Below are 252,241 nucleotides of genomic sequence, written 5' to 3' on the forward strand. Positions count from 1 at the left end.
TGACATTAAGTGTCATTTGGTAAATAATGGCACTTTTGATGCAAAGTTGCACAAAAAGTTGGATTAAAGGTCCATTAAAAATGTAAACTTTGCATTATTTGGTAAATAATGACACTTTTAATGCAAAGTTCCATTAAGACTTGCATGAAAAGACCATTAAAAGCGTCAACTTTTCATTAGAAATGTCAATATTTACCAAATGAAACTTCATGATAGCAGTCATAAACATTCATAATCATATTCATAACAGATGTTATGTCATGTTTATGACAGTGTCATGTCAGTCTTATGCACACCCCTTCAAATAAAGTGTTACCAACAATATTAATATGTGTGATTATAAATACCAAAACTGTTAAGCTAAAAGCAATAAATAAATTCTTTGCTTATGTGGTTTTCCTGTTTTGTTTTCAAGTAAAAATCAGAGAAGGAGCTTTTCCAGTAAAAATGATCATTGAAGTACAAAATATCAATAGGAAATCCTAAAAAATATCGAGGACAAAATTACAGACGATTCTTGAAATCTATGCTTTGAATCATTAAGTGTATATCTTACACTTAGTGAAAAATAACTGTAAAATATACACTTTCTAAATAAATACTATTTAGTATTTATTTTTTATTAAATAGTAAAAAGCTGTAATATGCTGTAATCCAGTCAACATCCATTAGGTCATGAAGGTGATGGAGATAATTTATCTTACACTAAAGCTCATATGTGTCACAATTTTAGCCTTCGCTGCTGATTTCTGTTTCCACCAATCTGTAAATGCTGATTGAATGACTCTTGATAAATAAATTCACCCTCCAGGTTTCTAACCCTTGACTATCATGACATCTGAATTTCTAATGGTAACATGCTCACAAAAGGAACAGGCTCTTTAAATATGTGCAGTGATCGTTTCCACGTCAGAAAAAAAAGGTCTTTCCTTGTAATTCGTAACTCTCAAATATTCTCTTTCTCTTGTAGCAAACTGGAATTATTTTACATGCAAACTTTTTATAACAAGTAAATGTCTACAGATTAACAAAGCCAGTGATGCTCATTTGCATTCATTTATATTTATATTGCAGGGTTTTCGTGATGAGCGCCACAAAATGGATCAAGGGGTTTGCATTGCTTTGATATTACAACTCCCTGATTGTCCACTGTGCTTCGAATGCAAAAATAGATTTCAGCTTTTACATGTGGCTGCGAGTGCCTTCAAACAAAGTTGACCCCTCCCTTTTATTTGTGCGCTATAATGTTTGTTGCGAGGTCAATTAGTGCAGCTGCAGGTATTATACGTATTTCACTATAAATACTCATCAGCTAATAAAAGTGGGTAATTGTCATGACAGTTATAGAACAGAAACACTGCTTTTTGGAAACATAAAGGTAAAACTTAAGACAAAATGCATTGGTATGTGATTGCCTTATTTTGGATGGTGCAATGTATCAACTGACGTTTCTGTGCAGAGTCCAGAACAGATAGGCCTTGTCCATCTCCCAGTTGTTGCATACAAAGCTGAAGCCCTGGTGGCTACAAAGAGGATGAGCTGTTTTTAACAAAGGTAAAGCAGAATGTATGAACAATGCTGAATTGAAACAGAGCTCCAATATTTTGCTCCAACACGCTATTAGGAGTGGAAACCAGTGAAGGTCAGGGTTTGATTTGTCAAATCAGCTTTGGGAGCCAATGTGTCTGTTGCAGCTATGATTAGGTATGAAGAGTTGATGGATATTGAATTGTACAGCTGCTCTGAACATCTCACTGAGAAATGCTATTTATGTCCACCAGTTATGACCTTTAATCACCCTCATTCTGTCTTTGGGAGTGATTCAGCTGTTAAAACATTCATGGTTCTTGCAGGATGAGTCCAGTTTAAGAAAGGGAGAGAAGGTAATACATCAGATGCAATGGATTTTTAAGATTACTTCATGCTGCCGTTGGTTTACTTTGGAGTTACAGAAGAGGTACCTTTCCTTCTAGTTACAACAAAGCTTTATTTAATTTAGAAGACTCTGAAGGCGACCATTTTCTATCCACTTTTGATTTGTTGGCAACCTTACAAGGTTTTAAGGCTTACAGCAATATTCCAGCATTGAAGGAGGAAAAGTTTGACAAATAGTTTGAGAAGTTTGGATGATAATGTTTGGAGAAATTTTCAGAACCCATGCAAAATACTCTGAGGGCATCATAGGACTCTAGACTGCTACAAATAGGAGTTTGTGTTTCCCTCCAACGTAGTGACGTGAATAAGTCATGGAAGAAGACTGGCGATTTTATTACCATTTCAATGACTAACAGCAAATTTTTATTACAAAAAATATGCCCTAAATATGCAGCTATTTAGGGCTCTAAATCGCTGCATAAAAATATATTTCCTCAATAAACAATTACATTTCTGAGACTGTAGTTGTTTTTAAAATAGAATGAAAATGAATCTGCCTGTATTTATTTGTGGTTTCTGAAGAAGTTAATATAGATGTTTACTGAATTAGAATGTCCAAAAGTAATAAAAAATATTTATTTTAAAGAGGTCATAACATTGCAATGAAAAATTTCTGTGTGGTAAAGATGTTTCAACTGGATCCAACAGCAGTTAGATTATTTTCTTAGTTGGCATTGGAGTGATTATGGAGAAACTTCTGAATAATTAAATACTGATGATATGGACTTTTTAAGATGATCTTAAGAATTTATCATCCCTCTGACCTTTGGGTCTGGTTCAGCTACTGAAAGTACTGATGTACAGGCATTTGTGCTAAAACCTTTGACATTACTGTTGAAATTAAACATCTATTTATTGGGAAAATTTCAAGTTGACTGTCCTATGAAAGCTGCGGTGCTACATGATGCTTTGGACATGCTCTGTGCTGGAAGAATCTTTTTTTAAAAATGGCTCAATTTCGTTTTTCCACATGATTAAATATTAAACTCTCTCCTTTAAAAAAAAAAAGCTAACTAATGTTATATGGCAGCTGTGAGGTCCAAAAGTAGCATATTCTTCAACTCTCTAAGGACACTTTATGAGGTGTATAAATAAAGTGAAAACTAGGAAGCCCTGGTATCCAGATGTACAAGAAACCCCCTGTGATGACCCAACTTTAGAGACTGGTTCAGATATAGCAGCTTGTACTTATAGAAAGATACATGAAATTGGCAAGTTTTTTTCAACTATTTACATTTGGAGTCGAGTTTGAAAAAATGTGGCCACATGTTCTAAATATGATGACAACTAAAACCACATATTGAAGCACATGTGACATGCAAAACATTTCACAAATGGGTACACTTCCATATGTGAAACGCATGGTTAAACCTTCCAACTATAATTCCCACACTCTTTCTACATGCAACATTTTTTCTACATTTATTTCCAACTTTTTGTTTTCACGTTTAAGGTTTTCAGATTTTTCTGTAATTGTTTTGATTGTTTGGTGTACTGTGTGGTCACATGTGGAATGTTTTCCAATGTGTGGACTGTATAGTATCTCGCTACATAATATAATGATAAAAATACACCAATAGTACAAATGCATTGGATTGTCCAAGTATTATCCCCACTTCTTTTTTCTTTTTACAAGTAATGTTGGTAATAAATGAATCACAAATATTGTCAGCTGTATTGCTATTTTCATCCTAAACTGTTATATATGTCTTTTAAATAATAAAAAAAGACCCTAAGGGCTGGCTTCTGTAAAGAAAATAATTATTGTTTGGTGCTTAATATAGCTAATCCACGACATGTGTAAAGGTATAGCCAACACTTTAATTTGGAATAGTTTCTGTTGAGCAGTTGGGAATTCAGCAGACAAAGCAGGGCCTTTTTGCCTCCCCCGCTGAAGACAGAGCAATAAATTTGCATTCCGAAAAGGGGGAACAGACTTCTTGGCGCCTCTCGGCCAGGTCGGACGGAGATGGGCACGAAGTGGTTAGATAAAAACCAGACATCGGAGCTGTAAAGAAGGGGAGTTTCCGGGAGTTTCTAAGTTTCTAATTGGTCAAAGAACGGAACGCCTTGACTGCATATATTAAATAGGGAAACACCTCTTTCATTAAAAAGTACAGGTCAGCAAGCCAGCAAGAGAGGTTTTTTTCATCTTTTCCTCCACATTTTGGGCGCCTTTGTCTGTCTTTTGTGTTTCGTGTTGTCTGTTCTCTTGTCTGTATAAAATGTATATCTCTGTACCTCTGCAGCTTTGTTGTTCATTGCTTTGTATGAGATTAAACTCTGTGATCTGTGACGTCAACGCGCAGTGTCGTGGTTTCACTTCCTCCAGCCGCAGCCCGCCTGCCAGAGATTCCGGGACTCTAAGGAAGGAGAGGCCAAACTTTTTGTCCAAAGTTAAAGTTAAATTATTCTTCCTTAATAATTGGGGGCTTCGTCCGGTTCTGAAGTTTTGGCAGGCGGATCGGCCTGTTTCGGCTCGACGGCTTGATGCGGTAAGATACTATTTGATTATTTTTTGGTCGTCTGTGGTTGGGCCGGCGTGAATTGGCGTAGTCAGCGGCAGCTGTTCGGAGTTCGGAGCTGCAGGAGAGGATAGATTGTTTCTACTTGACTTTGTTGACTTAGAATTGGATTAAAAGGCTGGAATGTTTGTCTGTGGTAGACTTTGACGGGTAGTGTGTTGTACACTTTATAGACATACGCACCACAGGGGACCGTGGCGGGTTCAGACGGAGGATTTTGCGCTCCCTCCGTCGTTACAGCTGGGTTTGTTAATTGTGTTCTTGTGCCCTGGGAATCAATGACTGGGTCCCTAAAAAATGAATTTCCGTGCGTACAATAGTCTGGGGTAGACTTTGAAAATAGCCTGCGGTAGGTTTTAGGAATTAAGGATTAGTGTGTGGTACACTTTAGATAGGTCTGAGGTAGGCCGATAGACAGAATTTGTGGTAAATTCTTGGTTTCGCTTGAGGCAAGCTTTGTGTATTTTGTTTTTAAACTAGATAGGTCTGAGGTAGGCCGACAGACAGAATTTGTGGTAAATTCTTGGTTTAGCTTGAGGCAAGCTTTGTGTATTTTGTTTTTGAACTAGATAGGTCTGAGGTAGGCCGACAGATGGAATTTGTGGTAAATTCTTGGTTTAGCTTGAGGCAAACTTTGAGGTAGATTTTCAGAATAATACGGTAAAATAACCTGGGGTAGGTTTCCTGAGTGTGTGGTACATTTTAAAATAGTTTGCGGGAAGCTACAATAGCTGCGGGAAGCTTTGTCAGTAGTGTTTGGTACGCTTTTAAAATAGTTTACGGGACGCTTTGGAACATAGTCTGCGGTAGGCTTTAGATTCTGAAAATAGTTTGGGGTAGACTTTGATTATTTTTTCCCTCTGTCTCGTACGTTCGTCTGACACTGGGTTCGTCTCCAGAGTGTGTGTATGTGTATCTGCGTGCGTAGCTGCGTGTGTATCGGTGTGGCCGTGTGTGTGCGCGTGCGCGAGTTCGGGCTGGCTGTGTGTCTGTGCAGAGTGAGAAGCTGTTTGTGTGAATTTGCATTGCTTTTGCTGCGTTTTATTGTGCAGTTATTATGGACACTGAGTTGACATACGAAGATGTAGACCGTCCAGGTAATCTGGCTCCGCGGATTAGTCTGCGGGACCAGATTGCTGACTTACTTAATACGTATGATCAACAGCTTGGTCTGGATTCGCTTAATGTGAAGGCCGATGAATTGGAAAATGCGGTCCGCAAACAGGAGGACCTTATCAGTGCTGGTAGTTTTCCTATGGCAGATCAGGACCTGCGTGGAAAACCTTGTGTTTCTCTGCCTCCTTCTGCGGTTTCCCCGGGCATTACTCATATTACACACCGGTTAAGCTGCCCCACACCTGCTTTAGCTTCTTCCCCTCAGGCGGAGACGGAGCAAGTAAATTTTAAGACACAATTACTACGGCTTCAATTAGGTGAAGCACGACAGAAGCTTCGTCAAGCAAGACAAAAACAGAGGGAGGCTCAAACTATGCTAACAGATGCTGCTCGCTTAATTTCGGTTCTGGCTGGGGTCCCGGGTGCGGTGACGCAATCTGGTCCGCACATCTATGCTGCTCCGACCTGCCAGCCTGGTGTTCTAGGATGGCGTGGGGGTAGAAGAGGAGCCCCCGCATGGTCGGGGGTCCGGGAAAGAGGTGCACGGGGCGGGAGACGCAGAGATAGGTGTTTTTATTGTGGTGAGGATGGTCACTGGGTTCGGCAGTGTCCTCATTACACACCGGTTGCTGCACAAGAGGGTGCGTTGCCGGACCTGTCGCCACGTCAAACTCCGAACGCTGCCTTACTTCCGCAACATCCTAGGTAAGGAGTTAAGTACATAAAACTGGTACCAGAAAACAAAATTATTGGTTGTGGTTAAATTTTAACATAATTCTGAGATGTCTCTTTTTAAACGTGCACGCTATTTTTACATACGTTCCTGAAGACTTGAGTTTAAAATTAATTGAATTCGTGAAAAATGTTAACAAACCATTGGACAATTCCTGAAGCTTCAGTAAATTTGATAAAAAATTATAGTTAAATTTGATAGAATAATGACCACAGACTGACACTTGGGGACTGAGGAAATTTTGACTGACTATAAAACTTGGCCAGATGTGTTGTGTTTTGTGTTTTGTTTGTCTTCGTTTGTGTTGTCATTCGTGTTGGTCTGAAAGAGTGTGTGATTGGAGATAAGATACCATTTGGTATTTTATGTCATATAAATACAGAGCAATTTCTCAGTGCTGTATGATGGTGCAAAATTTCTAGATTTTACAAACATCCTCTGTGTTAAATTGAACTAACTTCTTAAAATTAAACGATAACAGCAGTAAGTGTGCACTGCAGTGTAAAGTTAGGAAGGTGATTAAAGGGTAGTATCTTGATAAAATAAATCATCTGAACAACTTGAACATAACTTATGGGTTCTAAGGTTAAATAAATGAATAAATAAATAAAGAAAGAAAGAATAAGCCAAGAAAATTAGGTCACAGAGGATTCTAGAAATGCTGTCTTGGCAAATTAATAGTTAAATACATAAATATCCTGAATGAATAAATGGCTAAATACATGACTGATTAGGTAGAGAAATAAATAAAATAAAACTGTGTATAGAATTGAGAACTAAAATTGTGGATAAAATGTTAATTATTCCTTCTACGCTGAGAAGGTAGCAGAAAAATAGGATAAAATACAATGAGTTAAAATAGGACCTTTTCAATGAGTTGAGGATACAGACAAAAAACAGAACAGATTTTTAGAGAAACAGGCTCTAACTGTAAGAGGAATTGCTCAGATAACAACAAACTGCAATATGCAACTGACTCTAGATAGTTTCACAATCAGTCTTTTTCAAACTGACCAACACTTTAGCATAGTTAAAATATTATTAAATCTACAGGACTTACTGATAATAAGACAGAATAAAATGGAAGTAACTCACTTGTTAAATAGAAATTGATTAAATATAGACAAGTTTGATAACATCGACAAGATTTGTTATTGCAGGATCATGTTAAGTTAGAAATAACTTATGGGTTAATGAAAGAGGATTTGGTGGGACTTTTGTAGAGAATAATGTAGATCAGGGGACTTGCAGCCGCTCCAGGAGGGCCACAGAGCTGAGCTGTAAAGGCTGCCCCACTAGATTCCACTAATTAACATGTGGAGCCTCTTTGCATACCACTGTAGAGTATAGGAAGTTGTAGAGAGTGTTTAGCGTTACACTACGCAGGATTTGATATAGTTTGGTTTCCTAGATTTAGTGGACCGTTTTCTCTAAAATTTGTTTTCATTGGTTTGACTCCCATTTAGTTAATTTTAAATGTCAGTTCTTTATATTTTGTTAAATCTACCAAATTAATTTCTTTCTTTTGAGTTACCAGTTTCCTCTTGACCCGTTCGAAAGGGGGAGGGGGAAATTCAGTCTTCAGTTTAATTTCTTTCATTTGTTGATTTGGTAATATTCTGACCAGTATTTGTCAAAATTTATCATTTTTGGATTTTCTTAAGAATATATTTTGAATTTTTTTTTTTTCTTTCCTTTTTCAACGTCTCTCTGCCTGGTTTATGCATAACCTTCACTGAGTTTTTAATTGGTAAACACGTTTTGTCAAACACTGCTGAAAATTTTTGAGAAGTTTCTACAACGAATTATTTGATAATCATGACAGTTAAATTGAATACTAAGTTTTGAAACTGTAATGTGAAATGTTTTTTGAACATAATAATCTTGAAGGTTTAAAGCATGCTACAATAAATTGTTCTGTTTGTTTTTGAAAGGTTTACTTTTTAGACGAGGGCAACATTGCATATCGGTGGGATTTTTCTTAGCTTGAATAATAACCCTGTTTCATCAACATCGTTATTTCACATACTAGAAATAGTGATACATTAGCCAGTAATGTATCAAAGGGGGAGAAGATGCATGGGTTCATCTTTTATAATACTTAAACAAATTTTTGAAGAACATGTCTGATCTGTGCTACACATAAAAGTGAAAGGAAAATATTTTCTGGTAATATATGTGCTTATTTTAAATAGGTTTGAGTTGTTCTCCATTAAAAGATTTTCTGACAATGGGCTAACATATTTTGAGAAAATAGATAAATTTATAGTGATAATGAAGCATATTTTGGTTAATTAACTTGGGAAAATAATTATAGAAATTAAAATATTATTGTGTCAGCCATGTTCAGAGCATTAATTTAATGGAGCATGAATGTTTTAAGAAATGTTTTGAAGAATCTGTTCTTGATTAAAGTTATCACTAATCAGTAAAAGTACATAGGCGGGATTATAATGATTTTTGTAAACTTGATTTTGATTTTTTGATTTACATTCATTTACAACGAATTTGGATAAAACTTTAAATTCGACGACAAGTAAAAGCCTAGGTAATGTCGGTATATTTTGAAAATGTCTGGATTTGTTTCATTATAATTTCTCCAAGTCTAACTTTTGAATTTTGTTTAAGGAATGCATGTAAAATGATTTAGACAAATAACCAGTAGGATCTAGTTTCTTCTATAAAAGTAATTTAAACTGGACTGTTTAATTTACATTGATTTTCATTTTTGATGGTAAATGTAAGCTTTACAACTACATTTTTAGGTTTTTGTGTTTGTTTTGTTTCGTTTGTTTGATCCTATTTTTACAAGATTGCTTTAAGAAAAGATCTGCATTTGTTTGATATTCTGGCAAAACGTTACTTTGGAAACATGTCTTTTGAAGCAAATGATTACAGGGTTTTGGTGTTTTCCATCGGTTAGGAGCTATAGTATATTATAATAGAAACGTAAATTGAAGGGATCACATCCACCATTTGATGAACAGAACTGGACAGAGTAGGAGATAAGGTTTCACGTGATGTGTTGCTCATGGTTTTACACACAGACTGCCCTGGAGCTCGGTGCTCCAGGACTCTGGACTCTGTCATACAAGCTGTGTCATGCGAGGCGGGGGTGGGGCTGCTTGGAGAAGCGGCTTCACACTTATTTCGAAGATAACAGCCACAGAGCCACGAGCGTTGGAGGATTCACTTGAACACAAAGTGAATTGAAGATGTTTGTGTTGAATTACACAACTGAATGATGCCTTTGGATAAATCTGATCTCTGTTTTGTCATTATAGTTTTGCAGCTGGTTTCCTGGTGCCCTGCGGATGTGGTCTCCTTCAAAGTCTGCGTTCTTTGATAAAAAGGATTAAAATAATTTCCCTGGATGGAAAATAACAAAACAAATTTATTTTTAGGTGAAACCATCGTTTGATTATGCTGACTGTAATGAAGATGATATTAAAGAATGTGGTAATTGTGTTTCTGATGCTAATGAAATTCATGTTGAACACAAAATGTCTGTGTAATGACCTGTGACAGGTCGTTTCTTGAGGTTTCCAGTCGAAGAAGATCAAGCTGCAAGAGGATCATCATAAACTTTTATTGCGTGTTTTTCGTTCGTTGTGAACTCTGGAAAGGACTGTCGTTTTGTTTTTTGCGCGCATTTTTTGAACAATTCCTGACGAAGACTTCATATTTTTTAAGAGACTGTCGATGGACATTTAAAAAAAAAAAAAAAAAAAACAGACAAAGACGAGCAACAGATTGTAATTTTGTGTCTTTCTCATTTGACAGGTTGTACTTGGGTGGTGAATGTTGTCTTTTAAGTTGCAGAGCATTTCTTACTAATTTTACTATGTATGTCCCTGTTTTATTTTTTCATTTTTCATTGTGCACTTTGGGTTTTGTTTATCCTGTGTTTTTGTTTTATGATTTTATATTTCTGTAAGGATAAGTCGTTTTTACCCTTGGGTTTTGTTTGAAAAGGGGGAACTGTATATAATTAGGCTACGTCAACCTTTTGTTTTCTATTTTTTGTTTTGTTTTATTTTTTTAATACATAGTTTTGGTTCTGCATTAGAAGGCTTAATCAATTTTTATTGAGGTCTTTTTGAAGACCTCAAAAGGGGGAACTGTAAAGAAAATAATTATTGTTTGGTGCTTAATATAGCTAATCCACGACATGTGTAAAGGTATAGCCAACACTTTAATTTGGAATAGTTTCTGTTGAGCAGTTGGGAATTCAGCAGACAAAGCAGGGCCTTTTTGCCTCCCCCGCTGAAGACAGAGCAATAAATTTGCATTCCGAAAAGGGGGAACAGACTTCTTGGCGCCTCTCGGCCAGGTCGGACGGAGATGGGCACGAAGTGGTTAGATAAAAACCAGACATCGGAGCTGTAAAGAAGGGGAGTTTCCGGGAGTTTCTAAGTTTCTAATTGGTCAAAGAACGGAACGCCTTGACTGCATATATTAAATAGGGAAACACCTCTTTCATTAAAAAGTACAGGTCAGCAAGCCAGCAAGAGAGGTTTTTTTCATCTTTTCCTCCACATTTTGGGCGCCTTTGTCTGTCTTTTGTGTTTCGTGTTGTCTGTTCTCTTGTCTGTATAAAATGTATATCTCTGTACCTCTGCAGCTTTGTTGTTCATTGCTTTGTATGAGATTAAACTCTGTGATCTGTGACGTCAACGCGCAGTGTCGTGGTTTCACTTCCTCCAGCCGCAGCCCGCCTGCCAGAGATTCCGGGACTCTAAGGAAGGAGAGGCCAAACTTTTTGTCCAAAGTTAAAGTTAAATTATTCTTCCTTAATACTTCTAAAAATTTGAACAGGTAAATGATTATATATCAAACTCACATTTTTTTTTTTTTTGCCAAAGATCCAAAACACTCTGGAACTTTTTGCTGAATCTAATTTGTTTCAGTGTTGCTGTCGTCATTCGCAAACAACATTTATGTAGTTTTTCTAAAATTGGCAATGTAAGGTTTTTACATCCTGCATACAGAGTAATTTAAAATGCTTTATAGGAAAAACAAAAGAATAGGGATTAGCCACAAAAGAACAATAAATCAAAAGTACAAAATACCCACTGAAACCACAACATATGTCAAATTGTAAGCTGAGACCAACAGTTACACACATAGAGGCAGAAAAGAATGACTCATTTTACAATAGATACACAAAACAGCAATTCAGATCGACATAATTCAGCCCTCTTGTCAGCTGGAGTGTGAGGAGTGCATGGATGAATGGACATAATGAATGAGACAGCAGTCAAATGAAACATCCAACTAAATGATGCTGTAGGGGGTCTCTGTCTCATACCTCCACATTTTCATCTGTTGTCCTGACTGATAAACTCTGGATTTAAATGAACTTTTTTAAACAGATTATACCACTTAACTGTGTGAATAACAATGAGTTGTTTGCCATTCTGATCCTCCCATTTTGTTTTGCTTCATTTGTTTTTTCTTTGTGATGATAGGCAGCAATTTCAAACTTTCATCTTTCTGGCAATCGAAAAATCCAAAATAGTATAAGTATGAGGTTTTGTACATTTCACGACCAAACTATTGTCACTGGATGTTACTTCCTGAAGTAGTTCTCATACGATTTTTTCCACTTTGGGGCAAATATCACTCTCAAGTGTTCCTGTTTGTCTTGCAGCCTCTCCTGACTCCTACTGAGGACAAGAAAGCTGCATGATTGCATCATTATGCAAGACTATTTCAGCAATAAGTCTTGTTGTTAAGAAAGTAAGATTACATCACTTTTACTTTTTGAAAACACTTTCACTTTGGATTTATGTAATAGTACTTCTTCGAGCATTAAAAAAAAATACAAAAATCTAAACTGAGATATGTTTGGGAAGGGGGAGGAAGTGGGGAATCAGTGTATCATTGTCCCAGATGTTTCTGTCTCCTACAACCATCCAAAAACACAAATAGCTGTTGTTAGCACACCCTTCCTCACATCACCAATATGACCAATTCAGGAATTATGTGGGTAAAAACAACAGATGGATGGAATTAACGATAATATATTTATTTATTTATTTGTGTATTCGTTTATTTAATTTGGTCAGGACTCTTTTTTTTAATCATACTTTTTCAAGATTTGTGAGTTTACTTCCTCATTGCGAATGTAATCATTATAACCCATTTAGCATTCAGCTGTTCACTGGGATCAGTTCAGTGAGTTATGTATTGATATATTGTTTTTTTTTAAGAGGATTGCATGCTAGTTGTGATGGAAAAGATGATGGTTACATTCTTAAAATCTTTCACGCAACATAACCTCTCTGTGGATCATTTGTTGGAATTTATAACTTTATAACGTACTGTATTATGTCTTTTAAGTTTTCCTTTTTTTATAGCAGGTTAGACACATTATCCAACAATCAAACAGTATTTGAATAGTCATAAATATGTTAAATAAAAGCAGAAATGTGATATTTGATTGCAAGTTACAACAGTGTTAGAATGACCAGAAAATCGCGTGACAAAGAGTGAAAACAACGTGATGTCATGGATATTTTCTAATCCTCAGGGGTAATAATGTTCTTAGTTGCAGATTTATCCTTTTTGTGTGTGTGTGACATTACATAATACTGTGTTAAGAGCAGGATTTTGTAGCCAGTGCTTCCCACCCCCCAAAATTCATTTATAACTTGTAGAACAGAAAATGACCAGATTTGATTTGAATGAAGATTAAAGTTGAAGGATTTATTTCACCCGTTGTGTAAATCCAATCAGAGCTAGAAACTGAGATCTAAACCATGAGCAACATTGTTGTTCTGTTCAAGCTTCAATATAGGCTCTTTATGGCAGGAAATTTCTTATTTTTGGCACTTTTTAATTATGAGTATATTGTGTAGCAAAAGCTTTGGGAGACAACACACAAGGGAACAATTTATAAAGGTTTTCAATATGCATTTGAGCAATTTATTTTTTTATTTTGCTTTTAGAGTAATAGCTTCTTCCTGTCTTGATGGCTTTGTGGTCAATTTTGACTCTCTGCATAACAACTCCGCTAACAGCTATTTTTTTGGGGGGGGGGGTTGTTGACATTCACATTTTGCACAAAACCATACATGACTTGTGTGCTGGGGAACTCGTCTCTTTCCCCAGCATTGGGATAGGGAAGGTAAAATACATCCAACGGTTTGTTTCTATTTAACTCAATAAATTGAATTTAAATGAAGCTCACTGGAAAAAAGTTATTCTAAATTGTCTTTTAGACATTGCAACGTTGTCGTTTTGTACATTGAATGAAAATATAATTTTTCAATTTTAGCTAAATGTGCAGACACAAGTGGGAAACATTTGGACAGGAGGTCCACCTAACTAAATAAAAAAATGAAAAAGGTAAATATTATTGATAACCATAGCAATGTTCTACAAAAAGTCTCACTTAATATTATACAACTTTCAGGATAAATATGTTGACAAAGTAATTTAAATTGTTCAATTTGTTCTGTTTTTAGAATGACTCACAAATGTAGCATTTGTTTTTTAAGGTGAACAAATGCTACATTAGTACTGTGATCAGGGTCTGTTTTGGATTAGCAGCCACCTCGGCTGAGATTTTTATCTCCCAGATCCTCATTATAAAAAGCCAGAGAATCCAGACACTCATCAGCACAAAGAGAGAAGAGAGTCTTGTTGTGCACACATAACATCCCTTCCACTCTCCAACATAATTAGGTTGTCGGTTTTTCATTTTATAAGTACTGCTTCCTCTATTTTATTTTATTTTTTTTTAAAACCTACCCTTCAGTGGGTAAGATTATGTTTTCACAATATTACTGGTGCACTGTCTTTCTAAAAAGTAAACCACTGAAAAAATAAAAGTTAATATGAAGTAACCTCACCAAAAAGCCAGATGTTTTTTGTGTCACCTGGAACTGATGGAATAAATTTAACACAATGCCTACATTTGCCACATTGCATTGAATGCATCTGGGTTAGTTGCAAAATTTCTCTAACTGTGAGGTTGCATAAGAAAATATTTTGCTGTGTTCCTGCTGCTTTAACTGAAACGAGACTCTTTAGACACAGAATGACTGAGACAGTAAGCATATCACTGCCAAGGTTGGCTGATTCCAGGCTACATTTGATAAATTAAATGAGAAAGCAATCTCCGTGCTATTATGCTCTTTCTGCCAGTGCATCTCTTTCTCACTCAACCTGGACTTGTCACATTCGTGAAAGCTAAGCAGATAGGAAAGCATAAGTGTGAAGGGGAAGTTACTTTTCCATCTTTATGCTTCCTTTTCAAGACACCTATAAACTTGCAGTTAAAATGAAAAGTCATCTAGTTTTTTCAGTCGTTCATTACCAGGTTTATTTCCCTTTATTTCTTTCACTGACTGAACTATAAGGACAAAGAGAGATGACCTTCTGAAAATAATATAAAAACTGTTAAACTTTCATTTACATTGCCATTGTTTCTCATAACACTAACATTTGGCATATTCTTAATCTCTTTAAGATCCACAAATTCTCACTCATTCACAAACACTTATGTTTAAGAAATACTTAATTATTTTAAGGTGGTTTAATCTCCAAATCTGATGGTCATCATCATGCCAACAAAAGCAGAATTAAAAGCTTTAACAGTGAGAACATTTTATGGTTTTATTTTTATCTACATTCACTGTTCTGATGTATAAAGAGAAATTAAATGTTAGAACATTTATTGGACCCAAATTTCAAAAGTTAATTACTCATTCCTCTATGTTGCTTTGGCAAGTCAGATTAATCACTGGAAATATAATCAAAAGTCTGAAACTATGGTTCAGAGTTTCTAAGTCTGGAGCAGCTACCCTGTTTAATAGCATAAAGTAATAACAGTGAGGAGTCACAGTGGAGGAGTACTTGTATGATTTACATTTTCAAAAATATTTTCCATCATTTTAACCAGAAAACAGAAAATGTAAACTCAGAGTATTATTTGTCCTTTACTATTCTCTACTCATACTCACTAAATCGTATTTCAGTCTTAATCTAAGTTGTGTATACCATAATTTTATTTAATGTGATATTTGTCAAATGTAAGTAAAAACAGTTATTTTATGTTAGATTGAAGCTTTTCTGTGTTGGAACAAACCTGTATCCAATACAAAGTTGCCACTAAAAAGGTACTATGTAAATATCACAGCATAAAAGAATACAAAGACATAAATAAGTAATTAGTTGACATCTGATAATAGTTGATTTCACATTTAGAGGTATCAAAGTAAAGGGACAGAATAGAAACGCATGCTACATTATTTTGGATCTTTTCATTTTGAAAACCAACTATCTTTCTCCTATTACTTCACAGTCAGACTTCCATAAATAATTTCAAGGTATTCATCCATCTGTCCCTTGGACATGTTCAAGGTCACAGGGAGACTTGGACTCTGTTGAAGTTTGAAATTTTACCCAGTTGCTAAAGTTTGATGTTATGAAGCTTACCATAAATTCCTCATGGCGAAGCTTGTTCACTTTTTCCATTGCCATTGACAGATTGTAGGGAGACTACAACTCTAAAACAGCTCAGAAAATTGATGTAATTTTGCACAACTTCTTCTCTTCACTGATTGGTTGAAATCCTTCCAGAAAAATTAAAGTCAATAGGAGAAAACGCAGAAAGTCCTGAAGGAAGATTAGAATCGAGCAGAACTGCAAAGGAAGGCAAGAAAACATAAGGAAAAGATGGTAAGATGTTTTTTTTAGATTAATCCATTTAATAAACATATATCCTTTCTACAGCTTACTGATTTAAAATTTTTTTTAAAATATCAAATTCATCCTATTATGCTGCAGTGATTCAAAAGAGAAAGACACTGGTGACATTTCAGTATGTGATGTGTCTTACCTTTTGTCAGAACAGAAGAAATGTGAGGCAGGAGTTTAGGAAACCAAAGTACAGCCAACAACTGGAATAAGAGCAACAACTGTCTTACATAACACCTCTTTAATGCCTCCAGGGGAGTTCACAGCCACTCTGCTTATTTTTAACAAGTCTTCAGCAACGACAAGCACCAGTCAAATACATATGTATACAAGACAGTTTCTTTCTGCCACTCATTTATGGTTTTTGTTATACAAAATAGCAAAGGGTCAGAAAACATGATCAGTACCACAAGGTAGATTTTACCCCTAAACGATTCTATTTTTGTTTTTTCTCTCACTCATAAACCTGAATCAGGAGCGGCTCCATTCTCAATATTTGTGTGCACAAACAAAAGACTTCTGTCCTGCTTTGCTCTCAGTTAAGACATTTAACAAAGGGGAATACAAACTTTTTCTTGTCAGTTTGTAAATAAACAGGTTTTTGTTTTTTATAAAAGAGGAAGACTAGATTGAATCTATTTGGGCATTTCGATTGTATGTGTTTAGGAAGTAACTGTCTCTGTGTTGACTCGTTTTTGCAAATAGCGCCTCCTAGCGGTGACCTCAAGGTAAAAGTTGAAACAGTTTGTGTCTAGGATGTGTGGGGTCTGTAGAGATTTTAGCTGCTTTTTTCCTGACGATAGACCAGTGCAAGCTCTGGATGGAGGAGCTGCTGGTCAGAAGATGACCATCAAGTCCTTGCAAAAAAATTAATGTGTTTCGTATGGTCCATATACTATATGAATCATATGGGCTACATTTTTTTGCATTATGTGAAATAAAACTTCACAACATGGACAGAAAAAAAACATCCCACTGTCTATCGTTTTACAAAAAAACTAAAAAAGTTTCTAATTTTCAAATGGAAACAGATACTCTTTGAGAAACTGTTTCTTTAAAAAACTGAATTGCCTCTCATGCAATTAGCATATCAACTTAATTTATATGTATTTATTCCTCTCTTAGCAGGTCTCAGGTCATGCTGTGATGATTGCTCAGTGTAATTGCGCGAGCAGCAGTCTTTGTGATTTCTTCCTTTGCGCTGCAAACATTACCTGATACTATGAATTGTTCAAAACATCTTATAAAAGTCTTCAGTCTTGATTGAGGGGGAGGAGTTGTGTGTCCCTGAGACTTGAGAGAACAAACATAAAATGAAATGTTTTAAGTCCAGGGGAGCTGAAATGTCAAATTGTCATGCGACGTCTGAGAGCTCTGAGAAAGCCGGCTGTTCTAACCTACCCGGTCCCCAGTGTACGGCTGCTGAGTCAAGCTCCACTCTTGACACAAACAAGAGCAAACATCCATCCATCCATCCATTTTGAGAGCCTGCTTATCCTGCACGGGGTCAAAAAGGACTGCAGCATTTCCCAACTCACAAAGTCTGAGTGAGATGTTTCAAACAGGAGCTGCTAATAATGAATTAACAAAAACCACCCCTGGGTTTTTTTTTATACTGCTGATTATTATATCTTTAACTTATGTTGATAAGTGTATTTAAATCCTTGCTGTCTCATGATATTGGGAAATTCATCCACAATCTCATAAATGTGTGTCTAAGTGGAGCAACAAATATCAGCATTCATCAGAGGAAAACTGCAACACATCACAAAAAGATTAAATTTGTCACTAGACAGTTACTTGAAGATTGTATTATGTGCCATTTTCTAACACAATACATGTTTCAGTTATAAAATTTCTGTATATATCAAACATAACTTTGACTTCACAATTTGATGTCTTAAAATGTGGCCTCTGTCTCTTTAAAATACTCTTGTTCTTTCTGACGCTCCTTCAGCACACCATCACAACATTTATCATTATGCCTTTAACAACCGTTATTAGGAGCGGTGGACTGAGAAGTAGCTTGTAAAACAGGTTCAGCAGACTTGCAGTTCCACCAGGTGTTTGCCAATTGCTGCTCCTGCTGCTGCTAGTCTGGAGGAGCTGAGGGGAGGGGGCTCTGTGAGGTGGAGGCTTGGCTGGAGGCTGCAGCTCCAAGGAGAAGCTTTGTGGAAATATTTGTGGTAATATATTTTACAGGATGCCACAAGCATCAAATCAATACTCCAGATATGAATTTAATGAAGGAATAAAATAACATGATATAAAACTTAAAAAGAGTTTCACATAACACCCGCCCCCTGTAACTATAGTGGCACATTTAACATTTCTGACAGTATTTTTAGGCAGTCATTGGTCATTTTCATTACCCGTAAGCAGTCATGTCATCACGCTGGCAAGAAAGAGGGTTTGTGAACTCACGGTCATTTGCCACTGCTGTCTGAACAGATGATGGCCACAGGTTCTTCAGCTTCCTGCTGGGGCAGGGTCTGTGTCTGAAAACCCCTGAGGCACACACAGAACCATGTGGGTTGAGCCGCATTACTCATCAGCCACCAGTTCAGGAAACACAGACAAGCACTCAAACTGTTTCCAATTCCTTGCTGAAAAGCTTGATTATCATGGTGGCTGAAAAGCTGAACTGGTCCACGAAGACTTCCCTTCACTGAAAGGCCTCTGTCCGTCTTCATTCTGCCTTTATTTTGTCTCTAAAAGAGCTCACACCCTGGAAATCTGCTGTCACATCACACGACAGCTGATCTGACCCTGTCTCACCTGTGGTTTCTCGGGGTTTGAAGTATTCTGAGTGTGTCAGAGAATAAACTCAAGCATCTGGCTATGCAGGGTATTTTAGGATCACAGAAACAGGCCGGCGGCGGTAAGTTCAAACAGATGTGTTTAGCTACTTTCCTGATAAAACGTTCCCTGCCTCACCTCGTTTGAAAAGTCACTCTTTTCATAAAAGTTGACCCAGATTTCTATCACATAGTATTCAAGAACATAATCATTTTAGACATCTGTAAGAAATAGTTGCCTCTGGGTATGTTTTTGACAAAATATCTCAGCATTCAAAAATATCAGACTTTAAAAACTAAAACAAAGAAACAAGCTTTTCACTGGGAGAAAAGCTTGCGTTTATGTTTAGGCTTGTGTTTCAACATTTCATCTTTAAGCTTGTTACTGATCTAGATGCCGACATTGTTTCCTCACACTCCCTTCTCTCTACACTGGAAGGCCTAATTTCCATTTATATTGCTCCTCAATGATCAGAGTCACCCGTGGTGAGGTTACCACCGGGAACTCCCCTGACACAGCAGAAAGGCTCCTCACTCTTTCGGCACTGCTGACATGTTTTACCAGGATGACTCCTCCTGGGGTAACTGGATGTCAGAAGAATTATAGAGTTTACAGGAACAAAGTGTCTGAGAATAAATGTGTGTTTAAAATAGAGGCAAATTAAATGACGCAATCAAGAACCAAATCCTAAGTATTTTACCAGAAAGCACAGAATTAGTGAAGCATATTTAAATTGTGTCACTTTAAGATGATCTTGATTTTGCATCTATCGTCACGTCATTTATTGTAATCTCAACCTTTTATAATACAAAGCCATTTCAAAACAATTTTGAGTCCATCAGTCAAGTTTCGAGATCAATTTCAAATGGAAAACATTTAGATAAGCTCCCAATCGTTTCAGGAGTGGACATGGAGGCAGGCTCACCCTGAGGTCATATCGTTTAATGCTCTGCAAAACAAAACAAAAAAAACAAATATCGCACTCAGTTAGCACGTTTAATACAATTAAACATGTCAGGAATCTTGTGTGCACGCTTTTATTGGCAAAAAACCTTTAGTTACTTAGAGATTCATAAAAAGTTAAAGGAAACTGAATAGTACAGAGCAGCATCACCAAAATAAAAGAACTTATCATTTCAATCCATGTTTGTACAGTCCTGCAAAAAAAGGTTTAGCCACTCCATAGAGTTCTTGCTTTATTTTTTTCAGGTAATGTTGTCAGACAGTGTTTTTTTTTTTTTAATGAGGGCTTGTTTCTACAGCTTGGCAATAATCAGGTCCTGGTGTGGCCAGTGCATCTGAAACAAAAATGGATTATCACTCTGATGGCCAAATCCACAGCCACACTCCTTTGTCTTATGCACAATTTATTTTTCATACAAACACAACAACACTTTAGTTTCAATAAAAACATTTATTAGTTGATTTGAATACATTTGTTCTATTTGTTAACGCGCACATTTAGTTACCATATGTATTTATATCAACTTAAAGTTAATTTTGTCTGCTTAAGATTAACTCTGTTTGTTTTCCTGCCGGTACTTACCTGCCTTGGAGTTGCCAGGGCTCAGCAGGCTTAAATGCTGATTGGACTCCACCACTAGTTCCTGCTGGCAGGGGGAATTTGTAGTTTCTTTGTTTAGATAAGTTTTGTATTTAAGTAAATATTAGTATTTAAAGTTTAATATTTTTTGATTTTCATTTTTGGGTCTTTAGTTTAGCCAAACTTAGCTGTACTGTTATTTGTTTTAGTGTTATTTGTAATTGTATTCTGTTTAGTTACCCCTATTGTGTCCTGATTGATCTGATCAGCCAGTATATAAACCCCTGTGTGTCATTTCTTTGTTAGGTCAGTGATGTTTGTTTGTGCAGCCAGTTTGTTTACATTTTTTGCCTGCCAGTTCAGTTTTGTTTCTTTGACCTCTTTTATGAGCTCAGTTTATCCTTTGTCATTTATAATCTTTGGGTTAAAATAAAAAAAAAAAAACTATTTTTCTAATATGTCCTGTGACTCCTCCTGTTTTTAACTCAGCCCATCACAATCACCATCGGTCTATCATTTAACACAGGGGTGATTATATTTGCAGATGAGACCAGGTTATTTTGCTTCACATATTTTCTTGATAAGTTATTTATTTGAAAACATATTTTTGAACATCTGGAGTATTTAATTACAATAAAAATGTGTTGGAGGGGAAATACTTTTTTCCTAGTACTATAATTATTCAGCTTTGTTTTAGATTTGACATTGAATCAGTTTCTGCAATGACTTTACAATTTAGTATTGAATTTCTGGAAGTCTGTCTGTCTGTATGTCAGGATGAAAAGAGCACATCTCTTCATTTTCCTCTAATTATACGTTAAGCCTTCACTTTTCAGCTTTTGACCCAAACTGCACTCCTGTGGGGTCCGTGAACAGAACAGAGTAAATTGCTCTAATTGCGCTGGCCAATTACAAGTCAAATAGATGGCCTGCAGAAGCTGGAGCTGAGTGGCAGAAGTGTATCCAGTATGGTGGGCTAATGCCTCCTCTTCCTCCAGGGGTGCAGCGAAGGTGAAACTTCTCGTTAAGTCAGTGACACCATTATCTCTTCTGGGGTTTGGACTAACTTCAGAAATCCCAAAAATGTCTAAATGCTTCACTTTAATCAAAAGAGGCAAACTGATTTGACTTTGAGAGCTGCAGTTCTGCCAGAAATGTCAGAATTTATGACGACTCCCAGAGTTGTTCATTTACAGTAATACATGCAGGTTTTTTGCAGATGGATGAGTGCAGTGCCTGGACAGCTAGGAGGACTCATTTTTTAACTAAAATTAGACAGAAGAGAAGATGGCACAGTAAAAATAGCCATGTCTTTTTTTTTTTTTTTTTTTTTTTACTGCAAGTCAGGCTATTTATATCTCATTTTTTCATACCAGTTCTGACAAGTCATTATATGAAGCTATTACTCCTTCCTGTTATGGCAGCTCGGCTGTTGGGATGGCTATTCAGAGTTACATGCAAGATTCATCTTCACATCAATTCTGGTGTGCTTTTTATTATAAATCCTTTCCCGTGGACTTTATCGTCTGCAATTGTCACTAAAGAACACAGGAGGATTAAATCAAAACATTCTGCAGTCATAATGGTTTCAAAACTGTCCCTGTGTATCACATCAACACATATTCATTGCAATAAGTGACTGATGGTCTTTTTAATGCAGGCTTCTTTGTTCTTTTTTCATTCTTTATTGAGAACGTTAATCAAAATATGTGACATATAATTTCATTTTATAAACCAGCAACCCGCATGATGTATGAGCACTTTACAAGAGAAACCTGGTATAATGAGATCCAGCAAAATAAATCAGAGCTTAATAGAGCACCTAATTGGCCCTTTATTAAATTACAATTTTGATTTGTTCTGAGACACTAGTGGCTTCTGAGTCACACTTAACACTTTGAGTTTCAGAGAGTTTATCTCTCCTTTAAGATTAAAACTACCATTTCTCATACGTTGTTGATGTAACATTTCTACGCTGGAATGATTTTCAGAAATAGGACAGTAATATTGTTTTGCAATATTATATTTTGTGGGGCAACATTTTAAAATTCTGGAAGAATCGATGGATTGTGACAGGAGCTTAGCCATTTTTTCCGAGGTTATTTTGGCTCTAGTGGCCTTTATTTGAAAGTGCTAAGACAGGAAATTAGGTAAAAAGAGAGAGGGAAAACACGAGCCAAAGGTCACCAGGCCGGGAATCAAACCTGCGACAGTCGCATCGAAGAGTAAAGTCTCTATATGTGGGATGTGTTTAACCCCCTCACCACCACAGCAACCCAGGAGCTTAGTCATTTTTTTTTTCACTTTTGTGGTTTTAGATATTTTATATCTGACTATTCAATGTGCAAAAAGGAGCCTTAAGCATTTGACCAACTATGTGTCAATTTGCACCTCTCAGAGGGAGACATTTTAAATTTAATTATACGTTATATTTTAGATCATTTATCAATTTTAAGATCATGCACAAATGACCTGAGTTTCCGTATAGCCTCCATCAGCAGTTACCAGAATATTCCATTTTTAGCCTCAAATGAGACCGCATCACGGTGACCTTAGCCTCCTGGAGCTACATGTTGCCTGTAGGGGAGCAGCTGGCAGGCAATGATTGGGCTCAGCTGGTTCTGCTGGACACTCCTGAGGTCAGAAGTTGAAGTTGGGGAGAGGATGATGGGAGTGACACCAGAGCCAAGGTTTCCTGCTTCCTCTGCATGTGGGAGGCTCCTTATGGCCATGAGTGCAACTATAAACTGTTTAACTTCAATATATGTTGGTTACAAATCAGAAAACCACCAAATTGTTGGATTGACTGTAATTAATTATTTGAATTAGAAAACTATGTTTTTCAGTCATTTTAATACTAGATCATAATCTATTTCACTCTTTTTGTTTTCTTTGGGTTTTTTTGTTTGTTTTTTTGTCCAGCTTCTCTGTATGAACAATATTTCAGACATGTATAGAAAAGCTAATTGCAAGGGCAGCTTTGCTCTGCAAAAACAATATCTTGAGATAATATCCTAATTGTTTGATTGACTTTATTAGATTGGGATTGCATCTAGTATTAATTTTAAAAAATCACCTTTTGGGGTTATTTATATGGATGCAATAGTACCTTTGAGCTTTTAACCATGTCTTAGAGTAAACAAGTTGATGTTTAAAGTGTACTCTAGCTATTTTAAGGCATGCTGCTTTTTAGATGCAGATTTGATGGCCTAGAAATCTCACTCAAAAAAGCTGTGCTAAAACCAATGCAACAACTCATCAAAAGATGCTTTTCATACGCCATTTTCTTCATTCTATTTTTGCTTCTAAAAGAAAAACCAGAAACGCTTTTTACAGTTTAACTTTTTGTATTGCGTCAGAAAGCAAAATATGGTGAAAAATGAGAGTTATATTGCCCAAAGAGACACATTTTGTCAGATGTTGCAGTCTGGCACAGGCCTCTTTTGGCCATTAACCTCAGGTAATCAGCTGCACCTCCCAGCTGAAAATCTTCCAGCTTACGTCAAACTGTTTCCAGTTGAGATAACTAAGCTGAGCTGCAATGTGTTCCTCCCAATTTACGGCCCTTTATGTTCCTCAGTACATTGCCCTTTTCACACACAATTGACTCCTCATCTACATTTTAGGCTCATTAGCAGAACTTGGAGGACTTTTCCCTCATATTCCTGAATCTTGGAACATGAGCTCAAAGTGCGCTGCATTCAGGACATTTGCATTTAAAGTTGACCTATGTGGTAAAAGAAAATTATAATTTAGAGAAGATTAATATGAGTTTAATGTTTAATGAGACTTTAGTTTTAGTTTAGAGTTAGTTACTGTTCTTTAGCTTTCTGTAGGTTTCAGGTACAGTGCAGACCAAAAGTTTGGACACAACTGTGTGTCCAAACTTTTGAATTCAATGAGAAGGTGTGTCCAAACTTTTGGTCTGTACTGTAACTTCAGCTAAATCACATGTGAGAATAAAAACACCAAAAGATGTTTGAGCCCCATGGCACTTTACATCCATCTCTATATTATTACAGCTGAGTAGTAATGATGTCAAAACTCATTCACAGATAACAAGGTGTTAAAAATTTTACTGTAGTGTTTTGTATGCCCTGTTGTGCTCATATAGAAACTGTACAGTTTGTGGAAATAGACCATACTACCATGGAGTTGATGGAAGATGTGAACACTAACTTTTAAATCTAATTACTGAGGTTTTTGTTTCTCATTGAAAATGAGCAGCACAATAATGCCTCCTCTTCAGTCTCAGCTGACAGTTTTGTCTTAAGATATTTCCAGGGAAAAATGTTTAATGACATTACATTTAAAACAAGATTTTTTCTAGCAGGTTGCAACAAAATCCAAAGAATATGTCAAAACATGGAGTAAGTCAGCAGCAAGAGAACCAATAGTAATAACATTACTTATTTAGGTCATCATGCATTAAAAACAATTAGCAAGCTGTCATTATACATGAGTAATTAGGAAATGGACAATGTAATGACTGAACAGGTTTAGGGATAAGCAAAATGCCAATATGAATATTCATATAAACATTCACATCTCATCAATAACACCTTCAGAATGACAGGGAAATATGAACAAAACAGTATTACTGATCAATCTTTTAAAAATCAAGAGCAATTGATTTTTAAAAATATATTTTTGCAATGACTAATTTGATTATGTGCTTGCAAGATAATATAAAAACCCACAACATCCAAATACCACAACGAGGTGTTTTATTTATTTATTTATTTTTCAAAAGCTGTGCTACATTTTAGGAGTAGCACTACATTTCATCTCAAAATGTTTCATCTTCGATTTTATGTTGTTACTATTGACAAATTAATTGTAGAACTTGTTATACTAAATTCTTGTTTTCATCTCATATTTGTTTATGCATGTTATCACATTAGCATAGGCTTAGTAATGCACCAAGTATTTTCCTTTTGGTAGCCTGCTCAATAGTGTTCAGTAGTGCATTTACTACTATGTTATATTTTTGCTTTTGTAAACAGCCAGAAATCATCAAAACTTTTTCTGTCATCAATACATGATAAGTAAAACCCACTAGTCTTGCTGTTCTGGATTAATATTTTAAATAGTGCCAGATTGCATGCTGTGTACAGAGATGAGAAAAGCTTTGTGATGCAACATGGACAAAGACTAAATGCATGTTACACAACAATTCAGAGTGAGATGAAATATTCAGAGGCACAACTTTCTGTGTTTCTTGACATTTTGCATCTCTTCCGCATCAAGCGTCTGTTTTTAGGCAGGATTCCTTTTGCATTTGCAGTGGGAGAGACGTGTGGGAGGTATGAAAATGATATTATGAAAACCTTTGGTTCACACATTGTTTTGGTAATAAATTTTTATTGTGACAAACTTCATTACTGCTTGTCTCTTCAGTATCCGATCTCTCATGTCAAATCTAACTGAGTCATTTCTTTCTGTTTCTGTTTATCTTAGAAAAAAAGCACTGAGTTACATTTGATAAAGCACATCTAAGTTAATCCAATTCAATCTCTTTAAATCGTTGTTTTGAGCTGGAGGCACAACTTTCTTTTTATTCAGAACTGCTCTGTAACTGCAGAGATCATTGTGCAAGTTGTCATGTTTCAAACAGACTTGTTTGAAGCTCATTAAATATTAACAAATTATTTCCTGCTTAGATCTCTTGTCTGCATTGGTTCATTTAAAGCAGAACCTGCCATCATAACGGGTAGCATTATGAAGGTTTTGACATTATAAGAAGGTTTTTGGTGGAAAATGTATTCTGTTAGGCAGAATCTGTTTTTAACTCAAAGCTGCCCTCTAGTGGCGGTTATCCAGATTTCCTAGCAACCCTGAATATGTTCTCCACACATGACTTGCTGTTTATAATGCCGCTGTGTTGACATCAGCATAATATTAGTGCTGTCCAAAAATAGACTCTGTTGATGTTAGATTTTTACTGCAAGATTTTCCCATTTAATTTTACACTACTGTTATAAAATAAGAGAAAAATTACCACTTAAATAATCATAGGAAATGAGTATTTGTGTTTTTTGGATATGTTTAAATAGATTCAAAAGACATTACCATTGAGTTTAAAGAATGTATCCTGGAGCAAAATCTTTGTTTCCCATATTTATATTTCCACAAATCCAATATTTGCTGAAATAATTTATAGAAAATCAAAGCGATTTTTTTACATTGCAGATTTAATGGATGAAATTCAGTCATTTTACAGTAACAAGTAATATGACAAATACAAGGCAATAATGATATTTGATAATTAAGCATATAAAATAAAAAATGGAAAAATTAAGAACAACTCACCAAACTATTATACATAAAAAGTTAAGATATTCAAAATATTTTTTTTAACCAAAGTAGATCAATAAACATGAAACATTTAAAATCAATTTAATACTCAACTTGGGACGGCCTCAAAGGAACAATCACTGCAAAATTTTGTGAGGTATCACTATCAATCTCCAGTTGGACAAAGAGTTAAGGAACAGGTTACAGCAGGTTTATTGAGGCTCTGTTGAGTCAAATGACTTCTGCTGGCTTATTGATTATCATAGTTATCGCAAAAGACGTTGGGTTTCTGCCTCCTGTACAGGCTTCAGGGTCACTTCTCTCCTGTAGGAAAAGTGAGTGAGCTTGATGAGTCTATGGTTCATTCTTTCTCTGCGTTGCAACAGCCGATAAAGAGAAATGGTGAACTTAGCCAACACCAGTGAGCAGGTGATCTCAACCACAAGCAGTGAGGTGTAGATCATCGTCCACATTTTGCAGTCTTGAACTTTTCTACTGATGTGATGAACGTAGGACAGTTTTGATTCTGGAATACAAGTAGAGTTTACAAAAGGAGTTGATGTAGTAGGAGTCTCTGGTTGGGTTGTTGTTGGAAGGGTTGTCCGGAGTGTGGTTGTTGTGGGTTTTGTTGTTGTGGGTGTAGTTGTGGTCACTGTGGTGGTGGGTGTAAGTGTAGTTGTGGTTGGTAAAGTAGTCATCATTGTAGATTGTTCAGTTGTTGCCATAAGTGTTGTTGTTGTTGTTATAGTAGTTGTTTGTTTAGTTGTTGAAGGTGTAGTTGTTATCAGGGCAGTTGTAAGGGTGGTGGTGGGTGCAGTTGTCATAGTGGTAGGGGCAGTTGTTGTGGGTGTAGTTGTTGAGGTGGGGGTTGTGGTTGGAGTGGTTGTCATCATGGTTGTTGTGATCATTGTTGTGGTGGTTGGAACTGTTGTCGTGGCAATAGTCATGGGGGTCGTCGTAATAACTGTACTCTCAGTTGTTGTTGAGGTAGTTGTTGGTACTGTGGTGGAAGTAGCAGTGGTTGATGGCGTTGTGGTTGCTGTTGTGGTTGTGGGTGTGGTGGTGGTTGGCTGTGTCGTGGTGGGTGTGGTGGTTGTTGGGTGTGTCGTTGTGGGCGTGGTGGTGGTTGGCTGTGTCGTTGTGGGTGTGGTGGTGGTTGGCTGTGTGGTTGTGGGCGTGGTGGTGGTTGGCTGTGTCGTTGTGGGTGTGGTGGTGGTTGGCTGTGTGGTTGTGGGCGTGGTGGTGGTTGGCTGTGTGGTTGTGGGCGTGGTGGTGGTTGGCTGTGTTGTTGTGGGTGTTATAGTGGTTGGGTGTGTCGTTGTGGGCGTGGTGGTGGGTGTTGTAGTGCGCAGTGTGGTGGTAGTGAGAGTGGTTGTCGGTTTTGTTGTTCGAACTGTGGTTGGTATAGTGGTCAGTAAGGTGGTGGTAGTGGGTGGGAGAGTGGGGCAAACTAACTGATCCTCGTTTAACAATTTGATTTCCTGTCCTTTCAGATGTTCTGGATACTCACAGTGCACCTCTGGTGTGAGCTTATGAGCATTGGTTTTTATCCAGTGATAAAAATCTATCAGATTGCAGTCACATTGCCATGGATTGTTACTAAGGTCAAGTTTTTTGAGTTTAGTCAACGAGTCAAAAACATCCCCAGAAAGTGTCCGAAGGTCATTGTTGGCAAGCTTGATTGTGGTCACAAATTGAAGATTTTCAAATAGTTGTGCATCCAATGACTTTATCATGTTGCCTTGGACGTTAAGCTCGGTGAGCTTCTCGGGTCCGTCAAAGTAATCAGGAGACAAGTTCACAAAATGATTTGTGGAGAGATCCAGCTTCTTAACTTTCTTCAAGGAGCTGAAGATTCCCTTAGGAAGAGTGCTGAGATTGTTTTGTTGGAGGCTCAGCTCAGTCAGTTTAGGCATTTCACCAAAAAGCACCGGCGGCAGGCTGGTCAGTTGATTATTTCTTAGGTTCAATGTTTTAAGCTTAGGGAAGCCAACAAAATATTCTTCAGGTAAACTAGTCAGAAGATTATTTTCCAAAAACAATTTAACAAGCTTTCCTTTATGTGGAAATAAATTTGGGGATAGTTCACTGATCTTGTTTCCTTGCAGACTTATTTCCTCTAAGTCTGGTAAGTCCATGAAGAGATCTTCAGGAATGGTGGTGAGGTGATTTTCATACAGCCGTATAACAGTCAGTTTTTTCAGGTTTGAGAACCAGCTTGTGGATACTGAAGTAAGATTGTTTTTACCCAAATTGAGCTTTTTAAGATTAACAAGATTGTCAAATATCTGGTCTTCAATGAACTCAATTTCATTTCCATGTAGCTGTAGGTTTACCAACTTTGTTAGACCATCAAACAAACCTTTCTCAAGTCGAACAAGCTTGTTAAACTTTATAATAATTGTCTCCAGATTGCTGTTTTCTTTAAACAAACCTAGAGGCACTGACCTCAAAGGATTATTGGATATTTCAACACTTTTGAGCTTTACCAAACCATCAAATCCTCCAGCCTCGATAGTATTTGTTTCTGTTTCCATAAATTCCACCTTCTCAAGCTCTGGACTTCCAGCAAAAGCTCCACTGGGGATTGTATAAATCCGACTGTTCACAAAGAAGACCTCTGTCACACCAGGTCTCAGAGTGTGGGGGATTTCTGTTGCAGACACACCATAGACTTCCTGATTCTCTTGTTGATCGGGTTGAGTAACAGAAAAGTCAATCAGTAAAGATAAAAGGAAAACGATGATCTCTCCATTCAACATTCTTGACATTCTACAAAAAATGAAGGAGAAAAATGTCATTCCTAATTTGTTAATTAATAATAAATTTCAATTTCTCAACTCAAAAGTTTGAGTTTATTTTTTTTTAGCATGATAATAAATATAATTAGCATGTAAAAGTTTAGCATGATAGTTAGTTGGCTGATTTTAATCCGTGTGGTAGGTTGGTGTCAAAAACGTAAGAACAAAGACAGTATAATGAAAAAACAGATGTAATAAAAACTAGAACATATATATATATAAGACCATGATAACAATATAGTCCACTGGCCAAAAAGAATCCCATAATCTAATATTTACACAGAAATAGCAAACGCTTTTCTTACCTTAATACTTGCAACTAGGATGGATGCATAAATAAGTGCAGTCTCATTTCTTATCTCAAAACACAAACATGTAGACCTCTAAGTATATAAAGGCATGTGAGGCAGGGTGTAGCAAACCTCTGGAGCAAGAGATAAGAGCAGGGACAGCAGCTTGCTGCATGACTCTGTGGTATGATGCCAGAAAAACTTAAGTTTAAGAGTCAATACGAAAATAGTTTTGTTTTTGAAAGAAAACCAGACAGGCAGCTCTGAAAATATGGCATAGTTATTGGTATATAATATATATAAAGTATGTATACTTTAAACAATATAGATATATGTATACCCTTCTCAATTATTGATGATAAGTCTTTATTCATATTCAGTCAAACCCCTCTTGTAATTTCCTACAAGCTTTTTGGATGTTTCCACTTTGCTCTTATTGATATTCACTCTGAATGGATCGTGGTCCACGAAAACCGCCCTCTGTTGTTTATTTGTGTGAGTCATTTGCTAGTTTTAACTGTGCTGCATTTAAATGATGCTTCAGACTGGGAGAACTCTCTGCATTGGTCACAAACTAGTTTAATGTTATCAGCTTTGATTAAGATCAAAATGAATGTAAAATTTCTTAAGCTTTTTCCATTTTTCTGCTGCAGCCGGCTCTTTTTTATTATGTCTCACTGGAGCAATGTAGTTTCTTAAACCTCTGTCACCCAGGGTTTGTCTTTATGAGTATTCTGAGCAAATGACTAATGGATTTAAAACAAACAAATAAATAATGTTAAAAAAAATTCATATAATGATACCATTGTGCTTCCTAGAGTTTGGTGAAAGAAATTGTATTTCAGTAAAATGCAGTAAATATTCCACTACAACATGTGAATACCAAGCCTAAAAAGCACATATCTAATGCAATGCTCTCTGCTAACTCAGTTCAATAGCTATTTTGTCTATAAGGATAGTTTTGTTTATTAACTACTGAGGTACGACTTCTATAATATTTTGTGATTTGTGAGCATTTATGTTTTGCGAACATGCAGCTATTTTATGACAATAAAATGAATTCTTTTTATTCTGGTTCTATTCCCAAAATAGCTGCAGGAAACACAACTTTAAACACTGACAGTTTCTTACGATCTGAATGTTATCTACAGCTTCCTAATTGGTGTTCCTCACTCCCTCCGCAGAGAATTGATGATTATAAGGCTCAACATCCGTTTGTTTTGTCTGGTCTTTGCATGCAATACAGTCTGGTAAATTTAGGTTTTAAAATGGGAAGTTTTATTCGTTCCACTAGATGGCGTTGTTGTGGCTGGGTTTTGAAAGAACAGCAATCTTCATTGATATATTGCATTGCAGATAGAAGTGAATTACAAGATTGCTTGATTGTAACAGTTTATTTCTTTCATGGCAGCATATTTTAATTAGAATTTTGTTTAGTAAAATCCAATTTAGTTTTAATCACAACTAAATGTTTGTGATTTTAGCTTCAATCTAGTTTCACTCAACTAAATATTAGTAAATGGTCTCATATCTCAAAGATATGAGACCATTTGAGGTTTCATAAGATTTTATGTCTCATATCTTTCTTCATATCGAGTAAAATACTTTATCTTTGTTATGTTTGCCATAAACAGACACAGATTTACTTTCTGCTTTGAGCAAAATCTAAAGTAGTCTCAAAGACAATACCCACATTTTCATATGGAACGAAAAAATATTTTATTTAGTTAGTTTCTAAATAAAATTGTTTTGTCAAGATAAAAAAAAGACTCAATGATGAAAACTATCACTAAAAAGTTTTGTCAACAAAATGAACATTGTAACGCACAAAGCCTTCTTTCAGTCAGACTGATTTATAAGATTGTCTTTCATGTTTTCTGAGATAATATTTATACACCAGCCATGTTGTTAATATGAATATCTATAGTAATAAAAACATAAAGCTGTCTATTATTAAGAACAAAAGTTGTCAATTTATTCAGAATACAGAGGCATTTTGCATTAAAACTGTGTTATAGTACACACTGCATTACCCTTATGCCACAAATGATAAACTGCTTACTAATTGCATTGTTATTTATAGAGAAATCAGTATCAAACTGTCATGGCTATTGCCAAGTACAGAAATACAGAGGCCTGGTTCACGTTTAAGACAAAGGTGCTGGTCGGTCACAACATTATATGGTTCTTCATTTTACAGCTAGTGAATGAGATGTTCATGTCCTTCATTTTTGAGTCACATAACAGAAGACAAATACTGACTGAAAGTGTGGCCTTTGAGGATCTACAATCAACAATGAATTGTTTCCCTTCACTTTAAAAGTCTCTGATTGTGATCTAGTTTACAGCACTGAATTCCGACTCATTTGGCTTATATTTTCATTTCCTCTCCTGTTTCTCTTCCAGCAAATGCAGCCAATGATGACTGAACTGATAATGACAGTGGAGACCACTGCAAGTGCAATAAGAATAAATGAAATATTATTAGCCTGTCCACCTTGCCCTTGTCCTCTGTTGGTCACATTCTCTTGCTTTGACGTTGGTGTGGTCAATACCTCAGCTGAAGGCGAGATTTGTTTGGGGAGATCTGTATGGGGTCTCCTCTTCTCAGTTGAGGCCGATACAGGGTCTTCAGAAGGGCTGACAGGCATCAGATCCTCATCTGCAAGCATTGCTATTATCTCATCCTTCAGATTCAAAGGAGTCTCACACACCACAAGAGTTTGGTTGACCTTGGATGGGTACAGTTTGAGCCAGTTCCTCAGAGGCAAAATATTCTTGTCGCACCTCCAGGGGTTCTGCTGTAAAAGGACTTTCTCTGCTTTAGCAAGTGAATCTAGATTGTGCTGGGGCAAGTTAGGAAGCGAGTTATTCCGCAGGTCAATCTCTCCCAGGTTGTTCAGGTCCTTCAGAAAATCCGATGGAAGGGAGGTGATGAAATTGTGCTCCAAAGATATGTTGACCAGATGGGGTAGTTCTTCAAAAGTTCTGGCTTGTAGGCTTGTGAGTCGATTGGTGTGCAGTGAGACCTCCCCGAGTTGTGTCAAACCTCTAAAGGCGCCTTCAGACACATAGCTGATCTGGTTGCGACTGAGAACCAGAAGACGCAACTGAGTCAGGTTCCTGAATGTGTCATCATCCACACGGCTTAGTTTGTTGTCATACAACCACAGCTCCCGCAGGGCCATTGGCCCAAAGATCCCTGGACTCAGACTCTTCAGGTGATTTTCATACAGGGAAATCTGGTAGAGGAGAGGCAAATTACAAAAGATCCCCTGTGGAAGAGACCACAGTCTGTTGTTGGAGATAAACAGTTTCTGGAGCTTTGGAGTCTTTGAAAAAAGCATATGGTCAAGATAAGTAATTTGATTGTCCTGGAGACTCAGTTCCTCCAGGTTAACAAGGTAATTCAAAATGTCAGCTGGAAGCTCCGTCAGTAGGTTTCTGTTAAGGCGCAGGATTTTTAGTTCAGAAAGACCCTTGAATGTGTCACTGAATAGCTGACTTACATTGTTTGCAGCAAGTGATAAGAACTTCAGCTTTTTTAGGGCATGAAAGGTTTCCACTGGTATATAAGTGAAGCGGTTCTTGCTCATGTCCAGTTTTGTTAGCTCTGTTAGCTGGGAAAACCACCTTGGCCGGATTGCAAAGAGCTTGTTGTATTTCAGATTCAAGGTCTGAAGTTTCTGTAGCTTTTCAAACAGCGTCTCAGGGAGATCCTGCACTTCAGTTTCCGTTATTGCAATGAACTTTAGATTTAATGAGGAGTTGAATGTGCCAGTGTGTACCTGGCTCAAAGCACTTTCTACAATCAAAAACTGCTCAAGAGAAGAGGAAAACTTAGTGAGATCTTCATGTTTCAGAGAATAAAATTTGCAACCAGAGAAGCTGATGTGGGTGGTAGATGACGGCACATGTGTGGGGAAGTCAGAGAGGCTATGGCACATGATGCTTGTTTTTTGACATTGACATCCAGGTATACAAGATGAAGTAGCAGCACCGAGAGAGCAGATAAACAGCAGCAAAGAAGTTACCATATCCATTTTGGTCCTACAACAGAAGAAGAAGATATGTTAAAGAAATAGTAAAAAACAAGTCATTTATCAGATATTTTATTTCAAGTGTTTTATGCTGTCGATACTTTTGCACAAAAAAGTCTCCTTAGTATTGCAAGCCTCAATCATAAGACTTTTGCTGGATTCATATTTGGATTTTTTCGTTTGTTTGTCAGTTTTGTTTGGGAAATTTCAAACCATCTCTGTAACATAAGGAGCCCTTTAGGGCCCCAATAGTTTTTGCGTTCTCTCGCAATAATGTACTGATCAGACCATGCGGCATAATTGAATACTGTAAGCCTTTCTTACGGTGGCCAATGGAAAGAAAGAAAACATACATCCAAACTATTTGGACTATTTTTGAGTTATTATCACGAGGTAATAAGTCATCTGACAATTTTGATTGTGTCTCTTTTGTGTTGGTCTGAATGGTTATTAAAGGGCCGTTTTCATTTGCAGTTCCATCTCAACCATATACAAACAGACATAAACATGCAGTGAATAAATCGATTGTCAATCAGTTTTTTGCACCAAAGAGTTAAGAATAAATGCTGAGGCTCTTTAAATGTTTATACATTTGACATTTTAAATTGACATTTGTGACTGTATACAAAATAGACTAGCAAATATTGCAGTAAGCATATTGGAAGGGAACACAAAAGAAACATTTTTCCCATATCGCCTAGAGAGCTCCGTACAGTACAATGCTTTCCAAAAAAGAAAAAAAAATCAGTAGAGGGGTATGAAAAGTCGCTAAATTTAGTGACAAAGTCAAAAAGTTATCAATATTGTCTCTCTCTGATGATTAAACCAGTCGTGTCACAGAGAGTCACTCCACTGATGAAAGTAGTCCTTTGTTCTTTAGTACAGGTATCTTTGTACAATAGAAATTTAATAGATTTGCTGTGTAAGTCTATTAAATCCACTCTCAATATGCTTTAAAACATTTCAGCTGCATTACGTTTAAATAGTTTTTATTCTAAAAAACAGGATGTGCAGTGTTTAGTTGATGTTAATTGAAGTTCCTTGGGTTTGAGAAAGTAACATAATTTATATGTTAGAATGTAAAGTACAGTATATATTCTAGTATTTGAAATCAACCCGACTGACTTTGCTTTGCAAGTTCCCAACCCAACCTTTTGTTTTTTTTAGATTTAAGTGCTAACTTAAAAATCCTAGTTTACTCAACTCTCACAGGTATGACAAAATCAAATCAAATATTTAGCCCAACTTGCTACTATAGGTTTATCTTTCACAAACACACATTTAAGTTCAAAATCTAAAACTTCCCCAAAATTTTTGACTTAAAGAGTAGAAGTTAGTAGTCACAACTAAATGCAACAGAAATATTTTACACTGTAATATTGCAATATTCCTAAGATAAATAGGAATATTTATCTTAGGATAAATATTCCTATTTATCCTAAGATAAATAGGAATATTTATCCTATTTATTTATTTATTTATTTTTTTGGTAAAAAAAAGTTTTTTTTACCAAAAAAACTTTTTTTTGGTAAAAAAAGTTTTTTTTTACCAAAAAAAATTTGAAAAAAAAAAAAACTCACTACAAAATATATTTTTCACAAGGAAAACTTGAACTAAACTAATTTACTAAACAAATATTCTTTTGAAAAATGAGCACTTTGCTTCCTCCATAGGAACAAAAGTTATAGAGTCCCTCTTGAACTGCTGTGGATTGCTTTAATGCCACCAAGGGATCCTATAAATCAACACCATAACACAGACAACATACCTACAGATTAGAAATTGTGTGTGCAGCCTCAGCGGTTGTTTTATGCCGGACAGAAACATTAGCATGAATTGATCCAGTGTTGCCAGTGGGTAGGATCACTGCCTGCCAACACTGCTGACCCAATTGACTGCTAAATCACAATGCTTAGAGGGCTTTTGGCAATATAACAATTTAAAACAACATGCTACAATGGCTATTTATCTTTTTCAAAGTGATCAAAAATATTTTCTCAAAAGAATGATGAAGATTGTTTTGAATGGTACATCTGTAAATGTTTTCTTTGTCTGTCACTATTAAAGATAACTCGTACTTGACTGAGACTCAGGCAGTTCTCCCCTGTTTGTAATGCCACTGGTAAGTTTAGTATAATGTCCTACTTTCTTGCACAAATCCTTCTGTGGCTTGAGGCAAGGAAACGTGAGTCATTTCTTAGTGGTTGAGGCACTTTGGGAACTTGCTACTTCCTCTCAAAGGAACAAACTCTCCAAAAAGGCTCTAATGAGGTCAGTTGCCGAGGCAGCACATTTCTTTTTCCTTCTTAAACCCCCCTATTGAGAAACTGCCTGCAAATCTTCAGTGAAGGGTGGTGAGCGGGGCTGTGGCTACAAACAGACATGTGGCACACATAGATCGGAGAACGGCCGAGTTACTGTGTGTTTTCTTAAGCTGAGCGGACCTGGGATCGCACGTGGCTTGACTGCTCTACTTGTGGTTGTTAAGGTTTTGGTTACCAGGTACAAACAGGTTGTGAAGGACAGTGTTTTTTTTTTATTTTGTGTCCAAGAGACAGAGAAACACATCACAAGCATGTTTGCATAATTTAATTTCTAAAAGGATTAGTATCTCTGCTCTTTCTCTCTTTCTTTTTTCCCTTCTTTGTTTCTTTTTTCTTTCATTGGTTCTTTCTTTCTTGTTCTCTATAAAACAGGTTTTAAAAGACGCCCAACTACCTCATAGGTTTTTACAGTTTTAGCACGTTATGTCTGTTTCCAATTAAAGTTTGTGGTAAGTGCTCTGTTCATGCAGAGTAAATGACTTAATTATGATTCAGATGTTGTTGCTTGTTTAATGACATAATACATTTACTTGCACAGTCTTTACCAATATCATTGTTGGGTCCAAAATGTCACAATTAAATAAATACATAGGATGTTAAATACATGTGCAATACTTTGTCCCATAACAATGGCATATGTTTTCTTCTGAATTGTAAATATACAGTTTAGTCTTCATGGATTAGCTGAAAATCGTCTCAAATTGTTATTTTCAGATGTAGTAAATTATTTATGTACTTAGTTAAGTTTTGAATTTTTTGTATGAATATTCAAGACTGGGGAAAATAGGGGAACAGAGGGTACAGCAGCACCCCCTTGTGGATGAAAGATGACACACATGTTTAAAGTTTGCAAACAAAAATCCTTAACCAGTGTTGAATATACTTACATCGCAAAATGAATTGGAAATCAAAATTCATAAAAAGTATTGTTTATAATATTTGAGACCATGAACAACTTCTCTGTGGCTTAGTGGAATATCTTACAATATAAAATCACAACTGAACCTTACATAACCGTAGCTTAGGGACACTAAGGCACATACTTTTATCCAAGTGCATAAACAGCAGGAATCCTGCTCTCATTTTAACAAGGCAGAGAACCATATTGGTCCTTTGCCAAAGTGTGGGCTGAATCATGTGTCTGTACTCATATACTCTGACTGGAAAATCCCAGATGGCTCAACAGTCTGGTGTAATGGGCAAAGCATTTTAATTTCATTGTAAAAGTCTCACGTTTTCTGCTTCTCCCACAGCTGGCCTATAAACCAAAGTGTTTCTCAAAAAATCAGAACCAGCAAACTTTGTGATCTAAATCTAGGAAACGTATGCAGAAAACCAAATTGTTATCAACGAGGAAAATAACAGGAATGAAAGCTAATCAAAACCAATGGGTTTATTTTTAACATAAAAACTTAGTTCCTCTGTTATTCATATTTGTTTCACATTTCTACATAATAAAGAATCTCTTCTATGCTTATTTATGATGAGCCTCTATCAAACAGCACAAAGTGTTTTTGCAGAACTTACCCTCAGTTGTCCTTGTCGATCACTGAGCAGAGTGAACTGGTTGGGTTATCTTTTATGAACAACACCCTTCCTTCCACTTCTTCATTAATCCTCTCAAAGTTTCCTTCTGAACTGTCACACTTTCACATTTCCCTGCCCTGTGTCATCTCTTAAAGTTTCCCTTAAATCAGCTATTTGTTTTTTTCTCTCTTTCTCTCTAAACCCTGGGAATTTTGAGGATTTCTCTGTCTCCCTGAAGCTCTACTGGGACTGTTCAGCGGCTCTGATGCCTCTTTGTAGCTTTGAAAAGTAGAGGGGAACAAGCCCAACCCCACTGTTTTACTCCCTGTCTGAACTGATTTTGCTGCCCAAGCGTGAGTGTTGGAGGGGAGAGAGGTCTGCATTTCATCTTAGATTTATTTGTGAGTGGGGGTGCGTGGGTGTGTGTGTGTCAATAGCTTTGTGTTGTCAGTAAAGGGACCTTGCAGGGAGGATGAAAGTTTTTGTCAAAAACAATAGCAAGAGGTTTTGTGTGTTTGTGCTGTTTGTGTTATTTTTAGGGTATATGTAACATCTGTTGCACATAACTGTGGTGTCCCTTTTCTGGTATGCTCATAAAACAGCTCTATGTATGAAGGCATGGAGCTGTACATACACTTCTGCTCATGCTCCCACTTACTTGCCACACAAGTAAGTGGGATAAAGCATAAAATATATATTTCTCTAAACAATGTTTTATTATTTGTCATCCATGTACAAAATTTTGTCTTGAAACTTTTCTTGTTTTGTCATTATTCTGTCTAAAAAGAATGTAATATAAGGGAACAGTTAAGGAAATTTATTAAAGAAAAAAGTTTGTCTGCATATTTTTGATTATACAATGTGCTTATTTATTTGAAATGTACCGACAGGGTATGTTCTGTTACTGTAAGTGTTGTTTTCACCATTCAAACTCACACACAGGAAACCATTAGGGAAAAGATAACAGGGGTGGAGCTAATGTATGGACTAATGTGGCTTCAAGACAGCAACCCGATGTTGGACATGATTGTATCACTGTGACATTTTAGAACAAGACAAAATAAAACATTATTTTTTGAGACTATTGCTTTTACTATCGTCTTTAGTAATGTTGAGGTGGTTTTAGCATCTAAAACACCTTCAGCTTTACTGAAACCGTATCTAGAAAGATCTTTCTCAAGTATGTTTGTTTATTTTTTCAAAAAAACAACTTGACTGGGAGGCACCAATCCCACTACAGTAACTGTCCTGACTGAGTGAGAAGCTTTTGTTTCCTAAACAGCGCAGTGATTCTCACGCAGTCAAACTGAATACAATCAGAGCAGAAAGGAGACCCATATTGTAAATTAATCACCTGTACAAAGCTAAGACACAATATCAGTCAATGTTCATCATGCTCCCAAGTCCACCTATTGATTTGCATTGGGGGCGTTTCTGAGTGACTTACTAAGCTGATGTAACCGATAGAAAGACTTGACGGTTTCAGAACAAATACTGCAGAATTACACAAATGTACGCAAAAATGTCACAATTTGCACAGTAATAAAAGGTAGCAAACTTAATGGGTTATTTATACAGTTTATGTGTACACAAAAGTTCTTTTGGGGTTACTCTTTAAATAAAATTAATTAGTATTCTCAATCTCAATCAACAAATGTTAAAACTCTCGGTTTGCATTAAAACTTAAGCATTTTTTAGATTTTCTCTGAAGCACAAGGGGCAAAGAAATTGTTATTCGACCGGCTTTCGAAGGAAGCTCCTGGGTTCAAATTCTGGCATGGGTCTGCATGGGTAGAGTTGTATATTCTCACCATGCAGAGCCAGCATGCTGCAGCAGGGATGTTGTGATTTGGAAAAATGTTACTAACCCAGACCATGGTACCAGGTCCCAACCTCATAAACTTCTGCCCTTTCCAAGTCATTTTATAACTATATTACCAACCTTTTTAAAAATTTTGTTTCGAGTTTATCTGGATGATATCATATTTCATTTGTGAATCCTCGAGATTAGTTGTTCACTTTCAGTGTCAATTTCTAGAGTTTCTACATTAATTGTTATTAAAGATAATTTGAAGAAAACTGTAAACTATGCCTGTGTTATTAAGATGGGCTGAAATATATAAATGAACTAGTTTTTACAAGATAAAACATAAGCAAAGATAAAAATTATTTTAATCTTATTTCATTGTCATTATTTAATAAATAAAGTTAATGACAAAACAGAAAAGTTTGAGACAATTATGTCTTCCTAAAAACCTACATACATGCTTTAAAATCCTAGAATTAAAAAATTGTGATTTTTTCATTTTTACTATTTATGTGGAGTAAAATGTTTGGCAAAAATACCCTAATTTAACAGTTAACTTCTGTGCTAAAGTGAAGCTCAGATGATTTAAGCGAGTAGCTTGACCAGAGTTGTGTTTACTTTTGAGAGTCTGACAAAACAGAAAGTTCCTGTAAGCTCATCACAAGTAAATCCTCCTCTTATCTCAAAGACAGAAGTCAACAGTTTTTTTTTTTATAGCTCTTCCATTTTTTTCCACAGAGTCAGATGTTCGTCAGATCCATGCAGTTTCCTGTTTCCTTGCTCACCAATCTTCACAGTGTTGGTCGATGTGCTTGCGCCCACTGTTGAGTGAGATCAGCGTACTGGAAAGGCCTAATCACCCGTTGTCATAGCAATGAACTTGGGTCCCGTTTGCCAATTTATCCCCTTTTGTTTGCTTTATGCTTTAAATTCTCATCGCTTCCCATGGAATTTGCAGCATGTGTTGGCATCTCTGTGGATTAAATTAGTCTGAAACTTACTTGTCGATTTAACAGATGAACTTCTCTGTTACATCACACCAGCAGAGTGAATCTAAATGTAGTTACTGGTGTGCTAAAAATAGAACCTTCAGTTTAATAAGTTTTGGTCATATAATTCCAAAAGCTGTTTGAAAAAGCTTCGAATGTCTTTTTTGAAGATGCTCCTGAGCTGTTCCCAGGCTTGTGTTGGGTGTAGTTTTCTGCATGTTGTTGTGGTTTTATCTTGTGAAATTACAGTGAAGGTGTTTTGTAAAAGAAAAACGTGTCATCTGGAAAACTCACTGACATTGTGAGATCTGAATCACTGTTCAATCTGCTTCCTGTTTTGACATCTATTACAAAAAACTTGGTAACCTTCCCGGTACCCAAACTGTGAGTAACTTCTGGAAATCATCCTTCTCTGTCATATCAACTTGGCAAAGTATTTAAATACAGATAAAGATAAGGTGAGAAAAGACAGATGTTTTGGGTGCAAGCATAAGCAGTATTATACTTTACTTATACTGACATTAATTTATTGGTGCAGTGTTGGCAGTGTTCTTTGGTTTTCGACAAACTAAATGTTTACAACTTGGACTTAAGGGAAATAGAAACACATAACAGATGTGGAAGACAGAGATAATTAGAGGTGGGCGAGGCATGAATGATATCATTATGAAGCCTAAACGCAGGAATGCAGGAAATGCAGCTAAAGTTCAAAACAAAGATTTTTGTTTTCTGATTTGAAGATATAGTTAGAAGTGACTTCACTAAAGACTAAGTATCTTTTCCATAAGTATCTGCTTCCACTTCACTGTATTTCTGCAGCAGCAGCTTAGCATGCACCACAACAAGCATCTTCACGAATGTTCAAATAATAGCTTAAATTGTTCCGGATGACAACTAAAAAAAGACAAAGCTGACTAGAATATTTTTATTATTTGTCTTCATTACATATGACACCAGGACCTGCATTTGAAATAAATAATACTTTTTCACTTCAAGTACAGCAGTTACTTTTACATTCAATTCCACTGTTATATTTAAGTTATATCTTCATTTTAAAGTTGCCACCTTCCTAAAGTAATGGCCACTTTTGTTTCCAGACATTGAGTACTAAGTAAAAAAAATGGACTTAGGCCATTATTTTAGGAAGGTGACAATATGCTTTAATCAATATAATAGTACTTTTACATTACCAAACTGTTACAACATTTTCATTGGTACTGACACTCTCCAAAGACAGTAGTTCACATATATCATCAGCCACTGGGGGGAACAAATCCCCATTTAATAACTTCTTTTTCTTTTATAAATTCATTTCTGGATATTACATATTGCAGTAACTTTGTTCTGGTTCAGAGGCTATGAAGACTTGTCCATCAAGTTTGCCTCATTATATCTTTTGCATGTAATAGATGTAACATAAAAGCTGTTTACTGAAAATTGAAAAGTGCACACACTTCAAAACTGACAAAATAACAAGTGGGAGGAGTAAAAAAATATGCCATTAAATGAGTTTCATCCAGGACATTAATTTTTTCTTACAATACATATGTTTTTCTTGTACGGTTTGTAAATCTGTTTTTACTCTTCAATAAACAAACAAAAAGCCACATTAGGCAATAAAGACAGCATACTATAGTAGCCATTTGGGAAAAAAATGCTTGTGGAAAGGGAGTGTTTATCTTCAAGCGTGCACCAAGTCTGATAACATGGTGTGCTCCTCATTTTGTGCACACTCAGCATTTATCTTGTCCATGGCTGTGCCGAGACGATGCATGCCATAAATGGCAACGAGAATGAGCACCAAACCCACGACTAAAAGAAGGATATAACAAAACATTATGGATCCAACCAAAGCCGAACCGGATGGCAGAAACCACACGAACACCCAGTGTTTGTGGATGTTGTGGTGAACATACTCGGGCCCCTGTTCAACCACCAATAAATCATAAAAAACAGGTGAGGCAATGGGAGTTACATCAGCCTGACTGGAGGCTGAGGTATAAACCATTGGTGAGTATGGTGTAGTTTCTAAGGTGGTTGATTTCATAGTTGGGGTGTCAGAAGTGTAATATGGTGTTTGCGTGTCGTGGTGAACATAGTCAGGCCCCTGTGTGACCATCAATACGTCATGAAAAACAGGTGGTCCATTGGGAATTGTATCAGCCTGACTGGAGGCTGAGGTATAAACCGTCGCTGAGTATGTTGTGGTTTCTGAGGTGGTTGATTTCGTAGTTGGAGTGACAGAAGTGTAATATGGTGTTTGGGTTGGTTCATATGAGACCGTTTGTATCAGAAATAAACTGCCCGTTGTTTTCTCATCACAAAAGCTGAATTCGTCATCAGGCAGAGTGTGGAGACCCCGCAGCAAGCTAAACAGTGGACTGTGACATATCACATCATCTTTGTCAAGAACAATGCGATCATTTTCTCTGATCCACCTTACAAATTCTCTTATAGCACAATCACAGTTCCAGGGGTTTTCGCTCAGAGTAACAGCTTTTAAGGCTGTATTTGACAAGAAAATATCTCCAGGAAGTGTATTTAGGTCATTGGTTTTCAAATCGATGGTAACGAGTGATGTGAGGTCCTGAAAAATGTTCTCTGGTAGGGTCTTCAATTTGTTGTTGTTGAGGAGGAGAATTTTCAGTGTGGCTAGCGTGGAAAAAAGGTTGGGAGGAAGATCCTGAAGACTGTTGTTTCTGAGGGAGAGCTTTTTAAGGTTGGGAAGACAGCAGAAAAGATCTGGTGGTAAGTACCTCAACTTGTCATTTAAATGCAAGTTCAGCTCCAGAAGTCCAGACATGTTAGCAAACAGGTTTCCAGGAACAGTGATGAGGTTTGTGTCGTACAAATAAAACTGTGTCATGTATGGCATGTGGCCCATCAGTTCGTCTGGCAAAGATAGCAGGGGATTGCTGTAAATTGTAAGTTTTTTAAGTTTTGTCATGTTGTAGAAGCTCTTGTGTGGGACACCCTTCAGCTGGTTGGAGGACAGGGTGAGGTCTGTCAGGTTCTCCAGTGACCAAAACACCCGAGGTGGAAGGCTTTTGATCTGGTTGTGATGGAGATTCAGAACATTGAGGCTCTTCAGCCGATCAAAAATCCCCGGCTCCAACACCTCCAACTCATTGTAGTACATTCTGAGTAGCTGAAGTTTAGTCAGGGTGTGAAAAATTGTTGGCGATAGCTTCTTTATGTTGTTCCTGCCAAGGTTCAGAAGAAAGAGGTTGCTTAGTCCATCAAACATGTCTGGAGGAAGATCTCTGATCTTATTGCGGCTCAGATCCAGAATCAGCAACCCGTCCAGGCCCTCAAACATATCAGGACCAATGATCTCAAGCTGGTTTCCATCTAAGTAAATCTCCTCGATCACAGAGAGGGGACTGAACACCTGAGCAGGAAGAGTAGACAGATCGTTATCTGTCAGCTTGATGGACTTGAGCTGAGGAGCTGCATGAAATGCCAAGGGTTGGATGGTGTGCAAGTGGCTGTTGGTCAGACCAAAGCGCAGAAGAAGAGTCTTATTTGACAGACTCTTCTCACTGAGGACATTCATGCTGGCTTTGTCAAGCAGCAGAGTGTATGTGTGGACAGTCAGCAGCTGCAGCAAATCTCTGCCATTACGGTCACGGCACAAAATGTGACCAAGAGATTGGCACTCACAGCTTCTAGGGCAAAACGTGTTGCAATCAAAGAGAGGTGGAGTGAGGAGGGTAAGTATAATCCACAGCGTACCTGTGTAATTAAAGTAAAAAAAGTAATAGTTTTCATATATTCACAAACTGACAGGTTAGTTTTGATAGAGATTCAGAAATTACCCTGTGTTGAATATATGAATCATTTTTAGAGAGGAGATGCATAATGAGCATCTAACATTTTTAGACAGCAATTACTACAGATCAAAACTGACTCAGAGGTGAAAAGCAGAAGAAGATAGAAAGTTTTAACTAACCTTTGACGCAGGACTCCATCACGGTCTGCTGGTTGCTGTGCTCTGAGCTGCTCTGCTGTCTAACTGAGATGTGCACTCATTGCCTGTCAAAGCTTCCGGGCTTCTTCACCAACATGCCAGCCCAGAAAAACATCACGTCATTAACGTTGATAAATACAGACAGGGACACGCAGGGTTAACTGAAAACTGAAAAAATGCCTGATGCTTTATGTCCTCCTTAATACCATAAAAATACTCCAACAATTTATTTATCGTGTATATTTTTGGTTTTAGGAAGTCTGAATGTTTTGACATTGTTTCCACATTTTTAGCCTCCTATATATAAATTAAATAAGACGCTGGCTCCTTATTTCCTGATGTGGACTTATCTTGCAAGCAGCTTTCTCTGCATCCTTTTTATGAACTGTGCTGGAATCGATAATTCTGTTTCTTCTGAAAAAAAGATAAAAAAAAAAAAAAAAGAAAGAAAAAACTCCTTCCGGGGACAGAGCTGAAGTGACAGGGCTGATAGACAACTGCCAGCCGTTGATACCAAACGGTACGTAAAAAGAACAGTTAAACCGAAGCATGCATTCACATACTAATGGTATTTATGAGTGATTTGCAGTTTTGATAGAGTTACTGTGAAATGCCATATGTCTCCTTTCTCTGATGGCTACATCATTGTCATTGTCTTCTCTATAAGTTTTCAATGGATGTGATATTTTAAATTAGCATTAATTTAAAACTACTCGCATTTGATTATAAAATTATTTCACTGTGTTCATATTTAACAGGGCTTGAAAACCAAAAACAAAAAAGTGATAGACATTGCTTGTTATGTTGTATTAAGAAAAGTCTAATAAATGTTTGCTGTATTAAACTTCTGAAAGATATGAAATTTATTCCAACCACCTGTACTTTATACAGTGTTTTTTAATAGTTCTGTTCAGATTAATAGGATTATCTTTTAAAAATTGGGTAAAGCTTTAAAATATTTTAATAGCTTTTATTTCCATCCATGAAAATTCTTGCATGGGTTTTCATGCATAAAACATGAATTCAAATTCAAAAATGCATCAGGTTTGTAGAAGGTAAATAATAATAACCACTTTAATCAAGAACTGTGTGACTTAGTGGTGCAATTAAAACTGAAAAGACATTTTTAATACTTTTGCATATGATTAAAATGTATTTAAACAAGCACAGCTGAGCCAAAAATAACTACCTGATCCTGTCTCACTGCTCTTGAGCAGTGAGACAAAAGCGCAGAAGATTGAATCACTTTTCAATCACATTGAAAAGTGATTGAAAATCACTTTTCAATGTGGCAATTTACTGCTTCAGACTAATCAGTGGTAAGATCCAATTTGTTTTTATAGTTCTTTTCCCTTTTTTTGGTGAACAAATAGTTTCATTCAACTAAAATAATTTTCTTAACAGACTATGCAATTTATTATTTTTATTTTTTCAGAAATCTTAAAACAAACAAAAAGGAAATATACACATTACATTTTCTTTACACAATAAAACAAACAATGGTTCCTTTCTAAATGCAATGAAAAGTGAGGTGATAGTTAGTTAGGTTGATAAAAACTTAGATCAATTTCTGCCACAAGAGGGCAACAAAAACGATTAAATTTAAACGTGGTGAAGATCATCTATCCACTCAACAATATTTCTGTTATATAATAAAATTCCTGTTGGAACATGTAAAGCAACATCACTCAGAGGTTTCATGACAGCATCTAAGGGGACATGAAATGTACATCACTATATTGCTGGAATAAATACAGTTTGTTCAAATTATTGGTGTTTGCAGGTTTTAAGGCTATGCTGAGAAATGCAGCAAGTTTTCCTGGCGGTTCTTTTCCCCTTTTATCTTCGTCAGACACAGTACTTCCAAAAACAAGCTGTGGGTAATAGAAGATACAGACACAATAAATTAGTTTCACAATAGCTATTAAGCATTCCTAAATTTTGACTGGTTGTAATTTAACTCACGTTCTCCACGCTTTGTTGTTATGGATTTGTCCTCAGCTACATTAGCAGACATCTTCTGCTCCAGCTCCAGGTCTTCCCACACTGTACGCAGCTATAAGTACAGACCGGACCTATTAAAACTGTTGCTAGTGTTATCTATTTTGTCATTATTAAAAGCTGTTGTTCCCGACATGTTTTATCAAAGCAAGTCAAATAAACCTCATTAATGAAGTACCACTCATATACAAGAAAATTCACATTTTTATGGGGGAAAATAAAGAAAAACAGGTAAATAAAATGACATTACAAAATAAATATATCAAAGAATAAAATGACAATTGAATCATCACAAGGACAGTGGAGCAACATCTTAACCCCCAACACGCCAGATAAAAAGAGAAATGTCTTACCTCCTCAACATCAGCTAATTTATTACCCAACCTCATACCTGCAAAAGTGGAAACGGTTATTATTAGATTATTATGTACATTTTTAAAATTGATTTCAGAAGTAGAATGCATGTTTAGGAACTTAACCTACCCAGTGGGTCGTCTTTTTCCCCACTAGCCAGGGTTTTGTGAAACAGCAATGCAATAATCTTGCTCTGAATGTCTGGGTCGTCTCTGAGGTTAAAAACATGGTTTCCTGAACATACAAAGCAAATGAAAGTCCCACTTTAAGGAAAAACAAATATCTTGTTCAGCCCCATGAAGGAACACAACATTTAAATTTTTTGCATACTCACCAGAGGTAAATATGCTCCTCCCCTCCACACTGATCACTCCTTGCAGTAACAGTAAACCAAGGAGTCCCAGAGAGCAGTTTGTGACTGTGACCCTGTCCATGGCACTCGGTGAATGGTCCTCAATGAACTCCTGCACTATGAGCAGCTTTTACACAACTCAATGGATCCTCTCCTTTGGATCCATTCTGTCAGTATACATTTATAAGTCTTTTAGCTGAGAGGAGGAGCCAGTTCGCTGCTTGAGTCTTAAATCAACATGTAGTCGCTTTAGACTTCGTCAAAAGCTCACAATCTCATAGAGACCGTGAAGCGTTTGAATGAAATACGGTGCTGTGACGTTGCAGTTGCAGGGCAGTAACCCTTCATCACTCTGACATGGCCAAATCAAAGTGATAGGAAGTTATCAATCAGCCGCTTGGTTATGAGAGACCCCTGTCAAATGTTCTTGGCACCTGCACATGCTTTTCTTTTACCGTAATTGCTTCCTTAAATAGCAACATGGGAGTGTGTTGGTCTGGTGAAGAGAGGTGAGTGAATTGGTTCAGTCTGTTGGAGCGCCACAGGAAGAGATGAGATCCTCAATCTTCAGGACTGATTCAAGGCCGAAGGAGCATCCATCACTGGGATCGTGTCAACATCTGATGGGCCTCAGCAGTCTTCCATGCATGTTAAGGAAGCAATGTTGTCCATATCTGCCTAAGGAGCAGAAACTGTGCAGGTGTGATATAGGAAATCACCTGCAAAAATTGTATGATGATGTATGCTAATTCCTACTCTAAGCTGAAAACGTGGGAGTCTTCAATTTAAGCCATAAAGCTGAAGTCATTTAGTCGTTACATACTCCTCACTACTGTCAAGATATACCGGTATGTGACAAGAAAGACGAATGTAATTTCAGGTAATTTAAATTAAAATTGCAGTAAAATTTACTGCAATTAATATTTTAATGATTAAATAATTTTAACTAATTATTTAGGGGGAGTGTTAGAAAAAAACTCTAAATATGGTTAGCAAAATTTTTTACTACTGATTCCTCTTAAATGCTAGAAGAACATTTTTGTTCTCTTTATAGTTAAGTGAGTCCCTTCTGTCTAAAGTATACAAAAATGCTTCTTTGATTTCTAATGATGAAAATTAATGTGACTTGAGAATTAAAGCGCTATTTAAATTCTATTTGCAACCTGAATTGCAAACACTTTTTTGGCCCTTAAATTTTTTTTTCAGTTTTGGGATTGTTAGAGCCACACCCCTAAATGTATTTTTTATTAACCGAGTGAACTCAAACAGGTTTTTTTTTCTTCAAACTATTATGTTGTGGTTCTGTTTGTACATTCAGGGTTGTTGAAAAATAAAAAATACCTGTTGGGTCTTTCTCCATGAAAATTGCATGGTCTCCCAAAATGTATGTTGCCATATTCTGATTCACACAGTCCCAAAACAGAATTGTTAGGTTGATTGTTTCCTAAATTTCCTTTAGGTATGTGAGTGTGTCTGTACTCATAATGTAGGTGTGAGTGCAGACACACACCTACGTTGTGTAGGTGTGAGTGGGTGTGGGCATCATTGTTTGTCCTCTTTGTCTCTATGTTGCTTTGCAAGAGTCTGGTGATTTGTACAGAAGGTAGGTCTCGTCCAATGGACGTTAAATAGGCAACACCCATCCATCCATTGTCAATCTATGAACAATGGATCATAAGTGGATAGATGAGTAGACTAGGGTAGTGGATAGATGAGTAGACTAGGCTAGACTACCCTAGCCCAGTAGACTAGGGTAGTCTACTCATCCTTCCATTGTCAACTTATGAACAATGGATGGATGAGTAGACTAGGGTAGAGTAACCAAAAAATGTTCTCAACTAATAAGTGTAGAATTAAGTGGGGACAGGTGTCTATCTGGTAATGGTATATTGGGCGAGCGGTAGCGTACACAGAGACACATAACCATGTACTCACACACTCACACCCAAGGGCGACTTAGAGAGGCCAATTAATCCAAGTCATGTTTTTGGCCTGTAGAAGGAAGCCAGATACTCAGAGAGAACTCAGAAACACACATGCAAACTCTATGCAGAAAGATCCCAGGCCAAGATATGAACCAATAAGGATCTTCTTGATACAAGGCAACATGCCAACATCCAGTTATATAAAAATATAAAGTGTTTTTGCAATTTCTATTATATTTTTAAAGCATAAAAATGACTTCATTTGTTTGTTTGTTCTTCATGTAAATAACTTTGAATTGCCTTGATGCTGAACATTTTTTATATACATAAAATTACCTTACCTGTTTGTAAGAACAATAAAATGTTTCCAGTGACAATATGTACGGTTTAATGCATACTCATTTGACCACCAAATGGCACAGTAGGCTTTATGACTGCTTCTGGGTATTGCTGATAAATGGAAGTACTCTTTTCTTGTCTTCCTGGATTATGTTATGCTGATCTTTCACACACACTAATAATGCATATTGAGGTTTGTTCTTGTAAGGTAAAAATGTGTGGAAAAAATATTAAGGTTATTAATAATTTAAAGCACAAGGTTCTGTCCCTTTCAGAGGAGTGACAGAGTCTGGGGAAATGTATTGGATGGTAAATAAAACTTAAAGTGTTCAGGTATGGACTCTAAGTATGGACTGTAGAAATATGTTGGTTGGTAAATGGACTGCAGCTGCCCCATAAAACGGCTTTAATTATGTATGACCAGCATGTTGACTCAGTAAGCACTAGAGGGAGCAGTAACACATTAACATATTCAAAATATGCTGTGCTGCTGTGCGGTCGCCTTAGTTTGTGGGAAATGGCAGCTAGAGAAATGAAAAGGCGTGTTCACAACCAATCTCTGGCGACTAGTCTCAAACAAGCAGGAGGATTTATTGTTTCTTTACGAACTTTTATTTTTATGATACCCCCACACAAAAGTGTCGCTAGCATTGTTTATCAGCTGGATCCCTGCTTTTTCACCAGTATTTCCTTAGAGACTGAAGATGCAGCTGCTGCGGCAATGAACAGTCACAAAACCTTGAAAGGCGAGATTGTCAATGTAAACACATGTAGCCGGACTTATACCGGAAGTTGGTCAACTCGGGCTTTTAAAATGAATTTAAACAATTAGAGGCATCTTTTAGTGTTTTTGTTTTGTTCTATTTGTGTCATTCGGATGAAGATTGTGCATTTAGAGTGATTGTAATTTGACCTACAGTTATAAAAATGACAAGACTACAGAGCTGCAACACATTTAGAAACAATTAAAGTTTGTCTTCTTGATTTTTCCATGCTTTAATTTTTCATGGCTATTTTGAATCTTGATAAAGGTTGTTCTTATTGTGTCTGTTTTGGACATTTGTGTGGCTATTTATGGGTTAGGGTGAAGCTCTGCAGTGTGAATGAGTGCAGCTTTGTTCTCAGCCACATCACATGTCACTTTGTCCCTGAACAAGAGACAAAACTCCCACATTTCCTCTTATTTGCTTATCAGTGTGTGACTCAAGAGAAACAGCTTTGAATTTATGGTATGCAGTACACATGCATAAAAGTCTGTCAATATTTGTGAGAAAGCTTGTGATTGTGTTTATTTTTTTGCCTGTTTAGCTTTTTCTGGCAAGATTTTTATTTATTTTTTTATCATAGAGGGTATTATATATTGCAGTTTGGTCAAGTGTGTCATTCTGATTGTTTATCTTAGTGGTTGATTTCTTTTGCTCTTCCATAATATCTCAAAGTGCTCCGTCCACATTAAAATCCTATTTTTTTTGTTTTAATGACATTGTACTAGAATCAGTGTAAAAATATAATTATGATTTAATGAAAAATGATCAATTATAACTTAATAACCATATTAATAATGATGACATTAATAACAAAGATAAGCAATATAATATAGTCCAATAAGCGAAGATTTCTCTTATTTGTGAACTTGGTAGGTGATATGTTGTTGACCAATCAATAAGTCAATCAATTTATTCGATTTAGCAAATTTCATCATTAATTCACAAACACATCCACTTACAGTACTATACACAACTGAAAAAGGGAGCAGGAAGGAGAAAAAGTTTTGTAATTACCATACTCATTGGAGCAATAGCAAAAACAAATGTATCGGACAACTGGGTAGCAACTGGTTACATTTACTCAGTTACATGTCCATGAGTAATGTTTTTGAAAAAAATGTTTCACTACGCTATGCTTTTTACTTTTATTTGAGTTTTATTTGAGACTTTTATTATTTGGTTGAAATTCCTGGCTACTCTATGTTTATTTACAGATGTAAATAAAGGAACAAAAATGCTAGACACAGATACAAACTTACAGTTAATGTTAAAGTGAGTATTCTTGTTTGATTACCATTGCTATAATGTTATTTTTTTATCTGCTGAGCCTGTCTGGCCATTTGGAGGTCAAGTGACTACAGTAAACAGTAGATTTTGTCATGAAAGTACTTACAAGCTTTATACACTACCTACTGTAAGTATAGATTTTCACTTGGAAAATCTTGTAATTAAATAATGCTATTGGAATTATTTTTACTTCTTTAAAATACCAGAACTGAGCTGTATATTTTGCTTTGTCTGAATCCATCATTTAAAAATATTTAATAAGATGTGATTCAGTTATTCAGTTCTTGAATAGCCTGTTTTTTTGTTTGTTTTGTTTTTTTAGCAAGTATGTTTTCACTCTAATTTGAGTTATTTCTTGGGTGGCTACTTCTTACTTTCACTTGAATAAAAATATGTTGACGTAGGAAAATACCATACATGCAAGTTTTTGCATGTCTAAGCTTGTATAAATGTGGTGGCAGAAGAAAGGACTTGTCCAGAGATTCATGCAAGAACCGCACTACTGGAAGCTCGAAGCTTTTACTTTGAAATCTCTACTCCGGAAGTGCAGTAGCTCTTGTTGGCTTGGTGGTCAGGGTGTCGGAAGCGTCCACGGTCAGACACGGAGGGAGGGACGCTCGGCGGAAATCTGACACGCTAGCTCTTCAGCAGCGACGTATCGGCGGAGGGTGGTGACCGAAACTAATCAAAACAGCAGTCCACCACCTGGACCATCAATCCGGGATTTACGAGCAAAGGCGATCAATCACCGGACTGCCGTTAACCTTCGAAAGTCAGCGGGGTTTTTTTTTTTTTTTTTTGACTTCTTACCGGTGACGACATGGCTGAATGTAACGTTAGCATCGACCAGAAAAAACTACCTGGAGTGAAAGAGGGTAATGTCAATAACACGTTTCTCAAATGAATGCGAAACTAGCCAGCGGATGGATGACACTATCTGAGAAATAACGTTGAACCAGTAAATGCAGCTGTCTGGTTTCAAATGCTTTAGCAGTGATGGGAGATAACGGATGCTAGCATACTGAGCAGTATTGACTATACTAGACTCGCATATAGACACCGTAATCCTTAGCCAAATCTGCAGGTGTCGTAGATTTTTTTATTTTTTTATTCCGTTGAAAATCTGCCTCCTGTCAGGATAACTGAAAGAAACATTTATTGTTGTGTCCACGTTTTCTCTGACATTGGGCTAAAGTAAAATTTCTTAAATGTGAATATGAATGTGGCTCTGTAATAGTGGCGTTTCTTTGGTCAGCTGACTCGAGGCTGATCACATGGAGTTGTTGCCTGGTTATTTAGGTATGTTGCTCAGCCAGAGCTCTGAAGACGAGCTCAGTTATGACACATATGACTAACCCTGTTGTGTTTTGGCTGTGAGCTTTTGTCTTTACTCTGATATGCTTAAATCACCTGTCAGACATAACAAACAGGCGCGAAACGACGTCCTTCTATTGTTACTGATACCAGCTGCCTGAAGGGGTTTTTAAGTAGAAATGAATCGCCAGTGGGTGTGTGTTGTGCTTAAACGACCCATGCGTGTCAGTGTGAAGCAGCTGCTCAGCACCATGCTTGTTATTCTGGTCAGAGGGAGAAGAAACCTGCGTTTCCACTGCTCAGTCATGTCTGCAGAGGCAAATATGCAGAGAGCAGTCGGAGAAGTTGTGTATCAGGCCTGAGATTTTTTCACAACCTTGATTAAGGTTCAGTAACCTTTACTAAAAATAGCACAATATTATCAAACTACCATTAAAATGTCATATACACCAGTTACCCAAGTGTTTTTTTTTATTATTTATAAAACAGAAAAGCAAATTATTCTTACTGCTACTGAAATTATGTGACATGCTGGTTTATACAATTGTATTGATATGTATAATGTTTATTGTTACTTTTGGTACATCTTTAGCTTCAACATGACTTTTTTTAAGGATTGGAAATATTCCCATAAAGCTGTAGTCAACTAACTTCATCCAGCTGACTGGAAGTGCACAGCAATATGTTTGAGAAAGACAAGGCTGCTCTACTGTATGCTTCACAAAGCTGGATGAAATTCTGGCCATTAGCTTTATACGGTGTCACAATTACATTATTTTAAGCCATAGAAATGGTGGGAAGGAAAATATTTTTTTGAAAAACCAAGCACAGCTCTAATAACGGTAACCAACCTATGACTATCTTATATTCCCTTACATGGTGTTAAAAAGAGACTTTTTAAGAGGGTGCCCACTTAATCTAATCAGGAGTTGAGTTTGTTTATTGCTCTGTATACAATGCTCCTCTAATTTCCAACCATATGTGTTTAAATCGACCTTAACCTCAGCTGTAAACTTCAATACTTCTGTCCCTCTTAGATGGGTGTTGTAAACACTGTTTGCCAAAGCATTGCTCTTTGCAGCTGTCCCACAAACCCTAATTTAGTCTTAAAACTGCAGTTAAGGTAAGAACAAATTAGCAACAAAACATTTAGGGTTCTTTGGTTAAGAGGATTAAGCATATGGTCATGTCTTTGCTCTGTTAATCAAATTCCAGACTGGCAGGAGACAGTGTGGGGACTTATGGAGTTCATGGCCTTCTCTTGTCATTGTTTAGCCATTTACTACATCTGATTCTCGCCTGATATTTTTTGCTGCAGAGCAGTCCTTACTAAAGAGAAAGATGCAGAGTCGAGAGCAACTTCCAGTGGCATGACACTGTTGCTAAATGTTGCAATTGGCTAACGGTGATGTTTAGTTTTTCCAGCAGAGGCAGAGGAAATTAACTTCAGCTCGGATCAACAATTAGTTGCAGTTTTAATCCCCCGGTTTTGCTCTCCTACGCAGGAAACTTTCTGCATTTGAAGACGAATTTGTCCCAAACCTTAAAATAAATTGAGGAAAGAAAATCTGGTGGGCTCATTTCATAATGTTTCAGATGGATGTGAGGGACTGCTAGGTGTTTTCTATGTGGAAAGCACCCATTCTGCATACAGAATTGTTTCCTGGAGGATTGTTCAAACCACACTAGTACCTTAAGTAGTTATACTAAAACTAGATATGTAAATACTGCTGTAGGTTTCCATTCAGTGGAAAATGATCAGTGATTGTCACATTAGATTCTATCACTGTGGTGCTTATACAGAAATTATACAGAGCAATTTAAAATAGTAAAACATCTAGATTTTGTATCATTTTTTGTATTTTTATTTGTTGTTTAGTGATACATGGAGCTGTGCAACAGTTTTTGGTTTCTTAATCGGCTGCTCTGTAAGATAGCTGTTTGTCCTTTTTGGCTTTTTCCTAGCATGAAGAAAAGAGGCAGAATTATATTTAACTAATATGTTGAGATCCTCTTTTGGTCTAAGTGCAAATGGTAGTTCCTGTTTTATGGTTTCATTTCTTCTTCAGACAACATGATGGCCCTATTTATAAGACTGAGAAACATAGTTTGGCTTTGCATCTCTGTTCAGATATAAAACATCCGAAAAAAACTTTAGATGCACTAATCAATCGATCAGAAATCAGAATGACCGAGTTTCCTCTTGGTGACATGTGCTTGCTAAACAACAGATTAACACTTAAATTTATTAAAGGCATCAAAACTAAAAAAAAAAAATACCTTAGTTTTATTAAAACATCAACTATGAGCAAGTGTAATTAAGAAAATACGTTTTGATGCATTAACTGTTAAAAATATATCTTCATTATTTGTTACACTCAAACTCTTTTCCTCAATCAAGAAACTGACAGCAGATCTTTTCTTTTGCTTATTATAGTCTTTAAAAAAATGCAGAATCAGCAGGTCACATGAAGAAGAATATAGGAAATCGGTATTTCCAGGAAAACCTCTTCTGTTCTTCTCTGTTTATTCTTTAATATTTAAAGCTGAATCAGTCACCTGTCCCAGATGCCAACCCATTTTTAGTCTTTGCAGTTCTGGCTGCCTAAATCAGATTTTTCTTGTTAGCAAATTGTTTAGTTCAGTTCAGAAATGTTTTATTTATCCCAAAGGAGAATTAAATTAAATTGTGACCTTAACTCGTATCATGTTTCTTCAAAGTTCTGTTGTGAATGGTGATGTTGTGGGCAGGAAGGATCTCCTGTAGCAGTCTGTCTCACAATGATTCTGAAAAGGTTACTAAACAAAGACTGTTGCTGTATACAACAACAGCTAACAGCTCAGTTTCTGGGCAGCTGAGATTATATCATGTCCCAGCTGACACAATGAGTTGACAAGCAATGCTAATCCACCTCACTCTTTAAATCTCTCTGTCTCTAGGTTTAGAAAGCCAGGTCTAAGATATTTTTTGTCTAAAAATGTATCGATTCCAAATTATTCATAAATTGTGATCTTACCAAGCTATCCAGACCATATTGAAATTTTTTTTACGTGTCTCATATAAAAATCAGCTGTTTGTTGTTAGCAGATGAACGGGATGTCACTGTAAAGATGTGAAAAACGTCATTCAGATTTAGCTTGTGTGACTCATAGTTTTAATGTTATATCATTCAGTTATTAAAATTATAAATTATATTTTAAGTACTGAATTGGATTCTAATATATTGTGTTTTTTCTGCTTTTCTTCCCTGCTCAGTCTGCAAAGATTTTGCTGTGCTGGAAGACCACTCCCTGGCCTACAACCTCCAAGAACAAGAAAGTAAGAAAGCACAGTTCAGACATGCTTTGTTTTTGTCTCTGAATCCTCATATGCTGAGCTCATAAGACTCCTAACTACTGCCTATTTCAACTAAATGTGTCTTTAGTAGAAATGGACAATATCATGTTATCATTTGGGTTTTTGCTTTTAGTCACAAAACATGATTGAACAGTTACTTTGCTGTTTTATAACACAGCTGCATGCTGCACTCATGTAATTGGGCTTGTGAAGCAGTTCATTTGGTAATTTGTGTGTGTTATTTTTAGTGCAACATTTAGGTTTTATGAGGCTCTGACTGTATGCTGTGGTGGACCCATTGCTAAGCGTGTTGAAAATGTCTTTGTTTGTTGTTTTTTTATACTAGCAATAAGTTTCTCCAAATATTGGAATAAGAATGTAAGTTTATTTGGCTGATTATCAATCTGCATTAAAAAGAAAACATAAAAAATACCTGTAGAGTTTTTTCAAATGCTGTTTTTTAAAAAGAAAATTTGAATTTTTTTTATTATGCTGTATTCTTCATCTCTTTGAAATAAAACATAAAACGTCTTTTGAAGTGTGGCATTTCCAAAGCCCACCATGCTCCATGATGTCGCCCCATTTGGAGAATAAATTTAAAGTGAATCTGCAGCGTCAGTGGATGAATCGCCCATTAAACCAACATAAAATCAGCTTCCCCTGCACAGTTAACCGAGTAGATGGTGCAGAGTGCTTGCAGATGCTTTGGAGCCTTATCTTATTTGTAGGACAAAGGCGGTCTGGTTTGAATCTGCCATATTGTAATGTCTGGGTGTGTCTGTTAGTCCTCGTACGACCCATTAGCTCAGTTTGTGGGACTTTTATTACATAATATGGGAACAAAAAGCTGCATGTTATTTTGAAGGATTTGTTGTCCGGCTGCTGATTTTTTTGTTTTTAATCTTATTTAGATAAATTACATCATGTATTTCTCTAGAAGTTGCTATTTTATCTTGATGTTTGTTGGTTTGATCTGCCTCCTCTTGAGTTTGGCTGAAAGGCTTTTCCTGTCGAGATGGACAGACAAATCTAAATTCCCTAATCAGTCTAGATTTAAAGAACGTCTTCACATATTCTTTGGCATCACTTGTTTGTTGATTTTATAAAGGTCACACGTCATTGCTCAGATTAGTTTTTTTTAAAACATGTTGTTCGTTTCTGTTTACGTAGTGAAAAACTGTACATGCTAAACAATGGGCTTTTTTTATCCATGTCATCAATATGACACTTGAAATCACTATAACAAAGTTAATTATGTACTAAAACCGACCAGATGTGGCCTAACTAAACTCTGAGCCTGCGTTGGAGATAATCACTTTGTGTTTCCTATCCATGATGATCGCCAGCTATACATCATTGTGCCATTACTGATCTTTTCATTTCACCTTTGACCCTGAAGAAGACGACTGGCTAATGTCACATTCTAGTCCACTTAATGTACAAAAATAACTTTTTTAAACAGATGGTTGTCACAAAAACGCTCATCAAATTCTATTCAGCATCTGGTTTTATTTTCATTTCAAATGTTGCGCATACACTTAAGCATCCCGTTGTCAGATGGAAATAATTTTCGCATAGCTCCGTCAGCGTTTGAAATTTGTTCTCTTCATTAAAGAGAACAAATTCCAAATCTCAGCTGAGTTATCTTTTCAAACTAAAGTTTGTGTTTTCATTCCTCCTCCCTTCAAAAGATGAATCGATGGCAGACAAAACGACGTATAAACCTCACTCCTGTCTGTCTGTTTATGTCATAGGTTGTGACATCAACTATCCCCTAAACAGTTTCCATAAGGGTTCAAGTAATCAAAAACTCTCAAAGAAAAATCAATGTTAACCCTTTGACCCTTCATCACTTTGGCACAGCCATGACTCAGTTTCCTCTTTCGATCCCAGCTGCGTAGAACAAAAACTTATAGTAGCTTCTCTCTGTTAAGTCGCCAAATAGGATTGGTCCTTTTCGCTCAAAGCTGGCAGCAGATCAATAACTGGGTGAAACGGAGCCGAGCGAGTGACTGATGCTCTCCATGCCTGCAAAGTGCAGCGAGTGCGTCAGCAAAGCAGGATTTATCATCTGGTACAGCCACAGTGTGCCATCGTGTAACCTTGGATAGACGCCTCAGCTGCAACCTTCATTTCTCAATGAATCGAGTTGTGCTTTTTTTTCATTACGAGACCCAAACGTGTCTGCTGCCCCAAACGTTTATCTTGTCTTCTGTAGACGGTCTTCACAACCCAAAGGCTCGTTGGATAGGAAAACATAAAGAAGCATGTCTTCACTTTGTGTGTACGCAGTTCCCTTCAGAGCAGTGCTTGTCTTTTTGTGTCTGCAGTCGAAAGTCACTTGGCTTCCAACGTCCATAAGAGCCGCCTGGTGCAGAAGGACCTGCAGGTGGCCAAGAAGCTGCAGGAGGAGGAGGACGAGATAGCCAAGATTCAGAACCAGAAACAGAACAGTGACATGTGGGTATTTTAGATACGCCCACACCCACACACTGGTTAAACAAAACGCCTTTAAATTACAGCAGCAGTATCTATTTGGATGTAGCTGCAAAAGCAATTTTTTTTTAACCCTGTGAGCATTTTGAAGTTTGTAGCTCACCCTTCTTATTTTGGCAATGAATGTCCTGAATAGCATTTATAAGGTGATAAAAGGGAAACTTTGCATATTTGTTTATAAAAATGTGCCTTAAACAGATATTACTGCATAATGAAATCATTAACACCAATATATACTTTTTTTCGTCTTTGCCACACAAAAGTTAATTTTATCTCATAGTTGGTGGTAGTGGGGTTTTTTTGTCACATTTGTACTTCCTTATCAGCAAACCCAAACACACGCACATGCACCCCCACACACACACAATCTGCCTTATGCTTTGTCAGAATCTTAAACATTTTTCTTAGACACTGATGGTGTTCATAAAAACACAAATAGTGAGGCAAATAGAGAATTACCACAGATGTTGCAACCCAATGCATTCTGGAATTGACGGGGTGGGGCCATCTGTCAGTCTGTTAAACAGAGAGAAACATTGACAGACAAATAATAGAAAGAAAACGCTAGAGAAAGAGGCTTTGACCTGTGGTCATGATAAATGTAGGCTTTAAAGCAAATTGGATCTGTATGCGCTTTTGGACAACGAGTGATCCCAACCCGCTCTTGCATTGTTTACAGTTTTGTTCTCTCTGTTGATGTTTTTGCTTTTGCCTGCAAACACAGAAGACTGCATCAAATGCAGCTCTTTGTTGTTTTCGGTGTGTTTGCATGTTTCACACATAGGATCTTTAAACCAGCCCTTTAAAGAACACTATTTTCATTGGTTTGCCTCATTTCAAATGTGGTTTTGTCTTTGAAACTCTGGAAACGTTTAGATCACATGCAGACATTGTCATTGCATTCTGTGACTCGAGGTTGTTGAGCCTACTGCTAACTAGCTGCTAAAATACCTTTGCTAGCTAGTTAGCTGTTCTGTGTCTATAGTTGTCAAGTGTAAATTTACTGTCAGTTTGCTAAACGACATTCATCTTTGCCACACGCTCACTTCTGTCACATTCTGTACAAAAAAGCTAAAATATACAGAAGTAGTTTGGTACATTTATGCTGCAGTACAGATCTTAAATGTCATTCATTATAGTCTTAAATTTGAGTTAGCAAAATTCTGATTGAAGTGAAGTCAAGGATATCAGCTCAACACTCTACATTTTTGTCACATCTTTAGTTCTTTGGGTAATGCTAGGATTACTTTTTATCTGAGCCACTTCAGCCTCAACTAGGTTGTAAAATGTATCACTGGGCTCTCAAACTCAACATTAAATGTTGGTTTAGTAACGAAAAACTGGCTCTCATCTGTGGTCACTGTGGCTACATCAGATTAATGATAAAACAGGACATAATCTTGCCTTAAATCTAACCTAAATCTATTTACTGGTGTGCATTGATTAGAAATGCCAGATTTTGAGTTCAGTTCCACAGTCTTTAGTAGTAAGAAGTCAATCAAATCTGTGATAACGTCTGCTGGACGAGTTTCGAAACGTAATTTGAAATTCTTTCCGGAAAGTTTCAATTTGTACAATCATGGTGGCACTGCTGAATCGGTGATGTCAGTGTATGAAGTGCTGTTTCAAACATGCATGGACTGTTCCAGTAGAGAGAGGACTGATCCTCCATCGTGTTTACTGCCACATCAAGCACTCCCACTCACAGACCTCCAAGCAGGCATTCGCAGACTAATGCCAAAAACAGACACCTGGTACTTTAAATTAAGATGCCACTAATGTTTTTTTACCCTCCTGTTTATCGAGCTCAACTCGTTCTGCGCTGTTAACACTCATATTGCTTACAGGTGCAGCGCAGGGTAGAAAACCTGTGGTGTCTGCCCTTTAGTGGACTGTGACAGCTTTCTAGTCAGATGGTGTTGCCTACATGTTTGCAGAGGAGCGAGCCAAGACAGCCTTTTGAGATCAACATCACAGAGAAGCTCCTGCCAAAAACTCCTCCAACATCTCTGGTTATTCTCCAGATTACACTTTACACCCAAGGATTGCTTTGAAGTATTTTATTAATAATATTCAGAAGTATTTCAATGCTTATTAGCTGAATAATTATAGAAATTCTTAATCCTCAGATGTCAAAGCATTTATCAGGAAAAAAATTAAGACACACACAGAAATTCTTTACTGTATTTTATGGATGGATTATACGTATCTGAATAAAAAACAAAAAATGAAAAATGTTTACTGATGTTCACTTGAAATATTTGAAGTGACCACAGCAACCTTGCTAGTATCCTAACCTTTCTCTTTCTTGTTTGATTCCATCTTGTTTTGGCTCACCAACTCTTTGGGATTCCCAGCGAGCGACAGGACGTGGAGATTGCACATGAGATTCAGGAAGAACTGGTCCGACAGGCGGAGCAGCAGCGACAGCAGGAAGAGAAGGATGCAGTAAGAAACATAAACTCTCACAGACGATGTTTAATATGTGCAAAGGCTACAGTCATCGGCACGATTGCTCTGGGTTTAATTCCCTGGCTTGGGCCATTTGCAGCATGACTTCCCTTTCTTTCTTCACCCTTTTTCCTGTCATCTTACTGTTTACTAAAATAAAATCTTTAAATACACTTTCATAAACAACTGGCATAAATTGTTCAAACCTAATCGATTCATCCATTGTCCATGAAACTGTGTGTAAATCTGAACGACTATCAACAACACTGTTCCTCATTTTGATACTTGTAAAATATGGAATGATGATTTGCTTACCCCATAACACATTGTTTCAGATCAAACACATTTGTTACAGATGATCCAGTTTTATGTTCACTTTGGTCTGTTTTGTTTGTTTTTTGCAGGCCATCGCTCGAAAGCTGCATGAGAAGGAGATGATGAAAGAGGAAAGGAGGAGACAGAAACAGATGGAAGCAAAATATGAGGAGGATTACTTTGAGGATCACGGAGGTGGGGAGCACACCACAGCTCATGTTGATGTTTTGCTGTTTCCTTTTGATGCCGGTATGAGCTCATGTGGGACTACAGGGGTAAAGATGTTTTTCTTTCTTCAAGACGACCGTTTCCTTCCAGCGCTGAAAACGCGAGAGGATTTGCCTTTGATTCATTGGGGTCCTTGTGATTGCTGCTGCTGACTAGAGGGAAAGATCTAGAATTAGACCCGTGGGAGAACAGAGTGCAGCTGCTGATGTAAAGGGATTTTTAGTGGGCTTGAATTACAGCTTTAATGTGCTTTGTCTAATTATAAATGAGCAGAAGTGTTAGTGATTAAGGAATGCATTATAAGAACACCCCATGAATCCTTAAGTGATTTTTACACCTCAGAAACATAAGTTTTAGCTTTTAGCCACTCTTCTATGATATGTTGGCGAGCATCTTTGTGTCGCACATTGTTTTTCATTCTCATCCCACTCCTGACTGTGCTGTAGTGCCATATTATTTTGACTGCATAAAAAGACATTTTCTTTTCTGCGCTTTGTAAATTTCACCCCATGCTGACGAATTTTAATGAACATCATTTCCAGTTTTCTAAATGAAGATTTCTTTGTAGAAAATATCTCTTTCCATTTTAAGCATGCAGCGTCGAGGTCTGATAACAGCCTTGAAGTTTTTCGATTGAGGGCGTGAATTTGGGTGTGGTTTCTTTCTTTTCCCTCCTTCGGAGTCTTCTCATCTGGCTGAACGTAGCAGGTCAAATAGACTCTGACATTCCCCCCCAAAACATTGAGATTTTTTTAATGGAAAGATGTAAAAAAAAAATGTTTTATCTCAATGGTTACCAGATAGTTTTGTCTCTCTTTTATTAAAAAGTGTGTTGATCCTCAGGTTTTCTCAGCTGGCGGACTGACTCTCACTTCTCAAAAAGGCGGCTTCTGAGTGCTTGCGGCTTTGTGTAGACAAAGACACTGGCCTCTTTGTTGACATAAACAGGACTGGGCAAGTGTCTGCAGCCGTCGGGCCTTTCTGCCCCCCTCTATCAATGTTGTTTGAATCCATCGTGTTGCCTGAGCTCCTTGCGCCGGTTGCAGCCGCTCTTACTTGCTCTCATAATAATTTTTGTGGCAGCAGCGCTATGTTTGCCGTCCAGCCCTGTAAGTTACGTCACTGCTCGCATTGTGAACTCCCTGCTGGGTTTGTGTGTTCACATAGCAGGTTAAGTGTGATCTTGCTGGAGGCTGTGGTTGCTCTTTTGTTTACTCTGTATCTCAACCAATGTGGGAAAGACGTCAGCAAGCAACTTGCAGGTTACAGGATTGTTACTTTTTAAATGTGTTGGTATGTGAACCGTTTTTGACTGTAGTGCTGCTCTGCATGTTAGATTTCCATTAGAAATATGCAACTTGTGTCACAGTTGAATATTTTAGCTCTTTACTTATTGATACCAGGCTATGATAAATGAGTGTAATTCTGCAGATGGCAGTAGGACCACAGGGCGCTCGATTTTTTTAAAATTATTTATTTATTTATTTTTTTCACATTCTGTCTGTTATACTACCATGACATAGTGACAGTTTTAACAAATATGTAAAAAAAATCATTTTATTAAATAAAAGTTACGTACTACAGCTTTAAGCTTAAGTGAACTTGAGATACAGAGATGGAAAATGATCAAACACACACAAATGAGTCCACCTCTGAATGACTCAAACAAAATTAAGGTTTTGGAGTGGCCTAGTTAAAGTTCAAACTTAAATCTAATTGAGATGCTTTTTACGGATGAATTAAAACAATTCTGGTAAGAAGAGTGAGCCGATATTCTTAATAGTGATGTAAAACATTCATTGCCAGGTGCTGCAGATGCATGAAGGCAGGCAGAGGATTACTTTTTCACATAGGCTAAGGTTCATTTTCTCTCAAAACTGTACCTCATATTAGCAATCGTGCGAAACCAGTTGATTCTTATCGGGCTTCTCACAGGAAATGAGGTCTCTTTACTGTATTTGCTAATCTCAGTGACCTACAGACCAGCTAGTTTCCGGTACGGAGGTCTCCGCCTGACACTGGATTTTAAACACACCTCATCCATACTCCGTTTTCCTCAGCCGAACAGAAAAGAATAAAATTTAAAACTCGTCTTGTCACCTTGGAGCAGGCACCAGTTATTTCTGTTCCTCCCTCTTCTTTTTTTTTCTTTTAGACAGCTAAGTCGATTTGATTTGAGCAGGCTGTCAGATAACAGGAATTCCTTTGCAATGACTCTGATCTGAGCTTTGTTCATTTCCACTTGCTTTGTCTGTCACATGCTAACAGCCAGCAGACTGGTTTTCACTGAGGTGTTTTCCCAGCTCTGATCGGTGTTGTCCTGAACGTTTGTTGTTGCAATAATTCCAGATTTCTTATAGCATGAACAGGAAATGAGCTGCACAGTATTTTGAAAGCATTATTTAAATATGTAACTAATGTTTTTATTTTCTTGAATAACACACACTAACTTCGAAACACAAAGCAAACAGTTCTGGGCATTTTGGGAGCGTCTAACACCTACGTCCATGGCATTCTCTCTGTGCCTTGACCATCCCTCTCCTCGCAGGTGCTGCGTTTACCTGCATGCTTAACAGCAGTCTTGGCTCATAGCATCCTGTTTGTTGTTGTTTTTTCCTCACTATTCTTCCCCCACCTCGTCCTTCATCAGAGCCAAGATCTGCCGATGTGGACAAACGAACCCGTCAGACGTCTAGATCTCCAGACCTACATGATTCATACTCTCCTTCGCGCTCAAACAGAAAACACTCTCCAGATTATTATTCTGCTGAGGCTAAAAGGAGCCGGCACCCAAAGCAAGACTCTGCAGCACTTCGTGGTCACTCCAGATACCCAGAGCACTACGTGGAGGCAGAGCGAGGCCGTAGCAAGCACGCAGACCCGTGTCCAGAGCACCTACTGCCCTCTAGAGGCAAGCATGGGGACAGCTACCCAGAGTTTGAGCCTTCATACACTGGCAGACCCAGGGAGCAGGGGCAAATGGAAGATGGAGTGATGAGAAGGAAGGAAAAACCAGCCAGACCGCCGCCTCCACATACTACTGTAGAAAGAGACAAGGACAGGGAGAAAGACAGGCAAAGATATGATAGGGACAGGGACTATAAAACGGAGAGACACATAGAGGAGTACACAAGAGGAAGGGAGCAGGATGCCAGGCAGAGAAGAGAACGGGAAAAATCCAGAGATAGAATACCAAGCGATGACGGACCGAGAGACGGAGACAGACACAGACAAAAGGACAGACAACAAACCAGGAGCAAAGACCGAGCACTTGATCTGGACTTTTTGGAGCCAGAATACATCAGGGACAGGCCAAGAGATAAGAGGGGCTCCTGGGAGGAGGAAGAGGATGATGGTGGGAGGAAGGCCAGGAGCCGGCAGCTCATCCACTCCAGCCCAGTAGAAGTGTTTGACGTGTTAACAAACAGCGAGGCTCGAGGAGGAACCAGGGAGATCCGGGACCTCTTGCAGGTTGAGTCTCCTGGAACAGAGCGCAGTCACAGCCAGCCCAGCAGAGAGACAGGTACCACCAGTCCCCTCTGGGCGCTGTCGGGTGTTTGTGTGGTTGCTGCCCTTGCTTTCCGCTGTGAAAATCTCCGGTGGTGGGTCGATCTAACAGACAAATCACTAGTGGCTCTGATGGTTTAGATGTTTCTCTCTGCTTCCATGTTGTGGGATTTTCTCTTTCTGCCATTGTTTCCTGGTTTGTGATGTTGAGTCTGGGTGTTCATGTTCTGCAGGTTTCATGAACTGGAACAGTTTGGCATTAACAACGAGCTTCAGGGCTGCTCAGCTGGTTGTAATATTAACCAAATTAGGAGAATCTACCAAACAAAACATGATGATTCACACCAGTAAAGATACACTGCAGCCCTTTGAAACATGCCACATGACAACATATGAATAGCTTCTGACCAATTAGATATTTTGTAATCGGTTAATAAGAAAACACATTTTCATAATTAGATAAACCTCTCTCTCTATAATCAAAAGAAGCATATCCAATCGTTCTTCCTTGATTGTGCAGAAACAAGCAGTAGTATTCTCACCGTTTCTTGGTTTCCCAGTATTCTGGCATAGACCAACCATTTCATGGGGTTGCTCCTACAGGCCATGTTGACAAAGGAAGTGGCTCAGTTATCCCAGAAACCGAGTATGGATTGACTGAAGCCACAAAGGGGTTGACGAACCTTGACCTTCGGGAGCAAGAGCTGAAGGACATGGAGGTCGCCAGAAGACTTCAGGAGGAGGAACTCAAGGTGAGAACACTTTGAAATGTCTTGTTGCTTAAATGCACGCTACAAATAAACTTGCCTTGCCACAAACTGCAGGCACACCCTGTAATTGTTTTCCCTTTCAGTGTTAAGTCTGGTATGCTTTTTTCTCTTTTTTTTCCACCTCATTTATTTTTATTTTAATTCAAGTTTTTTAAATGTTTCTTGTTTCAGCGAATGAGCAATATGAAGGAGCGTGCAGCTCAGGTGGCAAAAGACGAGGCAAGTTTTAATAAGGTCTTGTTTTACATCTTTTTGATGTATTTTTTTGTTTTTGTCCTTAGTTCAGAGAGTTTGCCTGTGACTAATTCACAGGCAAACCTGAGTTTTAAATTGATGCTTAAGCCATTGATTATTTAAAGACAAATATTTCAGTAGTTAAAGTCCTGCTATGGTAATTGGTCTCCTCATTTTCAGATTGTTTAATGAGAACAGTATTTCAACTGAGTGCACATGAAATCCTATTGGACATGGATCCTTGTCGTTCTTTTGCTATCTTTGTTTTGTCGATCTGACAGGAAATTGCTCGATCCTTGATGGAAAAGGAGAAGAAGGAGTACAGAAAGAACCGAGAACGTGAGAAAGAGAAGGAACGAGAGAGGATGGCCATGGAGAAGATGGCCGTGGAGAGGAAACGACCAGAGGGAAACTACAAGGTAACTCCCAGTGGCCACACCATCCACTTCTGTTTAGTTGTACAGTGCTGCTGCACAACACAAGGGACTTCAATTCAATTCAATTAATTTTATTTATGCATTACCAATTCACAACAAATGTTGTTGCAAGGCACTTTACATAAAAATAGTTTCAATTTAATCACACATTCATTCTAATTAATCCTAGTCATTGAACAGTACTCAGTGTTTTATTAAATATTCAAAGTAGTTTAAAAAGTTTGTGTTTATGGAAACCCAGCAGAGTCATTGACTTGCAGCATTGGACGATCAAGTAGCGACAATCACTTGTTGGCTTGACGATAAAAAAGAAAAGATGTTTCAGTTTTCTTTTGTATAGGTCAAACTCCATTGAATCACTACAACCAATTAATTATTTTACCAACTTATTAACTAATATTTTTTTAATATTTCTGCCTGAATTAAAATGACTTGTGTTTGTGTTGCCTTGTTTACATTTATTTACAGACTTATTTGTTTACTTGTATAACTGACTTTTTAATTATGCTATTTATTTGACTTACCTAGCGGATTGTTGTATTGTTGTTTTGTTTATGTAATTTTTTACAGCTAAATTATTCATTTATTGACTTATTTATTTATCCGCTCACAGCCAAGTTCGGAGGAAGCTGCGTGGCCCAGATCGAGAGATGAGTATGAATATCACAGACAGAGAAACAACAACAGACCTGTCCGGTACAAGGCCCATTCAACAACCAGTAGTTTTACTCCAGTAAATCAGTAAATCAGATTCTGTTTGTGCGTCAGATGACTGATGTGTCTCTGTTGTCTCAGGCCTCCTCAGCCTCGCACTCCTGATTATGAGAATGTTAGCTCGGTCTACGTCTACTCGGACCACCATGCTGCCTCTCGCCCTCCACAAAGACCTGAAGCAACTTATAGAGGTACTTCATAGTATTCTTAAAAGATCAGAAATTTTCACACGAAAAATTTTTGTGATTGGTCAGTGAGTCATTTTTTAAAATTTTTATTATATTTTTTCAAAATTATTGGATGCTTGGATCAGCAGTAGAAACAAAATACACAGAGATAAGTGACCTGATCAACCAATACAAAGCATCCTAATAAATATCTGTTGTTTTTCAGGTGCCTATCAGAAGCGGTGACTCGAGATCTGTACCTTAAAATGACTGTACCTTATCCAAACATGCTGTCAACCATCCATCTTTTTCTTTGTGTAGTCTTTTCCTTTTTTAAAATATTTATCTTTTTTGACCATTCACCAAAAACGTTGATACAATCTTTGTGTTTAGACTTGGGATTTTTTTGTATTCTTTTTTTTTTTTTTTTTTTTTGGAGCAGTGTTGGAACAACATTTTTATTGTATATTTTTTTTTGTATTTTCTATTTGTTAATAATGACGTTAGCACTAGCCAAAGGAGCAGTTTAGCCACAAAAATCTCCCATGATTCTGAGGTGTTTAAAGGGCCTGGCTCTTTACTTGCTCTGGTCATTGCGTGCTGACGTTTGTTTTACTCTGGATTGTGCCATCATCGTCATCATCATAATCATCATCATCAAGGCTTTATGCCTCTTCTGGGTGGACGTACTGGAGCCATGTAGTTTCTTCATGTTGGACATGTCAGTCTGCTCCAGCTGCTACAGTGTCTTGTATATCAACATGGCAGCTGCTTTTTACATATGTGCTGTTCAATAGACTGACTCTCTCTTATGTGCCACTCAGCCCGTGACTTTTAGGGGGTTTGTTCTCTTGCTCTTATTTTAGAAGAATTAAAACAGGCCTTTAACACGGTGCTGTTAGCTCTGGCTTTGTTTCTGTTTTATTTTGTTACAGCGAGCTCAGCAACAATCCATTAAACGGCTTCTGGCCGTTCTTTCCTGCTTTTCAGAGGCATTGTTTGTCCTCTGTACCTTCAAACTGAACGTAGTATGACTGTAAATGAATCACTGTTTCTCTGTGCATGCTTACTGAGACTGTACATGCATTTCAGCTGTATATTAAATAATCCGGCTCTTACTTAATGATCAGAAAGGGCTAAAGCCACAAAAAGCCAATAATGTTCTCTGTGAATAAACAAAATATCTACTTGTTCATATCCTCTGTATAAAAGGACTTTTCTGCCACTTTTTCATATCTCCAATCTGAAACTGAGATGCATGTACGTTGCTTGTCTGTCGAAGCTGAAATTGTGCTTACTGCACAGAGGTGGTATGTTTGGTTTTCTTTTTAATCCTGATGTGCTGTCAGTATGTGAAATGATTGTGTAAAATTCTAGATTACTTTTGATTTTGTGCTGTACCAGTTATATATGTTCACAAAGGGACCTTTCTATTTATTTTTATACAAAATGTTGACTTTCCTGCCATTGTTTTCTCATGCTCAAGCTTTTTCTGACGTCACTTCCAGGTTTTTGTCTTTAATTCAAAGGCAGACATCCCTTCCTGTACGGAATCAAGATAACAGACAATTACACAGCACAAGTTCATCTTAATGAAGAGAAGTCCTGCTGAAAGATAGATTTATTATTTTCTGTTTTGTTTTTTTTAGTAAAGGAACAGAAAATGAAGAGCACATTTATTCTTTTAAGTTTAGGAAAATTAATATAATGGCAATTATTTTTTTTGAATACTCAGTGCTGCTTCTGAACTCCCATGTTGTCATAAATGTTGCTGAAATAGAAAACTAGCTTCCAAACCGAGTTTTCCTGCTGCAGGCAGAAATGTGGCAGTTTATTAAAACCCAAGTATGAGCCGTTTGCGTTGCTGGAGACAAACATGAAGATGTTGAATTGAACTTTGTGCTAACTGTTGACTGAATGAGATGTGTGCCATATGTTATTACTTTTCAGGGACTTAAAATGGTTGAGAAATTGTAAAGCTGTAGCAGATCCATTTCCTTTATAAATGGGGCTTCTAATGTATTATTTGAAGAGAGCGCCACCTTGTGGGCGCCTCAGTGATTGGGGATTAAAAAGTGATTTAACTGATCAGTTTTGAGTTCTTGTGTTTATTGATCATAAGAACAATATTTAAAATAATTTAGATTATTTTAAGTTCAGACATACCATTTTAATTTACAATACTTGCTAAAGGTCTTAACTTTTCACTGTATGCTGTCAGTCGATGCATTTGAGATGTTTGTGTTTTTCGACCAGCAGTTGTGATCACAATTCTCACAATAGGAAACTACTATAAACAAGGCAATTCTGGGTTGTTTTTTCTTCAAATGTACTTATTACAGATCATAATGGGTACAGGTAATGGTTGCACCTGTAACCATTATCACCAATATAGGTCACCCTAGTGGTGACCTTTGGTTCTCAAACTGTGATCCTAAACTTGCTTTCAGTGAAACTAATTACATTTTGGCAGAATTGTATCTTTTCCAAAGCTTTCCTGAAAATTTAGCAAATGATGTCTTTCTCCGATTTTGAGACAATTTCTTTTACTCACTTTTAGATGGTAGATATTGTGCTGGTTGTGTTTTCAGCTCCACACAAAACTACGACATCATTTGCAATCTGTACTGACGCTGTGGACAAAGCTAAGTATGGATACAAACACTGTTGTTCTGCTACTGGTCTACCAGCTTCACAATTTGCAGGAATCTGCTTGTGTGCAGATCTCAAGGTGTTTGTTATGCACTGAAATGAGCAAAGCCCAGACATTAATGATGGTGAGTTTATTTCATCAATTACAAAAAACAATTGTAAAACAATGTTTGTATTAGTGCAAATAACATTTGCACTAGTAAGAGCCTTTAATAAAACAGAGAAAAACACTTCTGTCCTTTATGCATCTCTCCAAACAGAATGGAAATGTGTGCAAATGCTCTCAACTATTTCCTTGTATGAGCTGTTTGCTGCCATCATTTGCTGGAAGTACTTTTTCCCCCTCTGTCAGAATTTTAATTAAATTGAGCCACCGCTCAAGGAAAGTACAGAGCTGACGCCCATCATGTGAGAACGGATAAGTGGAGCTGGTTCACCAACATACCTGACATTACTGGAGGTTTGTGTGCATGTGGTAACACCACTGCCGTGCCCTCCTGTGGGCTATGACAAGTGAACTGTCGCAGGTTTAACATCTCTGAACAAAATGTGTTTTGCTGCCGCTGAGCTCAGACAGGATTTCAGCTTCACTTCTCGATGTCTTGTAGTTTTAATAACATCTGAAATGCACACTGGATTTTTAGGGTTTCAGATCTATAACAAGAGGATGAGGCCTACTGCCATGAGGCTGCTACTTTGTAGCTTCCAGAGAAGATTTACTAAATAAAACCAGCAGCAAACAGGCAGATTACACATTATCTGAGCTGATTTTGTTGAAAACCATCACAAGTATCCACTCAGTCCTCCCACTGTGGATCTCTCTCCCATTTTTAGATGTGGATACACATCACACACACGACCAGAAACAATGACTGAAATTTTAAAGCTGAGAAATTCCCAGGCAAAGTTTCCAGCTATGTGGGCAACTGAACTGCTGTAAAAGGATCCTGTCGAAGAGAAGACAGAAAAAAAAGGATTTTGGTTTAACAGCATATGAATGAGCGCTTGTGTGATCGTCCTTTTCCTTGCTGTCACTAAAACAAATAGCAGAAGATATTCAAACAAATATTTATTCAAGCTCAAACTCGTCTTTGTATGCTACAATAAATCAGCTGCAGCAGGTGTTCTTGCAAACTGAGCGACCTTAATGGTGATAAAGAGAAATAAAATTCAGAGTTAAATCAGCTCACCTGTCCTGGTGGGAAACATCTGATGGTTTAGGTACTGAAGAAAGGTGAGCGCAATAAGCAGCGAGGACAGGCCATTTTTCCGTGTCTCACCTGGCAGGTAGAAATGTGAGTACAGCCGTCTGTCAACTGCAGCACGCCGTGTTCAGACATGAAGACACACCCACTGTTTGGAGAGGGAGGGAGAGAAGCTAGAGGGGGTTGAACTGCTAATTACCTACCTCACAGGTTTCTGTCTAGATATCAAAATGAAAGTACTTCATGGTAAAAAAGAAAAAGAAAAAAAATGAATAAAGCCTTGACAGGCTTCGTCCTTCCTTATTAAATGTTTTTCATGTTACTGTGTTAAGTGAAAAAAGCCTTTATACTGATGTTGACTTATGTAGGTTTATTTCCTTCTTCTCGCTCTGATAATGCCTGGGGCGCATCTTCAGGAAAAACCGGTGGAGGGAGTCGGGGAACTATCATGCCAAATGTGATCCAGCCCTCTGCAGAGCAAACCCACACTCTGCTTTTGTAAAAAAAGAGACAATTAGACACAACGGCTTAAAATGTGCAATTACATTTGAAAACTCACTTCAAACATTGCATTAAATATATTAAACTAATGTGTTTGAAGTAAAGACATAATCTGAGCACCTTCACTTTGACATAATAAGAGTCAAACAGCAAGACGAAAACTTTAAACAAAAAGTTTTTGCTAAAGAGCTTTAGGCTTTGTCTCTACCCAGTAACACGTCCAGAATGTTTTGGAAAGGGCTGGACCAAATACCATAACAGGTACCTTTGCCAAGTTCGGCTTCAGGAAGTTGTAGGTCCATCAGCTACAGCCAGTCTTGGTGCTTTGCTTGCTCAAGTTTCAAATTACAGTAGACTGACAGGTAGATGTAAACTTTTAAAGTTTTTATGCATTGTTTACATGAAAATATATAGATATTTTTTTCCAAAGTGTCGTCCCTTCTAAATACTGTTATTTTTTAGAAACGTCTTCATCCATAGGAAAAAATACCCAGAATGCTACATTAATCATGGTATTTCTGTATGTGGTGTTGGATAATACAGGAAGATGAGAGTTTTGGATTTGTCTGGCTAAAGTGCAGACCCAAATCGGAGTGAGATGATCTAATCTGAATTTAAAACTGGTCAGGCTGCAGAAAACTGGAGTAAAGACTGAATTAATAGATAACCAGGCATAACAATAACAGGCTGTTCATGTCAAACATGCTCTTACATTTAAAATTAGTATTGTGATAACTGCTGTACTTTATTCTGTGATTGTCTTGACATGTGCTACTGCCTTTATTGGTCAGGTCAGCATTGTGAAAAAATTATCCATCACAATGGAGTTTTTCTTTTTCTTGTTAAATAAAGGTTTAATCACAAAAAAAAAATCTCATAACCAAACAATTAAAACGTTTTTGCCAAAATGTGCCAAAATTCTTGTTAAGAGACTCATCGCCAGTTATTGGAAATGCTGGATGTCAGTTGTTTCTGCTAAAGGTGGCAAAACCAGATATCAAGTATCAGATGGGCTGATTACTTTCTAACATCGGGCCGATATCCTTTTCATCTCTACCTGAAAGTAAAATTTGCCAAAAAAAAAGGCAAAAACAGAAGAAACCTACAAGAGTGGAAGTCATTCTTCTAGGCACTGTATCTACAACACACATTTGATCATCCACTGTGTATTTTCTCAGCTTAAAGTGTTTATTTTCCTCCAATACCGGCAACATTTTTGCTTTGTCTTTCCGTCATTTTAAACATCGGTAGGTTTTAAAGTCTGGAACTGATCTACAGACGTTGTGAAGCCCATCCTGACTGCTGATGTGTGTGACGACCTGAATGTAAGCCGACAGAGAATCTCCCAGCCGTTTGGCCTTGAGGCAGTCAGAGCTGTGCCTGATGCAGGAATGACATCGGACTGGTTGGGAGTGGCAGCCAGCCCCAACAAACGCTGGGAGTCACCGCTTCTATACATGCCAAGGCAATTCATGGAGTTTTGTTAAGGCATGCACAAAATGACAAGGAATCAAATTATTTTAGGATATTAGTCAGCTGGAGAGGCCTGTAGTTGGAAGCAGCCAGTCAGAGGAGACATGCATTACAACATCATTAATTCCATCAATTACAAACATATAAGAAGGAGTGACGTTATCTTTATGTTTTTACGAGTAACTGAGCTATAAATAAAAGCAGTAAAGTTATTAAATACCACTAGATCTGCATGTTTTACCATGTTTCTAAGAAGGATCAGTTTGATATAACCAACTGCTTTAAATAGATGTAAATTTAATTGTCTTCAAAGGGGAAACTTGTCTTGGATATTGTCTTAACAAACCTGCTACCACAACTAAATGCACTGCAAACAATAAAAAATATGTTGAAGGCTAACATCACAATAAAATCTAAACACATATTCCTGCATAATTTCCAACAAATCTGACCGGAACATCAGCAGCATGACAAAGCACTTCAAAATCTTAAGAAACCATACTGTTTATGTTACAGAGAATGGCAAGCAGTTGTTGTTTCAATGTTATCCTATAAATCAGTTTATTCTCTTAAATAGATGAGAGTAAGATTTGAAATAATGAGATGACTACCCTGCTGTGTAAAATACTATTGAGTTACTGAAATTAAAGGCAGTTTATTGAATTTACTCCAGCATAAACTACTTTGCAAAAATGTTCAAACTCCTTACATTTTCGCTCCTTTCTCACATCATAAGCACAAACTCTGGTGTAGTTTTGATTTTTGGCTCTAGTGGCCTTTATTTGAATGTAGGGCAAGGCATGGGAAGACATGTCTTGGGAAGACATGCAGCAAAGGTCACAAGACCGGGAATCGAACCTGCAATGGCCACGTTAAGGACTAAGGCCTCCTTACTGTGGGTTGACCCCTGCACCACCACAACAGCCCCCAGCTGTGGTGTAGTTAATATGATATTGCTGCAGTGCTTAATAGCAAAGTGGAAAGATAGGAATATAGTTACATTTTTATTATTGATACAAATCTATAAATAAAAATAAAATGCCTCCTTTGCAGTGATATCCCTAAATAAAATGTGGTGTAACTAGTTCACTCGAGTTTCACCTAATTATTCATACTAATGCATACTAACTCTGAGAAAAGCCTCAAAGGTTTTCTAGAGAACATTATCAAAGAACAAATTACAAGTAAGGTTATGTCATAAATCTGTATTTCACGGATCTCTGTTTAATCCATTACCTGAAAATGGAAAGACTATGGCAGTACAGCAAACCTACCAAGACTGTCAAAGGGAAACATTAACCAGAGAAACAGCCAAGGGCCCATGGTAACTTTGGGGAAGCTGGGGAAATCTTTATGCAACATAGGTATCAGTTGCATCATTCACAAACTCAGCCTTTACAGTGGCAAGAAAACATCTTCTGATGAAATAATGAGAGGCCTCAAACAAACCAAACATACAGACTAAAGTGCTCTGGTTAGAAGGGGCCAAAACTGAACTTCCTGGTCTAAACACAAAATGGTGTTTGGTTTGAAACTGATGCAGTACATCACCCTAAACACATCATTCCCATATTGAAACATGGTGATGGCAGCATCATACTGTGGACACAATTTTCTTCAGGTGGAACAGAGGATCTGGAAGTTCCTTAAAAGATAACCAGAGCTCTGATGGATCCATAAAGTTTCATTAGTGACATGTGTAGATGTAACATGGCAAACAGTGACAACATTAAAGGTCTGTGAAAACTTTAAGGAAGGAACTGTCTTCCGTACAAGTACCACAGCACAGAAATGGAATGCAGCTATAAAAACGTACACCTGTCTGACAGGTCAGACAGATTTTACAGTTCCTGAGAAAAAAGCTTAACGGTCTTTCTTTCTTTCTTTCTTCATTTCTGTCTGTCTGTCGCTGACTGTCAGACTGCTCGTACTTGGATATTTAAAAAAAAAAACTGCCACATTTCTCTTTAGAGCAGGAAAATTTGTTTTGGAAGCCAGTTTTCTATTTTAGCAACATTTATGACAACATATAAGCTCAGGAGCAGCACTGATCACTCAAAAGATTAAACAATTTGCTATTACAGTAATTTCCCAATACTTAAATAAATAAAATTTTCTGCCAGGTATCTCAACCTGCTGAGTCCTGCCACAGAACTTTTTTTGGACAGGCCACTAGATGGCGTGTCATTCTAAAAATTGATGTGTTTGCACAATATGTGCATCTACTCCTTCAGATAATTCTCTGGGATGTGGATCGACTCATGTTTATTTATGTTTTTCAGTAACCTCTATGAAAAAGAAAACATCATTCAATTTCTGGCTGACGGCCACTTTAACATCTGTAGTGAGGTCATATTTCTTTGTAAAACACACAATAGATAAACAGGAAGGCACACAACTTGAACTCACTGCTTAGTTCCACTGTTTCTCTAATAAATAAGAAGTTAACTGAGTATATATATATATATATATATATATATATATATATATATATATATATATATATATATATATATATATATATATATATATATATATATGTAATTAACTCAAATGGTTTGCTCCTGTTCCCACAACTGAGCTACAATGCAGCTGAAGCTCCTCCCAGACGTCCACTTGCTCCCTTTGTGATAGCGCTCACAATGACGCATGAGGTACCACTGATAGGAAGTCCTGCAAGGACCAGTTCAGAGGAATAAAGAAAATTCCCATTCACAACCCCCAAGAGTCCAAATGAAATCCAGTAAGTATAGACATTTTACAGAATGGAGCTTATTGTAAGTCTGCTATATTAAAGCTGCCTGTTACATCAAGCCACTGACCATGCAATGTTTCAGGGGAAAGGAAGGTAATCACAAAGCACAATCATTTCACACCTGTGTACCTCTTCTACATAATTTTATCTAATCCTTGAAAAAAACTTTAGCCATGACATGCTATGTTCTTCATCAACATTTAGTTCCTTTTGCTAATTTTCTTTATTCCTCAGAAGTGGTCCTTGCAAGACTTCCTATCAGTGGTACCTCATGCGTCATTGTGAGCACTATGGAGAACCAACATTTAGTTTCATCAGAACAAGAATTCAGAGAAACATCCACCAGTTTATAAATTACGGACTACTTATTCTTATTAAACATGGGGAACTGATATGTAGTTTTACGCTTTTATCCTTTTGTCTTTCCTTTGGTTTGTTGTTTAGTTTGTATTTCCTTCTAATTGAAAATGTGCTATACAAATAAAATTACCCCTTATCTTCATTGCGATTGTGTTCCTCGTTAATCACGAATAATGGTTAATTTAAGGATTTGAGCATAATTTTGATGAGACCTAGAGCATTCTGCTCTATTTAGAACAATAATTGGATTCAATGTGTAGTCGTAAGCATACCATGGAGATTTCTCTTTCAGATGGGTGTGTGTCTTTACATAAAATGACTAAGAATTTTGTTTTTTACTTTACTTTTGTTTACAGCTTTATGAAAAATTTGCATACAGAAACACTGACTACAACAGATTTCAGTTCTTAAGAGAAATTAACAATATAATCACCCTATTGTGTTGAATTTGGTAGATGTTCACATGCACAGTAAAAAACATGTAACCTTTTCTGTTAAATCAAACTATCCTATTCTATTTTCTTCAAAGTCTCACATTTTTCATGATTTACAATTACTGTGGCTTTAAACCGTTTGGCAAAGCCCAGATGTGATGTCATGGCTTTGCAAGTTTCTGATAGGTTAAATCACAACCTTTGAGTTAAATGGAGGCAGCACACCTGTGAATGTAATTTAAGACAACACCTCAAACACACCACTTCCTCGTGCGTCATTCGAGGAAAATCAAAAGACATCAGACCAGATGTCAGGAAAAGGAATGTGGACGTCCACATGTCAGGTTCATCTTACTATACCATACCCACATGCCTGAGGAGTCACTTTCATCTGTTAAAACAATAAAATGTGCAAACAGCATGTGAATGCAGAGGCCTTAATGCTGTGTGGGAAGGTGATGGGTTTTGTGTCACAGAGGACAAAAGCAAAAACAATAGCATAAAAATCTAACAAATAAACAAAACAGAAACAAAAAAATAGTGAAGATGCTGAACGGGATTGCAAGAGATTGTCATTGACTACAGTGAAACGAGTTCTGTACCAACATGAGCTAAAAGACACAAAGAGAAGAAGGAGCCATTACTACAAAAATGTCCTCAGAGACAGAGAGCTCATATTTGGAGAAATGTCTTGTGATCCAGTGGGAAGAGAATCTCTCCCCCCTATTTTGGGCATGTACCAAAAAGTATTAATGTTTTGATATTATTTTTTATAGCAGTACATAAAAAAATAATATGTACTGAGGGCAATTACTTCTTCACTTGCTCTTCATTTTTGCAGACTACCTGAAACACTTTTTAAGTAACACCTTTGAGTAATTTTTTTAAGCTAAAACTCAAATGTAATTTAAAGAAAGGTTGCTATTTTGCCATCAAAATCAGTAATTTGCTTTTTCTTTTGTTAAACTGTTTATGATTTGGTCTAGGAAAACTCGATGCTAAAACTTCAGTATAATTTTCACTTTGATCAGATATGCAGTCTTAATTTAATGAACAGAAAGAGAGCTTTGTTAAAGACGTGGACTGAAACAGCGTTGACTCCCATGTTCTGGACTATTTTTGAATCATCATTTCCCTAAACATCCTCTGACGCTAAACAGCGTAATGTAGTGGGTGTAACTGCTGATCAGGCAACATGATCAGGTAAATTTTGTCTATAATGGGAAATGTTTCACAATGTAAAGTTAAATCCCTAATTGACTCACAACATCATAACAGTGATACAGCTATTGAGTAACTAATAACTTTTCAGATGACTGTCTTTCTTAGGATTTGGGGAAGTAAAATCCTATTCTACACTGTTTAGATACTGGAAAGAGAAGGAAAACATCTAAGTTAGCTGCTAATAATAAACTTCTGCAGCAATTCAAGATGGCGCACAGCAGTGTGTGCCATCATTCAACATATGTTGCTTTTAAATAGTGTAGTCTGGCTTGTTTTATTGCAATCTGGTGGCATATTTATTTACATCTCCAGAAAAAAAATATTTTGGATAAGATTTGCATAGAGATACTGAAATTGTGGTAGGAGGATTTACTGCATGTAAAGATTATCTACAGTAGTACAGCATTGCAGGAAGTGGAATGATTTACATGGGAAATGACCTCTCCTCAATGTGTTTTGTTGAATCATGACCACAGACATTAATTCAGACAAGTGAGGTCCACTGTGTATTAGATGTCAGTCTGAGCTCTTTTGGTTGGTCTGTGTGATTGTGGTAGGATTGTAAAGTCTGGGAAGTTTTAGCACTGTTTCATTTTTGTCATTTATGAAAAATGGTACTGACTGTGGATCGTTGGAGTCCCAAAACCTCAGAAATGGCTTTGAAATCCTTTTTCATATTGCTGGATATCATTGACTTTGTTTCTCATCATTTCTCCAAGACCTTTAGACTGAGGAATGATCCTTGGGTCTTCTTTCTTACCAGATTAGTCTTGCTTTTATGATTTCTTGTGGCTCTGACAGGCTGGTGAAACAGAGCAAAAAACGAAGCTAATCCCAGAGATTTAGGAGGGCAATTACTTCTTCACATATAGTCAGCTTGGTTTTAACAGGATTATTTCCCAAATGAAATTACAACATGGAAACTGTATTTTATATGTATATTTTAAATTTAATGTTATTTATTAATAAAAGTCAATTGAGGATTTGAGTTACTTCAGTGTGACAAACCAGCATAATCAAAATAAATATAAATAAAACCAGGAAGGATAATGAACCACAAATAGCAAAGAGTTTAGGTACATTAACCAGAATTTGGTCCAGGCACCAGATGAGATGTTGCTGCAGGAAGAAGCAGATACTAGAAGACTATCATACCACACCATCTGAATCTTAATCAGATTCAACCCATTTTTTCACATAGAAATCTTTTTTTTTCCAACAGTTTGGTCACATACAGAAGAATTGATATATTCCAGACAACAAATCCTGTTTCTCTTGATTTCAGGCTGTAGGATATAAATACTAGAAGTTTGTTGATATCAACAGTAGGGATGTGTGATATGGCCTAAAATTCATATCACAGTATTGTGATGGGTGACGGTAACGATATATATCACGATACGATTTGTTCAAAACTTACAATAGAAACAAAACAAAAAAATCCCATACTAATTGAGTAAAATGTATCCATTTGTATGTGTTAAAACACATTTAACACAGGTTTTTGTGCATGTTATTAGTACTTAATGTTGAACTGTTATTTTTATGTTGCTGCCTGTCATTGGTAATAACAGGCAGCAGCTTAATCTCAATGATGACTATCTGGCTAAATCAAACTTAAATGAAAAATGTATCTCAATATGTCATCTACCATCTGGTAAAGTCTGCTGACTGCAGACGTAAAGCAGAGGGGAAAAAAAACCTTTTTAGTTGCAGGGGAGACCTTGTTTAACAATGGTGATGTTGAGAATGATCAGTAATTTTAGAGAAAAGCTTCAGATTAAACAGCCACAGGGAAAAACATTTTTAATGGGGAATTATTTCAGGAAGGGGTGGAGAATGATTACAATCTACGAACCACATACAACTGTTTACAAACTGGCATCCTCCTCACCAAATACGGTCAAATAATCAGATAACCATTGGAAAAAATGAAGACTTCACATGTGTAAACACAAGCATGCTGCTGTGGATTGCACTAAAGAGAAATTACAATTTAGGACATTAACCTTCAGTTATTTGGGTGAAATGTCTCCTCTTGGACAGCTTTCCATTTAGCGTTGGGTGGTGTACTTTCTAGAAAAGGTGCATAAAGACATTGCACTGATACATCTCTGATTAAGCTTACGTGTTTTACAGTAGAAAATATAGTTGAAGGAACATTTATGAAGCACATCATAACAGCAGGGCTGCAGAGTAAGGCTGAATTAAAATCACAGGCTGCCCATGCTGTGAACTGAATGTCAAAACCAGGATTTTATCATACGATATGCTACAGGGAGCCAGAGAATACATTTTAAGACAAGGGTGATGTGGGCTCTTCTGTTAGCGTCTGGAGCTGATACAAACCAGCAGAGTTTTGTTTCAGCTGCAGACAGACCAACTCCTTTTTGTTCTGGACACTTTGACAGGCCATCGCAGAGGTCTAAATGTGATTAAACAAAAACATGAAGCAACATCTCCAGCTCATTTCTGGACCCGATTGTTCAGAGTTTGTTGATGTTGCACAGCTGACAGAAGCAGATTTTTAGAAGTTATTTGATGTGTTGTTCCAGAAAAATGGCGTCCTACAAAATATCTCCTAGATTTTTCAATTTAGGTTTTGTTGCCTGGGTTAGATTGCAGACAATTTGATTGAGATGTAGTTAAAAATGATTTCAGTATGATTGAATGTAAATACTTTATGAATGAATGTAGAAAAAAATGATGGTTTTTAGCAATAAAGAGATTCCTTTTGATGGGTTGTCTGATATTGACCGGGTTGTTATAATACAATTCACTGGTCATTCCTTAATGGACCAATTGTGTAGAATTCTGATGGAAACCCTGTAAAGCATAAACAAATTCTTCTTTTGCAAAAAAGGAGCAATTATAATTGTTTTTCAACTAAAAATGAATAAAATTTTATGACTTTGTGGACTCAATACATATCTTATAGTTACCAATGGCTTTTTGTGAACAAAGGAAGGAATGGCAAAGTCTAAAACTACAATCTGATTTCATACCCTACACCAAAAGAAACTTTTAACCAAAACTTCTAAAGGAAAAACTAAAAATCTGGTAGTACTTTTGTGTATTTTCTGCTCTAGATCTGACTATCATCGTTCTTCTAATGTGATCATGAGAACTAAAAAAGTGATAACAGCTAAAAAAATCTCCTAAGTGTTTCAACAGGTGTTTTACTCCAGATGATTTACCTGTAACTTCTAAGGACACGTCTAGAGGTCCACCATACAGATAGACTTCTCAAAACAATACATATTTAGACCTAAAAAGCTACATGTGTGATGTAGGCAGGGTAACTCACATACTGATATGTCAATCATTTGGGTCAGATGAAAATAAAATAGAAGAGTTGTTCCTGAAGCTAATTCTCAACTGTGAATTAACAGAAAGAACATTTATAGTTGTTATTTATTTTATTTCCCAGATTGTGCTTATGACACAGCTGGTTATAAGACTGATTGATAGACAAAGGAGGAGCATAACTATTTAGTTTTGTTTGGTAATTCTAGATTTGTGCAAATAAAAATCACATTTGAGGTTCTACAAGGCCTCATTCTCAGGTCACTTTTACTGGTTTGAAAAATCAAAACGTGTCTTGCCAAATCTTTGCTGATGACATGCAACTTTACAGATTTGAACTTAGCTTTGAACTTTGAAGTGACTTAGTTCCCATACAGCCAATGAGTAAGTGTGTGCATAAGGCCAGGGAGTGGACTAGTCAGACGTTTCTCCACCTTAGTGCAGACGAGACAAAAGTCGTTGTTTTTGGACAAAATTCAGGGTTAGAATTGGCGCCTATAACTACTCAGTGGTGATAAATATTTCAGCAGACACAAACCTATCTTATTGGTTGTTTTTTTATTCAAACCTGTAAATATTAACATCAGACAAAGCCTTGCTTCCTCTTTTTGAAGGATAATTTTTAGGGGAACAAATTTGTAGAAGTGAGAAAAGCCTCTTAGTGTTTATGCTCTTCAATTTTGGAACAAATAAGTTCAGAAACAGAATTCAATTCAGTTGTTTAAATTGTGTCAAAAAGTAAAACGAGCTTTATTTTACTTTTAACTTGTTTTGCATTTGGGCACTAATGTGTATTAAATATATGGGTTACTCGTTCATGCTATTTCGTACAGTTCCTGTCTTTACCGTGGTTTTCTTTATAACTTCTTTATTTGCAGTCATGCACTCTGAATTAACTTACAAGAGGATATTCAATAGCATTTTCCACATCATCCATCATTGTATTTGATAAGACTTCCGGATGACATATTTACCCCCCATCAGCAGTGGAGTATGAGCCTCTTGTGCGTCATGAGTCCGGGACTTTAAATAGAGGCGTCCACTGAGCGCAGCAATTAGAGCGTGTTTTAGGAGGCAGACACAGCGGTCAATAAGCGACCACTGACTTTAACATTTTTCAGTCTGTTGAACTCACCCCGCTGCGCTTTTACCTGGACAGGATGGCCAGCTCTGGACTGCAGATCGTTGGTTTTCTCCTCTCCTTAGCTGGAGTCTCTGCTACTATTGCCGCTACTTTCATGGTCGAGTGGGGAAAGGACACTCAAGCAAAATACCGTACCTATGACGGTCTGTGGATGTCCTGCAGCGGCACCTCCGAGAGGGCCACCTGCGAAAATTACAAGCATCTACTGAAACTCCCAAGTAAGTTTCAGCGCTTATCTATGAGATGTTCCACTTAAAGTAACCTGCTTTAACTGAAGCTTTCTGCTTTGTGATCCTGCAGTTGAGGTCCAGGTCACTAGAGCACTGATGCTGGTCAGCCTCTTCCTCTCCGCCATGGCGCTGATAGTCTCCATACTGGGAATGAAGTGCACTCGCTTCATGGATGCCGCGCCACAGAGCAAAGTCCAAGCAGCTGTCTGCGGAGGAGGGCTGTTCATAGTCGCTGGTAGGAATAACATGACTGAATATCTTATTTATTTAAACAAATATATCGTCACCTACCGAAAAACATCTATTGGAAGGAAAAATGTAGTGATTTTTTTTTGTCAAAATCATTTTGACAAAGAAAAAATACATATTTTAGGAAGGTGATGGTATTGTAGTTCGCTGATTGGTGCCTTTCTTTGTCAATTATTATTTTTCAAATGTCCTTGGAAATAAGATATGTGGTAATCACTTAATAATGACAACTTGATAATAAGTAATTAATTTACACCAGTGGTCAGTAGTTGCAGTTTTTTACTGGTAAATATTGAATATGTTAGTTGCTGTTAATTTGTTTATTCTGTGTAATGGAGGTTTTTGAAATGGTTAAAATGGCTCCATGATCAGGGCGGCATGGACTTGAGTCAGAAGGACCAATTAGAGCACTGATTGTGAATAAAATGTATAAAGTAACTTATATTTCCAGTGGATGGTGGATGGATGCTTTTTGGTGCTGTGCACTATATGAAATTATGGCTTTAACACTGCTGCTGTCCAAAGGAACTGACTTTAGTGTCTAATATGCAGCACTAGACTGATTAAACTTGAACTTGGCAATTCAACAATGAACAGAGATTTAAACGTAATCTGATATGCATGAATGGATTTTAGATCCCTGTTCATTTAGTTCTTAATGTACCTGCTAAGTTATTTGAAAAACGTTTCTTTTGCATATCAGACTATTAGGGAACTATGTTTGTGTTTGGTTGTGTGTGGAGGAGTGTAAGATGCTCCTCAAAGACGTAGTTGCCCAAAGCATCATTCATACAAGAGATATCACTGTTCTTTTGTGAAAATACTGCTTTTTAAATTAAATTACATAAAATATTACAGATGGGAAATTATCAGGATTTTTTAAAACAAGTCAAGCAGTGTTTTTTTTTTCTTCTAATGTGGGTGGTTCATACATCGTCCTAGTTAAGGATGGTTAAATGTAAACATGTGTATTACTAGTCTTTGAGCTGATATTAGATGTTGCAAATGAATGCAAGACATTTAATATATCACTACACAGGGACACCATGAGTGTAAGGAAAGTCAAACAACATTTTTTAGAGTAAAGCAAAGGTAGTAATTACTACAGAATGTTGACATTTATAAACTAAAATCAGAAATATCTTTGGTGCCATGAAAATCCCAACAAAGTGAGAGAGCAAAAAGCTGATCATGCGCTCACACAGTCACTGTCGCTCCATCGGCATGCTTTCAATCCAAAATGTTTCTCTGCTTTTGACCTTGTTTACCATGGTTTATCAATAGAAATAAAAGACAGGAACAAAAATACATAAATGAAAACCTCTTAATTAAGTATTCCTTCCTTGTTATGGATATGTAAATAAAACCAGAATAAAATATTAACTAGAGAAGAACACAGTAGAAACGCAGCCATCCTGAAAGTGTTCTGCAGTGAAAAGTGTTTAAAGTTTAATAGAGGTGCTGAGGCTAAATACTTCAATTACTGAACTACATGGCTTAAATAATGTATATGTAAAATATAGATTTATTTACCTTTTTTGTCTCCACATAGTTATTTAACTTAGAAGACTGTGAAGTTTAAAAATGCAGGTTTACTTGCTCGTTTAGATATTTTAAATGGATCTATACAATTATGACCAACAAATTATCTTGACTTTTAGCTTCCTAAAGTCAAGTTGAAGAGTATTGTTTTCATCTCAGCATAAATCTTATAAATCTGTTTATCTATTCAGTCATCAACTAAAATTGGTTTAAATGGAAAAAATAATAATTATGATTAATAAATTCAAACGCTTCTAAATATTGTTTTCAAATGCATCCCGTCATTAATTTGAACACAGTTAGCAGCAAGGGGCTTGTTTTCTTTTTGTTTTCCTTTTATTTTATATTAATCATGAACAAATTAAGCAAAGACCTGACTGCAGATAATACTTTTTAATAATATTTTTCTTAACTCAGGTGTCTTGACCATCATCGTTACATCCTGGTATGTCAGTAGGATGGTTGAGGTGAACGAAAAGGCACATCGACTCCTAAAGTAAGTACAAGAGAAGAGTGACTGACTCACACAGAACGCACAAACAAAAGCACTCACCTGATAAGCAAATGTGCACCTAAATATATGTGTGGGTGTGTGTGTGTGTCTTTGCAGCAGAGAATTTGGTCACGCAGTGTTCGTCAGCTGGGCGGGTGGATTCTTCACTGCGCTCGGTGGAGCGATCCTGAGCTTACGGAGATGTTGGGGGTTCAGTGGCTCATCAGAGTCGATAAGCACCAATCAGCTTCTCTCCACTGCAAAGTCCAATTACGTCTAGAAGAGAAGTTTGGACTCCATGCCCCATGGTGGGATAACTATGCATTGTGTCCCATTTTCAGATGTATAAATGTGAAAACAAAATGCAATATTGAAAGTTTTCTATAAGTTGATTTTAATATGATGACATTTTGTAAAATCATATGGATTCTCTCCACCTTTCTCCTGTTTCCTTGGTTTTTGTAAAGTCTGCTATACCTTCTGTTCAGCCTCACACTGATGTCACACTGTCAATATGTTCTGCATTTGTTAATTACTTGTCTCATAGTTTTATATTATTGCTCTTGTACATGGATGTTTATAATACTTAAGCACTACATTACTCTGTATATCAGTCTGAAAGGCTACCCAGTTTAAAAATAAAACTATTTTTTATGATTCTTTTTATCCTTTTTTCAGCACAGTGGTTTAAGTGGAAATCATTTTTTTAAAGCCAATGCCAAAAACATAAATATTCCAAGGAAAGCCTAAACATGCTAATAATAGAATAAATATGATGATAGATATGGTCTTGCATTACACTCTTATTGCTTCTTTATTTTGTACTTATTCAGCAATAAAGTAAAAACTTATGTTTATGGCTTATGATTTATGGTTTTGTGAGTTTATATATATAAAAAAATTTTTTGCTGTGATATTTTAGAATGTTTACCATGAATTTGCATGAATCTAAGCAGGGCCTGGTTATAAACAGGTAAATTTAAACGTAACATGTCCCATATTTTGCCATTTAGGCATTATTTGACATGAACTGATAGGTTTCTTAATTGGTTTAATGTTTTTTTTTCTACTTTTTGCATGAGATCCATTTAAAATAAATATGTGATTATTTTGCATTCAGTGTTTGTTTTTTTAAAGGAAATGAAGCTTTTTTTTTATCTATCATCTTATAAGTTAAGATGGTACTCTAGAGTGGCAAATATATAACCTTTTGGTAAATGTAGCAGTGAACGTGCAAAGAACTCACGCACCAGCAATTAGAGCTTTTCCCACACTGAGACAATTTCCTTCCTGTAATTTGTATTGTCACTTCAACATCTTCATACTTCACGTTATCAGCATCCAAATAAGTGGGGCTATCTGAGGAATAACAAATCTATCTGCATAGCCTAGTTTTGATTTGCCTTCCTATCAGAAAACACAGAAAGCTGAAAAGAGTCGTACTGGATAGGCTGCGTTTCACAGGACTGGCCCTCTCCAGTCAGACGGAGTCTGATTATGGTCAGCCCTTCCTGATTTCCAAGAAGCAGTGGGCACAGCAGGAAGAAAATAGGCTAATGGGCTAAAATTATGTTCTGCGTGATATCAATGTCATTTTCTTCTGCCTGTGTTTTTTTTATGATGTAAAAAACCCTGATGTTGTCTTTTATTGTGTATAAAGTGAGGTAAGTCAAAACTGTCCAAGTCTCTAAAACGTGAAAAAAAAATGTACGTTTTGTTCAAAAACAACATAATCATAATAGAAATACCACGTAGGCTCTGTTTATCTCAGCATTCCAGACTGAGTGCAATTACCCAAAACAAATTAACGTCAACAGAGAATATGTATCAAACATATTGACTATATTGATTATAGATTGTTCAATGTCAATATATAGAACATAATCTTCGTCTATTATTAAAAACTCACTTGTACATGCTGGGTGATAAAGGACATTTTTTTTCTTTTTCTGAATGTTTGTGTTAAAAAGAAAATAATGATAATAACTTTCTTCCAGATCACCTGTGCTTAAGGACAGTAATGTGACAAACTTTTATAATGTTATGTTGCAGTATTTTTACAATATTTGATTTGGGATGGTCTATCTATGTTTATTTCATTCCTAAGAGTGAATAAATATGCAGTGAATGCCATTTTAACATGAAAAAAGTATTGATTTGCTTCACTGCCACCAAGTGGTTGAATCACCGTGAGTTTAAAATCTGCTTCCAAATTATATAAAAGGGAAAAAGAGTGAGATGGACTTAAATAGCATAACCTTCATTGCATTTATATATTCCTGCTTATCAGGCTCATTTGTCAGATTAAAAATACCTTTAAACAGATATTAAACATCAAGGTGATATGTGTTTAATAAATATGTTTTCTTTTGGTCTGATGTAATATTTTAATCCTAAATATTGTGTCTTCAGTAGCTGTAAGCAGGAAATCAACATAATATTCACAAATAAATTCTTGAAAACTTCAGTAGGTGGTTAATGTTTCACTTTATGAATTGAATTATTGAAAAAAATTTACTTTTGACTCTGAGTGAAATATTTCAGACACTCAGTAATTTTACAATTTAAAAAGTTGTGAAATTACTTTTTAAGTAAAGTAATTTATATTCACTCTTGTTTGAATACAATGTAGCTTTTGGTTACTTTACCCACCTTATTGTTGTACAACAACATGTGGTTTCAATATCAATATATTTTGTTATAATTAAAAATAGCCTTCAAATATCGAGATTATGAATTGTTTACAACGAAGACCCAATATTTGTACTGACAGAAACATGTATTTAATATTGTTACGGAACTTGCATATTCCTGCTTTGACCGCCTGAGGGAGACATTGTCCCATTATTAAACAAGTGTCCGAAGCAGAAAACCATGTGAACCCAGTTTCCCTTGAAGCTTTATTCTGGACAATATAAATGTCCAGAATAAACTTCGTCCAGTGTGTCCTTGTGAATTAATTCAATAAACAGGAGCAACAAAAGGACAGAAGGTCTGGAATAAAAGATATTCATGGTAAGAAATACAGTATTTTTAAATAGTTTGGGGTCAGAATTTATTTTTGCTTTGAGCAAGATTGCAAACTCAGTGTTTCGTAAGTTGCTGAATGGTGAGTTTTGGGGACCAAAACAATGGTCATTAAGCAATTTTCGAAGGCTGGTAGAAAATCTAAGAGGTTTACTTATAAGGACTTGAAAAAATATTAAGCCACATTTTGCTGCAATTATATCACCAAGACTTTTGGCTAAACTGTTAGACTGACTGGAGAGTATTTGGAGAGTATTTATAAGAACTGATTTTCAAGTTGTGCCACAAATCATTAACATTAGATCTGGACTTTGACTGGACCATTGTAACACATCAATTGGGTTTGCTCTAGGTCATTCCATTAAGCTTTATTTTTACAAGGTGAAACTCTACCCAAGTTCCTTCTGCCATGTTTTCTTCCAGTATCGCCTCGTATTTACCATCTTCAATTCAACTCTGACTATATTCCATATCTCTGCTAAAGAAGGGGTCTCCCCATAGCATAATGCCGCCAATACTGTGTTTCTCAGTGATCATGGCTAAAATATTTTTGCTATCACTATCAATGATGTCTTCTGAACATTTTCTGTCAACACATTGCTCCTCCTGCCTGGGTTGACGGCCATGGCTTGGTAGGTATTCAGCGTTTAGTGAAATGCCGAAAACTTGCGATATTGTCTCATAACCCAACCCTACTTTAAAATTCTCCACAACTACATCCTTGACCTTTCAGCTGTGTTTCCTGGTCGTCATGATGCTGTTTGTTCACTAATGTTCTCTAAACATCCCTTGAAAGAACAGCTGTGTTTATGCTTAGATTAAATCAGCCACAGAAGGGCTCCATTTGTTAATCATATGACTTCTGAAGGAAAAGTTACGTGAACAAAACTAGGGTTCAAATTTACATAGATCTTTTAAAAACAAAAAGTTCACATATCGCTGTGTAAATAGATACTCTAATATTTAGTTAAATGTCTATGGTTGGTATGTGAGTGATGGGATTGTGTTTATCCCCCCCTGCAGGATTCCTCTGCCTCCCACCATCTGGCCTGTCTGCTGGTCAGCAGCCCTGATTGTACGCTAGCCATTCATCTCGCGGGGGGGAGGAGTTAACGGAGCCAATGAGGGGTCTTAACATGTGTGTTCCCGGTCCACTGCCAATATTTCCGCCCCTGCTCCCGTGCTGAATGGATCTATGAGGAAGCCTGTACATGGACTGTAAACCGAGGCTGCGCTGATTGCTTTGGATGAGCCTCCAGCCGTCTCCTGCTGCTCTCCGCCCGAACTGAAGCAGAGGATGGATGGAAACTCGTGTCCGCTGATGATCCTGTCTGTGTTCCTGCTGTTCAGCGACTTGCTGCTCTGCTCAGCTGCCTTTCTGGAGCCGGTCGACCTGTTGTATGATAGCGCTGTGCAGGCTTTCTACGGCGGCGACTATGAGAGCGTGGTGCGCTACATGGAGGGAGCGCTCAGCAGCCACAGGGGAGTCCGGAGCACCCGGATCCGGTGCCGGCTGAGGTGCCAGGACCAGCACCCGTTTCATAAAACCTTCTCGGACCTGCGCTTTTTCGACGTAGTGCTGCGCAGGACTGTGTGCATGAACGCATGCATTGAGGCGAAGCTTGGCACCCAGTCTGTGCATAAGGTCAGCGATGAGGTCATACAGGACTTCAACAGGAGGATCCCCTACAACTATCTCCAGCTGGCTTATCAGAAGGTAAGGAGTTGACTGAATGGGAGCTATTGTTGTCTAATTGCTTTGGTTCGTGATCAGCTGTTCCTGCTGCTCAGAAAAGTGATGTAGAGACACAGAAGAGAACACCACTTGTTGCTCGTTTCCTGCCAGATCAACTATAAACCCAAAACCCACAGCAAAGTAAAGTGGCTTTTATAGACTTTTTTTCTGTTTATTTTTTTTTACTACACCAAATGTTTCAGATCATTGAAAAAAACAACAACAACAACTTCTTGTCAGACAAAGAAAATTTGAGTGCATACAACAAGTAGGTGAGTAGTTTTAGTAAAAAATAAGCAGGATTCCCCAGAATGAGTCCCTAGGATGTTACTGGGATCCCTGGGTTTCCTCCTGGGCTTGTTACCTTCTTATTTAATCTCGAAAAAGTGGAAGACCTTCCACTAACCAACCTGGCCTATCTTAAAACTATAATTCCCCTTAAATCATGATTTATTTTTGATGAACTTCCACTGGCTAAATTTGATCAGCCACATGCAGATTGCTGCCACATCTGTGCAGCCAAGTTCACTTAAACAAAGCCTGTCTGACAACAGAAAATGGGCTAAAAGATCTCAGAACACAACACAGTATTCCCCAGTCTGAAAATGTTCAGGAACAAAGTCACTAATAGGTCCAGCAAACCACAGTGAAAGCCTTTATTCTCAAATGGAGAAACTAAGGAACAACAATGAAACTTTCCCAAATTGTCCCCCCTGCTAAAATTACTTTGAGAGTGAACTGATGATTCATCCAAGAGGTATTAAAAGAACATAAAGCATCATCTAAGGCACCGCAGACCTCACTTTCTTCAATCAAGATCAGTCTTCCTGATTAAACAATAAAAGACAAAAATATCTTCCATGGGAGAGATCCAAGGTGAAAATTACTGCTGCCAAAACAGAACACAAAGAAAAAAAACATATTGATTCTCCCTAAGCGTTATTAAAAAGTCTTTCACTGACTGATTAAATAAAAAAGGAATTTTTATATTTATATCTTGAAATAAAACACATTCCAGAAAAAAAAAGAAAAAAAACATATAGGATGAACAGTGAGACATGGTGGCTGTGTGATGCTGTGGGGCCATTAACGACCAGTTATTAGGTTTAATCATTAATCAATCAAGTTTATTTCCATAGCACATTTCAGCATCAAGGCAGTTCAAAGTGCTTTACATCATAAAAACAACAGCCAACAACTGAAACATAAATTAAACATTTTGTCTGGTGGCATTATTACACATCAGAATATTTATCAATGTTTCATTTATAATGTTTCAAAAGCAACTCTAAACAGTGTTTCAGCTGTTTTTCAGTTTTCAGGAAGCTTGTTCCAGATTTGTGGTTCATGGAAGCTGAATGCTGCTTCTCCATGTTTGGTTCTGGTTCTGGTGATGCAGAGCAGACCGGAACCAGAAGACCTGAGGGATCTGCAAGGTTGATACAACAACAGCAGATCTTTAATGTATTGTGGTGCTAAACCATTCACTAATTTATAAACTAACAACATTATTTTATAGTCTATTCTCTGAGCTACAGGGAACCAGCATAGGGACTGCAGAACTGGGTGATGTGCTCTGTCTTCCTGGTTTTAGTCAGAACGCGAGCAGCAGCGTTTTGGATCAGCTGCAGCTTTAGGATTGATTTTTTTTTTGTTTGTTTTTAGGCAGTGTGAAGATACTGTTTCAGTAATCAGTTTGACTAAAGATGAACTCAAGGATGAGTTTCTCTAGAACTTGCTGAGACATTAGTCCTCTAATCCTGAAAATGTTCTTCAGGTGATAGAAGGCTGACTTTGTAGCTGTCTTTCTGTGGCTCTGAAGGTTCAAGTCTGAGTCTATCACTACACCCAGGTTTAATGACAAATGCTTTTTCACATAGGTTGGTTTGGATCTCTTTTTCCCTTGGTGAATAAAATAATTTGAAAACTCCTGTTTGTATTTACACTGCTTACCTTTGTCTAGATATAAACTTTGTTTGAGTAATTAAAAACATAAGAGTGTGAAGAAGCAACGACATACAAAGTCTGTGTAAGGGGGCAAATAGTTTTTCACCGCACTGTAGCTTTAATCTGCTTTGAACATCCTGAATACATTTGAATTCAATCCAAACCAGAACTCTCTTAATTATGCACTCAGTGGATGAATCACAACACCTTGATTCTGCATATCGTACCACTTTATACACTTACTTCACTACTTTGGAACAAATGTTTGCGGATGTCTTTCTCTGTTTTCCAATCCTCAGCACACACCACAGTCAGCTGATGGCTCTCTCCTCATTTCCAAAACAAAGCTTACCATTTTACTAGTGTGTAAATCTTTTTTTGTTGTTGTTGTTTTTTGCCATGTTTGTCCTAGGACAAACATAGCAGTGTTTACTGAGAACAGGCATAGTTTCACACTCTTATGTGTCTTCCTACATGTGGTTTTATGTAGAAAGAGTTGATTTGGTTAATTGCATGTTTTTGTTTACGTGTTTTGTGGGCAAGAAGAAATATGTAGTGGTTGTACTTTTGTGTCCAAACCTGGCAGTGACGACAGAGGAGAGCCAAAAATATCAGCTTCAGACTCGGGTCGGCTGCATGTCAGGTCTGAGTTAGAGACTGAAACTTTTACACAGCATGTAAAGGATTAACAAAAGCCGTTCAAGTGACACTTTAACCCACTTGGAGCTTGCCTGGAAAGCTAGCATCTTCTCCTTCACGTGTATCTGAGACCCAGACGACTACCCCTTGCTGCTGGCTGTGGATCACTTTCACACACTGGGTTGATGACGCTCACAAACAGCAACAGACTATCAGTCTTCTTACTATTTATAGACAAACAGAGCCTCCCTTTTTTCTGAAAAGGAACGGAACGATTAAAAGCAGAGCTGACCTAGTCGTAAAAGTCCGCTCTCCTCATGTCTAGACTTGAGGATAGTCATGTCCAGATGCCTACCCAGCTGTAAAAATGGAACTAATCTGTGTGAAGAGGATGTGATGTATTTAACATCTGTCTGAAGAAGAAGTGTCTTTAATGTTGGGGCAGATTGTTTTGGGCCCCCTTGTGAGCTGATGTCTTTATGAGCTGAGAAGATGCAGGCATGTCCATGTGGATCCCATCAGCGGGATGTTTTCCTCTCACCTGACTGATCCATACCAACACACCCAAAACAAGGCCATCTACAGCTTTTCACAACTCACATCTCCACAATGTACTTTGTATGAGATCGACCAACACGAAAAACGCAGCTCTTCCAAAGTGATGGAGAAGCTGCAGAGACCCGCAGCTCAGGTGGGTTTACTATTAAGTCATTCTCCACAAATCTGCTCTTCATGAACAGTGGCAAGAAGTTATTGTTTGAAAAAAACTAGAAGTCCCGTTTGTAGATTTCTGTAATCCAAGTAGAGAAGAGAGCAAATATGTGGAAGATGTTCTGAATGTTCTGAAGATGAGACCACAGCTGGACCTTTCGACATGCATGAAAAACAGTATTTGTGGTGGAAAAATAACGCCTTGAACGCACCCTGTATTGAAACATGTTGGTGATGGTGTCATGCTGTGAGGAAGGCTTCCTTTAGCACTTGCAGGGTCCTTGAAGAAAAAAACATTAGTGACATTAGTCAAAGTCAAAGCCGTATGAACACTTGTGTAATGTGTGTATATGTGTTTGTTTAAGGGTAACCTGATAGTATTTGTGAAAATAAAAGACTTGCAGGCACTATTTACCATTCAAGTATCATTCAGTCTCTGCCAGTTTCAATGCTGCCACTGGGATTGTTGGAAGTTGATGCACAGTGATCAACATTTGCGTCATCTGGTATTCAAATATCCTATTTTTTCTGATGTAGACTTGTTTGTTTTGTTCATAAAAAGAAGTGGGGGTGCCACCCTTCACTCATGGGCTGCAGTAGACCCTGCATCTGACTCCAGTTCAGCTACTGGAGGATGAAAAGCCCTGAACTGCCTTCAGGGGCCAGAGGGGATTGGATATCCAGGGCTTTTACTCTTAATCTGGTAGGCCTCTCGGTGGTTCTGTTCCAGGAAGTTTTATGTTTAATGCATCTCTGTTTATTGTGCCTCTTGTGATCACAGCAGATCTGGCCAGAGACTAAATATTTTTACTTTGCCCTAAAGTAGCTCAGACTGTAAAAGTTTGGGTTGCTCAAGTGAAGTCTCCCATGGCGTGTTGTGAATACACAGAAGCTGAAATACATACACAGCACTTGTGGATAGTCACACAATTAAAGGCAACAAAGTCAGCTCACCTATGTCTGTTGCCCCTTGTGCAAATTTCAGTGTGTACGCACCAGTATTTATGGCAGTATTAAAGCGCTGACATAAATACTGCTCCCTTTTGCTGCATTTTCTGTGTGAATGAAAACATTTCAAGAAACTCATATTTTGGGAAACTCATGTGGATAAGTCCTCAAAGGAGATGCCCAGAGTAAAAGTTTGATTTCACTTTGCTCAAGTGAAGTCTCCGATGGCTCAACTGTTCTTTCTGCTGTTTCCTTTCACAAGATCTAAAAACATGCATCAAAGGTTAAAAGGAATAAGTTTGAGGAGCCGTAGTTAGTTTGTCATTGCGTGTGGCTTTTGTGTTCAGGTTTGGATTTTATTGGTTTCTTACATTCTGTTTGTTCACATTTTATTTAACTTTTGCTCTCCTCCTTCTGACCTGAACCTTTCTAGTTAACTAAATTCACATCACCATCCTCATTGTGCTTTTATTCGTCAATTTAAATACCAGATTTTTTTTGTACTATTGGACTTACCAGACTACAAACCCCTTTTAATCTCCTGTAGTCTTTCACCTTGCTTTTCTGGTTTTCCTTAAAGCGACTTTGTGCTGAAACTGAGATGGATCTGCAACCTGCCGTCTACAAAGCGTGAATGTATATTTTTGTATATAATTTGGATCTTTTCTTTTAGTAAAGTGCCTAGAAATGACTCCTGCTCCTTACTGACACAATATAGAAAGTTTTTTCAGTCAGTCGTGTTAGATTTTGCCGTAATGAGACTGCGAAAGGCTTCTGATGTCTTTTATAAAGGTCATATTTGCACAGATGTTGCCACAGTAAAGCAGAGCCCCACCAGTGCAGAGTTTGCTGTATAAATGCTCCTTTCTTCGTTATAAGCGTGATAAAGGACTGTGCATACCTGTCTATTGTAAACCACTCTGGCAAAATCTGTTCCGACAAGTCATGATGCATAACCTGGAAACTCTCACAATCACACATGTAACTATATGACCTTGACTAATACATATTACTTTATATATTCATCCTCTACACGTGTTTGCTCCAGAGTTCACTTTACTAGCCTAATATTTTCAAAATGCTCTGAAGTTTGTCCTCTTTTGGGCTTTTGTAGAGCTGCTTCTTGAAATTCTTTCCTTTTCTTTCTCCACAGTGAAATTTATTATTTTATTACAGCATAGCAGCAGGCGACATTCAGCTCTCCTTAACTTAGATGTCCATGTGGTTAAACTTACTCGGCTGACTTCGCTGAAGTGGTTTGATACGCTGCAGAATGTGAAAGTTTTGTGCTTTATCCCAATTGAGGTCTAGAAATTTTTGTGGTCAGAAAAGTCTTTTTCATCTGCTGCTCATAAGAAAACATGCACTAAAGACTTTCTCTGACTTCAGAGCAGTAAAGCGTGAAAAAAAAACACTACTGTTTGTTTAAAGGCATGCAGATCAGACACAGCCAAGTCAGGTCTATGTGTTAGCTGGAACCACACAGTCGTTTTGTGGTTATCCTGTTTGCAGAGCCACTTGGAGCTTGGAGCGCGAGACAAAGTGGTGAAGGAGTTTATGGCTGCTGAGATCTGGACTCAAAGCCATTGTTTTTCTCCAAGCTTGTTTTATGCAACACAAATTCTGCATTGGAATTTCACACCTTATTGTTTTTTCCTTAAATTCCTCACTATTCTTAGTTGCAGACTTAAATGTAAGGTAAATTTATATATTACCCACTACTAAGTTGGCACCCAGTCCTTGGTGCCAGAACATAAAAATCAGATTAGGTACTTTAAACAGACTTTCATAACACAAGTTCCTAAAATGTGTGTGTGTGTGCGTGTTTTTGTTTGTTTTTTTGCAAGTGATTTAATCTGATTTGTGTCTAGACAGTACGAACATATGAGCATTTTTTAATCTCAGTATGTGCAACCAAAAGGAAAACATTCCTTCATTCGGGGTTGCTCATGGAATTTTGTAAAACTTATATTTTTCAGTTAATTGAAGAGCTAATGTGGTACAGATGTACTAGCCATTGTATTTGACTAACAATATAACAATAATGGAACATTTTTTCAAAGGTTTTATTGGCTCTAGTGGCCTTTATTTGAGAGTGGTCAGACAGGAAAGTGGGTAATAAAAGAGGGAGAAGAAGTCATGCAGCAAAGGTCATGAGGCCGGACTCAAACCTGTGACAGCCGCAGCGAGGACCAAGGCCTTGACACCTCAACAACCCCAGATTTTATGTTTTCACAGCTGGAATATGGTTAACTTTGATCACATTTCCTTAAAATGACTCTAAATTGTGAGCTTTCTGAATGTTTTTGCCTGCAGCAAAGGGAGGTATGTAGCACATGACAAGTTAATGACAAGATTAATAGTGCCCTATGAAAATTTTCTAGTTATAAAAGTATTATTGAAGTGCTGTTAAACACAGCAAATGATTTTTAACACATCTTTGGAAACACTTTCCTAGGATGTTTTCATTTTTTCCTTTGCACTTAAAAACAGACTTTTTGCACAAAAACTAAAAGGACATGCAGAATCATTCTCCAGACTGTGTTTAGCATACTTTAATTTGAATTGAGGATCTATCCTGCAGAGTTTTACGTTTTTCTTTGTTTTTGTTTTTTTTGTTTGCAACCTTAAAGTCCATTCTTGTGCAGAGCTGTAGTGATTGTTGTCTTTGTGAGTACAATTCCTAACTTGTCTGAGTCACTCAGTATCTTGGCAGTCCTGCGATCTTTAGAGACAATTCTCACTAGTTCTCTTTCTAACGTCGTTCACTTTGTATTTCTGCCAGGCTTGTTCTGTTATCTGTGTCTCTCTTTTGACGTTATTTACGGTACTCGTTGCTCCAGTTATTAACACTTGAAAATGCTTTGATTATTTTAAGCATCATTCTGCTCCTTTCTATCAACAATCTTTTAATATTCTAAACTGATTTCTTAACTTAGAGAAAATCTTTAGTTGTAACTTTATTTCACAAGCTTTAAGCATTACAATGCTTTCAGTGCTCAGCAGGGTTTGTTTTGGTGCCTAATGAAAAAAGTCAGAGAGGTTAATATTTTTAACCTTGGTAAGTTTTCTGTGTTTGTGAAGTAATTTAATGTTTTTGTGCCAAGTAATTACAAACACGTAAAATTATTAACTTTGTTTCATAACAATTTCATTTTTTATTATTTTATTCATCATTTTAACTCCTATGTATTAACAATCTATTTTTTTTTCATATAAGGATCACAAGTATTAGCACCACAGGATTTTGTGTCCTATGTTAGCACTGAGGCAAATATTTGTTTTGGGGAAAAAAAATGTTTGTTTGGATTTGCAGAACAAACCATGATGAATCTGATTTGTAAAAATATATTTTTTGCCTCTTAAAGTCAGTCTATGTTTTATATTTGTGGTACAATAATACACAAACAATTGAGGAAACTCAATTGTTTCCTATTACTCCAGTCTCAGTATAGCCCTTCGCTGTGCCATTGGTGCCATCATTTTACTCTCTGGACTCCTCTAAGTAGTGCTGTGCTTTGAACAAACAATCGGACATTGTAGCAAGTGGCTGTGGAAAAGGTCTTCTGCATGACTGGATTTGACTGGATAACACAGGAATGCTGGGGCATGCTGTGGCACCTTCATTCGTCTTGGCCTAATTAAAAAGTTTACTGCTGCTGGTTGTGCAGTGGCTTTTAAATACGGGAGCGGCTTACTTTCTGGCATGGGATCCGAGTTGGAAGCAATTTTGTTCTGGCATCCTACAAATTGTGCATTTGAGTCCAAATGGAAAACGCACTAATAAATTAATGTTTTTTCTTTTCAAAAGTAACATTTGTTACATTGAGTCTGTTGTCATCACAGCACAGCTCTCCTTCTCAAAGATCACAGAAGCTCTTGTTAAAAAAGGAGGAAAATTTGAGCTAAAATCAGGAATCCAATCAAATGAGTATCAATGCATTGTATTTGTTTGGTTTTCAGTAATTGACTGGGTTAAAAACTTCTTTTTTCACTAATAACATATCATAGCTGTAAAATTTGGTTTCTTTGAGCATTTCCATTATCATACCAGCTAAAGTCTCCCACGTATCTGTACAGACAAAATCAGGGATTGGGTGGAAAATGTTTTTGATTGCCAGGCATCTGTTTATCTTCACCAGTGACTTGAACTGTGGTCTGAGCGCTGTGGGGCACAAGTAGAGGAAACGCCTCCATCTGCTAGATATCATTTTTTAAACGCAAGAAAAAGTTCTGCGTTGCGTGACATTTAACAGAGACAAACTGAGTGCGTTTGCTTGAATTTTTGTTACATCTAATAAATTAGATGTATCTTTTGTTTAGCAGTGAATATACTTATAATTTTTTTTAGCTGTATGAGGAAAACATGCTAAAAGTAGCTGGTAAGAAATGTGGCATTTAATTTAAACCACCATGTTTGTTTACATCCCATTTCAGGCTCCTGAATAGACTTTAGTCCCCATAATAAACAGTTCTGGCTTTGACAGAGCCTCGGAATGAATGTAAGCCATTTGTTGCAGTCCAAACAAAATATGAAATGTTCCATGAGTAATTTGTTTTTCTCCTCACTTTCCAGCTTCCAAATTAGCCTCATGTCCTCTGCAGAGGATGTCTAAATCCAAATGGAAGAGGTTGCAATAGGTCATAAGAACAAATTTTGTTTTTAAAAGTGAATCTTTACATTTGCTTTCCAGATGAATATACTGTTAAAAGTCTTATCACTGGATGTTACTCTTGTAGAATGGTAAAGTATTTTAAAGTCCTTCTATGTAACACTGAAGTAGGATGGTTGGGGCAAAGCATGCAGATAGCAATTTATTGCTCTCTGTGACATCTAGAGAACAAACAGACCCTAAAGCTCAAGTCAGAACCTCTTGAACTTTGACACGCTATCTGTGAAAGACTGCAACATTTTTGTTACATCCTCAGGCACAATGAACCTCCTCGGTGATGCTGTTTTCACCCAGCATGATGTGATTGATTACAATTTTTTTCTATGTGGACCCAGGATTGATGGCCTCCACTCTTTACACCAAGCTGTGTTGACTTTTCTGGGATCAGCCCAGTTCCCCGTCCTACAGTCATCTGGATGCAATTCAGCATGAGGAGCACGGGACCCATGAGTTTGTTGGTCGCACAGTTCTCTAGTTTTTGTGATGTTTGCTTTTGTGGTGTTTGCTTTCTGTCTTTGCTGTGCTGTACTGTGCAAAAAGTATGCAGACATCTTCCACTTTCTATTGCACAATCACAAACATCACATGTTTTTATTGGGATATTACGTAATACACCAACACAAAGTGGTGTTGAACAGTGATGTGGAAAGAAAATGATGCATAGCCTCTCAACTTGTTTACAATGAATAACTTTATGCTAAAATTGCAGCTGCAATCTTTTGGAGTATTTCTCTACCAGCTTTGCTCATCAAGAGACTGACTTACTTGTTTGTTTATTAGCTCAGCTTGAATCTAATTAAATGGAGGAAGTCTGTGAGGATCAAATTTCAATCAAAATTTGACTTCAAATTTCAATCCAAATTTGACTTGGGTCTAATTTTTGACTCGGCCATTGTAATACATCGACCTGATATGATCAAAACCTTTCAATTGTTTCTCTCCCTATATACGCCATAGTCATTGTTCTACCAGAAAGAAACCTCTAACAGATTATCTACCAGGACTGCCCTCTGTTAATTTTCTTCCAGGTGTAAAAAAACTGTCCAAACCATAATGCTGCCACCACCAGATTTCAGGACTGGGATAGCATGTTGCTGCCATTACAAATTTGAAGACATTTGGTTGTATTTTGGGCCAGCAGAGTAAAGGGGAGTGAATGCAAATGCTTTTGTTATATACGACTTTGTATTGTTATCACATAAAATTGCAATAAAATAGAAGTTTGAGGTTACGTGACAAAATTTGACAAAGTTACAGGTGCATGGAAACTTTTTCAACAGGCATGTATTTTTCAGTTTATCCAGCATTTCATCCATCAAAGACATTTCTCACTTCTCCGTAATCCACTGACTGTGGAGACAAAGCCTTGTATTTTGGGCTTACTGCGGTGTTTGAGCAGAGGGCGTTTATTGTGCCATCCGATGGCTGTATGCAGCTTTTAGAAACCTTAAAAATGTGGCAGTCAATTGGAATCAAAAGCAGGCAGTAAACCACATAGAAAAATGGTTTATATTTTCAGGATATACTGCTTTGTTTTGAGACTGAAGGCATTCTGTCTCTGAATTCCTCTGATTTTGCTGTTGTTACTCGGCTGTGTTTGGCAGCGAAGAAACTCTCAGTGGAGTTGCTGTTCTTGTATCTAGGAAATGGAAGATAAATGCCTGATATCCTTCTTGGTGACTAATTTTAGATTTCCAAACAATGTGAATTCACACACTGTGTCCTTACATTTCACAAAATGTATGTATTAAGTAAAGTTTTTTTTTTTTTCAGCAGACGTGGTGTGGCTTTCATGTTCTGAGGACACTTTGCCTTTTTGACCCTCAATGCTGTTTCCTGAAAATTTTAATTAGAAGTGTTGATTGTTTATCCAGCCTCAGACTTCTGCCGTCAGCCTACAGGGTGAGGGTTATCACAGGGTTTTTGTAGAAAATAAGCTCCTCTTTGTGTATCTTAACATGTGTTACATTTATGTTGTGTGGTACTTTGATACCAGAGTGTGAAAAGGACTCAGCTTGCTTTGAATTCAGTATGTCCTACATGGAAGGACCCTGTTTTTATCTTGTTAGGCATTATAAATACTCCTGCATTGCTACCCTCTAAATCTGAACTTCAACAGCTGCTTTCTTGCTCGGATTTGTGCACCACCTCCCCGTTTCCTCTCTGTGATGTACGCCTGCCAAAGGATAACTCATCACAACAGAGGTGCGTAATGCCAGGATTTCCAGCTATTTTCCTCCACTGCTCTGAAATCCTCTTATCTCTCTGTTTAGCCGTCGGCGTTGCCCTGAAAGGGTTTCCCTTTCATGTAGTCTAACACTTTTTTAGAAGACCTGATTGAGTAGCTTTCATGAGCTCATGTTGATCTGACCCCTGGCTGACTCTGACCCCACAGTCACTACACATCTGGATCAGATCTCTGAATTGTAGCTAAGCAGTAAGTTTGGGAGAAGGAGCCATGGGCAGGGTTGCCTACTTTGTCAAAGCCAGTAAAAGGGAAAGTGAGGTTGACTTTGGACACATTTTATACTATTATGTCAAGCCAGATATTATTTATTTGATTTGTCCAACATAACTGTATGCTTCCTAACATATATGAGCATTAACATAAGCCTATTTAATGCAATATGTTACTGCCAGCTAATGTCAGCATTCACATTTCTAAAGACATATCTTTTCAAAGAAGCTCCATAAAAAAATCAAGAGTTTCTTAAATACTTGAAATAGAAATGTGTTTGATACACTTTGAACCAATCAGATGGTTGAATGACCTAAATAATAGATCATTGTTAAGCTTATATGTCTATTCAAACATTTAGCTGCAAAAAGAGTTTTTGAATTGAAAATGTTGTTTATTTTGTCACTACATGGTTTTATTATAAAATGCAATTAAATATGATTAATTTAACACTCTGAAATTTATTTTATTAAACATTTTAATTGAATCCCACAAACTCCTCACATGTGACTGGGTTTTGTCTGCAGCCAGTAAGATTTGATGATTGTTCAGAATATGGTGTCATGTCACTTCATGTAATTATCCTGAGCCAAATGTCCTTAAAGAACATTTGGTCTGATTTTTTTAAGATCTCCCGGGAGAAGCAAGGATGCAACATCTGCCAAATATTAAAACAAGTTCAACTCAGCGGCATGTCCTTTTTGCTCTGCCCTTGTCTGAAAATGAGCAATGATGTGGTTATTGGAGCAAAAACAGGAACAAAGAATAACTCACTTTGTATTTTTTATGAGTAATCAGCAGTGGGTTAGTTATTCGGAGGCAGACCTCCTGTGATGGTTAAGACTCCGTACCAATTGTCAAAGACGCTTGACTGGAGTTGTTTCACATCCAAGTTAATTATGTTTTCACATCAACCAGTTTGGTTTGGAAAACTTTTTCCCTTTATACAAAATGAAATTATCATCGAAAACTGCATTTCGTATTATTTCAAATGATCTATTTCAGAACAAATCCGTAACGAGTCGATGTTTTTTTCATGACTATAGTGGTTTTAGGTGCTGCTCCTAAAGCCAGACACTTACTAGGGTTATTGTTTATGTTTCTTTTGTGTACAGACAATATAAGCATGAAGATGATGCGACGTCCACATGGTGAGTGGGAAACAGTTTAGAAACGCATCATAAATCCTCTCTGAAATATTGTTTTAAACCACAGATCCTCATCTATTTATCCATTTTGCTTTCCTGCTTCAAAGTGTAGAAGCTTTAAGGATTGATGTTTTGTAGAAGTACTGTAGTACTTTTTGGAGAGAAAATATATTCTAGGAGCATAGATTAATAATTTGTTGATCCCAGGACAGAAAATCTTTTTCACAGTACCATCTGCATTAGTGTAAACAACATAATTTATAACACTCCAGTAAACATCTCTTATTCATAGGACATGTTATAATTCTTCTTACCAATATATAAATGGCTCTAAATAAGCAATAAATAAAAGCTCTAAATCCGCTCTGTAATGTTTTTTAACGTGAAAAGTTTCACCATCGGACACTGATGACTGTAAAGTTAAAGTACTGTTCTAACAAGTTTGAGCCCTGATCAAGACGGTAAACAACAACAGATCCAGGTTGTAGTTTTCTTTCCCAACAGCGTTTTACTGCTGACTTTTGTGTCTTTAAAGTCATTAAAGTGAACATTCCCATGTCTGAAACATTCGTATCTCAGTGACTTAAACCAGTGGGAGACTCGCCTCTCCCTCCAGAGAAGAATGTAAACCTTTTGGCTCTAGCTGCAGTTTAGAAAGAAAAACAGCTTCAGGGCTGCAACCTGCACTGCCCACAAACGGTGGGAGCGAATGCACCTCTGTTGTTTTCACACATGTCTACATGCAGATGCAATCAGCCGACCTGCTCTGACAGAGATGCAAGGAAATAAATGGTTCCTCCTGCTGTTGTCAAAAACAACTTGACAGAGCTGGGTTCTCTGAGGCATTTCTCTCTGCAGTCAATAAACTTCACAGCCTGTTTATCATTTATGCTAATAAGAATGTCTGCTTTCTATAAAGTGTTGGGAAGCTTGCAGTACTTAATTATTTCTCCTTTGAACCTGCTCATGGTTCTACTTATCTAAAAAAATATATATATCTTTCATTCCTAGTAAATTGATAATGAAACTTGCTGAGGCAAAACTATCTCAAAGTTTGGGTTCTTCTAGTTAGCCTGAGATCCTATCATTTTCTTAAAATGTGTGCATTTTGCTAAAAAATGTTGCTTAATGTGCTCACTAGCCATATTTAAATAAGCTACAGTTTGGTGAATTAGGAAAGGATTAATTGATGCTGTTACAAATATTAGCTTGATACAATCATAAAATTGTACTCAAAAAATGAATGGTTCTAAGCCTGTTTTGGCTTGATACGTTTATTTTATTCTCACTGCAATAACTTGTAAACTCTGTTGAACTATAATGGAGAAAAAACAATCCTAGTAAAATCATCATTCCCAATGCTAGGAATGTAGAGGTGATACTGCAGGCATAAAGAAACATTTGCTTGGTCTGTTGGAACAGGGTTTTTTGTCAAAGTGTGATGTAAAGTTAACATTAAGTTTCAACATGGATTACTGCCAAACCTATAAGTGTTGTACTATAATAACTACAATAAAATATAACATCACATCAAACAATTGACTGGCAGAGTTATGCTTATAACTATGATATGATACATAAACGGACACAATGATTCAAAACTGAATCTGAACAAAGTCCAAAGCATCCAAAGTGTTTATTTAAGAAAAATCTTGCTGACCACTATGGATAAATATATTTGAGTCTTTATGGTGGTATTTTGAGTCAGATTGGGGAAGCACAGGCAAAGTTCAAGGGAATAAATACAAAACTGCTTCTCTTCTCATGTTTTTGTGGCTTCTTTGACTTGCAGCAGCTGTAGATGTTCACTGGTCAGACTTTGTTGACCTGCCTATGTGGATTTCCTTTCTAAGGACTGTAAATCAAGAGATTTTGTTTATTTCTTTTTATTAAAAAATGTCACCAATATTGATTGTGGAAAAGGGACCTCAAGTATTTTGATAAAAGTAGTCTTGAATCTAAGATAAATAGGTTAAAAACGTTAAAATTTGTAACCTCATCATTCACGCCTCAAAGTTCATGTCCTTATATTTCTTGATTTCCTTTTTTTTTCTTTTTTTTTAAACGTATTAAAGTACAAGTTTTTTTTAAGTCCCATGCACATGTTTAACAAACAAAAATATATATATTTATTGGATTTTTTGGGGACATCAACTTGCACAGTGTAAGAGGAGCAGTCTTGATTTGTTGTCAGAGCTGAACAGAAAACTGTACGCTTTTTCCGTGGAGCATTTATGTGCTGACGTATAGAAATAAACAGATATTTCCTTTCATGTTGCTTTATTGGCCAACCTCAAATTCTTGAAAAGTAGGGCACATGTTTGCTTTTAGAAATCTATATAAAGCAGTGCATGGTTGTCAAAGTGGTCTATGTTAATTATAAGCCTCAGAAAGATCCCACATCTTCATGGCATGGTATAAGTTCACTGGAGTTTGGGGTTCTTCCAAACAGCTGAAAGGACTAATACGGTTCTGTTATTATAAATAATCAGTTATTTAATGTGGTGAACAAAAAAGTGGTTATTAAATACAGACAGCCAGTTGAAGAACATGTACTTTTTGTGCTACTGTCTCCCTCCCATTACAGACTTTAAATTGATGCAGCTCAACACAGGAGCTCACCTTGTGGCTCTGTTCCTAAGCAGCAGGAATACAAACAGAAGTGATGACTGGGTGGCTGCTCTGTGGGCTATGGGCTTATTAAGCCTCTCTTCATCAAAAAAGAATTTTAGTTTTTTTACATACTATGGGCTGAAACTACATCTATGATACTGTGTCAGCCATTGGAAATGAGCTGTTAATTCCCCCAAAGAGTCTGTAATACAGATGAGGGAGTGGAACAGGACTTTTTCTACAGTAGAGCTATTGTGATGCCTCGCAGAAAATGTTTCATGAGATCATGTAGATGTTAGAAGACACAATTTGTGTTTTGTTATCCTTATCTGGGTGGAAAAATCCCCCTGTAGATGCAGATGTCTGAGGGGAAGTTTCCCTGGCTTTGTGCCAGCAGGTTGGAGATTCCCCTCCCTGATTAGCTTTTATTTTTTTAATCACCCGGTTAACTTAGCTCTACAGTCTCGACTGTAATAAGAGGTCGATCCCATCCGTCTCTTTACACTTGTACTCCTGTGTGGGCCTACATTCCCAGTCATTATAAACACAGCCCTTTTTGTGCTGCTACCTACCGGTTGCCTTGTGGTTCTCACTGACATGTGGCCATGTCTTAGTCTGAGGGAAATCTTGGCCATTCATGCATTCCATGCAGCTGCAGTACTGTCTGCCTGTGGTTGATTGAAGAGGTGGTGAGGTTTTGGTGCTGCAGTAGGAAGCTTCGGCTTAGACTGTAAATGTGGTATGACGGACATGGCCAAGACGTTCAGCAACGGGATGCACAGGCTCTTTCCTGACCTCAGCAATCACATGGTTGACAATGCAGAATAAGCTCAGATAAATTAGCAATATTTTTACAAGAAGTCTGGCAGAAATATTCCAGATTAATACCCTACATTCCAGTTGATATATAATAAAAGAAACCCTTCAATCAAATAGAGTTTATAATGTCAGGTGGTTAAAAGTGATCTGGTTATCTGCAGTAAGGAACTGCGGCCGATTGCCGATTTAGCAACAATCCTTGAGAAATGAACAACTCCTTTTTATCAGGACAGAACATTTAGCAGAACCTCACTTGTTGTAAGCGGCAATCTGTTGCAACTTACTTTGGGTCGAGAAGACAAAGAACAGATACAAACAATCTTTGGGATTGCTAAACCTTCAAACTTTTCTAAATCTCCATAGAGACAGAAAACCATGTGAACTAATGGGTTCAGTTTTGCCTCGTCCTCTATTTTAAAAAATCAACAGCAATCCAGTATTAAAAACTATCAACTATCTATTATGCTAAAAGTTGTGCAATTAAATATATTTTATAGTCATTTATAGTTTACATAGAGAGCTCAGACTGCAACAATCAATATTTATTTTGTTTTTCACTGGAATAGATTTTCTGCGTAATTAAGCCTTTAATTCATCCGGCTGCTGGTGCCGATGGTTTGGTTATAAATCCCAGCTGCTTCTGTGTAGTTGAGAAGTTTATGCCTACTTCATGTTCAGAGCTGGTTGTAGCCATTTTTGCATCTTTAGGCAAGATTGTGGTTTTGCAAACCCCAAAGAACGACTATTTTTTAACGGTAGAATTGATCAGGATTTGCGAAGATTTTAAATTTTTTCCCTTATCAAAATGGATTCCTCATTTCCTTAATGGCAAGATGATTTGAAAGAACTGTGTGAATTATTCATTCCTTCATCCTTGAACTGCTTTCACCTCTGCCCTGAATTCATCATGACACTAACACACACGCACCCCCACAGCTGTGTAGGCTAAACTGTGCCAATATGAAGTGTTTTGTTCAAGCTCACAGAGTGGAAAACTTTGGAGCATTTAAAAATGAGTAGCTATGCTCCAAACTCCCCACTTTAAAAAGGCAAAATAAATGCTTGAACTGTCCTTGAGATTATCTGTCAGTGCCAGCATTCACAGCTGTGATGGCTTAGTGCTGACATTTACACTCCAAACAGTCCTTCATCCTGGGTCATCCTGAAAACTTTGGGAAGACGGCAGGCGGTGTTATTAACTGCCTCACAAGTAGCTTAATCCAACACTTGTGGCATGTAAGTGTGGCGCACATTCCTCTGTGAACTGCAGTGAAAGTCAGAACAAACACCAGCCACCTCCTGCTCTGTAATTTAACAATTTTTATCTAGTTTTGGTAATCCAATGTTTTTGTTTTTTTTTTTGTTGATGATGGGGTTTTTTTTTTCTTTTGCTGTGAGGACATGCTTGCAGTTCCTTCTCTATCTCCTGAGGCTAAAATAGTCGTCATGCCAGACAGTTTTTCCACTGATGTAATGGCAAAAAATGTGCAGTTCAGGGGTTATGGCTGATTATTGTATTTCCGACTGTTGCTCTTTCTTTCCGTACCACAAATAATATAAACCACAGCTTTTCCCAGCGTTGTAGTGAACCGTAAAAGTGGACAGAAAGTGGTGGCATGTCTTCAGTGAGTAGTTAATAAGTATAAGTAGAGTGGTAGTTGTGGCTCAGGGCTGCGCGGTCGGGTAAAGTTTCATGTCTTTGTCCTGAGTGAACAGCGACAGGAAGACGACATGAAAAAAGCTGATTTTTTTTTTTTTTTCTCAGGGCTCAGTATGAGTCAGCTGTGATCAGGGAGGAAAAGAGGTCAGCTGCCACTTGTGGACATATGTTTGGATCCACCTCCCACATACACACACGCCCGCACACGCATCCACACACACACAACAATAGTAAGGATCCAACTGTGTTTTTGCACAAATTCCCATGTATCTTAAGTGTCCTGAAAAAAAAAAAAAGCTATTAATTGTGTTGGTTTGAGCCATTGGAAAAGCTTTGTTTAGGAAGGTCTGGTGGTGTTTTCCTCCTCCCAGATTGTCGGGGATTTCCTTTCCTCCCCCCGGGGGCATCCTGTTATCTGAGCTGTGACTCTGTGAAAAGAACTAATTTCAATGACGGGACCTTTTTCTCTCTTTCCTGTAGATGATAATCAACGTAGGCAACGCTTACAATCTAAAACTCAATATTTACTTACAGTAAGCAGCACTGATCCTATAATTGTTAAAACATTTATAGGAAACAGATCAATCTGGTCTATGTCTCTAGACATAGTGGAGTGGAGTAGAAAGATTCGAACCCAAACAAGAGCAAACTTTCTTTTGTAACTAAATTAATATAACAGCTTTTGAAATATTTTTCTTGGAATAAAAGGTTATACCCAAGAATCTGATGGGGGGGGGATTGTATAAATGTTTACCACTCTAAATCAGATTAGTTTAGCTTTTTTGTGGTAAGCTAAAATAGGACCTAATGTAATTTTGAGAATATCGAATAATTGTGTGACCACAGTTGAAGTCAATAATATTCCTGTGAAATAAGTGGGAAATGTTTAAAAGACTTTGTAGTCTTCATTCTAATTATTTCATAATTAGCAGTTTTGATCTGTCCTTTTTTCATTTTTTGCACTGAAGTGGGGATTAGAGGATTTTCTTCCTAGGTGGGTTTGAGAAATCATGTCTTACCTTTTGTACCCAAAGAAATATTTCCAAATAATATTTTGGTGATCTGTAAATCAAATGCCCTCCACAGTTTTAGGCACCGCTGTGGTAACATCGTAACAGTGTGCAATGCTCCTCTATAAAGGTCAGCTCTTTGTTGAGCGTGAATCTCTCTTTGCCCTGTAGCTGCAACCTTACCTGTGTCTAATTAAACACCCTGACAACAGATTGTTCAAGTCATGAAAGGTTCCTTCAAGGAATAATTAATGTTAATGTGAGCTGGGAGGTAAAGAGAAGGAGTCTGGTGGAAATGTGGGTCAGCTGTGCCCCCTGGCCTTTTGTTAAAACAGGTGGGTGGAGTGAACTTTGACCTCCCTGGTGAGCACATCACATTTTAATTACTTCGCCTCTCCAGAAACACTTCTTGTAACGACTCTGCTATAGAATCACATCCAAACTATACGTGATCACTCAGACTTCCACTCATTCTCAGGATAGCCGTTCAATTTTTTTGTCCTTCAATTTATGGATTTTCACGTTACAGCCATCCCAATAATGTCTCAAAATACTCATTTTAATTGTAGTCTCCTCTTAGGCCCAGGAATTACCATATTAGCTGATTTATGTGGCTGCTGGCGTCGTTTCCAGCCAAAATAACAATTTTGGAAATAGGTTTATAAGTAGAATTCATTGCTGAACTTTTAGAAGCCAACTGTTTCAGATTATTAAAAGATTTTGTGGGGAATGTGGTGTTACTTTCTGCGATTTTGTGCTCTTTTCTAAAGGTGTATCATTACAATTTTGAGATCCAGCTGGCGGAGCGGGCGGGTTAGCACGGATGAATGAATTACTGGACGCACACACTCATTTCTGCTTACACAGATGCCTAAACATCTACATGTTTATTAGGCCAATGCAGGTGGGACATGTTAGAAAGTCATAAGTCAACAAATACGTCCTCCCCGTGCCGACATGCATCTCTTTGACCAGCCGATCTCAGCACAGGCTTGTATTTCTTAGTGCTCTTTGCAGGGAGAGGCTGTGGTGCGATCGTATTGTAGACACCGTGTTGATTTTAAGGCCTGAGTCAGTGTGACCGCTGGGAAACCCTTCTGCAAGTAGGCTGTGCTGCCACTGGAACCAAGGAGGGCTGATGGTTATCTCTCTAAGCGTTTCAGGGTGGCTGGTGCTGAGACATGAGCTGCTGTCAGTCACTCAGTCCTAAAAACAAATTAAAGGCTGAAGTTTTTCCATTCTGCTGACCTACGTGCATTTTGTTAAAAAGTGAAACTCAAATAGATGAAGTATTTTTGTATTTATCTCATGTTGAAGGTCTACAGTTTATAGTTTTGTTTTGGATTTAGTTATTCTCGTTTGATTGTTTTGTTTTGTATTTCAACTCTGTGCAGTATTGTAAGTCCAGTATGCCAAATTGTTCTTTTAAATTGTTTCTACACAATTTTCTACCTTAGAGCCACTCAGTGCGAGACCACATTGGTTTTGTTTTAAACGGAAATAAAACATAGGTAAGTAATATCCTGGGATTTTTACATCTATCATAAAGGTCAGAACACAGGATTAGACTTTATTTTTGTAGCTTATGACTGATTAGCCTCTTTAAATCCTTCAGTCACTGTGACACTGATTTTTAGTGTTTTTGGTAATGGAGAAGAAAAACTGAATCAGACGTTAACAGAGATGGTTTCCATTAGTGAGCGCCGCCATTGTCCGGGGTTTGGTACCTTCAGAACTCGGGGCATGCGGAGGTTGTCCTCTAACCAAAAACCAAGGGAGCGCAGAAGAAAAGTAGAAGCAGACTTTTGTATTTAGGGCAAGAAGTCATAATAAGAACCATATTTCAGGAATCAAAAGGAGAAACATGGATTTTATTTATGCCAGCTTTAGATTTATGGTTGTAAAATATGAGCAGTGATTTAGAGTGGGTTTTTTGTTGCTGTTTGAAATATTTCCTCTTGGTAAGTTTGATATTTAAATGATGTGTTCCTTGGCAGCTTGGCGCTGCAAAGAAGAGCCAGCCGCTGTGAAATGAGTGCATGGAGGAACCCCAGCAAACCAAAGTTACATTTCTGCTTAAGAGCTATATTATGGGATATAACTGTCACCATTTCCTTTTAACTCATGATTCACACTGCCAGCAATGTTCCAGCTCATGCCTTACACATTACTGGACTGTGATCCTACCTTAAACATCCAAGTTCTCAACATACCAAAGCTACAAGACTGAAGGAAAATGACTCGACTTTGTTGAGTTTCCAACATGGAACCTCCAGCACGATTTTATCTTCAACATGGAAACAAAGAGTAAGATTGCAACTGATTGACATGTTCTATTTACTTGGTATTTGATCTGTTCAAAGACAAATTAACAATTTGAGTAAAATAAACAACTACGTTTGGGAGAAAGTTTCCATACATCCATTGTCTATACCTGGCAAACCTAACAGGATGGCAGGAAGGATGCTGCTCATCTCTAGGAGTCATCGACCAAGAGAGTGGCCAGTCCTTGGACACTATGTCCACCAGTCCAGCACAGGACAACACAGAGACACGGGACAGCCTTGTACTCGCATCCAATGACAATCTAGAGAGACCGAGTAGCCTGACAGTAATTGTTTTGGACTGTTTGATGAGGCATTTTGTTATTTTCTTTAATGGACCAACATAATGCATAACTATAATATTTATTTACTACCACAAATAAAAAATGTGACATTGAAGAAGAACATTTGTAGCCCATGTGTGGGACTTGTTTATGCATAGTGGCTCATGATAAGTTCACTCCAGCCTCAGTCTACTCCTTGTAAAGTTTCCATAAATTCCTGAGTGGATTTTGTTACTTGTGTACTTCTTTTTTCCACTCAACTTTATTTGAATATGCTTGGATACAGTCTCTTTGAACATCCAGCTTCTTTGGCAATGACAATTTGTGGCTTGCCCTCATTGACTCATGAATGTCATTGTCAGACATTGAGGGTGACAATGTCTGCCAGACATCCACCAAGTCTGCTGTCATAATTATTTAAACCATTGTATGGCCATCGCATAAAATTTATACTTTAAAACTGAAATTACATTAGATATACAGTACAAACCAAAAGTTTGGACACACCTTTTAATTCAATGAGTTTCCTTTATTTTCATGACTATTGACATTGTAGATTCACACTGAAGGCATCAAAACTATGAACACATGTGGAAATGTGCACTAAACAAAAAAGTGTAAAACAACTGAAAATACCCCTTATATTCTAGTTTCTTCAAAGTAGCAACCTTTCGCTGTGATTACTGCTTTGTACACACTCTGCATTTTCTTGATGAGCTCCAAGAGGTAGTCACCTGAAATGGTTTTCACTTCATAGGTGTGCCCTGTCAGGTTAATAAGTGGGATTTCTTGCCTTATAAATAGTCATGAAAATAAAGAAAACCCATTGAATTAGAAGGTTTGTCCAAACTTTTGGTCTGTACTGTAGGCGGACCCTATTTATTCATAGGTCATTTTAGGGGTATTAGAGTATTTGGGGCTAAATGTAATTGTGTGCCACACCTTTTTAAATTGTTTATATAATCAATAAACAAAAATGTTTCAGATATGGATTTATTCCTGTCATTTTTACCATTTTTAATAAATACATCTTCCTAATTTTTCATGTTTAAATTGCTGTCTCTATTCTGTGATTGGACACAGCAGCCTGATGGGTGAAAGTTGGCTTTTGCACATTTTTTCACGTCTAACCTCCTCCGTCGAGCTTGAGAATGTGAGGAACGCTCATTCCAGCAGCGTCTGTCTGCTGAGCCGTCAACATGTCTCCCATACGACCCCTGACACTAGCCTGGTACGGCCACTTACGTCTAGCTCTATAAAGGATGGGGTTAAGGGCAGAATGCCTTTATGTCCTAAAATATAAACGCATACCGGAGTCGCTTGCATATGAAAGCACACATTTTTTTTAAAAGAGTCTTGTTTGTCTCTTGGTCAGTTAATTTTAAAGCAAGCAGCTTTTCACCCAAAGCAAACACCAAGATGGAAACATCTGCTGGACATCATGTAGACCGTTTGGGCACAAATAAACAGACACATTATTCCTGAATGGATTAGTATCTGAGAAAAAGTGAACTGCATCATCTGATTTTGGTGCTTTTGTGGGTTTTGGTTCTTTTAAACCTGCTTGGTCTAAAATTGCAGTCAGCATGCTGTGCGTCAGGAACACTAGGCTTGTGCTATGTGACAGCATCCGGAGTGTGTCCCATGTTTACAAGGCGAGGAAAGACTTATTACTTTAAAGACTTTGAAAGAGAATTACCCCCATTCTTCTGTGGGTGAGTTTTTAATTACTTTCAGTTAAATGGGAACAGTGACACATTGTGTTTTGGACAGGCAATCATTGCTCTCTATATTGTTATCATGGGAAAAAAAGTTAGAGTGATAAAGATTGTGACGAATTGTAATAGTGATAAAATCTAATTGTTGATGTTTGCAAAACCCCAAAATGATAATGCAAATGAAGGCTGTGGCTGGCGATGTAATCACGCCATGAAATGGTGTGAAATGGCGTGAAACAGGCTGCTGTTTAAGCCTGTTGTCTTAAACAGCAGCCTGTTAGATATAAATGTTACCTTTAGAGCATGATTTGTGTTTGTCAGGCTCTGACTGTACGGAGAGACAGATACATTGGCAAAAGGTGACATTGATGCTAATTCATTTTTAAAAACATGTCGTCACTTTCTTCCTGGTCTCAACAAATACCTCAAGTTATCATGATAAAATCTGCTTCTGATTAGACCTTTCACAGTAAAACTCAAGATTTACTGCAAATCAGCTAACCAGGTCATAAATAGTTTTCTGTCAAAGTCTTTGACACATTTGCATTTTCTACGCGTGTGAGGCCACACTCTAATCATCAAACATGTGTAAAATAAGTCGGATGAAATCTGTCGGTGTGTGGACCCTCTGACAAAGCTGCAGGGCTGGATATTCGAACCGACACTTGGGAGGCAAGAGGTAAAAAAAATATCTGAAAGCGTTTCTCCCAACATTTCCTCAGAGGATTTATATTCCTCTGGTGTCGTCTCATTATGTGCTGAGAGTTTGTAAGAGTTTTACAACGTGCTCGCCCATAAATCTGAAATATTGCTGTTGTCATATGGATGTGCTCTTTGCTTAAATCCCCCGCTGGGTAAATGTAAAGGCGTGAGAGTATTTGTGCATGTGGTGATGCATATCTCTGTACATTTTGACCCTAAAGCATTTCAGAGTCGTCTGTTTGGTTTCCAGATATGCCAAGAATTTCTGGTAAGCAAAACCAATTTCAAAAATTGACATCAAACTTCCAAAGTTACATTTTGATGGGCTACATGTGATGTGCTGCTGGTTTCTTTGTTTGTTGCTGTCAGTTCACTGTTGATCTGGGTGTTTAAACTCAACTTTCCCAACACTTGTAGCTTCAGAAAGAGCTGAAAGGAAACACAGAGCAGCCTCCATCTTGTTTTTTTTCCTGAATTTACTTGAAGTTTTGATATAAATTCAGATCTATCTTCAACAGCCTGATTGGGTTTATTTAATCTCCATGCTGTTTGATTAATGTGTTTAAATAAACTTTGATCCTTGTTTTAAAAAAGGAAGTAAAATAAGGATCATGACTTTGATAAAACAAGCAAGAAAATAAGCAACAGTTTTCCTTAATGTGTTGAAGGAAGGGTCTGACAAGGAAAAATAGGCACCAAATCAAAGGTTTTATGTAGGTTATCTCTCACCCAAACAGTCACCCTGTGTATATTTTCTGAGCCAGAATTTTATGTTCATCTCCGTCTGAAAGCCAGGCACTTTCCTCTTCTTGCCACAGTCTTGCACTATGAACCTTTCCCCTCCTTTTTAGGCTGTAAACGTGAACTTTTTGACCCCAAAAGGGAACATGTCATAGATCTTGTTGGATTCTCTCCAGTGGTGAGCTCAGCAGGGGAGTCAAACTGTGTAGCTGTGAAAAGTGAAAATATTCCTTCAAGCTGTAAAACGCAGAAAAGGAGGGTTTCTTTTGAAGGCAAACTGGCTTACAGCAGGACACATCGTGTGTGGGAGAGATTTTGATGGACTACATGTGATGTGCTGCTGGTTTCTTTGTTTGTTGCTGTCAGTTCACTGTTGATCTGGGTGTTTAAACTCAACTTTCCCAACACCTGTAGCTTCAGAAAGAGCTGGAAGGAAACACAGAGCAGCCTCCATCTTGTTTTTTTTCCCTGAATTTACTTGAAGTTTTTCAATGTAGCTGTCTGAAGCATTTAAAACTCTTCATTCTTCAAGGACTTCTGTTTTGATTGATGAGTTAATTTAGCTCTCTGAGGGAGCGGGGTCTATTATCTCATCGTGAATTCAGGATGAACCCTAACTTTTAACCGGAAAATACTTCTTCGGGGTTTTTTTTTTATCCCTTACTAATAAGTGGAAAATTATGTTGAAACTCAGAACATAAATATTGTGCAGGATGACATCTCGTATGTTTGCCAACTCTGTGATCATCAAAGCAGATAAATATTTTCCACTGGGAACTTCAGCTTTCATGCTTATCTATGACAGCAATTTGTGAACAAATGTGTATGATGCAAAAGACAAAGAGCTTTTTCCACATCCGTCATTGACATTGAGATCTATTTAAGTCGCTCACACACTTTGTTGACCTTTTGCTGACTATGTGCTATGCCCATAAAATCACTCATTGCTGGAACTCACAATTGATTTCAGTATGAGCAAAACACATTTCAATTTGCTTTAGTTTCCTCACAACACAGAGTTACCACCTGGATAAAAGTCGCCATTGTCTGCCAACGCTCTGAAAGTCGCCTCATTCACACATGCTCAGTTTCCTCCTCCGTAGATCTTGTTTCGGATGGGTTTGCTTAGGATTTAGCACTTAAACTCCACATCATGCTCATCTTTTCTTATTTTTCAAGACTGGCAGCTTTAGAGGCAAAGTGGGAAAGCTGAGTGTGTCCACACTTACGTGAGAAGCTCACCTTTGACCCCTACGTCTGATTGGAAGGGCTGATGGCACGGATCCTTCAGCTGTGCTGCTTCTTGTAATTTTTCTTTGGAATAGAAAGTTTTTTCTATTTTAATGGTACAAAAAGATTTTGAAAAGTCAACAGTGCTTCCTTCTGAGAATAGGTCATATTTTAACTGATTTCTCATGAGTGTTGAAATGCTTCAGTGTTTCCTAACGTGGCTGTTCTGCTCTGGAAGGGGTGGTGATTTTGGATTTATGTGCTTCTTTGCTCCCTTCATTGTGCGATTTTGCAACGACTCTCGACGGCACTTTAGGGCCATGAACCAATGAGCAAAAGACACATCAACATCTGTCTTATGCTCACACAGGGAAAGTTTATGTCTCTGTTGAATGTTTCTGCATACCAATATATTTGCTGTTACAATAAGATGCATTTGAACACATCGGCACCAGATTTTAATTAGTTTCATGTCTAACTTGCTTATCTTGACCACGATTGCAGTACCCTCCACATCTGTTGTCCCACCTTGTAAAGATCTGTGAAAAGCTTTGAAATAAATTCATCTTTTACTGCAGTTCCTAGAAAATAGATGTGCCTGAAGTATTTTTATATTTTTCTTTTTAAGCTAATCTCAATCTCCTGAGTAATAACTAAAGGCCTGTTTCCATGTATTTGAACCAATGCAGCTTTCTGGAGCTTTTTAGCACTTTTCTTATAGGGAGAAAAAAGTGCTAAAGTGTGAAGTTTTTTTTTTTTTCTAAATGGTATCTATTATTTTTGCCTGTGAACAATTAAATAACTTTATTGGTCTAATTTTATTGCTTTTAATCACATTCTTCTGTCTACTATTGTGGTTGGCAGAGATATTTATCCCCAAATTGATGCCACTGAAGCAGCAACAGGAGGATGCAATTTTTGTAAACATGTCAATTTTGGACCCAGCAGTGGAAATACACACACATGACTGCCAGGGTAAAATAAAAAATTGCATGAAATTAAGCAATGAGTGAAAAGCTATACAGGGCATTTTGTCAAAAGCATCTTATGATGTGATGCAAAGGCCACTTTTTAAATTGGGTAAGATATAAAAAAAAAAAAAAACATGAAATCTCCATGGTGCCATAAACAGTTGTTTTCTTAACAGTCAGAATAATTGTCAAGGAGCTTTTAACAACTTGTGCTTAGACAAATAAGGTTGAATTGGGACTTAACTTGAAACCACATGCAATGAGATTGATGGAAAGGGAGGTAAAGCAATCTTCACAGCTTACTATTAAAAAACTGCAGTAAAATCTATTTTAAGTCATGCTACTGCAATGACGTGAAAGTATTTTGAGCTGTTAGGTTTTTCTTACTTGCCTTTGCTAGGGATGGTAATAGATGTTTACAGTAATTGACTGATTGGTGGCAATGCCAACCTCAACAGCGAAATTCAGATTTTTGAATTGCTGAAGCAACTCACCGTCCCAAAGAAAACTAAAATGTTGTTCATGTTTTATTTGCGCAATATTCAAATGAAACATGAACGTTTACTTTGGTATAAATTATGTACTTGTTTAGTTATCACAATAATAAAGTGTCGGGACAAAGTGAGAGATGTGAAAAAAAACATATCGACTCTTTTGGTTTATAGCAGTAAAAGCTTTGTGGAGAGATTTTCTACATCATTGTGTCTAATCTCATAATATCAATGCCTAAAAGACACAACACAAAAACTGTTTTCAAGAAATCTACACTTCAGCGAGCTTGTTCATGTGTTGACATGTTGTGCAAACTCAGGAGAACATCCCAGTTTTGCAAAGTAACCATGTTAGTGAGCAAATAGAAGACCCACCTGACTTTTTATTGCCACATGTGAGAGTTTTTAACCGTTTCCTGGTGGGAGAATATCTTTCCCATATGTTCCTGTTTAATCCAGGCAAGAAAAAAAAAAAAACAACCTTTCTGCCAGTATATATGGTGTCCCCTGCATGGGCTCCTGTTCCACTCTGTGTACACCTTTGGTACACTCCCCAACCTCAACCAAAGAGGAAAGTGATGGAAACAAAACACTGCTGTTTTGAAACTTCTTGGAACACTTTAGATTTTTCCGCAGTTGAGAAAAAGGCACCTTTATGTGAATGGAGGCTGATGTGGTGGGAGATCAGAAGATCGTAGCTCTAAACGAAAATAAAATGGGTGGTTACGCAGGTCTGTTTTTAGAAGTCCCAGGGAAAGAGGAGTGACTGTGTTGCTGTATTTTCGGCAGGAGGAAACATGAGAAATGTGTTTGAAGAGGGCATGAGGGCGTCAGGGGAGGAGGAAGACATTATGAGTGATTTTCCACCCTGTCTGCACTGCTTAAATCAAACACACCTTGAGCTTTTTTTTTTTTTTTAGGTTTGTAGACATAGATGGCCCTCTGTGTACTGAAACTGTTGACTACAGATTATTCTGTGGTGTCTGATGGTCTCAGAATAGCTCTGGGAAGAGGTTGTATAGTCTCTCATCAGCTCCATGGAGCTTAACTGGGAACTGAGACAATATGGTGAAAATAGCAGGATCAGTCATTGCCCCGTACAGCCAGATGATGTCAACCACAAGGAAGACATGGCCACAGTTGTAAACCCAGCAGTTCAGCTTGGCTGATTTACATTAGGTCATTATAAAGACAAACTGTGTTTTGGTTGCTAATAGCTTCTGGATCGTGAGCGCTTGATTCACATTCTGGGTTTTTAAGCTATTATGGTCAAGTTTGTTTGTTCATTTTACCTACTAATTAAAGCCAGAAGTTTTTCATAGAGTGACGACGTGCTGCTGTGAACAGAGACTTTATTATTCGGCTGCTGTTTCCCTTAAGTATGTTCTCATCCTTTAGGATGCCAACCGTGTCCCCACGTGTCTAATGAAGAGGCCTTTTTTTTTTTTTGCAGCAACATTACTGAGGTTTATTCCCAGGAATTCCTCAGAAACGACCTTATAGGAACAGGAGAAAGAGGTCAGTGTGCAGAGCAGAGCTGTCAGCAAGAACAGACAGGGGAATAGAGAAGAGGTGATGTGACGGACAGAAAACTAAAGGACAGGGAGAACGGATATCAAAACCGGCTGCTTTAGCCCATGACATCACTGTTTTCCTACCATTGCATGAGCCTAATGTTTTAGCCATGTTTTGTTTAAAGTACACCTTGTTTGGTTGACTGGTTTCCTGATTGGCTCGGAAAAATGTATTGTGTTACACTCAAGATTGTGTGTTAGACCAGTATTTGACTAATCAGTGTAATTCAAAAGGAAACCACTGTCTGGTCTGCTCAGCTGAGATTATAACGTTAAAGAGCAGAGGTGTCCAAACGTTTCACAGCCACGTGGGCTGAAATTGTCAGGCTGAAAGCAAAGCAACTTTTTTCTGCATTCATGAGACTGCCTGTCTTGTTGAATTTGAAAGAGACTGGCGTATTTTCTTAGAACCGAGGAAGCCCCACATAGAGGCTCCAGACTTCCAGGAATTTCTCAGTTTCTCCGATCGTCACTCAAAGGTCTGTCTGTGCGCTTTTGCGATGATTCAGAGTGGAAGTGAGTGGGCTGGCTTGCCTCATGGTAAGATAATCAGCCACTTACACAAACTAGCATGAACTCTGAGTGCCAGGTATGGATTCCAGCATCCTGACTCAGCATCCCTAATAAATCTACCATAAGTATATAAAAAATCTCTTTTTAACAGTGTCGAGTTTAATACAATAATATAATCAATAATTATTATTGCATTTGGCATATATTCTGTCCGGTAAACTAATATAGCATTTTATTCCATTGAATAAGACTTGTTGAAATAAGAAAAATGTTGTATAAGACAAATTGAAACTTGACATTCCATCTGTGCTGTGTCAGTGAGTTATCGCAGTAAAAACAGCAGAGATGGAGTCTTCCCAAATCACCGTGAGCTTTTCTGATCCTTATCCTTTTTTAATAAATAGTAGATTAATATTTTCATTTCTCTTCTGTCATATTAAAACAGCATATATACCGGAAGAACCTAATAAAACAGTATTTTTGACCCACTCTTAAATCTGTTACGTTTAAATTATATCCTGATTATTTTATCCAGATGTTCAGACTGCAGCGACAAACTGCTGAGTTTGAAAGCTAATAAACCTGAAGCAAGTCAAAATCCTTACCAAGATGATGCGATAAACTAAGAGGTCAGACTTTCTTCTGTTGAATAAGCTGCTTTTACGTTGCCTATTTGCTTACGGATAAATAGAGTAAAGAACGCAGTGCAGCCTCTACATCACACTCAAATCTCAGCTGGGTAAAAGTAAACTTTATGTAACTGCTCTGCTTGCAGAGGAGTAAATATTGTTTTTATTTTAACATGTACAGGAAGAGTCTAAAGACACAGACGTATCATATGTTTGGGGATAATTATTTGCAGAAAATGGCTGTGTCCTGAGTTAAGTTAATTATTGCAAGGAGTGGTTGCTCAGAGTTGTCTGAGGCTGATTTGAAAGAAACTTTCTTTCTAATCACAAGAAAGGAAATTGTTAAACATGGTGCTTCAACATTTGTTCAAGAAAAAAAAACTACTTTTTACTTTGACTGTTCTTTGATTACTGGCTGTTGAAAACAGCAGGCTTTGTGTTTCAGTAACATGATCCTCATGTCTATTCAGTTTCTTTGTAGATAGAAAAAGGAGAGGGTTCCACTTTGGGAGCCTTAACTGCAGGGAAAAGTCAAAGAAAAGACGTAATGTCTAGCTTTGCAACATTTCCACCCATGGCTACATGAAAATTTTTTGGTAGAAAGAATAAAATATTTGCCTTTTGAAATTAATCTGGACTGTGCACACAATGTAATCGCTTTTTTTCCCCCCTACTGCAATCCATTAGGAAGCAGTCATTTCAAACTGAACTCTAGGTTTGTGCCTCTGTAACATAAATAATTAAAGCCCTGTTTTAGTTTTGCTTAACTATTCCCTATGGTATAATAATTATTCATATTGTCTTGCAACTTTTATTTTTTATTTAAAGACCTGTTTTTGCTCTGGGATAAGTGCTGTTTTTGCCACAACATCAGTGGCGTTTCTAAGGTGCTAGCCCAGGCCTGTTTACATACCTGTTCATCAAGGAGGAGGCCTGGTGGAGCATGTTAATGAAAGTTTAGCTTGGCACGATATCGTACCCACATTAAAAGCATTTTTTTTTTCCAAATTGGCAGAACAGTCCAAAAGCTGGGCGACTCGGGCAAAGTGAGGGCACAGACTGAGAGGCATTTATTCAACTCTACAGGTGCTGCTTTGAAATGTTGTGGGAGAGAAAACGTAGTCTCGGGGAACAAGATGTACACTAACTCAATGTGTTTGGAAATTTGCCTTGAATGGCAGGGCTGTAATGATTTTAATCTTGTAGATTAAAGTTAAAATTAGCAGCACTTAAAATATTTTGTGCCAACAAAGCACTGACTTTCTGTCTGGAAAAAGTTTTAAACATGAGAGCAACAGCAGTTTCAGTTCTTACTCTGACAGACAATTTGGGATAAATATAAATTTTTTTTCATGAATTTCATCATAAAAGTTTTAGTAATAGTGTAAACGCAACATGCATGTGGTATATCTATTGCACAATGCAACCCGTTCCTGCAGAACAGTTTGTTTGGTGATGTATCCAGTCTGGTCATTTTGCTTCTGCATCTACATCCTGTGGTTGTTTTTAACCCAAATTCTTGGCAGTCTAACATCCAGAGGTTTCATTCTGCACAGGATCCATGGATGTATTCTGAGTTTAAGATATTTACACTCGTTTTACAGTTGATCAATCCTGATTTTTTTTTTTTATCTCTGACAAACACAGGTGATCATCTCACAAGTTTAAATTTGCTTAAATGTGACCAGTATCTCTTCTACATCATTCAATAAATGATACCTGAACACGTTTATGATTTTAAATTTCTCATAAAACTTTCCTTGTATTATGTCCACTTTGATAAATTCCTCAAAAAAAAAACATAAACACCTTGAATCTTGAAACTATGACTAGATTTTTTTGAGAACCTGACGGCTGAAGTTGCAGTATGTGGATCTGACAATAAAGTAATATGGAGGGATTACTTTATCCCTGACTTTAAATTGAATGTTAAGGTGAACAGGCCTCATGAATTTCTTAATAATTTAGTAAGACTTTTTTTATGATCTGACACAACTTAAGTAGAGATGCACAGATCAGAACTTTGTTCTCACTGTTTAATCTGCTGTTATGTAAAGCATTGATCTGCAGCTACAGATTTTAGTTTAATCTGATTTCTCTTTGAGAACTATAAAAAGATGTATGAACAGCACTGAAAATATTTTCCTATACTCCCACCTTTAAGGTTTGTTAGTTATTCATGTTTTGTACTCTTGCACTCTCTCACAGCCTAAATTAATAACCAGTATGTTTTGAGATGTAATTAAAAATACAGTTTTTTTTACATCTCTCTGTTTTTTCTGACTCGGTTTCCATGGATGATTTCTCAGTAAATCTTCACATTTTATTCCTAAGGGGACAAAAACACCATCTCATTTACCCGGTGGCTCTTTTAGCGTGTTGATTGGTTGTGACATACTGTATAAAACTTGTAAAAGTGAGACAGGAAAAAAACACAGTATGATCACTCTTGATGCTCTGGTTGCACTCATTCTTCCCTGTTTTTGGGTCACTATTGTTGGGTGCTTTCCAATGGCTCCAAGCAGGTGATCCGGCCAGGAATGCACTTGGCTCTGCTTCTGCCTTTGGCCTTTCAGGGCTAATCGAGCATGTCCTGCTGGGTTTTCTCTGTACCGCTGCATGAGGCAGAGCCAACATTGTCAGACTGCAGCATTATTCTTCTGAGTGAAGTGGGATGTTTGTGAGAAGACGATTGTCTGCTTTTTCGATTAGGGCTGCATATCAAGCCTGGATCCTCGGTAGAAAGCACAAATCACTTCACTTTTGTTTCAACAGCGTATGGGCGTGCACTTCAAGATATCTGTAGAAAAACCTATTCTACTTTTCCATTTCCATAATCCTGAACAAATGTGAGAATTGGGAAAATAAAAACTTGTATTTTTCTCATAACAAATCTCTTTAGACTTTAGAGCCAAAAATCCATCAGTGCAGGGCAGAGAAATGCCTAGGGAATGAGGGTTGGTGGAGTGTTGAGCAATCTGTTATGTATTTTGGCCAAACTGACCTTCTCTGTTGTCACTGGAAGTTGAGAAACGCTGTGATCTTCTTCATAGTTTGGAGGCGCTCATAAGGTGAGGAGTTTATTCGATTGCCAGCGGCTGTCCCTGCAGGGAATATTAAACAGAAAACAGGCTCTGTCTGATTTTTACCTCTTACTATTTGACTTTTATTTCCTTGAAATCCTCAGATCGTCTTCCTTTGCTGTGTGCTCATAGATTGCGCACTCTGGATCAGTCATTATCAATCACAACAAAACATTAGACAGCTATTTCCAGGAACTAAGTGTTTAGTGAACAAAGATTACTATATGAAGAAAACCACACAACAGACATACAACCTTTGAATGTATGACCTGAATTTAGTGTGTGGTGTACGTTTTGCTTCGGTTCATGTTCAGGCTTGAGTACTATTGTCTCCTCTGATAAGAGCCAGACATGATGGCATTGTTTTACATTTTAACAGACAGTAGAGGAACAGAGGCATGAGAAAGATTTTGGGACTTATTTGTTCGTTGTTGGGACACGTGCTCTTTGATTGCCAATAATGGAAGATTCATGTTGACATTCCAGGACGAGGTTGGGTGTGTAAACCCAATGCAGCATGACAACACAAGCACCATCTGCACCCTAGAGCTCCTTCTGGATTGTTACAAGACTCTTTTACTGCATCGAAGTAAAGCGTACAAGTCGTATAAAATCTGAGAAGTGAGATTTAACAGCTGAACTGCTGACATTAATGTTAACTCAACCAGTAAGCCCTGTGTTTTTTAACATTGTTAAGTGGGGATTTGGAGCTCTGCGAGTCAGCCCATGTATTAGAGGACATGCAGTTCGTTGGGGGGATTCACATAAAATGTGTGGTGATAGTTAAACAGGATATAAAAATATCCACTGAGCTGCTCATTTTTTCAGTGCTGTCTGATTTTGTAAGCAGTGACATAATAGCTTATCCTGGTAGTTGTAGCCATATAGCTTTGTGAAACTATGTGGTTTTATATATTTCTTCGTTACAACTGCTAAAGCATTTTATCACAGTTTCCATTTCTCCAGTTTCCATTTTGTCCTACGTTGTCTCAACATATAACACATGCTGTACTTGCCCTGAGTAAAAATAGTTGGTTTTCAGGACAGTCATCTGTTTTCTCCAGCTAGTGGAGTAGATAAAATTAGAAAAACAAATGTAAGCAGGCAATGGTTCCATATTCAAAGGTTAAAAACTTAAATAAACTCCATTTCAGAGTAAAACTGTTACTACTTATCTCAAATGTAAAAAAAAAAAAAAAATACAAACTGCTAATCTTTATTTTTGCACTTTCCACAAGGTGCTTGAATAAATTAGATCTTCATGTTAGATGCATTTCTCAGTATGTACAGTAGAACAGATTTATGAGGCTACGTATTCAGCCATACTCCTCCTCTGTAAACTCTGCCAAGTTTCTGTTCTTCATTTGTGAAGAAAATCATTTATTGCATTGGCTATAATAATGACGGCTGTCTTTTCATAACAGGATGTGGATGGGAACGGTGTGGCCTCCTAAATCTGCTCAGATTTTCTCTGTTCAGATGTGACATCGGAGTGTCCAACTAATTCCCCAAAACTTTATTTTTGGGAAAGGCCTGAGTTTTTGTCAAGTGGTCTGCCTCTTTCAGCAGATGTTTCTTCAGAGAAATTGTATCCTTTTTGTCAGGCTTATCAATCAACTCTGTCCCTTTCTTCTGAGAGGCTTTACTGTTCTTAGAAATACATGTAAAAATGAGGCTGAAGTGGGAAAACAACACAACCTGCTGTGCTGGAAATGAACGGACTTTTCTTTTCTTTTCTGATGTTCTCTGAACTTTTTGACCTACTTGAACTTAGTTTGTGGAAATTTTGTTCTATTCATCCAAAATTAGAGCCTTTTAGCATTTAATGGCATATACTTTTTTCTCTGGTTCTGTTTTTCTTTTTCAGTTGAAACAGCCGGAAAAGGCGGCAGCAGCAGCTCATACCTATTTTCAGGCCAATCCAGAACATGTGGAGATGGGCCAACACCTCGAACAGTACAAAGACCTGCAGGGTGTAGAAGAAAGTCACTTTGTGGACCGGGAAGCCCGGCCTCATCAGGTAAAAGAAACAGTCTTTATGGTCGAGGCTTTCCTCCTGTCTGCAGCATGTGATTTCGAAAGTACAGCTGCTGTGGTTTTACAAACGGCCTTGATAGAAATGACCCCTAGAGTTTTAGTGACTGGAAACTCACTGAGGCCTTTAGTGATAAGCTTTGAACGCAAAAGGGTTTTAACTCCTTATGCTGCTGCTCCAGCCACTTCTTTTTCTTTTTCTTTTTTGTGTGGCTTAAAACTAAGCAGTACCTTCCATTGGAAAAGTCTACATCTTGAACTTTTCCTTTTCACAGCTAATTACCCCAGTGTGTTATATGTGAAAACTAAATACATAAGTAAAAATTGACAAATGTAACTTCAGATCAAAAGATTCTACTCTTCTTTACCTTGGTGTCTTTGTGCACAAATTAGATACTGCTGGCGCTTTACTTAACACTTCTTTATCATAAGAAAATGTACGTTCTTTAAAGCATAACTTGAAGAAATAGAAAGATGCTTCAAGATTTATCCTCTCCTGTTGTCTCTTTCTCCTTCCCTGTGACTTCTCTGTCACAGCAATCATTCACAGCTGCAGTAAAGTTATACGACAAAGGCGACTATGAAGGAGCTGTAACTCTGTTGGAGGATGCTTTGGTGGAGTACTATAAAGCCGATGTGGAGTGTCGGGCACTGTGCCAGGGTCCGCAGAAGTTTGAGGGCCACGACCACGTACGCTACCGCTACAGCCTACATGAAGTCGTGTCAGGTAAGACAGAAAAAGTCACAGAAAACGTATCTACCTGGTTTCAGTTTCAGTGCTACGTTTAAATTTTAGTGCAAGCATAAATATTTATCATCCAGCGACAGATAAAACCAGTGTATAATTCTTCTTAAGATTTCATCATTCATCTTAAGTAGATCAAAATGTATTTATCAATATGTATGTACAGTTAAAATAAAAATCCCTTTGTCCATGCTTCAATTTGGACTTCTTGATAATAAAAAGGTTTGTCTTGTTGTCTTTACAGATAAAAGAAAACATAAATTGAATAATTTGCGTTTATAGCTCTACTAGCTACTGTAGGTCCAATGTGTATAACTTTTTGTTAATCTATGTTATAAAACAGTGTATTCAAGTTGGAAGTACAGAGATTAGGCTGTATAGTTTTGCACACGTTCCAGATGTGCAGCTGTCAAAATGGCAGCTGCACATCTGGAACGTCTTTAAGTCTTTAAGGAATAATATAAGTGGTCATTACAAAGAACAGCCAGATTACTCGCTCAGTGTAAGTATTCGGCTTAGTTTGGCTGGACTAGCTTTGCTGCACAGTTAGCTCTGGGATTTGGTAGATATGCACTATTACCATCTTCGACAGACCATGTAGACAACTTGACCTCAGGCCAGGAAGACGACATGAATACATTTATGGACACAGTAGAAGATGATTTTCCATACCCAAGTATTTCTAGCAATTCTGTGTAAAATAAAATATGTAAATAAACAAAAAACCGCCAGCTTTTGTATTGCATGTATTCAGTGTGGTGCTTTTAAAATGTATTCAGTTCACATTTTGTAAATAAAAAATGCAGCTAAAAACAGACATGTATTTGATTGGGATTTTATGTGGTAGGCTGGGATAAAATAGCAAAATAATTGGGAACTGGAAGGAGACTGACACGTTTTTCAGTTTATTTTACATACGTGAGCCATCCGTATGCAGCTTGCCTGAGTCAATACTGAGTAGAAAACTTTTCTCTTCAATGACAGCTGTTGGGGTATGTCTCTACCAGCTTCATGCATGTAGAGACTGATTTGTTTTTTCATTCTTCTTTGCTAATGAAGTTTGGGGCAATGTTGACCTCCAGAGCCCTTAAAGGGTGAAAGAAACTAATAAAAATACTTTTGTCCTCTTGTATCTTTTCATTTAATTTTACTGTCTTTCTGTTATCTTGTCGTTTTGTTTTTCTCTCTTGTATTTGGAAATATTTTCAAAATCTAAAGTTTTTTTTTTTTTAGTCGTTCTGCATTTTCACTTTTACTTTTGCTTCCTGCTTCCTCCATCCCAGTCAATGGGACATGTGTGTTTGACAAAAATCAGGCCATTTTCTTTGGAAGCTGAGGCAGGTTTTTGTGCGGTAGCCGCTGCCTAATTGCTGAGTGAGTGTTTTCTGACTTTCTCATATGTGTGGTCGGATTGGGTAAACATTAAAAGACAGCTAATTCATTTTGGCCAGGCTTTGTTTTACTTAAAATGAACGGATTATTTTCCATAGCGCTGCACCAGTCGATTCTGCGATCATAATGTTTATATGTGTAATGATGTATGGCTTTGGAAAATCAATCTGCTGTGTGACTTGGATGAAACAAGAGAAGGGTTTAACAGAACTGCTTCCGTCTGTATGTGTTAAAATTTCTATATTCGACCTAAATCCTGTTGCAGCTCTGCGTGATTCAGGTGTAACCTCTGCTCCTCTGGGGTTTCCTGAAGAAATTTAAACATCACATCCTTTCTGTCTGAAAGGAAAATCGTGCTGCAGCTGCTTCAGAGTGACCTCACACCACATACATGCTAACAACACATTCACAAATGCATGCTGTCACTGCTGGCTGTCTTCTCAGTATACAGCATGAGGAAATGATAAGCAGCCTCCCAAATCCTGATTCTCCAAAGGATGACCTAACATCAGGTCCTACCTACTGTCCCCATCGGAGCAAACTATTTTATTTCAGACTTTATTGCCACCTTATGGGATTAACTGCTACAAGGTTCATGAACATCAAATGTTGACATTCACATTTGTAAAAGTTTGCAAATCCAAATTTCCCTTAGCATAATCCAAAGACTAAATTTTTGATTGCATTTGTTGCAGATCACTTTACTCAGGTTTTGCACTGTGAACATGAGTGCGTCCGAGATCTCGCTACACGTCCAGGCCGCCTCTCCCCCATGGAGAACTACCTGCCTCTTCACTACGACTACCTTCAGTTTGCCTATTTTAAAGGTGGGATGTTTGTAGTCTTTGACATTTTTCTTGCAGTCGTGTATAAGTAAACAGATGTGTTGACAGAAGTGATTACATTTTAGATTAACGCATTTTGATTTTGAGGTTCTTGGACATGACAGCCATTTGTTTGAATGTAAAGAGGATAAATTATTGCACCAACAGTTTACACATGCAAATACAAGCAGATGGAGTTAATTTGCTGAGAATTGAGAATTAATAACATTTTCAGATGTGTGTCTCTTTGGATATTTTAATGTCTTTAAGCAGTCTAACAACAATCAAGTTTGTTATGACATTTGGTAGTCCTGATAGACTTCAGCTAGCAATGGTGTTTTTGAAACCCCTCTGAATTGTACATGATTAGACTTAAACTTTCACCTTGAAAATAACAAACCAACCAATGGTATATTAGAATAAATGGTTTTCATTTTCACAAACTATATTTTAAAATTTTAGGCATTGTTCTTCAAAGATGTTGCGTCCTAAGAAAGCATTTTTATTACCTAAATGGAAATAAGAGTAATCTAACAGTCAAGAAGTTCAGAAGCAGTATAAAAACTACTATTATTTGTCATCTTCAACATTTTTCTGCTCTGCAGCCTCAGTCTGTTTTATTCGACTCAGCAGCAGTGGAAGTTTTAAATCATTCAGCAGTGGTTCTGCTTGCCTTATCTGCATAGAAAAAAACATTTTTGTTTCAGCTCAAATCTCCAGACTTTAACAAACCTGCAAACTGCTGGTGACAGCAGCAAATAAACTCCATTAGCTAAAGAAGGAAGTCCTGTATTAACCTTTCATCTTTACAGCAGAATAAGGAAGGCTTACACCTAGCAGAAACATGGACCAAAAGGTGTCTGATATTTGTATATGTGAAAAAAATCTGTATGCAGTGCAAAGTGGCAAAAATGGCAGTAGCCTATTTCTTTTTATAGGAAACTATTGACTCGTTTGTACTTGCATGCATGGTTGTCTCTGTACAATCAGTGCTTGGCTTTATTTCCTTTGTAATATTATTTTCTGAATGCTAGCTGTGTTACATCCTAGCATGCCATAAAATTTGATAATCCAGTCCATCTGCAGTAATATACCGATAAACACTAATCAGAGAAAAATGTTGAATTTTCTTCTTGTCTCTCTTAATGTGTGCAGTCAACAGGCTGGAGGAAGCGCTGCAGTGCGCTCTGACCTACCTTCTGTTCCACGAGGGAGACGAGTTTATGACAGACAACGTGGATCACTACAGAGAAATCCTGACGCATGACAGCACCCCACGAGAGGTCAGGAATCTGCTGCGTCATGTGAGGGCTGGGTTTGTATGGAGGACTTTTTCTGCCATAATCCAAGAGCACACATTTTCAGCCTGAAAGCAGGACTTCATATCTTTCTTCTCAAAACTTTTAAGATAGATGGATAGATAGATAGATATCATGTTGTGACTATGTTGTCTTTAGTTGGGTGAACAAACTCCTGCCTAAGATTAGTAGCTGTTAGCTGGCGGATGTTTAGTGTACTACGGAGCAGAAAGCTGACATCGTTGTTTCTCCCTACATCCAGCGGGTGGCGAAGGTTGCTACAATCAATAGTGGCCACACAGGCACAACCGCTAGAAGGAAACAAACGCACCCAATACAACACTTTAATTCTATTGACTGAGAGGTTCTTAGGCGACTGTGCCAAAAGGCAGTTCTATGTTTCGTAAGCGAGCAGAGATGAAGTGTGAGTGCGATGAGAGGTTTTGAGTACAAGTATTGCAAGATTTGAGAAAAAAAGACATAAAGTTTTGCTTTCAAAATAAAAATGTAAGCAAAAATATTAAAGGTTTTGAGAACAAAAGATATGAAATCCTGCTTTCAAAATAAAAATGTAAGCAAAAGTGTAAAAGGTTTTGAGAACAAAAGATATGAAATCCTGCTTTCAGACTGAAAATGTGCTCTTGGATTACGACATAAAATTTCCTCCATAGGTTAGGCAGCTCAAGGAAAGGCTGGACAGAGTTGATCAAATCGACAGTCTGACAGTATGTAGCAGAGGCTCATAGGTTTGGATTTGATGTAAAGTGTGTTTCAGGTGAAATTTATTGCTTGAGAGATCCGTGTCATCATGGGGATTTTAGGAAAAACACACGACTCACAGTTACTTGCTCAAGACGCAGCAAAACCTTGTTATGTTAGGGAAATGATGAACAGATGTATCTCAAATTATTCATCCATCCATTGTCCATACCTGCTTGTCAGTCATGTGTTTGGACTTGGGGTAAGCCAAAGTACCTAGAGAGAATACATTCATGCACATGGAGAGCATACAAACTCCAAGCAGAAAGACCAAGACTTGAACCGAGGACCTTCTTGCTGCAAGGTCACCATGCTAATTAAATGTAATTAAATGTAATTTATTTTAGTACATTTAGTAAACATTCAGATATAAAAGTAAGAAAAATATATTTCAAGTCAATTTTTGTTCATTTTGATGTATTATGGCATACTTCTTCTGAAACCCCAGAATTTGGTTTCAAATATTAAAGTTAAATTAGCATCTTTATAAAGCTTGGCAGCAGAGGGAAGCATGAAGCAACGCTGACTTTGGCTTTAATGAAACCCAGTGGACCAACACCAGCAAATGATGTGGCTCCCCAGATCAAGTTAAAATGTAAATACTTCACACTGGACCTCAAGCAGCTTGGACTCTGTGCCTCTCTGCTCTTCATCCAGACTCTGAAATTTGAACTTTGTATGATTCAACAGCAGTCCAGTCTAGAGGAATATATTTTCTGTGTCTGGAGCTCAGACTTTGCAGGACGATGAAATATTCCATGGAATAAAGTCTGAGCTTTGCAGTAGCGACATGTTCCAGTGCCCAAGATTCTAAAGTCCACAAAGTGTAAGAAGGATAGACGAAAGAGAGGAGGGAAAATTTGGATTTATCAGCTTGGATAAAACTGTCCAAGTATTTAACAAACCTATGACGTATTGTATTTTGCCCTCATCTTTTTTCTCCACATATTTTTAAGTTATTTTGATGTTGGTACCCAAAGCACATTTAATTCTCCACCATTATCTCACAGCTAAATGGTTTAATTTACAACAGACCATAGCCTGGCTTGAACTTGAAACAGAATCCCAGACAGGCTGAGTCAATCACAGAAGGATTTAATATTCTGGAAGAAGTGAGTGGAGAAATTGGTGAACTTATTAACTAATAGCACAGAGACTAATCTTAGAAATGAATGTGTGCAGTTTAAAACAGTCATGGTTTTGTTTTTACAATCCCCTCTTTGCGTTTGAAGTGCGTCTGAACACTATATAGAGTAAGGATAAGTCATTGCTACATCTACAAATCATCCACAACGTCCAGAAATTTGCTCTCTTCTTAGTGAAGATGGACTGGAAAGAAGCCCTGGGAATGCTCCAAACCAGAATGATGAAAGGCAGATAAAGACGTTATGCAGGAAGTGAGGAAAGACTTGAGAGGAAAGCTGACAACCTTTCATAAAAAGCCCACTTCTTGGCCGGAGCTAAAGGTTGTTTTCCAAAAATCTGTCTGGTTGGTCATCAGTTTGTTTAACTAAAAAAGACCTAGACCGCTGCCTTGTTGCTCTCCCAAATATTTAGTCTCTCACTAGAAAAAGCCTGTTGCTCATTAGAGCAACCAAAGTTTCCAGCAGAATGTGTGACTGTCTGGATAACATTATCAGAAGCTGAGATAAGGAGGCTGAAGCTTATATATTAGCTTATAGCTTTCTAGCTTTCCCATTTTTCACATCTTGTCAGTTTACTCTACATTAATTGCCCTCCAGCCTGCCTCCTCCATGCATTCCCTCCCTTTCTTACCTCTGGGAGCTCATTTGTAGGGTGTCAAGGCCTGGCTGAACATGCCTCTCCGTCCAAAGGTCCTGCTTTCAAAAGAAAGGAAAACTGGGGGTAAAGAGTCTTCATAAGGTCTCTGACACAATCTTCATGCTGTTTTCCAAAGAATAATGGAAAAGAAAAATGCTGCAGGCGGTTCAGATTTTGTAACAGTCCTCTGGGCAAAGTTTCACTCACTCTGAAGGAGGTAAAATCTTTTCTTTTTTTTTTGCTTGCTGCAGTAGTGATACCATTTGTTCACATGTTCATTTATTTAGATAAGGTTTCAATTTTAAACCACATTTAGGCACCAAGAAGTATCTTTACGTAGGTATATTGCACATGTTATGGATGTCTTTGAGGTTTTCTTGTGATAAAGGTGCCCTTTCTACATTGCGAAGAAGTTAGTTTCACTTTTTATCCAAATGGAACCAATAATCATCTTCATGTAGATGCCCTTTTTCAGTTGTGGATATTACAATAAACCCCTTAAACAATCACCTTTAGAGCCTAAGAAACATCTTCATGTCGATATATTTTCTACGCTGTTAATGAAAAAGGTGTTTCCACATCAGGAAGGAGATGATTTTTAGGAATGGGATGAGCGACAATGATAAAAGTGAGGATAAAAAGTTTTTTTTTTGTCCTTTTGGCAAAATGATTGGGACATGGTAGGTAGAGATGTTAGCACTGGTAGTGCAATTTTATTGCTAAACAGCATAAGAAAAACTTATACTGCTGCTCTCTTGGAACCACTGGTTGGAAAAAGTTGGTAAAAGTTACAGTCTCATCAATACTTTTAGTTTTTGGAACAAGGATCCATCACCACATAGAAACACCAATAATTATGGCAATAACCATTCTCTAATATCTTTACTACATTTCGACTTTGAGGGATTTTCCCCTTGCAGCTACATTTACATGTAATTTAGATAGAAGAAAACATATCTATTTCTTTTGTTTTTCTTTTGCTCATGGAAAAGTTACCATACATGAAAATATTGCCAAGCATGGACATTAAAAGGTCCTACTAGCTTTGTCTTTACCGCAATATTTAATAATTGATCACTGTTCTATCTTTAGATTCAGTGTATGTTTAGTAGTTTAGTTACTTTCTAATATTTGTATAATAATGACTTCTTATATATTTGTAATGTTATTATATCATTAATACAGAGATTGTTACTAAACTGTGTTTGTCTTTAGGAAGCTGAACGTTACTTGACGAGGCACCAGCTGGAACTGGAACTCCTTCTAATGGGCAGCAAAATAATGGGTGTTGACTTCACTGAAGGGGTGAGTTAATTTTAGCATAGTAACATTTGTAATTTAGATCATTTTCTTGTCATATTGCTTTTGATCTTTGAAGCACGCCATGAGTAGTTGTATCTAGCAAGTTGCTCCCACTTAAATAGTGGTTTTGGCCGGAAATGATAGAGACACTGTCCACATGTATTGGAGCAACAGGTGTCTGGCAGAGCCGCAATTCACCACTTTTTCTGCAGCCAACAGCACCACCTGCTGGTTATGCTAAGATATTTCAACTTGCATGAAGCGAAATCCCGTCTGAATTTGATGAGCAGAGCTTTTAGGAGCATGTAACAAGCTAGTAAGAGGTTTCAATTTGTCTCTGATGCAGAATTACTGGAGCAGCACAGGAGGAAGGGATGATTCCAACAGGTAAGATGTAACACCAGAAACCAAAACCAGTGATTTCAGTTGAATTTTTTGAAAACTGTATGAAACTCACTGAGAGTCTCTCTCAGGTTCAACAGTTGTTGCTTTTGTTTCCTCAGGATTCCCTCGGGAACAGATGGTTGGATGGAGTATGTTCCCATTTCGGAGAAGAAAAACATCACTGTGATTGTTTCACAGCAGCTTAAAGAAGGTAAGCCTGTAAGAGGCTGTTACTAAAGATCTATTACTGTGATTGTTAATAAAACGGTAGGCGACTTAATTAAGGTGCTTCTGTTTGTGTAGGTGGCCCCCTGCTATATGACAGTGTGCAGCTGGTGCAGAACTCCGTGGCTTTGAACGGTACCCAGCGGGTTCTCCTCGATCATGTTATTTCTGAGGGGGAGTGTGCAGAGCTCAGAAACCTGGCACATGTGAGTACATTGTAAAGTTATAATATCAGGGGTAGTCTTAAATATAAACCCGACTCTACTGGTTCAGTGTAGGGGGAAAAATGTGCCTGAAGCCTATTTGTGGGTTTATTTTTGTTTTCCAGGCAGTCACCATGGCAGGAGACGGTTACAGAGGCAGGATGTCTCCACACACTCCCAACGAGAGGTTCGAAGGAGCCACTGTGCTGAAGACTCTGCAGGTACACTGAATGCTAATGCAAACAGCTTCCTTAGTTCCAAATGCACATGTCACCTGAAGCAGGTGTGTTAAACTCATTTTCATTTTGGGCCAAATAAAAATCAAGACTGTCCTTAAAGGGTCGGTTGTGACAGTAACAAACTGTGAATAAGTAGCTGTTTCTGCATTCAATGAATACTTCTTAAAATTACATAATATTGAACATATGTTCACATTGGTGTAACTTACAGATAAAAAAAAACTGGTTTGATTTGATTAATATTACTATTTAAGCACACAATTGATATCTTGAAGGTTCTACTCATGTGGCCCTCTAGAGTAGAGTCCGGACTCTAGAGGGCCACATGAACAGCAAAGGGAGGCCAAATTTGGCCCTCGAGCCTTGAGTTTGACAGATGTGACCTAAAGGATGCAGGGATCTCATTGTGGATGTTGCTTAAAGAATAAAGTCAGCTACACTATACAAGTCCTGATTTTTGCTTGACTACATTTTGTCCTCCTTGCAGTACGGCTATGAGGGCCGAGTGCCCATGAGCAGCGCTCGACTCTTCTATGATACCAGCGAGCGAGTGAGACGGATCGTGGAGTCCTACTTCATGCTCAACACTACGCTGCACTTCTCCTACACACACCTGGTGTGTCGGACAGCCATCACAGGTCACTAACTCACTCAACATAAACCCCTAAAGCCCCACAATAGTTTATTTTGGGTTCTTTCCATGACTCTTTTTAATAACATTTAGGTCAGTTTATGGGCAAAACTTGTATCTTTGGATTTCCATAAGGGGAAATTAAAAACTGCTTTCATCCTCTTACAATAAATACTTGAAATTTAGATCCAAACATGCTAATGTCCATATTGATTATTGATTTGTTTGTTTGTTGGGTGATTGGTTTATTATTTGTTGTTCCTTAGGCCAACAAGATCACAGGAATGACCTGAGCCATCCCATCCATGCTGACAACTGTCTGCTGGATCCAGACGCCAACGAGTGTTGGAAAGAACCACCAGCATACACATACAGAGATTACAGGTAGGACAATGATGTGTGTCTTCAAAGCATGATTTAATCCAGTGGATTATATAATCTCATATTGATTTGGTGTTGTCTTTTCCATTTTCAGTGCACTGTTATATCTAAATGGAGACTTTGAAGGAGGGGAGTTTATATTCACAGAAATGGATGCCAAAACAGTCACGGTGAGACGGTTATCCAGAAAAAATAGATTTTACTTCATAATGGAAATCCTATAGAAGGAGATAACACCAGGGGTTAATTTATATGTTCAGTGTTTGAAGATAATTAATGAACAAATAAAAGATTTAAAGCAAATTTTCATCTAACTTGCAAGTGGCCCCAAAAGAAGTGTTGTGATAATATAAACAAACTAAATTTAGATCTTCTTTCTTTTTCAGGCATCAATAAAACCAAAGTGTGGTCGGCTGGTGGGTTTCTCATCAGGGGGAGAGAATCCACACGGTGTGAAAGCCGTCACCAGTGGGCAGAGGTGTGCTGTGGCCCTGTGGTTCACCTTAGATCCGCTCTACAGAGAACTGGTAAACAGACTTTAAGGTCACTTCAGTTAGTAGTATGGTTTCGGTTTTACCTGCAGTGCTTTAGAAAATGATTAACACCGCAGGATTTGTTTGCAGCCACAAAGTGAAAACCATTTTACTAGAACTCTGTGTGATGGATCAGCAGTGATAACCTCATGTTTGTGGAGTAGGCTGATAAGAGTACAGTGTTCTGAAATTATGTTTTGCTTTCGTCTTTAACCCAAACTGAGTCTGTACTTTTTAGAATCACATTTCTCTGTCATAAAAGCTGCAAGTCTTTTGGAGGATGTCTCATACAATTTGCATAAAACTTTGAAACTGAATTTTTTTCCAGTCGGAGTGAGTACAATTACTTATTAAAGTTTCCTAACAAGCCTACACTCCATCAATTTGGGTGCCAGAGTCCTTTTCTTTTTCATTTTTGTTGATATGACATCAACAGATGCAATTATGAGAGCGTAATTAGAAGCCTTCATGTGGACGAGTACAACACCAGGCTATGTCGAAATAGTTTACCCTATTTATCAAACTAGAAACAACTGGACATGGCAATGAATAATCTGTATGTTTAAGCTTATTCCTATTTTTGAACACTTACTAATGTTTAGAGACCCACTGCTATCTCTCAGTGATTCAGATAAAAATGGCATTACTATTAATCTTCTTTTACAATTACTCATCATTTGCTACAATCTGACTTCTCATACTTCCTCGTCTGAGTCATGGTCCTAAAATATACAGCTCCGGAAAAAATTAAGAAACCACTTAAAATGATAAGTTTCTCTGATTTTACTCTGTATAGGTATATGTTTGAGTAACATGTGTTCATTGTTCTTTTACTCTATGAACTACTCACAACATGTCTCCGGAATTCCAAGCAAACATTTAGTATTTATTTGCAGAAAATGAGAAATGGTCAAAATATCGAAAAAGATGCAGAGCTTTCAGGCCTCAAATATTGTATTGCAAAGAAAACAAGTTAATATTCATTTAGAAACAACAATACTAATGTTTTAACTCGGGAAGAGTCCTGAGTTATTTGGTGGAATAACTGAGGTTTTCAATGGGGTTCAGTGCAGTGGGCTCTTAATTTTTTCCAGAGCTTTTTACAGTAACATATGAGTATCAAGGTAACTGCACTCATAGACAACATGTTGCATCTCGGTGTAAAAACTGCTAAAGAAGTTAATCTTCCAATATCTTTATTTGGTCATTCCTTTTATTTGCTGTAATATGTGAACAAAGTTGGGGTTTTTTCTCTTCTTTCCTTTTCACCTGTGTCTTTTTGTCCTCATTATTTCCAGGAGAGACTGCAGGCGGATGAGGTGATCCAGGCTTTGGACACACAGTCTGTTTGGGGTCAGGGCCTCACCATCAACCCTAAAGATGAACTGTAGAGGTGGTGCACACAAAGAAGTGTCCATCACTTCTTCATTATCTTTACCAATGAAACCCTTTGGTATATTTTGCTATTTATTAAACAATGTTTGGATCAGAACATTTCTATTTTTGTACTGTGCTATACCGAAGTGCAAAGTTAATAATAGTGTTGTGTAATTGGTTTTATTTGTACCGTTAAACTTCTGTTTGGCTTTTGAACCTTTTTCCAGTAACATCCTGTTGTTTGGTATTTTTTTATGCTGTGAACTGTGAAGTTGATGTTTCACTGTTTTGGGTTGTGATTGTTTCCCATCTTAATTCAGAAAACTTTGAGGTTAGTAACAAAATATACCTGAAACTTTTATTACAACTAGAACTGCTACAAAAATATATGTATTGTTACACACAGTAAGATGTTACTCAGTTTTTGAAATTGCCAGTAATAATTTTCAAGGTTGGTGGTACACTGTTCCTCTATTTTGGAAATTGCAATAATTGGAACCTGTTCCATGCTGAATACATAATTTGTAAGAGCATTGTACAGTTTTGCACATTTACTGATATGAGAATGGTGATCTCATGAGTATTTGATTTATTTATGTTTTTTTAGACAGCTGATGTCTGCATTTCATATGAAAAAGGTTGTTTTTTTTTTCATGAAAGATGCCAGCTGTTCCTGTTTCAAGGAATGTGTTTTTATGAGCATTTATTACTTCATGCCTGTATTGATCATGATGATGATGATGCACTGTAAGTCAAAACTTAAAGTTTCCTATGTGCTCTCAATATTTGTATTGTGGCCTTAAGAGGGAGACCATTTTTGTTTAAGTTAACATAAAATGGGTGTGTTCACGCATAGAAATAAAAACAAATTGAAATTGTTTATAATTTGTCTATTATTTATACTTAAAATGAAATATCCAATATTCAAAATGAACTTAAAATGTGTATTTTCCAGGCACATAGTGCCATGTTATAGCACAATCAAATCTCTATATGACTTTAAATTTGATGAGGAAATAATATTGTAACATGATGTGACTTGAATACCTGGAAGGTGAAAAGCAGTTTTACACAACAGAACTACTGTATAATTTTGTTGTGTAAAACTCCTAAATCTACAAAAAAAAAATCTCCATATTGATTCTCTATCTAGATAAAGTCCTCTATCCCTTATTGTTTACTTTGATTATACTGTAGGTCGTCCTCTTATTAAAAACGATTTTACCTACGAATTCAGGCATTTTGATCAAAGTTTCAACTGTTTGGTCTCAGTCTGTAAACATTTAATTCAACATGAATCATAAACTTTTAAAACACATTTAAAGAGGATGTATCTTCTTACCCGTGCTCCGATTAACTATTCAGAATAACAATGTTGCACTAAGTCAGCAAGTAGATGTACAAAAATAGAACTGAGAGCATTGAAGAGCACCAAAGATCAGACTGAACAGTCACTTTCCTAAGAATTAAGACTTTATTGCCATTTCAGATACTCGTGTAGCTGCTGACTATAAATGTTTATTATAGTTTGGATTTAACCAAAATGTAAAAAGTGCTGAAATTGTACTGTCTAGGTTTTCTTAGACACAAAACAATAAAACCCTTTTTTTTTTTTTTTTTTTTTTTTTTACATCTTTGGACATACATCAGAAGATAAAGTTTTTCATTCATGAGAATTAGCTTGGTCTACATGAAGTTAATCAAGCACTCTGATCAAAGGCATGCAATGAGAATCAATTAATCTGTATTTTAGGAAGCACTTCATACAAAGTGATGTGTATCTGTTGCTACACAGAATATAATTCATAATAAAAAAAAAAATTCACTCAATTTACTGGATGATTGATTGAGGTCTGTTTACATGAAAGGAGGTCACTGTGGTTTACTTTTCTCAAAACGTATTGTAACATAGCACAGAAAACAATACAACATAACACAGAGTACACACAATATTTCATTCATACCTTGCGAACAGATATATATATATATATATATGATAAAATAAAGTTCAGTTGCAATTTTTAATAAGCGCTAGATGTTGTGTATGAATTAGGAGGGTGTGTGGGGCTTGTTTGCCTCAGTAGCGGTAAGCGGAATCGTCGGTGAACTGGAAGGGTCTGGTTTTGCTGACGGAACAGATCAGCTCCGTCATACGGCGCGAACGCCGCACCTCCATTCCCAACCTGCGGGATTGCTCTAAGGCTAACAGCTGCTGTGCTCGCTTCTCATCCTGTTTCCGCTTCAGCCATCTGGAAAAGGCAAGAAAATATTGTCTAAAAAAAAATGATTTCAACACGATAGTTAGTCTGATGATTAATACTTTTTAACAGTTATTTTTCTGCTCTATAGACCAGATCCCCAAAGAAAATGTTTGTAAAATTAATTTTGTAATATTTACCCTTTTCTTAACATCAAATTTAGAAAGCAAAGCTACAAATATAACATATTTTACACCAAAGATCTATAATATCTACTTATTATGAAAGTTCACACAGTTTACTGTCTCCCTGCTTACTGGTAGATGTTTTTCCAGTCCCAACATTTTTTCCACCTCATCCACTGGGTTTTAGACCAGTTTATCACCCCTGTCAATATGCAATAGCCCAAACTAATTAGTCTCCATATTAAATGACTGTGAACCTCACAGGCTCCAGTAAAGTGAAAACCAAGACCTTCACAAGAACATCATCTTTAACTACACTGCAATGATGTCTGTATAATGTAAAAAGCTGAGATGTGGAATTATCTAATTATTTGTTGTTTGTTACTACTATTGATGACTTTGAATGAAACAGATAAGGAGGTCACACTCACAGATTGAAGGCATGGTCACACTCCTGGCGGCTGTGCATTAGGCAGTTACACTCCTCCTCAAGTTTCTTGAGCTCCAGAACCTGTCTTTCTCTCTGCACCTGCTCCTTTTTCTTTTTAAGCCACGACCTGTAGGCCTCCTCTGGGTCATAGAAGTCTCTCTGTGGCCGCGGGTAGAAGTGGAGATAATTCAAAAATTGTGAACGTTTTTTCTTTCTTAGTTGGAAAGTTTATATCAGCATTCTAACTTTTGAGGAAGAAGAGGCATTTTTAGGATTTTCCTTCTGAGTATGACACACTGACTTCCTCCAGGAGAAAACATATAAGGGTCAGATGGTGACAAAATAAGAGAATGATTGAGATTTTGGGACATAATGGTAAGAGGTGACCTTCAGCATCATGTTTCAGTGCCAGTATTGCGGGTACGTTGCACAGTGAAGCTGGAATGAAGCAAGAAGACTTCCTTCAAATTTCTAAACTTGGCTTGGAGTCAACATCTGAATGACTAAAACATTGACAAAAGTTTTGAAATACGCATTAAAATTGGTTTTGGCATTGATTATTAACAACTCTACAAAAACTCATGCACTGTGCATAAACACCACCTTCAACATACGAAGCCAAACAATTTAAATGAAGTCCTCTGATTCTGACTAAGAGTCCTCCAGTATTCAGTTTGTACTATGCCAGCGTCTTGCTGATGGCTTGACATTTAGTCTCACAGTGTGAGCATAAAAACTTCTAAATGCCATTGTAGCTATAACCGCCTATTCTCACTCTCCAAATCATTGTAGCTAATTGAAGGCTGGAGGTTGTTTTGATCATTACAACCCCTAAGATTAAAAACTATTTCAATATTTTGATCTCAAAACACTCATACAAGCTCCAGTTCTGCATTAGGCTGCATAGTTATCTTTTTGGAGATTATCACTGACAACAACTGCAGGCTTGGGAAACAGTTTCCTCTAAAAAAAATGAGAGAAAGTTAGAGGGAGACTTTGATCTTCATAGAGAGGAGGAGATGGGACCCTTCATATTTCAGTAGTGGATTAATATTTGACAGGTTTTGTGCTGCCTACCTTAGCATTCGTCCTCTCTATCTCCTTGGCACGGTGAATCTTTCTCTCCTCAAAAATCTGTTCTCTTTTCCTTATCAACCAGGACTTGAAGGCTTGCTCGTTCTCCTGTTTCTTTAGCTCCTCTTCCTCACGTTTCCTCTGCTCTGCCTGACAAGAAGAACGACAATCTACGTGAAAAAAAAAAAAGTTTACCAATGTCAGAACTACAATACTGCAATGCAAATATCTACAAATTTATCTTTTATTTTTTATTATCACACCTCTCTGGCAAGCCTCTCCTTCCTCTCATTCATCTTCTGCAGCAGCTCTTTTTGCTGTGGAGAGAGAGCAAAAGTCGCCTTGGAAAGAGTTCCTGTCGCAGACTGCACTCGCCTCTTGCCGTTTCTCATCTGGGTCCCTTTCTGGCCTTGGCTGGCCGAACTGGGTCTGACCTTGGGCTCAGTCGGAGGTCGAGGCGCTTGACGTTGATCAGTGCCCAGTTGAAAGGAGGGTCGGAGGTGAGAAGACGACTGTGTACTGCTGCCTACATTATTTACTATTGGCGGGAGGAGACTCTGGCTCTCCATATCCTTCATACTAACAAGGTCAAACTTACCATCTTTTTCCACAAGCACTTTACTCTCCTTAGTTTCCTGAAGTCCTTCAACACTAAATTTTCTGTATTCCTTGCTTTCGTCATAAGGAGAAAGTGTTAACTCAGAAATCTTCCGTGATACCTCAGAATCTGCATCTGTAACCTTGGCTCTGTCCTCGCTGCTGACTTCTCCTTCGGTATCACTGGTGTTTAACTCGGACCTCTTCCGTGATACCTCAGACTCTGCATCTGAAACCATGGCTCTGTCCTTGATGCTAACTTGTCCACTAGAGTCAATGATCAAGTTAGACAACATCCCTGATACCACACATGCTGCACCTACAATCAAGGCGCTCTCCTTTTCTTCATCAGTGTCATCGGAGTTGCTATCTGGAAGGAGTGGGGGCACCACCAGGTCCACCAGTGTGTCTTTAAAGTGAAGCCGTCTCTGTCTCGTCATATCTGGCGTTTCCTGTTCCTGCAGTTCCTTGTTGGCCTGCTCGATTTTACCCAAGATGTACATCTGTTCCTCATCTGTCTGCTCATATATCTCAGAAGGTGATTCTGCAGGCAATGATGTACTCTCCTTGTCTGTGTCATAGCCTAACGGCTCCATAGGAGACGGCCACCTTTCTTCAGCCTCTTCCACATGGTCTGGTTTTTGGTCCCTGTTTTCATTTCCTATCCCTTCTCCTGGGGTCTCTTCCTTCTCCAGCTCTTTGTCTATTTCTGCGTCTATGTCCCCATAGTCAGAGCCCTGTTCAGTAGATGAAATAGACATTCATTACTTAGGTTGTAATGTAGACAAAAGACCAAGCTCAACACTTAGACTTTGATAATCTGCTAGTGTGATAGCAGATATGTCTGTTTGCTCATCAATGATGCATTGGGAAGTATCAGACTGAAAGTATGCCACTGCATGTGAAAAGCATTGGTTTCACATGCAAGCAGTGAGATGTGCCAGGTTGTGTAACTTAACACTATTACCCATCACACTTTAAAGGAGCTTTGTGGGTTAGTGACACATTCAGGACACACAGAAGGGAACTCCAAACATACAGAGCCTTGATGCAATTGCATTCATACTTTTAGTGTCATTACAAACACAAATTTCATGGCATTTAGATTATAATAATTATTAAGTCAGAGAGAAATGATAGTTTAAATTTGTTTTACGAATACAATTTTGAAAAGTGTGTCGCTTACATAAAAATAATGGGCAGTCATTTTTTATTGTTTGTTTTCATTAAAAATTGTGATAAAATTTGTGATTTATTGTGTGATATATTATAATGCAATAATATAATATAATATAACTGATTATGTAACACAAAAAATAATTCCTTATTTTTATTGTTTTTCTTCTTTGTTACATGAGAGCATTGGTGAACATCAGTACAGTCAAAAATATGATTAAATCTAATTAAATATTATTGCATGATGTATAGCAGTAAATTTGCATTATTAAATTCATGTGGTCTTTTGTATATGTGTACATTTAATTTTTTGAGAGCAGTATTTATATTTGCAGTATCATCAGAGAGTCAAAGCAACCAAGAAGTCCATGTTAGTTCTGAAGGAGCTGTGTTAAAATAGTCTAGTCAAAGTCTTCACATAATTTGAATTGAAAATCTGAAGCAAAACTGAGTGAGCTTTAGATTTTTTGAAAATAGAACTTGGATAATATTTTCAGTCCCTACAAAACTGTTAGACAAATGTAAAAAAATCACTTCCAACTTAAATTGCAGTCCAAGGAATAGATTCACAAAGGCTAAACACAGATTATTTATTTTTTTTAGATTTTTATTTTTTTAAAACTGGGAAAAAAGGAGAAATCATAAATCCTTTCCCTTCCTCTTCACAAAATGTACTACTTTGGGTTGGTCTATCACATAGACAGATGATGTGGCAGCTGTAATGTGACAATATGTTGAAACCTCAAGAGGTATAAATACTTTTGCAGTACAACGTGGATTCACCCCAGAAATTAAAATGTATTGTTATCCCACAGAAAGGGGAGAAAAAGCAAGCAGTCGGTTACCTGTTCACTTTGGCCCTCCTCACCGATTAGCCAGTCAAGATCCTTTTCAAAGTCGTCTTCATAATCCTCCTGAGACTTGGATGAATTTGCCTCAGTCATGATCTGCTGATGAGAGACAAAAAGACCAAATGTTAAATAAATTTTGCAATGATTTTAAGTAATTTTTTACAAATATAGCTAACTGTATATGGCCATACCATGAAGCTGATCCACACTGGGTTTTAAGATATTTCTTAAAAGTAATAGGGAAAATCCCTTCATAGTTCTGGTCCATAGTAAATATGCATTTTGGCTGTACTATGTTCCTATGTAAATATATATCCTTATTTAAACCAAAGTATGTTTTTTTTTTTGTATTTGATTTTTATCAGCATCTCCTAAAAATATAAACACAAATCTAAGACACATGTTTTATCCACTTATACTCTTCTACATTGGAGCCCGCTGGATATAAACCACTGGCAGCGGTCAGAGTGAAAAGTGTAATTAAAAATTCAGTGATCAAGGCAAATGGCTGTTAACATAAAGACGTCGTCTGAAGTACGAGACCAGGATTTAACCAGTGTGTGCTTGAATAAGCAAAACAAGAAAAACACTACAATCTTGCTGTTGTTAATATGATATTTACTTAAAATGCGATGCATAGCTGTTTGGCAATGTCCATAAGTAACTTATTAAATCGACATCACAGTGAAATAAAGACAAACTCTGAATAAATTGTTCGTGATTTGTCGCCATCTGGTGAATAATAGGTGGTATTGCATAATTACCCAAACTTTATTTCTTTTTAAACCATCAATCCGAATCCCGCAGCTAAAACAACGGCTAAATGTTTAATTTTAATTTGCGTAGTATTGTAAATTGTAAGAATTTACAACACTGGACTCAATACAAGCGAAGACAAAAATACCCCCGTTAATCTGGTTTATTTTTTATAGTTCTGGTTGACAGAGATAAGTAAAATAGGAAAACTAAAAGTCGCGAGAGCAGCAATCAAACACTGATCTTTTCCTCTTTCATGCTAAACAGAAATAGATAAGAGATTCTTACCAAATGAATGTTAGCTATTCCACTCACCAACAGGCTGCGCAATGACGTGCCGTCGATGAGTTAGGGAAATAAATTTAGATTGTCGGGTTGTTTCGTTGTTATTTCTCCATCTCGTTGTCCTACATACTGCGTAGCAGTCTGTATGGCAACACCTGCTATCATAATCTGGCCCGAGTCTCTTCAGCCTTAAAAGCTTTAATAGACGTGTCGTCATGGCAACCAACAACACGCTTTATCAAAAGCGCATGCGTACAACAAACACGGCCTGCTGTAAAGCTACTGTTTTATATTTCACACATAAGGGTCCATTCCGTACCTTTATGTGTATTGAAAAGTTTAATTACTTCGGCTTCACCTACGTTAAGCGCAATGTATAGATTAATTACACACAGACTGATGTTTTCATATTTCTGTTAATTATAAATTTCCGTTAAAGCCAATGAAAACATAACATTTATGATTAGAACATTCCACCAGGCCAATAAAACATCTCTATACACGAATATGGGCTTGATGGATACCGTAGTATTTATAAAACATGCTTAGAAGTTGATCAAGAAAATCCGACAAAACGAGTTCCATTATGCTAATATTGAATATGACTGTATTTAATATTGCAACTAAAATATCAACTGCTGCTCTCTATAAATAGATAGACAGACAGACAGATATGTGGTATACTGGATCATTTGAAATTTATCATTTACTAAATTAAAGGTTTAGTATATTAGCAATAAAAAACAATTAACATAGAATATTAAACGTATGTCGATCCCCTTTTTAAGTAACTCGAGAAAACGCAGCGCTAGACTTTTTAATCACTTCGAAAAACACTGGGCAAATGTGAAGTCCTTGAACGTTACATCCGTGTCCAGCGTACGGCATTCTGGGTCTTGTAGTTGTCATTTAGCATTCTACTCTTTGTTCTTCCCTCCTTGGATACGTTAGAACTACATTTCCCAGGTAGCCGTTATCAGTACCCAGAAACCACCCGCCCCTTTACTGGACAGTTTTTAAAACACGACTAATAGCACGTAGGCATGCAACTTATGATAGAGTCGAGGGTTGTTCCTGCTCATTGATTAGTTACTGTTGTCACTTCACTGAAGATAGCAAAACTTAAGTGTTTTTCTTGAAAATGGCGTCCATCGTTCTTTTATCGGTAAAGCAGACGGCTCAGACCAAAGCAAAACGGTGTTTGGGTTCTCGATTAAAGGGTCTCGCAGGTGCTGGTGGCCCATCCGCAACTTTCCTTCCGGAAAGGGAATGGCTTTCCAAAGGCTTGAACTTACGGTTCATGTCCCACGGGACCGCTGGTCGGTCCGCAGCCGGGACAACCAGAAGGGGAGCCCTGGCGTTTAGTGGTGCGGCGGCAGTAACAGCCGCAGCGGTGGTGGGCTTTCTGGCTAACGCTAATCACTTCCAACGGGCAGAGATGGCGACCACAATCCCCCAGAAGGCAAAGAAGAAGAAGGAGGAAGAGGAAGAAGAGGGGGACATTGCGCAAAGATGCCGGGGCTTCATGTCGGTCCCGGTGACCGACATCAGTGTACTGGAGAAAAGGACGGATGAGATGAGCACCAAGATGGAGATGCTGATCATGGAGACTCAGGCTGAGTTCTGTAAAGCCCTGGAGGAAGTGGACGGTGGGACATTCAAGGTGGACAAATGGCAAAGGAAGGAAGGTAATGCGGGGATCACTGGGGCAGCTAGTGGTTTGCACTTCTCTAGCAGGCCATACAAATACAAACACTGCTCTTAAAGGGGCAGTAGTATGTAAAATCGACGTTTGTTTGCATCAGAAACATACCTGGAATGTTGCCTTGATTCTTTCATGCATGTTTGAAAAATCCTTTAGTCTCCAATGACAACCATTCAGAAGTGCAAAACGCCTGGGCAGACCTAGCACCGCCTCCTTGGAGCTGCAGTTTCCAAACTTCCCAGCTTCTGGCTCACAGAGCAGCCCTCCTCTAGGACTCCCCCAATCAGCTCCTTCAGACTAGCCAGAATCAATTAGCAAACACCTGGTGGAATTTCTGGTGGTATTATATTAAACAAAAAACATTTTGTTTTCTGTTGTTAAAGGTTTATTAGAAGAGCAATGTTGTGATGACTTTCTGAAGGTGGAGTTTCAGAAAGAGCAGAATTTTCAAGGTGTTTAAATAACTAAATTATGAAGTAATATTTTATATATATATATATCATTTTTTAACAACTAAATCACAATATTTCCCCTTTTAATACTCTGGGGACTTTTTTAATGGAAGAGACAGGCATGCACAAGCAATATCAACAGACATAAATGCAGAAAAACAACAAATTTTTACCATTTTGTTTGTTTTTAGGTGGAGGAGGAATCAGCTGTGTGATGCAAGATGGAAAGGTGTTTGAGAAGGCAGGAGTTAATGTGTCGGTGGTGTTTGGGTATCTGACTGAGGAGGCTGCGAAACAGATGAGAAGCAGAGGGAAAGTCCTCAAAGGGAAAGATGGTGGGTTCTGCTTAGAGTTATACTTTCTCCCTTAAGACCTTCATTTCAGGTATCTAAAATATAACTTGGCTCTATTTTGCTTCAGGTAAGCTGCCATTTTGTGCCATGGGTGTGAGCTCCGTCATCCACCCAAAGAACCCTCACATTCCCACAGTGCATTTCAATTACAGATACTTTGAAATAGAAGAGGAGGACGGTGAGTCCCTTTTTAAAGCATCTGTGTCTTGGTGTCAGTGGCTCTATTGACTCTGTGGATTGATGATGACCTTTGTTTCCTTCTCCCTGTTGCTTGTATTGTGTGTGTGGGTGTTCGTGTGTGTGTGTGTGTGCTTTCAGGTTCCAAGCAGTGGTGGTTTGGTGGAGGAACAGACCTGACCCCGGTGTATATTGACAGAGAAGACGCCTTTCTGTTCCACAACACTCTGAAGGAGGCCTGTGACAAACATCACCCGAAGTACTACGCAGACTTTAAAAAATGGTACAGCTCCACCAGTGACTCTGACATTTCTGTGCACATCAGCCTATGTGTGTGTTTTAAGGACTAATTCCAGTGAATTTGTGTGGATGAATTACAATGGGTGTACCCTCACTGCTGGCTGGTGATAAGAGGAAGTCTCTCCCAAAATCTACAGATGCAGAAGAAAACCGTTGAGCAATGCTAGAGGTCATAAATGACTAGTGTTGATGTGGACAGGAAGGGTGGGGAAACTATTTTTCAACATTTTGTTTTCTGTTGTATAGATGAAAGAAAATGATATAGCATCTGTTCAGATGGATGTTTATTTTCCAGATAAATCCTTGACTTTAAGTTTGTAAAGTTATCAACTTCTCTGTTCACTTTTTGTGTCGTCCAGGTGTGACAGGTACTTCTATGTCCGTCACAGAGGAGAGACTCGGGGCATTGGAGGAATCTTCTTTGACGACCTTGACTCCCCAAATCAAGAGGAGGTGTTCAGCTTTATTAAGAGCTGCGCTCGAACCGTGGTGCCCTGTTATCTTCCCATCGTGAAGAAACATCTTAATGATTCCTTCACTCAAGAGGAGAAGGACTGGCAGCAGGTGCGACGAGGAAGGTGAGTGGAAAATGCATTATATCACAGCTGATGTGTTTCGGGGGGAAAGGAGTAAATTTAGTTGAATGCTGTGTTTGAAAAAGAAATATTTGTCAACGCAAATGCTATTATAGAAATTAATTGTGAAGTTTTGTATTTTATATTTTAAAATTATAGCAAAGCACCCTGAACTTTGGAAAGTTGATTTTGGGAAAGTTATTCAAAGCTTAATGTAGGAGCCCTGTAATATGAAGAGTCTATTTTTTAGAGTTACTATTTTGTTTGTGTTGCAGATATGTAGAGTTTAACCTGGTGTACGACAGAGGAGTAAAGTTCGGCCTTGCCACACCTGGCTCCAGAATCGAGAGTATCCTCATGTCCCTCCCCCTCACTGCCAGGTAAGACATCAGCTCTCCTTCTCTCTGTCCAATAGTAATCAGCTGTCTGTGTTGCCTGGTAACCGACTCCTCCTTCCTGTCCAGGTGGGAGTACATGCACGAGCCTGGTAAAGGTTCCCGGGAGGCCGAGATGCTGGAGGTACTCAGAAACCCAAAGGAGTGGGTGTGAGAGCCGCCGTCAAAGTTTTACAGAAAGAACAGCCTTTGTAGTATTTTTGTAAAACTGTAACCTGTTTTACAAGACCTGTGTTTATAAGAAAATATCAAGTTTCAACAATTGTCTGAGGACTTTACTTGCACTGTTAATTTTCCTTCTTTCATGTATTTTCAAATCAGCCTTCTTAAAAGCTTTAAGGATAATGATGTTTTTAATAATTGAGTTTTGTGCCATTTGTCTCTCCTTGGTAGAATGAATCGCATAAATTACCTTCATAGATTACCTGCTTGTAGATCTGTCTGTCTTTTTACTCATAATGGCAAGCATAATTTTTCTCCTTTCTCTTAATTTTTAATTTTCCAGTGACTTGAATTAGTCTTCTAATCTTCTCATTTATTTATTGAAGCACTAAAAGGGAAAAGGACAAACTGAATGTATGTGCTTTTACCACTGATGTACCAGAAACAATAAATCAGATTTTGACATATTCCTATCTGCTCTAAACATTTAATTTTGTTCGATCTATCAAACCTAAAAAGCAAGAATTAGTTGAAATTGCAGGGAAGTGGTGTACTAAATTATATAAGGGATTTATTTGAGAGTTACCCAGAAGTGGAAAAAATGTCAGTGTGTTTGTATAAATGTTTCTCTCCGTCTCTTGCATTAATTTTTATAGTGTACAATCCCCCGTAATTTATCATTTAAAAGAGCTGTTTAAAGGATTTAAATATAACATTGAGTTGATTGTCCTGGGTGTCTTTAATATTAACTGGATAGATAATTGAGAAAGCAATTCAAGAGAATTGCCAGCAAAATGTAATTTATGCCAGCCTACTAACAGAACTTGTATTATATTAAACATAAAAATATTAATTTGCAAAATCCTAAGAATGTTGTACCCAAATATGACACAGAACTGGCAAGAGTTCATTGTGATGATGTTGGTCCATAATGCAGTAAATGAGTGTTATGTTTACTTTTATTAGTAATTCTGTGAACAAGTTCCTCTTAAGCCAATTCAGCACAGCCCCACCAAAGGATGGGGTTTAATAACTGAGTCATTTATGACTTCACTGCACAATAATTTTTATTTCTCCAACATCTAATCTACATCCACCTAAACAATTTAACCTTGTTCATGTTATTTATGTTAAATGTAACATGATGGATTTAAAAATGATTTAATCAACACTGTCATGTTTCCATTTTATCTGCTTAAAACCTTTCAGCTGTGATGACCGCATTATGTTATGCTATGTTTAATGCGAGATTACAATTTAGAGCAGACATTACCGTGTAAATAAAATTAAAAACCAATGCAATACCAACTTGCACTTACTCAAAAGCATTTGACATATTAAACGTTATCTGGAGAGTTGCAGCCACTGTCTTCAAGTCACCTTTACAGGTTTCCCTTACAGGCCAACTGGCTTAAGTTCCACTCTAAAATTTCCTGGTGAAAATGAAAACCATTTATCGGTGCATGCAATGGCTGAGTCAGAGAAATTCAAAATGTCTTGTTGCTTGGACCTCACGACAGGAACTTCTTTGCCCATGAGTTGCTTGGCATGGTATCCAAAATGTTTTCCTCCTTTCGCTGAACCATCTTCACAGTGTTGTAGTACTCGAGAACATTTTTTGATGGTCTCGGGCGCTGAGGACTCGGAATTTTATTTTAAGACCAGTCAAGACCGCACATATTGTCCAGTTTATTTGTTAACATGTTTGTTTTCATTGGATGCAAAACACACCGATTAAAATCCAAGCAAGAACGTGACTTACCATTTACGTGTTTCTGTTACTTGCAGCTATGAACCATATTTCACCACATACACACCCCAGCCCACTTTATCTCTATTCTCTTTACTTCACTAGGAAACTGCGAGAAAGCAGGTGTTCATACAACTTTTGACAAGAACCTTTTCTGTTACCGTGGACAAACTCCACCCACACTGAGTGGACACTCAGCAGATGTGAAGGAAAACATAAATACTCTCTGCATGACTCATTTATCTTGATTTTAATCAGCGGGTCAATTTGACCCTGAACAGTATGTGTGTCTCAAGTTCAATTATAAAGATCACCCATTGAAAAAAAAATTAAATGTAATATAAAAGAAATTGCCAAAGATCAATTTCAAGGAAATTATTGGGTTTTTTTGTGTCTAGGTTTTTTTCAGTGGAGATGAAAATGTAAATTCCATTTTTTTTAATGTCCAAATGAGTAAATGAGTAGGTTGTCGTCATTGATCCTTAATTTCTGAGAAATAAAAAAACATCATTGCACAAATATTGATTGAAATGGTTAGTATTGGAGTCAATAATCAGATACAAAAATGTTTTGGAGGAATTTTTTGGTTTGATTAAACACTCCACGGGTCAAATTGACCCACGAACATTATTGCTGTACCCCAGAAACGAACATAACAGGAGGGTTAAAAAACATTTAATATATGAACTGATTTTCCATAATTTAGCTTATGTACGTATATAATGTACAGTGTTTTTTGTTTTTTTTTGTCACCAACTGTGTATGTAACGTGATTCGTGTGCTGAGGGGCGATCATGAACGGCAGAGAACAGATTCGAGGTGAGGCAGGCAGTTCTCTTGCCTCATCGCAGGGGGCGCTCATGATCCCAGAAATTGTGACTAAATTGTGACTCGGACCCTAAAAGTCTTAGTCTTGTCTCGATACACTCTGGTCTTGGTCTTGTCTTGGTCTCGGGTTAGGTAGTCTTGACTACAGCACTGCATCTTCATTCTGAAACTGCACACTTCCTCATAAACATCTGTGATGCACAATTTTGTTTTCTCATGTTTTTTTTTTTACAAGTTGATCAAAAGCTTGTAACAAAATGCTTTGGAAAAACAGATACTGAGGACATAGTTGTAGATCTTTAAAAGTAACTGACTTAATATCAGCTGACAGCTGATTGCAGGCCTTGTGAGTGATGCCGGGCAGTTTGCTTTCAAATGTGATCATTGGCATTTTTTAAAGCAGAGTGGTGCTGTTAAAATGTGACATTAGCATTATTCTGTGACATGCCCAGTCTCCTAAATTATCAAAGCTTAATAAATGCCATTTGCTGTTTCACCATAATCCTCCTAAAGGCCAAGTAACCTGCACTGGACTATATCAGTCACAGAGAAATATCTCACAGACACTGGAAATATTTTTTCTGTTTCCTTAGTGTGAGGCATCTGAGAAGTGTACTGGCTCACCTCCAAGACGCAGGTCTTGCAAAATATCCCCCCAGTCATTAATCCTAAAATATTTAAAATCATTTCAGCTTTAGTTCTTCATATCTGCATCTCTCTTTTTTTATTTTATTTTTTATTTTTTTTTACAACACCTGAGTCTTGTAACAAAATGGCATTAAGCTTAACAGTTTATTTTGCACATGCCTCTTCACACTCCCACAGTTAGAGATACGCAGTGAATCTCATGTACAGCAGAAAACTCAACGCCCCAGCACCTCACTGAATACCACTCTGCACCACTCACTGCGTTACTTTACCATTCAAATCACTTAATCTCTTTATGGTTTAAACCTTAGTTATAAATACTGGACATCATGTCAGATTCTTCTGAGCTTTTCTCTCCATCAGACTATTTTCCTCCTCTCTCCTCTTATGTCAGTCCTTCACTTTTCACAATCCCCTCCAAAAACATTAGAATCTATAACATACTGAAATTATTGACATTTAACAAAAAACTATTATTTGGATCTACACAAGCTTACGCAGCAGAAGAAATTATCTCTTTTTCCTAATCACTCTCAGTCCATGCAGTTCTTGCCTCATCCAGTTTCACTGTAAGAGACTCATTTTTGTGAGGAATTTTTGTAAGTCCAAACTCATACTCATGAAAATATAAGCTGAAGGTTTGCAGTTAATTCTAAAACATCTTACTTTCCAGAGAATTTCTTTTAATCATCCTGTTTGTCCTATTCTTCCGGGGGCAGACTGCACTCACTCCCTGCTCTCTCGTCTTGCCTTTTGTTGTTCGTTTTGTTAGCAGACGCTTGTTATTTATCATATTTTACATATCATCCAAGTGCAAACAGTTAACACAAACCATATCACAGCACAGCTCCTCTTCAGTGGGCGGAAAAAAGAACAAGAACATAACAGTAAGGAAAATAAAAGGAAATAAAGCAAGTATTTAAAGTAAAAGAACAGTAGCTATACTGGCAGTCATTATTATTTTCCCAGTATTTCTTCATCTATTGCTGGTTCATTCAGCAGGGATCATCCGAGTCCCTCAGTTTTAATCTTTAATCTTCAGAGGAGTACTCGTCGAAGTATGTCAATACTATATTATTATTATTGTTATTGATTTTATGTGCATACACATAACATTTCAATGATGTGCGATAAAGTTTAAATGTCTTGTCTGGGCGTTCGGCTCCGTCATTATTCTGAAACGAAGAGAAAAAACTAAATCCACCTCAAAAGTTAATTATGGTTTTATAAGAGACCCTGATACTCGTTCTTATCCTGTGACCTGATATGAATGACTAACATTTAACCGTTTATATTTTTCCAAACCCCTTTTTCAATAGTATTTCAATTATAACACATTTGAATGTAGAAACGATAAGTTGTTCCTTTAAACATTTTATTTTCCATTGCTCTTCATCGTTTATGTCAGCTTTGGATCTGTATTTCTATCATCTTAAGATTTACTTTGACTATTGTCTTGATGTTAGGCTCTGAAACAACAGTTAAAATAACTAATTTAATTTAAAAAACAGTTTTGCAGATATAATGTCTTCAAAATGGCAACATAAAATATTATTCTCAAAATAATGTTTTGAGAATAATAATTAAGAAGTTATTCTTAAGCTATTAATGGATGTCTTATGGAATCGGATTGCATTTTGCAATTATTTTGAAACCAACTTTGAAATCGGGCAGCTCTCATGATATCAGCAACAACTAGCCAATAATTCTTCGTGTTGTCATGTCAAAGGTATCTTCTTCAAATATCGTGAACAGAAGATACTGTATTTCTCCCTTGAAGAGAAATATCTTCTTCAAGAGAAGATATTTTCCTTGAAGAGAAATCTTTTCTTTTCAAGGGAGAAAATATTTCCAAGCTTTCGTTCTTTGGTTTCTCAGAACGACAGTGTCTTGTTTTCAGACATATCGAAAATATTGTGAACAATGTGTCATTCAGAATTTCCTCTTTGTGGGACAACGAAGGCTGTTTCTGTTTCTATTCATCAATTTCAGTAAATATTGTTTTCTCAAAAATTTTAACTGGAATCTCTCCAGGAATTACTTTAGGTCCCATCCCAAATCTTTCAGGGAGATTTGTCTCCCGGGACGTCACAGCGCAATATTTCTCAAATTAAAAAAAAATTGAGTTACATCCACCTAAAATAGATTTAATCTTGTTCATGTTATTTGTCTATGTTAAATGTAACATGATGGATTAAAAAAGGATGTAATCAACTCCATGTTTTTATTTTATTTTCTTACAACTTATCAGCTGTGATGACCCCATTAAACAGAATGCAAGACTAAGACTTAAAGCAGACATTTCCATGTAAATAAAATTAAAAACAAATGTAATACGACTTGCACTGCTGCTCAAAAGTATTTTACTCATTAAATGTTATTTAAAGAGCTGGATTCTACTAAGGCCAGTGATCCCCTTTACAAAGAAGATCTTTCACAAATATTTCTTGCTACTTTTTTCTCAAGCTGTATTTTTTTTTACTTTTGCAAAACCTGGAAGAATTACAGTATGTCTTCACAGAAATTTGCAGCTTATTTTTGATCAGGTCTGTGCTGCATCTGTTCCTCAAGTCTGAACATTTACTCTGCATCAAAGAAAAAATTCTCTCGACAAATTTTAAAAGCATTTGAGCCTGACAATAAAAACAAATGAAAGAGTCTTAACTGTTTGGCAATGTCGTTTCTGATGCTTGGAGACACTATCGTCTTCTGGATCTTTTTGGTTTTTGTTGCATCACATCTTACTTTCTGTAGTTTTTTGTTTTTGCTACAACAAAGCTCTTCATAGAGCTGATCCTTGTTAATTATCTTTGCCATTTGGAGAGTCGCAGCCACTGTCTTCAAGTCACTGCAGAAGGTTTCCCCATACAGGTCAACTGGCTTCAGTTCCACTTTAAATATTCTGGTGAAAACTAAAACCATTTAACATCGCATGCAATATCTGAGTCAGAGAAATTCAAGAAGTCTATTTGGACCTCACGTCAGGAACTTCTTTGCTCATGAGTTGCTTGGTGTGGTATCCAAAATATTGTCCTCCTTCCGCTGAACCATCTTCATTCTGAAACTGCACACTTCCTCAGAAACATCTGTGACGCACAATTTTGTTTTTTAAAGAACTTCATAAAATCAATATAGACACAGTTTTTCTGCATTCTTAGAAGTCTGTTTTAGAGGAACACGGCAGGTAAACCGAGAGATGATGTCAAGAGCTGAGCAGACAAAGCTGATTTTGAGTAATGCTGGGCAGTTTGCTTTCAAATGTGATCATTGGCATTTCTTAGTAGTTGGTAAGCAGAGTGGTGCTGTTCAAAGATGACATTAGCATTATTCTGTGACATGCCAGGTCCCCTAAACATGCTTTTCAGACAGTTTATCAAAGCTTGATGGATGCCATTTGCTGTTTCATCATCATCCTCATAAAAGGAAAGTAACTGGTGCTGGACTCCATCAGTCACAGGAAAATACTGGAAATATTTTTCTTCTCACTCTACTTTTACTTCTGACCACGCTTATGACAAATCAGTGGCTGTATTTCCTTTACAAATGGGTGCAAAACTGTGTCAATATTCTGCTAATGTCAAAGAGACACAACATTGCAACTGAAGTCTTTCCATTAAATAAGAAAAGCAATTAAAGTCACACATGAATAAATTTGATCAAAATGATTATTTGAAGTCATTTAAGTAAAGTGAGTCTAAAAAGCCACGCCCACAGAACCATCTGCCTTGCTATAAATTCATCTGGCCACCAGTTAATGTATCACACTGGATCCCTGGAGTTTCAGTGAGCAGAGATGGCGACCAAGATCTCCCACAACGTGAAGAAGAAGGAGGAGAAAGGACAGAGCATTACGGAAAGATGCCGGGGCTTCCTGACTACCCCGGTGACAGACATCAGTGTGCTGGAGGAAAAGAAGGACGAGATGAGCACCAAGATGGAGATGCTGATCATGGAGACTCAGGCTGAGTTCTGTAAAGCCCTGGAGGAAGTGGACGGTGGGACATTCAAGGTGGAGAAATGGGAGAGGAAGGAAGGTAATATGGGGATCTTCAATGGTTTAACCTAACTGCAAATACTGCTCTTAAAAATAAAATTTATTCAAGTTTGTTGTGAATCTCCAGCAGATAATTTCAGATTTGATCAACTTTTTATTTGAAAATCCCTCAGAGTTCTGTTTTCAGATCATTTGTTTCTGCTTTGCTTTGTTTCTGCTGTAAAGAAATATACCAACATCTCATTACTTTTTTGTGCAAAACATCCAGCTATACAGTTTCTTTAATGAAATGCATAAATTCCAACTATTAGATTATGTCAGACATTAAAAAATAGCTAAATGATCATTACTTTCAATTAAAGTCAAACTGATTCAGTTACAAACTGCAGAGGCTTCCAACCTGCATCAACAGAAGAATAGACATGACTCCATTTTTAATGTCTCTACAGTGATCAGCCTCCTAACTGTTCCTATTTGCTTTGTCAGACAAGTTTTTAGTTTGTTTGGTTTCGTAATATAAAGTATTAATCCTTAACCTATTTTGTTATTCTTGTTCTTTTTTTTATTATGAATTTTTTTTATTATGAATACTTTGTGAAGAGCATCTGTGTAAGATGCTCTTCACAAACAATATCAACAGACATAAGTGCTTAAAACAACTAATTCTTACCATTTTTGTTTGTTTTTAGGTGGAGGAGGAATCAGCTGTGTGATGCATCATGGAAATGTGTTTGAAAAGGCAGGAGTGGATGTGACAGTGTTGCTAGGTTGTCTGACTGAGGAGGCTGCGAAACAAATGAGAAGTGGAGAAAAAGTCCTCAAAGGGAAAGATGGTGGGTTCTGCTTATAGCTTGAACCCACCATGTCTGGTGGGTTCAGACATGGTGGGTCATCCACTAGTCTGGTGCATGTGACCAGACTAGTGTCTGGTCACATGCACTATGTGCATTGTATCCAACAAGTACAGTTATACTTTCTGCCTGGAAACCTTCATTTCAAATATAACTTGGCTCTATTTTGCTTCAGGTAAGCTGCCATTTTGTGCCATGGGTGTGAGCTCCGTCATCCACCCAAAGAACCCTCACATTCCATCAGTTCACTTCAACTACAGATACTTTGAAATAGAAGAGGACGGTGAGTCCCTTTTTAAAGCATCTGTGGCTCTATTGACTCTGTGGATTAATGATGAGCTCTGTTTCCTTCTCCCTGTTGCTTGTATTGTGGGCGTGTGGGTGTGTGTGTGGGTGTGTGGGCGTGGGTGTGTTGGTGTGTGTGTGGGTGGGGGTGGGGGTGTGTGGGTGTGTGTGTGTGCGTGTGTGTGTGTGTGCTTTCAGGCTCCAAGCAGTGGTGGTTTGGTGGAGGAACAGACCTGACCCCGGTGTATATTGACAGAGAAGACGCCTTTCTGTTCCACAACACCCTGAAGGAGGCCTGTGACAAACATCACCCGAAGTACTACGCAGACTTTAAAAAATGGTACAGCTCCACCAGTGACTCTGACGTGTCTGTGCACATCAGCCTATATGTGAGTTTTTAGGACTGATTCCAGTCTTGCCCTGGAATCTACAGATGCAGAAGACAGTTGAGCAATGTTAGAGGTTATAAATGATTAGTATGGATGTGAACAAAATGTGCCAATTTTTTTTTTAGATTAGATTAGACTAGATTAGATAAACTTAATGGTCTCCAAGGGTCAATTTGTTTGCAGACAGCAAGAACAATTGCCGATAAATACATATATACAGAATTTTTTTACAATAATAGTACACCACCATATAGCACCATACAATCTTATACCACCACAGTTTGGGCTTATTTCAAATTATTGATGAGGACGACACTAACTGGGACAAATGAACATTTATACGTCTTTGTGTTACATTTAATTGCCTTGAATCTATGAGCAGAAGACAACAACATAAAATGGTGATGTTGTCTTCTGTTGTATAGATGAAAGAATATTATTATACAGTAGCTGTTCAGGTGAATCTGCCTGATGTCTTCCCAGATAAGTCTTCAAGTTGGAAAATTATCAACTTCTCTGTTCTCTTCTTGTGTCCTCCAGGTGTGACAGGTACTTCTACATCCGTCACAGAGGAGAGACTCGGGGCATCGGAGGAATCTTCTTTGATGACCTTGACTCCCCAAATCAGGAGGAGGTGTTCAACTTTATTAAGAGCTGCGCTCGAACCGTGGTGCCCTGTTATCTTCCCATCGTGAAGAAACATCTTAATGATTCCTTCACTCAAGAGGAGAAGGACTGGCAGCAGGTGCGACGAGGAAGGTGAGTGGAAAATTCATTATCCACCCATCCATTCATCCATTTTCTTACACCCTTCTACCTGGTGGGGTTGGGAGGAGTGCTGGTGCCTATCTCCAACTAGACATTTCAGGCAGGAGGCGGCGTACACCCTGGAAAGTTCACCAGTCCATCGCAGAAAATTTATTATAGCACTCAAATTCCTAAAATGACTTTATATCCCTCAAAACTGATAGCTTTTAGGATAAAGGATGAATATAGTGTAATGCTTTTTATTTGTCAAGGGATATCCGGTTGTCGTCTACAGTCATCAATATGAATTTTGAATCAACTTGAGGATGTTAATTTATTTAGTCCACTTTTTTTTCTTCTGACATTACAATAATTTATAATTAACTTTTGCAACAAGAATTGAAGGCTGTTTGAACTTATTGTGGATTTTCTCAAACTCACACTGGTTTAAAGCAATAAATACAGGTTCCAGTTAATATATAACCCCCCTACTAATGCTTGCATAAAAAGGGGAGAGGATATCATGGATTTTGTAAACATTAAAAGATTACTGTACAATAGTATCAGACACTTTTGTCTGGTACTTCCTTCCTTCTTCCCTTCCTTCTACCCTCCACCCTCCTATCATTTTTATTCTTCCTTCCTTCAAATCCGCCTGCTGTAGAAATTCATAGTGAAGTTTAGTATTTTAAATTTAATGATAAATCAAAGCACTGTGTTCTTCAGAAAGTTGAATCTGGAAAATTAATCTAAGATTTTTTTCATTAAAGATGAGTAGGAACTCTATAATGTGAAGAGTGTTTTTAAAATTGGTATTTTGTTTGTGTTGTAGCTATGTAGAGTTTAACCTGATGTATGACAGGGGAATAAAGTTCGGCCTTTCCATGCCTGGCTGCAGAGTCCTCATGTCCCTCCCCCTCACTGCCAGGTAAGACATCAACTCTCCTGCTCTCTGTCCAATAGTAATAAGTTGACTGTGTTGCCTGGTAACCGACTCCTCCTTCGTATCCAGGTGGGAGTTCATGCACGAGCCTGGTAAAGGTTCCCGAGAGGCCGAGATGCTGGAAGTACTCAGAAACCCAAAGGAGTGGGTGTGAGAGCCGCAGTCACAGGTTTACAGAAAGAACAGCCTCTGTAGTATTTTTGTAAAACTGTCACCTGTTTCACAAGGCCTGTGTTTATAAGGAAATGTCAGAGGACTTTATTTTTTCAAATCAGTCTTCTTAAAAGCTTTAAAAATAATGTTTTAATAATTGAGCTTTGTGGTATTTGTCTCTTCCTAAATATATATTTAGTATGTTATATATACTAAATATTTAAATTTTGTGTTTGACCAATCAGCCCTAAAAAGCAGGAATAAACTGAGTCCTATATACCTTGTGTTATTTTTCTGATGTCTCAGCTTTCTTTATTTGAGTGGAGTTGTAAACAATACTTTGGTTTTGGATCATGTTTCAGAGGATGATTGTGAATCAATGAAGCTTTTTGTCCTGAACTTTATCTCAAATCTATTTTATTGCAGTTTAATGTATTGGAGCAACATAAAGTTGCTATTGTCTTATTGAAATGTAAATCTCCTTCCTAGAGGAGCCTCAGAGGCACTAACACTACTATTTCTGAAATTAAATGTAAAGTACTCAATAAAAAAAACAATCCGTTACATATTTTATATTTTCTAGGCTCTGCAATTGCAAGATGAAGCTAAGAGAAGTGCAGGAATCAGAAACATTTTTTCTTTTAAACTTTGTGTGGTTTCAAAACCTGGTACAGATCAGTCACAAGAAATCATCTTTTAATCTTTTTTTTTATTAAAAATTAATATCAAGCTTTTCACGAGACAAGAATTTATAACAACTTCCCTTGTGTTTAATGTTATATAACATTTTGTTTAATAAGGCGTTGTAAAAAAACGGCTCTGTGGAAGTATTGGTGCACTAATTTATGTAACCAAAGTGACTACCAGCACAGTCCAGTGTCAGAGCAAATGCTGAGGCTTACAGGTCAACTCACATTTACAAGTATAACAATATTTAGTGCTTAAGGTGTGCGCCATGTGGAAAGATCAGTGACATTTATTTTTGCCAATGAAGGTTAGACGGGTACATTTGGTTTTTAGAGTGCTTATCGTTTAGGAAATATTGCATATAGACCAGAAGCACCTAGAGTAACATCAGCTCATTGAATGAGATCTTCAACCAAACTTTCCTACCTTTCATTAAACATTTCCTGTTAAGCACAGACACTTCCTGCTAGCCTCACAGCTTACTGTAGTACAATCACATTAGTATCAACGCATTTAATGAACTCCTATGCATTAAAAAAATCTATTTTAGTTCACTTTCAGACATAATCTATATACATATACAGTATGTAGAGGTGATTACACATGCTAAAAGTGGAGTTTAGTTATAGTGACACTTAATACAAACTCATTTCTTACATTTAATTTCCTAACAGCTCCAGAATCTCTTTTTTTTGCCCATATTTCTGCCTCTGAACAGAAACCCACAGGTTCATGAGGGTTAGTGAGTCCTGACTGTCAACAAACAGGGCAGAGAGAGTTCTGACCTGAAAAGGCCAAGTTCATGCATTACCAAGATTATAAGTAATGTGATTCCCACTTTACTTCCTCCTTTTTATGTTCCAGTCTTCAACATATTCTCAAAGGTTGGATTAGTGCATTTGCTGGAAAAATAAACCATTTCAATCTACATTAGAACAAGAAATCTGATAGCACTGTGTAAAGTGTTAACTTCTTCTTTGCATTAGGGTCTATGATTATCTATCATAAAATGTGACGGGCTACTTTTCATTTCCAGTCAGTACAAGCAGAAAAGCCACCTTTCTGCCACCAGAAGAGTTTCAGAAGTTAAAAGGTAGAAAAACGTCTGACTTTTGCTTTCCTTCCCTTAGACAAATAACTGCACAGTTCAACAGCCTGGAAACTGAACGAGAGAGAAAAACCTTAAAACACAAATAGACAGAAACATTTCTAAGCATCCCTGGCAAAGTTGTGTAAAAAGCCATACAATAATTATTGCTAGTTAATGCAGTAGCACAATCTAACACTGAAATATTTAGATGAATCTAAACAATTAAATCAAAGCATTTAGCAGAGGAAAAAACATTTACCCACATTAATATCAATAAAAAAATGTAAGTGAAGCATTTATTTAAATTTTACGTTAAGTGAGGAGGTCCTAATTGGTAATCTACACCTATTTCTCTGGGATAAAAACATTATTTGACACAAAGACCCATTTCCTTTTGTAACTGGCAACTAAGCTTAATAGAGACCCATACTTATCTTCTCTGTAAAATGTACAGTTAGAGAAGTGGAGCAAAGAGGGACACGTTAGGGTTGTCAGTCTCCATAACAATTATTAGAGTCTGTTTACATGTAAACTGGTTGAGAGTGATGCCAAAAAAAATGCCGTTCCTGTCATACACACTCCTGTTGGTACCAAGTCATCAAAGACATTACAAAACCTAAAGTAAAACTGGACTTCTTACCTTCACTGACACAAGAATTTCCCACTAACTGTGTGTATATTGCTAGTTGCTTTTGGGATTTTACCAGGAGCTTAGATCAGATAAGACTGAGATTAAGTTTTTTTTTCAGGATAGGTTTGGAATAAAGCGGAGAATGAATGTTTGTAAAAGCACATGAGAGCTTTTACACACATTCTTTTACACACCGTTCCTAACGGTGGACGGTCTGGGAATCTGTGGGTCTGTTTCACATTTCTCCCTCTGTGTGCTCCAGCGTGAATGTTATAGAAGATTATTACCCCATCAACCAATTGCTAAGATTTTTAAATACACATCTCAACTCAACAGTTTTACCAGTTAAACTGGCTTTCCATCGATTTCAAAGTTCACACTAAGTTCCTCCTTTTTACTGTAAGAACATTACATGGACAAGCACTGGCTTGTCTCCCTACTTCCCTGGCAGGTCCCTGAGGGGCTCTGTTCTTAAGCCTACTATTTTTGGACTCTGGTATCTCTTTTAGAAATTAGCACATTTTCAAAATTGTATTTAGGTAATTTCCTTGTGTTTTCTAAATATGTGTTTTATTTGATGTTTGTGATTTATACTGGAGCCAAAGGTACCAATAACTGTGCAAACAGTAGCTATGATAACAATAATTATCTCAACAACTTTTTTTCACACTGAATAAATGTACTCAAATTAAAGGTAAAATTTTTCTCAATCTTCTATTGTGCTGGAATGAAATGTGCTTTTTTTTTTTAAAGCTTTTTACACATCTTTACCAGGGTTTATTGTATTAGCCAAGATCACCTAATCCAACACCAAGTCCAAGACCTGTCTGAAGTCCACAAGCATGTCTGACTCAATATGTGTTTGGACAAAAAACAGATACCTAGATATTAAGGAAAAGAAAGGCTGAAATAATGTACTTTTGCCTACATAAGTCTCAATAGTTTGGCACTGGTCCTCTAAGAAGCATCAATCCAACCGTCATATACGCTGGTCTGAATTATAGAAATAAAACCCTTTCATCCTTCACATGAGGTGTTGTTTGGTTTTGGTATTACAGTATCACTTAATCCCTTATGCATTACTTCACCTCGATGATGAAAAGGTTAGTGCAAATTTCAACAGAACTGGCACCGGCAAAGTTTGCATCAATCCACTGAAATGTGTGTGCTTGCTGCGTGTTGAATGTTGAAGGCTGGTGATACCACAGTAGAAACACTGCTAAACAATAACATGGTCTTCACGTAGGTCAGGGCTTTTGTTTGAGATGTTTTCACTTCCTTTGACCACTGCTGATTCTACCGGAGTTGGAGTTCACTATATCTTCATACTGAGGAGGCGGCTCTGTCTCTATCTGGACATCTGTGTGGCCCACAGCCTCTTCGTATGACGGCGGCGGATCTCCTGCGCTTCCTCTCCCCAACGTGATCTCAGAACCTGGATAGGCCGGGCTGCTGTGGATGCTCAGTTCTGATTGGTCACCATGATGGTAATCCCTCCCCCACTGGTCCATGGAGACCACAGACAAGACGTGGTTATGATGCGGGTGCCCCAGGCCTGGGCTGCGCTGAGAGCGCTTGCGGGAGTGGCAGCGCCAGGCAATGATGGCGACGGCGATGACGATGAGCCCGACCAGCAGCAGCGGCACGATCAGGTAGAGAGATTGGGCCCCGCCGACCATGGAGTCCAAATCTCCAGGTGGACTGCTTTCCCGGACATATTCCTCCCAGAATCGCTTCTGCATGTTAAGAAAGAGACAAGAGTTGACAAAGACCGCAATGAAGTCTGATTCAAAGGAAACTAGAGAGTCGCAACAAATCGTCCTGTTTCCTGTCTGAATAGTTTTTGCATGAAAAAACAAAGAGAGGCGACAACAATCCCTAAACAAAACGAGAACACATAGCTCTCTGGTCCCTCACAATGGCTTTACAAATCCGCCTGCCTGTCTGGTGTTGCTCTTCCTGCTGATAAACATCACTTCCTGAAAGAAAAACACCCACATTCCACAAAAACAAACACTTTGGTTTCAGGATTTCACTGCTGGACACAAAATCACCACAATAATAATAATTAAAAAAAACACTTTTTTTTCTTTAACAGTATGTGACTTATTTAGGTTATACAATCAAAATAATATTGATTTATGGATTTTAACTCCAGGTTTAAACCCTGGAGCTAAAATTGGCTTCTGTAGATTTCTGCCCTACCAGAAAATGTCTAAAAATGTGGAAATGGAATCAATATGTTCAACGGTGAACTTTCTTCAGTTTTCAGAACCATAAGTAGAACAGATTGTAATGAGACTTTAGTAAAACATCCAGAAAAATACACTGCAGATCCACAAAGTAGTAGGAATTATCCCTCACCCAATAATTACAGCAGCTTTACCCTAAAACATCCTGTAGGTTCTCTAAATCCACATAAATCAAACCATAATTATCTTTGATTGCTGCTGTAAAGTAGGATCATTGAAACACAGTTTTGAGGCTTTTGTGTTGTTTCATCTTCAGTCTTTTAGGTTAATGTTTGATTTATGCATGAACAAGAGCCCACAGCTAATCTAAACAATGCAGTTTTTCCAAAAAAAACAAAGCATGCACCATGCCTACTTTGGTAAGGATGACAAGAAACCGTATTAAAATTATTCAAAGGAGAAAAAAAGAATACACTTTAAAATATTCAGCTTTTATACAAATTCACCAGTGAACAGCAATTGTATTTCATCCTAAACACTACAAATTTTAACTGAATTGTTTTAAAAATTATTTAAAAGTAGTTGATTAGTTTGTGTCAGAACTTTTTTTGTAATTAATGACTTCCTATTTCAATATGGAAAAAATAAGAAACAGAAAAAGTTTATTAAAACAAGTGAACAAAATGAAAAATGTGCGACACTATGCTACCAAAAAAAAAAAACAAATGTGTTTTTTACATCTTTACATAATCCTGAAGGTGATGATGTTGTTCTCAAACAGAGAAAATGGGCACGTCTAAAGTGTAATCATTTATCTAAAAGCGTGTCAATACTTCAAAGATAAAATCAAACTCCTGTGACGTCTCTCGTCTGCCGTACCGTCTTCTCATCGTTCTCGAAAGCTTCTCGGGCCTCCTCGTAGGTGCACACCTCCTCACGGCATTCCCTCTGAATGTTCCCAAGCTTCATCTCCTCTAACAGGAAGTTGGCCCTCCGCAGCCGCCTCAGCACCGAGTGGGCTGAATTTGCTGGCAGGAACACTGCGAAGAAAAGAGTAACAGGAGAGGAGCGCAGGAGGGAGACACAAAGGAGGGGGGTGGCAGAGACAATGTCAAAGTGAGGGAAAGGATACAAGACTCAGAAAAGTGTCAGAAAGACAAAAGCGGCAAGCCGAGACTTCTAAATGGGAGAAAAGAAAAGTTAGTAAATGGAACGGCATGTGGGAGGGAAAAAGGCACAAATTAAAAAAAAAAAAAAAAAAAACAGACAAGAAGCTAGAAAACTGGGAGAGTGAAAGAAGTGTAGGCCAAAACAAAAGAAGCAGAGCAGAGGCAAGAGATGCTGGGTGCCCACATTTCTGCATATAAACAAAAGCTTATTTTATTTGGCCATCCATTCCCAGACCACAAGAGAAAGTGGAGGAATTAACTTAAAGAGACAAAGGGTTGTCTCTTTTGGACGTCCAGAGCATAAACAAAACCCTAGAAAAAGGTCACATCATGATCTGGTTCTGATATTACCAAGTAATTGCTTTTGTTTGACTCATAACTTTGAAGAGATTTGATCAATAAGACGTGACAAGGCGACAAAAAGAAAAATAACGAGACAAAGGCAGGCAGAATTCAAGCAGAAAAAAAACAGAATGGGGATTGTTTTTATTGTTTTCCTCCAGGATCACATTCCAGTGATTCGTTTCAGTGCAAAATAATACTGAGAAAAACCTCACAACAATTTACAACAAATACCCTTCAGTAAACACCAGGTTTTTACAAGTAAGCACATCTTGACAAATGTTTAATGTAAATGTTACATTAAACATTAAATGTTTAATGTAAATATATTCCAACAGGATATTAACTTTTGAACCTATCAAGTTAAGAATGGAAATGAAAAGTGTCTGGCACTTAGAGAATTAGAGGTTTCTCTCCCAACATGGGTGGACAGCCCTTATTTGTTGGTTTGTTTATGTCTGCATATAGCTATTTGACTCGTTATTATTACTCATTATTACAAATGCATCTACATGCATCTCTCAAAAGATAAAACTTTGAAAATTAGTGCCAAGTTTGAAAAACATACATTTAACCTGTTACTTATATTGCCATTAAGAATTGCATATTTTAACGCCCATCTAAATAATTAATTGAAAAATCCGAAATAGGGACGACTGCAGTAAACCCTTCTTTACAGTTCCTGACCAGATTTTGCAGGTTTCCACTGATATTTCGATCATTTATCTTTGGCGAGGACCTCAAAGTCTTGGAGCTTGTCAGGTCTCTTTGCCATCACCCTAATCTTTAGCTTCCTTATATTTTCTCAATCAGTTTCAAGTCAGCATTCAAGCTAGGCCACTCCGAAACGTTAATTTGGCTTAAAGTTATAGGTCACTTGTAAAGCAAGTTAAAAGATTACTTAAAACCTCAATCTTGAACAATTATGGGTTTCTGAGTAAAATAACTTGTTGCCAGTTAGGCCTCACATTTCGAAAATGGTGTAAGTAAAGAATTAGACAGTGGTGGGCATTTATCATATTATTTATTGTAAAACTTCTTATCGTGATAAGAATTTTAAATTAATGTAACAATGATCAGTTCCAATTAATGGTGTTTGAAAACCTCAAAAATTGATCGGATTGTCGGAATTGTTATTTTTACAATTGTCTCCGCTGTTAGTACCATGAGAGCATAAAAATAATAATAAAAAAGGCTAAATAAAGTCACTGTGTGCAGGTTGGAAATGTGAATCCCACTTCTTTAAGTTGCCTGAAGAAGCCTATTTCAAAATGGTTATGTTTCTTTAAGAGCACTATTTGTGTTTGTAGGTCCTTGACAGCAAACACATGCATTCACAGCCATATACTTGCCTAAAAAGACTAAAAAAACAAATTCTGTTTTTTATCACAATAAACAACACAAGATCTTGTGATAAAATTTCAAAAAAGAAAATCCCTATAAAATTAAATGTGACTGTTAAGAATGATTTTTTTTTTTTAAATCCACCATAAAATTAATGTAATGAGAAACAAAAATTCACGCCATGCATTCACAGAGTAAAAGTGCCTCTTAGTGATTGGTGGGCTGGACCACATGGGCCCCTAAATGAGATACTGCTTAGGGCCTCATCCAAGCTTTAGCAGGCCCTGATGTTACGATGAAAACCATGAGTGTACTGTAAATAAAGAGTGAATCAACTTACCACTCCCCATGATTCCTGCCAGTATGTTTGGGGTGATTTATCTGTGGGACAAAGGTCAAACATAGATTAAAAGACTTATAAAAAATAACATCCACTCATCAACCTATTTTTGTCTGATTAACTCATACTTTGCGCTGTTTTTTTCCCCAGCAACCCACCAATAATTCAATAATATCCCACATGAAGACTTGTTTTCATTTAGCAATAGTCAGATAATTTGCAAAAGTTCTCACCTCTCTGATATTTCTTATAAACAGCTGGATGGCAAATAGCTCAACTCAAAATGCCTCAAATAGAAGTCAATGTTGTGACAGTTTCCATAATCGAGGAGTCAAGGGGCATTTTTGAACAGTCAACAGGTCATGTTTGACTAAAATGACAAAAGGTGAAATCTTTTGTCGCACACACTTTAGTAAGCTCCCAGATCCCTGCTTCAGGCTAAAATAGACGACGTGCAGCAGAAAAATCCCAAAACAAAGCGCCGCCGCCCTGTTACAACAATAACCTGAAGCACATACAACACCGTTTCTTCGCCGCTAAACAGTCTCTTCTCCGTTTGAATGTGTGTCGGTAATCAGGTCCAAGGTGATCAGAGAAACAATTCCCTGGATCTAATCACCTCCAGCTCAGGATGCTATTTAATGACCGACATGAGGTTCAAAAGGCCGGATTTCCTTTCGGCGCAGCCGAGGAGACGGAGATCTCTGCCAGCTGTTGCTTTTCTATTCATGAACACACCGAAAAGAAGCAACAGACACGAAACACATCACTTCTGCTTACCTTGTTTCGATGCCAAAAATTTGCATAAGCGATGTCTCTCTTCGACCCGTCGTTAACCGAAGAGATGTTTTGCGCACAGTGCGCAGGCGCGAAGGTCTGTTTGCAACAGCGGTCCCCCCACCTCCCCCAATTAAAGACACAGACACATCTGTCTATCTATCTATCTATCTATCTATCTATCTATCTATCTATCTATCTATCTATCTATCTATCTATCTATCTATCTATCTATCTATCTATCTATCTATCTATCTATCTATCTATCTATCTATCTATCTATCTGTCTGTCTATTTGTCTGTCTGTCTGTCTGTCGGTCTCGGGAACAAACCTTTTAAATGGAAATCAAAATAAAGTTTCCTTTTTTTTTTTGGCATGTTTTTCACGCTCTGAGTGTTTCAGTTTTGTTAAAATACCAACAAAGATATCCACAACTGTATTTATATGATAAAACATCTTCAAGAGGAAATCTATGAAGCCAACCTGGCCTTATGTAAAAAGTGAATCATGAATGAATGTGATTGACTACGGTTTTGTGGAATGCTACATTTTACTAGCCGTAGCAGGCCTACATCAAAAGGTAACCATACATAGAACAAAGTACTTGACATTAGTCTGGAAAGAACTACAAAAAGATTTCTAAGGCTTTTGTTCCAGAGAACCACTATTATCTAGAAACGGACAAAACATGGAGCAGTGGAAAACCTCACTCCAAGAGCGCAGTAACAATTTGTTCAAGCGGATACAAAAGAACCTGGAACAACAGGTTCTTTTGTTGTTTTGTCATCCCATGCCTCATTTGTCTATTTTTCTTTTTTTACCAGGAAACCAACTCATTTAAATAAGCTCTACCATTTAAGAAAGAAAAAATTGTACAATTTCCAGCCAGAAGCGAAAAGCTTATTGATGCAGGAGTTGTGGAGTTTCTCTGCAGCTTGGAAAAAGACTTTTAACAATTAGTTTTGGTGTTTCTTTAGTTAGTTAGTTTGTTAGCTAGTTAGTTAGCTAGCTGGTATAAAGCTTAAGAATTATTACAAACTATACGATTATATACTAGGAACTTCAGACTGGTTTCTTACGTGACAATATTTTGTGCTGCAGTGAGACTAAATGTAAAATCTCATAAATTCATATTCCAGCGCAACAAATTGGAAAACTCTGAAATTAATTTAAAAATAAAGTCAACCCCCCCTATCATAATTAATAATTTTCCAACTACATGAAGTGTCTGACATTTTCCAGTTCCACTTTGTTTTGTTTTTGCTGAGATTATCTCATTGTCCAATTAACTTTGGAAGGGGGAAAAAAAGATTATTTAAATTTGTTTCTATATTCAAAATTAATCTTTTGAACACCCAAATTGAGTATGTCATTGTGAGAGTTTTCATTCATAAAAAAATCGTGTACTCTGCAACGTCACAGAAGTAAAAATGATGGGCTTTTTCCATCATAAATTGTTCCACAGAGATGCATGAGAGTCACAGACTCTTAACAAAGGTAAAACTTCCACTGTCTATGCCCCATATCTCTGCAGGGTCACGGGGGGACAGGTGCCCGTCTCCAGCAATCATCTAAGTTGGACACACACTCAAGAGTGACTTAGAGAGACCAATTATTCACAAAAACCATTGGCAAATTTGATTATTTTCAACAAATGAAGAGCTTACATAAATACATTTGGCACAGCATTTCAATTATTGTTCATTATTTGATTTTGTCAGCCAGTTCCCAAAACAGACAGAAACAGTGAACGTTTAGCAAATTACAAAAAAAATAAATAAATAAATCTGTATCGTTTTATGATAGACTGTTGGAGCCTTTTCTCCACTTTTGTGACATTGTTATCTGTGTGTGTCCGTGTGTGTGTGTGTTTATGTAAATCAATATGAATTAATTTTGCGGTTCTTCCCTAAGGAAACAGAATTAGGAGAGTTTAATTATAAAATAAATGAGCTGCGTAAGCTCTATTCACAGCCTCTGTGGGTGAGGGAAAGACAAAAAAGGGTGTAAAAATGTCCAAGACTTCAGAATCGTTGAGGCTTGAGCTATAAAGCTGATATTCAAATTATATTCGTTGTTGAACTTCACAATATTGTAAGGGATGTCAAACTTAAGTGCTTTGCAAGTTCAACTCTCTGCCTGCCCCAATAGATCTGAATCAAATGGTTGAATTATCTCGTCAACATGCAGTCATGTTCAGCAGAGTCCAGGTAGTGACACCTGTCGGTTGTCAAACAACTGTTTGACTCGGGTGTTGAAGCAGAGCAATATCTAAATGTTTCACATCACTGTTACAAAAAAATATAACAAAAACAAGATTGAAACAGAAAAGCTTGTTAAGAATAGAAAGTATGTCAGTCTAAAACTTTGGGCAATAACTATTTATTGATTTCTTTCTTTGTTTCTTCACTCTTTCTTTCTTTTATTTGTTTCCCTGTTTACTAAGGTTTCAATTTTTAACCTTTTTGTTGTGACACTTAACACTTTTTTATTCATCCTTAGTTTTGCCTTTTATAACTAAAATATGGCCATAAAATACACATTGACTTAGAGCATGAAGGTCAAAAGGAACACCAACCCTGGTGGCATAATTTATATGTTTGATACCTTAAATAAAATAGCCAACAAAATAAAGTAATCATGATATTGCAAACCCTGATATTGCTATTGCATAATTTTTCTTTTACTTAGTCTCTAATCTGAAGGCAAGAATATTAAAACCTTAAAATAGAAATGAAACAATAAAATGTAAAAAATAAATGGCTTCTGTAAAAATGTATACGGAAACAGGTTGCAGTTATAATAGCTGTAAACAAAAAAAAAACTTTTTAAATCTATGCTACTTTGACTTCTCCATTTGTTTTTCATTCGATCATGTTGGCATTAAATGTATGCATGTTTTAGTAGTAATAGTAGCTGCACAGAGACACATATAATCCCAGACACTAGGACCCAGCAGGTGCAGCATGGTGTTTTAGTGATATGATGCTGCGCCGTCCTGTCAGCAGAGCGCACTGTGCGCACCAGCGGGACGCGCAGTCAGTGAACAGCGGCTCCCCATCCTGCAAACACAGAGCGGCCACGGACAGGGGTTTCAGTATTGAAACAACCTGAACATCATTCACCCTATGGACTTTAGGAAAGACACAAACTCACAAATGTTGCTGTTTTTTGTACTCCCCTTTTCCGTTTGAAGTTACCAGACACTTTTGTTGGGACATGGCTTCATCCGCGAGCGGCACAGAGGAGGTGCGGGTGTCGGGGCTGACGCCACTGAAGTTGGTGGGACTGGTGTGCGTCTTCCTAGCGCTTTGCCTGGATGTCGGGGCCATCGTGAGCCCGGCGTGGGTCACGGCGGAGGACCAATACTACCTGTCCATGTGGGAGTCCTGCTGGAAGCCCGTCAGCTCCGTGGACTGGTCCTGCAGCAGCACGCTGGCCGCCGGTGAGAAAGACGCACGTGGGGTCCAAAATGTTCTTTGGAAGTTTTTAAACCAGCTTAGCTCTGTTTTTTTTAGAGTGTTTCGCTGTTAAATGACAGAAATGTCGGTGCAGCAGACACCCACATTCATATTTAAATGTGTGCATCGGCAACAAAGGATCCCTGATTCCCTGCAGTCAGAACACTGCTGAACCAATCTAGTCTGTGTGTGAAATTATAAAACATCACCCACAAGAGGGCTAAATGTTAATTACTTTATAATTAACTCTTGCCTACTTAACTTAAACCGCAGAACTTAAGAGGTATTGCGGAAAACAGTCAGTTATAGAAATCAAAGTTTTACCCCTGAGTGCAAGTCTTGAGACATGCAGTAGTTTTCTATCTGTTCTTGTGAACTTTTTTTCCTCTTTTTGCTGTAGTGTTTCCCCATTGCACCGCAGAATGAAGTGGGAATCTTTCCCAACCAGGAGCGCTCCAGATGGGGTTTCATTTGGCCTTTTGTTGCGTACAAAATAAGCCTTTGTGTGGGTTTCTCCACCGGCCAAGGAGCAAGGGCAACTCAGAAAACAGAGCTCCCCAGAGATCCAGATGCCTGGAGATTAGTTACCAGGGAAACAATTGAGACACTTCAGAAAAGCTGGCTTTGTCCCTTTTAGGGTTCTTCCTCATGGAGTCCCCTCTCTGAGTTATGTCTGGGAGCATTTTATGGGTTACCTCATATCATGTTCAGCATAAAGTTAATCTGTTTTTGATTGAAAAATATGCTGGGAAATCATGATTTATAGTTGTATTTATGTCAATGCTAATATGTGATTTGATGCCACTTATGCCTTGGGCCAGTTTTTCAGGATCATCCTGTATTTTGCTCAATTCATTTTCTCATGATCTCTGACCCTTTCCCCATCAAAATAAAGCATCGCCCCAGCATGATGCTACCACCACCATAAGGACGGTGTGTTTGTGGTGCTGTGCAGTATTAGACACGAACAGAGCATTGTATATTTATGTCAGCAAATCTCAGTTTTGTTCTTATCTGACAGAGCATCTTTTCCTTCTTCCACCATGTGTCTTCTGCATGGCTTGTGGCAAACTTTATTTTTCAACAATATCTTACTTTTTGCCTCCATTCTCCCATCTTTACTTCTTAAAATGTGCAAGAAGCCTAAATTTATTCCAGGAACATTTTTCAGACTGTAACATTGTTCACCAACAGACTTTTTTTTTATCATCCTGTAAGCTAGATGTAAATGTAAATGTAAATATAAATGCAAATGCGTACAAGTAAAGCATACATTGGTTTATACAGTTTTAAACCCACAGACTGTCTAGCATATTCTGCCTGTGCTCTCCTGTTTACCTATAAATATTTCATTTTCTTCGCTGCCTCTGGGCTTCTCCTGCGTGCCGCGCGGTGAATCGTGTTTTTGTTAGCTTGACAAAATGTTTTCTTTCTGTCTGAGATGGGTCACGCTGGCCCCCGTTCCTCTGTCAGCGCAGACAAAGTGCACTTTGGTGCCACATAAAGATACGCAGCCTCCGTGTCAGCTCTCAGCAGTAGCATGCCACAGTGAATGTACACAATAAACTTCCTTTTTCCTTAAGCTTGTGCTTGGTTAAGAATTATTGATTTGAGGCCCAGAAATCACCAGCTGCCCTTCTCCTCTATCTTTTTCTTCTCAAACCACTCCACCCCCAAAATATTTTCCTTGGTGTCATGCTTGGGGCATTAACTAAATCTTGTTAGTCTGAAACAGCATCTGGCCACATAGATGTGTTTGAACTTGATCTATGAGTCACTGTGTGACCTGGAAAAAACAATAAGATGCTGTTTGTTAGAGGTTTGAAATATATCTGAACAGATGAAACTAGATATGTCAATACACCTTACAAAAAGAAGCATGATGTTTTGATTCAGTCTAACCCTACTCTTGGGATTATCAAAAATGATTATTACTTTGAGAATTGTATCACTTTCTTCAATGCCAGAATTTTACATACACAGATTTCTTTTTTTTGCTTTTAAAGGCTTAGAGAACCCTGTACGACTTTGTCATGACTTTTCAAGCTCCAGATTGGTTAATTCGCATTATTTTTAGTTAATTGGAGACACACTTGTGCTTGCATTTTAAGGCAAAACCTCAAACACACTTTTTTCTTGTGTGACATCAGAGAAACTTAAAGCTAAATCAGTCAAGATATCAGTAGGAGAGTTTTGTATCTTCACAAATCAGCCACATCCTTGGGTTCAGTTTCCAAATAGTATATTATATAGTATAGTATATGCAAGCATAAATATAATGGAAATGTTTTCCCATATCATTCAGGAAGCAATGAGGTTTTATGTCCCAAAGATGAGTTCTGCTGCAAAATGTGTGTTTGAACACCAGAACAAACACAAATTAAGAAACTTGTTTAATCTTGTAACAGCGTGTCATTTTCCATTAAATGAGTCCTGGGACAACATGGACTGTAAGGCCACTCATGGATGAAGAGGCAATTACTCTAGAAGTAACACAAATGGATTATAGTTTGCAAATACACTTAAGAAAAATAACCTAATTTTTTTTAGTCATGTCCGGTGGCCTGATAAAGGTAACGGTCCATTCATCAGGAACAACAATGCAGCTGGTCATCCTCATTTTGTGTGTGTTTTGCTTCAAGAAGGAACGGTGACTTCACAAAACACAAGATTAAAAAAAGCATCATGTGGAAATATTAAGGCAACATCTCCAAAATCAGTGAGGATTAAGCGCGGATGTGTCTTGCGAATGGACAATGACCATAATCTTACCAACCCAATTTAGTAACACAGACATTAAAGCCAATGTTTTGGCTCTGTCCCAGAGACAATTTGTAGGCAGAGTTGAAAATGTGTGTGTGAGCAAAGTGACCTTCAGTCCTGACTCACTTACACTAGATCTGCCAGGAGGAATGGGACAAAATTCAAGAAAACAAGAATAATAATGGCATTATTTTATCATTAAGCAAATCCTAACGGACTGAAACAGACATTAAGAAAGAAGTTTTTTTCTTTTCACAGAGAGGTATGTAAGTATGTATCTCAATTCCACTGTATAGTTCTCTCACAATAACACAGATAGACAGGGAGGTGGGGTCAGAGGTCATGTTTAAACCGGAGAGGCTCGACATTGGGCTTGGAATGTGGAGCAGTCATGCAAGAGCAGAGTGTGTCGATGCCAGGCTGGTGTGAGATGAGGGGACGACTGTGGCGCCAGCGCGTGAGACAGTCCAGCTCAGTGAGGGGGGTGAAGGCAAAGCACATTAATAATGTAATATTGATTCCATTTCTGGAAGCTTATCTCTTCTCTGAGGATGGTCACAGCTCAGTGATGGCCTGGTTGAGGTGGCAGCAAAGGGCTTGAGCCAGGGGACTCTGATCGAAGCACTTTCTGGATTCTCCATCCTTCTGATCTGAGACAAAGCGGGTGTTTAAAGTGAAATGAGATACTCGGGGCTCTTCTGTGACACAGTTCTGCCTTAGACAAAGAGACTGAACTGAGACCTCGAAGGTTTTTCTCAATTAACACTTCACATGCACGCACGGGAAGCGTAATTAAAACTCAGATCTGATCTTCTCATGCATGGTATCTCCTTTTCCATCTGTCATCACGCAGGGCGCAGATTAATATTTGGCGCTTCCTGCTCATCAGAGCCTTTAAGCACTCCCAAATCTGGCTGTGTTTCTTGCTCAGAACACAGGCTGTTCTCCAAATCTGACATGAGAAAACTTTCTGCATCCTGATGTTTTCGCAAGCCCACTGATAAAGCCCGGCCAATTGAAACCGACCGCGGGCTGATGGCACCGAGCTGACCCAGGGACGATATTAGAGCAGCGGAGGCTGTGTGACAACCGTAGGTCAAGTCACTTCAACCCCTTCTTATTTCCTGTGAGAGGCAGCGAACACTGAGGGGTCCCTGTGAGTTGTGTAACAAGAAGTGGGCTCCTTCCAACATCCTGTGGTGACAAGGCCCATTTATAACCTCCAAATCCTGGACCATATTTGGTCAAAAGTAGCTGATGTTTGTTTATATTTGAGCTACTTGGCCTCTGGTTTAAAGTCCCCTTCCAAAAAGAGTGGGAACTGTACTTTAAGCAGCTTATGTCTCTCCACTTTTCTTCCTGCTGGTGAATGTTTTGATGATTTTCTGCCCCAACAGAGAGGAAATCTTCTTGGCAAGGCTCAATCTTTTTTTTTTTTTTTTTTTTTTTTTTTAATTCCCTGGACTCCTTAAAGGCAGGAAAAAGATGAAGCCCATTCAAACTACTGTCTTTGAACGCTCTCACCTATTGTAAAACTGATTCATGTCTACAGAGCATGCCTCTGTGCTTTGATGTCAAGTCTTTGCTCCACCCTCTGCTTTAAATGATTTCCTCCTGTGTAATCAGATTCCTCCCCATAATATCCTCTTCATGTTTACGTATTGACCTCCTGTTTCCGTGAGTACACAGCAACAAGTAAAGGAAGAGACCTCTAATCTATAAAACAATAACATTATATCTACAACAAACCTGAGCCTGTCTCCAGTGGCTCATTAAAACACTAAACCTGCATCTCAAACGCATGCTTGAATTTAGCTCAGGTTTTAAATACTAAATCAAAAACTGTGGTCTGAAGCTTAAAACCAATAGAACCAACTGAAGAAAAATGACAAATAGGTTTCAGATTTTTACAATATAAATAAGAAAAGTTTGCTGTAAATTCATACATTCAATGTCCAGAATTACCATTTTGTAGCATGAAATTGGGGCACATCTACCAGCTTTACACATCTTCTGACTGGTATTTTCTTATCTAAACAGCTCAGTCAGACTGAATGGGAGTGTCCTGCCGTAGATTCTCATTTGGATTTAGGTCTGCACTTTGACTGGACCATTCTGAATGGGCTTTTATGTAAACCATTCCATTGGAGCCGAGTGTTTGTCTTTGGGGTTGCTGTCTGGAAAGTGTTGCTGTCCTCAGTGACTATTTTGAAACTTCCAACAGATTTACTTCGCATTGCTGTGTATTTAGCTTCATTCATCTTGCCCTGGAGGCAATTTGATGAACTGCATTTTATTTAGAAGAATGCAAATGCATGCCACTTTTCGGATTTTGATTTATTAAAAAAAGTTTGAAAACCATATAATGATTTTCATTCATAATTATGCTCCACTTTGTGTCGGTCTATCACATGAAATTCCAACAGTACCTCCAACAGTACACTGAAGATTTTAGTTTTAAATGTGCAAAATGCGAAAAATCTCAAAACTCTGGTATGGCTGTTATTTCCAGCTGAGTGTTTTTTTGGGAGAGAATGTCAGTGGAAATGCTGAGAACGCTGCTGTGCTGGCATCAGCCAGAGACGATGGAGGGATTCTCATTATCCGAGCAGCCACCTCACAGAATCACTTTTTCCTTCCTATTGCACTGGCAGTCATTACTGAAGTGCTGAGATCTGTGCTTAGTAAAAAGAAAGACGCATTTGTTTTTTGTCAAGTTGGAGAGAGCTGTTCTCAGAAGGAGTCTTGTCTGTGGAGTGGTTCACTTCCACTCCACAATGACCAGTGAACTTAAGTTCACTGGTCATTGAACCCAAGTGGCTTTGGATTGAAAACATGTTGGGACATTGACAGAACCTCAGACGGTGCAGCCCACCCACTTTCTGACCAGAAATACTTTTTGTTTACATTGTGGTAATTTACCAACACCTCAACTCCATGGAGTAATCTGCTTTTCTGACACAGGTGGAGAAAACATTTCTGGCTCACTTTGAAAGTGAGCCTTTATCACGTGATTATCTTATCTTATTATATTATCTTATCACTGTAATACTTGTTTATCTTCAATCTATCTATCAAGTTTCATATAAGATTTAAGTCTGGATACTGAGATGGCAATGGAAGAAGTTGAACTTGGTCATATGTTTTGAATTATTATCCTGTGAAAAGATCCAATGATTACCCATTTTCAGTTTAGTGGTAGAGGAGAGTTGACCATATTTGTGTTTCTTTTTTTCCCCAAATTTGTGTATAAAATCTTCTGACATTTGAATGAATTTATGATGTCAGACACCCAAGCAAGGCTTCAGGAGCTTTAGAAGAATAAAAAATGGACACACAGCATCACAGATCCTACATTTTACTTAATAATGAGGATTAGGTACTATTACATATAAACCCTTTATTTCATTTCAGACCCAACTGAAGTCTTTGTTGCTAAGAAATCCAAATCTGTTTCAGCTGCACTTGAAAAATACAAAATTTCAAATATCTTAATGCACTTGAAATGAGACAAAACTAACAATCAATTTTTCTGTACAATATAGGAGTTTGTTTTTAAGTCAATAATTCCTTAATTAATTTTAATTAATTAAAAAGTACTTGTTAAACAAGCTCACACCTCTTGCCGAAAAGTTATGTGCAAGTTAATTTTGTCTTATATCAAGAGAACTAAATTGCAAATATTTGCACTAGAAACTAGATCAAAAATTCTTATTGAGATTTTGTGTTTTTGCATGTTTAACCATTTACATTTGTGACAGTAGGAGAGACCTCACAACACAAACAACTGTTTTTTATGTAGATAACATGATTATTGTTGAGTCATGTTGACCCTAACATCACTGCTATGGACTACTACTTATTTTCCCTCAACTAGACGAACATTACTCTGGAGTTACCTTTGTCATGATGCATCTCAGACTGGTTTCATGATGTTCTCCGATGTTTCTGCCCCTGTGTTTGGTTTCAGACTGGCAGATCGCCACGCTGGCCCTGCTGCTTGGAGGAGCAGCCCTCACCCTGCTGTCTTTCCTCGTGGCTCTGGTCTCCCTGTGCTTCGGCTCCAGGAGTCGCTGCTACAAACCCGTGGCCGTCATGCTGTTCTCCGCAGGTCAGTCCGTTTCTCCACGACTATAGTGACCATCTCAAATGCGTGTTTATTCCTTGTCCTCATTGTTGATCTCTTTTTGCTTTTTACAGTGGTTCTTCAGGTCTGCAGCTTGGTCTTGTTCCCAATCAAGTTCATAGAAACAGTCAGCCTCAGGGTGTACCACGAGTTCAACTGGGGCTACGGCCTGGCCTGGGGATCCACCATTTTCTCTTTCGGAGGCGCCATCCTCTACTGCCTGAACCCCAAGAACTATGAAGATTACTATTGAAAATGTCACAAGGGAGGAAAAAACCCCACAGTGTTTTCATGCTGTCGTTTAATAAACGTTCTCTGTCCCCCAGTGCACAACCACAGTTGTAAAACAGGAAAAAACAAAACGCTTGTTGACAGTGTTTGTACTAACCTCTTCTGTTTGATGCTGTGAACTCCCTAACCTGGACAGATGCCCATGAGTTTTATTAATAGCCTAAACCACAAACCCAAAGCAGAAATTCAAACCCAGCCAGAAGACATTTTGAGAGATAATGTCACTAATCAGATAATTATGTGCAGCTCATGTGGGTCGTAGATTTGAGCAGAAAATATGGAACAGTGGAATAATAAAGTAGTCAGGACAGAGAAAAGTCTGCAGTGATTTCAGGCCAGCGTAGGGAGGAAGACGTCCTGCTCAAGTTATATCCTGGTGATGACAAAGTGAGGAAGGCAGGGTAACATTTTACATTTCCCCAGAGATGCTCCGAGCTGGACCTTAAACAACCTTTTCTTAAGGGCTATTTTAACAGAGAAAACATTCCACAGACACCTACTGATTATATGATTCTAGTCAGAGAAACATCTGCTGGGTTATTATTAGCACAAAGTGGCAGTGTTAATTTTCCAATACAATATTGTTTAGATTTTTTTTAATATATCTGTTGTACTATATGTAATATAATCAAAAAGTATGCAATCCTAGAAGAGTGGGAATTAAAATGGCAAATTACCATGCTTGCTGAGTGAATACATGTCTGAATCAGGGGTGTCCAAACAGCGGCTCAAGGGCAATTTATGGCCTCTGAAAACAATTCAAGAATGACTAAAATTTGGTCCAGTAGTTCAGACACTATATGCAGAAGTTACACTTTGTAAAAAACAAACAAAATAAACAAAACAAAATTTTCTCTGGTTGTTCTTAAAATGTACAATGTTTAGGTGCAACACAAAGTATTTGGCTTTTGCTAATCAAGTTTCAGGCTTTAGTGGTATTTTATAGAAAATGCCACCACAAACATCCTGCAATCTTTTCTTAAGAGCAGTGGTCTAAACTTGACTAAACACAGAAAGTATTTACAGTAGTGATGCCTTATTCTCTTCTTATTCCAAAAAGGTTTTAGACCAAATCAGTATAAGCCAACCAACCAACAAAATTTAGGATGTTGTTGGTCTTTAAATAAGGCAAAGGTGTGAGGTCCGGTTTATATTTCAGTTTTACAACAAATTACAAATCTAGAGTAAAATAAAACAAAGTATACCTTTGGTTTTAAAAGCAATTAAAACTTTCTTAAGAGACTGTTATAAAATCTCTTCAGTCAGAGCATTTTTCAGAGCCACTTTGATACAGACTGCTACAGGAGATTCTTCTTCCTGCCTACAACTCTGATTAAATTTCCCTGAAATTAATGAAGCATAACCAAATACCCAGATTTTGTTCCTAAAGTCTAAAACCCAAGTCCCTTTTTATGGTTCAGTCTTAGAATGAATTACAAAATCTTAAAACACAAAAATAAATATATCTTAGAACTTAACTTTTAAAAAGTTTTGCCCTGAAAATGCTTTCAACTTTGATTTTTGTCCCTGTGGGAAAACCTTTGCACAGTCTGGGTGATCATGCTCCTCAGCATGTGCTCACAGTGCTCCCCATGTGATGCTTGTTTATCTTCCCACTCTGCTGAAATGTAACAACAAAAATGGATAACAAGGAGAAAAGTCACTGGAGTTGAGGAAAGTTGTATATTTAAGTTTGATATTAAAGCGGGGGTTAATAATTGTATTTAAAGTAACAGAGTTTAACGTGCAGCAGGTTTGATGTGAGGACTAATGCAATGATCAACCTCGTGGTGCTTCATCTTCACAAAGTGAGAGCATGTGCATGTCACTACCGTTTGCTGCAATGTTTCTGATGATCAACATAATAAAGGCATACTGGAGGAAAAATAAAAGTTTGGTTCAGGAATCAAAAGAAATTGCGGTTTTGTGTCGTCAAGTCACATAGAATCAGCTCTTTTATTAAGTACAGCAAGTTGAGGCATTTGCACAGGAAATCAACATCTTCTGAACACATAATACATGGTGGCATAATATGCATAAAAGTACAAAGCGCATACTTTTTATGCAAGTGTCTTTTAGTGTTCTTTCAGTGATACGAGCTCCCACACGGAGCCGGATACAGTGTACAATCTACAATTCGCATTTGTCACAACTTACATACCACTTCGTTCATTGTTCCGCTGTCATTGTGAAACACACAAGTCCTGGATTAAAGTGGATGCGCCTCCTTTCCGAGTTCAGTAATGGGCACAGTGTAAACAGGGCAGTCACTCTCCCCTGCCTGGAATGTTCCCTAAGTAAACCACAGCCGCTTCTCCTCCATCCAGAAACCACATTGTCCCCGTCACTGCTGCGGTTGCACCTTTTCCAGCCCCCTTTTTTTTGTTTTTCGACAAATGCCAGGAGATTCATGATCCACCAAAGAAAACAATGATCATAGTGCACAGTATTGGACAGGAGGAGAAGAAATCAGAGGGGAGATAGTGGCTCTTCCTCAGCAGGTAGAAGGGGGAAAGGGGAACTTGTATATCGATTGACAGGAGCAGACATCAAGACAGATTCTGAGAGTCGATTCTGAGCAAATCTCCAGGGTGTCTGAAGATTTGCAAAGATTAGGGCAGGGATGGGCGACGCAGTGCCATGCCGAGTTCAGCTGTAGCGTGGCATCTCACACGCCTCACAGCGATTGAGTGCAGGGTGGTTGAGGAGGGTGCAGCTATCACAGTTCCAGTGAGCTCCTTCAAAATCCTCGTCTCTTTGAGGCGTCGGCTTGGAGGCCTGCTCCCCTTCTTAAGAAAAAAAACGACAGGAAAAAAATGCAAATACATCAAGCACAAAAACACCTAATTCAGGTAAAACATCACATACACCAAGAGTTTCAGTGGATGCAACTCAATGCATGTTTATCAAGAGATAAATTAATCAAGAGATAAATTCAAGCAAACACTATTCAAGACTGCAGCAGATAACTATAACTCTGAAGCATTAGAAGTAGGACAGGTGTTCCTCAAAGGTCAATATTGGGACCAATTTTTTTAAAATACTTTTTAAAATAATCTTGGGATACATTTAGATCCAGCTATGGTTATACATTTCCAGAATCTTTTTTAAGCATAGACTAAAGTTCATCAAACATTTCTGCAGTGCTCTTGCTATAAGAGTAAAACCTGCAAAAACCACAGTCACTGCAGGGACGTACAGGAATTTTAGATCAGTGTTTTTCTTCCTGGTCCTTAAGGCACACTGACCTACTTGTTTGTTTAATAACCATTTCCCTGCTTACCTGACTTTAACTAATGACTGATTAATAGGACTGAACAGCAATAATCTGAATCAGGTGTGAAGAAGCAGGAATACGTGTAAAACATACAGGGCAGTGTGCTTAGAAGAGCAGAGTTGGGAAACACTGTTTTAGATGATGGGACCAGAAATAAGCAGATATATCTCCATTTCCTTTTGTTCATAATTATCCAGAGCTGGAAAACACTTGAATCAAATTTCACACTTTCCAGACGGCAGAACAGAATTGGGTTCTTCAATTATGCTCTGATCTCCAGAGAATATCTAACTTTCATTTATTACATTCACTTATTCATTTCAAACAATTTACTACAAACAGCTTTAGTAGAAGAGCATCGCTGTTTTGAACTGTAGTTTCCATTTGATGCTTATTATTTTACATGTCTTGGGTATTTGTTGTGTTATACTCATTGTGTTAACTTGTCTGATTTTTTCAGCTCATCTTAACCATGAAATTCTAGCTGAAGAGATATTATATCTCAATGCAACATTAATGTTCAAATAAACTCAATTAAAAAAAAAAAAAATTAAAAATTTAAAAAAAGGGTTAACAAGATACTCGTAAACAAAAGTGTGCCAGATTCTAAATCAAACTGTATCTAGTTTCAAAAGCCTTTATCACTAATAGTTTCAAATGTTCCTCACCTTTCTTCCCAGGATTGGTCGGACCCAACGGACCCGGCTGAATATTGTCATAGAAGTTGCTCATTGCTTTTGGGTCAAACTTCCCTGTAGAGAAAAAAACAGAAATAAGAGTTTGGATTTGTTTACTTTTGAGTGTCACTTACACCTTAAAGTCAGACCAGATCAGTTCAAGCTGTCCACACTGCAAAGTTTCAGAAAAGATGGAGCCCATAAAAAAAAAGGCAAAAAATGTTTTGCTGTGAATTGTATTATTTAAATCAATTATTTGTTCTTTTTAGTTATGTAAACTGTCACAAGGACACCAGTATCATCATGGACCCATTGGATAACATGTTAGCAATTTGGGGGTGATAGTTAAGGGGTTAAGCACATAATGAAATCAGAAATAGAAGCATGAAATTACTTATAACTTGAACAGAAAATCAAAAAGTAAAAAAATACAAGCTTCAGCCATTCACATTGTTGACATGATGCAAACTTTAAGCCAAGTTTCTTGACTGAGACTGATAATACATTAAAGATGGTTGAAAAAAAATACAATTGTACATTTACACTTAGAGTAATTGTTAAAGTACTTCTATCCCTTTAGCATTCACATTTCATCACATTACTACAATAAATGTCGGTGTTTTTTTATTGGAACTGGAGGATACCAACAGAAAATAGTGCATGACTGGGAAGATATCAAACACTATATAATATTATTTTAAATGAAGTTTATTTTAAATAACTCCCCTTCAATCAATGCTTTGCATAGTCACTTTTCAATGCATTTGGAGCTGCAGGTTGTTTGAAAATCTCTCTTCCAGGCTTGCAAACCAGGAAACCACATTACCCTCTACTTTGTAAAATAATTCAAGTTCAGTCAGATTTTATGTTTACTGTAAAAAACACATTCCACATATTCTCCATTGGTTTTACATACAAACTTTGACTAGGGCATTTTAATATGAATGTGCCTCAATCTAAACCATTCCATCATAGTTTTGGTTTTACATTTCGCAAGGTTTCCCCCAGAAAACTTAAGCCTGGGGGTTGGGTGTTAAGGCAGTCATTCATCCAGCGGCTTGTCGTATTTTTGAGTTAAAACATGTAAAACTAATAGGAAATTTGAAAATATCACTTGATAATTATGTGTGATTGAAAAATTGGAAGATTAATACCTAAACACCAACTATAAAGTCTTAAAAAATGCTAATATTTTAAAAAACTTAAATAAATAAACAATGCATAGCCTGGTGGGGGCACAAGTAAAGCCTGGTGGCCCACCAGGCTTATAATACACTGAGGGAAACCCTGATTTAGCATTGTTGGCCTGGAAGATGATAAGTCTCCACCTCAGTCCAAGTCTTTAGTAGTCTATGAAATATTTTTTTCCAGGATTTACCAGAGCTACCAAAACTGGTAATCAGTGAATGAACAACAATCCTGGACAGGTGTGATTATCATTTGTTGGGCCATCACAAAAATCCATTGAAACCTTTGGTTGAATGTGACAAAATGTGAACAAATGGGTCTGAATATTTGTGTGAGGTGATGTACTGCATCACATTAACAACTATGATGACATTGTTTTCAGAGTGAGGTTAAACCATAAATCATTTTATAGATTTTATCTAAATTTAAAGTGCAACTACTAAATAAACCAAATAACAGAAATAAAACTTTAGCAGCGGTAAAATAAAAGTTAATCTGATGACTGAGTAGCAACAGGATATTTTTAGTGTAACATGCTACATAAATAGACAAGAAATTGAAAGTAATTTTCTACTCATCACACAAAAGTTATTGCTTCTATCAGTTAGGATCAACAGGAGTTTTGTATTAACCAAATTGAGCATTGACAGGGTGGGGGGTCGGTTATGGATCAGCTTGTTTTCTGCTACAGAGCAACCAGCCATTTAAACACTGCATCTATAAAGAGAGTAACAGAATCCATCCATCATTTCAAGTCCAACTCTGTCTGCTTTGATGCTTGGTTCTTTTAGAATCAGCCCACTTAAATAAATTAGACACACACTCATCTACATAAACACTCAAATGTTATTTATGTAGATGTTTATGTTTAAGCCAGTGTGTGCGCGTGTGTGTACTACCTCTGGACTGCAGCAGATCCGTTTCCTTCAGTGTGCAGTCAATATCAATCTGCAGTTGTCTGTTGTGAGTTCGAAGTCGGGTAATCTCCTCCGGCTGCAGTCAATGAAAACATCCCGGGCAGTTTAGATACGCCTTAAAACATTTCATATTCCCGATCCAACTTTCAAAATTTTCTTATTAAAAATATGAAGTATTTTATAGATTGTTTTTATTATGATGACCAGAAATATTTCTTGGATACTGCTGCATTCTGGCAGGAAATAGGCCTGAGTGAATTTGAATGAGGAAAGTGGCTAATCTTTGTTTTGGCACATAATAAATTGATTTGATTTGCTTTTATCCCTTGATAAAATAAAGCATTATTGGAAAACAAGCTTTGGAAAGTACTCAAATGATCTTAATTTGATCAAATTTGTTTGGTGGTCTGAAAAATTCTGACAAAAAAAAAAAGCAAGGGGGACAATTATTTTTTAAGGCACTGTACATATTGCGATCCTTACTCTGGGAACAAGATGTGTGGAGTTGACCCGTCGAAAACGCCTTTGGAGGGCGTCGTACTCCATGTTATTGACATCAGTCTTCAACTGCTCTAGTTTCTGCGTCTCCATGTGCAGCTCTTTTACCAGACGCTCCATCCGCGCCCGCTGGTGGAGCAGAAGAGCTGTGGGGATGGACATCAATTATAAACATGTTTAAAACGCAGGAGTGAGGAATGCTGTTTAATTTACAGCCATTTCTCTCTTCAGTGCTCTGTTGGTACTTCAACATGACAACACAATCAAATCATGCCATACAAAACAGCACAGCTAGCTTTAGAGGAGGCTAACAATTACATTCTGGAGAAATTCAAAAGATTGCTTAGCAAAACATATTTGGATTTCAATCATTTAACTTCAGACAACTTAAGAATTCAAGGGTTAAATATCAGGCAGCAAACTGAAAAATTATGCAAAGATTACACTGCACACTTCTATAATTTTAAGTAAATGCAAGAGGGAATTTTAAAATTACAATTTGATAATGACAATAAAAAAAATGAACGAAAGGAAATAAATACAAGGCTATCATGTTGCATCATGTTAGCCTTCTAACTGCATTTTTTCCGATTTTATTTTACATACATTTTTAATTGCCTAAATATTTTGCTCATAAGTTTAGAAGTAAATTAGCCATGTTTACAGAGTGGAAAATGCAGGTGTTCTGAGTTCTGATGCATGTAATCAAGAGATAAAAAAAACAATTAATAATGTTTTTCTCAGTACTTGACCTCTGGATGATTCATAGGTGCATCTCTATTTCAGACACTAAAGCAACATATTTACAAATAGGTTTCAGAGCATTGCATGGAGCACTGGTTTAAAAAGAAACTATTGGAAGTGTTGCTTAATGAAAACATCTGCAACTTGCACCATTCTGAATGCGCAAACTTTCCAAGTAAGAATTATGAATTCAGAGAAAAGTTTTTGTTGCATTTTCAGCTGCTACCTTAGAAAGTTTGACTCAAACAGATCACAGCTTTGAACTGAAAATTATTTGTTGTTCAATTTTGGGTAATTTCCTGTTCATGCTACTGTTTTACTAGAAGGCCTTAATGACTCATTAAACCATTTGTTATTGAAAGAGTTAAATGGAAAAACAGAATTATTGACCAAAAATCTAAATAGACGTATTTAGTCATAATGTTAAAGTGTACATTGGAGGTCACACTAAAAACACAGAAAAGTTTTCAGAATTTGATCAACTAACCATCAATTAGAAGCAATGAAGGGAAAATCCTCTAACTTCACTCTTGGTTGACTGACTGGTGCATCTCTAATCTTTACACCCTCAAATGGACTGAAAGAAAATTTAAAAACAAATAATAAAAAAATAACACATAATTAATGCACTTACCTTGTGTGTAGGCATAGTCATCAGAGGCTGAGCTTGAGCGTCGGGGTAATTGCTGAAACTGACTGGCGATGTTCCCTGGCAGGGCGGAGATGGGCAGGATGGGTGCTGGGGTGGCGCTGTGCGCACCCTGATCTACAATGTTGAGAAGAGACTCAGCTTCAGCGACAGGTGGTGAGCTGGGTGGTCTTTGCACCTGGCCTCCAGGGGACACTTTAATTTTAAAGGTATAGGCAGACTGGCCTGGCTGGGGTGAGGACGCCTGCCGAGGCCTTGTGTTGCCTTGGTGCTGCAAGTACATTCCCGGGTGGAAAGTCGCTGGTCCAGGGGGTCCGCCGATCGTGATGGGCCGCGACGGGGAGCTAGGTGAGGGGCTTGTTGCCATGTAAAGCGAGCCCTGGGAGTGTGGGGTGTGAACAGGCGAGTTGCTGCGAGGTCTTTGTCCTTCCAGGGCGATTTCTATCTGTTTTGTGAGAGCGGTTTTCGGTTGGTAGGGCCTGTACTGTGGCGGAGGTTGCTGCTGGTGATGGTAGGGCATATTTGTGAGGTTTGGGGGGCTAATGGGGAGGAAGACGTATTGCTGGTGCCCAGGTTGAGGCTGTGGTTGTGGTTGTGGCTGGACCTGATGTTGAGGTGAGCTGTAAGGGGAGCCATATGTGGGGGTACTGTATGGTGACTGCTGATGCTGGTAGACGGGAGCTCCAGGGGACGGCCAGGGAGCTGGCTGTGGGCTCTGAGAGGGGGAGGGCCGAATGTACAGGGTGCTATTGGTGCTGTTAACATAGTGCCCTGGAGGAATCTGCAGAGCCTGATGGACTGTAGGTATAGTTTGTGGAAGAGTGACAGAAATAGGGTTCATAGGATAGCGTGGAACTGGAGTATATGTGGGGGACATGCCTTGCATTGTGGGAGGAGGCGTGGGCGTGCTGGATGAGCGGCTCTGATCGTTCATAAAAAAAGGATTGTAACTCGGGGAGGGCGCCATGGTGGCGGGAGCCGACAGGGGTTCAGGGTAGCTCGGCCGCTGAGGGTCAATGTGACCGTCGCTGGTGCTGTGCACCAAGGAGCGCCCCACTCCCGCTCCTCCTCCGTTTGATTTTCCAGCCTCTGAACCTGGATAGCCCAAGCTAATGTGTAGCATGTGGTTTCGACTCATTCGCATCTCCTCCGGACTGTGATGGAAGTCACCATAGAGATATCTGTTACTCTCCTGGGACAGCAGGTGGCAGCAAACATCCAGATTATTGTTGTTCTGAAAGAGTCAAAATGCTGAGTTAAGATCATTTCAGTGATCTTAAATAACAGAGTTCAAAAGTTAATCCAACAACTTTACAGCTCAGGTCAATAAAAGGAATTAGAAGATGGTAACCAGTGGTTATGAAACCAAATTATTTGGAGAGATTGCAGTATTATACTGTACTACATACTAGTGGATATTTTATTTAATCTGAAAGAACATATATTTGCAACAATAAAATGTCTTTAATGAATGCCTTACACTAACTAAGAGTGGGTTAAATATGGGGGAGAAAATGGAGAAAAGTGGCAAACAAGGATATTATTATTTATTTACATATTGCATATTTCTCATAGTTTTCAGTAAATAATTTTCAAGTAAAAGAGGACTATTTGGCAATTACATCTTAAATGGCTCTGTGAGATAGAACACAGAGCCATGTAAGAGCCAGTGGATCATCTCAAAAAAGTTTACTTTCTGTTTATAAATTGAACTTTTAGTTTTACATACTTTTTAACAACAAAGATTTTGCTTTTATAAAAACAAAAGATAAAAAAGTCAATTGGCAACTATCCAAACTCACCACAATCTTAGCATATAACCCTAAAGTATAGCTGCATTAATATAACAAGAATGACATATTTAGTTTTTCTTTTTTTAAATTATTTATTTTTTTATTTCTTCATTGACAAAGGAACTGTGAAATTTCATAAGCCAAATATTTGTCATACAATGTGTAAGCAACCACCAGATTGTCATTACAGTTTAGATTTACACCTCTGATTTATTTTGAAGTCATTTGGGACTTATTTACAAGTAAAAGAATATAAATGAAAATGACAGCCAAAAAACAAAATTGCATCTTTTTAGAAGCACATCTAAATGTCACAACCCAGCAAAAATATGGTATAATGCATATGAATGATACTCAGCTTTAAGTCAAAATGATTCATTTGAACAAATCTATCTGCTTTCTAGAGTACACATCTAAATATACTGTAGAGAAAAGAAATTTGTTGGGGCAAAAAATATTCTATGACAAATAGGTTTTGTAGGTGCAGAAAAGCAATAATACAACTTTCTTTTTTTTTTTAAGAAAAAGCTCATACCCATTTGAAGTGTGCATTTACCTGTAGAAGGAACTGAGAAACTACTCCCTCTGGGATCTCTGGGAATCGCTGCTTGAGGTCTTGCAGGATGTGGTAGTCTACTTGAGAGCCTCCCTGCGCCATCCTGAACCCACACAGAGAGTCAAAGGGCCCAAAGGTGCATGCGTCGTCTCATCCCCTGAAGAAGCAGAGGCAAAACGATAAAAACGGTGATCAAACTCTCATGTCAGAGGGAAAAGCTTGCAATAAACCTGTTGGCGTACTGATTGCTTCAAACACACCCTATGTGTCAGCAGTAATGTCATTACAGATATCAGAGAAGCAGTCCTTAAGGGGCATAGCAAGCTTGAACTGTCAATAACAAGAATGCACATATTTCATCAACGTGAAAAATTAAAGTTCATTACGATCGCAGGAACAACTTAAGCAAGGCTTGTGCATATTCACTCACATTAATGCAGAACTGCAAGGCGCCTGTCATTCTGTTTGTTTCGCCATACTTTTGCACCAGGCAACGACGACATACCGCCGTCAGCTAGCAGGCTACTTATCAACGTCAGTTAGCCTCCGGAACATCACCCAAACAAACAGCCGCACCTGTGTCCTGCGTGGTCGCACTGAGACACGGAGTTACTATTCCTGAGAGATTTTCTAATGTCACCTTGTACTAATTTAGCAGTCCAATCCTCTAAACAGGATGACTCTTTAAATAAGATTAACTCAGTTCCTAAACTGCCAAGCAGCTAACTTTGCTAATGCTAACTTGAGGCTGCTCAGCTGTCTCAGTCCCCCGGCTGTTAATGGACCAGCTAACTCTGCTAAAGCCAGTCAACGATTTCATTAAACTTACCATTGGTTAAAAGTCTCTGTTACGTTTAAAACCATAGCTGTCTACAGAGGGACGCTTCGATGTTTCGGAAACCAAGGGGAGATGTTTTTCAGTTTGTTTGTTTCGGCGAAATAACTTGTAGTTTCGCATTCCAGCGTCAGGCCCCTGCAACTGAACTGCATAGCAGTCAGTTTATCGCGATAATGTCAGGATTTCCCGGTGTGACGCCGCAAAAAGCGTCCTACAGTTAAAAGCAACCTTCGTTACAAACGCGCCGCCACATCTTATTCATAATGTTAAGAGCTGCGGAGTCCCGATTTACAAAATGTTCACTATTTAGAATTAGAATTTATTTATTTATTTGTTTGTTTATCTATTATATTGATATGACAGCCTATCTTTCCATGTCACAATGCTAAGGCAGATGTCTTACCATAATGTTAAGAAATTGTCTGGTGCCTGACGTATTAGAACCCCAAAACTTTATTTTCATGCTTAATACAAAAAAAAATTGGGCATTCAAATGCACTAAGTGTTTTGGCGAAATGGGGGATTTTCAGGGGAGGGACGCTTTTTTCGACACAACACCAAACCAGGAAGTCGTTCAAATTGACGTGATTGATGCCAACAATGTAGAGCAAGTAAAAAAACTTTCACAGGAAGCTACATATATACACATAACACTATATATATGTGTCTATATAAGAACTAAAGAATAAGTGTTTTTCATATAAATTTCTAAAAAATTTAATTTTGCAGAATTCTTTAAAGAACATTCCGTCAAACATTGTTTTGACTGTGCATGTGCTCTTTTTTAAATGAAGACAGACCAATGACTCAGTTACTATTGTAAATAATAGCTTCACATTTCACACCAACCGTTGACAACAAGTTGAGTGAGAGTGATCTTAATCTGTGTGTGTATGACGTCAGGATTGGTTGTGACACAGTGATATGTGCTGTCACAATGTAAAGGTGCAAAAATAGCTCTGTCTATTTTAGGCTTGTGAACAGTTTTTGAACCAGGGTAAAGACAAATCCAGTGGCTTTATCAAGTCAGATGTTTTCGTCAGAGTTAGATTGCCTATCAAAAGACAGTTAGAAATGTCTGATCTATTTTTTTATTTGTGTGGTTTACCATCTGGAAGAATATCATTTTAGCATATAATTTAGAACTATTTTGAGATTTTTTGAGTTTATCTCTGGTAGTGAATCACAGAGCACCTGCTCTGTGGTGGAGTTCATTATTCCCCCATGACAGCTGAGCACTTAGCAGTGACAACTGGGAAAGACTTGCTAGCTTCTGTTGCACAAACTGTGCAACTATAAAGACATCACAATCATTAATACTACAGTGTTGTTCAACTTTCATGTTCCCATTTCAACATAAATTGCAAAAACATGAGAGTATACAAACTACATTCCTTTTATCACAGTACATGCATATCTGAGTGTTGTTCAGATTTGGGCATGTTGCAGGTGCAGAAATACGGAAAATAAAGAAAAGTGATTCAGTATAGGCTTTCTGCCCGGCGTGGCCTCACAGGGTGATGAGAGAGAAATTATTTGTTCTATTAGCTATTTTCATGCCCATTTAATGAGAGTGGACACCACCTGGTGGTGTGAACGTTGTAAATGCTGGAAATATTTCACAATGTTTTTTTTTTTTTGAGGAGTCTGACGTGCATTTGGCTAGTTCTAGCTTAAAAAACTACCTACTTGGATGACATATACTTTGTTTTTCTGTCAAATAGAGGAAAGAGTTATATGGAAGAGGATTAGGGCCACCGAAAAAAAAGAAAAAGAATTTTGACTTTAAAGTCAGAATTCTGACTTTAATCTCAGAATTCTGACTTTAATCTCAGAAAGTCAGAAGTCAGAAGTCAGAATTCTGACCTTTTGACTTTAATCTCAGAATTCTGACTTTAAACTCAGAATTGTGAGATTAAAGTCAGAATTCTGACCTTTTGACTTTAATCTCAGAATTCTGACTTTAATCTCAGAATTGTGAGATTAAAGTCAGAATTCTGACCTTTTGACTTTAATCTCAGAATTCTGACTTTAATCTCAGAAAGTCAGAAGTCAGAATTCTGACCTTTTGACTTTAATCTCAGAATTCTGACTTTAAACTCAGAATTGTGAGATTAAAGTCAGAATTCTGACCTTTTGACTTTAATCTCAGAATTCTGACTTTAAACTCAGAATTCTGAGATTAAAGACAGAATTCTGACCTTTTGACTTTAATCTCAGAATTCTGACTTTAAACTCAGAATTCTGACTTTAATCTCAGAATTCTGACCTTTTGACTTTAATCTCAGAATTCTGACTTTAATCTCAGAATTCTGACTTTAATCTCAGAAAGTCAGAAGTCAGAAGTCAGAATTCTGACCTTTTGACTTTAATCTCAGAATTCTGACTTTAAACTCAGAATTGTGAGATTAAAGTCAGAATTCTGACCTTTTGACTTTAATCTCAGAATTCTGACTTTAAACTCAGAATTCTGAGATTAAAGACAGAATTCTGACCTTTTGACTTTAATCTCAGAATTCTGACTTTAAACTCAGAATTCTGACTTTAATCTCAGAATTCTGAGTTTAAACTCAAAATTCTTTTCTTTTTTTTTTTTTTCGGTGGCCCTAATCCTCTTCTGTAGAGTCCAGAGTACCAATAATTGCGCATGAAAATTAATTTTAAACAACTCACAGGAGCCTGTTGTTCAGGATTAGCCTTGGGCAGCTAAAGTTACAAGTCTTCATGTAATTGAAGTGTTTTTTTTTATGTATAAAAAGAATTGTCTCTATTGTCATTTAGAAAAACAGTTGCTGGTTGTTCCTTTTGGTATAAATTGTTGGTTGTTGCAATTTCAGGTGCTGTATTTCACTACATATAACCTAAAATGAACATGAAAAGGTAATGCACATCTAAAATTTTGATACATTTGTATGAGGATGACTATTTTAATAACAATGCTTTTGTCATTTATTTATTGAATTATGAATCTGATGTTGGAAACACCCCTAACATATCTGGGGAATGATGTTAATGGACCTACAAGTTGCTTATTTTAGTTAAGATGTTTTGTAATTTTATAGGTTTTACCCCAGCAACTACCAGATGCTATACTTATTATTATTCAGACATTAAACTTGTTGACAATCAAATGGTTTCTTTATTAACTTAATAGTGTCAATACCAGAGAGGTAACAGAGACTAAATAACGTGAGAATGCACAAAACTCAATAGCACAGAGACATTAAAGATTTTACGTAGGTGTGGAGAGGTGTGCCCCTCCACCAGCACATGATGAAGGTTTGACCTGCTGAGTTGGTCTACTGAATCGTCTGGAGGCTGGACCACCACTAACATATTCAGGGGGGCGTAAGGGCATTGCCATTGTAGCTGACGCTAAAGCCCAGTCTGACTCAGGTTAGCTGTCCTTTCCTTGCTGATTAGTTGCCACAGCTGCAGTTCTATTTAAAGCAGTGTCCTTGTTGTCCTGCAGCAATCAGAACAGAGGGGGACGAAGCTTTCCAGAGAGTTCACAGCACAGACCCCAAACTGAGGGGAAGGTTGATCTGCATGAAATTTAACACGCCACTTACAAAATCGCAAACCTTTTGAAGATGGATAATTGTTTCACAGAAATGTATAAACATGGTGACATACAAATATTGTGACGAAGACAGGTGAGACTTCTGTGGTGACTTTAAGGATATTTGAGGAGCTCAAATGACATCATTTAGCTGCTTCGTGTATGAAGTAACTCTCTAATATTTAGTTTCTGCACGTTAATGCAATTTAAAAAAAAAATTGTGTTTATGCACAGACTTTTGAAAGAATCCTTTGAGTTTTCTCGAAGGAATCCAGAGCTATTTTACTTTGCCTCTTTCATTTGCAATGACACAGTGAGTGTCTGGTTACACCTCTGAGAACAGCAGCCCAAGCCTTGACTCTGATTCTCAGGGGTTTCCCAAAGCCCCAACTAATGCCAACTGTTTCCAGAAACAGAATAGCTTTTAATGCTGTTATTATATTTAGTCTTGCAATAGTAAACTCAGCTCAGTAAACTTAAAGATTACTGTGACGCAAAGGTAATGGTAGCACTATGAAAGCTTGAGCAAAATGTTTGTTTAGAAAATTGAATTTTCCGTATTTTCAGGTTGGTTTCTTCAGTGTAGCAACAGTTCTGCATGGATGAGACTAAGTGGTTCTACAGCATGATATTTATTTTCATCCTTGTACAATAAGCAGCTACCCACTCCCATTTAGCTGGCTCAAGCTATTCAATTCAATTCAATGCAATTCATTACAGACTCCTATGTAACCTCTGACATCTGAAATATATGAAGCTTTAGTTTCTCAACACACACACACACACTGTTTCATGTCACTGAGCTCTCTAACGGTCAGTGCATACCAGAATGGCAGCGTTATACAGGTTATTTTTGGTATAACAAAAGCCTAAACAGCTTTTCCAGCTGATAAGTAAAGAATTTTGTTGGCAAGGATTCAACAAGCAGACCACAAATATCAGAGTCTGCTTTTAGAATTCAGTCCAAAACAAGCGTCTTCAAAAGTGTATAACATATATAGTATTTCACTGTATAGTTCAGCCAGTTTGGTGTTGGTTTCCCTTATCAAAGTGTAGACAATAATTTGAAAGTCAGGGGTTTAAAATCACTGTGTACAGTCCCTAGCCAAAGTATTTATCCCCCTTGAAATTTGTTCACATCATCTCATATTAGATTTCAACCCTCTGGTGTATTTCACTAGATTTGAAAGTAATAGATTGAAACAAGGTAACACAGAATTGTTAATTGGAAACAATATGGCTTGGTTTTGTATTCAGCTCCCTAAATAAAGCACTTGTAGAACCCCTTTAGCTGCAACTACAACTCTGAGTTTTTTGGGGGTGTCTGTCTCTCTACCTGCTTTGCACATCTGATGACTGTCTTTAATAATTACTTTATTGCTACTCCTCCATAAAGGCCAACTTTGTGGAGTGCATAACTAATAGTTTAGTTTTGTAGAGTCACTATGTGTATCTTGGCATCTTCTCTGATTAATCCTCTGCTTCTCTGGGTTGTCGGTTTGGGTAGACGACCAAGTGTTTGTAGGTTTATAATTATGTCTTTCTCTTCAATTTTCGGACAAAGGTGCTTGCTTGTTATTCATGACCCAGCTCTGCTTTAGACCTCTTCATAACTCTACTCCTGACATATCTGGTGTGTTGCTTGGTTCTCGTGATGCTATTTGTTCAATAATGTTAGATAATAAATGTCTGAGTTCTTTCTAGATCCACTGCTCTCTTTTTATACTGCAAAAATTGGATTTTCAAGTTCTGAAAACAACAAAACTCCCTCGAGTACAGTATCCAATATGGCTGCGTAAAAATAAGTAATGTAGTTTAAATCACCATTGGTATAAGCATTAAGCCCTTCTGAAAGATTGTAATTCATTAAGCCCGAGAAATATATTGTAAGAGGATTTAAAACAAATAGAAAATCTAAGTGCTTCCTGACGTGCAACCAAAACTCTTGCTACTTGGGTGTGATGTCATTTCCAGCTCAGACTTTGGAGACAATTTGAATGCAGCATTATGTGGAACTGAAATTATGCACAAATGGACAACCTCTAACTACCAATTAAGTGATTTCAGAAGGCTAACGATTGCACTAGATTTGATCAGAGTAAAGAAAGCTGATTATAAATGCATGCCACACTTTTCAGAGTTTAGAGGGCAGGGGGGAAGGAAATTGTTTATTCCCTTCCACTTCATTTTGTTCTGTTGGTTAAAATAGCAACAGTCCATTTAGTCCAGATAAGATGCAAGTGACTATTTCTATCAAAATAAATACAAAGAGCAGTTCACTATTTATGCAGCTGTGGCTAATAACCAGGATAGGCCTGTGTGGTGCTGGTGCACATGTGCAGACGTGCAGACTGGGCAACAGCTGAATGTGGGACAGGCCTGCACGCTATCCGGCAGAAAGTAACGGTACTTTTATGGAAACGCCTCACTGACCCCCAACCAGCAGCCAGTAGGGTCTGTTCAGACCGTGGTCACACCTCACCGATAGTCTCGCAGCTCTGACTTCACTGGTTTGAGTTTTTATCTACAAAAAGGATTTTTGAATCAAAACGTGAGGACTAAAACACTATCAGAAGGTAAGACTTTCTTGTTTTGTTATTTAAAAACACAATTGCCCTTCTCTTTTATTTCTTCACATGAAATAACTGTGACTTTATCTTTGGACATAGAATTGTGTTGAATTATCTTTTCTAAACATATCAAAGTGAAAACTAAAACACAATGAGTAGAGGAGTGGCAAAATAATAAAATGTATACACTCAACTTTGTGAGCAGCATTTTATCTAACAGGTTTGTTCATGACTGCCTGGAAAAGTTAGCTGTTTCCAGCCTATTACAAGCCTGCTGTGTTTTGGTGAATTGCACTTTTTCTTCACATGCACTCACTGCAAGGCCCAAAGAAAGCTCTAAGCTGCGGTAGTGATAACACTTGACTCTTTCAGTGTAACATGTGTCAAACTCATTTATTTTCGTCATGAATTCTTGTGCCAGCTGTGTACAAAAATAGGACAGCACCTGCTGAAACTAAAATTTTCCAGTTAGCACAATTTTCTTCAGTTAATGCTGCGTTACTATAAAGACCTTAAACATTTTACTCAGGTTGTAGATTAGATTTATTGGAAATAAGTACATTTTCTTGTTTAGTTAATAAAATATGTAGACTGATGATAGTTTGGGAGTTGACAGGATATATTATGTAACAATGATTCAGTAAATTTTAGCTCCAGGAGACATGTTGCTATGCATGCTTTAGGAAAATGACAGGTGATCTCCCATATTTATCGTTCTGTGTTACTGGTATTCATCCGGTTTGAAAATCAAAGGCTATTGATTAAACAAGAATATATCTGAGCCAGTCAGGCTTTTGAAAATGTTATAACAGAAAGATGCTCTTTTTAAACTTTTATTTTAACAACTCATCCTATTCAGAACTATAGAGGCTTGAAACATGAATAAGCTTGGTATATGTATCCAGGTTGAGTCACCGTAGTTTCTCCTTTAACTGTGGTGTTTTCACGTTTGATTGTGTTGATCCTGATCGCTCCTTTTTGACCTTAAACTGCTCAAAATGCAGCAATTTCTGATTTACAGCAATAAGATCATCAGCTCCGAATAGAAGGTGTGTGTGGATGCTGACAAACAGTGACTGTTTTACAGCTGGAAGACTAATAGTCCCCTTTGTTCACCAAGTTGTTGAGCTCTGAGTCTGGCCATTTTGTGGAGGGTCCTTTGGGCGACATGTGGGTGCCAGCTTGATCTTTGTCCAACTGCCTATCACTCATTACAAATAGAAATGATCACATGTTCTGGGTGCATAAGTGGGATATAAATAGGAGCAAGCAGGCCTTCACTGCACTCTTTCTCAACAGACTGAGGAGCAGAATGGCTGGCTTCGCCTCAAATCTGCTTTTAAGATTACATCAGAAAAACACAAACTAACTATTAATGTTGAAAAAATAAAATGCTGAACAAGTTAACTGTTGCAACGACAAGTTGCAGTGATAAAAATGCTAATACCAAAGAATGTAATTAAGACTTTGGCCAAAATCTTATGGAAAAGACACACCACTTCAATTGTTTTCATTACCAGTAGCAGCAACCAACACAAACAGAGTTTGCTTTTTTGTTTGTTTTGTATTGAATGTATTAAATACATAGGACAATTCAAAATGTAAAGCACCTTAGAAAGATAAACAGTTTTAGTTCATACCTAATAATTTTGAATAAAGTTTGGCTCAAATGAATCCAGATCCATCATAATCCAATCATACAGTTACTTTCAGATTTAATTGCTGTATTTGGTCTAATTCAATTTCTGATTTAAATAGTTATTCAATAATTCAATACAGAACAACTTTTTATTAAAAGAAATAAACAAAGAGCACAATTGTTTATTTCAATAATCTACCTGTACTACTGTGCAATTTAAGTGTTATAAAATGTTTCCATTTATATTGATAATTTGATTATGGCCATCTCTCCCCTTGGTTTGCAGCTACATTTACAACAAATCCTGTTTGTCAACTTGTCATTGTGGCACAAACATGACTGAGGTGGCACAGGTTGCAGCTGTTGACATTCATGATGATAAAAATGATGCAAACGACAACGAGCACAGGACGAGCGCCGAAGAAGACTCGGAGGAGGAAATGAGACAGGAAGAGGACGATGAGACGTTTAGCGATGCTGAGGAGAGAAGTGAAAGGACACCACAGAGCAAAGGCAGAGAAACTAACAGAGTGAAAGACAAAACAAGTGAGGAGGTTGAGTCAACACAACTGAATGGAGAGGAAAGCGATGAAAGTGAGAAAAAGGATGCTGTCAATGGTGTTTCGGACAGTAAAGATCAAGTACAGGAAACAGACAACTCACAGAACATGTCTGACCTGGCTTTTAAGAAAGAGGTAAGACACTGGAGCTGGACAAGCAAGATTGTGTCATTATATAAGCTTAAAATCTGACTCACAACATCTTATAATCTCCGTACAAACTGTAGAAGCTGCTGAGGGCCAGAAGGCCAGTGGCCAGGACCTATGTGCCGAAGCTGAACAAAGAAAAAGGAGATGTGACAAACAAGTTTGAGGCCATGCAGAAAGCCAGAGAGGAGCGCAGCCGGCAGAGGAACAGGGAGGAACAGCAGAAGAGGAAGGATCAATACGTCAAGGAGAGGGAGTGGAATCGCAGAAAGCAGCAGGTCAAAGAGAGACAAACGGCACTAACGTCCGACTGTGAGCTGCATGACATGATGGGGCATGATGGAGGTGACGAAGCTGCCAGTCTGAGTGAGAGTCTAGTCTTTAATCCAGAGCGCTGCAGCTCCAGACACACTGCCTTAATACTAATGGTCACATTTAATAACTCATTTCAGTTTTATAATTTTCAGCCTTGATTTGTCTTGGTTTTCATTTAAAGTTATATTAATGTGCATTGAATCATAAACTAAACACTAGTTGTACTGACATGCACTAATCAAATCACTTGACTGCAACAAATTATTATTTTACAAATTAGGTAATTTATTTATCTTAAATTTTGCTCACCTACATAGTGCAAAATCGCAGTATTTGTCGTCTTACTTAATTTTTTATGTTAGATCACATCAGATTAACTAGAATAACTAGCTGTACAATAGGTTACACCTAGACTGTATCTAAATGTTTAATTCAAGGAATTTAGATTTTTCTTTAAGTTTGTGCTAAATCTTTAGAAAATCTGCATTTGTTTTATTTTTCAAAAAATAAGAAATCTTTAATATTCAACATGCTTAATGAATGAAAAAAAAAAGAGTCAAATGTGCCTGTTCAGAAATAATTAGTGAGAAATTCACCCAACCCCTATTGAGTTTAATTTAATTTATTTGTTATTTTTGTGTGTTTCGCAAAGACTCAGAGCTGCTATTTTTTTTTCTCTTCTATTTTCTGCGGCTTGTCAGAGGATTTAACACAGTTTATTTGTTGTTTGTGCACATTATATTTTTCATGCATTTTATAATCAGTAGATGAAAATCAGTGGTGTTTAGCTACAAATGATCTTAATTACATAGAAAACCTCCCAATTAAAAAAAAAAAACAGAATTAAAAAAATAATAATAATTTTGCTCATTAATAAATGAATGGAATTTAAATTTTCAACTCAGTTTTAGTGTGTAAAAATAAAACCAGAGATCCAGAATTTGAGAGTAAACAGCTTTTCTTCTAGTCTGCAGGAAATAAAATAAAGGCAGTGATTCAATGTTATGTGAGTGGATTAGTGTTGATAAGCAGACACAACAACCCTCCTGTAAACTGTCGTGCCAGAGCCTGCCAGGGATGGACACCTACGCTCATCCCCTATCTGTGCAGCTACACTGTAGGCCAATCAGAGGCCCACCAGCAGGCCACATGACCCTGATATTAACAGGGATTTGGCCCTAGTTCTTGCTGGGACCAGTATGGCTCCTTAGTGGCAGAGGAGATGATCCCAGCTAAACCTTAACCTCACCACTCTCTCTCTCTCTCTGATGTACTGCAGATAAAAGAACTACTTGCTTCCAGTGATGAGGAAGAGGAGGTAAAAACGAAAAAGGTGGAAAAGTCCTACGTCCCCAAAATCACAGGTAAGACACATAAAGGGATGCAGCTATTAATAGGAATATGGCGGAGAAGGGGATAGGCTGAAGGCTTACGTCTTCCTGTGTGATTTATCCAGGTAGTGTGAAGGGGAAGTTTGCAGAAATGGAGAAACAAAGACAAGAAGAGGAGAGGAAGAGGATGGAGGAGGAGAGGAAGAAGAGAGAGGCCCAGGACAACATGGAGAAAGCCAAAATTAAGAAGGAACTGGCTAAGAAAGCTGCTGAGGTCAGTGATCTCAGGGTTAGCTGGTTGCAAAGAGTCTCATATCTTACTGAGAAGCATGGCGGCCTGTGTGAGTGGTTCAGTCCTTCCTTTATGGTGACAATAGAGCACTTTCCTCTGTAATGACTGAGATAATCCTCAGCTGCCACTTGGAATAGTTATTTTAAGTGGCTTTTGAGATGAGAACAGTTGGCAGGGGCTGGAAATAGGTCTGAAACCCAACGGTAGCATTGTTGACATGTGAAGACCATGAACCGACAGCGTGTTCAATGTGTCACAAGTTTGGAAAATGATTTGAGGTAAATGATTTAAAGATTACCAATTGTTATGCACAGAAAAAATAACACAAGGCTTACTGTTAAGTTCTCAGGAAAGGGTTATGTAAGTATTCTTGTGCCAAATAGGTAATCACAGGCTGTTACCTGCTATCTCTGTGCCCTAGTTCTGCTTCAGTGCAGTGTGAGTGACATTAACAGAACTGAAATGAATAACAGAAGGAAAACTCCGTCAAGACGCTGTTAATGACAGATAATTGTGATATTAAATTTACTTTATGGATTGCTATATATTACATCTTAAAACTGGCTTGAATATTGTCAGCTGACTATTTTACCGCCAAAATTACAATCCTTGTAGGAGATCAACTTTGAAGTCTCCTACAAATGGTTGGTTGAGGTAAAGTTACTGTATGCAGAAGTTTAACAAGTAGTCTTCATTTTAAATGGATGCTTTCAATCTAAGAAAGGCAGGTCTGTAACCTGTAACCCATCTCCCAGGGTACCACTATCCCTTCACTTTTATGTCACTTCTCCCTTGATTCAAGTAGAAGCTAAAATATTCCACTGAGAAACTGGAAACAGATTTGCAAAGCTGATCTGGAATCAGTTCTGGCTGAGTCCTTGCTCATGAACAGATATTGCATATAGTTTGCCCCCAAAGTACATTGGTTTTTAAGGACTAAAAACATTCATTCTTTCTCTTTAAGCTATAGGGGTAAAGCTACAAGAGATTGACAAATGTTAGAAAAGCAATTCGCCCTTAAATTTAACATGTTATGAAAATTTACTAGAACAGAATAAAAATGTCTAGTTCAGAGAGCTTTCAGTTGTCTTAAATGAAATCAGTTTTGAGCTATTCCTGTATCAACAAATGAAGTAAAGCTAAATCATATATATTGCAAATTAACTTACAGTGAATGTCATGTAAAAATGTAATGTCAGTGTGTATGTTCTGCTTAAAGATTCACAATTCAAGATTTTAAGCACTTGCTTTACAACTTTTACTCACCACTTATTTTCGTTCAGTTATTTTCTTTGAGGTTAACAAGATTCAATCTAGAAGGAACTAGAAGTGAGCTGCTAGGTGTAGACAGCCCAGGCCTGCCAACTGTTTCCCACACATCCCAGTTTCTAAATTTGCTGTAGACTTCCATCCTGTGACAGATTTAGACTCGGCTATCTTGAACTCACACCCCTCACCCTCATAATGACCCACTGCAAATGGTGACAGTAGACCTGCAGAGTGTCCCACTCTCACACCCAAACCTCACGGTGAATTTTTATGTATTTTACAGGAAGGAGATGACACAATCCTGATACGTGTGGTTCCAGCAAAGCAGTCAAGACCTCCAGGCAAAATCAAGATGAACTTCGAGGACATTGAGAAAAGCCGGGAGGAGGAGCTGAGGAAAAAGGTAGAGGAGGAGAAGAAGAGACGGTATGATGAAAACAGACGCTCCTTCAGGGAAGCCAAGCGGCGCTCTATTGTTCAACAAGAGGTAAAAAAACTTTTTAAGCTGCTTTTACAACGTCACCATGGCATAAGGCATAAGAAGACATAAGGGTCTTCTTTATTTGAAAAAGGATGAAGAAGAAAAACCTTCAGAGAAGTCGTCGGTGACTCCTGGAAAGCTGAAGCTGACGTTTGAGGAGCTGGAAAAGGAAAGGCAGGAGCAGCAGAGGAAGCAAGCTGAAGAAGAAGCCAAACAACGTTTGCTGGAGGAGAAGAAGGCTTTTCAGGAGGCAAAACAGGGAATGGTAAACAAAATACATCAAGTGTGAAAACAAATGCAACATGTTTTTTTTAACTTAATGTGCATGTTCACATAGCTAAAACCTGAACTTTAGCGCCACGTGCAACAATTAAAGTTCTCAAAACAATTAAAAATTAAAATTATGATTGTGTTTAATACGTGTTGAGCAAACCTAAAAGATTACATCTAATTAGGAAGAAGATGAGGACGTCAGCCAGGAGGATCAGGAGGACAAAGAGGAGATTCGTCCTGGAAAACTGAGGCTGAGCTTCGAGGAGGTGGAGAGACAAAGAGTTGAAGAGGAGCGCAAGAGAGCAGAGAAGGAGACCAAGAGACGCATGGAGGAGGAGAGAAGAGCTTTTGCTGAAGCAAGGAAGAGCATGGTCAATATTGTTTTCATTTTTGCTTAAAAAAATAATTTGTATAAATATGTGCATGGTTTTTGAAGCTGTCTTGCAAAGAGATCCACAGGCTACCTTCTAAAATTGTTTCTGAGGAAACATCCCCATAATTTGCAGGTTTTGTTGGCTATTATAATAAATTGTGGGTAAAACAGAAAATATTTAACTGAATCTTAGTTATTATGTCTGAAAGGATTTGTCAAAAATAAAAGGTTGAATTAGTAACACAAAACTAACATCGGTAGAATAAGTCCACAGAACACCTCCCAAATAGAGGAAATAATACCAGGGAAAAAACTCAGAGGAATCATAGAAGAAGTAGATTATTTACAGACATTACCAAGGATCCTTAAACTTACATTGTATTCTTTTCTCAGCTGATAGATGAAGATGATGAAGTGCTGATGGCCTTGCTGAACCTAGAGGGCAGCAAACCTGGGAAAATCTGCGCCAGCTTCGAGGACTTAGAGCGGCAGAGACGTGAGGAGGAGCAGAGGAAAGCAGAGGAGGAGGCCAAGAGGAGGCTGGAGGAGGAGAAGAGGCTCTTTGCTGAGGCTCGCAAGAGCATGGTGAGCCAAGTGACTCAGTGATCAAATTTTACAGCACGTTTGTGTTGGGCTTGTTACTAATATGACTTAGTTCAGTCGTTGTTCAGCCTTTTTATAGTGCTTACACAGTGCCAGTAATAAGTTTACATATCATTGCTATGAAAGTCATAATAATTTTGGCCGTTGAATTATGCTTCTGAGACTGTTTTCTATGCTGGTTTTTCTATTAATATCAAGTACAAAATAATACACAGCAGCTCAAATATTAAAAAAAAAAAATTGTTAATATTTTTTTTGCTAAACAGTCTTTAGCAGGCTGCAGAGAAATTGAATTTTTTGTCACCCTCAGTACAATTGTGGCATAATCACAGCTGTTTCCTATTATGGAGCTGGTTATCAAATAAAGTTCACTTATTTTCAAGGGTCATGACACCTGAAACTTACAAACTAAAGAACACTTTACCAACTGACAGGCATGTTGGTGGTAGCATCATGCTGGGGGTATGCTTTACTGCAAGGCATGATGGCACATTTGAGAAATTGATTAAAAAAAAAAAATGCTGTATTATAATTTTGTCCATAATATAAGAAAAACAAGAACAGTGCAAATGCATTACTAAGACATCCAAATGATTAAGACTTTCATAATTGATGTATGTAAACTTTTGGCCTTTATATATGTTCTCTATATTATTCTACTGGGCTCAAGTGATATGTCTGTACTGCTGTTACCATCTCCAAATCATCTCTTTAAGAGCCCTATCCTGGATCAGGAAAAATCTGCATATGGAGATGAAACAGTAAGGTTTTTTTTTTTTTTTAGTTTAACCTTTTGAAAAAATACTATAAAGTCAAATTTAAATCTGGATTTTCATGCAGAATAATAACAGGATGCATGCTGACTCTAAATGCATAGTGGGAATGGAGTTACCTTGTTACGTTACGTTACGTTACGTTATGTTACGTTACGTTATGTTACGTTACCTGATATTCTTTTAGGTGCTGGAAGATGACGAGGTGATGGTGAAGAGTGAGTCTCAGGAGGCTCTGCACCCCAGAAAATTGGAGATCAACTTTGAGGAGCTCCTAAAAGAAAAGGAAGAGGCTGAGAGGAGACGCAAAGCTGAGGAGCGCAAAAAGAAACTGGAGCAGGAAAAGCAGGAATTTGAGCAGCTCAGAAAAGAGATGGGAGAGGTTTGTCTTTAAATTTTAAAGTCTTGTGTAAACCACACATTTGTTTTAGATACCTCTTCACCTAAGGTTTGAATTCATTTGCTAGACTTCATCCAAACAAATGTTTGTGAATATGACACCGATATTCTTTGTTTTAATTTTGGACTGTGGCTCTAAACTTTCATAATGTAACACTTGATTTGTGATGACATCTCGTTGTTTGTACTTGTGACAGTGCAATGACAATAAAGTTGAATTCTATTCTATTCTATATTTCACAGGAAGAAATAAACGAAAGCTCAGACGTCATAAGCACGGAATACGAAGAGCTGACAAAACTCAAGAAAACTGGCTCCATTAAGGCCAAAAACCTCAAGTCCAAATTTGAGAAAATCAAGCAGCTGACAGAGGAGGAGATCCAGAAAAAGATTGAGATGGAACGAGAGCGGAGGAAGGCCATTGATGACGAAATTAAACAGAGAGAAGCTGAAAGGGCCCAGGAGGTAAAAGGACTGAAATGTTATATGAAGAATTTATCTTTTCTCTGCAGAACATAGTTTGCGCTGACTCTTAAAGACCCTTGAAAACCTAAAACAATCCTAGATGTCTTACTGTGAAAATATGAATGAGTCTTCTATTACAAACAAGTTCTTGTGTCAAAAGACAAAAATTGTTAGTTTTCAAAAGCTAATACATCAAAAAGCAAAATATAGTAGTTTAATTAATTGAAAAATAATTCAAAAACACATAGACATGAAATACTACATACAGTATGTCCACTGTATAAAAAGAGACACAACCATTTAGGTAATTTAAGATTGTTTCTACATGCCAGAAAAATGCTTTATTCAAATTCAGAGGCTTTCAAACTAAGATTACAACACTTTTAAACAGTTCGGCCATAGGAACGTCCAGCAGTCAGGAGGTCGGTCCTACTTATCTCAGAGATTCACTGGATTTGTTAAGAAATGTGTGTATCAACAAGACCATGGGAAGATGCTGACTGAAGCTGGTAAGATAGTGTCATCCACAGTGAAAAACACTGATGTACCAACAGGAGCAGAAAAACCCAGTCTGGCAAGAAGAAAGAGGAAAGAGCATCATATTGAAATATTGGATATTGAAGAAACATGGAGGTTAAGGTGTTTAAGCAAACTGGACTTCCAAATGAACAATGGCCATGTCTTTTAACAATGTGTTTTTAGAAATCTTGTTTGAACTGTACATATGCCCTATGCATTTCAGGACGAGGAAGAAGAAGAAAGAGAGGCAACTTCGGTGAGATCTGACGACCTGCCGTTCAAACAGAAGGTGGACATGCGGGCCCGGTTCGAACAAATGGCCAAAGCCAGAGAGGAAGAAGAACGGAGGAGAATAGAGGAGCAGAAGCTGCAGAGGATGCAGTTTGAACAGCAAGAAATTGATGCTGCGCTGCAAAAAGTACCTGACTGTGTCACATACAAATTAGAAATAGGCTCACTTAGGCTTCATTGGATGCCTGTAAGAGAACTTGACTGTTTTTGTCTGCTTGCAGAAAAAAGAGGATGACGGCGAGGATGAAGGCAGCATCATCAACGGATCTGCAGCCTATGAAGATGAGGAAGATCACGCGAGGTCAGGTGCGCCGTGGTTTAAAAAGCCCCTCAAAAACCAGTCGGTGGTGGATTCTGAGCCAGTTCGGTTCACCGTTAAGATCACCGGAGAGCCAAAGCCAGAGGTCACCTGGTGGTTTGAGGGAGAGATGCTCCAGGACTGTGAGGACTATCAGTATATCGAAAGAGGAGAGACATACTGCCTCTACCTGCCGGAGACCTTCCCGGAGGACGAGGGGGAGTACATGTGCAAGGCTGTGAACAGCAGGGGCACAGCAGCAAGTACCTGCATTCTCACAATAGAAAGTAAGACCACTCTGGTGTGACCGCATGCCTGCATGGTGATCTTTCCCTGGAATTTACCTCACTTTACAAAGTGGATCGCATGCTCCTCTTGTTCAGGAACTCAGGCTGAAAAACAAACTTTCATAACAGTTCTTCTGTTTCTGTCTTGCAGCTTATGACTACTGAAGCCTCTCCCTGTTGTTTTTCAATGTAAAACATCATCCACTGTGGTCAAATGGTAGAGGGACGGACAGTATGCTTGGCATTCCTAAGACAAGGATACACAGCACATGCACGCACATGCACAAGAAATTATGTTGTTTACGTATTGCTCAATGAAAAATGCTGCCCACCCTGCAGGGATTTTGGATTATACCTGTGCCAAAACAGACAGATTCCTGTTTCAACACCAGGGGTCGCATTGTGCTTCAAATATGTTATTGTTGCAAAACCTCAACAATGTTAATCAGTTCAAAATGCTGTTGATCTACATTGTAAATATCACACTTTTATAGTCCATAAACAGCAAACAAGACTAATCAGATCTCACATCGAGAGGCAACACTTATCAAAGTACGACTGCAACAGTCACATTTTGCAGGAAATAAATTCATGTGTACATCCCAATTTTTATATGCAGAATCTGACAAAAACAATTGGTCATTGATTATTTTTCATGAACAATGTTAAAAATGCCAATTTTCTCTAAATTCTTGATTCAGATGTCATTGTTTATTTGTCAAGAACAATCTTTTATTGTTTGATAATTAATGAAAAGTAGGCTAGCCTGGTGATTTGTCTTATTATATTATAAATAGAGAACAAGTTTTAATAAAATAAAATAATGCATCTTTTTGATGAATGATTGAAACCGTCAATGTGTGCAGTTTCTGTCACTATATGTTTTTATAATGATAATGAATATTGTGAATCATAAATAATAATGGTTTAGTCACTTTAAATCATGACCTCAACTCTTTGCTGAGTATAAGCATTTTTACAGAATCAGTGAACAAATGGTACAAGGACAAAACAATTAGCATTAAAAGTCCTGTTTTTTTTTTTTTCCTCTCTCATCTTTAGCAACATTACTAAAAGGCTTATGCTTTTTCATTGTCATTTTTGGTATTTAGGTGAAAAGAATCTCACGATCCCATTTAGTGATCCACCTTTGGGAACTACAGCCTTAGGTTATATATGTATGTTTCTTCCTCATTTAAGAATAACAATTCTGCAAAAACAAATATGTCTTTGGTAAATATGATTCTTTACAACAAAGCTTTTTGATCGTTAAATGTTATCCTTTCACATTTTACTTTTACTTTTTGGATATTACTGAACCGGATATCAAAACTACAGGATTTATGGTGACCATGATAGTTTTTCTGAAATACAGCATAATTTAGTGGAACACCAGAGCGACTCTCATCACCATGGTAACACGCGTTGCCGAACAACCAGCTGCGCAGTTTCACTGATCTATAAAACATGTTGATGCCCTCCACCAACCATCAGTCTTCCTGATCTGACAACCAGTGTGCAAACGTACAACAATTTCGTTTAATTAAAGCAGCAACCGAGGAGGCACCGCTTCAGTCAACACTTTGCTAACGACAGTATTTCTTCCTGGGAGATCTCGTCGCGTTATTGTTCTGTCCACCTAACTAGGAAGTTCTGCACCGAATTTCCTGCAGCTGGACACGCTACCATTATCATGGTCCCTTCGGTTGAAGAAATTTCTTCGTCTTTAGTGCGGGAATATCTGAGCAGGAAGGTAAGTCAGCGAAGGCTAGGGGTCAACAGAACTCGGTTTCTGTGAAGACCGTTAGCTAACTAGCTACCTAGCTCGTGTTAGCATCACCCTCTCAGTGGTCAGCATGTTATTTTGGGACATGTTCCATGATATGATGTTTATGCTGACTTTTTGCTTTGTTTTTGTCATTTACATATATAAAGGGAACAACTGAATCAAGCATAAACCCCAAAAGTGATCGAAAAGCTGGAGGTTGGAGCAATATTAGGACTATTATGTGTCTTCATATGCTATTCATTGATAAAGCAATTGGAATATATTAATCGGAGCAGACTTTTACATGTTTTCCAATGATCATTAATCTTCTTTTTTTTTAACCAGCGTACTTGCTTTGTCTGATTTGCAACAAACTTAGTCAAAACAGGACATAGGCAAAAGTGATGCGTATTATACAAACAGCTGCAGCTCAAATGTTGCTGAAGATTTCATACTTTTTCTATTGCTCTTGAGCCTAAATAAATAAAATTTATGAACCATGTAGAACCATCTTATTCTATGTTCTGTGGAGCAGAACTGGCCACGGTGAGAGAGAATTAAACCTGTATTCTTCTTCCCTCTGGAACAAACTCCCTGATAGAGCTGGGTTGTGCAGAAATCAGACAAATCATAACACAATTCTTACCTGCAAATTTTGATCAAAGAATGTCACTATGCTAACTGTTTGTCCAGTAGGTATCATTGATTGAAGTACGAGAGTTTTAAGTAAATTAGTATTTGTCATTTAACTTTTTTATACAGTATGTGTCAGAGTGCCAATGATATTATTTTGAAGTTTTTTCTTTGATTGTTGGTCACACTTATGCATGAATAGAATAGAAATATCATTTATTGACCTATTGTGGGGAAATCCAAGTGTACCAGCAGCAAGTTAAAGATAAGTGGAAGCAGGCATATTCACATTAATGTAGAATATCTAAAAATCTGAATAACAGACTGTACAGTAAGGGCAAATTTCCAACATAAGAAAAGTAGTACAGTTCTTACAATTAGTATATTCAGATTAAAAGGATCATTTAAAGAAAAATGTGCGTGGATTTTTGTGTTTAAAAACAATAGACTGTACAAGCAACAGAATTATGAAAATAACAGCAGGAATGTTATTTGAAATAAGAAAAAACTAAGCAAATAACAGCAGGGATATTTTGAGTTTGTTGGGAGTATAATGGTTATAATGTCTTCCTTCTAGTCTGCTCCCAGTATCCTTGGTGTTGTGTTGACAGAGTTCTTCTGTCTCCCACCTCCTGCACTGGGGGCGTCCAAAGACAGAGCTGGCCTTCCCGATGAGCTTTTCTAACTGTTGCTGTATATAAACAAAATTGCCTTCCCACCATCCATTCATGCATTCTGTGGTGTTTTTTGCACAGGGCCTGAAAAGGACCATTGCTTGTATGGATGAGGAACATCCACGCACGCCTGCCAGTATCAATAACCGATCACTGCTGAAGGAGATGCTTAACATTGAAGATCTCTACAGACAAAATAAAGTAAATTCATCATAATAAATGCCACACCTTTATATACATATCTGCCTAAATAGTCTGCAACTGACTTTCTTAAAATTGCAGATTCAGAAATCGCCTGTGAAAACATTGTTGGAAATCATCGTGAAGCATCACATTGAACGGTTACACCATGAAAATATCACCACAAGAGACTCTCAACAGGTGGTCCCAAATACAGGCGCAACATCTGATTACCGTGCAGGATCGCCATCAATAATAAATGAAACAAAAGCGGATGAAATTACACCAGCGATTTGTTCTAGCAAACACAGTGAATTGAGGTATTTAACAGCTACAAACTTGCATTATTTTATTCCATTGAAGCTTTTGTATTTTACTTGCATGACTTTTTTTTTTACAGTTCTGAAGTGAAAGAAATATGCAGCATTCCGGTGACAGATTTAACAATGATTTCAAAGAAAGATGGACCCACTTCCTTGAATCCAAATGATTTCTTAATTGACAACACAGATTACCAAGAAGGCCAGCAACCAATGCCTTCGAAAAAGGAGAACTACACCCGAAAAGAGAAAGAAAGTAAATGTTTAATTTCTGGGGTCACCTCGAAAACCAAAACTAGCCGCATCAGGCGAGGCATGGTGGCCGGACCAGTAGCTCAGGTAATTACCTTAGAAACCTGTAGATGGTATATTTCTGATATTTTTCCTCCATAATTAAATTATGTTTTCATTTCAGGAATCTAACAGAAAAAGGCATAGTCAAAGGGTCGAAGTTTCTCAACCATTGTTCATCAGGGATCAGGAAAGCAGGGAGACTCAGGATGGACTTGAGTTGACTGCCAAAAACACATCCAGCTGGGAAGAACAAAATCTAGAGTCCATTGATTTAAAAGAAGAAAACCAGAAAGAAAAGGACTTCAGAAGTAAAGGACAAAGAACAGTAAACACAATAAAGTAAATACTCATTTGTTAGTAGTTGGATCGTACTGTATGTTTTCATAGTAGTGAAAGTGTATTCAGAAGGTTATCAGAGGTTTTTAATATCTTGTTGTTTCTTGAAGAGTACAGATGAAACCAGATGCCCATGAGCTGAACCTGGCTGAGATGGTTTTAGGTAAGCCTGAAAGAAAGAAATGTCATAGATGTGTTTAACAACTTGATTTGCCAAATGGATGTGTTTTATTACATTTTCAGATGACATTGATGACTCTGGTGGTCTGCCTGAAGTGTCTCTTCATAGCGCTGCTTCAAAGTTTAAATTTCCAGGCCGTCCCATGGACCATCGCAACACCACGGTGTGTTTCTGACAGCACCGATACAGAGACCAGCCAGAGACAGCTTCTGTTTGATTTGAGGTTGTTTGTTTAATAGTTCCTTTTCTTTTAGGAATTGAAAACAATTCTTCTGGGTTCCAGCTTAAGTTGTTTTAGCACTGAGTGGAAGAATCAGGGTTTTACCTTTTCTGACACACATGACCTTGGATACGGGATTGTGCAGAGAAAGGTGATTTGATCATACTTTAAAATAAATTCAAGTACATATTTATTCTCCTGTCTATTATTGAAATCACTCTTAATGCTTAATAAGTTTATTATTTATTTCTTTTTTTTTCAGGGTGGTCCTTGTGGAGTCCTGGCATCAATTCAAGCATTTTTTCTGAAGAAGCTTCTGTTTGAAAACACTGATGGGGGAGATGTTATCCTTCAGTAAGTGAGCTTTCACATCAAAGCTTTGCCATTCTGGGTCTTAATCTAACATTTTCACATGTTGGCACTACATAACCACAAACTATAATGTGTTTTATTTTGATTTTATGTGATATACTTTTTCTAAGTATACCATTGTCAGTCTGGCTGTTTGGTCTTTTTGTTGTGTCAACTTTTTTTTCCATGACACTTCACTTTCCCTCCTGAAGAAAGTCATCGACACATTATAATTCTGCTGTCAGCATGTTTCATTTGTAAGATAATTGAAAGCTGGTTTATTAAAAGGTTTCATATGGTAGTTAAAATTTTGATCCCAATCTAAAACTGCACACAAATTACTTGCATTCTCTTTTCTGCCATGTATTATTTTCTTTCCACTTAAGAATTATTCACAACTTAGTTTTTGTTTGTTATATAAAGTCTGTATCATCTGGATTGGAACTGCAGACAAAGTGGTTGAGACTGACGTTTCATTTTGTTTTCAGACGACTAAGACCTTCCAGCAGCACCAGAAGACACTGTCTTGTTTTGGCTCTGGCTGAAGTTTTGTGGAGAGCCGGGGAGGAAAAACAAGCTGTAGTTGCAATGTAAGACAACGCTTGTTAATTGGTTAAAATACCTGCCTCTTACGCTGACATTTGTAGGTGTGATAACAGTGTCGAAAGTCGATCCCTAAAGAAGTAAAAAATTGCTGTAATGACCTCTGCGTCAGAACGGGTTTGTGGAAGAATTTTCTTATTCTTTGCTCATCTTTCTTCTTGTTTTGTAGTGGTGAATGAATTAAACTATGAATTAATAATCTTATTAATTCTGCTGTCTAGTAATGATTTCATTTTGCCATATGTTACTGTTTAACATAATATCTGCTGCAACCTGAGCTTACTTATTTAGGTCACTAAAGGGTTTTAGCTAACACAGAGAACCACACCATTGTCTTTTCATATTTATGTCAAGTTGTGAGAATATGTTATCTAAGGTCAGATCAGTTCAGTATGTGATTCAGATCAGTAGTCTCTGACAGACTGGGTTCACATCTCCACCACCTGTCAAACCTATTTATCTGAGAACTCCCCTATGGAACTGCTTGACCAGATGTACCACTATTTAAAAGTGTTTATATTTTTTTGCTTTCTTTCATCTTTTTTTTTTTTAAATAACAGAAATTCAGGAAGAAGCCATTTCACCACATTTGGACACTACAGATCTGAGGAATTGTTTGAAAAGGTACAGAGGTTCTTCTGTCTGTACGATAGGACAGTTTCCATCAGAGATTTACATACTGGACACTCATCATATAATTTAATGTTCTCTTAATTTTGGCCTTTTTAATGATGTTTCGGGGTTAGGACAAACACATTTTCAGATTTTTATAAACTTGTCTAACTTTTACTTAATCTTTTCTTAGACTAGTTTTGCTGCCCACCTAGAAAGCGCTCGCCACATAGACAAGCTAAGTGTCTTCAGGAGGAAAGGCCGATTGTCGGACAAAGCAAAGATTGATAGGCTTTCAGTTCAAAGAACAATGTGAAGCATAGTGGTGGTGGCATAATTTTTTTCAGACTGCGTTGCTGTCAGTGATACTTGTGCATCGCACAAAGTAAATTGATTAATTATTCAGTTTCCCCCTAAATCAACAACTGACTAGTTAAAACTTGGACAAAATCAGGTTCCAACCGGACCGAAACCCAAACTGAAGCGAAGTTAAGCTACACTTTGGAAATGATCTAGACCTCAACATTATTCAAAGCTTGATGGTATATGCTTAAAACTAGAGTCCATGACATAAAACCATCAGTCCATCCATTATCTGAATATGGTTGATAGCTACAAAACGTCTGGAACAGAGGGCGTCTGAATCGGTGTACTGTATATACATTTAAGCTTGTGTAAATTATCCACAACAAATTCCAACTTGTGAATATAATTTTCATTTGTAAAAAATATTCAAGTTGTATCATTAAAGGCCCAAAATTTCATGCTGAGTTATTATGTTTTTCTGTATTTTTGTTGTCTTTCGTTAAGCTTTTATTTTCAAGTTTATGTGTTTCTGAACACCTTTTGATCCAGATGACGTGTTTCTCTGTGGATAACATCAAAGATCTGCAGGTCATTCTAGAGCAGCATATTGAGCAGGTGAAGAACTCGCCACTTTTCTCAGTTTTTCCCGTCTTGCCTGCCAGATATTCTGTTTTGATGTTTTTGTTTTTTGTATTTTATTCCCCAGTATGAAATGGGGATGTTCGGATGCGTCCTGCTGGTCATCTCAGCTGTTCTTTCTCGATCCATTGAAAAGTAGATGCAAACCCTTTGTGTCTCTTCAAAACAAGACATTCTGAAGAACTTGCTTTGAACTGGATTGTATTGTTAATTAATAAATTTTTTTATCTTCTCAGAGTGAGAGAGGATATGGACCTGCATACAACCCCACTGATAGGAGCTCATGGCTACTGCACTCAGGTTTGAACAATCTATTTAAGTTGGATAACATCAAGCCAAATTTACAGCGTTTCTACAAAGTCTGGATTTGAGTATTTTCCAGGTCTGGTTCAGTACAAAATAGAAGAAAACGAGAGACAAAAAAATATTTCTAACAATCCCATCTAAATGTTGTTGTTCCTTGTATATTTCCTCCTTTCCTGACCTCCAATCTTTTTTCCTACCTCTTCCTTCTGTCCATCCTTCATCCATGCTTGTCTTCTTTTTCTTTTTTTCCCCCTACCTTCAGGAGTTGGTGAATCTGTTGCTCTGTGGCAGAGCGGTTTCTAACGTCTTTGACAACGATATAGAGCTGGACTCAGGAAATGACAACATGACTTTGCTTAAGGGAATTAAGGACCAATGCCAAATCGGCCTGCTGTCCTTGTTTGAACATTATAATATCTGTAAGGTGAGTTGTATTGAATTCTTCCCGGTGCTGGTAGACACATCTGGGATACTTGCAAGTACAGAATATCACAGTGCAGCTGATTTTTTTGTCTAGTATAAATCAAGTTGTTCTGTCATCAGCGGGGTCTTACTGCACACAGAAACGATTTAACAATTGTGTTAGACTAGCGTTTATATGCCAAAACATTAAATATTCATATTGTCTGCCTTAGGTGGGGGCTTACCTGAAGTCTCCTTCTTACCCCATCTGGGTGGTGTGCAGTGAAAGTCACTTCAGTGTGCTGTTTGGCCTGCAGAGGGAGCTATTGACAAATCAAGATGAAGACCTGGAGTTTGATCTGTATTATTATGATGGATTGGCCAATCAGCAGGAGGAAATCCGCCTCACTGTTTGTATGTTTGTGTTGTAGTTCTCTAGATCTAATCATCTTTGTTTTTAAATGCAGCCACATGCTTCAAATATGTTCTTAGTTTTTTATGGATTGTTTCTCCTGATTCCCCGACAACAGGAAATACTTATTGATTAGTGCGTTTTCCCTTTCGATACTACTAATTGTAATTACAGTACATTAGACAGTGACTGATTTAGACCTAGATTATGCATGAACAGCTGTTGCAATGTTTTACCTCACTAACAGTTTTCATCTATTTGGACCTTTCTTTTAATGAAAGTTTACTTTTTAGTTTACCTTTTTTGAACCAAACTAAAAATGTGAATTGTTTGTTCAGCTCTCGGCAAATTGGCACAGAAACACCACCAAGTTGATGCTGATCTAATTCCTCCACTTGAGCTCTGCATCAGGACACGGTAGGACCTTGTTTTGCCCATTTTTTTTCCTTTTTCTTAATGTGCACAATAACTGATAAATTTGGTTAAATAAAAATTCTACATCATTTTGTGCTTACCTGGATTTGTTCTTCGTGCCCTAAAAAGTTTGGTTTTGTTTTCATGCAGGTGGAAAGATGCATCAGTCAACTGGAATGAGACCGAACCAATTCTCTGAGTAATCATGCTGTTTAAAAAGTTCAAATAATGGCTGTGTTCAAATGTAACCATTTTGATGTTATTTTGACTGTAAAATTATCTTTTTCTTCCCTACAAAACATGCTAAAGAGAAAAATATAATGAACAAAAAACAAGTCACAGCATAAATTCAGTGTCTGGGTTAAAAGTTTAAATTCTAATTTAAAAATGTGAATGTAAAAATTAAATCAATACAATTACAAAACATGGTTAAAAATAGTCAGTATTAAAAAACAATTTCCTGCATTGTACTTGTTGCCCTAACCATTTTTTCCTTAAGAACCGCTATATTTCATTTTAATCACATTTATTATTAAATGAGATAGTTCTTATTTACAAGGAGTCTTGAATATTTCATAAAAAAACAAACTGTAAATGTAAACTTTCTGTGGCCTTTTACTATTTAGCAATACTTTTAAAATGCTTTGCACCACAATTTTATGTATATAAACTTTATTTTTGGTGGATAATAAAACAAGAATTTTCTACAAACATTGGTGTCTCCTTTGTTTAATTAACAAATTTATTTTTTATTTTGGTCTTATGGAGGTTTTTACATTTTTTTCCCAAAATTAATCATACCCACTCACCAGATTTAGATTTAAAGTAACGGAGTGGATATGTTTGCAAGAGGTTGTCTAAAATTGATTTATTGGATTGTGAGATTGTGGGAATATTTAAGCCTCTGCACCCTTCCAAATATTCCATGTTTTTCTAAAGCATCTTATTTGCACAGATTAATTGTGAACAGATGTTTTCTTTGAGTAAAAAGATGAAAATGTCTAAATGTCACAAAGTTACAGTGGTATTCATATAAAGTATAAAAAAAAAACATAAGTGACCCTACACTGGAAACTCTCAAGAGAATGTGGTAGTCACAAGTGATAATTTCTCTTGCAAGATTAATGTTATAAAAGGTTTAAAAACTAAAACAAAAATCAATAAAAACGGCATATATATGAATGTGGGCAATGCTGGTTGTAAAATCTTGAAGATCCTTGCATAGTGCTGGATTCTGAGAGTCTTGACTAAAAAGCGTTCATGTCCTTTGCAAATCTCATTGAGGCAAAAAAAAAAAGTGAAGTGGCTCAATTTGATTAAATTTTCAAAGTTTGAGACTGATGAGACAGAGGCCTTTCAACCTTAAAGAATATCAGTGGAAAGTCATTAGTTCGTATGTAGTAGTGTTTGATTGCTATAGTACACAATAGGCTTTTCCTTGTATTAGTGAGAGGGGTATAAATAAATTTGGACATTTTGTTTTTTTAGTCGCATGTAAATGGAAACTTTATTTATTTTTTACCCACAATAACTGTTGAACATCGTCTTTTTGTTTTTGCGTGCATCATATCCAATCAGCAAACAACGTCCTTGCTTTTACCCGTTACTAGACTGAAAATCTGATGGAGAAAGTCATTTTTTCTCAGTTGATTAATTAGTGTATTTAAATTAATGTATCTAATTTTATCACTGGAATCAAAATGTGAATAATTACTTAATGAGCACATTCGGTTTAAAGGATTTATCACTGATCATCTGGTTTCACAGTTCAGCTCAAACTAACATTTACATTAAGACATGTTACTAATCTTGACATTTAAATAAGAAATAATCCAAAATATCACTGTCTGTAATAAAACATATTTATTGTCTTAAGATTTTTTTTGTTTGTTCATTTTAATCATGAGCTTCAAGCTTTTTCTTTCAGTACAATAAACTGAGATCACATGATTTCATCAGGTTGGGATAACAAGGATCGAAGAGAAAGATGTCTTCCAGTAATTTGTTTTGGTTTTTCTTCAAATTGAAAGAAAGTGTCACTGTCAGTGTGGGACATGCAGAGGGGGTGGCAGAGACTTACTGCCAACACCTCAAGCACAGGGGGATCAAAGACCCTTCAGCTGGCAGAACCAGAAGCTCCCTCCTCGTCAAACTGCTGCACCACAGACCAAATCACTGATCAGCCGTGGTTTGGGTCAAAATGTTCATCAACATATTTTCACAAAACAGAACCTGTTTTACTTACTGTCAACATTTTCCCTTTGGCACAATGAAGCTGTTGGGGAAGATCTCACTGTGATGATGACAGCTTATTCATCTTTCAGTTGGCAAATTCTTAATTGAGACCTTGTTATCTGAATGTATATTATTGGTGACTCATGCGGGATTTGTGCATTCCCCAAAAGACATAAGAAGAGAAATGAATTAATCATGAGACATGGCGTAAATCTATTCACCCTCTGACAGTTTTACAGCCACTGTGGCTACTGCATGCACTATAAATATGATGCTTTGCCTGAATAAATCCTTAAGGGTCTCCAAAATTGGATTATCGTGTGCACTTTTGTCAGAAAATTCTTCTGCGCATGAGGGGAGAGGTGGTTTGATATACGTCATAAGTAACCATGCTTGTGTGTCAGCATGAAATATGTTCGACAAGCATGTTATTATGTTTGCAGGGTTAAAGACAAAAATCAGGCCAATGAATGCCCTTAGTGAGCTGTTAGCAGCAATGAAGGAATGGCACCAGAGGTTCAAATTCACCTTAAAGACTTTTGACGATGCCTTTCAAGTATTAACGGTTCTTCAACTTTAAAACCACAACCTTAAAAGTATTTAACTTTATGTGATAGATTGAAACCAAGTTGTGCAAAAATTATAGTTGAAGTAAAATGACATGCTTTTTAAAAACATACTTTCTTACGAATAAAACAATTGAAAAATGTTTAGTCAATGTTTTGTAAAACCAACTGTTGGTAAGTTTATTTGCCTGACACATTGCAGCCACAAGACAAAGTGTTTTACGTGAGGAAAGCACAAAAAGAAGATTGTGGCGACATATTGTAACACAGAAAATAAAGTTGAATTACAGAGTAAAATTAAGGATGTTTCACTTCATATTTTAATTGAAACAGTTGAATGCAACGCTTGCCAAATGGGTTTAGATTTACAGTTTTCAGAAAGTTTGTTCCAGATTAGAGGAGCATAAAAACTTAATCCTGCTTCTCCATGTTTGATCTAAATTGAACCAGAAGACCTGAATGGTCTCGAAGGTTGACACAATATCAGATCTTTAATGTATTTTGGTGCAAAGCCATTCAGTTATTTATAAACTAACAAAAGTATTTTAAAGTATATTATCTGAGCTACAGGGAGCCAGTGTGAGGACTTTTAACCTGAGGGTCTGTTTTCCTAGTTTTAGTGAAGACATGAGCACCAGGGTTCTGAATCAGCTGCAGCTGCTTTAATTTTCCGACTTCTGGGATATGTCCAGGAGCTTTTAATATCTACAAACTGAAACATTTTCTTATTTTTCTTTAAAAAAAGAATGGGTCAAGCTCAGTCAGAGGTTCTCAATTGTATTTTGGTCTGGAATTAAACAGGACTTTATGAAATATTTCAAGGGAGTATTGCATTGTAGCTTAACCCTGCCTTCAATTTCTCGATAACTTTACCCTTGACCTGTCTGCTCTGTTTCTTTGGTCTTCATGCTTCTAGTATTGCCTAGGAAACCTCTAAGATTAAATATCTCACAAGTGGAAGTTTTTTGTAATTAATGTTATCTAGAAGTATTAAGTTAAAGGAGGCTTAATAAAAATGTGCAATTGTGCACTATTTTGGCTTGGTCTACCACAAAAAGTTCCAAAAAGCATAGTGAAGTTTGTGGTTTTGAAATGTGAAAATGCTTAAGAAGCTGTTAGCCATAACACTGGAGCAGAAGGTGACGACATTAAGGTGTTTCCTCTCTTCACCCCTGGGCTTTGGCAAGGCTGGATGCAGTCTGACAGGAAGGAAATGGCATGGCTTTGGTCTCTGTTTACTATTTATTACACCAAATTTCTCAAAGGTACCAGAAAGGGGATTTGATGCTTGTGTGTAATTGTGTTAAAGCCCTCCCACATGCTATCCCCAGTGCATCTTCTGTCTCCTCTCCTAATCTGTGCTGTTTGTCTCCAGATAAGTGATATCCTCCTCAGATTAGGATCCAATGTCCCTGTCCTGCCCACCCGGAGGGAAAGGGATCCCCTGTGCATCCCCATGAGGTGCAAGCTGTATTTTTAGCAGCTTAATCCTTTTATAGCTTCAGCCGTTTCCTTAATTGGCTCAGGTAATCACTTCATATTTTGCCACATGTTGCTCAGGGTGGATTTATGTGTGCAAGTTTGACAAGTATACAGAGGTTGGGTGAAGCATAAATTTCAAAGCTGAACTCCTCCATTCTTAAGAAGGCTGTGATTTGTGGAGCAAAGGCTATCACATGGCTTATAGCCCTGCGAGGTAACTTCATATCAAGTTGGAAACATTGCCTAGATTGAGATCCCAGTCACAGCGACGGTATCTGTACACACCATTAAACATGCTCTTCACCAACTCAACTTTTTCCACGGATGAGTCTAATGATGGCTCAAAAAGCCAAACTATTAGTGAATAATGCATGAGCCTGTGAAAGAAAAGGCTCCCTCTCGGTCTGTGGAGACTAGCTGACGTGAGAACTGAGCTGTTGTAATCTTTGGCTTGTAGTTTGTGTTTTCTCAGAACTTTATCCATCAGCAAACCCCCTTGTGTGGGTGTGTGGGTGTGTGTACGAGTGTGTTCCTGATTCAGTGTATTTTTCACTACGTAAACAAAAAACAATCACTGTCAATATTCTCCAGACCAGAAGGGAGGATAAATCTCCCACTTCTGTGGTTTCAAGGGACATTATAGCACTTTGTTAGTGTTATAGCACTATGTTAATGCTATAACACTTAAAGTGTTATAGCACTCCAAACAAACTTTGTTAGTTTGGAATGGACCAAATACATGGTCACTATAGAAAATTAAAATTATTAATTTGAATGTCATTACAAGGAAGCTTTTATTCTAAGCCAACTCTGTTTGTCTTGATTTCCTTAATATCGTATATGCAGTGTTTGGTATATTCTAATTATGGAGCGATACAGAAAACAGTTTACTTGTTGCTTGAGAACAAATAAACTAAGACACAATGTGAGAAATGGTTCAGATTTCACGCACACACACACACACGCCCCCACACCAGCGGTCATAGATAGGTGTGTGTGAGTGGTTCAGAAGTTCAAACACCAGAAACACTTTGTTTTTCGACAATACAAATCAGTCAGTCACTGCATTTGAGTTTCCTCACAAGCTCTTTCCTTGAACTAAACAGATGTTTTCAAGCATCAAGTTTGTGCTTTTTTGTGGGAACATTTTGTGGTTTTATCTACTATACATTTATCTTTTTGGCTAAGCAAGGATTGCTCAACCTCCTGTTCATTCCAAGGCATCTGATAGCCTTGATTAAGTGAGTGACTGCAAACGTGAGAGTCTGCCAGACGATCTGCAGTGACCTCCAAGAAAAAAAAGAGAGGTGAGTGGGTGGACTCAGTGATTATAGCACCTGCTCTGAGTGGCAGGGACAGCAGCATCTGAAAAAGGTGCTGAAAAGTGCAAAACAAGCATTTGATCCAAAAAAGCAATCCCATAGCAACACAGTTGTGATGAAACCCAGCTTCTTTCCCGACTGTTTACAAATTCAGACGAGCAGAAGACAGGTTTTTTCTATTAAGAGTGAAGTGTATGGAGATAAACGCATCACATGCTGTGCCAAGAATGAACCGTCCACTCCCGTGGGCTCCGTTCGCGGTCTCACCCATCGCACTGCCTGACTCCACGTTTTGCATGAATTAAAAAAAAAAAAAAAAAAAAAGCAAAACCTCCTGTGCTTCAGTATTCTTTATTTAGTAATGCAGTGAGTTGTCACCATTGTTGTTATTTTATATGGTCTTATTGTCAACAATCACTCAAGTGCCAAATAAAATGTGATGAAGACAAAGATGGAGTATAACGTCAGCAAATTAGCAAAAGTGGAATTTATATAGAAAATAAAGCAAATACATTTTCTTTCCATCACTTATGACTTTTATAACCAAAATGATTGGCTATCCAGTGACTGTTAAATCATTACATATATTTATATGTCCTTTCAATAAATAGATGTACAGTATTTGATATTACATTATCTGCTTACAAATACATTGTCCATTCCACTCACAAACAACCAACAATGTCCATCATTTTGAGTTATGACAACACCAACAGCAAAAATATAGACACTATAGACACACACAGAAAGAACGTCCTCATGTCTGCTGTGGGTTGGAAGGCACTTCCTTGGCAACACATTGATCCCTCTTCCGTTATATGGCGACCTGGAATTTAAATCGCAACACAAAAATGCACAGTTAAATATTAGCAGTTTCTGCACTTTTCAAAGTTTTATGTTTTATCAAAATCCCGTGGCTCAATGCTGGATCTGGAGATTTGATCACATCTTCACATCTTTTCACATCTTTCTAAGGAACTCGTGTTGTCAGCTTCTAAAGATGGATCATTACTGGGCTGCCAAAGTTCACTGAGAAATGACCAGAATTGCCGAATCATGACTCATTTCATACGTCTTCTGAAGTTCGTCAATCGTGACACACGTGAGCTCTCAGAACAATGTAGACAGCATCCTATTATCTGATTCCTGAAGATGTGTCAGTCTCTTCAATTACATTATTACCAGCTAAGCCCAATGACCATGAATGACCACTTAGGGAGATGAACTTGTGTGTGGCAATCACTCATCAGTCTGGACATAATTGCATCCAATGTGAACCCTGCTTTTACCTATGTTAGATTTAAAGCCATCAAGACAGCAGAGAAAGAGGAATTTTTAAAAATCACCTTAAAAAAGGGATGAGCACACATCCAGAATTATTTCACTGACGACATTCAGGGGCCTTCCTTGACTTCAAGGATGCAGTCATGTACTTCTGAAAACATCCGATAATGCTTGGCACTATCTAAAGTTGTTCATATGATTAAATTACATAAATTCTTTATTCCAGTTATGGGAAAAATGTAGAGGAGTGATACTGTTTCTAATGTTTGGCACACTTAAACACGTCAGACCATTAAGTACATTTTAATATCAGACAACAATAGCCTCAAAGAATACAAAAAAAATTCTCAAGTGATTTAATCTATTAGGCAAAAAAATCTATGTCTACCAGCCCGTTGCAATTGTGAGAAAGTAAATGCTCCCAAAATGTATGAACTACTTTTGCCTCCCTGGGGAAGTGGCATGTGTCAACAAGTGTTTGTGCTAAGTGGGAACAAGTCTTTTAAATTTCTGAGAAAAAATATTGTCCATAATTTTGAAAGACTTTTATTTGTGAATTTTTAAAATTTCAACACATTTGAGGATTTCAATTTTCATTTATCGTTACTCAAAATCATCCCAATGTGCATGTCTGTTTTCTTCCTATCCTAACAATTTAAGTCCAAGTTTAACTAATTTAGAAATGTTTCAAAGTAAATGTTGAAGTTATGGTAGGAGAAGATTTCATTCTGGCATAAAAACATTTCAGAGATCAAGGTTAGATCACATTCTGTACAAGATCCAAATGTTGGACAGATGTAAAATAGATATGTTTCTGATTATAGGACGGATCAGTCTTCCTCAGATGAACATCTGACAGATTCACTCTCTGTCAGAGAGTGAATCTCGTCAACACAAAGTATACATCTACGTGTCTATATTAATCATTTATGTTTTATTGAGGGATGTAAAAGACCAAGAGTAACTCAAGAAGAAAAAACAAATACTCACATACAAAACCTATGACTGCATGCAGAGCGGACTCATTGCTAATCGTGTTAGCAATCTTGCACACCTTTTGTAATCTAAAAGAAAGAAATGGTAAGATAAAGATTGTTAGCATCTTCACATGACCTAATCAATTACGAAAATTAAAAGAATAACAGAATAACAGCAGCTTTACTTCAACAAATATCGAGGACAAATAAGAGTCATGATTGAACATATCTGCTTTCACTGCTATTTACTCCATAAGTTTGAAAATTGAAAATATCTCAGAGAAAGAAGCAACAAACACTGAGTTGGAAATGTTTTCCCTGATTTATTTATTTACTAATAAGAAGTTATAGAACCAATCACATTTCCTAAAGTTAGGGAATTTCTAAAATGCAATAAAATCTTTATTTTACATAATGTGACAGCAATGCTGAATACTGTGATAACAATATCAGATCAGTGTTATGTTTTTACTCTGTTTTGCATCTGCATTTTAAATTGTCTAATGATTTTTGTTTTGTTGTAACTAAAATCCTAAGTAGAGACAGACATTTTGAATTAATAGATAAAAGGTATTCGTCAGTCATAGTTAGCTTTAATATCTCAACCACTTAAAATATGTGTCAAGTACGCACAGCAAGGACGGTCAAAGTCTGCTTTACACGTAAATATATTAAGTTTAATTGGTAAGAGTGACATTTTAAATTTTGTATTCAACAAAGTAATGCATCCAAACTTTTGAGATTGTGAAATTGCAAACATTGATTTGCAATGCTGTTTGTGATTTGACATGTTGAACTGGTAATTTCAAAAATTGTTCAGATCTTGCAATCTATTTTTAGGGTTTTTCATTCTATGTGTGTCCATTTTAAAAATTGTGAGAATCAGGATTGATTATCAAATGCATCCATCTACGGCTTTGTCTTTCTAAGCAATGATGCGCCTCACTGATTTGTGTGGAACTCCTTAGAAGAATTTTCTATTTTTTATTTCATTTTTTTTTTTTTTTTTTTACAAAAATTAGTTTTTGAACAATGCTTTTTATAATACAGCGATAAGATTCAGAAATTCTAGATACATTTTAGCTCATGCAAGGCAAAGCTGGAAACCACTATTAAATGGTGATGACCATCAGGATGCCACTGCTTGTAAACTGATTATGCCAAAGTTAATAATGTTAGCCTCTATGGTTATTGCTACTTATCCCAGTTCACAACCCAAAGAACCACAGGCAGAATTGAAAGCTGAGCTGGAAATCTTGCAAAGATCTACAGACAAAAGCTCATCTCAGCTGGACAGATGGATTATAAACATGTGTTTTCTTGTTAGATGACCTCATGTCTCAGTCAGCTTTAAAGAAAACACACACACAACCCCTCTTACCCCCCTCCCCCCCCCACCCACTCCTGTCCTCTTCGATTTAACAGAGACTAAAAAGACTCTAGGCTTTTATTAGTTGCAAAAGTCAACAGCTGTGGTAGTGCAACAGTGCCCATGGGTGGGATGACTTGGACATATATGAAGGTACTTTTGATGCTAAAGGACTTGCTGAATTTTTTGGAAGACATTCCATTATTAAGGCAAAACCCACGTATTCATTTTCTACATTTCTTTAATTCTGTTCAGGGTTGTGACCGACTGCTTTAATTTCTAGTATATAGTGAATGATTAAGGATGAAAGAAATTCTATATGTATAAATGTACACTAACATACAAATATTTTTTTTTCGTACCTCTATCTTAGCTCTTGATTTTTATTATTTCTTTAAACTGCATCAGTTGCAAGAAAGATTGCTCTCCTTTAACATAAAAGAGCCAAAGATTCTGACATATTATCAGCAGATTAAGCAAAGCAAAGTTTTAATAATTTGGACATAAAACATCCAAATGGTTCGGACCATGTAAATTTTGGCCTATGTCATTGTTCTAACGAGAAAAAACAGATTATTTGGCGCATTACTTCTCATGTGGCCTTTAAGTGGAAAAACAGATTGGATGCCTCCACTGAGCATTATGACAGCAAAAGCCATCTTAGAAATAATCAGGAGTTGGTTGCTTTGTTCAAAATATTCATAATGGTTGTTAATTTATTGGCCTACGAGATTTCTTTTGTGTTTGCATTTTGGTAAAACTAAAATGATTCAGATTATAAATTTCAGATAAAGATGACCTGATTAAATACAAAAAGGAGATGACGATAGATGATTAATTTATTAAGGGGAAAATGTTATCTTAATCATCTTGATTAAGAAATATACAGTACGTACATATATTTCATGTATATCTGAAATATGCATGCCTCTTTTTTAAAATACAGAATTGTTGTGATTAGCTACATTAATTATTTACAATTAATTAATTAATTAATTAAAGTTTAATTATTTAATTATAGTTAAACTGGCCACACCAACTGAGTTGGCTGAACTGTAGAATCAATGATTAACTTAAGTAGAGCCAGTCTGACGACATGAGGTAGGTTAAAGAGCCTCAAACAGCAAGATGAGAAACAAACTCATCAACATTGTAAATCTAGAAAGAACTACAAAGCCATTTCTAAGCCACACAGGTAAAACCATGATCCACAAAACTCAAAACAGTGGTGACTCTGCCTGGTGTGTCTTTCAAAATATCCCAAGAGCACGTTGACAACTCATCCAGGATGTCAAAATAGACAACTAAAACTCTGCAGACCTCAAAGTCAGCAATGCTTCTACAAAAAAAGAGATCAGGCTAAAACACAACAACCGTCTCATTTATGTCAAAAAACTTCTTGATGGCTCCCAGGAATTTTAGGAAAATATTCAGTGGACCTACAAGGCTATAGTAGAAGTTTTGGATGGATTCATCTGGTGTAAAACTAACACAGAGTTTCAAGAAAGAGAACATCACACTGAGTCCAACATGGTGGTGGTGGTTTGATGGTCAGGACCTGAGAGACTTGCCATAATTTTTTTTTTTTCTTTTTCCAAAATATTTTTATTAGAATTTTCTGCTATATAAACATACAAGAAAAGAACATGAAAAAAGAGAAGAAGAAAAAAAAAAAAATTAACACAATGCCGTCCCTCCCCCCACCCCAAAAATAATTATAATAAAGAAAAACACACAAAACCCCAGGGCTCACTCTCTACACAAAAAGAAAGGAAAGGTTGAGTTTACATGTCACATTGTTTGATAAAATATAGGAAGGGGGACCAAATATCATCGAAGTCTTCAAGTTTTCCTTTTGTTATATAAGTCAGTTTTTCCATTGCCAGGTTGTTGCTCAGTAGTTTGATCCATTCATTTATCTTTGGTATTTCTGGGTTCCTCCATTTCAGAGCAATCAAATGTTTAGCCTGCAGCTGATCCAGAATGCTGCTGCTCGCGTTCTCACTAAAACCAGGAAGATAGAGCACATAACACCAGTTTTAAAGTCCCTACACTGGCTCCCTGTAGCTCAAAGAATAGACTTTAAAATACTGTTGTTAGTTTATAAATCACTGAACGGCTTAGCACCACAATACATTAAAGATCTGCTTTTATTGTATCAGCCTTCCAGACCTCTCAGGTCTTCCGGTTCTGGTTCTGCTCTGCATCCCCAGAATCAGAACCAAACGAGGAGAAGCGGCTTTCAGCATCTATGCACCACAAATTTGGAACAAACTTCCAGAAAACTGTAAAACAGCTGAAACCCTGACTTCTTTTAAATCTCAACTACAAACCCACCTGTTTAGAATTGTATTTGAAATGTAATCAATTACAAATTTATTGATGGAACTTGACTTAATGCTCAACTAAAAACCCACCTGTTTAAGATTGCATTTGAAACGTAATCAATTACAAATTTAGCCTGACTTAATGCTGTGTTTTGATTATTGATTCTATGTTGCATTGTGTTTCTGTGTTCGTAATGATGTAAAGCACTTTGAAATGCCTTGCTGCTGAAATGTGCTATACAAATAAAATTTGATTGATTGATTGATTAGCCTGCAAAAGGCAAAAACTCACAAGCTTCTTTCTCTTTATAGGTACTTTAAATCCATCTGGAAAAATATGCAGTAGGCAAAGTTTACTGTCCATTGAAACATCCTGTTCAATCAAACGAGAGGTGAACACAATAACCTCCTTCCAGAAAGTTTGAAGTTCCATACATTGCCACATACAATGAAAAAGAGTACCCTTATCTATATTACATTTAACACACACATCAGGAATATTTGAGTTGAAATGGTGAAGTTTTATAGGAGTGATATATGTCCTAAACAACCACTTGTATTGCAATAGTCTAAACCTTGTGTTAATAGTTTGCGTTTGTGCCAGTAGACAAGAGTTGTTCCATTCATCTTCAGAGATTTCAGTTTGCAGATCTCTTTTCCATGCTTGTAAATATGAGACTATTTTCTTTTAAGGCTAAAAGCAAGATATTATAAAATTTGGAAAGTAGACCCCTACTCTGATTGTGGTGAGTGGCTAAATATTCTATGGTAGAGAGTGGAGGTTCAGCAGTGGATTTCAGTGACGCAAAAACAAAGCTTCTAATCTGTAAATACTTAAAAAAATGTTTTTGAGGCAGACTGTACTTATTTGCCAGCTGTTCAAAGGACATCAAAACTCCTTCACTATAAAGGTCCCCTATTTTATTTACGCCTTTATTCAACCATATTCTAAATCCTCTGTCTGCTCTTCCTGGTTTGAATCTATTATTTCCCCAAATAGGTGATAGACACAAGAGCTTGGACACCTCATCCAAAACTGAATGTGAGTGGTGCCAAACTGATATTGTGTTTTTGAGAAAAGGATTTTTGGTGTTTTTTAATAGATGTTTAAGATCTGCTGAGTAAAGATAGGATGTCAAAGATAATGTTAATAAGTTGTTCTCTATTTGTACCCAAGAGGGTATGTCACCAGTGGAAAAATAGCAAGTAGCAGCACAAAGCTGTGCTGCATGATAGTACAACTTAATGTTTGGTACTCTAAGCCCACCTTGTTCATAGGGCAGATAAAGAAGAGAGAGTCGCAATCTGGGGCGTTTATTGTTCCATATAAATTTGGTAAAGGCTTTATCTATCGAAGAAAAGAAGGAAGCTGGAATGTGTAAGGGGATGGACTGAAAAAGGTATAAGAACTTCGGGAGAATGGACATTTTAATGATGTTAATACGACCTATCATTGAAATTGGCATCTCATTCCATCTATCTAGGGAATCTAATATTTTCTGCATTAAAGGATCATAATTTATAGAGACTATTTTCTCTAGATCTGGGTTAATCTTGATTCCTAGGTAGGTAAAGCCCTCATAGGTATAAGCAAATTGTGTTTGTATTGGGGGGTTATTTCTGTTAAGCAGTAATAAGGAGCTTTTCTTTTGGTTAACTTTGTAACCTGAGAATTCACCAAATTCCTTCAGAATTTTATCAACAGCCTGAATAGACTCTTTCAGATTAGCTAAAAACAGAACAATATCATCTGCAAAAAGAGACAACCGGTGCTCCACATCTCCAATTTGAATGCCGGTGATTTCAGGGGATTTACGTATTGCCATGGCAAGCGGCTCAATGGCAAATAAGAAAAGGAGGGGGGACAGAGGGCATCCCTGTCGCGTCGATCTACAGAGGCTAATACATGTTGAAAGTTGACCATTTGTTACGACCTTAGCAACTGGCATAGTAATTGAATCCATTTTAAATATTTTTCTCCTAGGCCAAATCTCTTAAGGGTATCAAAGAGATAGCTCCATTCGATCCTGTCAAAAGCTTTCTCAGCATCTAATGATAGAAAGGCGTCGTCCATAGCAAACTGTTTTGCATATAATATATTTAGCAATCGACGGGTATTGTGAAAGGCTTGGCGCCCAATAACAAATCCATTTTGGTCATTCGAGATTAAATTAGGAATATGAGTTTCAATCCTTCGAGCCAAAGCTTTGCATAGAATTTTTGTGTCACAGGACATTAAAGAAATGGGCCTATATGAACCCATTTCTGTTGGGGGTTTACCTGGCTTTAACAAGAGAGAAATAGTTGCCAAACGTAGTGATGGAGGCAGGATGCCTTTTTCATAAGATTCATTGAACGCTTCGAGTAGAGGGGGCAGTAATTTATCTGGAAATTTCTTGTAAAGTTCAATTGGAAGGCCATCGGGGCCAGGTGCCTTACCCGAATTCATGCGGCTTAAGGCCATTTTAAGTTCTTCAATACTCAGCTTTTCATCCAAATTGTTCTTATTCTCTTCTGACAGAGTTGGAAATTGAAGTTGGTCCAGAAACTGTTTCTGTTTATTTGTGTTGTCTAGATATTGGGATGTATATAAGTTTTCATAATATTTTGCAAATGCATCGTTTATACTTTTTGGATCTACCAGATTTTCACCATTATTTAATTTGATTGAATTTATAGCCCGATTCGTCTGTAACTTTTTAAGCCTCCAAGCTAAGAGTTTACCTGCCTTCTCACCCTGATCATAATATGATTGTTTTAACCACAGTAGATTAGTTGCTATTTTGTTGGTAGTGAGCTCATTATATTCCGATTTTAGTAAAAGAAGTCTCCTATATTTGTCAGCGTCATTAGAGTGATACAGTTGCTCTTGTAATTCTTTGATTTGTTTTTCAATGTTTTTTAATTTATTCAAATGTAGTCTTGATTTATGCCTAATATAACTCATTATTTCCCCCCTTATATAGGCTTTAAAGGCTTCCCATTTTATTGATGCACTGGTTTGGGTTGTATTAAAATTGAAATACTCAGTTATCTTCTCTTCGAGAAATTCCTCAAATTCTTGGGATCTAAACCATTTAGCTTGAAATCGAAATGGGATTGAAGACCGGCAATAATTTGGTAATTTTATTGACAGAATAACTGGGGCATGATCAGAAAGTAGAATAGCTTCATACCAACATTTTTGAACTGTAGATAATAAACCGGAGGAGACCAGAAAATAATCTATTCGTGAATAAGTTTTGGAAGTGCTTGAAAAGCATGAGTACTCTGTCTTATTTGGATGAAGTTGCCTCCAAACCTCCACTATATTAAGATCTTTCATATATTTCTCGACAGTTTTCCTGGCTTGTTGGTGGGATATGACAGAACTATTTGAACGGTCTATTGCAGGGTTTAAAACACAATTGAAATCTCCACCAATTATAAATGAACCATTATAAGCTGACATGGTTAAAAACAGATTTTGGTAAAAGGTAGGATCATCCTCGTTGGGGGCATATAGACATAGAAAGTTGACCAATGTAGAGATTATAGTCCCACTAAGAATGATAAATCTCCCTGCCGGGTCAAGGTATTTATTTTTAAGTTCAAATGGAATTGATTTGTGGATCATTATTATTACTCCTCTGGCGTGAGTTGTAAAACTAGAGGAGAATACCTGTCCCGGCCACCTAGATCTAATTTTATTTACATCCTTTTCAATCAAGTGTGTCTCTTGTAAAAAAACATATTGTAGTTTTCATCTGTTTGATCCTGCCCATCACTTGTTTAAGTTTTACCATTTTGTTCAGACCTCTAACATTCCAACTAGATATATTGATTACCGGGCAATCAGACATAAATCGTGTACTTGGAGATGTAAACAAATATAATGCATTGGCCTCTTCTTATTCTCACATTCAAGTCATGTAAAGTCAACAAAAAAACTGTACCCATAGTGAGCCCTTCATCCCAAATCACCACACATTTCCCCAAACGAAATGTGGTGTTAATCCCTTCTGAACATTGAACTCAGGTTATATGAAACGTTGCATCCACTAAGTGGGTAACGTAAAAGTCCACACGCATAACGAAGGTAATATGTGGGTTGGCTGGCCGAACAAAGAATAATTTGACCAAAATATTAATAGTTAAGGCTAGATTTGGTAACAATACAAAGGTATCATAAAGAAATATTAATAGCAGTGTTCATGCTTTCACATACATCAACAAAACGTTTGTCAACTTACAATATTGTCCACTGCAATTTGTTCCTTTTGTATCCATTGAGGGGAAGCGATGGGCACACACTATGTCCTGGAGTTATTCTCTGCCTGTGGGCTTATTCCATCGATGTATTTCTCGGCTTCTTCCACTGACTTGAAGATCCGTCGCTTGTCATTGTGTGTGATGATCAGATGAGCTGGATACAAAATACCATACCGGACTTTAAGGGCTCGAAGCCGGGCTTTCACTCCATCAAAGCGCCTCTGCAGCTTGCGAGTCTCGGCCGAAAGGTCAGGGGAAAAGGTGACACGGTGATTCTCATAATGCACTTCCTTCATTTTCCTGGCGGCTTTCAGAGTTATATCCCGGTCTCTATAACTCAGAAACTTCATTATAACAACTCTTGGAGCCGAGGCTTTAGAGCTGAGGGGCCCGATCCTGTGAGCTCTCTCCACGCATCGGGAGGAGGTGAAGTCCTCACCTAGTGTTTCTCGAAGCCATGTCTCCAGAAAGCCACACAGATCCGCTCCCTCGGATTTTTCAGGCAGCCCGACCAGTCTCAGGTTGGAGCGTCTGCTCCTGTCTTCTTGCTCCGCAACTCTATCACCAAGCACCTCCACCGTTCTCTCCAGTGATTTAACTCTGCTTTGAAGGGAAGTAACGTCATCCTCTACTTCAGAGGTGCCCAAAGTCGGTCCTCGAGGGCCGGCATCCTGCATGTTTTAGTTTTCTCCCTGGTTTAACGCACCTGGATCCAATGACGGCTCGCTAGAAGGCCTAAGAAGAACACTGACATGCTGAAAAGGTTGTTACTACCACCAGGGAGAGAACTAAAAGGTGCAGGATGCCGGCCCTCGAGATCCCACTTTGGGTACCCCTGCTCTACTTAATTCGCACTTCTGTTTCCCCAGTTCTCTCAGTGAGCGACTGCATATCCCCTTTGATATCCTGAATTGCTTTCATCATATCAGCAGATTGTTTGTTCATATCTTCCTTCAGCAGGTTAATTGCTCTGAGAATATCATGGTTGGTCGGAGCTTCTTGAGCCTCTGTCGAGTTAGCCGGTGCTGTCTCGTTAGCATGAGCTACATTAGCCGCATTCTCTCGTGGAGTCGCTTTAGTTGGTTGTTTAGTTGGCATTTTTCGGTGGCATGATCCCCACTAAACGTTTTCCGTTGCCATAAACGAGCGAAATTGTGAATATTGATCTTAATTACGGATTCATTTAAGGATTTAACAGCGAGCCATACGCACATGCACCTTTTCACTGAGACGCCATAACCGGAAGTTCCAGACTTCTTCTTCTTCTTGTTTTATGGCGGTTGGCAAACAACTTATAGGTGCATTACCGCCACCTTCCAGGTTGGAGTATGGATCACACGCTTATACCCTCCCCATAATACCCGTTCTTCTTAGAAATCTAAAAATACTCTCAAATATTATATCTCCTGATGATTTCTGAAATATTTCTTCTAAATCTAATTTACAATTATTCAACTCATTAACCAACATCTCTCTCTCTCCCTTACATACTTATTGCACTCTAAAAATACATGTTGTATTGTTTCCATCTCTCCACAATATTTACAACAACCTGTACTGTGTTTATTAATTAACTTAAGAGTACTATTTAACCTTGTGTGCCCAAATCTGATTCTGGAAAAAATATCTTCTTCCCTTCTATTCCTATTACCTTTTCTATACCCCCCAACTCTTAGTTCCAGACTTGCCATAATTGATGAAACTATGAATTCTGCTCTCTGGCAAAACATCCTGAAGGAAAATGTCTGACCATCAATTCTTCCCCTCATGCCTGGTTTTCGCAGCAGGACAATCCAAAGCCGGGCACTAGGTCTGCTATTGAATAATTCAAAAAATAAAGTCTAGGAAGTAGTCTGATCAAAGTTCAGATTTAAATCTGGACCATGCCTCAAAAACATAAGCGTGAAAGCAGACTCTATGATCCAAAGTCCCTCCACTCTCAGGCAAAATACATCTAAATGTGGCACAGCCAGTTATTAGCATTGGAGGGAATTATTTTTTCATATTGGGCTCGATTGGTTTAGATTACTTTTTTCCCTTGATAAATGAAATCATCATTTGAAAATTGCTTTTTGTATTATCTCTGGCTATTTCTGTCTTCTAAAAAAATAGTTTGATGATTTGAAAGACTTAGGTTGGACAAAAAAGAAAAAGAAAATTTCCAAACTAATAAGATATTCAGTTTTTTTCTTCTTTGAGAATGTGAGGCTTATTGATGTGACTTACAGTACTACTTAATAATAATAATAATAATAATAATAATAATAATAATAATAATAGGCCCATTAATACTGTGCTTGGGTGCCATGTTAATGGGCCCAAAATGCTTGTGACCACAGAAGAGAGTTAGAATCACAGTTGAAAAGTGAAAAGAAAGCTATTTTGTCATGACTGATTTCATCTTCACAGTTTTGACTAATAATATCGACATGTCTGTTTTTAATATGATGCAGCCCTATTCAACAACATTTTTTATCTGATCTGAAAAACACTAACCAAAGTTGACATAATATATTCTAAGAAGATGCTTAGTGACCCATGCAGAAACCAAAAGATCTTTATGTTGAAATAACTTAAACTTTCTGCCAACAAAAATGGTTTGCTCATATAAAATGTCAGTCATATTAATATTAAACACACATGTTTTCTCAGCCAATATGGGATAATATTTTATGATAAAAATAGAGAATGAGGCACAAAGAAAACTGATAAAATTAGTGGTCTGTTGAATGAAAAAGCATACACACATGCTGGTGTTGAGCAATCCCTTGTGGTGTAGTATAGTCTGTGAAAGTGTGTTTTGCACTCCGACGAGAACTTGACATGTCCTGCTTGAGAAAAGAGAAGGTTACATTAGGTAAAATGAAAAGAAGTTCTCTTAATATAACAATTTTTAAGAAAAATACATGACCTGATGCTGTGCTATTGTTTTCCTTCTACTTATCCCAAAATGGGAGTGCTTTTCATAAATCATGACAATTTATACTGAGATCATTTTTGTCTAATGATTAAATATCTCTAGCACTATGGGAGTTTCCTGCTTCAAGATTAAAATAATTTTCTCCAGAGTGCAGAAGGGTCACTCTTTAGCAAGACTGATATGAATTTTATGCCTGATCCAAAACTCGGGTTCATGGAGTTTTCATCTGCTAATTCAGATGTTGATTTCAGGTGTTCTTCTAGGTGTTTTCACCTAGAAGTGAAGATGAAAGCACCTAGAAGAAGTTTTCTTCTAGGTGAAAACACTTAAACGTTGCAGTAGGCAGGTACTCAAGGACAAGATTTTGAGAGGCCTTTTACAGCTCTTTGTGTACTAGCATTTTTATAAGTTCTACAAGTACTACACCAGCAACTTTTCACTGTATTCTAAGTGAATTGCAGTGATACACTAAACTCATGGCTACTCAGCTTTCCCAGCCAGAATGCCAACTTCAGAGGGCTTTATTGTAGACTTTGCAACTGAGAAATCACCTAAACATTGATAAAACCAATGCTGAATTAGTATGCTTTACTGACGGGAGAAATATTAAAATTGTGAGTTTCCAATCAGCAGTCACAGGTCAGGGTCAATAATCTGACCCTTCTGAAAGTTGTCCAATTCTAGTTACCACTTGATTTTTCTAAACATCTCTAGATGTGACTCAAACAAAATATTACTGGTTTTACAATTGGTGACTGTATGATGTGTTTATGATATTTTTATGTTTTCATTAAGCCTTTTGAAATGCCTTCCTCCTCAAATGTGCTGTACAAATAAACTTAACAAATTGATTCTATATGCTCTACAGTAAGGAGCAACTTGAACCTAAATTAATACATCATTTTTTTAATCTTTATAAAATCAGTGGGAAAATAATTTTTTTTTACCTTCCTTTCATTGGCTTACAAAGAAATCCACTGTCTGCTAATACCTAAATGATGTAAATAACTCAACACCTCATAAAAATGCTTAATATTAGTTTTTACTTTAATTAACCACATATTTGTAAGAATTATAGTTTCAAACTAATAAACAAAAAAAGTAACTACACCCCAAAGTGCCTTTACTTTGTCAGTTGTAGACGTATTATTAATTAGTCAGTTTTCAATTTAGACTGAAGCAAAGTCAAGTTCTCAGTTATAAGAACATCTAAGAGTTTCTGCACCAACAATTATGCTTCCAGATTTTCATAGCAATAATGAAGTCTACTCACAGGTCCTGAGACAAATAATCAGCTTAGCTTAGCAATGCCTTCAACTTAATTCTGTCAGCTTCAGACCATGTGCTGTTTCTCTAAACTACTGCCCTGCAGCTAAGCCATGCGACCCCATTCTGACCCAAAGAACAGCATTCACAAAGCTGTCTATGACTTCAGTATACTGTATCTTGACTTGCAGGAATGAAAATGTTTTTCTCAGAGGGGCAAAACTTGGAGAGTCCTGCCAAAAGTTGCATGGGAAAAGTGCCAAATATGTTCTTAAAGTTGTTTCCCAGATAAAACAGTTTTGCAATGTCTGCAAAGGGTAGCAGAGATTCTAGACCAAAATGTTTTCACAAAAATGTTCTTTAGTCGAAGTTTTCTTACCTCCAAAATGCTGAATGAATTTGTTCTTCAGGTCTGCATCTCTAGAAACAATATCTGAAAGAGAAACTTGTGATTAGATTTTCACATCAGAACTATTTATCAGGCCATCAAACAAACAGTTACTGATTTTTTCTTTTTGTATTTTGTGATATTACTCAAAGGCTTCTATTTGGATAACATTTTGAGAGACAAACATAAAATACTGCCAACTATTTGCATTCATCTCTGACCATCTTCCATCCTCCTGTTGAAAAGAAAAACCCATAGCATGATGCTGCCACCTCCACGTCTTATCGCAGGTGGGATCAGGGGGATGTGAAGTGTTAGTTTTCTGCTGCACAGAGGATTCTGCATGCAACTGAAAATGCATCTGGTTTTATTTGATCAGGGCATCTACGTCCACATGTTTGTTTCATCCACTGCAGATCGCTGATACTGATCTGCGAGAAAGCTTGCAGTATCAGAGCTTTCTCTTTGACAAGCCTGACAGCTTAGATGGACAGTGATGTTTTAGAAGGTTTGTAGTTGTTCCACACTCTATTTTTGAAGTATCACTGTGCTGTTAGGCTCTAATTTTATAGCCTAACTCTGCTTTAAACTTTACCCCAACTTTTCCTCAACCTGTCTGCTGTGCTCCTTGGTCTTTGTGATGCTGCTTGTTGTTCTCAAACCAAACTCTGAGGCCTTCAAAGAAAAGCTGGATTTATGCTGTAATTTCAAACAGGGGTATTCTGACATAGATGTTGAGGACATAATATATGAACAAAACACTGTTCAGATTTTGAGTAGAAATATTTCTCAAACAATTTTCCTTACACATCACAATTATGCATTAATGCCAGCAATATACATTAAATTGCATTACATTACAACGTGAAAAAAAGTGAAAAGCTTAAAGAAATGGAATAAAATGCGTGTACATCTGTGAAGCTGAAGCTCCCTCTTTCATTAAGAATCTATAGTTTTAAATTTATTATAAGGGCCAAGAGGTAACCAAACTAGAAATAAAAAACATTCCCTTTATGATTTAATCTCTACTGCAGTGGATTGGCAACCTGTCCAGGCTGTACCCTGAGAAAGACACCAGCCCCATTGAGGCTCTACAAGAATAAGCAGGTTTAGACAATGAATGGAGGGATTTGATCTCTACCCATACTTTATATATTATACTCAAAATTCCAAAAATAAATATGTTGAACATTACATTGTAACATGAAAAAAAATTAAAAAGTTTAAGAGGTAATCATATTTTTGCAGGGCATTGTATAACATGCAAAAGTCCAACAACACAATACCATTGCCGACAGCCTAAAGAGATTATTTTGGGGGGGTTAAATGCTGATCATAATAAGTCCTTGTAATACTTGGTTGATTACACTTTAGTCTCCAGAGTCAGTAGACTGTAATGTGGTCACAAAATGGGAATAATGATTGACAGTCATTACACCAGGCTGAAAACCAGCAGATGTAAAATAGTTTTTGTCTTACTGAATAAATGGCAGCATATATTATTAAAGGGGTATTCCAGGAAAAAATACAAACATTTCTTCAAGTCTAAATATGAAGGTATGTTTATGTAAAATGAATGTTTTGCATGCAGTCCCCTCTATTTTCTAAAAGACTAACAGCTAAGCTTCAACTCCTCTGCTTCTACAAGCTAAAGGTTGCATCATCATAAAAAAAAATATAAAAAAAACCAGATATAAAATGCATGTTTTTGCTTGCCTGATCTTAGTCTCACCACAGCTGTCATTTTGATGCCACAGCCATGGCTTGAGAGGAACACACAGGGAACAACTCCACAACATTTTCCCCCTCATCCTCACTGTGTTTAAAGCCTTCATCATTGCGTGACGATCGTTCTTTCAGTGGTGTCACATGCACCAGTGCTAATATGCTGCCTTTAAAATCCTCAAAAGATAAATTCCATCCAGCCACTGGTCTGAGAAAGGTACTTTTCCAATTGCGCAAGAAGAGGCCAAGCCTTTCAGCTGTGTGCTGTCTGTTCAGCATCGCCAAGGCATGATCTAACTGATAGTGATTATCTTAAACAAACACATTATGTTCATTTTATACACCACACCGAGGTGCAATTCTTAAAAAAATATTAATTCTTGTCTATATGTTGATTTCAGTAACATATAACTGAAATCAGCAGGTTTCAGTTATATGTTACTGAAACTGAGCAGAATAAAAGCACATGTACAAACGATTAACTGGACATAATGCTGTACTTTAAGACAGTAATTGCAGAGTTCCATTAAGCTTTTTTTCATGTACAAGAGACCCCGAATGCCACATTCAATATCTTTCAAAGAAAACAAATTTAGAAATGAAGCACGTTTAGGATACACAGAACACAAAAACGCACCCAGTGTGAGTGAAAAGCAACATTTACAGATGTCATTCATGTTTAAAGATGATCAATGAATCATTCTGAATGAATCATTCATAAGTTTGGCCCCACGATGCTCCTCCTACCACATTTGATGATAGGTTCCTCTACTTATCAGTCATTCACATAAGGGATGATATGTTCAAAACACGTGAAGAAGACATATCTAATCAGAGTAAGTATGATGTAAACTCTTAGTCTTGCACATATGAAGCTTACCTGTGTTAAATGCATTATATAATCATTGCAATCTGAACTGCACATGCAATTTGCATACTTATGTTAAATAGGTATGGGCATTGTTCCCTTGCCTATGAAGATTTGTAGTCAGTAAAATGTCCTGATCTCTTGAATTAACTTAAAAATGCATATAGTTTCAAGTTTCAGTTTAGCCAAACCAGAGAAAGATCCTACATTAAAAGAGGAGCACTGAGCAGACCAATGACAGCTGTCTCCAACAGTAAAATGAGGATTATGCTTTCATCATCAGGTCCTAAAAATAAATCTTATCAGCTTACCTATGAGTCTAGTGTTATCCAGCCTAGGGACATACAAAGGCTTTTCCCGGGAAGAGGACTTGAAGTCTTGTGCTGAGGTGTGGAGTCCACTGCCACAGCGCCTAGACACGGGCTTGTCCCGTTGCTGGCTGTCCTTGATAACCTGTAAAATTAGATCCAACAGGGTCCTTCTCTCATTCTGCTTGACCTGTTTGCTGTCCATGCACTGACCCGAGGAGATGAGCAAAAAGAAGATGGTCAACAGTATGTGCCATTTCCTCTCCACATGCATGGCTTGACTGTCTGAAAAAAAGAAGTTTGGTTGTTGTTAGAGATGTAATCTAAAGTTAAACATTTAACAAGCTGCACACACTGTAATGACATTTTTTTTCTGACGTTTCTACTTTTGCGTAAAACTAAAACACCCATTGTCTCATGTAACACACGCAACCTGTGTTTGCTAGGCATCACATAGAAATGGTGCATGACAGGTTACGCACGATTCTCTGTGGGATTATATTTAGTTTTTCTTTTTCGTTCTTTCTTTTTTAAAACTTATAATGAAGTAAATGCACTTAACTAAATTCAGAACTCACCGGTTGAGGAGATGCTTATGTCCTGGAGAGTGGACACAGTTGTCTTGAGGAAATTCTTTCAGGCGTTGTCTGCGGTTCCGATAAGAGAGAGAAAGAACAGCCTGCAGATTGTGCTCAACGCCGTCTTTCTTGAAAAATTGCGTAGCTATTTATACCGAGTGCCACCTTCTTGAAGGTAATACAATCGATTTCGAGTGGGTGGTAAAGCAATGTTGACATCTTCGGAGTATTTTTTCCCTCTTTGGTCCCAGAGGCACATGTTCACTTTGGCGTGCCCCACACCGTTACGCACAAGAAAAGTTTCATTTGCAATTGATTCGAGCCCATAAAAAGTCGGCGATCCTTTTGAGATAAAGTTTGAGAGGAAGGAAAGAAGAAAACGCGCTTTACGATTGCATTTAAAAATATATATATATCTTGGCGCACAAAAAATACAGGAGCGCAACAGCGCGCAGTGAAGTAGTTCTCCAAAAGGGAGCAACTTGTTGGATGCTGGATGCAGAGAACTGGAGAATCTGAGGGCCTATAAGCTTGCAGTCGAGCTGTCAACGTGCCGATGTTTTTGTTCACTGATGTCCAAGTCTTGTGACCTCCTAAGCGCTGCAGAGAATGCGCCTCCAGGAGCACCCATCCGGCAAGTTAGCTCCCGAACAGAAATCTTTATTTGTGATGCATCTTGGATGAATAATGCCAGGGTATGTAAGGGTCCGTTTAAAACTGGAATTTTTAGAGAGGAAAAAACGAAATAATTCCCTTTCCCTTTAGCTCGGAGCGAAATTAAAAATATATATATTTAGACTAATGCATGACATTTACAAATGAAGTTTTAATTTTGTCCATATTTCATTGATAGTTATAAGTCAAATCCCATTTAAGAAAAAAAAAGAAAGAACAGAGAGGTAGTGGGGCATCTCAATAAATTAAAATGCCTTTGTAAAGTTAATTTATTTCAGCATTTACAATTTATGATACAAATTTATTACACAAAGTCCATATTATACACACAGACTATATTTCCTGTGCTTATTTTAGTTAATTTTTATGATTATGGCATACAGGTACTGACAACCTGCACTGCTTAGGGAAAGTAGAATATATAGAGGATATGAAAAAATGATTCTAATACAGAGCTATTGTTGAAAAATATGTGCATGTATTTGCCCCCAGTGCTTTGTCAGAGCCTCTTTAGCATGAACTACTGCATCAATGCAGTTCTACTGAGGTGTTAATTTAGCCGAGGTTGTTTAATAGTGGTTTCATCTTGCATATCTTCACAACAGTTGCTGTATGGGGTTTAGATGAGGGAAGCCAATGATTCCAAGTTCATTAAAGTTGCCAATTAAGGCATTGTGAGCAGGGATCAGGTCTTGTTCGAAAATGAAATTAGCATCTCCATAATAGAAGTGCACTAAAATTTCCTGGCTGCAGTGACTGTTGACCTGATAAAAAACACTGGACCAAGAACAGAAATGGCAAGGCTCCCCTCCCCAAATCATCACTGACTGTGGAAACTTACCAGTGGAGTTCTGTGCCTCTCCACTCCACCTACCGATTCTTGGGTCTTGATTTCCAAATAAAAGCCAAATTTTACTTTTATCTTAAAGGAGGACTTTGGATACCTGACTGATATTATTTTCTTTAAGATGGCTCTGAAGATGTTTCTGATTCAGGAGAAGCTTAACAGAAGAAATGCAATAGTTGTGTAGATGACTGTATATGGTGGCTCTTAAAGTATTGACACCAGCTGTTTCTCACAATTTATGAATCTCCCTCAAACTCTTCAAAGGGATTTGGATCAAAACCCTTAAGCCTTTAGTGATTTCTGCTACATGTTTCCTTCCACTCAATTTTCTACTAATATGCTTTAATGTAGCCCCTTCTATATTTCCAACAACTTCAGCAGTTACGCTCTGTAGCATACCCTCCAAAAACTGTCAAGTCCCATCATTATGTAGTATATGTTATTGCCATAATAAATAATAAAGCCTTTGTTTTTTATTGCAGTTATTGAGGCAAAAAAAGAAACAGACTGTTTTCTCAGAATGAAAAGGAAAAACTACTACTCAACTGTCAACTACTTTTTGAGTGATCTTTTTTGTGTTTGTTTCTGATGCGAACACATCTCCGTAAAACAGCTTTCGAAGTAATAAAAAAAAAATACTTTATCTGTTTTATTTTACAGTGCACAGTCATAGCCTCACATTCTTGCTAAACTCATTCTTCTTTTTTGTGCATAAGGTTGTTTTAATATTATTAAAACATACTGCAGGTAGTTCGCACTGTTATTAGATTTCATGAACAAAGTCTTTTTGTTGTGAAACTGTAATATTTAGAAATCTGTTTCTTTAGTTAGTTGCACCTATTTTTATTAATATAATTTCAAACATCATTTTCGTTCTTTGATAGTTACGTCTCTCCAAAAAAAAAAAAATCTAAATTATTTATTTATTATTAAAACATATCTTCTTGATTTTAACCTGAATACCAAACATAAAGTTATTTTCACTCCGTAAAAACAAGCAAACAAAACAATCGTGGCAAACAATCCTGCCACGCCTGTCTACAATACACACTTCCGCTGTTACCCCAACTGTTAGCGGTTGCCATAGAAACAGTAAACGCAATTGGTTAGCCTGGAAACCATCGTCAGGAACTCTGATCGGAGCGCTGTATTTTACAGTTTTGGCACTTTGTTTGATAATTGTGCTGCTTTACCCCCACGCCATTGATACGAAGACATGTCGCAAAGGTAACCTTTCCAAAAAAAAACCTTGTGGAATTTGTTTTTACGGTTGTTTCATTCCCAAGTGTTTAGCTTCTCAAAGATATTTTAGCTAGCTGCTGATGGGAGGATTTCAGAGACACATCAAGGAAGAAAATAAACTACTTACAGGTTTAGTGTCTTGCCAATCAAAATGCATGTCAAAGCGTTCAGTTCATTCTACTAAGTCCTTTAAGAAGATTAAAGAAAGTAACTTTCAAACCATAAAGTAATCAAACAACATCCTGCTGGCAGGAAATCTACTGAACCACTGAGATTACGTCACGCGTCCTATTGCCACTTTTTGTTATTCACAGTCAAGTAATTATAGAAACTACTTAAACTCGAGTGGAATTTATTTTGAGCTTTCTCTAATACTCAGGGTCAAGATTATGCATGCGGATTAAAATACATAAATACTTTCACTCCATTTCAAAAAGTAGTTTAGATATGTGTGTGAGATCCCTTTTCTGTTAACACATCCAACTTGTGTTCAAGTATTGACCTAAGTCTCACCTTCAGTGGAAATGAAATCATTAGAATAATTAGGAATAACAACTGAGGTACAAACCTATGGGACTTGGAAGTACTGGAACATTAGTGTCCCTGTCCGCAGTGAAGCGAGTTTAACAGCAACATGGATTTAGAGGTCGCTGACCTGAATCAAAGCCTTGAAGTTTGACTAAAATTTGCAGCTGCCCGTATGAGCAGGCCAAATTCTTTCACGAGAAAAGTTTTATGGTGAAAGAAAGATATAGTGGCCACAGTGAAAAATGTTGGTGAGAGGAGTAAGGCGTTCCAACAAAAAACACTGTCATGCTGCCAAAGGCTCTAATGCATTGCACAACATAAGTGGAGTAATAAAGCAATTGATTAGAGATGTTTCACAAACAATTGAATTAATTTAAATAATCAAAAGTACTCTATGGTTTTATAACTCATTAAATCATAATTTGGAATTAGATGCAAATTATGCAGATGCATAGTATGGAACCCCATACTATGCATCTAGTATTGTAATAATACAGCTTTTTTTTTTGCCAGGGATCTATGAACAAGTACACACCACTATACCTTAATGCTAAATTGTATTTTGAGGTACAATTTACAATATATTGTTCCATTAGGAGACTCTTGCCTGAAATATAATGTCATGGTGTAATATTTCTTGTCTTTCCTTTATTTTATCTCTGTGTGTACGCTGTTCCAGTTCCTACAACCAGGTCTGGAAAGAGGCCATGTCAGAGCTGAGTAGGCTCCTGGCTGAAGAACTACCTCCTGTGCCCCCTCCACCTCAGCGAGACAGAGTGGTGTTCTTCCAGCAGCTGGCAACCCTTTATGTGCGCTATGTTCAAGTCTTCAGGCAGCTGGAGGAAGCCCACAACATGCTGGTCCACCCTCAGAAGAGACGACTTATTCTTCTGCTTCTCAAGGGCGTAATGGGGCGGGTGCTAGAACTGAAGTATGAAATGGTGGAAAAAGAGTTTTCAGAGTACCACTATGTGGATGACATCCTGCATGCACTGAAACTCACACCTGTAAGTTTTTGTTTTTTGAAAATAGGTTTATTTAGTTTTCATACACTGTATATTTACTGTTGATAAATCTCAAGTGCTGTGGAAAATGTTTGGCTACTGTACATAATTCTTCTGATTTTGCTTTATGTCACACTTGAAAGTTTCAGATGAAACAAATTTTAATATCAGCCAAAGATAGCCTGAGTCAACACAAAAAGCACTTTTAAAATGATGGTTTCATATATTAAGGAGAGAGGCTGAATGCAGTTAAGTCCTTACAATAATAAAGATCCTGCTTAAAAATGCCTACTATGGGAGAGTTTCAAAACCACTGCTCATGAAAACGAACAAAGGAACATCTCACATTTGCCACAAATAATTTGCAACCCACCTCTACAAGTCTTGGGGAATGTACTCTATGGACTGATGAGAAAAAAGTACAACTTTGTGGAGGGTGCGTGTCCCGTCGCAGCTGGAACTAAGACAGCATTTCAGTAACTGTGACAAAAAACAAAATCAGAGGAAATATTTAACTGGCCAATAGTTTTTCATGATACTGTATGCATTTGTAAAGGATAACTCTCAAACTCTTAGCTTCATTGTCTTTTTAGTCTGCACTTGAGATCCCCATTCCATACTTCTTTGTCGGTGAGCGCAGCAAAGAAATTGAAGAGCGAAAAACGATGCTGCTGGATGTCCTGAAAATATCGGAGTATTCAAAAGACCTTGACGTAGGTTAAAATGACACTACTTGTAAATAGAAGTCTTAGACTTGAAATAACTCACTTGATTGTGGTACATGATAGGTATTTTGTTTACCTAAATACAAAGAAAGAACCACAGACAACATTTATGAGTTTTCAACCAAGCTTCTGCAGAAGGAGAAAACATAGCAAACCACTTCTTCAAGGTGTTTACCATGCGTTCTGACACCCTGCAGCAGAGCCTGTCTTTTTATTAAGCAGGAGAAAGAAGTGAGTCGAGAGTGAAATGTGGGAGAGTGATAAATCAAAGAATGGCTATTCTGAAACAAGGAAGAACACATAAACTAACACACAGGCCCTTTAAGGAGGATCCCTAGATTAGAAAGCAGCTGTAGCTTCAAGGTTTAGGGAAAAAGCAAAGTTTGTCTTTGTGATGGACCGAGCAGTTAAGGAACAGCCAGGCACCGGTTCAAAGTCAAAAATAGTTATTTTTTATTTAACCCAAAACAAAACTTGGGTAAATAATAGAAAAAATGACAAAATTTGGGCCCATAAAAGAGGTCAAAGTAACAGACATCCACTCAGACTAACTCAAAAAACAGACCTCCCAAACAGAGACAAAAGGGGACTTAAATACTGGCTGATCAGGCCACATACAAAACACAAAGGGGAAAATACACAGAAACCTAACTGAAACTAACATAGCAAATCCCATTCCCCCCCTCTGAATGATGAGTAATGGTGTGAACCAATTTGCAGTCTCAGCTGGCTTGCTCCACCCCTTCTCCACCTCTCTGCTCTCCTAAGGATTGGGCAGCCAGCACTTAAACTCAGAAACAAAACAAAGATTAAATCAAGCAAAACACAACAATATAAACTAAAATGTGCGCACTTATTCTAGAATACACTGTGATGTGTTGCTTTCTAAACAAAACCAGTTATTCTGTAAATTAAATCCTAAACTTAAAGAAATCCAAATATAAGTGAAATGAACTTATTGCGTGTGGTGAGAGTGAATATTACCACATTTGTGTGGCTGTAACTGCAGCCATCACAGTCTTTCACACTGTTTAACAGTTTCTTCCTCCCTGGGGTGTGAATACTAAACCTTTAAATGAAAAACAAACTAGTAACTACTTATGTAAGAATGATAACAAAACATAATTATTCTAACAGTACACATGCAAGCATTTAACATTAAAAACAACATTAACATGAAACATTATTTTATATTAAAAGCAAGACTTAATACTTAGCAGATCACTCTTTCATTCACAATCAGAGAATTATTTGTGTTGCTTTGTTTATCATGTTTGTGATTTTTTTTTGTGGTACCTGCAGACTTCAATGGACAGAGTTATGACTGAAGAGGAGGCCATAAGGATCATTCAAATGGTGGAGAGGGCGTGGCAAGGGAGGGTTAGGGCGAAGTTAAACAAAGAAATCAGATTTAGCAATTTCGACAGACGGCACAGGGCCAAGACCGCTGGATCAGCTTTCAATGAGTTGGCCGCCATCCGCATTCAGAAGGTTGTTTCTCATAAACATTATGTGACATTTTCTCTGTCTGGCATTCATCTGTTGGACCTTATTTATTCGGGTTGAACTTTATTTGCAGGTATGGAAGGGGTACTTACAAAGAAAGAAAACAAAGATTGCTCGAGATGAGGAGATGATTTTTCTTGGAATGGTAAATCAGATGATCCATTTTGTTGTGTATTCTGAACCTTGAAATTATTTCTTTTTTTTTAAAGCTACCATTTACTGTATGTATTAATAGTCCACCATAAGGCATTACTTTAAGCTTGAGCTCATGATTTTTCTACTCTAAATTTTGTATCTCTTTTTGCCCTAATTACCTTTCTAAAATCTTGGAACAAGTACGTTTTGTTAACATATTAATTATTTTTGCCAGGTTATGGATCCAAAATACCAGGCCCCTCTTGCAGCAGAGATTGATGCCCAAGCTATTGACACTTCCATTCGAGTTAAGCAAAAGAAACACGAGGAGGTTTACCTAAATGCAATAGATGAAATTTTGAAGCAAATACGAGAAATGGAGTGGAATGACATCAGCAAGACGTTAAAAAATCAGATTCGACAGTGGTTTTATGAATGTCGGTGAGGTTTGGGCCTATGAATCCTTTTTCTTTTTTGCAGTAGGGTTGTATTTGCTGATGCAAATAAGTATTTTCAAAATTATTGAAGTCAATGAATGACACTGATTTCTTATTCTTCATTATGTTTCAAAGTAATGACACAGGACTATTTCCAGACTACCCAACTGTTGATGAGGGAGGTTCAGCCATCATATTTGCTGAAAAAACCCCTCAGCAGGTAAAATGCATCATGAATTAAATGCAAAAATAAATATTTTCTGGATATTTTGTAAAATACTGTTTGCCACTTTCAGTTAGTGGAAGAAATTGCTTTAAAAGAAGAGGAGGAAGCAACGTCCAAATCAAAAGGGAAAGCGAAAGGGAAGGACGACAAGAAGGAAAAAGGGAAGAAAGACAAGGGAAAGGGGAAGGGTGCAGAGGAAGTAAGTGAAAACATTTGAACTTTTGAGCAAATCTCACCAATGTATAAGTCTATTTGAGTTTGGATATTTCCTAACATCCTTAAAGTCTCACTTTGACAGCATATTGCTTGTTTGTGATGATCTAATGTAACTTTGTTTGTACCCACAGGATGAGGAAGGATTGACGATGATGCCATCTGCTTTTCTTTCAGAATTGGAAGTGGCAAACAAAAGATATAAAGGTGGTTTCACATGTAAAATTTTAAAGAAATCTGATGTTTGAAGACTGTTTACAGTCCCAGATTTTTATGATGAAAATACGATTTCTGAGTACACTCAGAAGTATGCCTGTGAGTGTACTTGCGCTCACTAGCATGAATATATTGTGAGTAAAGAAAGACAAAGTGTCATAATGGTTTTATTCTATGTTGTTCTTATCTTTCCTCTAAGTAAAAGAGAGATGTGAAAGAATTGTTGGCATTACCATAAAACTTTACAAAATCTTTCTACTCACAGAGGTTTGGAAAAACCGTAATGAGACTGAAAACTTCAGTCAGATTCATGAAGTGGAGTTGATAAAGGAAGAAATGAGAAAAATTGTAGAAGCGGAAGTTCGATTACAGGTATTACTGTACCCGTGTCACTGTTGATTTTATTTAACCATAAAACCTTCCTTAGTTTTTGTCAGCTCAAATTATTGCTTAAAATTCTTAAACGTTGATAGAAAACATAATTTGTACACTTACCTAGCTGACCAATCAACTGTGCTATATTTGTACTGGTTTGTGCGGCCAAAATATTTTCTTTTGTGCTGGTATAATTTTTAAGATTTGAAAAACATAGGGATGTAACTTCACACAGGTGTGTCACTGGTGTTGCTTTCGTATTGTTGGCCCTCCTCCCTGAAGACATGAGAGCAAAAAGGACAAAAAAAAACATCACAAGTTTTTTCTCTAAATGAGAAAAATCCCTAAAAGCGAGTATTATTAGTTGAATAAACAGCTGCTAATAGTATATATTATAATATATATATATATATAATAAGCAGCCATCTACCAGTCGCTGACATAGGATTGAAGAAAGTTTGACTCATTCCTCACATTCAGTTGCAAAACCTTTGAGGGCTTTTTTGTATGTCTAACCTTTTTGAAGTTATCTTCAAAAAGATCTATCTAGCTACAACACACTCCACAGACAGTCAGTCAGACAGACAGATGTTCTCTCACCATTTTTTCCCTCTTTTGTCAGGTTGATGAGGAGATGCGAGAGGAACTTGCTGAGTTGAAGTTGGCTGTAGATAAAGAGAAACCTGGCAAACAAAAAGGACCAAAGGTACGAACATTAAAATCTGACCTAATTTTGCATGCATAGCTTTGACGTGATTATTATCTTAATTGACTACACAGAAGAAAAAAGGGTCTAAAGGTGGAAAGAAGAAGAAAAAGGAAAAAGATCTGACACCTGATAGGTGATGTTAAAGGGATCACATACATTTGTAAGTTTCAGGGAACAAAACAAAACAAAAAACCCACCAAAATAACATAAACATAATTTCTTTACATCTGCTAGAACCCTCGAGTCTCTGTGTGAAGAGCTGGTGCAGCAAGGCTTATTGAAACGGGCAAAAAAATTCCGTATGCAAGATTTCTTGGGTAAGACTTTGGTAAATGTATTTTTTCTGTAGTTGTATTTGTGATGTTTACCTCAGATTGCAAGAGATGTGTGGAAACAACCAAACTCTTAAATTCATTTTCATCTGCCATGAAATTAGCTATGATGTGCTGCCCTCTTCTGGCTCCTTTGCCAGCTTATGTGAAAACCGATTAAACTAATAAGTCGTTAGTGAATGTAGCTTCTGTAAAATTTGTTATTAACTGTTTATTGAGGTTTATTTATAGATTTTGGCATAAGATGCTAACTATTTAAGCTAAATTTTTATATTAATGACAGTGATATGTTCTTTAATGATAAAACTACCTTCTATATATTAAAGAGACTTCATTTAACTCTTAATCAAAAATAACAGGCAAATAACAAAATTACTGTTTTCTATTTCCTTTTCAGGTGACTATAATTATCTTGGTACTACATTGAGACAAAGTGACATCGAGCCGATGCCATCATTGTTAGATGTCCGTCAAGTCTTATCTTTATATGGAATTTTACCATTAGGTATGAAACTTATTTGAAATACTTTGTATTTAAAACAATAATATTAATGTATGTAAACATGAATTTATGATACATCTGTGGTTTGCAGGCGCTCCAGAGGTTCATGAGAAGGCTCCTTTAATAAAGTCCATACTGCTGGTGGGTCCGGTAGGTGTGGGCAAGAGCATGTTGGTCCATGCAATTTGCCAGGAGACAGGGGCCACTCTGTTTGATTTGTCCCCCTATACGACAGCGGGAAAGTACCCAGGCAAGCCTGGACTGACCATGATGCTTCATATGGTGTTTAAGGTAGTACTCTGGATGCCAAAACATTGCTTCAGTTTTCCAGTATTACTTAGATTAGTGGTTCCCAAAGATTTTCTGGGCCCCCCTATTTATTACAATAAAATCCCCCCCCAAAAAGAAAACAAAATCAACTGGCACACACTTCATTAAACCAGACATAAGCCTATACACATATTTTGTTTTCAAACTCCACTGAAGTTTATTTCACACTTCGGGTTGCAACAAAATACACTACAAACCATCTTTACAGTGAAACACTTTTGTGTAACTATTTTCTTTTTTTTTTTCATTCATTCATTCCACTTCCCGCGCCCCCGAGGGGGTGCGCGCCACGCTTTGGGAACCACAGACTTAGATGTTAGGATTGAGGACATCCTTCAAAGTTGCTATATTTCTATATTTCCATGTAACTCTATTTGAGAATGTCAGCGGAAAACACATAATTTTTAAGTATTTTCCACAGAGATTATTTGAAAAAGTTTTTTCCTAATTTGAGAAGCAGAGGTTTTCTAGACCGTTGTCACATACTGTAAATCTAAACATTTGGGTTATAAGAACAACATAAGAATCAGAGAAGGTGTTGCCTAAGAGTTCATGCTGACAAAATTTCTTTCTTTGTGGTTTATTTTTTTGCCTTTAATAAGTCTAATCCAAAAATGTCCAGATCATAATATCCATTTAGTCTCCAGAACACGTCAGATTTTTGGGAAAGATGATTCATTTTAATGGCTTACAAACATTATGATTGTCAGAGATTAAAATATTTTATGTACTGAATGTTCTTTTAGCAGTCGGTCAGCCAAATAGTATAAAAACAATTTTTCATAGTTGATTTATATACAGGTTGCAAGACTTTTGCAACCCTCTGTGATTTGGATTGAAGATGCGGAGAAAATGTTCTACAAAAAAGTTCCCAAGGATGAAGAACAGGTACTTTAGATAAAAAAAAACAAAAACATTATAGAACTGTCATATTGTAAAACAAAATATCCTGATTGATTTAATTTCATTGCAGTTTAACTCTTTTGTGTTTATGAACAGCTGGAACCTAGGCGACTGAAAAAAGATTTGCCCAAGTGTCTCAAACTGATCAAGCCAGAAGATCGTGTCCTGATAATCGGAACAACAAAAAGCCCACAAAATTCTGATACTAAAGCGATGTGTAAAATGTATGGCAAAATCATCCTCATCCCAAGACCTGACTACGGCTCAAGATACAGTAAAGACACGGCACACAATACTTCATAACAATGATGAAAATTAAATTTGTAGTAATGTGGAATAAAATAACTATTAATTCTGTGTAATTTTAGTTTTGTGGGAGAAACTTATTAAAAAGCAAGGAGGAAAAATAACAAACGATTTGGACCTCACCTCTTTGACGAAGGTAACTGATGGCTACACTCCAGGCCACATGGTGCAGGTCATCAGCAGTGTTGTCACCAAAGATCGCATCAATGACCTGACAAAGCAACCCCTCACTGCTGATGATTTTATTGTACCACTTGCCAAGTTTGAGCCCGTGCTCCAGAAGGAGGAAGAGGCGATAAAAGTATGTTGAAGCAGCAATATTTAAAAAGCAATTTAAGGGAGGTTTAGAAGAAGAATTCTGATTCTTTCTGTGGTATAGTTAAAGTTGTAGGTAGAAAAAGTAGAAGAGTCTTTTATATCTGATTTCAGAATATGATGTTTTATATTTTTAAGCTATGTATTTAAAACATTTTCTTTGTTTTTCTTCAGAACTGGTATGCAAAAACACCTCTAGGAAAAAGACGGATTAAAGCTGCTGCTGAAAAAGAAGAAGCAGTGCTTAAATTGAAAGATGCAAAGAACAAAAAGAAAAAATAAAACTGCACAAAAAGTAAGGACATTTTGTTTGGTCAGTATTTGTTGCTATAACATCACTTGGCAGTAAGTCTATATATTTGGAAAACCTCCTTATTTTGTATTTAAATTGTGCCACATTTTAAAGGAAAATGCGTTTGTTGGCTTTTCATTGTATGAATGTAAAACTTTTCAAAGCTCCACTGTAATCTGAGAGATATCGAGATGAGATTTCGCAGTCATTGGCAATTCAGTATCTCCACTTTAAGAAACTGAGTTCTATTTTTGAACACTTCAATGCGCACCCCACCATATCAGGGTTTATCTTATGCTATCTTATGCAAAGAGGAATCGCCTCTGAGCCAATTTTGGCCATTCATATTTCTCCAAAGGAAGTACAGAAAATATAGTCGACTGCAAAATGACTGGAGGTGTCAAGCAGCATTACGCTTAAAACCAAACCTTACGTTATCACTTCATCAGTTCATCAAAGACAACTTATACAAGTCAGCTGATGCAAGTCTGAAACTACATCTCTTGATAAGTTATGGGCGAAACAGAGTTAACTGATTCAACTTCCATTTCAGTTCTTTAAAATCAACACAGACACCTCTATTCCCCCTTGAAGGTTTTTTGAGTTAGTTCTAGAGTAAGTAACACAACCATATTGGCTGTTTCACACCAAGTGGTGGAAAGTGATCCCACACTGGTGTGTGATCAACTTAGTGACCAATCTGAGCCGGAAGTACCAGGCTGTGGTGGTTGTATGGTGGGACCACCATACACTATTTGTTAAATTAAATCATTAAATTAGTAATATGTCTTGTTTCTTCAGACTTCAATCATCTGATCGAATAAGGGACGTCAAACAAGAGCCAGTTGCAGAAAACGATGTTGGCATTTGGCAAAGAGGATCTGGCAAGTTTTTCCAAGGGACAACCAACACACTCAACTCTGCTGCCCAACAATTAAATGCTTTTTCCTTACAAATGCGACCCCATTTAGAGGAAATAAACAAGCTTTCTAATGGAGTAAGTTGCATTGCCAAGAAAACAGTGGCAATTTATCAAACACAAATGCTCTTATTTTTGTGTTGAATACATGTTGTAAGAAAATCTCACTTTCATGTTTCCTATTAAATATTCCAGTGAGGTTCTAATTAATGTCTTTATAATAAAGATTTCTCATATTTATTTCTGTGGTTTGTTTTGCATCTTCACACTGTCTCACATTTAACGATGCAGATAAAGTTTGATTTTGCTGCTATGCTTAAGAGTTCAATGTTGTGAAAAGGTATAGGGCTACCCCTTTATATATTTCTCTTTTTGTCCTGTTTTTTTTTTGGGGGGGGGACTGAAATATTTTATATCAAAGAAATTTTAAGATGAGACAAAGAAAGACAAAATCCAAACAAAAAGCAGTTTTTATAGGGATTATGTGCAGCAGTGTAATTTTTTAATAAATTTTTTTATGAGTGAGAGTCATAAGTCAACAGGTGTACTTTGAATTCTCCATAACCCAAATACGCTAGAGCTTAAGCTCAAATGAAAGGCAGACATTATCTTTTGAGACTTTCTGGCCGAGAGCAGAATTCATGGTTCTGTCTCTAATAGTAAGTTATCCAGGTCTCAAAAAACCTGAGCAGGCTCAGACCATCACACTACCACCACAGTGCTTTACCGTCTTTTTCTGAGTTTTGCATCAGCTGTAATGGAAAAACCCAACTCACGTCAAACAGATTGTGTTACAGGGAATTCTTGATTTTACAGATCTGGAAGTATTCAGACATAAAGATGTGGTTAATAACATTTACATCAGTATTCCTTTAGGAGCATATACTTTTCACATAGTGCTAATTGATGGAAAACTTTTTAAAATGAAGCTTTTTAAAATTTGAAAGCTGATTTTTGTCTTTATTCATGTTATAATTGTCTTATATTTAAATTAGTGTCAGAATGACTGAAAAAACCCCAAAGTATCTGGAAGGAGGCAAACACTTTTTCATGGCACTGAATGTTATTATAAAATATAATTACAACATCTGATCACAACAGAATTTGTGTTTTAAGACATGATTACTGTTTTACATGTTGATTACTTGGATACACTATTTGTAGGTCAAGTAAGTGCATTATAATTTCATAACTGTATGCAGTGTG

General features: G+C 37.4%; 15 protein-coding genes and 2 long non-coding RNA genes across 34 annotated transcripts; 9 read left to right on the forward strand and 8 right to left on the reverse strand.

Moving 5' to 3' along the window:
* Positions 1-26,535: 26,535 nt before the first annotated feature.
* Positions 26,536-31,544, reverse strand: LOC116725849 (leucine-rich repeat-containing protein 15-like). Its single transcript, XM_032572228.1, has 2 exons — positions 29,763-31,544; positions 26,536-29,428 (listed from the first exon to the last, which is right to left on the reverse strand). Exon 2 carries the CDS (start codon positions 29,425-29,427, stop codon positions 26,923-26,925), a length of 2,505 nt encoding a protein of 834 aa, XP_032428119.1. The 5' UTR covers position 29,428; positions 29,763-31,544; the 3' UTR covers positions 26,536-26,922.
* A 153-nt stretch (positions 31,545-31,697) lies between these two features.
* Positions 31,698-37,984, reverse strand: LOC116725851 (leucine-rich repeat-containing protein 15-like). Its single transcript, XM_032572230.1, has 2 exons — positions 37,639-37,984; positions 31,698-33,797 (listed from the first exon to the last, which is right to left on the reverse strand). Exon 2 carries the CDS (start codon positions 33,788-33,790, stop codon positions 32,090-32,092), a length of 1,701 nt encoding a protein of 566 aa, XP_032428121.1. The 5' UTR covers positions 33,791-33,797; positions 37,639-37,984; the 3' UTR covers positions 31,698-32,089.
* Positions 37,985-41,345: 3,361 nt separating this feature from the next.
* Positions 41,346-45,290, reverse strand: LOC116725850 (platelet glycoprotein V-like). Its single transcript, XM_032572229.1, has 2 exons — positions 44,387-45,290; positions 41,346-44,169 (listed from the first exon to the last, which is right to left on the reverse strand). Exons 1-2 carry the CDS (start codon positions 44,403-44,405, stop codon positions 42,116-42,118), a joined length of 2,073 nt encoding a protein of 690 aa, XP_032428120.1. The 5' UTR covers positions 44,406-45,290; the 3' UTR covers positions 41,346-42,115.
* A 6,708-nt stretch (positions 45,291-51,998) lies between these two features.
* On the forward strand, positions 51,999-69,490 carry ccdc50a (coiled-coil domain containing 50a). The gene is made up of 12 exons (XM_032571577.1): positions 51,999-52,304; positions 56,000-56,062; positions 58,411-58,540; positions 60,934-61,024; positions 61,432-61,537; positions 64,221-65,093; positions 65,681-65,829; positions 66,019-66,066; positions 66,363-66,500; positions 67,132-67,214; positions 67,314-67,423; positions 67,626-69,490. The coding sequence occupies exons 1-12, from the start codon at positions 52,250-52,252 to the stop codon at positions 67,643-67,645; spliced, it is 1,866 nt and encodes a 621-aa protein (XP_032427468.1). The 5' UTR covers positions 51,999-52,249; the 3' UTR covers positions 67,646-69,490.
* A 675-nt stretch (positions 69,491-70,165) lies between these two features.
* On the reverse strand, positions 70,166-71,453 carry LOC116725496 (uncharacterized). The gene is made up of 2 exons (XR_004340410.1): positions 71,242-71,453; positions 70,166-70,998 (listed from the first exon to the last, which is right to left on the reverse strand). It is a non-coding gene; the product is annotated as an uncharacterized LOC116725496 (long non-coding RNA).
* Positions 71,454-82,346: 10,893 nt separating this feature from the next.
* LOC116725300 (claudin-19) lies at positions 82,347-85,824 on the forward strand. The gene is made up of 4 exons (XM_032571256.1): positions 82,347-82,671; positions 82,754-82,918; positions 84,892-84,970; positions 85,085-85,824. The coding sequence occupies exons 1-4, from the start codon at positions 82,470-82,472 to the stop codon at positions 85,245-85,247; spliced, it is 609 nt and encodes a 202-aa protein (XP_032427147.1). The 5' UTR covers positions 82,347-82,469; the 3' UTR covers positions 85,248-85,824.
* A 3,310-nt stretch (positions 85,825-89,134) lies between these two features.
* Positions 89,135-137,604, forward strand: p3h2 (prolyl 3-hydroxylase 2). Its single transcript, XM_032571634.1, has 15 exons — positions 89,135-89,711; positions 124,483-124,635; positions 125,187-125,376; positions 127,482-127,613; positions 128,766-128,893; positions 132,665-132,754; positions 133,098-133,138; positions 133,255-133,346; positions 133,439-133,566; positions 133,689-133,784; positions 134,290-134,440; positions 134,700-134,817; positions 134,909-134,984; positions 135,201-135,341; positions 136,646-137,604. Exons 1-15 carry the CDS (start codon positions 89,292-89,294, stop codon positions 136,736-136,738), a joined length of 2,049 nt encoding a protein of 682 aa, XP_032427525.1. The 5' UTR covers positions 89,135-89,291; the 3' UTR covers positions 136,739-137,604.
* On the forward strand, positions 128,900-132,389 carry LOC116725531 (uncharacterized). Its single transcript, XR_004340416.1, has 2 exons — positions 128,900-129,434; positions 129,499-132,389. It is a non-coding gene; the product is annotated as an uncharacterized LOC116725531 (long non-coding RNA).
* A 1,061-nt stretch (positions 137,605-138,665) lies between the features above and the next one.
* On the reverse strand, positions 138,666-145,000 carry ccdc181 (coiled-coil domain containing 181). Of its 4 annotated transcripts, none has more exons than XM_032571638.1 (6): positions 144,307-145,000; positions 143,230-143,331; positions 140,875-141,945; positions 140,615-140,761; positions 139,539-139,696; positions 138,666-138,973 (listed from the first exon to the last, which is right to left on the reverse strand). In XM_032571638.1, exons 2-6 carry the CDS (start codon positions 143,326-143,328, stop codon positions 138,802-138,804), a joined length of 1,647 nt encoding a protein of 548 aa, XP_032427529.1. In that variant the 5' UTR covers positions 143,329-143,331; positions 144,307-145,000; the 3' UTR covers positions 138,666-138,801. The 4 variants fall into 4 exon arrangements, with proteins under 4 accessions (XP_032427529.1, XP_032427528.1, XP_032427527.1 ...); XM_032571637.1 differs by having other exon boundaries at positions 143,230-143,334; positions 144,307-144,999; XM_032571636.1 differs by having other exon boundaries at positions 144,280-144,999.
* Positions 145,001-145,253: 253 nt separating this feature from the next.
* cpox (coproporphyrinogen oxidase) lies at positions 145,254-159,009 on the forward strand. Of its 2 annotated transcripts, none has more exons than XM_032571640.1 (7): positions 145,254-145,964; positions 146,625-146,768; positions 146,854-146,964; positions 147,105-147,246; positions 147,623-147,841; positions 148,114-148,218; positions 158,900-159,009. In XM_032571640.1, exons 1-7 carry the CDS (start codon positions 145,418-145,420, stop codon positions 158,982-158,984), a joined length of 1,353 nt encoding a protein of 450 aa, XP_032427531.1. In that variant the 5' UTR covers positions 145,254-145,417; the 3' UTR covers positions 158,985-159,009. The 2 variants fall into 2 exon arrangements, with proteins under 2 accessions (XP_032427531.1, XP_032427530.1); XM_032571639.1 differs by lacking the exon at positions 158,900-159,009 and adding an exon at positions 148,303-148,868 and having other exon boundaries at positions 145,258-145,964.
* A 663-nt stretch (positions 159,010-159,672) lies between these two features.
* On the reverse strand, positions 159,673-167,679 carry prrg1 (proline rich Gla (G-carboxyglutamic acid) 1). Of its 7 annotated transcripts, XM_032572608.1 has the most exons (5): positions 167,559-167,679; positions 166,779-166,819; positions 165,104-165,131; positions 164,463-164,623; positions 159,673-163,127 (listed from the first exon to the last, which is right to left on the reverse strand). In XM_032572608.1, exons 4-5 carry the CDS (start codon positions 164,550-164,552, stop codon positions 162,663-162,665), a joined length of 555 nt encoding a protein of 184 aa, XP_032428499.1. In that variant the 5' UTR covers positions 164,553-164,623; positions 165,104-165,131; positions 166,779-166,819; positions 167,559-167,679; the 3' UTR covers positions 159,673-162,662. The 7 variants fall into 7 exon arrangements, with proteins under 7 accessions (XP_032428499.1, XP_032428495.1, XP_032428498.1 ...); XM_032572604.1 differs by lacking the exon at positions 165,104-165,131; XM_032572607.1 differs by having other exon boundaries at positions 164,463-165,131.
* A 2,880-nt stretch (positions 167,680-170,559) lies between these two features.
* On the forward strand, positions 170,560-180,113 carry tmem47 (transmembrane protein 47). The gene is made up of 3 exons (XM_032571752.1): positions 170,560-171,001; positions 177,751-177,891; positions 177,981-180,113. The coding sequence occupies exons 1-3, from the start codon at positions 170,776-170,778 to the stop codon at positions 178,157-178,159; spliced, it is 546 nt and encodes a 181-aa protein (XP_032427643.1). The 5' UTR covers positions 170,560-170,775; the 3' UTR covers positions 178,160-180,113.
* Positions 180,114-180,129: 16 nt separating this feature from the next.
* tab3 (TGF-beta activated kinase 1 (MAP3K7) binding protein 3) lies at positions 180,130-189,515 on the reverse strand. Of its 5 annotated transcripts, XM_032571750.1 has the most exons (8): positions 189,326-189,514; positions 188,497-188,668; positions 186,373-187,381; positions 186,133-186,264; positions 184,740-184,900; positions 184,239-184,332; positions 182,143-182,226; positions 180,130-180,986 (listed from the first exon to the last, which is right to left on the reverse strand). In XM_032571750.1, exons 2-8 carry the CDS (start codon positions 188,596-188,598, stop codon positions 180,847-180,849), a joined length of 1,722 nt encoding a protein of 573 aa, XP_032427641.1. In that variant the 5' UTR covers positions 188,599-188,668; positions 189,326-189,514; the 3' UTR covers positions 180,130-180,846. The 5 variants fall into 5 exon arrangements, with proteins under 5 accessions (XP_032427641.1, XP_032427639.1, XP_032427638.1 ...); XM_032571748.1 differs by having other exon boundaries at positions 186,133-187,381; positions 188,497-188,653; XM_032571747.1 differs by having other exon boundaries at positions 186,133-187,381.
* A 5,812-nt stretch (positions 189,516-195,327) lies between these two features.
* Positions 195,328-206,407, forward strand: nexn (nexilin (F actin binding protein)). 3 transcript variants are annotated; one of them, XM_032572834.1, is made up of 15 exons: positions 195,329-195,472; positions 197,392-197,800; positions 197,893-198,090; positions 199,407-199,491; positions 199,584-199,732; positions 201,303-201,506; positions 201,592-201,765; positions 201,956-202,144; positions 202,540-202,731; positions 203,466-203,510; positions 203,710-203,904; positions 204,165-204,386; positions 205,129-205,323; positions 205,418-205,781; positions 205,933-206,407. In XM_032572834.1, exons 2-15 carry the CDS (start codon positions 197,441-197,443, stop codon positions 205,944-205,946), a joined length of 2,586 nt encoding a protein of 861 aa, XP_032428725.1. In that variant the 5' UTR covers positions 195,329-195,472; positions 197,392-197,440; the 3' UTR covers positions 205,947-206,407. The 3 variants fall into 3 exon arrangements, with proteins under 3 accessions (XP_032428724.1, XP_032428725.1, XP_032428726.1); XM_032572833.1 differs by lacking the exon at positions 205,933-206,407 and having other exon boundaries at positions 195,328-195,472; positions 205,418-205,903; XM_032572835.1 differs by lacking the exons at positions 203,466-203,510; positions 205,933-206,407 and having other exon boundaries at positions 205,418-205,901.
* Positions 206,408-207,059: 652 nt separating this feature from the next.
* mindy4 (MINDY lysine 48 deubiquitinase 4) lies at positions 207,060-215,145 on the forward strand. Its single transcript, XM_032572837.1, has 18 exons — positions 207,060-207,534; positions 208,938-209,057; positions 209,139-209,356; positions 209,437-209,695; positions 209,772-209,989; positions 210,097-210,149; positions 210,230-210,330; positions 210,422-210,538; positions 210,650-210,741; positions 211,227-211,328; positions 211,902-211,965; positions 212,809-212,874; positions 212,966-213,033; positions 213,135-213,198; positions 213,467-213,628; positions 213,840-214,020; positions 214,357-214,435; positions 214,583-215,145. The coding sequence occupies exons 1-18, from the start codon at positions 207,475-207,477 to the stop codon at positions 214,629-214,631; spliced, it is 2,073 nt and encodes a 690-aa protein (XP_032428728.1). The 5' UTR covers positions 207,060-207,474; the 3' UTR covers positions 214,632-215,145.
* Positions 215,146-220,371: 5,226 nt separating this feature from the next.
* alkal1 (ALK and LTK ligand 1) lies at positions 220,372-238,848 on the reverse strand. Its single transcript, XM_032573273.1, has 6 exons — positions 238,299-238,848; positions 237,724-238,005; positions 234,811-234,864; positions 232,993-233,073; positions 222,312-222,385; positions 220,372-220,863 (listed from the first exon to the last, which is right to left on the reverse strand). Exons 2-5 carry the CDS (start codon positions 237,992-237,994, stop codon positions 222,321-222,323), a joined length of 471 nt encoding a protein of 156 aa, XP_032429164.1. The 5' UTR covers positions 237,995-238,005; positions 238,299-238,848; the 3' UTR covers positions 220,372-220,863; positions 222,312-222,320.
* Positions 238,849-240,861: 2,013 nt separating this feature from the next.
* Positions 240,862-251,275, forward strand: zgc:153738 (dynein regulatory complex protein 11). 2 transcript variants are annotated; one of them, XM_032573272.1, is made up of 20 exons: positions 240,862-241,047; positions 242,270-242,597; positions 243,188-243,307; positions 244,622-244,810; positions 244,899-244,970; positions 245,196-245,401; positions 245,533-245,617; positions 245,694-245,822; positions 245,971-246,043; positions 246,318-246,424; positions 247,050-247,133; positions 247,208-247,269; positions 247,371-247,453; positions 247,866-247,973; positions 248,062-248,261; positions 249,102-249,188; positions 249,300-249,477; positions 249,572-249,810; positions 249,999-250,119; positions 250,918-251,275. In XM_032573272.1, the coding sequence occupies exons 1-19, from the start codon at positions 241,037-241,039 to the stop codon at positions 250,104-250,106; spliced, it is 2,469 nt and encodes an 822-aa protein (XP_032429163.1). In that variant the 5' UTR covers positions 240,862-241,036; the 3' UTR covers positions 250,107-250,119; positions 250,918-251,275. The 2 variants fall into 2 exon arrangements, with proteins under 2 accessions (XP_032429163.1, XP_032429162.1); XM_032573271.1 differs by having other exon boundaries at positions 249,999-251,275.
* Positions 251,276-252,241: the final 966 nt, after the last annotated feature.

The sequence above is a fragment of the Xiphophorus hellerii genome, chromosome 9 (genome assembly GCF_003331165.1).
Source record: "Xiphophorus hellerii strain 12219 chromosome 9, Xiphophorus_hellerii-4.1, whole genome shotgun sequence".
Classification (NCBI taxonomy): domain Eukaryota; kingdom Metazoa; phylum Chordata; class Actinopteri; order Cyprinodontiformes; family Poeciliidae; genus Xiphophorus; species Xiphophorus hellerii.

Coding starts and splice junctions, on each gene's coding strand:
- LOC116725849 (XM_032572228.1), bottom strand. CDS start 29,427: ATGTCAAGAATGTTGAATGGAGAGATCATCGTTTTCCTTTTATCTTTA.
- LOC116725851 (XM_032572230.1), bottom strand. CDS start 33,790: ATGGATATGGTAACTTCTTTGCTGCTGTTTATCTGCTCTCTCGGTGCT.
- ccdc50a (XM_032571577.1), top strand. CDS start 52,250: ATGGCTGAATGTAACGTTAGCATCGACCAGAAAAAACTACCTGGAGTG. Junction 66,067..66,362: donor CTCAGGTGGCAAAAGACGAG/GCAAGTTTTAAT, acceptor TCGATCTGACAG/GAAATTGCTCGATCCTTGAT. Junction 67,215..67,313: donor AACAACAACAGACCTGTCCG/GTACAAGGCCCA, acceptor CTGTTGTCTCAG/GCCTCCTCAGCCTCGCACTC.
- LOC116725300 (XM_032571256.1), top strand. CDS start 82,470: ATGGCCAGCTCTGGACTGCAGATCGTTGGTTTTCTCCTCTCCTTAGCT. Junction 82,672..82,753: donor GCATCTACTGAAACTCCCAA/GTAAGTTTCAGC, acceptor GTGATCCTGCAG/TTGAGGTCCAGGTCACTAGA. Junction 82,919..84,891: donor AGGGCTGTTCATAGTCGCTG/GTAGGAATAACA, acceptor TTCTTAACTCAG/GTGTCTTGACCATCATCGTT.
- p3h2 (XM_032571634.1), top strand. CDS start 89,292: ATGGATGGAAACTCGTGTCCGCTGATGATCCTGTCTGTGTTCCTGCTG. Junction 89,712..124,482: donor TCCAGCTGGCTTATCAGAAG/GTAAGGAGTTGA, acceptor TTTCTTTTTCAG/TTGAAACAGCCGGAAAAGGC. Junction 128,894..132,664: donor ATGACAGCACCCCACGAGAG/GTCAGGAATCTG, acceptor GTTTGTCTTTAG/GAAGCTGAACGTTACTTGAC.
- ccdc181 (XM_032571638.1), bottom strand. CDS start 143,328: ATGACTGAGGCAAATTCATCCAAGTCTCAGGAGGATTATGAAGACGAC. Junction 139,697..140,614: donor TAGAGAGGACGAATGCTAAG/GTAGGCAGCACA, acceptor CCGCGGCCACAG/AGAGACTTCTATGACCCAGA. Junction 138,974..139,538: donor TGTGACCATGCCTTCAATCT/GTGAGTGTGACC, acceptor TGCCTTTTCCAG/ATGGCTGAAGCGGAAACAGG.
- cpox (XM_032571640.1), top strand. CDS start 145,418: ATGGCGTCCATCGTTCTTTTATCGGTAAAGCAGACGGCTCAGACCAAA. Junction 146,769..146,853: donor AGTCCTCAAAGGGAAAGATG/GTGGGTTCTGCT, acceptor ATTTTGCTTCAG/GTAAGCTGCCATTTTGTGCC. Junction 146,965..147,104: donor TGAAATAGAAGAGGAGGACG/GTGAGTCCCTTT, acceptor GTGTGCTTTCAG/GTTCCAAGCAGTGGTGGTTT.
- prrg1 (XM_032572604.1), bottom strand. Junction 163,128..164,462: donor TCGAGAACGATGAGAAGACG/GTACGGCAGACG, acceptor CTTAACATGCAG/AAGCGATTCTGGGAGGAATA.
- tmem47 (XM_032571752.1), top strand. CDS start 170,776: ATGGCTTCATCCGCGAGCGGCACAGAGGAGGTGCGGGTGTCGGGGCTG. Junction 171,002..177,750: donor CAGCAGCACGCTGGCCGCCG/GTGAGAAAGACG, acceptor GTTTGGTTTCAG/ACTGGCAGATCGCCACGCTG. Junction 177,892..177,980: donor CGTCATGCTGTTCTCCGCAG/GTCAGTCCGTTT, acceptor TGCTTTTTACAG/TGGTTCTTCAGGTCTGCAGC.
- tab3 (XM_032571748.1), bottom strand. CDS start 188,598: ATGGCGCAGGGAGGCTCTCAAGTAGACTACCACATCCTGCAAGACCTC. Junction 184,333..184,739: donor CCACACATCTTGTTCCCAGA/GTAAGGATCGCA, acceptor CATTGACTGCAG/CCGGAGGAGATTACCCGACT. Junction 182,227..184,238: donor GGATCTGCTGCAGTCCAGAG/GTAGTACACACA, acceptor TTTTCTCTACAG/GGAAGTTTGACCCAAAAGCA.
- nexn (XM_032572833.1), top strand. CDS start 197,441: ATGACTGAGGTGGCACAGGTTGCAGCTGTTGACATTCATGATGATAAA. Junction 198,091..199,406: donor GGAATCGCAGAAAGCAGCAG/GTCAAAGAGAGA, acceptor GATGTACTGCAG/ATAAAAGAACTACTTGCTTC. Junction 199,733..201,302: donor TGGCTAAGAAAGCTGCTGAG/GTCAGTGATCTC, acceptor TGTATTTTACAG/GAAGGAGATGACACAATCCT.
- mindy4 (XM_032572837.1), top strand. CDS start 207,475: ATGGTCCCTTCGGTTGAAGAAATTTCTTCGTCTTTAGTGCGGGAATAT. Junction 210,331..210,421: donor TGGACCATCGCAACACCACG/GTGTGTTTCTGA, acceptor CTTTTCTTTTAG/GAATTGAAAACAATTCTTCT. Junction 213,034..213,134: donor CTTTCTCGATCCATTGAAAA/GTAGATGCAAAC, acceptor TTATCTTCTCAG/AGTGAGAGAGGATATGGACC.
- alkal1 (XM_032573273.1), bottom strand. CDS start 237,994: ATGCATGTGGAGAGGAAATGGCACATACTGTTGACCATCTTCTTTTTG. Junction 233,074..234,810: donor ATTCATTCAGCATTTTGGAG/GTAAGAAAACTT, acceptor TTTCTCAAGCAG/GACATGTCAAGTTCTCGTCG. Junction 222,386..232,992: donor GGATTGCTCAACACCAGCAT/GTGTGTATGCTT, acceptor TCTTTCTTTTAG/ATTACAAAAGGTGTGCAAGA.
- zgc:153738 (XM_032573271.1), top strand. Junction 247,974..248,061: donor ATATGGAATTTTACCATTAG/GTATGAAACTTA, acceptor TGTGGTTTGCAG/GCGCTCCAGAGGTTCATGAG. Junction 249,189..249,299: donor TTCCCAAGGATGAAGAACAG/GTACTTTAGATA, acceptor GTTTATGAACAG/CTGGAACCTAGGCGACTGAA.